Raw genomic sequence first — 288,358 nt, 5'->3', positions numbered from 1 at the left:
TGCTTAGCACTGTCCTGGTTTGGGAGCAGGAGAAAAGCAACACGAACGGTGTCCCTGACCTCAAGGTGTTGCAGTGTAGCCCAAGAAAGAAGACATTCACATGCATAAAAGAGATTCTCACAGCATGGGTGAACTTGGAAAAGTGATGCTGAGTAAAGACAGTCAGGCACAAAAGACCACACGTTATATGATTCTGCTTATATGAAATATGCAGGATAGACAAATCTGTAGAGACAGAAAAGTGATGGCTTATGGCTTGTGGGGAGTGAGTGGGATGGGGGCAGTGATAGCTAATGTGTGCAGCGTTTCTCTTTGCTGTGGCAAAAATGTAAAATCACGACTATAGTCGTGATTACACATATCATTGAATACACTAAAACCCATTGAATTGTACATGTAAAATGAGTGAATTTATATAAATTGCATTTCATAAAGCTGTTAAGAGAGAAATTTCGGTGGTGAGTGGAGGTCATCAGGAGCAGCTTCAGCAGGCCTTTTTTGGGGGAAGGGGGAGAAGTAGAGAAAGTCTAGTGGGGGGCAGGAAAGGCTGAAAGAAGGAACAGGACTTGAATTAGGTCTAGATGATGGGCAGGATTTCCAATGCCTTCCCAAGAGGAAGCAGAAGGCTTCTTCTTTCCCCAGGCCCTCAGTCAATGGATACACTGCCAGCAGAGCCATAAATCCGAGATTTTAGAGAAAACGCCAGGAGCCCATTTCAGAGGATGGTAGGAACCCAGGGACCTGACTCTGGCAAGAGCGGAGGGGCAGCACTTCCTGCGGCCACATGGATCTGGGTGTGACTGGCAGCTCTCTGGCTGGTGGCCTCAAAGGCAGGTCCTTGCAAGCCCAAGTGGTTAACAGACTCTTATCAAATGTTTACCAAACATCCACCCTCCTCTGCCTGTCAAACACAAGATACAGGAAGACACAGACCATAGTCAAGGAACTTCGAAGTTGAGCCTGCCACAAGGCCTGAAATTTACCACAAACCACTTATTTTAGAGAGGTCAAGGTCACTAACAGAATCATAGAATCTTAGATGTTGCACATAGCCTCTATTTTATGAGAATTAAGTTCAAGTTCTATGAGCTGTTCGGCCTTGAGCTGGTTATGTGACCTGTCTGACTCTCAATAAAATGTGGTACTCTGCCTACACCAAATTATCCCATGTAAATTAATATGCTTTGTAACTTCGAAAGTGCTCTTCACATTTTGGTTATAAAGCTAATGAAGGCACAGCATTGTTCACAATAGCCAAATAGTGGAAACAACCCAAATGGGTAAACAAAGTGTAATAAATACATACAATGAAATATGCTATGCTATGCTAAGTCACTTCAGTCGTGTCCGACTCTGTGTGACCCCATAGACAGCAGCCCACCAGGCTCCCCCGTCCCTGGGATTCTCCAGGCAAGAACACTGGAGTGGGTTGCCATTTCCTTCTCCAATGCATGAAAGTGAAAAGTGAAAGTGAAGTCGCTCAGTCATGTCCAACTCCCAGCGACCCCATGGACTGCAGCCCACCAGGCTCCTCCATCCATGGGATTTTCCAGGCAAGTGTACTGGAGTAGGGTGCCATTGCCTTCTCCGACAATGAAATATGATTCTGCCTAAAAAAGGAATGGAATTCTGATGCATAAATGAACCTTGAAAATGTTATGCTAAGTGAAATAGGCCAGAAACAGAAAGACAAAGGTATGATTCCACCTATATGAGGTTCCTAGAATAGTCAAATTCATAGAGACAAAGTACAATAGTGGGGAAAGGGGGTACTATTTAATGGGTACAGAGTTTCAGACAGGAGACCTTGGCACTGCTGACGAGTCACCTCCCCTCCCCACCACACCACCACACCAAGAGCAAAACAGCAGTGGGTCTTCATTCCCATTTTTCATTTCAATTAAAATGATGGAAAAGTTGTGGAGATGGATGTTGGTAATGGTTGCATAACAAGGTGAATATACTTAATGCCACTGAAATATACTTTAAAATGGTTAAAATGGTAAATATTATGTGTGAAAGTGGAACTCGCTCAGTCGTGTCCAACTCTTTGTGACCCCATGGACTGTACAGGCCAGAATTCTCCTGGCCAGAATACTGGAGTGGGTAGCCGTTCCCTTCTCGAGGGGATCCTCCCAACCGAAAAGGGATCCAACCTAGGTCTCCCGCATTACAGGCAGATTCTTTACCAGCTGAGTCACAAGGGAAGCCTCAAAAAACTGAAGTGGGCAGCCTATTCCTTCTCCAGCGGATCTTCCAGACCCAGAAATCAAACTGGGGTCTCCTGCTTTACGGGTGGATTCTTTACCAGCTGAGCTACCACAGAAGCTCAAGTAATATGTATATTTTACCACAATTAAAAAAATAATGAGCTAAGACCTCAAAGAGATTAGGATGATATATCCTAGCTTGTGGCCTGGGTAGGATCAGAAGAATGATAGTAGATGTTTACTCATCTATACTGTGTGCTGTGCATTTTGCATTGTTATTTCATTTAATCCCCAATAAACCTACATTAAGAAAACTATGATCATGGCATCCGGTCCCATCACTTCATGGCAAATAGATGGGGAAACAGTGGAAACAGTGGCTGACTTTATTTTTCTGGGCTCCAAAATCATTGCAGATGGTGATTGCAGCCATGAAATTAAAAGACATTTACTCCTTGGAAGGAAAGTTATGACCAACCTAGATAGCATATTCAAAAGCAGAGACATTACTTTGTCAACAAAGGTCCATCTAGTCAAGGCTATGGTTTTTCCAGTAGTCATGTATGGATGTGAGAGTTGGACTATAAAGAAAGCTGAGCACCAAAGAATTGATGCTTTTGAACTGTGGTGTTGGAGAAGACTCTTGAGAGTCCCTTGGACTGCAAGGAGATCCAACCAGTCCATTCTAAAGGAGATCAGTCCTAGGTGTTCATTGGAAGAACTGATGTTGAAGCTGAAACTCCAATACTTTGGCCACTTGATGCGAAGAGCTGACTCCTTGGAAAAGACTCTGATGCTGGGAAAGATTGAGGGCAGGAGGAGAAGGGGATGACATAGGATGAGATGACTGGATGGCATCACCGACTTGATGGACATGGGTTTGGGTGGACTCCTCAAGTTGGTGATAGACAGGGAGGCTGGACGTCCTGTGGTTCATGGGGTTGCAAACAGCCGGACATGACTGAGCTACAGAACTGAACTGAAACCTACAAAGGCTTCATTATTATTCCCACTTTGCAAATGATTAAACTGAAGCTCAGCAAGTTTAAATGTCCATACCTTTTAGGCCTTGCTTTAGGCAGAAAGTAAGATATTTAATTCAAAACAATGAGAAGACTTGTTATCTGTCTTCTGTCTTAAGTTAAAATGGAGCATAGCATTCCCTGGTGATCCAGCGGTTAGGACTGGGTGCTTTCACTTTCAAGAGCCTGGGTTCAGTCCCATGCAGCACAGTATGTAGTGGGTTAATTCTGCATCTCTCAATGAGGACTCATTTTCTTTCTTTTTATAAATTAAATTTATTTTTTATTATTAAGTATGGTAAACACTCACATAAAAAAGGAAAATAAAATGAAGAGTTATATGCTTACCACCTGATTCAATCACATCTTACTATTATCATATTTATTCCAGATGCTTTCCTCTTCCATTAAAAAAAATTGCAGATACAGTTAAGGCCTCTTGTGGACCCTCCCAAACCCCCTCCTCACCCTCCCACCTCCCCCATAGGAACCACTCTCATGAATATAGTGTATATCAATCCATACATAGCTGTATGCTTTTGCTAACATATTTATGTATCCATAAACATTATATTGTTTTGCAGATTTCTCAACTTTTTGGTGTATTATCATATATTTCCTTTTGCAATTTGTTTTTTTTAATTCAATCTTATATTTTGGGGTTAACTCATATGGATACACGTGGCTCTCGTTCATTGACATCAATTTCTTTATAGTGTTCCATTACCTGAACTTAACCACAATTCAGCCCTTCTCCTGTTGATGGATGCTTTTTATTATTACAAATACTGCTACACTGTACGTTCTGGGTTATGCTGTCTCCCTGTACTCATGTATGGATGTGTCTCTAGTGTATTTTCTCAGACATGGAATTTATAGGCCCAAGGATGTGAATATCTTCAACTTCCTAGACATTGCTGCATTGCTCTCCCAGCCAGGTCTGCCACTTAAGCTCATACCAAGCAATTCTGAGCATACCATTAACACCCTACTGTGAATTAGTACAGGACTTCCCTTGTGGCTCAGACGGTAAAGCGTCTGCCTACAATGCAGGAGACCCGGCTTTGATCTCTGGGTCGGGAAGATCCCCTGGAGAAGGAAATGGCAACCCACTCCAGTACTCTTGCCTGGAAAATCCCATGGATGGAGCGTGGTAAGCTACAGTCCATGGGGCTACAAAGAGTCGGACATGACTGAGCAACTTCAGTTGGTCTTCGTCTTGTGAATTAGTACATTTAGTCACTTTCCTTTGGTGTCAGCTGGGAGCTGAGCAATTTTAATTAACTCTAAAATGCTTTTGTCCTGTAGCATTTTGTGGGCCAGGAGAGCCATGCACTGGGGATCTTGGCAATGCTGCACATTCCACGCCCTCCCTATCACACTGAGAGCAAAACAGCAGCCCAGTAGCCCTTCATTCCCATTTTCCATTTTATTATTTTCTTGACCCCCTCCACAAGGCATGTGGGAATCTTAGTTCCCCAATCAGGAATTGAACCTGTGTCCCCTGCTTTGGAAGCACAGGCTCTTTACTGCTAGACTGCCAGGGAAGTCCTCCACTTTCCATTTTAATTCAGCAAACATTTATCGGGTGCCTGCTGTGAGCAAGCACTGGAAGAACTCAATGCCAAAAAAGATTTCACTTCTGATCCTCAAGGGGATTACAGTCTAGTGAGCAAGAAAGATCCAAGTATGTAAACCATTATCCAAATGTTGTGAAATCATCCCCAAGTAACAGACAAGGTTCTGTGGGTGCTTTATAGCGGAAATGAGTATTTTCTTGTAAATGAAGATTTTTGTTTTGATTGTCAAAGTCGAGTCTTTTTAAAAATTTTATTTATTTTAATTGGAGTATAATTTCAATATTGTGATGGTTTTTGCCATTCATCAACATGAACCGGCCTGAGGTATACATGTGTCCCCTCCATCCTGAACCCCACTCCCTCCTCCCTCTCCAGCCACCCCTTTAGGTTGTCCCAGAGCACCGGCTTTGGGTGCCCTGCTCATCTTCATGCATCAAACTCACACTGGTTACCTACTTTACATATAGTAATGTATATATTTCAATGCTATTCTCTCAAATCATCCCATCCTCTCCTTCTCCCACTGAGTCCAAAAGTCTGTTCCTTACATCTGTGTCTCCTTGCTGCCATGTATGTAGAATCATCAGTATCATCTTTCTAGATTCCATATATATGCGTTAATATACAGTATTTGTCTTTCTCTTTCTTCACTCTGTATAATAGGCTCTAGGTTCATCTACCTCATTAGAACTGACTCAAATGCATTCCTTTTTATTTCTGAGAAATATTCCACTCTGTGTATGTACCATAACTTCCTTGTCCATTCATCTGCTGATGGACATCTAGGTTGCTTCCATGTCCTAGCTACTGAAAATAGTGCTGCAATGAATATTGGGATTCTGTTCAGTTCAGTCACTCAGTCATGTCCAACTCTTTGTGACCCCATGGACTGCAGCACACCTGGCTTCCCTGTCCATCACCAGTTCCTGGAGTGTGCTCAAACTCATGTCCATCAAGTTGGTGATGCCATCTAACCATCTCATCCTCTGTCATCCCCTTCTCCTCCCACCTTCAATCTTTCTCAGTATCAGGGCTTTTTCCAATGAGTCAGTTCTTTGCATCAGGGGGCCAAAGTATTGGAGTTTCAGCATCGGTCCTTCCAATGAACATTCAAGGTTGATTTCCTTTAGGATTGACTGGCTTGATCTCCTTGCAGTCCAAGTGACTCTCAAGAGTCTTCTCCAACACCACAGTTCAAAAACATCAATTCTTTAGCACTCAACTTTCTTTATAGTCCAAGTCTCACATTCATACATGACTACTTGAAAAACCTTATCTTTGACCAGATGGACCTTTGTCAGAAAAGTAATGTCTTTGCTTTTTATATACTATCTAGGTTGGTCATAGCTTTTCTTCCAAGGAGCAAGCATCTTTTAATTTCATGGCTGCAGTCACCATCTGCAGTGATTTTGGAGCCCCCCAAAATAAAGTCTGTTACTGTTTCCATTGTTTCTCCATCTATTTGCCATGAAGTTATGGGACTGGATGCCATGATCTTAGTTTTTTGAATGTTGAGTTTTAAGCCAGCTTTTTCACTCTCCTCTTTCACTTTAATCAAGAGGCTCTTTTAAAAAATAAATAAATAAAAAATTTTATTTTAATTTTTAAAATTTATTTATTTAATTGGAGGCTAATTACTTTACAATATTGTGGTGGTTTTTGCCATACATTCACATGAATCAGCCATGGGTGTACATGTGTTCCCCATCCTGAAGCCCCCTCCCACCTCCCTCCCCATCCCATCCCTCAGGATCATCCCAGTGCACCAGCCCTGAGCACCCTGTCTCATGCATCAAACCTGGACTGGCGATCTATTTCACATATGATAATATACATCTTTCAATGCTATTCTCTCAAATCATCCCACTCTCACTTTCTCTTACCGAGTCCAAAAGTCTGTTCTTTACATCCATTGAGAGGCTCTTTAGTTCTTCTTCGCTTTCTGCCACAAGGGTGGTGTCATCTGCATATCTGAGGTTATTGATGTTTCTCCCAGCAATCTTGATTCCAGATTTTGCTTCATCCAGCCCGGTATTTCTCATGATGTACTCTGCATATAATTTAAATAAGCAGGATGACAATTTACAGCCTTTATGTACTCCTTTCCCAATTTGGAACCAGTCTGTTGTTCCATGTCTGGTTCTAACTGTTGCTTCTTTACCTGCATACAGATTTCTCAGGAGGCAAGTAAGGTGGTCTGGTATTCCCATCTCTTTCATAATTTTCCAGTTTTTTGTGATCCACACAGTCAAAGGCTTTGGTGTCGTCAATAAAGCAGAAGTAGATGTTTTTCTTGAACTCTCTTCCTTTTTCAATGATCCAACAGATATTGGCAATTTGATCTCTGGTTCCTCTGCCTTTTCTAAATCCAGCTTGAACATCTGGAAGTTCATGGTTCATGTACTGTTGAAGACCTCACTTGAAGAATTTTGAGCATTATTTTGTCAGTGTGTGAGATGAGTGCAATTGTGCCATAGTTTGAACATTCTTTGGCATTACCTTTGGGATTGGAATGAAAACTGACCTTTTCCAGTCCTGTGGCCACTTCTGAGTTTTCCAAATTTGCTGGCATATTGAGTGCAGCACTTTCACATCATCATCGTTTAGCATTTGAAATAGCTCAACTGAAATTTCATCACCTCTACTAGCTTTGTTCATAGTGATGCTTTCTTTTTTTTTTTTAATATGTCTAACTTATATATATATTTTTTTTCTTAATTCACTCTCATTTTTATTTATTTTTTTAAATTTTATTTTATTTTTAAACTTTACATAATTGTATTAGTTTTGCCAAACATCAAAATGAATCCGCCACAGGTATACATGTGATGCTTTCTAAGGCCCCCTTGACTTCGCATTCTAGGCTCTAGGTGTCTAGTGATCACACCATTGTGATTATCTGGGTCATGAAGATCTTTTTGTATAGTTCTCCTGTGTATTCTTGCCACCTCTTCTTAATATTTTCTGCTTCTGTTAGGTCCATACCATTTCTGTCCTTTATTGTGTTCATTTTTGCATGAAATGTTCCCCTTGTATCTCTAATTTTCTTGAAGAGATCTCTGGTCTTTCTCATTCTATTGTTTTCCTCTATTTCTTTGCACTGATCACTGAAGAAGGCTTTCTTATCTCTCCTTGCTATTCTTTGGAACTCTGCATTCAAATGGGTATATCTTTCCTTTTCTCCTTTGCCTTTAGCTTCTCTTCTTTTCTCAGCTATTTGTAAGCCCTCCTCAGACAACCATTTTGCCTTCTTACATTTCTTTTTCTTGGGGATGGTTTTGATCCCTGCCTTCTATACAGTGTCACAAACCTCCATCCATAGTTCTTCAGGCACTCTATCAGATATAATCCCTTGAATCTACTTGTCACTTCCACTATATAATCATAAGGGATTTTATGTATGACATACCTGAATGGTCTAGTGGTTTTCCCTACTTTTCTTCAATTTAAGCCTGAATTTGACAATAAGGAGTTCATGATCTGAGCCACAGTCAGGTCCCAGTCTTGTTTTTGATGACTGTATAGAGCTTCTCCATCTTTGGCTGCAAAGAATATAATCAATCTGATTTCAGTGTTGACCATCTGGTGATATCCATGTGTAGAGTCTTCTCTTGTGTTGTTGGAAGAGGGTGTTTGCTATGACCAGTGAGTTCTCCTGGCAAAACTCTATTAGCCTTTGCCCTGCTTCATTCTGTACTCCAAGGCCAAATTTGCCTTTTACTCCAGGTATTTATTGACTTCTTATTTTTGCATTCCAGTCCCCTATGGTAAAAAGGACATCTTTTTTGGGTGTTAGTTCTAGAAGGTCTTGTAGGTCTTCATAGAACCGTTCAACTTCAGCTACTTCAGCATAACTGATTGGGGCATAGACTTGGATTACTGTGATATTGAATGGCTTACCTTGGAAATGAACAGAGATCATTCTGTCATTTTTGAGATTTCACCCAAGTACTGCATTTCAGACTCTTGTTGACTATGATGGCTATTCCATTTCTTGTAAGAGATTCTTGCCCACAGTAGTAGATATAATGGTTATCTGAAATAAATTCTCCCATTCCAGTCCATTTTAGTTCACTGATTCCTAAAATGTCAATGTTGACTCTTGCCATCTCCTGTTTGACCACTTCCAATTTACTTTGATTCATGGACTAACATTCCAGGTTCCTATGCAATATCGTTCTTTACAGCATTGGACTTTACTTCCATCACCAGTCACATCCAGAATGGGGTGTTGTTTTTGCTTTGTCTCCATCTCTTCATTCTTTCATTTCTCCACTCTTCTCCAGTAGCATATTGGGTACCTACTGACCTGGGGAGTTCATCTTTCAGTTTTCTGTCTTTTTGCCTTTTCATACTGTTCATGGGGTTCTCAAGGCAAAAATACTGAAGTGGTTTGCCATTCCCTTCTCCAGTACATGTGTACTGTGAGATGAGTGCAATTGTGCGGTAGTTTGAGCATTCTTTGGCATTGCCTCTTTGGGATTGGAATGAAAACTGACCTTTTCCAGTCCTGTGGCCACTGCTGAGTTTTCCAAATTTGCTGGCATATTGAGTGCAGCACTTTCATTGCATCATCTTTTAGGATATTGGGGTACATGTATCTTTTTCAATTCTTGTTTTCTATTGGGTATATGCCAAATAGTGGTATTGCTGGGTCGTATGGCAGTTCTAGTCCCAGTTTTTTAAGGAATCACCACACTGTTCTCCATAGTGGCTGTACTAGTTTGCATTCCCAACAGCAGTGTAAGAGGGTTCCCTTTTTTCCACGCCCCCTCCAGCGTTTATTGTCTGTAGACTTTTTGACGATGGTCACTCTGATCGGTGTGAAATGATACCTCATTATGGTTCTGACTTGCATTTCTCTAATAAAGAGTGAATGGACATAAACTTGGACAGATTCCAGGAGATGGTGAGGGACAGGGAAGCCTGGCATGCTACAGTCCATGGGGTTGCGAAGAGTCAGACATGACTTGACAAGTGAACAACAACAATAATAAGGAGTGATGCCGAGCATCTTTTCATGTGTTTATTAGCCATCTGTATGTCTTCTTTGGAGTAATGTCTGTTTAGGTCTTTTGCCCACTTTTTGATTGGGTTGTTCATTTTTCCCGTATTGAGGTGCATGAGCTGTTTGTATATTTTGGAGATTAAGTATTTGTCAGCTGTTTTGTTTGCTATTATTTTCTTCCATTCTGAGGGCTGTCTTTTCACCTTGCTTTTCCTTTGTTGCACAAAAGCTTTCAAGTTTAATTAGGCCCCATTTGTTTATTTTTGTTTTTATTTGCATTACTCTGGGAGGTGGGTCATAGAGGATCTTGCTGTGATTTATGTCAGAGAGTGTTCTACCTGTGTTTTCCTCTAAGAGTTTTTTGAAATGAGGGAAACCTGGCCATCCTAACACCCAGAGGCAATAGATACATTTGGTACCGATGCTGGGGTGACTTGTTGTAATGAGGAGTGTGGTCAGGAGGTGGCCCATGGAGGTGTCCCCTGGCTGTGAGGAGGGGGACTTCTGGGCCCCGTCACCTAAATCTGACCGCCCTTCCTTCCTGGGGTGGAAGCTACAACGCATGGGGAGTGGGGACACTTGTATTTTAGCCCTGGTCCGGTAAGTGAAGCCTGCCCTGTCACCTCTGCAAGCCTCCATTTCTTTCAGAAGAAGAATCTCAAGGTTTATTTTTGGTTTTCCACTTGGACTGTCTGGCCTACAGCTGGCACACTGCATTTGTTTGTTCAAAGTCAGATTATTCTGTAATGTTTTCTTGGTTTTTGTTTGTTTTGGCCACATCATATGGCATGTGGAATCTTAGTTCCCTGACCAGGGATTGAACCCACGCACCCTGCATTGTAAGTGTAGAATTTTAACCACTGGACCACCAAAAAAGCCCTGTGATATTTTCTTTAATAACAAACGGAGGGAAGCAAAACCCAGCCCCTGTCCCTCTCTGACAACAGTCCCTGTTCTCCCCACCTTCCTCCTCCACCCTCAGGCTCTGGGTTGTCCTGGGTGATGGGGAGTTCCACCTGAAATGTTCTCCCATAATCCCGGGCCAGATGACTCTGACACGGGAGGTGCTTCTGCCTCTGGGGACCCACGGAACATGCCGGGTAGTGCTGAGTGAGGCCAGCACACGGCAGGGCTCAGTGGAGAGTAGCGGTTATTGTGATCATCCTACCAACCCTCCTATTCCTGGGGGGAATTTCCCTGAATGTTGGGCTGCTTTCTGGAGGCCTCAGGGCTCTGGTCACTACTGCCCTTTCCTCATTCCCAGGGGTCCCCACAAGGGTATGCGGTAGTCCCAGAGGGGAGTAACTTACCCAAGGGTAGCAAAGGTGGGGCAAAGCCCCCAGATTCCAGACCCCTGACCATCTCCTATTCTACCCTGCCCACCCCTCTCCTTGCCTTGGGCAGAGCACAAGCCTCTCCTCACAGAATCAGGCCTCACTCCTCATGATTCACTCCATAGTCACGCTCCTTGTCTTGACCCCTCAGGGATGAGTGCTGTGAGGAAGTCTATGGAGGTTGATTTAAGGGGACCCTTGTCCTCTAACTAGCTCCTGGACTGCTTATGGACAGCTACCACCCAGACTTAGGAACTCTTCACTTTGATACTTCCCTGTGTAGAAAAATGCTTTGTCTTCTCAGTCCCAGAGGGTAAGATGGAGTTAGATTCAGGAAGGCCCTTTCCCAAGAGAAGCTTCTGTGGTTGAGGGGGGAGGAAAGGGGAGGGTCTGTGCCAAGAAGTGCCCAGAGCGAGTGGGAATGGGGCTCAGAAGGAACAGATGGCCCAGGAAGGGCTTCCCAAGCCCCTTCTGCCTCACAGTGTGTGCTCTTCAGACTTTGAGAAAGATAACTTACACTGGAATGCTTCTCCTTCGTCAGCTGAAAGAATGAGCAGTGTGCCACGGGAAGGTGCCTCACACAGACTTTGTGATGAGACACACTCCGGTCTGACCCTGATTCTGTTACCAACTCAATATGTGATGCTGGCAAGTGACTTCACTCCACTGAGCCTCAGTTTCCCCCTCTATCAGAATGGGCCTAAAACACTCACCTCCAAAGGCTGAAGTAGTAGTAGTAGTGAAAGTCACTCAGTTGTGCCCTACTCTTGCGACCCCATGGACTGGAACCCACCAGGCTCCTCTGTCCATGGGATTCTCCAGGCAAGAAAACTGGAGTGGATTGCCATTTCCTTCTCCAGGGGGTCTTCCCAACCCAGGAATCAAACCCAAGTCTCCTGCATTGCTGGCAGATTCTTTACTGACTGAGCTATAAGGGAAGCCCCCAAAAGCTGTAACCAGAGTCAAAGAAAGAATGTGGACTTGCCTGGTGGTCCAGTGGTTAACACTTTACCTTCCAATGTGTGGGGTGTGGATTCAATCCTTTGGGGAGCTAAGAACCTACATATCTTACAGCCAAAACACCAAAACATAAAACAGAAGCAATATTGTAATGAACTCAATAAGGACTTTAGAAATGGTCTATATTGAAAAAGAAAAAACTTAAAAACAAAAAAGAATGTTTCAGAGCCTGTTGCCTGCACACAATAGGTCTGCACTAAAAGCAGGCTCTGTTCTTCCTTCCCTCTTTCCTGTTCCCCAATCTGTTTGGATGTTAAACCAATGGTTCTTTGGTTGAGAACAACAGAAGTTGACTCAGTTCAGTTCAATCCCTCAGTCATGTCCAACTCTTTGCAACCCCATGAACCGTAGCATGCCAGGCCTCCCTGTCCATCACCAACCCCCAGAGTTCACTCAAACTCATGTCCATTGAGTCAGTGATGCCATCCAACCATCTCATCCTCTGTCATCCCCTTCTCTTCCTGCCCTCAATCTTTCCCAGCATCAGGGTCTTTTCCAATGAGTCAGCTCTTCACATCAGGTGGCCAAAGTATTGGAGTTTAAGCTTCATGTGTGTTCCAATGAACACACATGACTGATCTCCTTTAGGATGGACTGGTTGGATCTCCTTGAAGTCCAAGGGACTCTCAAGAGTCTTCTCCAACACCACAGTTCAAATGCATCAATTCTTTGGCACTCAGCTTTCTTTATAGTCCACCTCTCACATCCATACATGACCACTGGAAAAACCATAGCCTTGACTAGACAGACCTATGTTGGCAAAATAATGTCTCTGCTTTTTAATATGCTATCTAGGTTGGAGAAGGCAATGGCAACCCACTCCAGCACTCTTGATTAAAAAATCCCATGGATGGAGGAGCCTGGTAGGCTGCAGTCCATGCGGTCGCGAAGAGTCAGATACAACTGAGTGACTTCACTTTCACTTTTCACTTTCATGCATTGGAGAAGGAAATGGCAACCCACTCCAGTGTTCTTGCCTGGAGAATCCCAGGGACGGTGGAGCCTGGTGGGCTGCCATCTATGGGGTCGCACAGAGTCAGACACGACTGAAGCAACTTAGCAGCAGCAGCAGCAGCAGCAGTAGGTTGGTCATAACTTTCCTTCCAAGGAGTAAGCGTCTTTTCATTTCATGGCTACAATCACCATCAGCAGTAATTTTAGAGCCCCCAAAAATAAAGTCAGCCACTGTTTCCACTGTTTCCACTGTTTCCCCATCTATTTGCCATGAAGTGATGGGACCGGATGCCATGATCTTAGTTTTCTGAATGTTGAGCTTTAAGCCAACTTTTTCACTCTTTTTCACTTTCATCAGGAGGCTCTTTAGTTCTTCTTCACTTTCTGCCATAAGGGTGGTGTCATCTGCATATCTGAGGTTATTGATATTTCTCCCGGCAATCTTGATTCCAGCTAGTGCTTCCTCCAGCCCAGTGTTTCTCATGATGTGCTCTGCATATAAGTTAAATAAACAGGGTAACAATATACAGCCTTGACTTACTCCTTTTCCTATTTGGAACCAGTCTGTTGTTCCATGTCCAGTTCTAACTGTTGCTTCCTGACCTGCATACAAATTTCTCAAGAGGCAGGTCAGATGGGTATCCCTATCTCTTTCAGAATTTTCCACAGTTTATCGTGATCCAAACAGTCAAAGGCTTTGTCATAGTCAATAAAGCAGAAATAGATGTTTTTCTGGAACTCTCTTCCTTTTTCGATGATCCGGCGGATGTTGGCAATTTGATCTCTGGTTCCTCTGCCTTTTCTAAAACCAGCTTGAACATATGGAAGTTCACGGTTCATGTATTGCTGAAGCCTGGCTTGGAGAATTTTGAGCATTACTTTACTAGTGTGTGAGATGAGTGCAATTGTGTGGTAGTTTGAGCATTCTTTGGCATTGCCTTTCTTTGGAATTGGATGAAAACTGACCTTTTCCAGTCCTCATGCTAACTTAAAGGGGAAAAGGCATTGGGAGTTTACTGTGTAATTAAAGCAAAAGAAAATAATGAAATCAGCCTTGAGAAGAATCGGAACCAGAGAGCACAGGGGTGATCTGGAGCTCTGTGGTTTGGGGTGCTGGCCTCGGAATGGTCATCAGCTTCCCATCAGTTAGTCCCCCTGCACAAGATTACCCAGAGAGAGCATCTGATTGGCCAAGCTTGGGTCAGACGCCCATCCTTGACTGTAGGCACTGGGATGGACAATTTCTCTGGGACATGTGGAATGGGAAGAAGCAGTTCCCCAAAGAAACAAGAGAAGAGAGGCTGGCTGGGAAAAACAGCAGGTATTAGACTCCACAGATGGAATTTCTGACACAAATGAAAACAAACTCTAGAATGTTCTTTGAATTTAAAGTAGAGGCAGGGCTTCAACCCTGGAAAGGCCAAGACAAAGCCAGAGCTTACATTTGCTATAGTCATGGACCCCAAGGTATGGGTAGAGTGAGACGAGAGCAAAAGAACTAAAGGGCTGCTGGATATGGAGTCAAAAAGTGTAGGTTCAAATCCCAGCTCTGCTACTTACTAAATGAGAATTGGGCATGTCACTTTACCTCTTTGGACCTCACTCTTTCCCTTCACAAAATGGGACTTATCCTCACAAGGATAAGACAGACAGACACGCATGCGCGCGTGCGCGCACACACACACACACACACACACACACACACACACACACACACATGTTCACTGTCTGGAACCTGACCTGCATTTGCAGCATCTTGAATTATATCATTATTGCTGATTTTACTTACTGTTGAGAATGTCACCTGGGAATGAGGGATACTCACCTTCAGTCTGGGCTATTTGGGAAAGTGTTTTATAGGGGTTCAAAGTCAATCAGTAGCAGATCACAGTGTTTTATTGGAACTATTAGAAGCCTGGCTGCCTTTGTGAGCCAGTGCGGGGGAGTAGGAAGAATCAGTCTAACTAGAAGAGTCTCCCTTCCTTCTGTCTCAAAGTCCTGGGCTTATAGCAGGGGATCATCACCTTTCTTGTGGCACAGCCCCTTTGGTAATCCCGTGAAGATTATGGCCTCTTCTCAGAATGATGTTTTTAAAGAAGTAAACTAAAATACAGAGGATTATAAAGGAACTCAATTATACTTATATATGATTATAAAAGTTATTTTAATGTATGTAATATAATCAATGTTTCCTTATTCAAACTTTTAATAACAAAATCTAACATAATAACTTCAAGAATTTTGAAATGAATGATGAGTATAAAGTGTATCTTGAGACACTTGCAAGGAATAGCAGTGTACCAAGAAAATATCTATGGTCTGTATTAATGACAAAGTCACAGATCTTGTTAGTATTGCTGAGGTTTATTGCCTGCACTCATAATCAGACGAGATGTTAGATTTCAGACAGAGGTTAGTGATAATCAAGATGTAATTTTTAAAAATCTCATTGAAATTCAAATCCCAATTTCCACCCACAGATACAGTGAAAGAATTTCCTGGGCTTATAGAGACATAAGATGAGTCAGCAGCCAGCCCCTCTCCTGTCAGCAGGTTTGGGCCACAGGGCTGGTTCCCATTCAGAGTGTGCAGCAGAGCTGGTACCTGCTCTTCCCTAAGGCTTGTCTTCTCCAGCTCTCCAAGCTCTTGCTACGTCCCCAAAACCTAGGCTTGAAGACCCTCTGGGATGCAAAGGGCCTTGACCAGTCTTGGGCTGACCCCAGTTTCCAGCCCAGGACTCTGACCACTGTTGAGCAGCCATGTGCTAATTCATCCTGAAGGGTAAGAGTGTGAGAGGCTGGAATAGGACTTTTTCTTAAAATTGTTCTATTAATTTTCTAAAATTAATTACTTTATTTTAATTGGAGGCTAATGACTTTATAATATTGTAGTGTTTTTTGCCATACATTGACATGAATCAGCCATAGATGTACATGTGTCCCCCATCCTGAACACCCCTCCCACCTCCCTCCCCATCCCATCCCTCAGGGTCATCCCAGTACACCAGCCCTGAGCACCCTGTCTCATGCATTGAACCTGGACTGGCAATATATTTCACATATGGTAATATGCATGTTTCAATGTTAGTCTCTCAAATCATCCCACCCTCACCTTCTCCCACAGAGTCCAAAAGTCTGTTCTTTACATCTGTTTCTCTTTTGCTGTCTCGCATATAGGGTCATTGTTATGATCTCTTTAAATTCCATATATATGCGTTAATATACTGTATTAGTGTTTTTCTTTCTGACTGACTTCACTCTGTATAATAGGCTCCAGTTTCATCCACCTCATTAGAACTGATTCAAATGAATTCTTTTTAATAGCTGAGTAATATTCCATTGTGTATATATACCACAACTTTCTTATCCATTTGTCTGCCAATGGACATCTAGGTTGCTTCTGTGTCCTGGCTATTGTAAACAGTGCTCAATGAACATTGGGGTACACATGTCTCTTTCAATTCTTGTTTCCTCGGAGTGTATGCCCAGCAGTGGGATGCCGGGTCATATGCCAGTTCTTTTCCAGCTTTTAAAGGAATCTCCATACTGTTCTCCATAGTGGCAGTACTAGTTTGCATTCCCAGCAACAGTGTAAGAGGGTTCCCTTTTCTCAGCAACCTCTCCAGAATTTATCGTTTGTAGACTTTTTGATACCAGCCATTCTGACTGGCATGAGCTGGTACCTCATTGTGGATTTGATTTGCACTTCTCTGATAATAAGTGATGTTGAGCATCTTTTCATGTGTTTGTTAGCCATCTGTATGTCTTTGGAGAAATGTCTGTTTAGTTCTTTGACCTATTTTTTGATTGGGTCATTTATTTTTCTCGAATTGAGCTGCATGAGCTGCTTGTATATTTTGGAGATTAATTCTCTGTCAGTTGCTTCATTTGCTATTATCTTCTCCCATTCTGAAGGCTCTCTTTTGACCTTGCTTACAGCTTTCTTTGTTGTCCAAAAGTTTTTAAGTTTAATTAGGTCCCATTTATTTATTTTTGCTTTTATTTCCATTACTCTGGGAGGTGGGTCATAGAGGATCCTGCTGTGATTTATGTCAGAGAGTGTTTTGCCTATGTTTTCCTCTAGGAGTTTTATAGTTTTGGGTTAATTTTTTTTATTGGGAAGATTTTTCTTATTTTAAAAGTCAGGATACTCAAGAAAGAAAATTTGGAAAACAGAAAAGCCAACACAATGCCCCCAGCTCCTCACAATAGCTTTACTCAGATCTAGATACTAGGAATATTTTAGAATTTTCAACAGATAACAAAAATAAGCTCACACTGTCATAATGTTTTATTATATTTTTAAAATGTGATAATACGCATACTTTTCCATATCAACAAACACTCTTTGCTGATATAACTTAAAAAAAAATTTATTTGGCTACTCCAGGTCTTAGTTGTGGCACACAAAATCTTTTAGTTGCAGCGTGTGGGATCTAACTGCCTGACTAGGGATTGAACTTGGGTCTCCTGACTTGGGAGCACGGAGTCCTAGCCACTGAACCACCAGGGGAGCTCCTGACATAACCTTTAATGCCTGAAAAATGCTTCATTGTTTGGAAATAACATAATGTTATTTATCATACTCTATCAATATTTAACATTAAAATTAAAATGTCCAAGTTTTTAACTCTTACAGCTGGCACTATTGTGAAAATTCTTTTACATCTTGGATTTCTTTTTCAATTGTTTCCCCAGATAAATTCTTGGATAGCATTTCTGAGTCAAAGTGAAGAAAGAATTTTGCAATAAAATGCCCATCTGCTCTTCTAAAGTTTATTCTAATTTATATTCCCATCTAGGAATTTCTGCACATCCATGCCTACCCTAGGCATTTAAAAACTTTTTCATCATAGCTAATAAGAAAATTTAAAAAATCTTATCTCTCTTTAGTTTAAGTTGTTTGATTGATTATGAGGTTGAGTGTATATTCACATGTTTATTGGTAATTTGTAACTTCTTATGTGAATTGTCTATTCAACTCTGTCTCTTATCTACTTGGATACTCACCTTCTAAAGGGTTTGAAAAGTCAGTAAAAAGGATGTTACCTCCTCATCTGTCACATGCAAATATCTTTCCCTGATATCTCATTTGCCTTTTAGTCTCCCTAATGGCTTAGCAGCAGCAGCAGCAATGACTCAATGGGTAAAAATTCTGCCTACCATGCACGAGACACAGGAGATGTGGGTTCAGTCTCTGGGTCAGGAAGATTCCCTAGAAGAGGGCATGGCAGCCCACTCCAGGATTCTTGCCTGGAAAACCCCCAGGGACAGAGGAGCCTGGCGGGCTACAGTTCATGGGTAGCAAAGAGTCAGACACAACTGAGCGACTAACACTTTCACACAGAAGCTGGAAAGGCAAGGAAATGGATTTTCCTAAATAAAGTTGGTTTGATTGAACTCTTTCTTTGGGAAATTTCCTTTAAAGCTGAGGTATTTCCCTCTAGGTATCACTGGAAAGTTCCCAAGGGCCTCCTTCCCTACCTTCTCAAGCTGATTGGCTTCAGGCCAGGCAAGAGGTCAAGAAAAAGATGTGGCAGTTCTGGAATAGGTCTGCCCCCTCCCATCCCTAGCTTGTCTGTGGTTTCTGCACAGCTTCCTGATCCTTCAGAGTAGGAGGAGGGCAGACAGTAGTGATGGGGGTAGGAGAGACTCCTTGGCAGCTTCAGTATGAGGAGCATGACGTACAGATGCCTGACTCCCCAGGGCTAGGCCTGGGGTTAATTGAGGGGTATAGGAATGGATACCAGGAATGGGGTTTCTCTGGTAACTCAGTCGGTAAAGAATCTGTCTGAAATGCAGGAGACCTGCATTCGATCCATGGGTCAGGAAAATCCTCTGGAGAAGGAAATGGCAACCCACTCCAGTACTCTTGTCTGGAAATTCCCATGGGCAGAGGAGCCTGGCAGGTTACAGTCCATGGGGTTGCTAAATAGCCAGACATGACTTAGCAACTAGACCACGGCCACATAGGAATAGAAGGAAAGGGATCTTGCCAAAGCACCGTGGAGCTCCCAGGAAACTGCACTGGTGGAGGTGTCCAGACCTGAGGAGAGATGAGGGGGTTCTGGCTTGGATTCTGATAGACTGTGTTTGAATCTTGGCTCTGCACTTTTACCCCAAATTCTTTGGGGGAAGTGACCTAATCACTCTGAGCCTTGACTTCCTCATGGTAAAATGGGAACAGCACTTTAATAATGGGCCGCTGTGAGCCCTGAAAGAGGCAATACACTGAAAGAGTCTGGCAACTCAGGTGTCAACTGTAATAACCGGCAGTGTCTGCTCAGAGCGCTGTGTTGACAGGGTCAGTGAGAAAGGTGCTGGGACCAACCAACAGAGTCTGCACGAGGTGAGATGTGAGGAAAGAGGATGAGAGGCAGGGCTGGCGCATGTATGGTGTTAAATAAATAACTGAGAAGTCCCTTTCCTCCTTTTTGGGAGGCCATCTTCCCTACTTGTCGCTCCCTTACCTATAAGTGCCTGGATGTCCCCTGTCCTCTGACCCCAGCCACAAACCCATGGAGCCACTGTAGGTCTGCAGTTTGAAACCCAAAGGAGGCTGGATTCCTAATTGCAGAAATCTCCCTCCTGTTTTTGCCCTAGGAGGCGCATAACTAAGATCCTTGGAGGGCTGACTTCAGATTGGGAAATGTGTCTAAATGTACAATTTTGGAAAAAAAAAAAAACCCTCTCTACTTAGCAAATGACTGTGCGTCTACATGCTGAAATATTAACGGTGACATTAAATGCATATTTTGCCCAAATAAGCACTGTCTGTGTTCATTATATACATATATGCATAAGCAGAACTTATATGAATGAAGCAGAATTTCATTTCCTTTTTGTACATTTTGTACTTTTTGTATATTTTGTGAAATATATTTCACATTGAGCATTTATTATATTTATAATGAAAAACAAAATCCCATCGAACAATACACTTTTCCTTGAATAATTGCGTCCATGTTGCTTTTTCTTTAAAGTACTGAAATCTATATGAGCAGGTGGATCAAAGTATAGCTTGAACAGCTCAAATGTCTTGCACTCTCTCCTTATTCATTTTGATCCTTACTCATTTGGGCGTCTTTGAGAATCCCTAGTCCCTGAGTAGGGAAGATGCCCTGGAGGAGGGCATGGCAACCCACTCCAGTATTCTTGTCTGGAGACTCTCGTGGACAGAGGAGCCTAGTGGGCTACAGGCAGTAAGGTCACAAAGAGACGGGACAGAAGCAACTGAGCATGCACACACTAGAACCCCCGAAGAATTCAACCCAACGTCTCTCCCCTCAACTCAATACCATGTTCAGAGCTCCGTGAGTCCTAGCTCTGTGCCAGGGGCTGGCGATCACACTAAAGATGGATGATCTCCATCCTCTAGTGGTTGGGCAAATGAAGGAAGGAGAAAATGCCTTTCAGTGCTTGCATTCAGAGATGGAAGAATTATACACAGGTGGGAGAGGTAGAAGGAGGCTTCGCAGCAGGCAGTGGGGTCAGCCCCAGCTGCAACTTGGGCCCCTGCAGGGTCCTCTCAAGCTTGGCTGAGGCTTGGGGCCCCCAGGTGGGGCTCTCTGCAAGGGGACCTCTTCCCTGTTGATTCTGAGGGCAGAGCTGTTGAGAGCTGGGTCTGTGGGGTGGTTGTTCTGGGGAGCAGCCACTAGGACAGGCTTCTGTTGGCATATTCTCCACAGCTTCCTGGGGCCTGCGGGAGCACTGCCCCTGGGGAGCCCTCCCCTGCAGGTTGAGAGCTGCTCCCAGCCCAGAGGAAGGGTGAAGTCACTGTCTTCAGATCTCAGAGAGAGGCAGGCTTGGTAAGCTGACTCCCAGAGGTGGAGAGTGTTCCTGGCAGTTTCCCTGCGGACTCAGGCTGCAGCAGTCCTTGCTGCTCCTGGCTACTGGCGAGATCAGAGAGGCAAGGCTAGGGCATGGAGTGGGTTCAGGGATTGGGCTCTAGGCCTGACTCTGCCACTAATTCTCTGGGCAAGCCTTGTTACTTAGTACATGCCAGACACTGTGTAAGATACTTTATGCATATTTTTAAAAGTATTTTCATTCTTTTACTACTGAAGAAATTGAGACCCAGAGAGGCTCTATAAATTACTCAAAGTCACACAGGTGGACTTTCTCTCCAGTTCTCTCTGGCTCCAAAGCCTGTGCTTTTCCTCCTGCACTGCGTCTGCCTCTGGACTCCCCATCTCTTCCTTATCCTATAAAGAGGCTGGACTTGATGAAGGGAGGGGGCAGGAAAGAGGCCCTTCACCAAACAAGCTGATCTGTGCCCCTCACCCACCCAGGGGCTTACTGCCATTGCCATCAGAGCCACTGTGCCCAGGGGGTTCCCTACCAAGTTTGGGTTTGCACCAAGGCTTCTGATCTCTGGGGTCTGAGTCCAGAGCGGCCCTGATCTCTGTGAGGTAGCAGAGAATGGTGGCATGAAGCAAGATCTTAATTCCCTACCCAGGAATTGAACCTGTGTAGCCTGCCTGAAATGGAGAAGGCAATGGCACCCCACTCCAGTACTCTTGCCTGGAAAACCCCATGGACAGAGGAGCCTGGTAGGCTGCAGTCCATGGGATCGCTAAGAGTCTGACACGACTGAAGTGACTTAGCAGCAGCAGCAGCCTGCCTGAAAACTAGGAATCCTAGCCATCGAACCAGCAAGGGCTAGAGGCTAGAAGCTAACTTTCCCTGGCTCTTTGTCCTCAGTGAAAAATGCATTTATCACAGATGCAGAAACTGTAAATGCAGGTACAAAGTTTATCATTAGAGACATACCACAACGACAAGTGGGAGAGCACATAGAGAAACAGTTTGTTTAGCTGAGATAGAAGCAAGGCAGAGATGCACACCTAAAGAGAAAGGGTGTGGGCGTCCCCCCCCCCCCCCCCCCCGTGAGGAGGAGCACAGTAAAGAGGGTGTCAAGCCATTTACATAGGTCAGTTCTTCCAGGTCTTTGTCTTCCTTGAGGCCAATTATCTGGTTTCTTTTTCCACACTTGACTTACCCTGGGACCCTCCCATGAGGTGCGCACACACCCCTCAGCCAAGATGGATCTTAAAATGAAGGCTTCTGGGAGGAGCAAGACTCATTTTGGCCTTGCATCATCTCCTTTTTACTCCAAGGAGCTTTTCTGCACATGTGTAGTGTCTCCCTTATCCTTTACTCAGACATGGATTTTGCCTCTCTTTGTCCTTGCCATGATTATTCCCTTGAGATGTTTACAAGAGACAAACACTGGCTATCTACCCTGTTTCTGTTGTTACTTCCATTTCCAAGAGCAAACCTGGCCAGTTGTAAATTCCTCAGCTGGAGCCCACCTATCTCTTGCCTCAGGAAATGCAAACAGGAGGCTGGCTGATTGTAAATGTCCAACCTGGAGCCCATCTATGTCCTACCTCAGCCCCATCTGATGACCTCAGATACCCCTTCCCATCCCCCCACAGCGGCCCCAGTCCACAAAATGGAAGCTGCTTTCCTTTTCTTTCCTTTTCCCTTCCTTCTTTCCTTCTCTTTGCACAGCTGTGGCCTGAAAATCAACTTGAGGAAAATATATAGAGAGATATTTCTCCAGAGAAAACCCTGATCTCAGGAGAAGCTAAGGCTGGGGCCTACTTTCTGTAAACTTTCAGGGAATCCGTAGGATCTACCTTTCTCCATCTTAAGCTCCCCAAATCCTGGCTCCTTCTCTCCCTGCTGCCCTTTTCGGGGTGAAGACCTCAGTGCCCTGTCTCCTCTGCTTGGCTGGTGGACGCTGCCCCTTAGGATTCTGAGCTCAAGCTCCCTGCTGTGGTTCCATAGCCCTTTCCTATTCGTGACTTCACCCACAGCCCAGCTCCATGGGGGCAGGAGAAAGGGGTCAGTAGGCACATAATTCCATGACCATTTGACAGATGAGAAAACAGACCATACAAGTAGGAGGCAGGCCTTTTACCTCGGAGTTCTGGCTCTTCACTCCTGATTCAGTCATTCTGTGCTCCTTTCTTCACCCTCTATGGAGGTTTTCTGATGAAGCTGGAGTGCAGAGTCTGGAAAGCAGGCTGTCTCCCTGATTTTCCTAGGTTTGTGCCAATAGCTCCCAGGCTGGCCCTTCTACAGGAGTTGGACTTATCCTCTGCTCCATTCCTGCTGACAAGAATCCCCCAAGAGCTTTGTTTATCCCCCAGAAGAAACTGGAAACCTGCTGGCCTGCTAAAGGCTCCATTGGAAAATACTTCCCGACCACTTGCCCTGGTCTCTATCCACCCAAAAGCGGAAATGACACCCCATTACCACCCAGGATCAGACATGGGAGGCTGGCAGCAGGACTCTGCAGCAGCCCCGGGATCATGTGAATCAGGGGAACCAAACACTTGTGTTCTCCTTCCAGATAAGATAAAAGTTTCATTTTGTTCTCATTGGGGAGGGAGCTGATCTTGCCAGGTGCCAAAATGCTAATGAGGTCCCAAGAGACAGCCTGCCTGGAGGAAAGAGCACTGAGCCTGGGGTTGCACAGGGCTTGGCTGATTCCCTTGAGATGTTTACAAGGACAAACACTGGCTATCTACCCTGTTTTTGTTGTTACTTCTGACTTCCCTAGTGGCTCAGACAGTAAAGCATCTGTCTACAATGTGGGAGACCTGGGTTCAATCCCTGGGTCGGGAAGTTCCCTGGAGAAGGAAATGGCAACCCACTCCAGTACTCTTGCCTAGAAAATCCCATGGACAGAGGAACCTGGTGTCCATGGGGTCGCAAAGAGTCAGACATGACTGAGTGACTTCACTTTCCTTTCACTTGGCTGATTCCCAGAGATGTGACTTTGGGCAAATCAAGTTGCCTCTCTGAGCCTGCCTTAGAGGGTTGTTTGGAAGGAGTGATGAGGCAACACTGCAGGACATATGGCCTTACAAAGATGCTCATGACATACTGGTATGAAAAAGCAGGTTACCAAAAGGTGTGTACAGTAGACCCTCATTACTGTGAAACAGAAAAACAGTGGAGCGCTGTATACCATGCTGGTAGTGCTTGTTCTGGGTGATGGGACCATGGATGTTTTATAATTTTCCCTATTTATGTCTTCTCATTCTTTTCCTAGAGTGGGCATGTGTTATATATCTACCAGCTCAGTTCAGTTCAGTTCAGTTGCTCAGTCATGTCCGACTCTTTGCGACCCCATGAATCGCAGCACGCCAGGCCTCCCTGTCCATCACCAACTCCCAGAGTTCACTCAGACTCACGTCCATCAAGTCAGTGATGCCATCCAGCCATCTCATCCTCTGTTGTCCCCTTCTCCTCCTGCCCTCAATCCCTCCCAAATTGCCACAATAATATTGCAAAAGAGAGCAGTCCCAAAACTCAGTAGGTTTATAACACAAGGATTCATTCTCACGCTCACGGGTCAGCAGGTCAACTGCGATTTGACTGATGGAGATGGGGTTTGGCAGGGCTGCCCTGTCTCAGGCTGCAGGTACCTGGGCCTGCTTCTCACTGCAGGTTGGATTGAGAGCTGCTCCACCTGTCCTCACTTTGGGACTCTGGCTCAAGGGACAGCAGTTATTCTGGACTTGCCTCTCCCTCCAAATCACCAGCGCCTGTGACACAAGCCAAACCATAGAGCGTATACAAACTCTCTGCTTACATAATTTCAACAACATGTCATTGGCTAAAGGAGGCCACACAGCAAAGCCCAACATCAGTGGGGAAGGAAAGTATACACCACCACAGTAGGAATGGGAGGGGAATGAACATATGCTCAGTTTTGTTTTTGTTCAGTTGCTCAGTCGTGTCTGACTCTTTGTGACCCCATGGACTGCAGCACACCAGGATTCCCTGTCCTTCACCATCTACCAGAGCTTGCTAGAACTCATGTCCTAGCAAGTCAATGATGCCATCCAACTACCTCATCCTCTGTCTTCCTCTTCTCCTCCTGCCTTCAGTCTTTCCCAGTGTCAGGGTCTTTTCCAATGAGTTGACTCTTTGCGTCAGGTGGCCAAAGTATTAGAGCTTCAGCTTCAGCATCAGTCCTTCCAATGAACACTCAGGACTAATCTCCTTTAGGATGGACTGGTTGGATCTCCTTGCAGTCCAAGGGACTCTCAAGAGTCTTTTCCAACACCACAGTTCAAAAGCATCAATTTTTCGCTGCTCAGCCTTCGTTATGGTCCAACTCTCACATCCATACATGACTACTGGAAAAATCATAGTTTTGACTCTATGGACCTTGGCCAGCAAACTGATGTCTCTGCTTTTTAATATGCTGTCTAGGTCGGTCATAGCTTTTTTCCCAAGGAGCAGGCGTCTTTTAATTCCATGGCTACAGTCACTGTCTGCAGTGATTTTGGAGCCCAATAAAATAAAATCTGTCACCGTTTCCATTGTTTCCCCATCTGTTTGCCATGAAGTGATGGGACCGGATGCCATGATCCTCATTTTTTGAATGTTGTGTTTTAAGCCAACTTTATCACTCTCTTCTTTCACTTTCATCAAGAAGCTCTTTAGTTCCTCTTTGCTTTCTTCCATAAGGGTGGTGTCATCTGCATATCTGAGGTTATTGATATTTCTCCCAGCAATCTTGATTCCAGCTTGTGCTTCATCCAGCTGAATAGTAATCTAAATATAATACTTATATAATAAAACAAGAATGATGTGCTTTGTGAGATGTATTCATATTATCCACTAGAAAGAATCCTAAGGGGCTTGCCAAGAATAAGACCAGGGAGTCATTTTATAATCTTATTGTTAGAAGGTAGAACAAATGTTCTATCCTCTAACGATCCTAAAGGAAATCAATCCTAAACATTCACTAGAAGGATTGATGCTAACGCTAAAGCTCCAATACTTTGGCCACCTTTTGCGAAGAGCTGATGCATTGGAAAAGACCCTGATTCTGGGAAAGATTGAAGGCAGGAAGAGAAGGAGACAATAGGGCAGTGCACTAGAAATGGATAAGACAGGGGGCGGCTGTTTCAGATGGTGTGGTCAGGGAGGTCTTTCTTGGGGAGGTGCTCTTGGAAATTATTGGAAGATGCCTTTTGGGACCTGACCTTTTCACCTGGGCTCTTCAGGCCTTGACTCTGAGTCCCACTCAAGAATTTAGCTTGGCTTCTTCCCACCAGCTCACTCTTCACTTTGGCCTACCTCGAGGAGCTGTCTTGTCCTAGTTGAATTTCAAAACCCAACCCAGTTTCCCAGAGTTGGCTGGTATCCCAGTCAGCTTAACTAGCCCTCAACAAAGAGGAGACCCACAAAATCCTATTAGATCAAGCCAACTACTGTTGGCTACTGTGCACCAAACTAGTAGGCATTTATTGAATATTTTCTATAAACTAATCCAATAGGCATTTATGGAGCACCTATTGTATGTCAAATCAAGTCATTTACTAAGTTCTTACCGCATAACCAAGCCCACAAGTATTTATTTACTGTATGCCTGGAACTGAGGAGAACATAAAGGTTCTAGCTATTTCGAAGAAGCTGCAATTGAGTTACAGAGGCAAATGTTACACAAATGTAGCTGTAAAAGGCAGGGCTTCATAGAATAAGTACTCTGATGCACGGGAATTCCCTGGTGGTCCAGTGGTGAGGACTTTTGGCATAGAACAAGCTCAAAGCCCTCTGGGACCCAAGAGGTGGGGCTAGAGATCAGCATGGAATGAGGGAGCCACAGAAGGCTTCACGGAGGAGGTGGGCTTTATAGGATAGATAGGACTCAGATAGAAAAAACAGGTGGGGACTGGGCCTGGGCAGCATGGTTCCTGGGGAGTCCGTGCATAGGAACCGTGGGAAATGATTCTGGGCGTTGGTATGCAGGCCTGTGCCCTCTCCTTTCCGGCTTGTCAGCGTTCTGGTAACCTCCAGCTCCTCCATGTCCCCTGTTTCTTCTAGGTCACAGCTGGATTCCTTAGAATAGATAATAATTTGCCTGAGTGATCAAGGGCTGATGTCATCTGTCAGAATGGGCAGCTCTGCAGAAAAGTATCTGTGATACTCTGGGTAGATAAGAGCATAAGCCCAAAAAGGCTGGGCTCAGGACGTCCACGTACAATGCAGTTCTAGTCCAGACGTCCTCCCACCTCCTAACACCTACGTTTTTAAACATGATCACATTTCTTTCCTTTGCCTGGAGCCTTGAGACAGCAGCCAGGGCCATCTAGAATTGATTAGATTTGAGGCATGGGCTCAATGATCTTTTACTAGATTTCTGGAAGCAGAAAGAATGGCCTCTTATCATTTTTATTACTCTGATGGCTAATAACGTAGTCTACTTTCCAAAAACTAGTCAGGAGAAAATGTGAACTTATAAAATGACCCCACTAAGGATAATCACTTTTTTTTTCCCCACACTAAAAATATTTTCATGGCACCCACTCTGAATAGACTGGGACTGGGGGAAAAGGGAGAATAAGCCACAGATTCAGGATCCGTGTAGATAAGCAGACCCTCCATCTTTTGACTATAAGACTTGACTCAGTTTATGAAATAGTCTATTTATACAGCTGCTCAGGAAACTTGCTCTTCTTTTTACATAGGGTGTTTATTCCATCTGCAGAATCACTTCATATTTCATTTATTTGCAGGTTACAGGGACTATGTAAAGCTTAAAAGCCTTTGAACATTGTCATTATAGAGAGAATTATTTAGACCTTGGGCAAAAAAAGAATGGAAACTGAGGAGCAGATGTAAAACAGACTGGAAGATTTATTCTGAGGAGGAAATAAACCCACACAAGTTTCTCCTCCACTGGAGTCCCTGGAAAAAGTGAGAAGCAGCAGGCAGGCTCTCATAGTTTCCTGCAATTGCAGAATCAGCCCCCCTAGAAGGAAGTGAGAGGCAGCAGAAGGAGGGCTAAGGAGCCCTGTCATGTGTATGGTTAAAGAAAACCAGGCAGCCGGCTCTGGATTCATCCTGGACACTTGTAAGTGTGTCATAGCAGGTGGCAGAAGAATGAGTATGAGCTGGCCTGAATCCAGCCAGCCACTCACCACTCAGCAGCTGTGGGGCCGTGCCGACCTAGCCCTTTCGAGGCTTATATGTGTAGAGGTTTATTAGGCCAACGCCTGTGTGCAAAATGGGGAGGAGCAAGGGAGAGCCATCCGACCTCAGAGCAGATCTGATCCCTGAGGGAAGGCAGACAGGCCTGGAGGCAGAGTTTATTTGTATTTAAATATATATATATATATATATATTTACTTATATTAATATTTGGAACATGGAACAACAGGCTGGTTCCAAATTGGGAAAGAAGTATGTCAAAGCTGTATACTCTTGCCCTGCTTATTTAACTTATTTGCAGAGTATATAATGTGAAATGCCAGGCTGGATGAAGCACAAGCTGGAATCAAGATTGCTGGGAGGAATATCAATAACCACAGATATACAGATGACATCACCCTTATGGCAGAAACCTAAGAAGAACTAAAGAGCCTCCTGATGAAAGTGAAAGAGGAGAGTGAAAAAGTTGGCTTAAAACTCAACATTCAAAAAATGAAGATAATGGCATCCGGTCTTATCACTTCATGGCAAATAAATGGGGAAACAATGGAAACAGTAACAGACTTTATTTTCTTGGGGTCCCAAATCACTGCAGATAGTGACTGCAGCCATTAAATTAAAAGATGCTTGTTCCTTGGAAGAAAAGCTATGACCAACCTAGACAGCATATTAAAAAGCAGAGACATTCCTTTGCCAACAAAGGTCCATCTAGTCAAAGCTGGGGGTTTTCCAGTAGCCGTGTATGGATGTGAAAGTTGGACTATAAAGAAAGCTGAGCACTGAAGAACTGATGCTTTTGAACTGTAGTGTTGGAGAAGACTCTTGAGAGTCCCTTGGACTGCAAGGAGATCCAACGAGTCCATCCTAAAGAAAATCAGTCCTGAATATTCTTTGGAAGGACTGATGCTGAAACTGAACCTCCAATACTTTGGCCACCTGATGCAAAGAACTGACTCATTGGAAAAGACCCTGATGCTGTGAAAAATTGAAGGACAGAGGATGAGATGGTTGGATGGCATCACCGACTCGATGGACATGAGTTTGAGCAAGTTCCAGGGGTTGGTGATGGACAAGGAAGCCTGGCGTGCTGCAGTCCATGGGGTCACAAAGAGTCAGACATGACTGAGTGACTGAACTGACTGATATATTAATTTATTTATTTGGCTGTGTCAAGTCTTGGTTGTGGAATGAGGGGTCTTTGATCTCCATTGCAGCACACAGGATCTTCAGTTGCATCATGCAAGCTCTTAGTTGCAGCATGTGCGATCTAGTTCCCAGACCAGAGATCAGACTCAGGCCCCCTGCATTGGGAGCATGGTGTCTTAGGCACTGAACCACCAGGGAAGTCCCATGGTGGGAGAGTTTAGGCTGCAGTGCAGGTCTAAGGTCAACAAGGCTGATTGGGGTCCTCAAGTCAAAGCCCCACTTCAGAGGAGTCTCCCAGCTTGCAGCTCTGTCTTGATATCCCCACAGGGAGCGGCTTATGGGAAGTGTGTGATTTTAGCGCAAACACCTTGGGCCTAGGATTCCTCAACAGCAAAGGGAAAGTCGTTGAGAGATTTAAATAAAACAACATATTTAAAGTGGGATGGAAGCAGGTGCCCAGCAAATGTTCAGTGAACATCAACTCCCTCCACTCCCTTGTCATACCCCAGCCAGAGGCAGTTCAGCACAGTGACAAGACCTGTCTTCCCACAGCCCTTCCATTAACCATCCTTCGTCCCCTCCCCTCAGCCTATGCACAGGAAGGCAGACGTGTGTGTCCCATAGCCAGGGCCTGAGGGCTTGTGCTTGAGCAACCAGGCCCTTGAGCCTTTCTCATCGCTAGCATGGGGCTACCGCCCTGATCAGGCCCTGGGGTGGGGAGGAGGGAGACTCTGAAAGCCAAATGGCATTCTCACTTAGGGGAGCTCACAGCGGAGTTGGAGCCGTGAGTCATACCACCTCAGGAACACCCTCAGGGAAGACTCTCGGACAAGCTCTGCTCTCAAGTACACCGGGCTGAGGTCCAGACCGTCTGCCTCCCCAGGACAACTGGGTGTCTCCCCTCAAAGGGAGATGTTGGGGGTGGCTGCAAGGCAGTCGCCAGCCCCTGCCTTGCCCACAGCTGCCACCTCACCCTCGTGATCCCGCCATGTCAGTCTCTGTCTCTGTTTGTCTCCCTGACTCCTCTGCCATGAAAAATTCCAGGCCTTTGTCCCTGTTGGCCCCTCTACCCATGGGGTCCTTCCCCTTGCCTCACCCTCCAATGAAAGCCTTCCTCCCTGTCCTGTTCAGTTGTATTTTCTTCCAGGCAGCCTTATGGGACCTACTCCTTTGGCTACCAGCTCCAGTCCCTGAGGCATGTAGCTCTGGGTTTCACTTTCCGTCTCTGAAACCAGGGGTAATGGTAATAGCACCACTCCAGCTAATTATAGTGTAGTAGTAAAAATTAAATGAGGTAATGATAAACACACTTTATAAAGAGCTGTATAAGTGAGCCTCATTGCTAGGTGTGTCCAACAGACACTGGTCTATGAATGTATAATATGGTAGAGTGGGGGTGGGGTGCAGGCCCACAGTGTGACAACACGGAAGGAGCGCGGGACTTAGGTACAGAAGACCTGTTTTCTGTCTTTGCTGCAGGGCTACACATTCCCAAGCTAATCCTTGTCCCCTCTGAGCCTCCATTTCCTCCTTTGTACATAGATGTGGCCTCCAAGGGCCCTCCTGGCTACCCTAGCTTGGCTCAGAGTCCCCTGCACTCTTCAGATGTTGCCTGAGCTCCAAGATGCTGCCCAGCTCCCAGGCTGGACAGCTCCCATGGTATTTCAGGAGGCAGCAGAGGCTCCCAGCTCTCAGCATCTGGACAGCACCTTGGCTGGGAGGCTGGAGGCCCTGGTGGACCTCAGGCCATGAGCTTCCAGGTGGGGTTGAGGAGAATGGGGAGCCCCCTTCTAGAAGAAGAGGGTAAGCACCAGCAGCAGTGAGGAGTGCCAAGGCCTTAGAGGACAGACGGGACGGATCTGCACACACCATAGCCCCTGAGTGGAGGAAGTAAGAGACTGAAAATTTGGGGGATTTGCCTACAGTCTTTGAGGGCCAAGATCACCTAAATCAGAGTGTGGTATCTTGACTGGCCCCAATCCAGATACAAGATATAGGAATCTCATTTGATGCTATGGAAAAGAACATTTTTCTGCTCTGATTGTTCAGAATCTAATTAGCAATCAAGGGCTCTATCCCACACACAGCAACTCTGGCATATCTTAGATGATGGGAATTTTTTTTTAAAGTCCTTTGGTGTGTCTTTGATGCTAGATCCAGTAATTGGCTCTTAGGTTTTAAACGTCTGGCATTTCCACTGTGAGTCATAATTGTTCACTGACATATCTCATTTACTGCTTAATGCCATTTATAGACCCAAAAGATAAAAGGCATTGCATGAAATTTTTAAAAACTGCACTCCTTTAAACCGATTCTATACTGTATACTTCCCCCCAGGTCTTTCGTTCATTTGTTTTTCAAGTGTTCGTCTAGTGTCCCCTGCATGCTGGCTGGTGTTCTCTTTTTCACACTTACGGTCTCATTTAATCCTCATAATCAACCCATGAAGCAAAGATTGCTATTCTTTTTTCACAAATGAGGAAAATGCAACTCAGAAAGGTTAAGTGATTTGCCCAAGGCCACATCTGCCTACAATGCAGGAAACTTGGGTTCGATCCCTGGGTCAGGAAGATCACCTGGAGAAGGGAATGGGTACCCACTCCAGTATTCTTTTCTGGAGAATTCCATGCACAGAGGAGCCTGGCAGACTACAGTCCATGGAGTTGCAAAGAGTCGGACACGACTGAATGACTATCACTCACTCATACTTACTATGGGCTTCCCAGGTGGCACTAATGGTATAGAATCTGCCTTCCAGTGCAGGAGATGTAAGAGATGTGGATTTGATCCCTGGGTCAGGAAGATCCCCTAGAGGAGGCCATGGCAATCCACACCAGTATTCTTGCCTGGAGAATCCCATGGACAGAGGAGTCTTGCGGGTTACAGTGCATGCTGTCCCAAAGAATTGGACACAGATGAGTGACTAACACTTTCACAGAGTAAGTGAATGAATGAGGATTTCAACTTTGACCTTGAACTTCTAATTGTATCTTATCCACCTCTTCACACCTCCTTAGCTCCCTCCCCTCTGATAGTTCTCATAGTCTGTCCCCTCCTACTTTGAAGTGGAGAAAGATGAGAAGAGCCATGACTTGGTAGATGAGACACAAAAGGATATTGTTGACTATCAACTTCATTTTCCATGTATCTGTTCATTTTTTCAACACAGATCAATGAGAGCTAGCTAAGAACAGAGACTTGATCTTAGCCCAGAAACCTAAAGTTCTTGGTCACCTATGAAATGTCAGGGCACATAGGGGCTCAATAGAATCCCACTCCTACCCTGAATAAGAAAGGGGACTAAAAATGGGCACAAATAACTAGGATTCAAACAGGGGATGGTTGGTCCTGTAGAAGAAGGCCTAAGGGAATGAGAGAAAAATTCTACCAGAGAGAAATCAAGTCTGAACTTGAGGCAGCAAAAGAGAAAAAAAGGTCACTGATTTAGAAAACAAAACAACTCTGTTTCCACTAATCTCATAAACTTTAGTTTAAGATGTTTTATATGTGACAGGATAGGGTATAAAACTATACACCTGGAAAAGAGGTAGGTGGGTAGGGAAACAGAGGCCCTGGTGTTGGCATCTGTCAAATCCTGGGCATTCTTTCAGGCAAGGAGCTTGATGTCTTTTGGCCTTTGTTTCTTTAATCTGGAGAAGGGATATATTTCCTGTCTCTCAGGACATTGTAAATAGAGGACATGGGGAAGTATGTGCAAAGTCTTTGGGGCAGTTCCTGGCATAGGGCACCTGCTTGAAAATTGTTATTTCAATTCTGTGAGTTATGTTGGAGTAGTTGGTCTGGAGCAGAGAGGGCCCAAAATTTGGATCAAAAGAAGGCCCCCTGGGACTTGAGGGTTAATATAACATAGGCATGAACCTTTGCAAAGACACAGTCTATTTTTTTATCAGTTTTTTAAAAAGTTATTTTTAATTGGAGGGTAATTGCTTTACAGTGTTGAGTTGGCTTCTTCCATACACCTACATGAATCAGCCATGGGTATACACATGTCCCCTCCTTCTTGACTCTCCCTCCCACCTCCTACACATATCCCACCCCTCTAGTTTGTTATACAGCACTAGGTTGAGCTCCCTGTGTTATACAGCAACTTCCCACTTGCTATCTGTTTTACATATGGTAATATATATGTTACAGTGCTACGTTCTCAATTCATCCCACCCTCTACTTCTTCCACTGTGTCTACAAGTCTGTTCTCTATGTCTAGCTCTATTCCTTCCCTGCAAATAGGTTCATCAGTACCATTATCCTAGATTCCATATACATGTGTTAATATGATACTTGCTTTTCTCTTTCTAACTTACTTTACTCTGTATAAAAGGCTCTAGGTTCATCTACCTCCCTTCATTCTTTTTTCTGGCTAAGCGATATTCCATTGTATATATGTACCACTACTTCTTTATCCATTGATCTGTTGATGAACATCTAGGTTGCTTCCATGTCTTGGCTATAGATACACTCTTTTTTCTAATGTGCTGATGAGATGTCCACATCCCATCATGAAGGTGATATAAACGGAAGTGAGATGAGCTCTTATTTGAGAAGTATAATAGATTATTCATGTGCCAATGGCAAATGCTAAAGATGATTGCAAAAAGACAGTGGCAGCCTGAATTAATGAAGGGTCCTTTACATGTTCTGGAGGAGAAGAAACATTATATGAGACTTCTGGTTGGGTATTTTAGGCTGAAGAAGGCCAGTACCATGGGAGACGGTATGATGGAGAGAAGCCTAGACTTGGAGCAAGAGGACCCAGGTTCAAATTGCAGCTCCAGCAAGCTTTGATACCTAGGCGAGTCACCAAGTGTCCTGTCTTCTTTATGTAGACAGTTGTCTTAGTACCTGCTCTGTTATGGAATTGTTGTCAGAACAAGAGGTAGGCTCTTAGAAAAACTAAACTGAGAGTTACCATATGATCCAATGATTCCAATCCTAGGTGTATATTCAAAATAATTGAATGGATATTTGTACACCCATGTTCATATTATTTGTGTGTGTGCATGCTAAATCACTTCAGTCGTGTCTGACTCCCTGTGACCCAATGGACTGGAGCCCCACCAGGCTCCTCTGTTCATAGGATTCTCCAGAAAAGAGTACTGGAGTAGGTTGCCATGCCTTTCTCCAGGAGCATCGTTATTTACAATAGCCCAGAGGTGGAAACAACCCAGATGTCCATCAACAGGTAAACAATTAAACAAATTTTGTACATACATACAATGGAATGTTATTCAGTCCAAAAAATGAATTAAATTCTGATACATGCTATAACATTGATGAGCCTTGAAAACAGTATGCTGGGTGAAATAAAGTGGAAGTATTAGTTGCTCAGTCATGTCCAACTCTTTGCAACCCAATGGTCTGTCCATGGAATTCTCCAGGCAAGAATACTAAAGTGGGTTGCCATTCCCTTCTCCAGGCGATCTTTCTAAGATCAAACCAGGGATCAAACCCAGTTCTCCTGCATTGCAGGCAGATTATTTACCACCTGAGCTACCAGAGAAACCCTAGGTGAAACGAGCCAGACACAAAAGAACAAATACTGTGTGAATCCATGTATATGAGGTACCTAGAATAGTTAAATTCATAAAGAAAAAAACAATAGCAGTTACCCGTGGCTAGGGGAGGGGAATGGAGAGTTATTGTTGAATGAGTACAGAGTTTCAAAATAGGATGAGGAAAAACATGGTGGTAATGGTTGCGCAACAATGTGAGTGTACTTAATGCCACTAAACTGGACACTCACAAGTATCTAAGGTGTTAAATTTCATGTTATATGTATTTTACCACAACAGAAAAAAGAATATTTTTGTTGTTGTTGTTGTTTTGTTTTGTTTTAGAAAAAAGTATAATGTAGAGGAAAGTGCTTTGCAGTCTGTAGAGCAATATGAACCAATTAGTTTTGGTGAGTTAGGCTGCCATATTTACATTTGTGTTAGAGCAACCATCAAAATTGAGGTTCCCATTTAGGACTTCTACATCTGTTTTCCAATCTGTAAACCATCAAGAAGAGGAAGATACAAAGACAAAGTAGCATCTGCTTAAAGAGTTGAAAGAGTTCCTCTAGGAAGTGAAAAACAGGAGTGGCGGGGTTGCTGTTTTTCCTAATATGCTAGAACAACTGAACCCTTTAAACGATAAACATATGCATGTTTCATGAAAATAAACATAACCTTGGCCATATCAGAGGCCAAATTAGAGAAAAGTTATCAAGTATTTCCAGTTCATTATTTTATAATGCTTTTCATTTACTATCTGTTCTGAGTCATTGACTCCCATTCCATAATAAAATGAGCCAGGCCAAGGCAGGGCCTGAGTGTTATGGTCAAGAGAAGGAGCTAACTAACACTGTGCCCCACCCGGTGACCTTCCTCTCTGCTAGCCAGGCCTCGGAGCGGGGGGCCTGCCTCCGGATTCTTGGGGTGTCCCCATTGGTAAAGGAATCAATAGGCCTGCTTGTTTATCAAATTGATTCTCAAGAGTCTGGAGCCAGCGCCTGGATTCTCCAGAGCCTGCTTCCCACAAGTGAGCTTTACAGATGGAGTTTGATGACCTTTAAAACTAGGACCAGACCCTAGGATCCAAGCATCCCAACAAGGTGCTCTTTGAAGCTCTTCCTAAAGCAGCCTGGAGGTCTCGGCCTCTTTAATTATAACACTTGGCATGAAAATTAAATAATAAACTGTGTACATGGAAGTTCATATATACCACCAATTCAAAGTTCACTTTAGCAGTAAGATGGCACAATTTCTAAACCACACCAGACAATAACTCAATATGCCATTAATGTGTTTTAACAGTCTCTTGTTGTTCAGTCGCTAAGTCGTGTCTGACTCGTTATGACCCATGGACTGTAGCATGCCAGGGTCCTCTGTCCACCACTCTCTCCCAGAGTTTGTTCAAATTCATGTCCATTGAGTCCGTGATGCTATGTAACCACTTCATCCTCTGCCACCCTCTTCTCCTTTTGCCTTCAGTCTTTCCCAGCATCAGGATCTTTTCCAATGAGTCTGCTCTTCACATTAGGTGGACAAAGTATTGGAGCTTCAGCATCAATCCTTCCAATGAATAGTTAGGGTTGATTTCCTTTAGGATTGACTGGTTTGTTCTCCTTGTAGTCCAAGGAAGTCTCCGGAGTCTTCTCCGGCACCATAATTCAAGGCATCAGTTCTTCAGCACTCAGCCTCTCAGCTGCTTTATGGTCCAGCTCTCACATCCATACATGACTACTGTAATAACCATAGCTTTGACTACATGGACCTTTGCCTCTGCTTTTTAATATGTTGTCTAGGTTTGTCATAGCTTTCCTTCCAAGGAAGGAAGTGTGTCCTTCCTTCCTTCCAAGGAAGCAAGTGTCTCTTAATTTCAAGGCTGCAGTCACCATCAGCAGTGATTTTGGAGCCCAAGAAAATAAAATCTGTCACAGCTTCCACTTTTTTCCCTTCTTTAACAGCCTTATTGAGATGTAAATCACATACCATACAATATACACATTTAAAGTGTACTATTTCATGCTTTGTTGGTATATTCCATTATTAATTTTTAAAGATCGTGGTAAAATGTGTATAACAGAAGATTTGCCAATTTAACCATTTTTAAATGTACAGTTCTGTGCATTTATTACATTCACAGTGTTGTTGCATTTAATTCCTGTAAATAAACCATGACTAAGCAACAACAACGAAAACACAGATGAGAAAACTGAAACTGAGCAAGGTTAACACATCTCTTAGTTGCTCAATGAGGAAGTAGCTGGGTAGACCCTCAAACCTAAAGCTGCTAACTCTAAAATGTGAGGGTTTCCTGGCATGTTGTGTCACTTTGTACTGAGGCAGAGAGGTTCCTCAAAGGTAAACAGCCCAGGGCAGCTAGAAGGCGGGCTTGTCAGTGCCTAAACCAGGCAGGGGAAGCTACAGAAACTACACTTTGTGGCTCCTCGCTTGTCCTCCCGACTCCACTTTCGTGCATGGTTACTTGTGTTCTCCTTGGTGCCCTGTCACTGCTCTCCTTTGAGGACGAATAGGCTACCCTCGTGGCCAAGCTTTGTGAAACAGCACACAGCTCTTTCTCTCTCTCATTTCTTGTTATTCCTCAACACACTGAGGTGCAGCCCTCTCACCCCTCTGATTCGACCCTTTCCCCCATCAGTATGACTAAGAGACCGAATCCAATGGCCCCTTCCCGTGTCTGTGCTGGCTTTCCCCAGGACTCCCATGGCATCCTGCTCTCATGGCTCTCCCAACTCTGACCACTCCTCTACCTCCCTCACCCTGCCCTTCCCTTCAAAGCTGGCTTTCCTCAGAGGTCAGTCCGAAGCCTTCTTCTACTGCTCTTGCTTGCCCTGGACAGCCTCATGTGTGACCACGTCTGGGAGTAGGACACTGAGGGATCCAGGCTGAGAAACTTTTGAGAACAGCTCAGAACCTATGCTCCAAGGACATCTTCATGAAGTGACTGGTGAACTGACGCTGTGGGACTTTTGGGGGAAAATGCATTAAATTCAGGCTGCAAGGCTCCTCAGGAACTCAAATTCAGGCCGGGGACTTCTTGGGAGACACTCTGATTCTGACTGTCCAGGAGAGGCTACTGGTCTCAGATCCAAGAGGACGTTCTTGAACTCAGGCTATGGGGCCTTCTTGGAGGGGTCAATGTCCTCATCTTATAATTGCTTCTTGTGGAGTTCACCAAACTCACTCACATTGTAAGCCTTGAATTTTGCAAGCAGATTCCAAGTCCATGTGGCTTCCCTCTGCCACAAAAACCCACAGTTACAGGACCTTCAGACAAGCATGGACACAGACTGCAGTCACCACAAGATCATGGTCATGACCACCTCACTCATACACACACACACACACACACACACGCACGTGCACACACACACACACACACACACACACTTCTCAGCCCCCTCTCCTGGCTCTTCCACATTTTCCTGACCTCTAAATGCAGGACTTCATAGGGCTTATTCCTCAGATCTCTCCTCTTGTTTGCACTGTCTCTCTAGGTGATCACATTTAGTCTAATGACATTAAATACATCTATTCTCTGACAGTGGTTAACTTCACATCGTCAACTCAGATCTTTCCTATCAATTCCAGACTCAGTCACATCCAACGGCCTGCTTGACACATCCTGGTTGGCTGACAGGCATCTCTTGTCCACAACCAGACTTCTGACCTTTTCTCCTGAGCTCCTTCCTCCCAGAGTCTTCCTCATCTTAACAAAGGGCAACTGTATTCTCTCGATTTCCCATGTTGAAAAAAAGAGTCATCTGTGATCCCTTCTTTTATATAGTATATCAGCAAATCCTGTTGACTCTACCCTATAAGGTGTATTCAGAATCGAACTTTATTTGACCATGTCCAGCACTTCAACCTGGCCCATGCCATCATCAACTCTCCCTAGGCTCTTGGTTATCTAAATAGTCACCTTGCTTCAATTCTTACCCAGTCCTAGTCTATCACAATGCTGCAGCCAGAGTGGTTTCTCAAAAATGTAAGCTATATCTGAACGCTCATTGTTCAAAACCTGCCAGAGTGAAAGCAAAGTTCTTACCTTGACTTCCCAATGCTCCGGGTGATTCTTCCTCCCCACTCCTTTCTTTCTTCATTTTCTGTCACTCTCACCCATGTTCACTCCACTTCCACCATCCTTGTCTCCTTGCTGTTATTTGAACATGTTAAGGATTGGGGTTGACTTCTGTATTTTCTCCTTTCTCTACCTGCAATATTCCTCTCTCAGATATCTACCAGGCTCACCCCCTCAATGCAGTCAGATCTCTGCTCAAATACTACCCCTTGGAGGGAGCCTTTTGCTCACCTGCATAAAAGGGTAATGTCCTCCTAGGCACTCCCAACCCCTTTCAGTTCAGTTCAGTCACTCAGTCGTGTCCAACTCTTTGCAACCCCATGAATCGCAGCACGCTAGGCCTCCCTGTCCATCACCATCTCCTGGAGTTCACTCAAACTCACGTCCATCGAGTTGGTAATGCCATCCAGCCATCTCATCCTCTGTCGTCCCCTTCTCCTCCTGCCCCCAATCCCTCCCAGCATCAGAGCCTTTTCCAATGAGTCAACTCTTCACATGAGGTGGCCAAAGTACTGGAGTTTCAGCTTTAGCATCATTCCTTCCAAAGAAATCCCAGGGCTGATCTCCTTCAGAATGGACTGGTTGGATCTCCTTGCAGTCCAAGGGACTCTCAAGAGTCTTCTCCAACACCACAGTTCAAAAGCATCAATTCTTCGGTGCTCAGCCTTCTTCACAGTCCAACTCTCGCATCCATACATGACTACTGGAAAAACCACGGCCTTGACTAGATGGACCTTTGTTGGCAAAGTAATGTCTCTGCTTTTGAATATGCTATCTAGGTTGGTCATAACTTTTCTTCCAAGGAGTAAGCGTCTTTTAATTTCATGGCTGCAGTCACCATCTGCAGTGATTTTGGAGCCCAGAATAATAAAGTCTGACACTGTTTCCACTGTTTCCCCATCTATTTCCCATGAAGTGATGGGACCAGAGGCCATGGTCTTCGTTTTCTGAATGTTGAGCTTTAAGCCAACTTTTTCACTCTCCACTTTCACTTTCATCAAGCGGCTTTTGAGTTCCTCTTCACTTTCTGCCTTAAGGGTGGTGTCATCTGCATATCTGAGGTTATTGATATTTCTCCCGGCAATCTTGATTCCAGCTTTTGCTTCCTCCAGCCCAGCGTTTCTCATGATGTGCTCTGCATGTAAGTTAAATAAGCAGGGTGATAATATACAGCCTTGACATACTCCTTTTCCTATTTGGAACCAGTCTGTTGTTCCATGTCCAGTTCTAACTGTTGCTTCCTGACCTGCATGCAGGTTTCTCAAGAGGCAGGTCAGGTGGTCTGGTATTCCCATCTCTTTCAGATTTTTCCTGTTTATTGTAATCCACACAGTCAAAGGCTTTGGCATAGTCAATAAAGCAGAAATAGATGTTTTTCTGGAACTCTCTTGCTTTTTCCATGATCCAGCGGATGTTGGCAATTTGATCTCTGGTTCCTCTGCCTTTTCTAAAACCAGCTTGAATATCTGGAAGTTCATGGTTCACGTATTGCTGAAGCCTGGCTTGGAGAATTTTGAGCATTACTTTACTAGCGTGTGAGATGAGTGCAGTTGTGCGGTAGTTTGAGCATTCTTTGGCATTGCCTTTCTTTGGGATTGGAATGAAAACTGACCTTTTCCAGTCCTGTGGCCACTGCTGAGTTTTCCAAATTTGCTGGCATATTGAGTGCAATACTTTCACAGCATCATCTTTCAGGATTTGAAATAGCTCAACTGGAATTCCATCACCTCCACTAGCTTTGTTCATAGTGATGCTTCCTAAGGCCCACTTGACTTCACATTCCAGGATGTCTGGCTTTAGGTGAGTGATCACACCATCATGATTATCTGGGTCATGAAGATCTTTTTGTACAGTTCCTCTGTGTATTCTTGCCACCTCTTCTTAATATCTTCTGCTTCTGTTAGGTCCATACCATTTCTGTCCTTTATCGAGCCCATCTTTGCATGAAATGTTCCCTTGGTATCTCTGATTTTCTTGAAGAGATCTCTAGTCTTTCCCATTCTGTTGTTTTCCTCTATTTCTTTGCATTGATCGCTGAGGAAGGCTTTCTTATCTCTTCCTGCTATTCTTTGGAACTCTGCATTCAGATGCTTATATCTTTCCTTTTCTCCTTTGCTTTTCACTTCTCTTCTTTTCACAGCTATTTGTAAGGCCTCCCCAGATAGCCATTTTGCTTTTTTGCATTTCTTTTCCATGGGGATGGTCTTGATCCCTGTCTCCTGTACAATGTCACAAACCTCAGTCCATAGTTCATCAGGCACTCTATCTATCAGATCTAGTCCCTTAAATCTATTTCTCACTTCCACTGTATAATCATAAGGGATTTGATTTAGGTCATACCTGAATGGTCTAGTGGTTTTCCCTACTTTCTTCAATTTAAGTCTGAATTTGGCAATAAGGAGTTCATGATCTGAGCCACAGTCAGCTCCCGGTCTTATTTTTGGTGACTGTATAGAGCTTCTCCAGCTTTGGCTGCAAAGAATATAATCAATCTGATTTTGGTGTTGACCATCTGGTGATGTCCATGTGTAGAGTCTTCTCTTGTGTTGTTGGAAGTGGGTGTTTGCTATAACCAGTTTGTTCTCTTGACCAAATTCTATTAGCCTTTGCCCTGCTTCATTCCGTATTCCAAGGCCAAATTTGCCTGTTACTCCAGGTGTTTCTTGACTTCCTACTTTTGCATTCCAGTCCCCTATAATGAAAAGGACATCTTTTTTGGATGTTAGTTCTAAACCGTCTTGTAGGTCGTCATAGAACTGTTCAACTTCAGCTTCTTCAGCATTACTGGTTGGGGCATAGACTTGGATTACTGTGATATTGAATGGTTTGCCTTGGAAACGAACAGAGATCATTCTGTCGTTTTTGAGATTGCATCCAAGTACTGCAGTCCAGACTCTTTTGTTGGCCATGATGGCTACTCCATTTCTTCTAAGGGATTCCTGCCCGCAGTAGTAGATATAATGGTCATCTGAGTTAAATTCACCCATTCCAGTCCATTTTAGTTTGCTGATTCCTATAATGTCAACGTTCATTCTTGCCATCTCCTGTTTGACCACTTCCAATTTGCCCTGATTTATGGACCTAACATTCCAATTTCCTATGCAATATTGCTCTTTACAGCATCGGACCTTGCTTCTGGGGGGGCGGCGGCAGAGAGGAGCAATTCCACGTCCAAGGAGCGGTGGCTGCGTGGGCACAGGAGGGCCTAGAGGAGCTACTCCACGTTCAAGGTCAGGAGGGGCGACAGTGAGGAGATACCCCTTGTCCAAGGTAAGGAGCAATGGCACGCTTTGCTGGAGCAGTTGTGAAGAGATACCCCACATCCAAGGTAAGTGAAACCCAAGTAAGATGGTAGGTGTTACAAGAGGGCAACAGAGGGCAGACACATTGAAATCATAATCACAGAAAACTAATCAATCTGATCACACTAGGACCACAGCCTTGTCTAACTCAGTGAAACTAAGCCATGCCCTGTGGGGCCACCCAAGACGGGCAGGTCATGGTGGAGAGGTCTGACAGAATGTGGTCCACTGGAGAAGGGAATGGCAAACCATTTCAGTATTCTTGCCTTGAGAACCCCATGAACAGTATGAAAAGGCAAAATGATAGAATACTGAAAGAGGAACTCCCCAGGTCAGTAGATGCCCAATATGCAACTGGATATCAGTGGAGAAATAATTCCAGAAAGAATGAAGGGATGGAGCCAAAGCAAAAACAATACCCCACCCCTTTACCCAGCTTTATATTTTCTTTGTAGCTCTTATCACCATCTGATGTACTATAAATTCGTTTGCTCATTTGTTCATTGTCTCCTCCTCCACTAGAATGCAGATTCCATGGAGGCAAAGACTTTGTCTTGCTCACAGCAGCATCCCCAGGTCCTACAACAGTGCTTAGAAAATACTGTAATGGATGCTCAATGAATATTTGGTGAACGAGTGAATGTATGTTGAAAACTAAGGGAAAATTTGTTGAATTGAGTGGAACTGAATCCACTCTTGCACTTTGTGGGCCTCACGGATCTATATCATTCTTTTCAGAGATTTTTAGCAAACAAAAAAGGAATTTTCTAAATTAGCTATCAAGGGACTTCCCTGGTGGTCCAGTGGTGAAGAATCCACCTTCCAATGCAGGGGACATGGGTTCAATCCCTGGTCCAGGAAGATCCCACATGCCATGGAACAACTAAGCCCATGCTCTAGAGCCTAAGCTCCCAAACAAGAGAAGCCACTGCAGTGAGAAGCCCAGGCACCTCAGTGCCACAACTAGATAAAGCCTGTGGAGAGCAGCTAAGACCCAGCTCAGCCAAAAAATCACCAAAGTTAGTTATCAAGACTGTTATATGGGAATATCAATACCTAGTCTGAGGGAGAGAGTTTAGGACTTCTAGAACAGTATAGGGTTCTTAAAGCATTACAACTGAAAGGGTAACAGAACTATATCTGGTCTGGAAAAAATACTACTTTCAGTAGTTAAAAGAGAGAGATATTTAAAAGGAGAACTGGTTACACAAGGGATGGAAAAATCAAGAAACCACTGGGTAAGGTGATGCAACTCAGAGATAAACAACAGCAGGAAGTCATTTCTACCTCCAGGTCAGAGGTCAGTGGGAGGGGACTGCCAGGGCACAGGAAACAGAGACACCAATAGAAGCTGGAACCACAGAGAGCAAGCAGAGATGGGGGAGGGGGAGGGCAGGGTGGTGGGGGGAGGGTGGTGGGGTGTGTGTGTGTGTGTGTGTGTGTTAGGGGAAAATAGCCTGGATTTTTTCCATCTCCCTACAGGGCTTTCCATAGGCTGAATATGCCAGGAACTAGCTTATCTAGGAGCCTGGGAAACACAGCCTGCAGGAGTCACCTCCTATAATGCAGACCAGAGCTGGGGAAAAGGAAGAATGGTATAGAGGGCAAACAGCACAGAACTAGGACAGGCGCTGAAGTGATCAGTGGTGTCAACAGACAGAAGAGGAGGGAAGACCTAGGGGAGAGGCAGAGGCAGCAGCAGAGACCATCAGTCTGAGCACGAAGGAAAAGCAGACACAAACAGTACTTTCACTTTGGATTTAAGCTTGAGGATTAGCCTCCCACCCCTGTATATGATTGTTGCCACTTGTTTCCAGAATCTCAATTGTGGCAGCTGCTTTAAAGAGGAGAATCTGCGTTTCCTGGCTGGGCTTCCAAACTTGCTTCCATTCTCCTCTTTCAAGGTGGAACCAGCTCTGCTGTTTGACAACAGTTCAGGGCACTGCTTTTAAGAGCCCACTATTATGTGGCAGGCACCAGACTGGGTATTGTCCATAGGCACACAGGACTCTGATGGCACCCAGAGTACAGCCACTGATGTCATAGAGACACCCCAGGTGCCTCTGGTGCCTTTGATTTCACAGAAACACCCTTCAAAGTCTTCATTGCCCTTCAGGCTGTCACATCCCAAAGAAGGGGAGGGCTTGTTCAGCCTCAGTAGAGCCAGGGCCAATGGAGATGTTTCTGGGGAGGAAGGCTTACATTAAGGAAGAAGTTTTAACAACTGGAGCTGCCAGCTGGGGGACTGGCTGTCTTGTAAAGGAGTGAGGTTTCTGTTCCCGAAGGTGTTCTAACAAGGGTCCGTCAAAAATATTGTGGAGGGGAAGCCTGCAGTGGCAAAATGGACTGAATGCCTTCTCTATTGCCTCCGTTGTTGTCGTTCAGTTGTAAAGTAGTGTCCTACTTTTTGCCACCCCATAGAGTGTAGCCTGTCAGGCTCCTCTGTCCATGGGATTCTCCAGGCAAGTATACTGGAGTGGGTTACCATTCCTTTCTCCAGGGAATCTTCCCAACCCAGTGATCAAATCCGTGGCACCACATTTCCTGCATTGGCAGGAGGATTATTTACCACTGAGTCACCTGGGAAGCCAGAGAAGGCAATGGCACCCTACTCCAGTACTCTTGCCTGGAAAATCCCATAGATGGAGGGGCCTGGTGGGCTGCAGTCCATGGGGTCGCTAGGAGTCGGACACGACTGAGCGACTTCACTTTCACGCATTGGAGAAGGAAATGGCAACCCACTCCAGTGTTCTTGCCTGGAGAATCCCAGGGATGGGGGAGCCTGGTGGGCTGCCGTCTATGCGGTCGCACAGAGTCAGACACGACTGAAGCGACTTAGCAGCAGCAGCAGCAGCAGCAGCAGCACCTGGGAGGCAACCCTATTGCTCTTCTAACTCTGCCCAACTCTATTATTCTGTGGGTGACCGACTAGCTCTTTTCATTCTGTCCCTCTGGTATGGACACATCTTTCTGCAGACCAAGCCCATATCCAAGTTCCCTGACCCTGGCAAGGGAACATCTGAGGGGAGGTTAGGCGGGTGCTACCCACTCAGTGGGCTATTCTCTTCTTGTCTGGGTTTGAGTTGAGGAAATTGGCTCTCGGCGGGTGTGATAGAATAATGGTGCCCTATAGATGTTCATATCCTAATCCCTAAGCCTGTAAATTTGTTACCTTATATGGCAAGAGGCACCATAAACAGATATGATTAAGGATCTTGAAATGGGAAAATAATCCTGGGTTAATCCAGATAAGCCCAAAGTAATCAAAGGTCAGAGAAAAATTAGATGCGATGGTAAAAGCAGAGATTGAAATGATGTGCTTTGAAGATGGAGGAAGGGGTCATGAGCCAAAGAATGCAGCTTCTAGTTTCTTGGGTCTGCCCTGGTGGCTCAGACAGGGAAGATTCTGTCTGCACTGCAAGAGACCCAGGTTTGATCCCTAGGTCCAGAAGATCCCCTGGAGAAGGAAATGACTACCCACTCCAGTATTCTTGCCTGGAGAATCCCATGGACAGAGGAGCCTAGTGGGCTGCAGTCCATAGGGTCACAAAGAGTCAGACACAACTGAGCCACTAACACTTTCATACAGAAGCTGGAAAGGCAAGGAAATGGATTCTCCCCAAAGCCTCCAGAGAAAATGCAGCCCAGCTGATATCCTTGATTTTAGCTCCATAAGACCCATTTCAGGCTTCTGACCTCAAGAATTTTAAAATAATAAATTGCTGTTTTAAGCCACCAAATTGTGGCAATTAGTTATCCAAGTAGGAAACTAATACAGAGGACTTATGATCAAGTTCAAAGTCAACTAGCACACATCCTGGTAGACAGGAGAAAAACCACTTCCCATAAAAAGGGAGTAGATAGGCAGTGAAGAGCGTGGGCCTTGGAGACAACCAGCCCTGGATTCAAAGTTCAGCTCTGCTACATTCTGCAATATCTCAGAGGCTCATTTCCTCCTCTGTAAAATGGGAGAATTAACTGACTTTGCCCAAGGCCATTGTGCAGGAGAAATAAACTAATGTGGAAACTCTGCATACTGCCTGGAACATAGCAAGGGCTCAATAAAGAGTGGTGGCAGTTATTCTTTTGTTTTAGATTTTATGTATTCTGGACATAAGTTTTTAATTCATATATAAGGTATGCAAAGATTTCCTCCTATGGTATGACTTGTCTGTTTTCTTTCTATTTATTTACTTTTGGCTGCATTGGATCGTACCTGTGGCATATGGGATCTATGCTGGGACACAAGGACTTCTCTCTAGTTGCAGCACACAGGCTCTCATGGGCTCTCTAGTTGTGGCATGTGGGTTTAATTGCCCCACAGCATGTGGGATCTTAGTATCCTGACCAGGGGTCGAACCCATGACCCCTGCAATGGAAGGCCAACCACTGGACCACCAGGGAAGTCCCACAGCAGTTATTATTCCATCCAACATCACTGGTACTACTGCTACTGCTGCCATCGCTACTAATACTGCCAACAACAGCAGTGAGAACACTCTCTATGACTGAAGGACAGAGCAGGCGCTGCAGAAGAATTAACAGAGATAGCAGCCATAATGGCAACCCACCCCAGTACTCTTGCCTGGAAAATCCCATGGACGGAGGGGCCTGGCAGGCTGCAGTCCATGGGGTCGCTAGGAGTTGGACACGACTGAGCAACTTCACTTTCATTTTTCACTTTCATGCATTGGAGAAGGCAATGGCAACCCACTCCAGTGTTCTTGCCTGGAGAATCCCAGGGATAGGGAAGCCTGGTGGGCTGCCGTCTATGGGGTCGCACAGAGTCAGATACGACTGAAGCGACTTAGCAGCAGCAGCAGCAGCAGCCATAAGGAGGGAGGGTGTGATTAGAAAGGATGGGATTCTCCAGGCAAGAATACTGGAGTGGGTTGCCATTTCCTTCTCCAGGGGATCTTCCCGACCCAGGGATCGAACCCCGGTCTTTCACACTGCAGACAGATGCTTTAACCTCTGAGCCCCCAGGGAAGCCCAAAGGATGGAAGTCACAATCTGCTATCTGAGATGGACTTTAGAACCTGAAGATGGGCCTGAGGGCCCTGGAGGCAGAAGAGGTTAATATCTGCCTCTGCCTACCCCAGATCTGTGCTGGGGTGTGTGTGTCTGGGCCCAGAGACCTGCGCTCAGAGCCGTCAGCCAAGGCCTTCCCTCTGAGCATCTGTCTGGCCCAGGGCCCAGGGCCCCCCAGTCCAGGCCTCACTCAAGCTAGGAGAATGCTGGAGGAATGCCAAGACGTGACAGAGTCCAGAAGTTCAGGAGGTGGTCCTCTGTGCTGGGAGACAAACCAGGACCCTGAACCCAAGTACACATCCATCTCCTTGTGTTATTTTCCAGATGAGAAAGGTCAGACAGTAAAAGAATTTGTGAGCAAGGTACAAATCCCTCCTCATCTCTGTGGTTCTCTCCCAAGGCCCTGCTGTTGTTCAGTGGGCACTCCCTTTTCTTTGATTACAGAAAGGCACCAGGCAGCTTTTCCCTAATGCGTTCTGATGAATAACACACTAAGACAATGTGTTGTGGATATTTTTAGCATGTAACACCACCTAACATGCTGCAGTCACGGGGTCGCAAAGAGTCAGACACGACTGAGTGACTGGACAGCACCACCACCTAATAGGGGAGTCAAGAATCTTTCTCTGGAGTCTAACAAAATCTGGCTCCACACCCTGGCTTTGTCAATTTTTAGTTGTGTGACCTGGGACAAGTTCCTTAAGTTCTCTGAGCCTCAATTTCTTTATCTTTAAAAAGGTTGTGATAGCAGATGGCTTTTAGGGTTCTTGTAAGGAGAAATGAGATGATGCGTATATGGTACTTAGTACACTGCCTGAACCTTAGCACTTGCAAGGGGGATGTTGATTACTGTTGTTAGTATCACTGTCATTACTGCAGTGAAAAGGAAAAAAAAAAGAGAGAGAGAGAGAAATGAGGTTTTTTTCTTTCCCTTTCGTGAGAACAAAGAAGATAAAGAGAACTATGAGCAGGCCTGAACATTCCTAGTTTTTTTTTTTTTCACTTTAACTGCTCCTAACTCTGCATGTCTGTACCTAAGCTTGCTTTTCCGCCCCCTAACTCTGCAGGAGCTACACTTCACATCTATTTTCTTTTGACTCTATGCTGAATACATCCTGTGTCTGGTGTTTACCCTTACAACACCCTTCCCTTTGTAGTTACATATCGGAAAGAAGGCCACAGAGCCACCGAACTGCCAGACTCAAATCCTGAGTTACTGACACCAGCCTATGAAGTAATGCCAGTCTTTGAAACAATGCAAGAGGAAGAAATCAAGATCCTAACATCTTTGTTCCTCATCTTATAGAAGCCCCTAGACACCTCATGGGTGGACAGGGCACAGTTCTTGAGGCATAAGCCTACTGAGTTTCCCTCTCCGCTGACTGAGAATTAAAGCCACCTTTCTATTTCCTCCAAACTCTGTCTCTGTATTTTTCATTCAACTTTGGTGGGCAGAGAAAGCCAAGATTTTGGCTTTCGTGTTATTTGATCATTTATATGATAATAGCATCATGTTATTATCATTTTCAGAAAAAGCTTTAACTCGGGAGCAGAGGCCGCCACAAGCCTAGGTACCAAGCTGACTTTCATTCTCTGTGTTGTCCCAGCTGCCTGAGATGGCTTGCTTCTCAGGGACTGGGAGGTCAAGCCCCTCTGTCCTGGAGGGTTCAGGAGGGTAGGCAGCTTGAAGCCCCCCAGGTGGGTTCAGCCAGGCACAGCTAAACGAGATAAAGAAGAATGTTAACATGTTCCAAATGTGCTCCACGGCTGCTGTATTGCAGGTTGGTGCTATCTCTCCTATCAAACTGTTAAAAAATTTTGTTACTGAGAAGATGGTTTCTATTCATGTGTCTTTGGACGAAAGAGTTGAATTAGTTGACAGGCTGATTTGGTTATAACCAATAAAAACGTACCTGAGAAATCATGACACTTCCAGTTTATTTCAAATGTGGTAACTAGGAGCAAATTTCCCCAGAGGGCAAACAGGATACAGAGATTACGTCAAATGACATTTGTCAGCAGTTTGGAATTCAAGTTCCTGGAGCAACAGCAATTGATGGGCTGCAGTGAAATGAGTCTTTGCCTTCACCACTGGTGGCTCTGAAATCACTGTATTTTTGTTGTCCAATCCAAGTTCATGAGCCCAGTGTACACTGAGGCCAAACAATCTGAAATGTTGGAGTTTGGAGCAGAGGAAGGTCTAATGCAAGGAGAACAGGCAGCTCATGCTGAAAAGACTGGACCTCTCCAATCATTTCAGGGGAAGAATTTTTAAAGGTAAAATTTGGGGCAAGGGCTGCAGAATGTGTGTGACTTTCTTTTGATTGGTTGGGGATAAGATGACAGGGTGATGTCTTGGGAATCTCATCCTTCTGGTTCCAATCAGACTGGAGTCTGTGTGCTTGTGATCAGCTTATAATCACCATCCTCCACCTGGGTGGGGGTCTTAGTTTCTGTAGCTGAAATAGGCATCAGATTGTTATCTGTGTTCCTTCAAGAGCAACTGGTCATCCTGTAATTCTGCCATCCTGTTAACTGCTAGAGCCTGCTCTTTGGAACTTGGGGAAGGCCTAGGATATTAACACTTTTTTCTTTGTCTCTCCCCTACAAACAAAAATCAGGGGACACAGAGGGGTGTTTGTACCCGGAGGTTCCTGCAGGGTACTGCTCAGTTTCAGTCCCCACTTTTCTGTGATAACTCCTCAATCTTAAGAGGAATAGGGCAGGACAAGAAAGGAGATAAAGTTTTAGATGGACGCATTAATCATAAACTCAGCAGAGAAACTTGGTTTTACTGGGCTGCTGTGCTGTGCCCAGTCATGTCAGACTCTTGTGACCCCATGGACAGTAGTCCGCCAGGCTCCTCTGTCCATGGGATTTCCAGGCAAGAATACTGGAATAGGTTGCCATTTCCTTCTCCAGGGGATCTTCCCGACCTAGGGATGATCAAATCCGTGTCTCCTGTATTGGCAGGTGGATTCTTTACTGCTGAGTCACCTAGGAATCCCTACCTTTTTTTTTAGTATTTTTAAACAAATATGTAGGCAGTTACTTTAGAAACAATTTTATGTGCCAATAATCTATAATGTGCTACACTTACATCCAAATTTCCAAAAACAATTAGGAGTTTTTGAAAAGAAAACCACACCAAAAATTTTAATAGGCACTGGAGTTGTGGAAAAATTTAGTTTATTCTACTAGGAATCTCAACTTAGAATTGAGTATTCTCCAAAGTGGAAATTACATAGTGCCATTTCAGGAACAGACTATTCAACTCCCCTTCAACATTCAGAAATGACTCTCATAATAGTTAAACAACATCAAAACAGTCCAACATAATTAGACTTCAACATATTGGACCATTATATTCTTCTAAGATGCTAATAAACCAAAACCAGAAATACTAAAATCAAAAGAAAAGACATTGGTTTCAATTTGACTGTTGGTGTCAAACTGTGTATTTCCCTAGGCTTGGTAATTCCATCTCTGAGAGTCTATCCTAAAGAATTCATAAATTTAGAAAGATCTGTATGAATATGTTCATCTCCTCATTGTGTGTAAGAGTGAAAAGATGGAAGCATCCTAAATGTCAGCCTAAACATCTAACAATAGGGCACTGGTTAAGTAAACAACAGCAAATGCATTCTGTGGAATGTTTGCAGCCATTGCTGATGGGTATCACAAAGACCATGCAGCAGCTCAGGAGAAGGCTTGTGGTGTATACATCAGGTGAAAAAGTCAGACACAGCATGGTATAACTCTAATTATGGAAAGCCCAGATAGAAAAATAGATTGGATCTGTGACAACCTGAAGGGGTAGGGTGAGGAGGGATGTGGGAGGGGCGTTTAGGATGGAGGGGACACATGTATACCTATAGCCGATTCATACTGATGTATGGCAGATACCATCACAATATTGTAAAGTAATTATCCTCCAATTAAGATAAATAAATATTTAAAAATAAAAATAGATTGGAAAGAGTTGCAGAAAGATATCATTAGTGATTGTGTTAGGATAACAGAGAATTGTGGGTAACTTTTTTTGGTACATGTTCCAAGTAAATTTTGTAGTTATATAAATTGTGGTAGGCAGAATAATGACCCCTAAAGATCACCACATCCTAACCCCTGGAACCTGGGCATGTGTTATCTTACATGGCAAAAGGGACTTTGCAAATGCCGATGTAAATTAAGGATTTTGAGATGGGGAGAGTATCCTAAATAATCCAAGTGGGTTCAAAGTATTCACAAAGTTCTTTTAAAAAGGGAGGCAGGAATATCATGGTCAGAGAAATATTATAGTATGTTAGATTGCTGGCTTTGAAAAGGGAGGAAAGTCACCATGAGCTAAGAAATTCAGGTGACCTCTAGAAATTAGAAAAGGCAAGAGAAAGATTCCTTTCCAGAGACTTCAGAAGGAACAGTCCTGCCAACATTTTGATTTTAGCCCAGAGAGACCCATTTCAGACTTCTGACCTCCAGAATTATGAGATAATAAGTGTGGGAGTTTTTAATTTTCTTATTGAGGTATAGTTGATTTATAATGCTATTAAGTTTCAGGTGTACAATATAGTGATTCACAATTTGTAAAAATAATACTGCATTTATAGTTATAAAATATTGGCTATATTCTCTGTGCTGTACAATATATCCTTGTAGCTTATTTTACATATAATAGTTTGTAACTCTTAATCCACTGCCTCAAACTTGCCCCTCCCCACTTCCCTCTTTCCACTGGTAACCACTAGTTTGTTTTCTATGTCTGTGAGTCTGTTTCTTTTTTGTTGTATCCACCAGTCTGTTTTATTTTTATTTTTGACTGTGCCACAGGGCATGTGGGATATTAGTTCCCCAGCCAGGGACTGAACTGATGCCCCCTGCAGTGGAAGCATGGAACCCTAACCACTGGATCACCAAGGAATTTCCTGGTTCAGTTTTTAGATCCATGTATAAATGATAACATACCTTATTTGTCTTTCTCTGTCAATAAATGTGTTGTTTCAAGCCTTAAATTTGTGATAATTTGTTATGCAACAATAGGAAATGATTATAATACATATGATAAAACTGAAATGAATACTGCTGCTACTGCTAAGTCACTTCAGTCGTGTCCGACTCTGTGTGACCCCAGAGACGGCAGCCCACCAGGCTTCCCGTCCCTGGGATTCTCCAGGCAAGAACACTGGAGTGGGTTGCCATTTCCTTCTCCGAAATGAATACTATACAATAACAATTAATTTTCTAAAGTGTCAGCTATTACAAGAGTGTTACCAAACACAGTTGGATGATTATACATTTTTTTTACCCTTATGCCCATGAGATTTTCTCTTTGAATGAGGAAGAAGATTGATCTGTAGCATTGGCTTTGGAGGATCTGAATTTGCATCTTAGCCCCTCAGCTGTGTGACCTTGGGCAAATTTCTTAAAAATCTTTTTGACTCCTAATCTACATATATGTGGACCATGAAATATGATCATTTGTAGCTGCAGTGGGCCCCAAAAAGGTTGACTGCTTTTTCTTTCCTTAAATATTTTTTTTGAAATTTAAAAAATAATATAACATTACAAACAGAATCAAAAGTGTAAAGGAAAACTCTCTATTTATTGGGTAAAATTCCTTTAACCAAACACAACAATTCTTTTGTGCATTTCCTTCTGTCTTTTTTTTTTTCATATATACATTGTGTTGGCCAAGAAACTTGGTTGGAAGTAACCAAAGCCCAACTCAAAGTTCAGTTTAGTTCAGTCGCTCAGTCATGTCCGACTCTTTGTGACCCCATGAACCCAGCACGCCAGGCCTCCCTGTCCATCACCAACTCCTGGAGTTTACCCAAACTCATGTCCATTGAGTCAGTGATGCCATCCAACCACCTCATCCTCTATCATCCCTTTCTCCTCCTGCCTTCAATCTTTCCCAACGTCAGGGTCTTTTCAAATGAGTCAGCTCTTCGCATCCGGTGGTCAAAGGATTGGAGTTTCAGCTTCAACATCAGTCCTTCCAATGAACATCCAGGACTAATTTCCTTTAGGATGGGCTGGTTGGATCTCCTTGTAGTTCAAGGGACTCTCAAGAGTCTTCTCCAACACCACAGTTCAAAAGCCTCAATTCTTCAGTGCTCAGCTTTCTTTATAGTCCAACTCTCACATCCATACATGACGACTGGAAAAACCACAGCCTTGACTAGACGGACCTTTGTTGGCAAAGTAATGTCTCTGCTTTTCAATATGTTATCTAGGTTGGTCATAACTTTCCTTCCAAATACTAAGCGTCTTTTCATTTCATGGCTGCAATCACCATTGGCAGTGATTTTGGAGCCCCAAAAAATAAAGTCAGCCACTGTTTCCACTGTTTTCCCACCTATTTGCCATGAAGTGATGGGACCGGATGCCATGATCTTAGTTTTCTGAATGTTGAGCTTTAAGCCAACTTTTTCACTCCCCTCTTTCACTTTCATCAAGAGTCTCTTCAGTTCTTCTTCACTTTCTGCCATAAGGGTGGTGTCATCTGCATATCTGAGGTTATTGATATAACCTCAAAATAGCTTAGGCAAAAAACAAACCAAAAAAAAGGAAATCTGTTGGTTTAGTAACAGGGAAGGGTCCTGGCTTTTGGAATATAGGTAGATTCAGGAACTTCCCTGTTGGCCTAGTTGCTAAGACTTTATGCTCCCAATGCAGGGGTCCGGGTTCAATCCCTCATTGTGTACTAGATCCCACATGCTGCAACTAAGAGTTTGCATGATGCAACTAAGATCTGGCACAGTTAAATAAATAAATAAAAGTAAGTATATATTTTAAAAGGAATATAGCTAGATTCATGTGCTCAAGTGTTGTTGTTAGGGTCCTGTGTCTCTCCATGCCCCAGCTCTGTTCTTCTGTGTGGCTTCAATCTCAAGGGATCTCTAAGTTGTGGGAAGAATTGCTAACAGCAAAGTGACCTTCTGTGGTCCTTAACAGCCCTTGATCAGAGAGGAAGACAAAGTATCCATGTACCAAATGTCATTCTAAGTCTCTGATTGGCCTTCCATGGGTCACATGCCTTTCCCCTGGACAAATAATTGTGGGAAGGGGAAATGGGTATCATGACTGTCTGGACTGGTATCACTTGCCCACTCCTAAAAGAAGGGATTGGGAGAAACAGTGTGATCGCCATACAACCAGGGGGAGGGGCAGTTCCTTTAGCAAACATGAGGTGTTGGACATGCAAAAACAGGAGCTATCCTCCATCCATATTTTATATCATGAGTAGTTTGTACATCATTCTGTAGTCTTCATAATGATCAATTTAATAGATTTATGATTTCAGCACACTGTGGTCTACCTTTCTGTGTGCATGCTCACAGTCATGTCTGATCTTTGCAACCTCATAGACTATATAGCCCACCAGGCTCCTGTGTCCATGGAATTTTCCAGGTAAGAATACTGGAGTGGGTAGCCATGCCTTCCTCCAGGGGATCTTCCTGACCCAGGATCCAACACTTGTCCCCTGCGTCTCCCACTTTGGCAGGTAGATCCTTTACCAATGTACCACCTATGAAGGTCAACCCTAGTTAAATACTGTTGGCTACTTATGTTGCTATTTAAATTCCTCATTATAAATAATGCTGAAATGAACACTTTTTGTGCAAATAATTTTCTCTATCGGTTAGATTATTTCTATAAGACAAGATTCCCAGAGGAGGGGTTGCTGGGTTAAAGGTGAGAACATCTCATTTTGACAAACTGTTTTCCAGAAGGGCTGCACAAATGTACAGGGAGTGGTGCAGCTGCTGAGCCTGAGAGGTAGAATTGCACTCATTCTCAGGCCTTCCACAGTGAGATGGGTTAAAAGGACTCCACAAACCACTGTGCGCTGAAGCCATGGCCAAAGCAACAAACAGGCAATATACTTAACCTGCTTCAGCCTGAGATGAAATGCAAACTCACTTGTAGTTATGGAGATGTGTATGAGAACAGTGCGATACCGTCTTTCATTCATTTAATTGGTAAAACTTGAATACACTGATAACATGCAGTGCTTGTCAGTTTGGGGACAGAAACTGTCTGATAGTCAGCTAATAGAAATAGGAATTATTACCATATTTTGAGAAAATAATCTAGCCATATGGATTAAAATTGACTTGAGAACATCCTCATTATATCACATAATTACCATTTCTTTTGTGGAGAGAAGTTTTTAATTTAATTGAAATATAGTTGATTTACAATATACAGCAAAGTGATTCAGTTATACCTATATATTCTTTTTCATATTCTTTTCCATTATTATTTATCACAGGATATTGGATATAGGTCCCTGTGCTATACAGTAGGACCTTGTTTATCTGTTTATGAAAAGTAGTTTGTATCTGCTAATCCCAAACTCCTAATTTATCCCTCCTCTCCTTTCCCTTTGGTAGCCATAAGTTTGCTTTCTATGTCTTAAATCTGTTTCTGTTTTGTAAATAAATTCATTGGTGTCATTTTTAGGTGCCACATGCAAGTGATGTGTGTACTTTGTGTGTGTGCTCAGTCATGTCTGACTCTTTGCGACCCCATGGACTGTAGCCCACCAGGCTTCTCTGTCCATGAAATTTTCCAGGCAAGAATACTGGAGTGGATTGCCATTTTCCTACTCCAAGGGATCTTCCCAATCCAGGGATCAAATCCGAGTCTCTTTTGTCTGCTGCGTTGGCAGGCAGATTCTTTACCACTGTGCCACCTGGGAAGTCCCCAATACTGGGGATGCTGGTACAAAACACAGGTTTGCACAATTTCAGGGAGTGTTTCTCCTCTTTTAGAAATTACACCAGAAGCCCTTCAAAAAGCCTAAATTTGGGGGGGAGGTGGGTGGGGGAGGGGGCACATGGCTTGTGGGATCTTAACTAAGATCCCTTCCCTGACAAGGGATCAAACTCAGGCCCCTAGCAGTGAAAGCATCTAGTTCTTACCATTGGACTGCCAGGGAATTCATGCAACAAACCTACTTTTTAAAAATCTCCTACAAATCTAATACCATGGGCAGGCAACTACATTTAGCACTTACTTGTCTTCCCCATGCTGCTAAATACTGGAGTCAGATGTTTCCTGTGCCCTCGCTCTGGTGTGTGTCACCAGGTTTGTGACTTCCTCCTGTGCTGACAGAGTAAGTGATATCACATGGTATTTGTCTTTCTCTTTCTGACTTACTTCACTTAGTATGATAATCTCTAGGTCCATCCATGTTGCTGCAAATGGCATTATTTCATTCTTTTTATGGGTGACTAGTATTCCATTATATATATATATATATAAAAGAAGGCAATGGCACCCCACTCCAGTACTCTTGCCTGGAAAATCCCATGGACAGAGGAGCCTGGTGGGCTGCAGTCTATGCGGTCACTAGGAGTCAGACACGACTGAGTGACTTCACTTTCACTTTTCACTTTCATGCATTGGAGAAGGCAATGGCAACCCACTCCAGTGTTCTTGCCTGGAGAATCCCAGGGACGGGGAAGCCTGGTGGGCTGCCGTCTATGGGGTCGCACACAGTCAGACACGACTGAAGCAACTTAGCAGCATATATATATATATATATATATATATATATATGCACACACACCACATCTTCTTTATCCACTCATTTGTTGATGGACATTTGGGTTGTTTCCACATCTTGGCTATTGTAAATAGTGCTGCTGTGAACATAGGTGTGCATAAATCTTTTTGAATTATAGTTTTGTTTGGATATATGTCAAAGAGTGGAATTGCTAGATCATATGACAACTCTTTAGTGTTTTGAGGAACCTTCATAGTGTTTTGTATACTGGCTACACCAACTTACATTCCCACCAACAGTGTGGGAGGGTTCTCTTTTCTTCACCCTCTCTAGCATTTGTCATTTGTAGACATTTTAATGATGGCCATTCTGAAATGGCCAATGTGAGGTGGTACCTCATTGTAGTTTTGATTTGCATTTCTCTAATAATTAGGGATGTTGAGTATCTTTCATGTACCTGTTGGTCATCTGTATGCCTTCTTTGGAGAAATGTCTCGTTATGTCTTCTGCCCATTTTTTTTAAACTGTGTTGTCTGTTTTGTTATTGAGTGTATGAGCTGTTTGTATACTTTGTTTTTTTTTGTTTGTTTTTTTTTTGGTTTTAATTAATTTTATTTATATAATGAACAGAATACAAAGAAGTAGTACATTTCTGGGAAAAAAAAATATTGCTCCTCCTCTTAGATGAAATTGAGTATATCTTTAAAATTAAGACCTTGTTGGTCACATCATTTGCAAATGTTTTCTCTCAGCCCATAGGTTGTCTTTTAGTTTTGTTTATAGTTTCTTTTGCTATACCAAATCTTATAAGCTTGATTAGGTTCCATTTGTTTCTTTTTGCTTTTATTTCTATTGCTTTGTGAGACTGACCTAAGAAAATATTGGTATGATTTATGTCAGAGAATATTTTGCCTATGTTCTCTTCTAGGAGTTTAATGGGATCAGTTCAGTTCAGTCGCTCAGTCGTGTTCAACTCTTTGCGACCCCATGAATGGGATCAAGTCTTATATTTAAATCTTAAAGTCGTTTTGAATTTATTTTTGTGTATGGTGTGAGGGTGTGTTGCAACTTTACTGATTTATATGTGGCTGTCCAGCTTTTCTAACACTACTTGCTTAAGAGACTGTCTTTTCTCCATTTTCTCATTCTTGCCTTCTTTGTCAAAGATCAACTGGCCATAGGTGTGTGGGTTTGTTTCTGGGCTCCCTATTTTTTTCCATCAATCCATGTGTTTGTTTTTGTGCCAATAGCACGCTGTCTTAATTACTGTAACTTTGTACTGTTGTCTGAAGCCTAAAGGATTATGCTTCCTGCTTTGTTCTTTTTCCTCAAAATTGCTTTGACAATTCTACATCCCCAGAATTTATTCATCTTCTAATTGGAAGTGTGTGCCCTTTGACAAAAATTACCTCTTTCCCCTCACCCCCACCCTCTCGTAGGCCTTATTCTAAGCTCTGTTTCCATGAGTTAGGCTTTTTTTAGATTCTTTTAATTCTAAAATCTAATGTGAAAAACAATGTGCATCCTAATAGTTGAGAATTATGCTTTATGTGAGTCACTACCGAGGACTGTAGCCTGGGAATCAGCTTTTCATCTAGCTCTGAGGAACTGTTCCAAGGAGGTAAAGGAGGAGCCAGGATATAGAGGCATTTTCACTGGGAGGAAAAAAAACAAACCCTCATGCAGTCAAAAATCAAAAGATTACTGCTGGTCACAAAAACAGACATCTAAAGATTCTAGTGTTTTTCTTTGTATGAGAAGATGCAAGTCAGTCAGTTCAGTGGCTCAGTCGTGTCCAACTCTGTGACCCCATGGACTGCAGCACACCAGGCTTCCCTGTCCATCACCAACACCCGGAGCTTGCTCAAACTCATGTCCATCAAGTTGGTGATGACGTCCAATCATCTCATCCTCTGCCATCTCTTTCTCCTCCTGGCTTCAATCTTTCCCAACATCAGGGTCTTTTCAAATGAGTCAGCTCTCCACATCAGGTGGCCAAAGGATTGGAGTTTCAGCTTTAGCATCAGTCCTTCCAATGAATATTCAGGACTGATTTCCTTTAGGACTGACTGGTTGGATCTCCTTGCAGACCAAAGGACTCTCAAGAGTCTTCTCCAACACCACGGTTCAAAAGCATCAATTCTTCGGCACTCAGCTTTTTTTATAGGCCAACTCTCATATCCATACATGATTACTGGAAAAACCGTAGCTTTATCTAGGACCAGTACCCTGTTTTTCTCCATCCTGAACTTTCCTCAGGGTACACCAGCAGCGGTGACTGCAGTGCCTGATGGCTTCATGATTGCAACATCCTTTGTTTACTGAAATGGCACATGACATTCCTCATCCACAATTCCATGTATAAGAGAGATCATGCAATATTTCCTGTTGGTGTCACTTTCTCTTTCGTTATAGCTCCCTGCATGAGTGAGATCTATCCTATTTCTTTGGCCTTATCTTCAAGAAGTGCCATACCCATCTTTGTCTTAAACAACTAAACATTTGATATGAACTGTGTGGAAAGGCAGCTAACTATCTCTAGGAGCTATCCTCCCCACCCCACCCCCCATCCTTTTCCTTTTAGTAATAGATCCCACCAAGCCTATGATCATCTAGTTAGAGACTACATAATCTAGCTTCCCTTGTAGCTAGGTGTGGTCACTTGAATAAGTTTTGGCTGATAGGACATGAGTGGAAGGAATGTCTGCAAACTCCAGAGGTGGAGCCAGCAGATTTGTTCATCTAGTAACTTTGACCTTTGAGAGATACCAGTGAATATCTGCTGGGCTCTTGTATTGAGAAGACAGAAACTGGGAGCCACAGGATGGGTGCTTTCTGTCATGGGGACAAGAAACAAGGAGAGGTGGTTTGCAAAGGAAGGAGAATAGAGCAGATGCAAAACAAGAGGCATGATGGGGGTACTGTGAGGGCTGATGATGCTCAGAGGCAGCTCTCCTGGTCCTGGCTCTCATTCCTCATGAGTGAGGACATGCTACTCCTGCCCTTGGGTCCTTTTAATAGACTCCCTATTTTCCTTCAATGAATTTGAGTGAGTTTTCCATTATTTGCAAGAAAAGGGGATTCATAAAGATGTGGAATAACCAGATAACCCTTTCTTTTTTATTTTTTAAATTAATTAATTGATTGCTTTTTGGTTGGGCTGGGTCTCCACCACTACGCGGGCTTTCTCTAGTTGCAGTGAGCAGGGGCTGCTCTTCATCATGACGTGCAGTCTTCCCACTGCAGTGGCTTCTCCTGTTGCAGAGCACAAGCTCTAGGCACATGGGCTTCAGTAGTTGCAGCTTATGGGCTTTAGGGTGTGGGCTCAGCAGTTGTGGTACACCGCCTTAGTTGCTCAGCAGTGTGTGGACTCTTCCCAGTCACGGACCAAACTCGTGTCATTGTGGCAGATTCTTATCCACTGAACTACCAGAGAAGTCAAGATAACACTTTCTTTTGTATATGGGAGCAGAGAAGTTGTGGCAGGAAAATTTATTGAGATGCTGTATTTTGCTTCTGCTGTTGTGGGAGAATTAGAAAGAATGACAGTCTTTTGTTGCTGTTGTTGTTTATTCTTGGGATTTTCCCTCCTTGTGCTAAGCAGGTGGACAGACTTTGGGTTTCCCACCTCAGAAGAAGCTTGAACTATGGGGCTTCTAGAAGCCCCATAGTTAGAAGGTAGAAGAAGTTACCTAAGGCAGCCTGCTGTCTGAGGTTTGGTTTCCAAAAGATTGAGTGTCTTAGAGGGGATTATTCTGAAGGTAAGGTTAAGTGTTCCAGGGTGGGATAGCTGGAAGTAAGGAGAGTGAAAGGAGAGTCCTTGCTATCTCAAGGAGAAGGATGAAAGTCTGTATATTCAAAAGTCTGTGACTTTTGGGAAACTGTACCCTAATCTGGTCCCAGGCAGATTCCAGAACCTCAGAGGGGACTGGAGGCCTGGTGCATACCAAGAGACGGGATTTGGCATTTCAGGACTAACTGTCACTTCCTGACAATAATATTTTATTTCTAAAAACAGGGGAAGTTTGACAGATTTGGTCTACAGGCCATTGTTTGCTAATCCTTTAATTAGAACATCATCATTCAGGAACCCTTGGTGAATTAGTAGATATGGATATTAGACATCAGTAGACATTAACATCTTAAAAAGGCATGGTGTGCTTCCTGCGGTCTTGCCAAACATTGCTTTTAGTCTTGCCAAAAGGGATCAAACCTGAGTCTAATCCAGTTTCTGAATGCAGCTACATATTTGCAGGAAATTTAGGGGGCAGAGAAACATGTCAAACTGCATCAAGAATATGCAATCAGTAAAATTCAGACTGGGCATTTGTGCAAGTCAAAAGCATTCTTCAACAGATTGGGTAAAGGGGTAGAGGGAGAGATAAGGGTTGAAAGATATTTAGGGATATATCAACTTGGAATGGGCAAGACTAAAGTCCAGTTTCAGATCAGATCAGTCGCTCAGTCGTGTCCGACTCTTTGCGACCCCATGAATCGCAGCACGCTAGGCCTCCCTGTCCATCACCAACTCCCGCAGTTCACTCAGACTCACGTCCATCGAGTCAGTGATGCCATCCAGCCATCTCATCCTCTGTCGTCCCCTTCTCCTCCTGCCCCCAATCCCTCCCAGCATCAAAGTCTTTTCCAGTGAGTCAACCCTTCGCATGATGTGGCCAAAGTACTGGAGTTTCAGCTTTAGCATCATTCCTTCCAAAGAAATCCCAGGGCTGATCTCCTTCAGAATGGACTGGTTGGATCTCCTTGCAGTCCAAAGGACTCTCAAGAGTCTTCTCCAACACCACAGTTCAAAAGCATCAATTCTTCGGTGCTCAGCCTTCTTCACAGTCCAACTCTCACATCCATACATGACCACAGGAAAAACCATAGCCTTGACTAGACGAACCTTTGTTGGCAAAGTAATGTCTCTGCTTTTGAATATGTTATCTAGGTTGGTCATAACTTTCCTTCCAAGGAGTAAGCGTCTTTTAATTTCATGGCTGCAGTCACTATCTGCAGTGATTTTGGAGCCCAGAAAAATAAAGTCTGACACTGTTTCCACTGTTTCCGCATCTATTTCCCATGAAGTGGTGGGACCGGATGCCATGAGCTTTAAGCCAACTTTTTCACTCTCCACTTTCACTTTCATCAAGAGGCTTTTGAGTTCCTCTTCACTTTCTGCCATAAGGGTGGTGTCATCTGCATATCTGAGGTTATTGATATTTCTCCCGGCAATCTTGATTCCAGTTTGTGTTTCTTCCAGTCCAGCGTTTCTCATGATGTACTCTGCATATAAGTTAAATAAACAGGGTGGCAATATACAGCCTTGACGTACTCCTTTTCCTATTTGGAACCAGTCTGTTGTTCCATGTCCAGTTCTAACTGTTGCTTCCTGACCTGCATACAAGTTTCTCAAGAGGCAGATCAGGTGGTCTGGTATTCCCATCTCTTGAAGAATTTTCTACAGTTTATTGTGATCCACACAGTCAAAGGCTTTGGCATAGTCAATAAAGCAGAAATAGATGTTTTTCTGGAACTCTCTTGCTTTTTCCATGATCCAGCGGATGTTGGCAATTGATCTCTGGTTCCTCTGCCTTTTCTAAAACCAGCTTGAACATCTGGAAGTTCACGGTTCACGTATTGCTGAAGCCTGGCTTGGAGAATTTTGAGCATTCCTTTACTAGCGTGTGAGATGAGTACAATTGTGCGGTAGTTTGAGCATTCTTTGGCATTGCCTTTCTTTGGGATTGGAAGGAAAACTGACCTTTTCCAGTCCTGTGGCCACTGCTGAGTTTTCCAAATTTGCTGGCATATTGAGTGCAGCACTTTCACAGCATCATCTTTCAGGATTTGGAACAGTTCAACTGGAATTCCATCACCTCCACTAGCTTTGTTTGTAGTGATGCTTTCTAAGGCCCACTTGACTTCACATTCCAGGATGTCTGGCTCTAGGTCAGTGATCACACCATTGTGATTATCTGGGTCATGAAGATCTTTTTTGTACAGTTCTTCTGTGTATTTTTGCCATCTCTTCTTAATATCTTCTGTTTCTGTTAGGTCCATACCATTTCTGTCCTCTATTGAGCTCATCTTTGCATGAAATGTTCCCTTGGTCTCTGATTTTCTTGAAGAGATCTCTAGTCTTTCCCATTCTGTTGTTTTCCTCTATTTCTTTGCATTGATCGCTGAAGAAGGCTTTCTTATCTCTTCTTGCTATTCTTTGGAACTCTGCATTCAGATGCTTATATCTTTCCTTTTCTCCTTTGCTTTTTGCTTCTCTTCTTTTCACAGCTATTTGTAAGGCCTCCTCAGACAGCCATTTTGCTTTTTTGCATTTCTTTTCCATGGGCATGGTCTTGATTCCTGTCTCCTGCACAATGTCACCAACCTCATTCCATAGTTCATCAGGCACTCTATCTATCAGATCTAGTCCCTTAAATCTATTTCCCACTTCCACTGTATAATCATAAGGGATTTGATTCAGGTCATACCTGAATGGTCTAGTGGTTTTCCCTACTTGCTTCAATTTAAGTCTGAATTTGGCAGTAAGGAGTTCATGGTCTGAGCCACAGTCAGCTCTCGGTCTTGTTTTTGCTGACTGTATAGAGCTTCTCCATCTTTGGCTGCAAAGAATATAATCAGTCTGATTTCGGTGTTGACCATCTGGTGATGTCCATGTGTAGAGTCTCCTCTTGTGTTGTTGGAAGAGGGTGCTATGACCAGTGCATTTTCTTGGCAAAACTCTATTAGTCTTCATCCTGCTTCATTCTGTACTCCAAGGCCAAATTTGCCTGTTACTCCAGGTGTTTCTTGACTTCCTACTTTTGCATTCCAGTCCCCTATAATGAGAAGGACATCTATTTGGGTGTTAGTTCTAAAAGGTCTTGTAGGTCTTCATAGAACTGTTCAACTTCAGCTTCTTCAGCGTTACTGGTTGGGGCATAGACTTGGATTACTGTGATATTGAATGGTTTGCCTTGGAAACGAACAGAGATCATTCTGTCGTTTTTGAGATTGCATCCAAGTACTGCATTTCGGACTCTTTTGTTGACCATGATGGCCACTCCACTTCTTCTGAGGGATTCCTGCCCGCAGTAGTAGATATAATGGTCATCTGAGTTAAATTCACCCATTCCAGTCCATTTCAGTTCAGTTTAGGGATATACATTTGGATGGTCATTAAAAAATCAGGATCTGGGGAGGGTTGTGATTAGAAAGGGGCCCATGTATGGGGCTTTTGAAGTAGATGGCAAGATTCTATTTCTTGATCCAATGGTGGTGACAAGAATGTTCACCTTAGATTGTGCTATGCATTTTGGGGTTTCATTTGTTTTTTGTTAATATTTTTTTTAAAGAGTTCTAAGAACAACATAGAATTCTATAGATGTTCAGTTCAGTTCAGTTCAGTAGCTCAGTCGTGTCCAACTCTTTGCGACCCCATGAACTGTAGCACACCAGGCCTCCCTGTCCATCACCAACTCCTGAAGTTCACCCAAACCCATGTCCATCGAGTCGGTGATGCCATCCAACCATCTCATCCTCTGTCGTCCCTTTCTCCTCCTGCTCTCAATCTTTCCCAGCATCAGGGTCTTCTAAAATGAGTCAGCTCTTCGCATGAGGTGGCCAAAGGATTGTAGTTTCAGCTTCAACATCAGTCCTTTCAATGAACACCCAGGACTGATCTCCTTTAGGATGGACTGGTTGGATCTCCTTGCAGTCCAAGGGACTCTCAAGAGTCTTCTCCAACACCACAGTTCAAAAGCATCAGTTCTTTGGCGCTTAGCTTTCTTTATAGTCCAACTCTCACATCCATACATGACTACTGGAAAAACCATAGCCTTGACTAGATGGACCTTTGTTGGCAAAGTAATATCTCTGCTTTTGAATATGATATCTAGGTTGGTCATAACTTTCCTTCCAAGGAGTAAGCGTCTTTTCATTTCATGGCTGCAATCACCATCGGCAGATTTTGGAGCCCAGAAAAATAAAGTCTGACACTGTTTTCACTGTTTCCCCATCTATTTGCCATGAAGTGATGGGACCAGATGCCATGATCTTAGTCTTCTGAATGTTGAGTTTTAAGCCAACTTTTTCACTCTCCTCTTTCATTTTCATCAAGAGGCTCTTTAGTTCTTCTTCACTTTCTGCCCATGAGGGTGGTATCATCTGCATATCTGAGGTTATTGATATTTTCCCTGGCAATCTTGATTCCAGCTTATGCTCCCTCCAGCGGAGCATTTCTCATGATGTGCTCTGCATATAAGTTAAATAAGCAGGGTGACAATATGCAGCCTTGACGTACTCCTTTTCCTATTTGGAACCAGTCTGTTGTTCCATGTCTAGTCCTAACTGTTGCTTCCTGACCTGCATACAGGTTTCTCAAGAGGCAGGTCAGGTGGTCTGGTATTCCCATCTCTTTCAGATTTTTCAACAGTTTGTTGTGGTCCACACAGTCAAAGGCTTTGGCATAGTCAATAAAGCAGAAATAGATGTTTTTCTGGAACTCTCTTGCTTTTTCCATGATCCAGCGGATGTTGGCAATTTGATCTCTGGTTCCTCCGCCTTTTCTAAAACCAGCTTGAACATCAGGAAGTTCACGGTTCACGTATTGCTAAAGCCTGGCTTGGAGAATTTTGAGCATTCCTTTACTAGCGTGTGAGATGAGTACAATTGTGCGGTAGTTTGAGCATTCTTTGGCATTGCCTTTCTTTGGGATTGGAATGAAAATTGACATTTTCAAGCCCTGTGGCCACTGCTGAGTTTTCCAAATGTGCTGGCATATTGAGTGCAGCACATTCACAGCATCATCTTTCAGGATTTGAAATAGCTCAACTGGAATTCCATCACCTCCACTAGCTTTGTTCGTAGTGATGCTTCCTAAGGCCCACTTGACTTCACATTCCAGGATGTCTGGCTCTAGGTGAGTGATCACACCATCATGATCATCTTGGTCATGAAGATCTTTTTTTGTACAGTTCTCCTGTGTATTCTTGCTACCTCTTCTTAATATCTTCTGCTTCTGTTAGGTCCCTACTATTTCTGGGGCTATTAGGTGTCATGATTCTTTCCATATGCAGAGAGCTACTTTGGGAATGAAGCCACCCTGGAAGAATGCAGGGTCTTGAGATGGAATGTGAGACTGAATTGCATAATGATTTTTTTGATTACCTGCGTCCAGCCATTCCTTAAGATTGATATACCCATGAAATCTTCAGTTATATGAATCAGTAAAGTCCCTTTTTATTTCTACTGCTTTGGTTTGCAACCAGGAGTCCATCCGCAAGTCAAAAGTATCTTGACTAGTCTTTGTTGAATATTTCTCAAGAAACTGATGATCCTGTTGGATTTTTGGTGTTGGTTTCAACTGTCTGCAGTAACTCACATTCACTGCCACACACAGGCAAACCTGTTCTTCATTCTCTTTGTGCTTTTGAAAGCTTTATTCCATATTTCATAACGGTGGGGCCCATTGTCATTCTCTAAGACATGTTTCATTGTAGTCCCATCTGAAGTTGGCAAAGCTCACTGAGGGAGGAGATGGGAAGGAATCTTCTGCCAAAGGAGGATAAAGATCCTGTCACCCAAACGGCTGGCACGTTCATTGGGTTGGTCTGAAGTAAGGGGAAGTCATGTGTTTCAAGTATCTTTCATTTATTCATTCATTATGTATTTATTGACTTTCAGGCACTGCACATGACAGCCCCAGGCTCAGCTTTCAGGGAACTCACAGCTGGGGTGTGAGGTGGGGTGAAGAGTTATGTAGCACAACCTGGGGAGCTCTCAGAGGCCTACTTGTCTGGTCTGATCCAGTCTCCTCTTCCAGTTTCTGAAATTTCCATCATTTGATTTCTCTCTCTTTTTCAAAAAAATTATTTCTTAATATTACTGCCAAACTCCCAGAAAGCCCAATTTAGAATGCAGATGTGTTAACTAGAGAGATGAGCACACTTTAGGACACAATACTGCTATGGTAAAGTGTAGGAAAGGACAGATACAATACATTTTGATGAGGAGACAGCCTGGAGCCTAGGTGTTGTCAAAAATAAGAGGAAGATGGCCATGGGAGAAAGGGTAGGGGAAGGAGAAGTTGAGAAGTATCTATTATTTCACCATTTTTTCTCAGGTTTTGGCAGTATCCATGCCTAGAACATCTCTCTCTGGCAAGAAAGTGGGACTTACTATTTTATTTATTTATTTATATTTGGCTGCACTGGGATTTAATTGCAGCATGTGTAATCTAGGTCCCTGATCAGGGATTGAACCTGGATGCCCTGCATTGGGATTATGGAGTTTTAGCCACTGGATCACCAGGGAAGTCCTGGGACTTACTATTTTGTATTCTAGGCTTTGATGTCAGACAGAACTGTGTTTGTATTCCAGCTGGTGACCTGCACCAAGTCACTTCTAAAGTGTAAGCCTCAGTTTCCTTATCTATATAATGCAGAGAAAATACTCGCCTTACTGGATGGTGGTGGAAGTAAAAGATATTAATGTATCTAAAGAGCTCAGTAGAGAGCCCAAGCACATTGGTTTTTCTCAGTGAATATTAGTTTCTTCCTTTAGTTGAATAATCCCAGTCATTTGACAACATTCAGGACAAAGAGAAGAGAAACTTCAAATGGCTCTTTAGATCAGCAATATAGATGAAACTTTAGAGGGGAAATTTTATCCTTTTAAATAGAAAGAAAGAGAAGATTAGCCCAGTCCTTTCAGTTGGTATTCCACAACGACATTTCTCAATATCCTACTTTCTAGTATTCTATAATGTTTCTCTTCCTGGCCTATTTTAGCCCCATTAAGTCAAGCCTAACTAACCCTCTCTATGTCAGAGATAAGGGGTCATAGAGTTCTTCCCTTAGTTTGTTTTCTGTTTTCTCAAAATATCAGCTTTTGGTGCCCAAGGCAATCAGGAAATGAGGAGAGTTTCCTTTTCTGGGAAACAGATAGTTAAAAATAATGATTTATTGAGTACTGGCTGTGTGCCAGGCAAATGGGCTCTGCAACTTACATGGTTTCTTTAATCTTTACAATAATCCTGTGAGTGGGGATTTCTATCACATATTTATAGAGCCCTTTAGGGTTGTTCTGAGGATTAGATGAGATCGTGTTTGAAAAGTGCTTAGAACACTTAGATTCAATAAATGATGCTGGTGTTGGTTTAGTTCCTAAGTCAAGTCAGATTCTTGTGACCCCATGGACTATATATAGCCTGCCAGGCAACTCATCCATGGGATTTTCCAGGCAAAAATACTGAAGTGGGTTGCATTTTCCTTCTCCAGAGGATCTTCCCAACCTAGGGATCGAACCCACATCTCCTGCATTGGCACTTGGATATTTTACCACTGAACCACCAGGGCCTTCCCTCAATAGATGTTAGCTGTCCTTATACTATTATTTTCAGTGAAGAAATTCAGGCTCAGGTTGGTTAAGATATTCACCTAAAGTCACCCAGCTGAAGAACGATCCCAAATCTCACTATGTGACATACGAAGTCAATGTGAGAGATCCACTCTGTTTTACAGCATCTTGATTGAAATAACAAAGCACTAATCAATTGGAACAAGGACCAAAGTTTCAACCCTGTGTTAGCCTGACAGTCCAGTGAAGGTTCGCCATGATTTTGGGCCAAAACAGTTCTTCCCTTCCTGATCTCCTGATCTGCTCCTTGTATAGATGCTAACTTCAGACCTTCCAGTTCCCAGAGTATAGCCTTACAAGACTCAGCTGCTTTTAAACACACATCTCCCACTTCTCAAACCATTAGCGAATACTAAGATGTATATCTATGTCCTACCCTGTACTTCCTCTTGGCCCCCTGGGATTGTCCTAGGGAAGGGCACTGATCCTAGCCTGGCCAATCAGCACGTTTTCTCTCTTAATTTCAAACTTGAATTAAGAATGATAGTCCCTTTCTAATGGTGGAAATAGTAAGGTGGAAAACTTGGGGGTGCTGTATTTTCTGATATATGAAGAAAGTCAGTCTTGAAAGAAACTGAAGCCAATGCAACAAGGGAAGCAAAGATGCAGCAAGGGAATTCTGGTGGTGCTGAAGTTCTTGGTTCTACAAGTTCCTGAAGCCTCGGTTTACTGTCCCCCACCACCTGATTTTGACTGTTGACATTTTTTTGGATTCATTAAGCTAATTCTTCTCCTTTTCTTTGCCAAACAAGTTCAGGCAGCAAGTTTCTGTCACTTTCTTTTATAGTATTCAGAACTTTCTATTAATAACTTGTGTTACAATTATTTGTATATACTTCCCCTCTACTACTTTCTTTCTAGAACAAAGATATGCCTTGTTCATCTTATTCCCACTGTGCTACCATAGTGTCTGGTATGGGCAGCACTATATACTTTTTCCCTTCTCAGTGGAGGCACCCTTTCCCCCCTGTAGCTTCATTTTCTTTCCTCAGGATAAATGTTCCATTCCCTGCTGCTGAGTGAGAAAAACTGTCTGCCTCAGACAGTTGTGTTTCGATGAAACAACACTCACAAGCTCTTGTAAAAATAAGCTAATTTACCTAAAAATGGTAACTGAATTATGGCCTTAAGGAACTAATGAGGGCAGTGAATACTGGTGAGATAATGGATGGTCCTGCTTTAGGTGAAATTTCACTTAGAATGTGAATTTCTAGTGGGAACTCTGTAAAGTTTGCATTCAATGACAAGGGACTCCATTTCCAAAAGAACTACCTGTCAAACTTGTGGCCCTATTTTTAGTATCGCTGCTTCCCTTGAAACCTCTTTGACAGATCAATAATTCATTAGGGAGAAAAGATGTACCGAGTGGGAGAAAATACATACGGAGTGTGTTCTCAGTAGATACACTTAACAAAAATTCTAGGCAACTTTTGTGACCTGGAGGTTGGTATTTTGAGAATACATTATTATCAGAATATGTAACTTTTTCTATTTAGCTATCAGCTCCAAGGTGAAGTTCTGTCTAGAAATCTCTTTTTTGAGACTATTTATTTTCTGCACAATCTTTTAGCTCAAATCATACTGCTTTTTATTGATTGCTGATTTTGTTTGTTCCATGCAAGTCTCTGTCTTCCAGAATAATTTAATTAGTCCTTGGGTTTGGTCAGTTTCCAATTTTATGAGTACCCAGAGAAAGTTGCAATGGGTTATACTGTTTAAAGAATGATGTATTCCAGAGGACCTACTAAAATATCTATCATACATCTATAAATATCAACTTGCAATAAATATCTCACCCTTCCTTTGGATCCTGCTTCTCTTGTGGAGTGGTAAGGTAAATGAGTTTCAGAAATTGGGTGTCTTAACTTTACAATTTTGCTCATTCCACCAACAAAAAATACAGGGGAGTGGAATCCACATTGTTGGTAGTTCAGCTATCTTTTCATGGACATTTATCTCCATTTTCACTTTTCAGGACCCAAATGGCATGGACCTGCTTCATACAGCCTATAGTTTCAGCATGAAGTCTTATACACAGCAGGCACCAATAAATGTGAGAAATAATTGAATAATATATACACTCTCTTGGAACATGCTTAAGGATAGTGCTGATATCTATCTCAGTCTTTTTGTAAAAAAAAAAAAAAGTGGAATATACAGAAACACATACAAATAAGGTATTGTTTTCACATTTTGGAAAAGCTTCTCTGATAGGCAGTATTGCTTGGATCAGAAAGACTGGCTGAAGGAAACTCCTGGAGACCAAGTACGTGAAGGGGAATGTATTCTCCTTCTTTGGTATTTAAACAGAAGCTGTAAGAACAAAATGTTTCTAATGAAGATACCACTGATTTTTCCCTCCATTAATTCCATCTTTCTTCAAAACTAATGGGTATATACAATGACTCCACATCAAAGGCTCTTTTCTAATTGTTTAGGAGCTGTGAGTTTTATTAGAACAAAGCAAAATTCACAACCCACAACAGAGCAATTTCTTGAAGTTATTTTGGAGTTGATTTACGAATTGCTCTTTAGGAAATGGGCTGGATTCTCAAGATGTGTGCTAGGCTTAAAAAACCTTCTCCAGGATGTGTTTCAGCCCTGTCCTTCCTCTCACTCAATCCTTCCCCCCATACCCTTGTCACTTGCAGTCTCCTCACACTGTATTATACTAATCAACTCTCTTCCCTTCCCCCTCCCATTACACCATAAGCTCACTGAAGGTAGGTATTAAAGCTTGCTCAACTTAGTATATTCTGAGTCTTGCACAAGTGCCTAATTTATGATAGGCATTCAACAAAGATCTGTTAAATGAACGAATGAAAATAATGCATCATATCTGCAGAGTTTTAGGCTTACAAGTACTTTCCTGTGTTATTCGACTCCCATGATACCCAAGGCAGGTAAGATATCCATTATTGGCCCTATTTACAGATGTTAGAGGAGATTCAGAAAGGCTGTGTAAACTGAGGGCAGATAAGCTGCAATTTCAGGAGTCACCAGGACTCACGATTGTGGATTCCTGCTCTGGAGCCCAAAACAAACTTACCCCCTGAATCCTTTCAACTTTCTCCCTGTTCTGCCTCCTGTTGGTTGCTTTCACCTGTGACTTAGCTCCACTTTTTATTTCAGTTCAGTTCAGTTGCTCAGTCGTGTCCGACTCTTTGCGACCCCATGAACCGTAGCACGCCAGGCCTCCCTGTCCATCACCAACTCCCAGAGTTTACCCAAACTCATGTCCATTGAGTCAGTGATGCCATCCAACCATCTCATCCTCTGTCGTCCCCTTCTCCTCCTGCCCTCAATCTTTCCCAGCATCAGGGTCTTTTCAAATGAGTCAGCTCTTCGTATCATATTCCCCATATACAGATGAAAGATGAAAAAAATGTATTTTTCTGTTGATTTTCCACTTCCTCTATCTGGGACCTCCTGGTTGAGTTGTAGGGTTGTGGAGTATGTGGTATGAGATGGGGATGACGTGTGTGTGAGAAAAGATGTAGCTGGTTGTGGTGGTCAGAGTGTATAGCTCCAAGATCAGGCAGGAGCCTACAAAGATGAGGCCTTGGTTTTCGGTTCCCTTTATTTCCACCAACTCCCCATGACCCCACCCCCTCATCAGCAACATTTTTCTCCAGGGGAAATTTGAATAAAATCAACTGGTAGAATTTGGAGTATGATGCTGATTATGAGACTTCAGTAGATATTTTTCTTTGTTGCTGTTTCTAAAAAATATTTATTTGGCTGCACCGCGTCTTAGTTGTGGCACATCAGATCTTTGATCTTCACTGCGGTATATGGGATCTTTTAGTTCTGGCATGAAAAATTTTTAGTCTAGTTCCTTGACCAGTGATCGAACCCAGGCCCCCTGCCACTGGATCACTGGCGAAGTCCCTAGCAGATGTTGATTTGATTATTTAAGAGTGGCCAAGAAAGGGGGGGGAGTGATGAAGGTGAGGGTGGAAGGAATTCAGGGCTTACTTGCTGATATTATTTGTATTTCATAATTGTATGCAATTGGAGTCAATTGTATCCCTTTCTCCTTTCCACACTGTCCTGAGGGGGGAAGCTAAGGAGAGGGCAAAGGAGGGAATGTCTCAATTTGCCTTTAAAATAAGTGGCGTTCTAGTGAAGTTTTACAAATCCAAGAAAAATGGAATGTCATGGGATGCTTCGAGTGGCACTGATGCCTACATCATCAACAAGCTAACATGAGGCTGGCAAGGGAACTTGTTAATCTTGTTTCAGCTTTACACACAATACCCAGATCATAAAGCACTGGTAACAATGACATCACTTCACAGATACCCAGTCCCTCACATCTAGTTTACCAGAAATAGTCATACATTTCACAGATAGAAACTTATAAGTTATACACACAATAAGGCTTAGCATTTAATGATTAATTAATGTCAAGAGATTTATATACATTTTATTCTTCACAGACACCCTGTGATAATAAGAACTAACATTATGAGTTAACAGATAAAGGCCCTCTGAGGTTCAGAGCTCAAGCAACTTGTCCAAAGTCACATACCTGGTGAGTGGGACTCCAGAATTCCCTCTCACCTATGTCTGACACTGAGATAAATTATTTGACAGTTAAGTGACTCTTGGGCTAAACTGCTTCCCATATATCCATGGGACAAGCACTCCCTTTTCTGCCTATACCACAATTTTTTTACATTAGTGACACCTACATGGCCTGTATGTTGTACATTCCTCATATGTCCCCAGTTAGACTGTGAGGGCAAAGATCGGCTCCATGATCTCAGTCAGTGACACATATTGGTGCTTGTTAGAAAATTTCCAACGAAGGATACCAGGATGATGACTAAAAATGCAGTCTTGGAGTAAGAACAGGTACAGAAGGAAGAAGCGGCCAGGTATTGTCATTCGACAATTTAATGAGCACCTGGACCGGTGTTAGGTGCTGGGGGACATAGTGATGACTAAGCCAGTCACGGACCCTTCACTCAGAAGACTTCATTGTAGAGGTCGAGATCAAGGTCATAATTTACCCGTGTTGCTCAGGAGAAAAAAAAAAAAAAAAAAGAGTCCTCGCAGGCCCCAGCGACTGCGGGGTTTTGGCATTCCAGCAGCGCAAAGACACGAATAATAAGCTAGAACTCAGTCAAGTGAAACGCTTTCACGTGACAGAACCTGACCGGCCAGAAGTCTTGAGCTGGTTGTCGTGGGAGATAAAGCACACTGAGCGCGTCGCGCGGGTCCGAGATAAAGGGGTGTGGCCGCCCAGCCCCTGCAGCCAGTTTTTCCCGGCGTTCCTCCATCCCGCAGCACCAGGTGGAGGGGCGGTGGGGTCTTCCACGCCCACCACGAGGAAAAGGGGGAGCGCTGGTCACCCCCGTACTCCTCATCGCCCTTTATGAAACGCTCCTAACTGTGTTCGTAGGCGGAATCCGAGGAGTGCAGACTCCGCGAAGGCTGAAAGGTGAGAGCTGCGCCGCGGCGGGGTGTTCCCAGAAGCTAAGCTCCCCACCCCCATCCATTAAATCCCCGTCCCTTTTGCCGTCCTCCAGCAACCTCGCCCGTGCGCTCCTCCCCCAGTCGCTCTCGCCTCCCGCGCTGGGCCTGGTGGGCGGGGCGAGGGCTCCAAACTGCGCGAGAGTTCCGCCCAAGTCCCGCGAGACCCGCCTGCCGCCGCTGCCGCCGCCTCTTACGTCTTTCCCTTTGACAAGTCGCCGCTGCTGCAGCAAAAATAAAGGACGCGGCCACCGCAGCAGCTGCCGCGGGTCGCCGGAGCTCTGTCCCACCCCCGTCAGCTCTGGAGCCGCGTATGGTAACGCCTCCTTTCTGCTCTCCTGGCCGCCTGTGCATGCGTCCCGCCGGCCCGGCATGGCCGGCCGGAGCCGTTCGGGAGCCACCGCCGAGAGGGGCCGCCGGGGTCCCGGGTGGGCGGCCAGCGGAGGCCTGAGGAAACTCTCCTGGCGCGGTGCGGCTCCCCTGCCTCCTGAGGCCTCTTGCCTCCCAGGCGCCTGCAGAGCCGCGTTAGAAGCCGAGCCGCCGACCCCAGAGGGCGGAGGGACCCGCCCCTCCAGCGGCTTGCTACCTGTCCCTCGGCCCTCGGTGGTCGCATCGCTGACCACCTTCCCCACCCCTTTATCCGCTAACGAGAGCCCCGCCCCCGGCCAGGGCTTGGACCGGGGCGGGCGGTGGGCTGGGGTGGAGTGGCGGCCCGACTCCTTCTCGGGATCCGAGGAGAGCCGCGACCCCGGTGCTCACCGTTATCTTCTCCCTTTTGAGGGGTGGAGGTTGGGACGACGTGCCTTTCAACCCTTTTCTATGCCTTTTGGGTGGGGAAGGCTCATCATCTGGTAAATCTTTCTCCGAATCTTCCGCCTCATAATTTATAAAGCTTCTGCTACAGGGAGAGGAGAAGAGATGCATTGTTAAGTCTCTGGGGTGAGATGAGGAGGATGATGACAGGAGCTGTCTCAAAGAACATGGTGAAACCTTTTTTGTGATGGGTGGCAGGTTCATGGGAGACACGAGAAGGACCAGAGCTGATACCACCTCCCACCTCTCCCAGTGGGTTATGTAAAAGACATGCTATGCATCGTAGAGAGCTGTAAAACACAGGGACGGACTTTGCCTTAATTGAAAAACGATTTCTGTTATACTGTAGAAAATAAGGATACTCAGGATAACAGGGAATACCAAATCTGAGCAAACTAACCTATCCTTGTAGTTCCATTTCCAGAGGTAGCATGTCAAGCTTAACATTCTGGTTTGTTTCCTAACAGACACTTTAATTTTTGCAAATAGTGTTTGGCTCATCCTTGATTGGGACTTGACAAAACTGTTTTGTTTTATTTGAGTCACTTCTTAGGCTTGCTTGATTAAAACTGGCTATTTCTTCATTAGCACTGGCTGTACTGTATCATCACTATCTCTTTCACTGGGCCCTCTTCCAAAATGATTGTTCGCTAAATGCTTTTGAAAAATAAAACATTAAAAATTATTATCAACTTGATCTAGTACATATGTGTTGTTACAATCATGCCTGTGGTGACGGTGCTGTAAAGGAGTAGTGTTTGTGAAAAGCAAATAAACTTTTATTATTCATGGTGGGAAGAAACCTATTTATCATAAGGTTTTATAAAATTGACTTCCATTGGTTATTTTTAGACCAAAATCATTGGGTGACATTTTATGTTTCATAGTGCTTTTGTGATTGGAATGTGTTGGACATGTGCCTTTGACTATGTAGATTTTAGTATTTATGCAAGCAAAATTGAGTATCCTAGGTGTCTGTATGCATATATGTGTGTGTATATACACACACATGTATTAAGTACCTGTACACGTTGGTAAATCTTGGAAGTGAATTAAAATGTATTGTTATATTATTTGAGGAAAGAAAGCATTAGGTGGAGCAAAGAATAGTCTTGTAATAATTCCCTCAAGTCACGTGATGGTTGTATATGGCAGAAGGAGACATTTAGGGATGTTGAAACTGGAAGCTTTTACAAGTAGGATAGATTGTCATCTATTTGGGGTTGTCATTGGAATGGATTAAGTGACCTATTAAGGCCTCTTATAATTCTAAACTTTTTATGAATTTTGCTTTCCCTAAGGTTCTTATCACTTTGCTTCTTAAATTTCTAGTTATGCTGTTTGCATGTGACACTTACCCATTCATTTGCTGGTCATGTATTCCATTCCCAATGCAGCCATCCTGGTGGTGTGTGGAGGAGAAAGCAAGTGTTAACACGTCACTTAACTTCTTTGTTAATATTATATAAATATATGAAAATATTTGATTGAAGCAATTTCAGAAGACTTGATTAGGCTGGTTTGGTTAGTAGAGGATGCAAATAATAAATACAATGGCATTCTAATGTCCTAAGCATTTTTTCCTAGAAAAAGACTAAATTACTCAATATCTGAAATTTTTTAAAAAAGACTACATACATTGAACAGCTGATTTTTTAAAATACAGATTTTCAGAACTTAAAATAACAAAATTGATGACTTTGTGGTTTAGGATGTGGAGAAAAGTTTATATTAGGATAAAAGCAAATTAACTTGTGAAAAAAAGCTTGTATTTTGTGGTTGGACAACTGTGTAATAATAAGTAACAAACTTACTATAATCTATTGATAATTTTCTATGAAAATAAAACTATTGTGTATTATGGGTACACACTGCAGATTATCATGATACTAAAAATGTAGAAATTGGTCATTTTAAAAGGAGTTTGCAAAGCCAGTAAAGTTGCAACAGCAGCAGATTTTTTTTTGACTAAAAAATGTAGAAGGTGTAAAAAAACATAAAGTAGGTAATTTACTTTTTAGATGCTAGATCTGATTTTTATGATTTTAGTTTCTTCTGCTGTCACTTACTGGACCCTTTAAATTAATGGGAATGTTAAATTCCAGGTGAGATCCCTGAACAAGGAATTAAGACAGTTGCATAAAATGACAATTGATGGACTTTATTTATTTTTAGCTTTTGAGATTCCCAAGTGGCTCAGTGATAAAGAACCTGCCTGCCATTGCAGAAGACAAAGGAGACACAGGTTTGATCTCTGGGTCAGGAAGATCTCCTGGAGGAGGAACTGGCACTCCAGTCCAGTATTCTTGCCTGGAAAATCCCATGGACAGAGGAGCCTAGTGGGCTACAGTCTGTGGGCTCTGTAGTCAGTGGGGTTGTAAAGAGTCAGACATGACTAAACACACACACACACACACACATCACATTTATTTTTAACTTTATTTTGAAATAATGTTAGACTTATAGAAATGTTGCAAAGATAGTACAAAAAGTTCCAGATTCCCTTCACATAGCATCCTCTACTGTTGAGGACTTACATAACAATGATCAAACCCAGGAAATTCGCATTGGTGAAATATTATTAATTAAACTACAGACTTTATTTGAATGTCACCTGTTTTTTTCCCAGTGTATTTTTTTTTTTTTCTCTTCCAGGATCTAATCCAGGATCCCACATTTCATTTAGTTGTTACATCTTTCTCGTCTCATCTCCTCCAATCTGTGACAGTTCCTCTGTTTTTCCTTTTCTTTCATGACCTTGACACTTCTGATGAGTACTAGCCCATTATTTTATATAATTTTTCTCATTTTGGGTTTGTCATGTTTTTGTATGTTGAGATTGAGGTCCTGTATGTTTGCAAGAAAACTACAGAGGGGATGTGTCCTCAGTGCATGATATTAGAGGGTACATGGTGTTGATGTGTCTTATTGCTAGTGATATTTTAACCTTGATTGCTTAAGGTGAACTCTGCTGTATTCTCCACTATAAAGTTACTTTTCTTCTTGTAGTTGATACATAATCTTAGGGGAGATAGTTTGAGACTATGGTGATACACTGTTTCTCCTCAAATTTTCTCCCACTGATTTTAGCAACCATTGGTATATATTGTCTGCAGCAGTTATTATTGTGATATTTTTCCTGCCGGTGATTTTGTACTTCCCTCATTCCTGAAAGAGATGTCCGTTCCTCATTTGTTAAATTATCTGTTCTGATGAGTGTGACTTCATGGATATATATTCTAAAGATTCTAATCCAATAGTGTCATCATTTTGTTGCTCAGATTCTTCCAGTTTTGGCCATTAGGAACTCATTCCAGTTGGCCTCCACCCTTGTTTTAGTACTTCCTTATACTCTGGCACCACAGGCTATAGTCTGTGCTCATCTTGTAATTTTCCTTGTATCTGTCCTGAAATCAACTCCTTTTATTGGAGACCAGAATTTAAATCAAGACCTGAATGCTGGGTATGTTCACTAAGGTATCATTTCTCCTAGGCCCTCAGAGGACAGAGCAAGGAAATATATGTATATACTAACCTGCTCACATGTGCAAACAGATACACACATGTTTATCTCTATATTTGTCTTTCTCTATATATTAAAACCATATTTGAGTTCATAGTTACATGTTCTATTCCAGTCCCAACACCACAAGGTTCATTCCAACCTTTTCTTATTTGTAACTTTTTTTTGTCTAATGGTGAGAAACCTGGCTTTCATTATCTGTAATACTGTATACCAGTTTATTTGTTCAATTTTAGAATGCACATCAAGTAGTGACCAATTGCTCACCCTTCTGAGGAACATTTGCCAATTAGAGAGCACTATTTGTATACAAGTTTTTTTCTTGTCTTTAACTTTCTAGTATCTTGTCAACATACTGTTTTTCAAAGTTACTTAGGTTAATTCTTTTCTTCCTCATTTCCTTTAGTGTGGTTATATTATTCATCTGTAATGCAGTTAGGTTCTTACTCTTTGTATTCTATTTTGGGTTCCCCCAGTTCTGGTTGATTTTTATTTATTTTGGTTTATGAGACATTGCTATTACTAAAATATACTTAGAAAATTGTCACTTCTTACTCCTACTACCCTGGTCCCATTCTCTTCTCCCCACCTTTTCCCTCGCCTGTTTTCTTTCCATGACTTTAGGTAACCAGTTTTTTTAGTTTCTGGTTTATCCTTCCATTGTCTCTTTTGCACAAATGAATAGATTGTGTGTGTGTATGTGTTTTACATTTCTTTTTCCCCTTGCGTACAGGTTTTTAAATTGAGGTACAAGTCACATAACACAAAGCCTCCTTTTTTGAAGTGTACAAAATCATTGTTTTTCGGTCTATTCATAAGGCTTTGCAGCCATTACCACTAGCTAATTTAGAACATTTTCATTACCCTGAAACGAAACCCTGTATTCATTAGTAGTCACTTCCTGTTCCCCTTTCCCCAGTCATTAGTAACCATTCGTCTACTTTCTGTTTGTATGAATTTGTCTGTTCTGTTCATTTCATGTAAATGTGGAATTATATAATATGTGGACTTTTGTGCCTAGCTTCTTTAACTTAACGTAATCTTTTCTAGGTTCATCTATGTTGTAGGCTGTGTCAGTACTTCATTCCTTCCTATGACTGAATAATATTCCATTATATGAATATATCATACTTTGTTCATCCATGCACACTTATTAGACATTTGATTTTCATTTTTTTTTAGCTATTATGAACATTCAGATACAAGTTTTTATGTGGACATATGTTTTCAGTTCCTTTGGGTTTATATTTGGGAGTGGAATTACTGGTTCATAAGATAACTTTTTGAGGAATTGCCAAACTGTTTTCCAGTTCCTTTCTTTCTTATATGAAGAATGGCATGGTATAGATATTCTGTGCACCTTTTTTCAGTGTATGAGTGTGTCCTGGTAATCACTCCAACAGTTCATCCTTTTGAAGTGATCCTTTTGATATTCTGCATTCTTATTTTTTTAATTAAAGTTTTTAAAATTTATTTTTGACTGCACTGTGTGGCTTATGGGATTTTAATTCCCTGAGCAGGGATTGAACCTGGGGCCCTAGCAGTGAGAGTGCTGAGTCCTAACCACTGGACCACCAGGGGATTCTCAGATATTCTCCATTCTTTTTTTTTTTTTAATAGCTGTATAGTACTCTCCTGTGTAGATGTGTCCTCAGTTATTCAGTCATTCTTCTTTGAGTATTTAGGTTGCTTTTTACATTTTGCATTTATAAACCATTTTATAGTACATGACCTGTGTATATGTATTTTTGTAGTGTAAAAGATATATTAATATCTTCAGGGTAGATTTTTATAAATGGGATTTCTGGGTCAAAGTTTCTGTACATATGTAATTTTGCTAGAGATTGCTAGATTTTTCTCCAGAAGGATTGTACTAATTTGTATTCCTCAGTAATGTATGAGAGCACCTGTTTTCACCACAGCCTTAACCAACAGAATATGTCATTGTGCTTTCTATTTTTTTTTTTCTGTCAGAGACGACTGATTTTAAAAAGCGCCCTGCAGTTATTTCAGTGACCTGAATCTGTTGTGAAAGGGCACTTATTGCCTGCCATTGGCAGATTCTTATAGCTTGAAAATGAAATATATTGTCCACTAATATTCTGCTGATACATGCAAGTTATTTTGTGCAGGGGAAATTGACTAGAATGCAGTTTCCTGGTCTAGCTAGGATTGCTCATTTGAGTATTTAATGCTCATTTTTGTATTTAATGGAGTTGCTGCGTTGATTCATAATACCTTGCTCTGAAATACTTGTGGAGTTTAACAAAGGATAACTGAAATTGTGAGGAGAGTTTTGTTGCCTCTAGAGTATGTATGAGATACTAATTATTGGTTCACACTGTCTGCTAGTTATTTTGAACAGGACATACAGGACCTATTGACACTATGGTTTGATAGTTATTTGACCACTAATGGCTTTATCTGGAACCTGTTTTATTTCCATATGAAAGAAGGCCAGTCTTAAGGAAGGTGAAATCATGAGTCTGAAGTTCTGGGTTAGGATAATCCTGTCAGATTTTAGTGGTGCCAGTAACCAAGACAACATGAAAAACATCCCCATCTTACAAGGAAACTTGTTTTGCCCAGTGAGGCTGGGGATTTAGGTTTTTTCCCCAAAAAGGACATTGTTCCAGGTGCTTGGAACAGATTAATGAAAAAAAGATTCTTGTACTAGAGGAGCTTACATTCTAGTGATTTTTTGATGAACTCATGTTCTCAGGAAGGTAGATACTAAGTTCTGATAGAATCAGTAAAGGTCTGGTGTAGTCTTAAAAACACCTTTGGTGGTATAAAAACCTCAAATAAAACTTTATTTGACTGATTACATAGAGAAGGCATGAAAAGTTTACCACCGAATGGTAACTTACGTTGTTCACCAATTTTTTTTCTCTCATTTTAAGTGATTTCTACTATTGCTACTAGTAGTGTGTGGTAGTCGCTCAGTCATGCCCAACTCTTTGCAATGCCATGGACTGTAGCCTGTCAGGCTCCTCTGTCCATAGAACTCTCTAGCCAAGAATACTGGAGTGGGTTGCCATTTCCTTCTCCAGGGGATCTTCCCGACCCAGGGATTGAACTCCGGGCTCCTTCATTGCAGGCAGATTCTTTACCATCTGAACCACCAAGGAAGCCCAATAGAATAATAATAGTAGAATAATAGTATACTATAGTTTTTTCCTCAACTGTGGTTCCATGAGAGAACTAAACTCTAATGTTCTAGGACACTTGAGCATTAATTGTATGTGAAGCATTAGCTCCTGTCCAGTGCATCCAGAATGTCACTAGTTGTGTACTGTCCTTGGGAGAACTGAGAAAAGGTTTACTCCGGTATTCATTTCAAGTTTTATGGTTCAAAACCTAGTTTTTATGAACCTAGCTGAGGAAGGTCATTGTCATTATATAATAGTTAATTAGGTGTTTTTTTTCCCTGACTTATTAACACTTATTAGCAGAGTGTTGTTGGATAAGTTTTAATCTCTTAGGCTGTTACCTGATCTATAAAATGTCTGATAGTTGCTGCCTCATAGGGCTCATGTGAAGCTCAATATTTTGGCCACCCAATGTGAAGAGCTGACTCATTGGAAAAGATCCTGTTACTAGGAAAGATTGAAGGTAAAGGAGAAGGGGGTGGCAGAGGATTAGATGGTTAGATAGCATCAGTGACTCAACGGACATCAATTTGAGCAAACTCTGGGAGATAATGGAGGACAGAAGAAGCCTCGCGTTCTGCAGTTCATTGGGTCACAAAGAGTTGAACATGACATAGTGACTGAACAACAGGGCTCGTGTAAAGATTAAAAGAGTTTTTTCCATCTACATTTATCCATTTCTGTGACTTTAAAAACTAAGTGTTAATTGACTTCCACATTTATATCTTCAGCCCAGACCCCTTCCTTGAGGTACAGGGTCATAGTTCATCAGCTTATTCCACATCTCATTTGGTTGTCTAAAAGACTTCTCAAACATAGAAGTTGTGATTCCTGTCCTCACCATTTTCTTTGAATTTACCCTTAGTAAATTGGCAGGATCAATTAACTCGTCACTCAGACCAAAAAACTTGGTGTCAACTGCGCCTCTTTTGTTTATACCCTATAATCAGACCATCAGCAAATCTTTCTAGTTCTATCTTTTGAATATATTTCTAATCTGATCAGATGTTACCATCTCTGTCTTATTACTCTGGTCTAAACCACCATCATCTCCTAGGTAGGTAATTAAAATAGTCTCTTAACTATTTTCTCACTTGATCTCCTACAGTCTCTTCTGTGTTTCATAGCTAGAATGGTCTTTTTAACTGTTCATCAGGTAGGCCACTCCTCTGTTTAATGCATTGTAATGACTTCCTTTTGTAGTTAAAATAACATCTAGATTCCTAGCCATGGCCTATAAAGTTCTCCTTGATGTAGTCCTTGTCTGCCTGTCTCTGTTCACTCCATTTCTGCTGTACCTAGCTTCCCTATATTCTTTGATCATGCTGGGTGCATTCCCAGGGCTTAATGCTTGTTCATGCACTGCTCTTCCTTCAGGTCTCTGCACTGCTTGCTCCCACACATCATTTGTGTCTGCTTAAAAAGGGGTTCAGAGAGTCTGCTTCTTTAGAGAGATCTCCAATGATCATACTATACAAACTAGTGATCACCTTGCCCCTAATTTCTCCTTGTCTCTCTCGCTTTTTTTTTTTTTTTATGGTATGCTTTCTGAAATGTAATGATTTGTCTACTTGTTTATTACTTGTCTTCCTCACTAGAATGTAAACTCTGAGAGTAGGAACTTTATATCCTGTTCATTCCAGTACCTAGAAAAGTCCCTGACCCACAGTAAGCCAGAGATGCAACTCTAGGAAATTGTATGTGTAGTAAAATTATCTCTAAATTAGATTAAGTGATTCTACCTTTTAAAGATATTAAACCAAAGGAGAACTATTAAACAGTTAAATGATGCTGTCATTTTTTTTTGCATTAAATACTTATATGTGAAATGTTAAGATTTAGAACTTACTATTAAGATTATATATTTATGCAAAGGATGTGCTAAGTAACATTTAAAGAATAAGCTTGGAGTGTAGCTCTTCTGTTTGTTGTAGTGTTTAACATTCTTTGGTTGTCCTCTAATTATAATGTTAGTGATGTTGATGTTATAATAATATTTCCTCTTACTCTGGCAAACTATTTTTCCTCACTCTAAATTCTTTTTTTTTTTTTTTTAATTTTTTAAATTTTTATTTTTTTTATTTTTTTAATTTTATTTTATTTTTAAACTTTACATAATTGTATTAGTTTTGCCAAATATCAAAATGAATCCACCACAGGTATACATGTGTTCCCCATCCTGAGCCCTCCTCCCTCCTCCCTCCCCATTCCATCCCTCTGGGTTGTCCCAGTGCACCAGCCCCAAGCATCCAGTATCGTGCATCGAACCTGGACTGGCAACTCGGTTCATACATATTTTACATGTTTCAATGCCATTCTCCCAAATCTTCCCACCCTCTCCCTCTCCCACAGAGTCCATAAGACTGTTCTATACATCAGTGTCTCTTTTGCTGTCTCGTACACAGGGTTATCGTTACCATCTTTCTAAATTCCATATATATGCGTTAGTATACTGTATTGGTGTTTTTCTTTCTGGCTTACTTCACTCTGTATAATAGGCTCCAGTTTCATCCACCTCATTAGAACTGATTCAAATGTATTCTTTTTAATGGCTGAGTAATACTCCATTGTGTATATGTACCATAGCTTTCTTATCCATTCATCTGCTGATGGACATCTAGGTTGCTTCCATGTCCTGGCTATTATGAACAGTGCTGCGATGAACATTGGGGTACACGTGTCTCTTTCCCTTCTGGTTTCCTCAGTGTGTATGCCCAGCAGTGGGATTGCTGGATCATAAGGCAGTTCTATTTCCAGTTTTTTAAGGAATCTCCACACTGTTCTCCATAGTGGCTGAACTAGTTTGCATTCCCACCAACAGTGTAAGAGGGTTCCCTTTTCTCCACACCCTCTCCAGCATTTATTACTTGTAGACTTTTGGATCGCAGCCATTCTGACTGGTGTGAAATGGTACCTCATAGTGGTTTTGATTTGCATTTCTCTGATAATGAGTGATGTTGAGCATCTTTCATGTGTTTGTTAGCCATCTGTATGTCTTCTTTGGAGAAATGTCTATTTAGTTCTTTGGCCCATTTTTTGATTGGGTCATTTATTTTTCTGGAGTTGAGCTGTAGGAGTTGCTTGTATATTCTCGAGATTAGTTGTTTGTCAGTTGCTTCATTTGCTATTATCTTCTCCCATTCTGAAGGCTGTCTTTTCACCTTGCTAATAGTTTCCTTTGATGTGCAGAAGCTTTTAAGGTTAATTAGGTCCCATTTGTTTATTTTTGCTTTTATTTCCAATATTCTGGGAGGTGGGTCATAGAGCATCCTGCTGTGATGTATGTCAGAGAGTGTTTTGCCTATGTTCTCCTCTAGGAGTTTTATAGTTTCTGGTCTTATGTTTAGATCTTTAATCCATTTTGAGTTTATTTTGGTGTATGGTGTTAGAAAGTGTTCTAATTTCATTCTTTTACAAGTGGTTGACCAGATTTCCCAGCACCACTTGTTAAAGAGATTGTCTTTAATCCATTGTATATTCTTGCCTCCTTTGTCAAAGATAAGGTGTCCATATGTGCGTGGATTTATCTCTGGGCTTTCTATTTTGTTCCATTGATCTATATTTCTGTCTTTGTGCCAGTACCATACTGTCTTGATAACTGTGGCTTTGTAGTAGAGCCTGAAGTCAGGTAGGTTGATTCCTCCAGTTCCATTCTTCTTTCTCAAGATCGCTTTGGCTATTTGAGATTTTTTGTATTTCCATACAAATTGTGAAATTATTTGTTCTAGCTCTGTGAAGAATACTGTTGGTAGCTTGATAGGGATTGCATTGAATCTATAGATTGCTTTGGGTAGTATACTCATTTTCACTATATTGATTCTTCCAATCCATGAACATGGTATATTTCTCCATCTATTAGTGTCCTCTTTGATTTCTTTCACCAGTGTTTTATAGTTTTCTATATATAGGTCTTTAGTTCCTTTAGGTAGATATATTCCTAAGTATTTTATTCTTTCCATTGCAATGGTGAATGGAATTGCTTCCTTAATTTCTCTTTCTGTTTTCTCATTATTAGTGTATAGGAATGCAAGGGATTTCTGTGTGTTGATTTTATATCCTGCAACTTTACTATAGTCATTGATCAGTTCTAGTAATTTTCTGGTGGAGTCTTTAGGGTTTTCTATGTAGAGGATCATGTCATCTGCAAACAGTGAGAGTTTTACTTCTTCTTTTCCAATTTGGATTCCTTTTATTTCTTTTTCTGCTCTGATTGCTGTGGCCAAAACTTCCAAAACTATGTTGAATAGTAATGGTGAGAGTGGGCACCCTTGTCTTGTTCCTGACTTTAGAGGGAATGCTTTCAATTTTTCACCATTGAGGATAATGTTTGCTGTGGGTTTGTCATATATAGCTTGTATTATGTTGAGGTATGTTCCTTCTATTCCTGCTTTCTGGAGAGTTTTTATCATAAATGGATGTTGAATTTTGTCAAAGGCTTTCTCTGCATCTATTGAGATAATCATATGGTTTTTATTTTTCAATTTGTTAATGTGGTGTATTACATTGATTGATTTGCGGATATTGAAGAATCCTTGCATCCCTGGGATAAAGCCCACTTGGTCATGGTGTATGATCTTTTTAATGTGTTGTTGGATTCTGATTGCTAGAATTTTGTTAAGGATTTTTGCATCTATGTTCATCAGTGATATTGGCCTGTAGTTTTCTTTTTTTGTGGCATCTTTGTCAGGTTTTGGTATTAGGGTGATGGTGGCCTCATAGAATGAGTTTGGAAGTTTACCATCCTCTGCAATTTTCTGGAAGAGTTTGAGCAGGATAGGTGTTAGCTCTGCTCTCAATTTTTGGTAGAATTCAGCTGTGAAGCCGTCTGGACCTGGGCTTTTGTTTGCTGGAAGATTTTTGATTACAGTTTCAATTTCCGTGCTTGTGATGGGTCTGTTAAGATTTTCTATTTCTTCCTGGTTGAGTTTTGGAAAGTTGTACTTTTCTAAGAATTTGTCCATTTCTTCCACGTTGTCCATTTTATTGGCATAAAATTGTTGATAGTACTCTCTTATGATCCTTTGTATTTGTGTGTTGTCTGTTGTGATCTCTCCATTTTCATTTCTAATTTTATTGATTTGATTTTTCTCCCTTTGTTTCTTGATGAGTCTGGCTAATGATTTGTCAGTTTTATTTATCCTTTCAAAAAACCAGCTTTTGGTTTTGTTGATTTTTTGCTATGATCTCTTTTGTTTCTTTTGCATTTATTTCTGCTCTGAGTTTTAAGATTTCTTTCCTTCTACTAACCTCTAAATTCTTGATTTAAAGTTTCTGTTGATCTTGATTTTGGAGGGGAATGTGTTATTATCTGAGCTTTTTCTTTTTAAACTTAATATAGAAGCATTTATAGACACCCTTCTAAATATTGTCTTTTAAAATTTTTTATGTATTTAGTTTTTTTGGCTTTTCTCAACATGCAGTGAGCTGGGGCTACTCTCTAGTTACATGAGCATCTCATTGTGGTGGCTTCTCGTTGCCGAGCATGGGCTCTAGGGTGCTCAGTCTTCAGTAGTTGGCTCACGTGGGCTCAGTAGATATGGTTCCCCGGTTCTAGAGCACAGGCTTAATAGCTGTGGTGCACAGGCTTAGTTGCTCAAGCCTGACATGTGGGATCTTCCTGGATCAGAGATCGAACCCATGTCTCCTGCTTTGGCAAGTGGGTTCTTTACTACTGAGCCACCAGGGAGGCCACGTTTGCCATTTTTAAAGACCTTTCCTGTTAGTCACTGTACAGTAAAAGTGTTCATGGAAAGTTTTGTGTGATATAATTCAAGTAAGCAAATTTGCTAACTGATAGTATTAGAAATCTAGGATAACCTAGGAATATTATATTATTTATTTGTTAATATAATTTAAAAGCATGTGGGGGGCCAGTATCTTTTTTATAAGGTATCACTGAACCTTCTTATACATCTGAGCATTCAGTGATATATATTTAAATTTTGTCAGTAGTATAGTCATAGTTTCTGACTTCTCAAAATTGCATATTCTTTTGAAAAGAAGGAATGATGAAGAATGATGGAGAGATTTATATAATTTAGTGAAGGTGGTATGGTGTAATGGACAGATGCACATATAAAGAATTAATATTGGGTAACACTGAGTATTTATTGTACACCAGGCACTATTGTAAGAACTTTGCTGTGTTGTATAAATCATCATATTAAATCTGGTTGAATTGTTTATTATTTAAACCAATTTAACTTGTTTATTTTGTAGATAGGAGATTGAAGCACATACAGAAAGGTGCTTGCCCAAGATCTTGTAGCTAGTAAATGGTGGCACCTGTATTTGAATTCAGAAACAGAGGCAGATGTCGGTAGAAACTGTGGGGCAGGGGATGGAAACAGCCAGCCAGTGATAGTTTTATCTGATTTAAAATCCCATCCAAATAATGTCATTTGAGCAGGTCTGTTTTACATAGGTGTTCAGAAACTCATGTTGACAAAGGCAGACTTTTAAGTGTCGTGTGTTGCTTTGACTTTTTAAAAAATAATTTTATTTTTTTTATTTTGGCTCGCTGGGTCTGTTGCTGTGGGGGCTTTTTTCTAGTTGCGGTGAGCTGGGGCTACTCTCTAGTTGTGGTGCTTGGGCTTCTCTTCTCACGTGTGTGCTTAATTGCTCAGTCATGGCTGAATCTTGAGGCCCCATGTACTGTAGCTTGCCAGGCTCCTCTGTCCATGGGCTTCTCCAGGCAAGAATACTGGGGTGAGTTGCCATTTCTGACCCAGGAATCGAACTCTCGTTTCCGGCATTGCAGGCCGTCTGAGCTACGAGGGAAGCTCTCTTTTCATAGTGGTGTTTTTCTTGTGGAGCTTGGCTCTAGGGCGCCCCTGCTCCCAGGCTCTAGAGCACTGGCTTAGTAGTTGCGGTGCATGGGCTTAGTTGCTCCTTGGCATGTGGGATCTTTCTGGATCAGGGATTGAACCAATGTCTTCTGTGTTGGCAGGCAAATTCTTTACCACTGAGCCACTAAGGATGCCCTGCTTTGACTTCTTAAAGAATGTTTCTATCAATAGTTTTCTTCTGCCAAAGAAGGTAATAGGTGTTAGACGAGAACAACAGTTGGAATAAGGATTGAACTTTGCTATTTTAAAAAGGTGAATGTTAGTGAATTTTTATACCCTGAAATAAGTTTTTCTTGGTAGACCTTGAAACAATGATATTAAGTAGCGAGTTTAGTCTGAAAACTGTCTGGAGTGCAAACAAGTAGTAAAATAATGATGCCTCACATTTGTATATAGCTTTTCACTTTCCTAAGAAGTTTGGGAAACATCTCAATTTATCTTTGTAACACCTCTGTGGAATAGGCAGGATAGATATTTCGCCATTTGATAAGTTTCCATAGAGGAGAAAGGTGCTTGCCTAAGGAACAAGCCCTTGAATAACCTCTAGTTGCTAGACTCTCTTTTATGAAGATTCTATTCATAAAGGACATCGCTGTTGCTTTGCAAAACTGCCAGTGTAAGTGGTGGATTTCTGCATTGTATGGTGTTATGGACTTATCTCTTACATTAGTGATTGAGAAGTTCTTCATCTGGAGGCAGAATATACTTGGCATGATGAATTTGGGCAAAGATGGCCTATTGTAATTGGTATGTTCTTAGTGTTTGTTATGCTTAAAGCCTAGACATTTTTAAGAAATACAGCTTAGATTAAAAATATAATTCTTGTAGCAACACAGTTGTAATCTTTTTTAAACTGATATTTTTCGTTAAGACCTTTTCCAGTTAGGCTATAATAATATTGATGTTGTTTTGTTTATATTGTAGATTAGCATAGGAGTAGGGCACTTTGATTCTTTGAAATCTAGAAGGGTGTTTTGATAGCTTCTGAAAAGACTCACGTAATGTGTGACAGTAGGGAAATGCTGATAAAAATTTAGTATGTCACCTAACATACTAACACCTAACAGTATTCCTCCTGTTCATTTTGAAACTATTCTGAATTGCACTGATTAAATTGGTCTGAGATTTTAAGAGGAATTTTTCAAAACTCTTAAAAGATATGCTGTATAAGGGAATAAAATCAGGTGCAAATTTACAGAATCACTTCATTTTAATGATGGTTGAAAAAATGTGACATTGTTTTTCAGAAATCTATATGATTGCTGAATGTTTTGTATTTTTAAGTTGCATCTTTCAGTTCTCAGTGTTATTCTCTTTTTCCGTGGTGCTATCTTGTAATTGCCTCCTTGTTACCACCCCCTCCCTCTTGGTCTGCCATCTGTTGGCTTGGCTTTTTATTTCACTATAGGAAGGCAGGAAAGAGTTCTTGTACACAAGATAAAACTAGTCCTGTTTGGAGCTTGGTGAGCTGGAGCATCTATACAATATGTCTTCTGATGATAAATTCCAGAAGTACCATAAGCCCACGGGAATAGTAGCAATGACTCTGCAATACTGTCTACAACTTAAATAAAAATTAAATTATAATTAGACTATTATTTTCATGGAAAGCCATAAACTGGCTGGATATTATTAACAGGCTTGTAAATAAGAATTAATTACATAGGAGAGTTTAGCATATTGAGTATTCGTGAAATTCTTGTCAAATGATTTCATACTTTATAAACTTGATTTGTTCATGGTAAACTTAAATTCACTTATGCATGACTGTGCATTAATCTTTTATGGGAATACATAGAGGCTATTTGCAGTCCTAGGTGGATAATTCAATTCCAAGACAGTGTTTATTTTAAAAAATATTTTTATTATAAAATCTTTTAAACATATACTAAAAGTAGAAAGAAAAGTATAAAGCCCTCCCATGTACCTATCATTGAACCTTCATGAATTATTATAGACAATCTTATTTTCTTTATATTTCTGTCTACCACTACACACTCCCAGTTCTGGACTTTTTTGAACCATATCCTGGACATATTTAATTTGTAAATTTTAGGTATTTCAATATTACCTCTAAAAGATAGTCATTTTCTCTTTTTATTAAGTAAGCATAATACCATTATCTTAAAAAGTTTTATAACAAGGTGTTAATGTCATCAAACATGTAGTCAGGTTTTGTATTTTTCTGATTGTTTTATATACATACACAGTTGGCTTGAAGTGGATTCCAAATAAGGTCTGTAGTTTACAATTATCTTGTATATTAAATCACTTTTAATCTTTAGGCTCGCCTTCCTTTTTTTCCCCTTTTTTTTGTTATTTTAAGAAACCAGGTTTTTGAGAAGTTTCCCATAGTCTCATTTTGCTGATTGCATCTCTGTACTGTAAATGTCGTTTAACACATTCTGTCCCCAGAATTTCTTGTAAATTGATAGATTTGTCAGGTTTTTTTTTTTTTTTTTTCTTTTGGTAGGTGTACTTCATAGGAGAAATCTGTGTTCCATCAGGTCTTGTTCTCTTTTTGTGATATTGGCAGTTATTGATGATCATTCATTAGGGACTGCAAAATAGTGAAATTCTGTTGTTCATGTATTAGATGTTTTGTTTTTTTTTAAGATGGTGTTTTTTAGGATAGTCCTTCAACAGTGTAAATTGTACATTTTGGGCCTTGTATTTATATCTGAACGGGTTCTGGGATGATTTGACAAAATTCTTTTAAAAAGGAAAGAGTGCATGTCTTTATTATTGAAAATCCAGAAAAAACTTGGGAATCTAGAGTTTTACATTTGGCCAGTAAATAGCTGAACATCCCATCATGAGATAACAGCTTGTCTCGTAACATGTGTAGCTGGTCATTGGGGTTTGTTCTTTTGCAGTCAATGTTCATTTTCAGAAATTTCAAAAGTAATTTGTTCAGGGCAGCAGTTATTAGTTTTTTGAGTCTGATTTCTTGGCATGAATTTGAGAATAGGCTTTGGTGTGAATCAGATTTAAGAAATTTTGAGTTAATGTAACATAGCATATTTTGTATTAAAAGTTCTTTGACAACTAGAGCAGCAGTACTTCCCAGTGTAGATCCTTGACAAAAAGGTTTTGAGGTCAAGCAAACTGATATACTATGTGTACTTTTTCCTTTCTTGATATGTAATATAGTACATGTTAACATGTAAAAGACCTACAGTAAGGAACCTGTTTAATATTAACTCAACATTTTCCAAATTTATTTGATAACTGAGGCTTCCCCTTGTTCCCCCATAGCATCTTGAAGAACTAATGGAACAAATTTTCAGAGGAATCAGATTTTGGGAAATATGAATTGGGTTTGAACAGAGAATAAATAAAAATATCTAATGATGATGAGTGTGTGTTACTTCACTACAGTGATGTGGGGAAATTTTTGATAGATAATAAGATGGAAGGTATATATGTATATATGTGGGTGATTCATGTTGCTATATGGCAGAAACAATACTATAAAGCAATTATCCTCCAATTAAAAATAAATAAATAAAAATTTAAAAAATAATACATTTTTTCCAGTGAGAATAAAAGAAAGAGGCAAATGTTGTTTATCTTAGCCTGTAAGCATTATACTTTTAGAGAAGCCATGTTAGGAAAGGACTTCCATCATATATAACATTACATGCTAGGCACTGTTTTCAGTCCTTTATATATAATTTGTAATTTGTTAATCTTTACAACAAACTTATCCAGTAGGTGCACTGTTGTTATCCCAGTTTTACAGATAAGGAAATTGAGGCACAGAGAGATTAAGCAAATAGTTTGAAGTTACACTGCAGAGTTGTTGATACAGCAGAGCCAGAATCTAAACCTAGGCGCCTGGCTCCAGAGTCCTTGTGCATAGCCACTGCTCCATACTGCAAGATGTGGCAGATGGAGATCATGAAATACAAATTAGATTAAGAGGGGATATAAACTCTGCTTGAAAGGACCATACATATTTTCTTTAACTTTGAGGCAATCAGTGTCTGAGAGAAGAATGTGGAGAGCTGACTGTGTCCCAGTGAAGATAGAAAACATGGAAACCTGGAAACTGTTATCCATAAAAAAGGTACACCTCTCAAAGATATAGATTAGATGAATGTAAGTAGAATGCTGAGTTAAGAGGACACTGTTAGACCAGAATTTCAGATGTAGTAGGGAATTGGAGCTTACTTTATAAGACCCCTTCATTTTACATATGAGATCTGAGGTTCCACAGTTTGTTCATGTGCTTGTAGTAGTAATCATAGCTCACTTAAGTGTACTTCATTTTGCATTTGTACTTCATTCTACATTCATGTAGACTCTTGTTTGATCCTCTAAACAATCCTGAAAGGCAGGTAGGTCCTATATTTTCTACAACAAAACTGGGTTTTGAATTTTTTTTTTCTTGGCGGGGGCGCATACCACATGGCATGCAGAACTTCCTTGATCAGGGGTCAAACCGGTGCCCCTTGCGTTGGAAGCACAGAATCTTAACTGCTAGACCACCGAAGGAGTCCAAATCTGGTTATTGAATTTAGATATGGTGCATCCTAAAGGCTAAAATTTCATATACTGAATCACATTGCCTCAGTTCTTAATGAATAACATGTAAAAGTAGTGCACTCTTTTGGAATGAGATGACTTGGAATGAGAAGAAAACCTGCATTTTGACAAATGGAAGTGACTCCCTCCTAAGTGTAAAAGATAGTATGTGCTAATTGGAAACAGTAATTTTTAGATGGTATAGAGGAAAATAAAGAAAAAAGTAAAAACTATCTCACCACACAGAGTAACTACTGTTAAATTCTAATGTGTAGTTCTTGAGATTTTTTTCTAGATTTTTATATACTCAGAGAATTGTTTCAAAATTATATGTGTGTATATATATATGTATATATATATTGCTTTATAACCTAACATGTTGTGTTCTTAAAAGAGAATAATCATAGGCATTTGGTCTTTTGCCTCTAACATAGTAAAAAAGGTACATGCAGCGACAGTAGGCATAAACTGATAGCATCCTGGGCCAACTGAAATGTGCGGTCCCTTCCCTAGTACACTCAGTTTAATAGCTGACCTGTTAGTAACAGGGTGAATAGATGAAAAAACCTGTTTGGGGTTAGATTAATTTAAGGAGGCAGTGAGTTTCACTTTCTATAGTTTCAGTTAACCACTGTCAACCATGGTCTGAAAATATTATATGGAAAATTCCAGAAATAATTCATAATTTTTAAATTGCTTGCCATTCTGAGTAACTTGATTAAATCTTTGGTGGTTCTGCTCCATAAATCACCCCTTTGTACAGTGCTTGAGTTCAAGGAACCCTTATTTTACTTAAAATACAACAAAAGCAGTGATGCCAGTGATTCGGATATGCCAAAGAAACAGGTGCTTCCTTTAAGGGAAAAGTGAAAGTTCTCAACTTCATAAAGAAAATCGTATGCTGAGGTTGCTAAACTCTTTGATAAGAATGAATCTTCTACCTGTGAAATTGTGAGGAAGGAAATAGAAAATTGGTAATAGCTTTTCTGATGTCCCTCAAATTGCTTAAGTTTATGGCTACAGTGCCTAAGTGCTTAGTTAAGATGGGAAGGGCATTGTATTTGTACCATAAGATGTTTTGAGAGAAGGACCATAATTCACATAACTTTTATTATGGTATATTGTTATATATACTGTTTTACGGTATATTGTTATATTCTATTTTATTATTGTTAATCTCTTACTATCCTAATTTATACATTAAACTTTATAATGTATATATGTATTGTATATGTATACATATATATAATGTACATAATGTATAAGTATATATATATACTGTAAAAGTGTATAATGTATAAGTCCATGGTCTGTACAGTCCATGGAATTAATTCTCCAGGCCAGAATACTGGAGTGGGTGGCCTTTCCTTCTCCAGGGGATCTTTCCAACCCAGGGATTGAACCCAGATCTCCCGCATTGCAGGCTATTCTTTACCAGCTGAGCCACAAGGGAAGCCCAAGAATACTGGAGTGGGTAGCCTATCCCTTCTCCAGCAGGAATCAAACTGGGGTCTCCCGCATTGCAGGTGGATTCTTTACCAACTGAGCTATCAAGGAAGCGCAGTGTATGTATAGGGAAAACATAATATATTTGGATTAGGTACTGGCCATAGTTTCAGGTATCCACTAGGGGTCTTGGAACATATTTCTTGCAGATCAAGAGTGGGTACTGCACTGTAGTATAAAGCTTTATTTTAGTGTTTTTTTTTTTCTGTAGAATTTGGGATCATTGATTGGTTTGTAGTTTTATGTGGAAAAAACTCTTTTCACACTATACTGGATTAAAAGACAAGTAACTGAGACTCTTAAGAAAACATTAAAAAGAATAAAGTATAAGTTTTTTGAAACAGTCTAAATATGGGCTTTTTTAGTGAGTTTGTGTGTTGTGTGGGGGTTATGTAACCATCTCTAATTATCAATATACTGTTGTAGTGGTGGGAGGGGAAAGGAGCCTATTGTGTTGGATTGTGGAAGGGTTCTTTATACTTGAAGTTGGTTCTTTAGCAACTCTCGCTTTCTGTTTTCATGACTACATCTAGTAGTTTGCTTTGTTAATCATTCTCTTTACCCAAGCAGATTTTTGACATGATCTTATTTTCAAAATGTTTTCTTTTTGAGGATTAGATTATATTGTATTTACATCTCTTAATATTTCCTTGTTAGTTTTAAATTGATAGTAAAGCTTATGATTTTAGGCATGCTAGTTCTTTTGCATTTCCATATAAATTTTAAAGTAAGTTCATCTATAGATGCAAAAAAATCTTGCTGTGATTTTGATAGATATTGTACTAAATCTCTAGATCATTTGGAGGGAGAACTGGCATTTTTATATTTAGTCCTCCACTCTAGGAACATGGTGTATCTCTTCACTTATTTAGAACTCCTTTGATTTCTTTCATCTGTGACTTGCAAGTTTTAGCCTATAGATCCTGTATATGTTTTGTTAGTCTTGCATCTACGTGTTTTATTTTTTTAAAAGTTTAAAACCTTTCAATCAGAGTATCATATATCTTCATAGACGTGTATGTAAACTAAATATACAGCTTGATTGCTTTCATGGAGATGGAATTATTTTCAAATTTTGCTATTTTCTGTTAACTTGAGAGATTTTCAGGAGGGAGGTAGGATTCAAGATGAAGGAAGGAAGAAAAGTTTTCTATTTCTCCTTTGTCAGGTTTTCATAGTGTGACTTCATTGTTTTGTTTAAAGGTGAATTCTCAAGGAACATAGTCATAGATAGTTAAGCTCATTTCCAAATTAACTTTGCCATTTAGATTTTTTCTATTGTAATTTACCACCATTCATGTTACAATAGATTAGCTTTGATGTTTTCTAATATAAGAAATTCATAGCTATTTCAAAACATGAAGATGCAGGTTAAAGATTCAAGAGATGGAAAGATCTGCCTTCTCATTTTTGTTGAACTGGTTATTCCCTGCTCGTTAGCTTCCTTCTGTGTACTTTGTACAGGGCACAAGCTTAAGTAAACTTGTCATCTTGCTGTCTGGTTTTTATCTTCCTTCTAAGAAGGGTAGGCAACTTAGGGTCTATGTTTATGGACCGCCCTGGTCCATTTTGAGTAAGATTCATTATTCTAATTCTGAGTTTACAAAGATGATATCATTATAATTACTTCAAATAACCATGTATCAGGGAAATTTAAAGTGGTATTTGATTAATACAGATACTCCAGGAATAAATGAGTTTGTTACGTATGCTCCACCAGGAAGGACATGGTTAATAATAGAAAAACCATATGTATCATTTAACTCCTCTGTATATTCTTACTGTAAAAGATAATCTTTTTCTTTTTTTAAAAAAAGATAATTTTTTTTCTCCCCTCATTTTTATTACTGGAGCTCAGCTATGCTTGATTTAGCTATTTCTGTCCACTTCCACAAACTCTTATTTTGAAAAGATTTTAAGTCTATAGAAAAGTTGAAGAATAGTACAACAAACTCCTATGTGCTTTTCATTTAGTTTCATAGATTGTAACACTTTGTCGTGAGTGCTTTTTTTCTTTTCTCTAAACATACCCCCACCCTCCCCTCACCACACAATTTGCTTTATGTGAGAGAAGTTGTAGTCACTAAGATATTCCCTCACCCCCTCAATCTAAAAAAAAAAAAAAAAAAAAAAAAAAAATTTTCAGGTGTGCATCTTCTAAAAAGAAGGACATTTCCCAGTGTAACCACAATACCTTTATCGTGGAAGTAAAAGTGAAAGTGAAGTCACTCAGTCGTGTCCGACTCTTTGTGACCCCATGGACTGTAGCCTACTAGGCTCCTCTGTCCATGGGATTTTCCAGGCAGTAGTACTGTAGTGGATTGCCATTTCCTTCTCCAGGGGATCTTCCCAACCCAGGGATTGAACCCAGGTCTCCCACATTGGTAGACAGATGCTTTAACCTCTGAGCCACCAGGGAAGTCTTTATCATACCTAAGGAAAATAACATGAATTCATTATCTAATATGCAGTGTCTGTATTTAAATTTTTTGTCTTCCACTTATCTTTTATGCCTTTTTTTTTTTTCTGATTCACAATTCAGTCATATTCACATATTACTTTTGGTTTCATTGTCACTTTAGTCTCTTTTAGTCTAGAACAATCCCTTGCCTCCTTCCCCTCTTTTTCAATGATACTAACTTTATTGAAGAATTAATCTAGGCCATTTGTCTTACATAATATACTACAATCTGAATTTGCTGATTGTTTCTTTAAGATTATGTATGAATTTCGTGATCGCTATATAAGTGATACGTGCTTTTTGTGTCACCTCACAAGGCATGTAATGCCATTTTTTCCATTATCAGATCAGATCAGTCGCTCAGTCGTGTCCGACTCTTTGCGACCCCATGAATCGCAGCACGCCAGGCCTCCCTGTCCATCACCAACTCCTGGAGTTCATTCAGACTCACGTCCATCGAGTCAGTGATGCCATCCAGCCATCTCATCCTCTGTCGTCCCCTTCTCCTCCTGCCCCCAATCCCTCCCAGCATCAGAGTATTTTCCAGTGAGTCAACTCTTCGCATGAGGTGGCCAAAGTACTGGAGTTTCAGCTTTAGCATCATTCCTTCCAAAGAAATCCCAGGGCTGATCTTCAGAATGGACTGGTTGGATCTCCTTGTTGTCCAAGGGACTCTCAAGAGTCTTCTCCAACACCACAGTTCAAAAGCATCAATTCTTTGGCGCTCAGCCTTCTTCACAGTCCAACTCTCATATCCATACATGACCACAGGAAAAACCATAGCCTTGACTAGACGAACTTTTGTTGGCAAAGTAATGTCTCTGCTTTTGAATATGCTATCTAGGTTGGTCATAACTTTCCTCCCAAGGAGTAAGTGTCTTTTAATTTCATGGCTGCAGTCACCATCTGCAGTGATTTTGGAGCCTAGAAAAATAAAGTCTGACACTGTTTCCCCATCTATTTCCCATGAAGTGTTGGACCGGATGCCATGATCTTCATTTTCTGAATGTTGAGCTTTAAGCCAACTTTTTCACTCTCCACTTTCACTTTCATCAAGAGGCTTTTTAGTTCCTCTTCACTTTCTGCTATAAGGGTGGTGTCATCCACGTATCTGAGGTTATTGATATTTCTCCCGGCAATCTTGATTCCAGCTTGTGTTTCTTCCAGTCCAGCGTTTCTCATGATGTACTCTGCATAGAAGTTAAATAAACAGGGTGACAATATACAGCCTTGATGAACTCCTTTTCCTATTTGGAACCAGTCTGTTGTTCCATGTCCAGTTCTAACTGTTGCTTCCTGACATGCATACAAGTTTCTCAAGAGGCAGGTCAGGTGGTCTGGTATTCCCATCTCTTGAAGAATTTTCCACAGTTTATTGTGATCCACACAAGTCAAAGGCTTTGGCATAGTCAATAAAGCAGAAATAGATGTTTTTCTGGAACTCTCTTGCTTTTTCCATGATCCAGCGGATGTTGGCAATTTGATCTCTGGTTCCTCTGCCTTTTCTAAAACCAGCTTGAACATCTGGAAGTTCACGGTTCACATATTGCTGAAGTCTGGCTTGGAGAATTTTGAGCATTACTTTACTAGCATGTGAGATGAGTGCAATCGTGTGGTAGTTTGAGCATTCTTTGGCATTGCCTTTCTTTGGGATTGGAAGGAAAACTGACCTTTTCCAGTCCTGTGGCCACTGCTGAGTTTTCCAAATTTGCTGGCATATTGAGTGCAGCACTTTCACAGCATCATCTTTCAGGATTTGGAATAGCTCATTATAGGTGATGCTAAATTTGATCATTAATTTAAAGTGGACGCTGTTACCAGATCACTTTACTCTTAAGTGCACATTCCCCCACTCCCTTTGTAACTGATAATTAATCTAGGAAGTGTGGTATTTTGAGATTATGTGAAAATCCTCTGTTGTTGCACATGGGCTTTCTTTAGTTGTGGCGAGTTGGGGCTGCTCCTCGTTGCGGTGCATGGGCTTCTTATTGCGGTGGCTTCTCTTGTGGAGCACAGGCTGTAGGTGCACGGGCTTCAGCAGTTGCAGCACATGGCCTCAGTAGTTGTGGCTTAAGGGCTCTAGAGCATGGGCTCAGTTGTGGTGTAAGGGCTTAGTTGGCATGTGGAATCTTCTCCAACCAGGGATCGAACCCTTGTTTCTTGCATTGGCACGCGGATTCTTATCCAGTGTACCACCAGGGAAGTCCTGTGTATTATTTATTTAACCAGTTTCTTATTGGTGGACTTAAGACTGTTTCTTCTTTTTGTTCTTTATACCTTTTATTCTTTTCTGCTACTCTAAAAGACTGCGATGAATAGGATATTTCTTAGTTTAAGCATTACCCTATTATTAATTAAAATTGCATAATGCAAATGTTGATTGAGCCTAGTCTTATTGAGTATATACCTTCTAAATATCCTTAAAATTTATCTCCTCACAAACCCGATCTATTATGACTGTTTTCTTTTAGGCCCTCATCTCTTAACTTTTCAGGTATTTCTTGTGTCCTGGGCATTCTGTTCTTTTCTTCTTTCTCAGTATTATCCACAGCTCCTTCTGAGTGACTTTTGTTATGTAGTGTTACCATAGTATATTCCAGTTGCTTGCACATCCTTCTCATCTGGGTTCTGAGTCCTGTGGGCATACTGTGCTTTGTGTGTAATAGATTTTCCTAGTGTAGATGCATTTGTACCTTTTTCTGGTAACATTTATTTATTTTTGGTTGCACTGGGTCGTCTTGCTGTATGCAGGCTTTCTCTAGTTGCATTGTGTGGGGTCTACTCTTCATTGTGGTGCACAGGCTTCTCATTGTGGTAGCTTCTGTTGTGGAGCCCAAGCTCTAGGTGTGTGCAAGCTCAGCAGTTTTGTTACTTTGAAGCCGGTTAGTATTTGGTACTGTAATGTCTCCTTGCCCATCCCCTGTTTCTTTTGATATGCCATTAGTTCTTTCTGCTGCTGCTGCTGCTAAGTCACTTCAGTCATGTCCAACTCTGTGCGACTCCATAGACAGCAGCCCACCAGGCTCCCTTGTCCCTGGGATTCTCCAGGCAAGAACACTGGAGTGGGTTGCCATTTCCTTCTCCAGTGCATGAAGGTGAAAAGTGAAAGTGAAGTCACTCAGTCGTGCTAATACTCTCTTAAGTTTTGTTTTTTCTTCTCAGAATCATATTTGCATCCCTGGTGGCTCAGAGGTTAAAACGTCTGCCTGGAATGCAGGAGACCTGGGTTCAATCCCTGGGTTGGGAAGATCCCCTGGAGAAGGCAAGGGCAACCCACTCCAGTACTTTGCCTGGAGAATCCCATGGAGGGAGGAGCCTGGTGGGCTACAGTCCATGGGATCGCAAAGAGTTGGACAGGACTGAGCGACTTCACGACGACAATCCTGAGATTGTGTGAGGATCTAGCCATAGTACCTGCTTCCTGCGTGCGTGCTTGGTAGCTAAGTTGTATCTGACTCAGTGTGACCACATGGACTATAGCCTGCCAGGCTCCTTTGTCCATGGGATTTCCCAGGCAAGAATACTGGAGTGGGGTTGCCATTTCCTTCTCCGAAGGATCTTCCCAACCCAGAGCTCAAACCCGAGTCTGCTTCATTGGCGGGCAGATTCTTTACCACTGAGTTTGCTATTTCTCCATTCTTTATTTTAGGGAGCCTCATAAAAATGAGTTCTTGAAATGTAAGTTGGATATATCATTGGGAGTTTAGTGAGGATAAATTTACCAAAAATGTTATGGTTGCCATGACTTAGGCTTTAAATACTTGAATATAGATGGTTCTAAAGAAGAGGGAGGAGATTTTTCTCTACAAACAGCATATGATGAGGAGTGCAATGGCAACCCACTCCAGTACTCTTGCCTGGAAAATCCCATGGGCGGAGGAGCCTGGTAGGCTGCCGTCCATGGGGTCGCTAAGAGTCGGACATAACTGAGCGACTTCACTTTGACTTTTCACTTTCATGCATTGGAGGAGGAAATGGCAACCCACTCCAATGTTCTTGCCTTGAGAATCCCAGGGATGGGGAAGCCTGGTGGGCTGCCGTCTATGGGGTCGCACAGAGTCGGACACGACTAAGGCGACTTAGCAGCAGCAGCAGCAGCAGCAACATTGGCCTCTTCAAACCTCTAGATAATCTACTTTTGTTGAAGTCTGTTGTCTGGTTCATGGCCTCTGGTGAGCTACAAATTAAGGTATCCTGCATATGCTGACATTACTATTTGCATTTCTGGAATAATTGCATCTATTTGCATAACAACAGGTTGTTGAACTTGACAAATTGATAATTTTATTCTTTTGTTCTCAAGGGTTCTTTCATTAGGAAGTGCACTGATGTTCTAAAAACCCCAAGATTGATAGCATCCGTTGTTATAACTGTTACATTGAAAACAGAATAATTAAAAGTGTAGTAAATTTGCTCACAGCTAGTTATCAAACTTTTTGTACTAGAACATATTTTTATATATCACTCGTCAAAAAAAATGACTGTTTCTAATGTTAGTGTATATTCTTGATGGAATGTAAAAGAAGGAACTTGAAGTAGTTCAGATTGCTTTCCTTTAGGAGATATGTGGTGAACAAGACCATACAGTGCCGTACCTAACATTTACTTTCATAGTTTTCAAAGTACTTCTGTGTAAGAAGAATGGCAATTCCAAGATAAGAAAGATAACTGTGAGTAAGTTATTAGGACAGGTTTAATGGGATGGGGTGGGGGTGGGGGTGGGGGTTGGCAGGTGATAATGTCGGTTCTGAATTTGTACTGAAGGAGGTATAGGACTTGTTAGGTAGAGAGGAAGGGGTGGGCATTCTTGGGCGGTGGGCAACAACATGAGTAAGGGTACAGAGTAGAAGTGAATGCATCCCAGATGAGTGATGGTAGGGATTGGTAGGAGAAGGAAATGACAACCCATTCCAGTATTCTTGCCTAGAGAAACCCGTGGACAGAGGAGCCTGGTGGGCTGCTGTCCATAGGGTCACACAGAGTCGGGCACGACTGACATGACTTAGCATGCAGCATGCATGCAGGGATTGGTAGGGATGCCTGCCTGACCAAAACAGAGGGCTGCTGAGGAACATGTGATAGTTAAGGCCTGATAAGTTAGAGTGAACTGTTCATTGTGAGCCTTGGGAAGCAGAGTGAGGAATTCTAAGCCTAGGGAGCTGTATTACCGAGGGTCCTGGCAGCGAACAAATGGACTAGTTACAGAGATTTGGGTAGAGTTAAGGAAAGCAACAAGGGATAGTGAAGTTCCCAAGGCCTTGCAGTGTCCAGCCATTGGTACTTTTAAGCCAGCAGGGACAGGGAAAGGAATACTGAAGCCTGATGACAGCGGGAGCAGTGGAAGCCAAGGACCTGTGGCCACAGGGGAAGGGTTCCCAGGTGGGGAGAAAGCCAGGGAAATAAGGACCTCGGTTTCTTTTTCTTTTCATCCTCTAGTGCCTGTCATTGGCCTGACCCAAATGGAAACTAGGGGAGCTTGACAGTATAGTCCACAAAGTAAGCCTTCAGTTCAGCTCAGTCCCTCAGTCATGTCCGACTCTTTGCGACCCCATGGACTGCCATTAACTTCTTTATGGGTGGGTAATGAAATAACTGGTTAAAACAGAGCTTTTAGAACATTAGCAGAAGTAGGTAGAATGCACTGGAATGGGTAGACTCTTTGGGAGCCCATTGCAGTTTCCCAGGGTAGGTTATGACAGCTGAAGCTGAGTGGAGCCAGTGGAAATGTTAAAAGAGGCTGGGGTGTAAAGGAAAGGCCTGAGTCAGACTGTTCTATGATTTTGACTTAGGGTACTTGAGTTGAGATATCAGAGGAGCTGGTTTTGTAAGGATGTAGGAGTGTAGGATAGAAGAGCATTAGGAGGTAGAGAAGCTAGAAGAGATTGAAGTTAATTTTGGAATGGTGAGTTGAGGGTGGGCAGCATTGACATGGTGATGTCCACGAGGCTTTTGGAAACAGGACTGGTGCTCTGCAGAGATACTGTCCAGAGATGTGGATTTGCGAGGTACCTGTGTAGTGATGGGTTCACCTTTAGCAATGAAGATAAATGGTTGATGTAAAAAGAAAGAAAAGTATTGAGGAAAAAAAAGAGGACATCTCAGAACCTTTGGGCTTTAAGTGGATAGGAGGAGGCAAGAAATCTCCCAGTTATTGGGTTTAAAATATTTTTTTTGGTCACCTTTAATGAATAGGACTTCCCAGGTGGCTCAGTGTTAAAGAATCTGCCTATGCAGGAGATGCAGGTTTAATCCCTGGGTGGGGAAGATCCCCTGGAGAAGAAAATGGCAACCCAATCCAGTATTCTTGCCTTGAAAATCCCATGGACAGAGAAGCCTTGTGGGCTAAAGTGCGTGGGTGTCATAAAAGAGTTGGACACCACTTAGCAACTAAACAACAGTGAAGCATAATTAACATACAATAAAATGTACCATTTAGTGAGCAGTTTGACAAATTTTGACCAATGTATGGTCCTGAAACTACTACCAGAGTCATGATATAGTCCATGTTCATCATCGCCAGAAATTTCCACCATACCTCCTTGTGAGTAGTTAATTTACTCTCCGTATTCCCTGGTCACTGGCAAGCAGTGATCTGCTTTCTATCATTATAGTGTTGCTTCTTCTGGAATTACTTATATATTTTATATATATATATATATATACACACACACACACACACACATACACACATATATGGGCTTCTCTTGTGGCTCAGCTGGTAAAGAGTCTACCTGCAATGCTTGAGACCTGGGTTTGATCCCTGGGTTGGGAAGATACTCTGGAGAAGGGAAGCTACCCACTCCAGTATTCTGGCCTGGAGAATTCTATGGACTGTATAGTCCATGGGGTTGCAAAGAGATGGACACGACTGAGTGACTATATGTGTATATATATATATGGAAGCATAGTTATATAGGCTTTTATGTCTGGCTTCTTTAGTGTAATTCGTTTGAGATTCATTTGCACTGTTGCTTACATCAGTAGTTTATTCCTTTTTATTACTGAGTGACATGCCATTGTATCGATACACTGTAATTTATTTATCCATTCATCATCAGTTGATGGATATTTGAGTTTCCAATTTTAAGCTATTATGAATAAAGCTCCTATGAACATTCACTTACAGATTTTTATGTAGTCATGTTTTCTTTTTTCTGGACAAATACCTACAGAGTGGAATTGCTGCATGTACAGTAAATATAATGTATGTTTAGTTTTATCTACCAGTTTTCCACTTTATATTCTCAGTAGAAGTTCATGAGAGTTTTAGTTGCTCCACATCCTCACAAATACTTGGTATTGTCTGTTAGCCATTTTTGTGGGTTTGTAATAGTATTTCATTGTAGTTTTAATTTCCATCTCTCTAATGACTAATGTTGAGCATCTCTTATATGCCTGTTTGGCCATTTATGTATCTTTGGTGACATATCTGTTCACATATTATATCCATTAAAAAAATTGTGTTTTCTTATTACTAAGTTGGAAGGGTTCTTTTTATATATTCTTGATACTAGTCCTTTGTTGGCTATATGTTTTGCAGATAGGTTAAATTTGAGGCTGGCCTTTTCATTTTCTTTTCTTTTTTTTTTTTTTAACTTCATTTTCTTAACAGTGCTTTTTGGACAGAAAAGTTTTTGAATTATGATGAAGTTCAATGTATCAAGTTTTTGAGTCCTATTTAAGACGTTTTTGCCTAATACAGGGTTGCTAAGATTGTTTTCCTTCTAGAGATTTTTAGTTTTAGCTCTTACATTTAGGTCTATGGGCCAATTTGAGTTGATTTTTGTATATGGTATGAAATCATTTAAGGATCTTGAGAGAGTGGCTAGGAGGAACAGATTTTATCACAGCAACAAATAAATAACTGAATTGGCAAATGATTTACTGAAACAGTCTGAGATTTTTAGTTTTTAGAAATTAAGTGATGCAGAACATGCAATGGTCACGATAGTTATAAGCAGCACGATTTAGTGGTTCAGGGTGGATGTCACACTGCTTTGGTTTGAATCCTTACTCTATCACTTACTTGTCAGTGATATTGGGTCACTGTTTAGCCTTTCTGTGCCTCCAGTTTCCTTTCCTTGCAAATGGGAATAATAAGAGTACCTATTTCGTAAAGTTCTGAGATTAAATAAGATAATAGGTGGAAAGGGTTTAGTACAGTGCCTGCCAAATAGAAAATACTCAATGAATGTTAGTGGCTATTATTGCTCTTTTCACAAAGAGAATGTTAGAAAGCCACAGAATTTGATAAATTCATTTGTAGGAATGATTAAGTCTACTTCTGTGCTCAAATCCATCAATTTCCCTCACTAATTTATGTTTTAGAAAGAAAGGTAGAGCTATTTGGTTTCTTTTTCAGTCCTTTGGTAGTTTTTAAAACCACAGTTTTCATTGATGGCTTTAGTAGTTTGTATGTATAATTAAATTTGGATTTGTGCGTAGAAAAAAGAACAATTGGCCTTTAGTGGTATAAATCATTACTGTAAATTAAAACAAAACAAGGCAACAGCAGTTTTTTTTTTTTTTTTCCCTTTGCCAGTATTAGCTGGTTCATCAGGATTGTGAATTGGTTGTTCTTGAATACAAGCAAAAACCCATTAGTTTGATTCAGTTTTGTCTATAGTTCTTTACTTGCTGAATAAGCATGTCTGCTTCCTGGTTTATTTGACTAGTTGTCATTATTGATGTAGCAAAACAGTTTGTCAGCAAACTCAGCAAGTCCTTTCATTTTCTAAGTGTACTCACTTTCTAAGTAGGAATAATAACAAGAAAAGCATTTTCCTTTTTTTATCAACTGTTTACTTTTGTGCAGCTAAACATTGATAATTTGTGTGGCTTATTGAGTTAGAGTGCCAAAATCAGTGTCAGCTTAATGAAGTCCTGGAGAAGGGACATACTTGGGGCAGGGTGGGGAGAGTGAGATCACAGTGTGCACTTCATTTTCAACTGCAGAACTTTGAAAATGGGCTGTCCCTCTTGCATTTCCAGAAGTGCCCTTGTTAAGTACCTTTATTGAGGTCTTTCTTATGTGAATCTCTAAATTGATAAATTCAGAGCTTCATACATTCATAGGGGTGGTGGGGAATGACAGGTTCAGTTTTACTTATTTATGTATTTATTTATTTATGTTGTGTCTCATGGCTTGTGGGATCTTAGTTCCACAACCAGGTATTGAACCTGAACTGAGGCCCTTGGTAGTGAAAGTGTGGAGTCCTGCCCATTACACTGCCAGGGAATTCAACAAGTTCAGTTTTAAACATGATAAGTTTAAGAGATCTTCTTTTAAAATTTCTTTCAATTTAAGATTTAAGATCTGAGTGGTTATATCATGTTAGCAGTGGATGCTCAAGTCTGGAGTTCAGGAGGGAGACATTTAGACTAACTCAGTATATGAGAGGAAGGTGAAAGCCTTGGGAGTAGCTAGAACTACTTCAGAAATGTATGTACAGTGATAGGAGGAGACAAGTGGACGGAAGACAGAATCCACAGTGTCCATCTCCTGTGGTACACCATACTTGGAATCAACTCTTTATGTCAGTTAAGAGTAAGATAATACCTGGGTTTAAATTAGATTCTATGTAAATAAGAAACCACAGACCCAGACTGCTTAAGCAAATGTTTATTGAGGTCCCTTTATGTGCTTTACCTTTATTTCTGAACATTGAACATTAAGAATATAAGCAAAATTGACACAGTTCTTGCCCTCATGGACTTAGTAGACTAACACGAGAGGACACTAAACAAATTGTCACATAAGTAGTATGTAATTGCAAACTCTGCAGAATGCTGTGGAGGTAAAATACTAGTTGTTGTGTGAGCATTGTAAAAGAGGGACTCAATCCTATCCGGGCACAGTCAGGGACAACTTCCCTGTGGAAGTGACATTTAATTCATATTAATAGTTATTGAGTATCAGTGCCTGGTACTGGGCTGTTAAAATTGAGAGTTTGTGACTAGACAGTAACTGGGTGAGAGGGGCTGGGATGGGGATGATAGGCTCTAAGTAGAGGGAGCATGTACAAAGGTTCTGCAATAGAGAGAAGCACACTGCCTTCTAGGAATTAAACAGCTCTGGTGTGGCTGGCTAGAGAAGGGCGAGCAATGGGGAGAGGTCAGTTCAGCTTCTGAAAAAATTTTAACTTTGAAAATAGACTTTATTGGGACTGTCCTGGTGGTCCAGTGGTTAAGACTCTGAGCTTCTACTGCAGGGGTTGAGAGTTCGAGACCTGGTCGGGGAATCCATGTGGGAGCCCTGTGTCCCACGTGCCACATAGTGCAGCCAAAAAAAAAAAAAGAAAAAAAAGACTTTTAGCTCTTTGTTATAGAAAAATATTAAACATATACAGAAGTGGAGAGAATATTTCCCAACGTAAGTCTTCAACAGTTATCAGTTCGTGATCACTTTATTTTAGTGTTTTCATTCAGTAACACTTTGAACACCAAATGTGTGGGTTTTTTCCTCACACCAACCAGTCCTGTAACTCGGCTGCTGCTGCTAAGTTGCTTCAGTCATCTCCGACTCTTCGCGACCCCATGGACTGTAGCCTACCAAGCTCCTCCGTCCGTGGGATTTTCCAAGCAAGAGTACTGGAGTGGGGTGCCATCGCCTTCTCCGCCTGTAACTCTAGTCCTCCAATTTAACTCAGTGCTGATACTGACTATCTGGAATTAGCACAGACCCCATAGATGAATGGCTCAGTCCCACAGATCTGTCCCCATTTGCCCCAGATGCCCGTTGCAAGTCCCAGGTTTATTTTGTATACAAAGTATACTCCCAAGTGTACTTTGCCAGCTATACTTAGCAACTGGCTGTAAATTGGGTGTTCCCAGTACCTCCTCATCAGGTTTGATAGTTTGCTAGAATGGCTCTCAACACTCAATAAAACACTTTCCTTGCATTTACTGACTTATTATAAAGGATACAACTCAGGAACAACCAAATGGAAGAGATGGTTTGGGCAAGGTATATGTGGGGGGACAGAGGGTAGAAGTGTGGCTAAAGAGCTTCCAGGCCTTCCTTGAGCATACTGGAAGCTCTCCATACCTGGTCTTTTAGGGGTTTTAATGGAGGTTTCATTATTTCATCATCGTTGATTAAAGCATTGGCCCATTGGTGATTTACGTCAATCTCCACCCCTTCTCCCCTCCTGGAAGGTGGGGGTTGGGGGCTGAAAAGTCCCAACACTAATTATGGCTTGGATTTCTGAGGACCTGCCCCCATTCTGAAACTGTCTAGGGGTCCCAAGCCACCAGTCATCCTGTTAGCATGCAAAAGATACTTACCACTCCAGTGATCCCAAGGGTTTTAAGAGCTATGTGCCTGAACTGGACAAAGATCAAGTATCTTCTTTCATATCATACCACGTGCTCCCGTCCACTTTCCTTGTCTCTTGTATTATTTTGAAACAAATCCCAGATATCATATTCCAAAGGATTTTAAAGCAGAGGAGGGACACAATCAGGTTTGTTTTTTGAAGCACTACTCTGGCTAGGGAGGCAAAGAAGGGTTGGTGGTCCAGATGAGAGAGAGATGTAGTTTGGATGAGGGTTGTGACAGTAAACATGGAGATACATGGATAGATTTGAGAGCCTTTTAGGAGGTGATACATAAGTGCCAAAGTATGCACCCTAGGGTATGTGAAAATTCCAAGATTTTCAAGAAAAAGGGTAAATCTTGCCTACAATAGAGAAACAAAGCAGCTGCTAAGTAGCATGAGTTGGTGTTGTGGAAAGGGTAGGGCATTCAGAATGTATTTCTTTAGTGAGTTTTGTTCAACTCAGCAAACTTTGTTGACTTTAGTACTGCATTAGTAGTTACAGTTGATACATTCTGGTTCTGTGGGTGGCCAGTTCATCCTCGAACCTCCTGCTTCTTTGCATTACTTGCATAGCTTTACTCTTTTTTTTTTAAAATATAAATTTATTTATTTTAATTAGAGGCTAATTACTTTACAATATTGTATTGGTTTTGCCATACATCACCATGAATCCGCCACAGGTATACAGGTGTTCCCCACCCTGAACCCCCCTCCCTCCTCCCTCCCCGTACCATCCCTGTGGGTAGTCCCAGTGCACCAGCCCCAAGCATCCAGTATCATGCATCGAACCTGGACTGGCGATTTGTTTCATATATGATATTATACATGTTTCAATGCCATTCTCCCAAATCATCCCACCCTCTCCCACAGAGTCCTAAAGACTGTTCTATACATCTGTGTCTCTTTTGCTGTCTTGAATAGCTTTACTCTTAAGGCCCTACTTCCAGGCCAATGATGACCGGTTTTTGTGTTCTCTTAATTATAGTAAAGCAGGCTTTTTACTTTTCTGAGCCACGGGTCTAGGCCTTGGTTTCACAGCATCCTCTGCTCCTCCCCCATGCAATGTAACGTCTACTTTAAAAAAAAAAAATGTATTTGTTTATATATATATGTATATTTATGTATAAAACATCAAATTTACCATCTTAACCACTTTTAAGTGTACAGTTCAGTGGTATTAAATATATTTATAATGATGATGACCCTCATCATTGTCCATCTCCATAGCTATTTTTATTTTGTGAAAACTGAAAACTATTCCCATTAAGCAATAACTGTTTATCCCTCTTCCTCCAAGCCCTTGACAACCACAATTCTGTTTTCTGTCTCTATGATTTTGACAGTATACTCCTAAGTACCTCATATGAATGGAATCATACAGTATTTGTCATTTTGTGACTGTATTATTTCACTTAGCATAACATCCTCAAGGTTCATTCATGTTGTAGTATGTGTTAGAATTTCTTTCCTTTTTAAGGCTGAATAATATCCTATTGTATGGATAATACCATGTTTTGTTTATCCATTCATCTGTTGATGGGCACTGGGTTGCTTCTGTCGTTTAGCTTTTGTGAGTAGTGCTGCTATGAACATGTGTTTACAGTATCTGTTCTAGACCCTGGTTTCAGTTCTTTTGGGTATAACCCAGAAATGGAATTGCTGAATCATATGATAATTCTGTTTGTAATTTTTTGAGGAATGCTGTGCAGTTTTCTGGGTTTTGCAGGTGGCTCAGTGGTAAAGAATCTGCCTGCCAGTGCAGGAGACAAGGGAGATGTGGGCTCACTCCCTGGATTGGGAAGATCCCTTGGAGGAGGAAATGGCAACCCACTCCATATTCTTTTTTTTTTTTTTTTTTAAAGATGGCTATAATTTTTTTTTATTTTTTAAATTATGAAAGTATGATAACACATTTACAGGAGACTTGGAAAATGCAGCACAAAGTTACATATAGTTCCACTATATATTACAATTATTTTTTCAGTAGATTAAGATTTTTAGTTGGAGTTTCAATATCAAATCTCAAAAATTAATAAAATGAATAGAGATAAAAGTAGAAAGATGTAGGACCTGAAAAGCACTGTGAACCAATTCAACATAATTAAGATGTATACAATTTTCACATAATAGCAGGATACAAATTCTATTCAAGTTCCTATAGACTCTACACCAGGAGACACTGCAGCTTATCTAGGGACATGAAACAAGGTGCAAAAATTTCCTGGTCTCAAAGTATTGAAATCATATAGGGTCTGTTCTCTTATCACTGTGAAATTATGTTAGAAATCAATATCAAAAGATATTTGAAAATAAATCACAGATTTTGAAGTGCAATGTGACATTTACCAAGAGAGATCTTTGACAGCCATTGAAAGCATCAATAAAGTTCAAGACTGAAAAAACACAGAGGTGATTGCAGAAAAGAATATGAAAATGAGAAATTAATGTTAAAGATATTTTTAAAACCTCATGGATTTGGAAATTAAATATCCACTTTTAAATGATATGACTCCAGTATTATTACCTGGAAGATCCTATGGACAGAGGAACCTGGTGGGCTGCAGTCCATGGGGTTGCAAAGGGTTGGACACAGCTTAGAGACTGAGCATGAGCACAAGCACAGCGCTGTTTCCCACTCACACCAACAGTGCACAAGGGCGCCAGTTTCTCCACAGTGAGGTGGTAGCTCATTGTATTAACAGTTTTGATTTGCCCTACTTTAATGATTAATGATATTGACCTTTTCATGTGCTGATTGGCCACTTGTGTATCTTCTTTGAAGAGAGATCTATTCAAGTCCTTTCCCCATTTTGAATTGGGGTTGGTTTATTTTGTTTTGTTATTGCTTTTAAGAAGATCTCTGTATATCTTGGCTTTTAATCTCTTACCAGATACATGATTTGCAAATATTTTCTTCCATTCTGTGGGTTGCCTTTTTACTCCATTGATACTGTCTTTTGATGAACAAAATTTAAAAATTTTCATGAAGTCAACTTTGTCTTTTTGTTGTTGTTGCTTGTGCCTTTGATGTGGTATCTAGGACTTCAGTGCTAAATGCAGTGTCCTGAAGCTTTTGCCCTATGTTTTCTTCCAAGAGTTGCAGGTCTTACAATAGGTCTTTGATCCATTTGAGTTAATTTTTATATATGGTGTGAGATAAGGGTTCAGTTTCATTCTTTGCGTGTGGATACTCAATTTTCTGAGCACCATTTGTTGAAAAGATTGTCCTTTTCCCATTGAATGTCTTGGCACCCTTGTCAAAAATCATTTGACCATGTATGTGAGGGTTTATTTCTGATCTCTAGTCTGTTTTTTCGGCTCTTTGAGGCTCTTTTATTCTATTCTTTGTCCTTTGTAGCGGCCTTTAAAATCAGGAAGTGTAAGTCCTACAGCTTTGTTCTTTGTCAAGATTGTTTCGGCCCTTGAGATTCTGTATGAATTTTAGTATTCAGTTTGTCTATTTTTGCCCAAAAAATGTCCTTAGGATTTTTATAGGAGTTGCATTAAATCTGTAGATCACTTTGCATAGTATTGACATCTTCACAGTATTAAGTCTTCTAATCCATGTACATTTGAAGTGTTTTCATTCCCTGATTAAGTTAATTCTTCAGTATTTTATTCTTTTTGATGCTATTATAAATGGAATCATTTCCATAATTTCATATTGTGGTTAGTTATAGAAATGCAATTGATTTTTGTGTGTATTGACTTTGTGTCCTGCTACTTTGCTGAATTCATTTGTTAGTTCTAACTGTGTGTGTGTGGACTCTAGGATTTTCTATGTATAAGGTATTATTTGGTAACATAATTTTGCTTCTTTCTTTCCAATTTGGATACTTTTAATTTATTTTTCTTGCCTAATTAATCTGACTAGGACTTCTAAGACTGTGTTGAATAGAAGTAGCAAAAGTGAACATTCTTGCTTCCTTCCTGATCTTAGAGGAAAAGCTTTCAGTATTGAAGTATGATGTTCACAGTGCGTTTTTATATGTGGCCTTTACCTACCTACCTTTTTCAGATAGTTTCCTTCTATTCTTAGTTTGCTGGGTGTTTTTCACATGAAGAGATGTTGAATTTTATCAAATGCTTTTTCTGAATTTATTGAGATGATCATGTGGTTTGTTTTCCCATCATTTGGTTTCACAGCATCTTGAGCCAGATTGGGTCCTAACACCTGCTCACAAGATATTTGACTTCTTTTTGCACCTCTGCATTTTTAATGGGGCTTACCAAGTGGCACAGTGGTAAAGAGTCTGTCTGCCAGTGCAGGAGATGCAGGAGACACTGGTTCAGTTCTTGGGTCAGGAAGATGCCCTGGAGGAGGAAATGGCAACCCACTCCAGTATTCTTGCCAGGAGAATCCAATGGACAGAGGAGCCTGGCAGGGCTACCGTCCATAGGGTTACAAAAAGTTGGACATGACTGAGCACACACTCACCCACCCACCACTTTTAGTCTTGTTTACAGTTATCCTTGTTAATTTAAGTACTTACCATTATTTGTAGTATTTTATTGTTCCAGTAGCTTCCATTTTCTCTCATCCCTCAAATTCTATAGTTTTCTTTGTCTTCAAAGCGCCTAGTCCCTCAATAACTGACCTCCACTACTATCAATGGAGATCAGAACTTTCTTCCAAGCATCTTCTGAATCATTGCCTCCTTTACATAACTTGTGCCAGAGCACAGTATTTGAGACACACTACAGAAAAGAATTAAAAACAACATAATAATCCCAGTTTGCAAGGTAGTTCTAAACCAGGAGCCCAGACCTGAAGATAGCTCAGTAAATCAAAAGATAATCAGGTTATTAGGTGAAATTGGCTCTAACCAATGTGCTTGCTTTTAAATTTTATGTAATTGTTCTACTTCCCCAGAGGCATTTATCCAAGTGCCACAAGGGATGTTTGCTATTGTACAGATACCTCCTTACTCAGCATGTAAGTAATCAAGCAGTTATCTAAAACTTGAACAGTGCGTTAAGCAACCATTGTTGAGGGAAACTGTATTGGCTTGTGAAGTCAGCTAGCTCTTCTACTTTCAGGGCGAGATTCCAGAGTATTTGTTCATTGGTGCTCACTCTGATCCATGGGAAGAAAGTGCTCCTTATGGAGGCAAAGCCAGAATCATTTATGCCTCCTGGAGGTTCTTGTCTAAGGTGATTACAGAGGCTTTATGGGACAAACCAGTGAGAGACTTCTGTTTGGTTATGTAGGAATAATAGGACAGTGAATACAGCACGGGCACACTGTCCCTGTATTCTCAGGTATCAAGGCAACAGAGTCCCTAAGGATAGAGGTCAGTCCCCAAATTTCCATGTAAGAAGGTGTAACTAGGGGTGTACTTAAGGCACCTGCAGAAGTGTTAGTATCTGTGGATTCATTTATTGACACAGAGGTGTTAGCATTACTCAACCAAGGCTCAAACATTATGTTGTTACACACTGAGAGGTTATCTGGGTACATAGATATGTTAATAAGTTTGTAAATGACTGGACTTAGATTGGCAACTCCACAGGACCTTTCTTGCAAGTATTCAAAATATCTCGTTTTTCCCTCCCAGGGCTGGGTCAGATTGAAGCAAGGAATAAGTTTAGGCAGGCTTGACACTCTGACTCTAAAATGGGCTCATGAAACAGTCTAAACTGGCAGCAGCATATGGAACCTCTGTGAAATGACTTATAAGGTGAACCAGCGAATCTTTGTAATTTTAGATAGACTGAGTTTTCTTTGGGGCTTCCCTGGTAGCTCAGATGGTAAAGAATCTGCCTGCAATACAGGAGACCAGGTTTGATCTCTGGGTCGGGAAGATCCCCTGGAAAAGGGAATGGCAGCCCACTCCAATGTTCTTGCCTGGAGAATCCCATAGACAGCCAGCCTCAGACGCCATCTCCTTCAGATTCTGAGCTTTACTTTCAGGTTGGCAGATGTTATGCAGGTCCGGTTGGGGTTTGGTGCCACTTGTAGGTGTGACATGGATCCAGGAATCTGCTCCCTGATATTCAGTGGCATACTGGCTAGTCAACAGTACCTGATAAGGCGCCCTTCTGCCTTCTTTTGATAATGTATCCTACATTCATTTTGGGTAAGCAGTTCCTGCCATACTGTTTTGTTTTCTTTTTCCCCAATAGTTTATTGACTTGTAATTCATATAACACACAATTAACCATTTTAAAGTGAATAATTCAGCTGTACTTCACCACGTTGTGCTACCACCATCTCTGTCTAGTTCCAAAACATTTTCATTATTCCATAGTAAAACTTCTTACCCATTACGCAGTTTCTCCTTATTCTCTCCTCCCACTAGCTTCTGGCAAGAAATGACTTTCTTTTTCTCTCTGTGCATTTTCCAGTTCTTGGACATCTCATGTAAAAAGAATCATACAATATGTGACTTTTTAATGTCTAGCTTTCACTTAGCGTAATGTTAACAAGGCTCAGTCATGTTGCAGTAGGTATCATTACCTCATTCCTTTGTATGGGTGGCTAATATTCCATTGCATTGCATAGATAATACATTTTGTTTACTCATTCATCTGTTGATGGCACTTGAGTTTCCACTTTTTGACTATTATGAGTAAATATGTTGTGAATTTTCCATACAAGTTTTCTTGTGAATGTATGTTTTTAGTTTTCTTGGTATAGACCTCAGCTTTCATCACTTTCTCAGCGGGATTCATGGTCTGACAGTAGATTCATAACAGAGGTTTACGTACTGTTGTATTTGTCAAGGAATTAAGTCTGACAGTTACTATGGTTGCCACTCTGTATTTCTTTCATTTCTGCTTCATGTATTTCATTACTGTGCTCATACATAAAGGTTTGCAACAGTTGTATCTTGATAGTGATTATACTGTTTATTACCAAGAAACTTTTTGTCCCAATTGTTACTTACTATTAAATAGGTAATACTTTCTTGGCGGGGTGGGAGGGGGTGTTGAATTTGCTTGCTAAATTATTACCTTACATTTTATCTTTAAGCTTTCCACATTGTTTTGTTTTACATCTCTCTCTTATGGATAGCATATATATTTTAAATAAGTTTTACTTATTAGATCTTATTGTTATATATACTTAATTTATAACAGATTAAAAATAATGTGTCTATATTTTGTTTAGATAGCATATAGATTTTTTTTTGGTATCAGTCTTTGTCTTTTTAAAGTACTTTTTAAATTTATTTTTAATTGGAGGAAAATTGTACAATGTTGTGTTGGTTTCTGCTGTACAACAACGTGAATCAGCCATACATATATCCTTTCCCTCTTGAGCCTCCCTATCCCTCCCCTTCCCTCCCCCAACCTCACTCCCCTAGGTCATCATAGATTGCCTGATGGCTGGGCTCCCTGTCTTATATAGCAGCTTATCACTAGCTACGTATTTTACACATGATAGTGTGTATATGTCGATGCTACTTTCTCCATTTGTCCCATTCTCTCCTCCCCCCACTGTGTCCACAAGACTCTTCTCTGCATCTGCTTCTCCATTCTAGCCGTGCAGGTAGGTTCGCCAGCACCATTTTCCTAGATTCCATATGTATGCATTAACATACAATATTTGTTTTTCTCTTTGACTTACTTCACTCTGTATAACCAGCTCTTGGTTCATCCAGCTAATGGAACTGACTCAAATTCCTTCTTTTTTATGGCTGAGTAGTATTCCACTGTATTATGTACCACATCTTTATCCATTCATCTGTAGCCATCTGGTCATGTAGGTTGCTTCCATTTCTTGGCTGTTGTAAATAGTGCTGCAGTGAACATTGGGATACATGTGTCCTTTAGAATTGTGGCTTTCTCAGGGTATATGCCCAGTAGTGGGATTGCTGGGTCATATGGTAGATTTATTTCTAGTGTTTTGAAGAATTTCCATACTGTTGTCCATAATGGGTGCATCACCTACCAACAGTGTAGGAGGGTTTCCTTTTCTTCACATCCTCTCCAGCATTTATTGTTTATAGATTTTTTGATGATGGCTATTCTGACTGGTGTGAGGTGATACCTCATTGTAGTTTTGATTTGCATTTCTTTAATAATGGGCAATTTTGAGCATCTTTTCACATGTTTGTTGGCCATCTGTATGTCTTCTTTGGAGAAATGTCCGTTAGGTCTTCTGCCCCTTTTTTGATTGGAATGTTTGTTTTTCTAATATGAGCTGTATGAACTGCTTATATATATATATTTTTTTAGAGGTTAATTCTTTGTCAGTTGTTTCTATTGCAATTATTTTCTCCTGAGGGTTGTTTTTTAATCTTGTTTATTGTTTCCTTTGCTCTGAAAAACTTTTAAGTTTAATTAGGTTCCATTTATTTATTTTTGTTTTTACTTCCATTATTCTAGGAGGTGAATCAAAGAGGATCTTGCTGCGATTTATGTCACAGACTGTACTGCCTATGTTTTCCTTTAAGAGCTTTATAGTTTGTGGCCTTACATTTAAGTGTTTAATCCATTCTGAGTTCATTTTTTTGTGTATAGTGGTAGGAAGTGTTCTAGTTCAATTCTTTTACACATAGCTGTCCAGTTTCCCAGCACCACTTATTGAAGAGGCTGTCTTTTCTCCATTGTATATTCTTGCCTCCTTTGTCAAAGATAAGGTGCCCATGGGTGCGTGGGTTTATCTCTGCAGCCGAGGCCTGTGGGGAGTTGGTACAGTCTGAGGCGGTTCTGTGTGCTCTCCCATGGGAATTGGCCCTCCGAGTCATGTGTCCCTCCACAGAGCTAAGCTGTATAGGTTCCTGCAGTGGTGTGGGCAGTAAGTAACCTGTATTTTTTCACAGCTTAGTGGCAGATGCTATCTTTGCGGTCTGGACCGCAGTGGACGGTATTTTGTCCCCTGGCTCAGGCACTTGCCCTGGCTTTGGTGGTGACCAGTCGGCTTGGATTGCCCCCTCTGGGATCATACATTGCAGTTGTGTCTAGTTCTGCCTTTGGCACTCGTAACCACCTTTGGTGGTGGCTGGGCATATATACCTGTGCGTGTGTGTGCACTCAGTTGTTCAGTCATGTCTGACTCTTTGTGACCCCGTGGACTGTACCCTGTCAGGCTCCTCTGTCCATGGAATTTCCAGGCAAGAATACTGGAGCGGGTTGCCATATCCTACTGTAGGTGATCTTCACCCAGAGACTGAACCTGCCTCTCTTGTGCCTGCTTCATTGGCAGGTGGATTCTTTACTACTGCACCACCTGGGAAGTAACTGTATCTACCTCTGGGGTTGTGTGGTTCACAGCCGCTACTTATTCCACTTGTGGCATTCACTAAGGTGGGTTACTGTGGTCTGTAAGCTCACGGAGTCCGAGGGTCTCTGCGACAATGATCTCTTGCCCCTGGGAGGCACAGGGCTTTTCCCTGGACTCCCTCAGCTGTGTTGTATTAGCACATATGTTCATGGCAGTCAACCCCGATCCTCTCCCTGAGGTCTGACCCCTGAAGCCTGAACCTCAGCACCTGGTCCCCATTCACTTCGGTGGGCATGCTGGGAAGTACTGTTTCACATCGATCTCTGTGAGGAATTCTTTCCATTTTGCCTCCCAAGCAGTTGTTGCTGTGCTCCCCTCTGAGATTCTGAAGCTCCTCCCTTCCCCCCACCCATGAGAGGGTTCCTGAGAGTGTGGAGACTTTTTCTCCTTCACAACTCCGTCCCTGGGGTGCAGGTCCCTGTCCCAAAATCCTTTGTCTCTTTTTTATCTTTGTTTTTTGCCCTGCTTCATTCTGAGGAGATTGGCTTGCCTTTTTGGAAGCCAACGGTCTGCTGCCAGCATTCTGTAGGAATTGTTTCACATGCAGATGTAAATTTGATGTGTTTCTGGGGAGGAGCATGGTCTTTCCATCTTACTCCTCTGCCATGTTGAAAAGTTCCGTGTCTTTGGTTTAAATAGATGGGTTTTGCTGGTAGTGATGTAGCAGATACGCTTAGTCTTATTGCAGACCTTTTTTCTGTTTTATCTTTTAATACTTCTTTATTTTCTTCATTTTTTTGTCCCTTTGTTATATATTTTGCATTTCTTTGATTCATCTCTGTCCTTGCATAATTTGGAAAAGTATAAGAATATCGCTGGATAGCAGTAATTATCCAGAAAAGGAAATTGGAAAATTCCATTCATACTAGCACAAAACCAAAAATACTTAAGAAACACTTTATTAAGAAAGGCATAGGACCTATATGGAGAAAATGTAAAATAAGGTTGGGTCAAATAGAAAGGCATATTATGTTCTTGGGTGAACAAATTATCATGAAAATGTCTCTTTTATGAAAATATATGTATTTAATGAAGTTCAAATTAAAATGTGCTCTGTTGAGAGAGGTAGCATGTAATTTTTTTTTTTTAGAGTGATGTTTCATTTCTTTTTTTTTTTCCTTTTTTTAAAAATTAAATTTATTTATTTTAGTTGGAGGCTAATTACTTTACAATATTGTAGTGGTTTCTGCCATACATTAATATGAATCAGCCATGGGGGTAGCATGTAATTGAATACAATAATCTTAGCGGTTAGGGACATGCTTTACCCCATCAGAACATTAATAAAGCCATTGTAATCAAGTCACTGTTGGCGTAAGACTGGCAAGTAGACCAAAATAGAGAATTCAAAAATAGATCCTGTTAATGGAAAAAGAGTAAATTATTTTGTTGGTTTAGGTTTTCTATTTCCTTACATAATTTTGTCCACTTGATCCATCTTGTACAGGGAATGGTATTGATATATTCAAATCTCCCATTATTTGTGTTTCTGTTTCCTTGCAACCCCCATGGTTTTGCTTTATAAAAGCTGTTGAAATGCTGTGTATTTGATTGGTTTAAAAATGTCCAATGCCAGTCTGATTCTTTTACCTTTTTAAGTTTTAATTTGATATTTTTGCCTGGAGGTCTTGAGGATTTTACCTACATCTTTCAATTTTACAAGGCCAAAGTATTAGTGTTGATTGTTCTTGGTTAATTTCCTAAGTATCCGTGAGCCTTTATTGTATTGATTCAGATATTTTTCTATTTCTGGCAAGTTTTCTTGGCTGGTAGCTTTAAAATCAGATTTGTTTGTTTGTTTTGTTTTAATTTTTTTAGGTAGTCCAGTAGTACAAACACTTGCCCTTATTTGCTTCTCTTCTGTTTCCACTGCTTTCACTAATTTGTGTGTGTGTGTGTGTGTGTGTGTGTGTGTGTGAGAGAGAGAGAGAGAGAGAGAAGAGAGAGAGAGATATTTTAATTCTCATAGTTGTTTCCCCCACCCACACCCCTTAGTTGTCCTTGCCTTTGCTAACTTATTATTTGCGTCTGCTCTTCCTTGGACACTTTATAATTCTTTCTTCATTTCCAAGAATTTTGTCTTTTTCTTCCATTTCCTTCTTGTTGTTTAGTCGCTAAGTTGTGTCCAACTCTTTGCGACACCATAAACTGCAGCACACTAGGCTTCCCTGCCCTTCATCATCTCCCGGAGTTCAGTCAAACTCATGTCCATTGAGTCGGTGATGCCATCCAACCATCTAATTCTCTGTTGTCCCCTTCTCCTCCTGCCTTCAATCTTTCCCAGCTTTAGTGTCTTTTCGAATGAGTCAGCTCACTCATATCAAGTGGCCAAGGTATTGGCGCTTCAGCATCAGTCCTTCCAATGAATATTCAGGGTTGATTTCTTTTAGGATTGACAGGTTTGATCTCCTTGCTGTCCAAGGACTCTCGAGAGTCTTCTCCAGCACTGCAGCTTGAAACCATCAGTTCTTCGGCACTCAGCCTTCTTCTCTCCCTGTCCCTTACCTTTTCAAAAACTTTTATTTATTTATGTGGTCTTTTTCTGATTTTATTTTTCTAATTTCTGAATCAAGATTTTTTATATCCTCAAATGTTTAAATGTGTTTAGTTTTGTTTGAATTGTTAACTTTTATTTTTTTATGCTTTCTTTTTATCAGGAAGATTTCCGTTAGTTGATGTTTGTGAACTTTCCTGATTTTCTGTAGTAGTTCTTTGTGGTCTTTTTTCTTGTTCATTTTTACTGTATTGAGCTTTTAAGAAAATAATATTCCTAATTTAATGGCACCCTCTTTTTAAATTTTTAATTAGATAATAATTGCTTTGCAATGTTGTGTTAGCTTCTGCCATACAACATTAATTAGCCATAAGTATACGTATGTCCCCTCCCTGTTATACATAAGTATACATATGTACCTCCCTCCTACCCTCTGTCCCATCCTACCCCTCTAAGTTGTCACAGAGCACAGGATTGAGCTCCACTAGCTTATCTGTTTTTTACATATGGTAATGTTTATGTCTCAGTGCCACTCTCAATTTATCCCACCATCTCCTTCTCCCACTGTGTACACCACGAGTCTGTTCTCTATGTCTGCAACTCTATTGCTGAATGGAACCCTCTTCTGTCTATATAGCAAAGTCCAAGTACTTTGAAGAATTTTTTGGTGTGTGTATGTCATTTGTTTCTTTTGCTTGAGAGGAAGCTTTGTTATATCTCCAGTTTTATGGTTCTCTTTTGTCTTGCAGAACCCTAAATATTCACTCCTACTTTTTTTCTTTTACCTTTTACCATCCAGTTGCCAAAGAATTCTTCTCTCTTCTTTTTTGTCTTTTTTCTCCTCTCTGCATTTCAAGGATGACTCACATAAATCATACCTGTCAATTAAAATTGTACCTGCTCCTTTAAATCATTCCTGACCCTTTAAATCTACTTTGAAATCTCTTTCTTGTAGTTTGTGTTCTGGACACTTGTTCTGTATTTTCAGATTTAGTGTGGATCTAATCTTTCTGGCATCATTCCAGATCATCTTTAGGCTCCTTCAGTATCCTTCCTCTTCTCGGTTTCCTACAAATTTTCTTAGTCTGCTTTTGCTTGCCCAAAGCCTTGTGGCTGTTTGAGGTGAGAGTATGTGCACTGGGATTGATGCTGTTTCTTTTTTTTACAGCTAATTTGCAATTTTGTCATAATATATCTTCAAATTATGCTGTAGGTGTAGTTTTGTGTAGAATTTAATTTTTCCTTACTGTTTGGGAGGAAATTTGGGGAGATAATTATGTAACTGCCACTGTCCTCAGCTGTCTTGGAAGTCCAGGATTACTTAATAAATGGTAGTGGCATAATTAGCCATCTACATGGAAACAGTAAAATTGGAATCCAATTTTACACCCTACAGAGCTTATTAAAAATGCTACTGCTGCTGCTGCTGCTAAGTCACTTCAGTCGTGTCCAACTCTGTGCGACCCCAGAGACGGCAGCCCATCAGGCTCCCCCGTCCCTGGGATTCTTCAGGCAAGAAGACTGGAGTGGGTTGCCATTTCCTTCTCCAATGCATGAAAGTGAAAAGTGAAAGTGAAGTTGCTCAGTCGTGTCCGACTCCTAGCGACCCCATGGACTGCAGCCCAGTCTCCTCCGCCCATGAGATTTTCCAGGCGAGAGTACTGGAGTGGGGTGCCATTGCCTTCTCTGGCCATTTCCTTCTAGATGAATGTAAAATTCATATAAAGACTCATGTGTAAAAACATAAAAATATACCTCAAGAAAATCCAGGTGAATATCTGGATAATCTAGGAGTCACGTGTAAGAGCATGGTGATGTTGGGGTGCTCCTTTAACCAAAAATGGAAAGCAGGAGCTATAAAAGAAAAGATGTGTGTGTATGCAAAAGGTGGATTTAGAAGAAATATTTGCACTGTTGAGAACAATGATAAAATACAAAAACTTTTTACAAATTGACAGGAAAAATAACCCAGTAGAAAAATATGTGACTAGAAGGACACGAATAAGCATTTCCCAGAAAAGTATATCCAAATGACAAATACACATGCGATGTTCAGATGTTAGTAATCAGGGAGATTCAAATTAGAGCAGCGACATAGTGCTTTATAGCAATCAAACTAGCAAAATTAAAAAGAGCAAAATTACCTGTGGCTCACAGGGATGGAGGTAAATAAGGTACTTTTATATCCTCTGCACAATGTTGAGGTAAATACTTTGCTGAATAAAGTGGAAGGAGGCTTATGGTTTTATTTTCCCTCTCAAGTATATACTTTCCAAGTATCTAGTGAAGATAAAGCATAGTAATTATAAGCTTGAAAAGGGAAGTACCATTAGATTTTATATTTAGAATTTGACAGGATGTATTTAGAAACAGGAAACTCCTTTAATTAGCCTGGCTTATCTGTCACTGGAGCTCTTTCTTTAAGGTCTATCTATATCTTGAAAATAAAATGCCCTTCACTATATGAGGATCTTTCTCTACCACTAACTGTCATGACTACCATCCTGGGGACTTGCTTGAAAGGCAGGAGTTAGTCTCAACTCCCCTGCAATGTTTTATGATGAAAATTTTCAAACATACAGCAAAGTTGAAAGACTTAAAAATGAATAGGCATATATACTCAACACTGAGGTTCTTCCATTAATACTTTATTATACTTGTTTTATCATATAGCTTATCCATATATATGTGTGTATGTGTATATATGTTTACACATACCCACCAATGTATCTTATTATCTGATGTATTTCAAGATTACTCACATCAGTGTATTTCCTCCAAATATATGCTTTTATAATATATATATATCAACTCTATTATATATTTATGCTTATATATGTATATCAAGTGGAGTTCAGTATTTATTAAGGTAAAATTTACATGCAGTGAAATGTAAAATCTTAAATATATATTCACTGTGTTTTTACAAATGCGTAGAGCTTTGTAATCCAATATTGCCCTCACCTTAGGAAGTTACCTCATGCCCTTCCCAGTCTATTCATGCCCTCACCTTCTAGAGGCAGCTGTCATTTAGCATTGAATCTTCTTATGGTTGTGTTTTTTTCTGGGTCAATTTGTAGGAGAGAAATTGTTGGGTCATCAACAAACTAATACATGTTTAGTTTTGGAGGCTTCCCAGGTGGCGCTAATGGTAAACAATCTGCCTCCCAATGCAGGAGACTTATGAAACTCGGGTTTGATCCCTGGGTTGGAAGATCCCATGGAGGAGAGCATGGCAACCCACTCCAGTATTCTTGCCTGGAGAATTCCATGGACAGAGGAGCCTGGTAGGCTACAGTCCGTGGGGTTGCAAAGAGATATGACTAAAGCAACTTAGTACACACTTATGCATGATTAGTTTTATAAGAAATTACTAGACATCTTTCTAAGGTGGCTGTTCAGATTTTACATTTCCACAAATGGTTTGTGAGAGTTCTGATTGCTCTGTATCCGTGCTAACCTTTGATCTTGTCAGCCTTATTAATTTTAATCCTTATGGGTGTGTATTAATATCTCTGTGTTGTTAATTGGCATCTTTCTGATGAATAATGATGTTGAGCACTTGCGCATTTTGGCCATTCACATATCTTTGGTGAAGTTTTGTTCACATCCTTTTTGACGATTTTAAAAATTAGGTTGTCTTTTTATTATTGAGTTGTTCAGTTCCGTTCAGTCGCTCGGTCATGTCCGACTCTTTGCGACCCCATGAATCGCACCACGCCAGGCCTCCCTGTCCATCACCAACTCCCGGAGTTCACTCAAACTCACATCCATTGAGTCGGTGATGCCATCCAGCCATCTCATCCTCTGTGGTCCCCTTCTCCTCCTGCCCCCAATCCCTCCCAGCATCAGGGTCTTTTCTAAGGAGTCAGTTCTTCGCATGAGGTGGCCAAAGTACTGGAGTTTCAGCTTTAGCATCAGTCCTTCCAATGAACACCCAGGACTGATCTCCTTTAGGATGAACTGGTTGGATCTCCTTGCAGTCCAAGGGACTCTCAAGAGTCTTCTCCAACACCACACTTCAAAAGCATCAATTTTTCGGTGCTCAGTAGGAGTCCTTAATTGTATCTTGGATAGTCCTTTGCAGGATATATGTCTTGTGAATATTTTATCCCAGCAAACTTAGTTTTTAAGTGTTATTTGTCAACAAATACTTACTGAGAGCACTTACTGTATGCTAGAATACAGCAGTAAACAAAATATATAAAAAAACATTCTTGCTGATGCCACAGTTTTGGCGTCACTGTGGTTCCTCAGTACAGTCAGGGAGACCAGTAAGAAGGCTTCTTCGGTGATCCAAGAGATGGCTTAGACTGGGGTTTTAGCAATGGAAGTGTGTGAGAACTATTTGGATTCTTCTGTATTTTGAGAGTAGAATTGACTAATTGAATTTGGAGTATAAGTATAAGAGAGGGAGCAATCAATGATGGCTCCCAAAGTTTTTTAGCCAGAGGAAATGGAAGGATAGAGTTGCCATTTATTGAAATGAGGAATTCCACAAGAGGAATAGGTTTGGGTGGGTGTGGGGAAAATGTTGGATTGGGAATTCAGTTTTGAATTTAATTTGAAATGCCTATTAGGTGTCTATTTATGGAGAGGTCAAGTGAACGATTACATTTATAAGTTTGGAATTCAGAGGAGAGGCCAGGAGATATAAATCTGGGATCCATCTTCATGTAGAACCCACTGTTACAATGATAGTGGGACCAGAATCCAAAGAGAAAAGGTACATAAATCACTGATTTTTAAAATAAACCTTTTATTTTGTGATAATTTTAGATTTACATTAAATTTGCAGGGATAGTGCAGCGTTCTCATATGCCCTTCACCCGTTTCTCCCTAATATTGCCATCTTAAATAACCATGGTACATTTTTTGAAGCTAAAATACTAACATTGGTACATAATTGTTAACTAAAGTCCAGACTTTGTGCTTCATCAGTTTGAGATTACTAATTGTAATATGTGATGGAAGTTAAGAAACATTTTCTGAAGTATCTTCATAGGTTTTTGATTGCTTTTTCTTCTCTCTTTATAGAACTAATGGCTGAAGAGTAAATCAATATGGCAACTATGGTTCCACCAGTGAAACTGAAATGGCTTGAACACCTCAACAGCTCCTGGATTACAGAGGACAGTGAATCTATTGCTACAAGAGAGGGGGTTGCTGTTTTATATTCTAAACTGGTCAGCAATAAGGAAGTAGTACCTTTGCCTCAACAAGTTTTGTGCCTCAAAGGACCACAGCTGCCAGACTTTGAACGTGAGTCTCTTTCAAGCGATGAACAGGACCACTATTTGGATGCCCTTCTTAGCAGTCAGCTAGCACTTGCAAAGATGGTATGTTCAGATTCCCCATTTGCTGGGGCACTTCGAAAACGATTGCTTGTACTCCAGCGTGTCTTCTATGCACTTTCTAATAAATACCACGACAAAGGCAAAGTGAAACAGCAGCAGCATTCTCCGGAGAGCAGCTCTGGTTCAGCAGATGTCCATTCTGTTAGTGAACGTCCTCGGTCAAGCACTGATGCACTTATAGAAATGGGTGTTCGAACTGGTCTAAGTTTATTATTTGCACTTCTGAGACAAAGTTGGATGATGCCTGTGTTGGGACCTGGTCTCAGTCTTTGCAATGACGTTATTCATACTGCAATTGAAGTTGTGAGCTCTTTGCCACCATTATCTTTAGCAAATGAAAGCAAGATTCCACCTATGGGCTTGGATTGCTTATCACAAGTAACAACCTTTCTTAAAGGAGTAACTATTCCCAATTCTGGAGCAGACACTTTAGGTCGTAGATTAGCTTCTGAGTTGCTGCTTGGTTTAGCAGCTCAGCGAGGTTCTTTGCGGTATCTCCTTGAATGGATAGAAATGGCATTGGGGGCTTCAGCAGTTGTAAATTCCATGGAGAAAAGCAAACTACTGTCAAGCCAAGAAGGAATGATCAGCTTTGACTGCTTTATGACTATATTAATGCAGATGAGGCGTTCTTTGGTATGTATAATAAATCTCAGCTTTAAAATTCTTATCTAACAATTTTGGAAAAGGTCAACTCAGCTTTTAATGAATTGGTGGTAACAGTGAATGATTTGAGAATTCTACTGGCGATATTAAGTTAGTTAAATATTTTACATACTTGGAGTGAAGAAACTTTTATATCTGTTGATGTGAATACGTAATTTAAGGACAAACTAGTTGGTATTATGTTAAGATTTCTGAATCAGGAGTCAGGATTGTAGTTTAAGTTTTATGGCTTCTTGTACGAACTTGAGAAATTCATCTAACTTCGCTCTGTTTTAGCAAACTCAAATGTAAAATGAGGGGCCTTGGCTGGTGAGTATGGAGATCTTTTGACAAAGAAATTGCTAATTTCAGGCTTCTCAATTTTTATTAAATATTTGTTATATGCTAAGTATTATTCTAGGCCCTAGGGATACAGCAGAGAAAAATGTAGTTTCTTGGATCTCACAGCCTAGTGGGGGAATCAGACAGTGCATATAAATTTCAGGTAGTGTGAAGTTCTAAGAATTAAAATAAGGGAGGGAAAGGGAATGCAGAATGATGGACTCAAGCAGAGATTGGGGAGGGAGATAGTTGTGGTATTTTAGTTAATGTGGTCAAGAAAGTCTCTGAATTGTGACATTTGAGCAGAGACCTGAATGGAGGGAAGTGATGAACTGAGCGTCCTAGATTTGTAATGAATATCTTGTTCATGAAGGAATTTAATTACTTGATTATCATAAAGGAGCTAACTTTGGATACCATATTGAAGAATAAACAGTAAAATGCAGTGCAATATGATCAATTTCAGGAATTTCTGAAATTGAAATTTAATGCTTTTTGAAAACAGAATAAAAGTTTGAAATAATACATATTTGGAATATAAAGATTAAACCATTCATAAATTGACTTAATTTCATTTGGGTGACATTGATCAACCTTTTTGGTGTCCTTTATCACCAGATATCATATATCATTTAACAAATTTATTTAGTTTATAAAAATATGATTTATAAATTATGTGTGTATATGTCATGTCTTATCCCCTGCCAAAAGTGAAGAGCTCTTGGATTGACAGGAATGTTTCGTAAAAAACAATTATGTTGAATTTACTTTTAAACCAGGGCATTTAAATTTTCACCTGGCTTATGTTTTATGCTTGTGAACTGAATAGTAAATATTGGGTCTTTTTTTTTTTTTACAAATAATTTATTGTAAGTAAGTACTTGGAGACTCTAGATTATATCTATGAAAATTTGAATTTCTTAATGTTAAATAAAATGTAGACAGGAAAGCATGTGGTGCTTTGGAAAGGCCCTATGATCTTTTATCTAAAGTAGAGACGTAGAGCCAGAGATGCAGTGATCTGAGTAAGAAAGATTTGAGGTAACAGCAGTGAAAGGCATTTAGGCCTCTTGTGGTTTCTTATTGAATATTTAAACATGCACTTGCATATCTGTGTTTCTCATTTTATTTTGTAATTCTTAATACTTCTGGTAACGTTCTCTAAATTTACACCATTTTCAAATATGTAATCCCATTTGATGACCTAAAGTAATGTATCTGTTCTTGGTCACATGTTAATATTTCTGTGAGGAGTTACTTAATTCTTCATTTTACAGTCCCATTTATTTTCCATTGCCTTTGTCATAAAGAAAAGATGTTAATTATTACACAGTCATCTTATATGATTGCATGCTTACCCCTAGTGTATTTCCTTTTTAACCAAAATGCTAAATACCCTGAGTCAGAGGCCTTTTCCCCACCTTACCCTCTAAACCTTATCCTGCAGTATTGCTCCTTAGCGGGAAGAGAATGCCCAAAGAAAGAAAATTGCTTTTCTCTGTATCTGTTTAGCTTCGTTGTCTTTCAGCACGTTGGAAATGTTTGTATGCATATTTGGTTGTGAGTTTAAATTGGCTCTATAAGCTTAGGAAATCTTCATACTAAATATACGTACTACCTATGTAATGGGCTTTAATATTCATTTAATTAACGTATAGTATACTATTGCATTCATTTTTTGAATTTTTACTTACTGCTTCCCAGTACCTGGCATAAGGGAAGAAGAGCTCTAACCCTCGTTGAGTGCCTGCTACCTACCAGCTGCTTTTTATAAGCAGTGTCTCATTCAATTATCTTGTTAATCTGTAAAGAAGATACTGTTTACTGTTATCTTAAGGATGAAAAAACTGTGGCGGTTATCCAAAGTTACACACCTATTTGTCAAAAGAACTGAAAGTATAACGTGCACTCCTAATTAAGCACGGATGGGCCAGGCACTGTGTTAACCAATTCTTACCAACCCCTAGTCTGTTGGCAAAGCCCGTGTTTTTCTCTGACTACTATAGGCAGCTTTTACACTATTTATGTTAAATAGACTGACTTTTCCCCCCATGAAGGCCTACCTTAAAGTAGATATAAAATACAATAAACTTATTTTATTGCTGGATTTCCAGTTTTCTCTCCACTTGACTTCTTTCATTTCTGGACAGAATGTTGTATTCACCTAGGCAGAAAGGGCCTCCTTTCTTCCCCTTCTAGGCTATACCCTTATGTTATAACTTTCTCTTGGGGCTAGGATACCCCAGATAGCTTTCGTCAGAATTCTGGGTATATTCTGGGGAAGAATTTTGTATGTTTGTGTGATTTAGTTTGGCCCTCCAGGAGACACCACAGGCCTATGTCAGATTGAATTTAATTAAATTTCAGATAGATTTTAGGGAAAAGAGATAGTTATTAACTTGAACTTTGTATTTATTATTCTTTCTTGCACAGTGAGTGATAGGATCTGATGCTTTTGGTCTCCAGGATTCATATTTCTTACACTTTACAGTGTTATCAGTTGTTGTTAGTTGAGAACTCATAAAGTATCTAGAGCCTCTCCTGGTACACTGGACCTCATCCTGACCTGATTCTCACTATCTTTAAGATTCTCTCCTCATGAGCAGCTGGGATAAAACTTACCCCCAAGCTATTAATAAAAGTTAGAGGGAGAGACACATAACCATCATTTGAGTACCTGGTATGCTTAGTCACTCAGTTGTGTCCAGCACTTTGCAACCCTTTGGACTGTAGCCCACCAGTTTCTTCTGTCCATGGGATTTTTTCAGGCAAGAATACTGGAATGGATTCTCATTTCCTTATCCGGGGTACCTTCCCCACCCAGGGATCAAACCAGCATCTCTTGTGTCTTTTGCTTTGCAGGCGAATTCTTTACTTGATGAGCCATCAGGAAACTGGTATAAGGCCTTAAAAAAAAAAAAAAAAAAGAGTTCATCCTTAAATTGTATTTACATGTGTGATTCTCACTTAACCTCCACTACCCACACATGCAGTAATTCAGAGATTTGAGTGCAAGTGTGCAAGATAATCATTAACTTATATTTAAATAAAGAGTAGGGAAATAATGTCACTGTATATCCCCACATCCTTAAAAAATAAACTAAAAATATAAACAGCAGTAAAGGCATCTTTGGCCTTTGAGACCACTAGGTATTTACTGTGTGCCGGATACTGCTAGGCTCTGGGTTAAAAAGATGAATAAGCTTTGTAGCATCCATGCCTTTATCTAGCTTACAGTTTAAGGAAAGAGAGATGCATAGACATTTCATGTTAATGGTACTGGACTGCAGTACAGGTCTGCATAGGGACAAGGTCATGGGACATAGGAGGAAGGCTAGAGGGGAAGGGGCTGAAAATGAAGGGTGCCTAAGTTTAGTTGAAAAGAGTTTGCTTCCAAACATGAGGTTTGTGAATGAGGGAGCTGAAAAAGTCTTCAGGTGAGAGGTTTAGTGTTCACAGAGTGATGGAGGTGTGGGAAAGCAGGCTTCTGGATGTTCATGGTGGAATGGGATGAACTAAGGCTGACAAGCTCGGTGGGGCCATGTATCCCATGCTATGGGATTTTGAGCTTAATTCTGTAGGCAGTGGGGAGTCACTGAAACAATTGAAGAAGAATAAAACCAGATAGCAAGAACATAAGGAAATGTACTCCATCAAGTCTTAATGTTCTTGTCTGATTATCTTATTAATAAAAAGACAGGTGGGGAAAAAACAAAAAGGTATTATGATGGTAAATAAGAGAAAGGTAATTCAATGAAGACCTGTAAAACCACATATTTTTGTTATTTTAATTTCCTCTGTATCTTTAGACCTTTGAACTTCCTGTTAGTAGTGTATGAATTGTTACACACTTAACATGCTTTGTTTTCCAAAATGAAAAATGCCTAGATGTAGCCCTCTTTTTCTGTTATGTAGTATATTTACAAAACACATTAAGAATTCTATACAAAATGGGTTTTAGAGATGTCTTTAATCCTAATTGACTGGGGAGGGATTAGTCTCACGCTTAATACTGATTTTTTGGGGAGAACAGAAATCAGTGACAGTCATTGCAGACAGATCATTTTGATATTTGGCAAATCTAATACAGTTATGTAAAGTTTAAAAATAAAATAAAATTAAAAAAAATAATAATAATAATTAAAAAAAAAAAATTAAAAAAAAAAAATTGGTTTGGTGCAAAAATATATTAAAGACTTCCTGTGTTTTCTCTTCTTTCTCTGTGTACATCATACAAAATAATGACAATCACTGCTTCCAGTTTTGAGTTCTTTCTATGTATTAAGAACTGTGCTACGGATGTTTTATGCATAATTTCAGTTGTTATCACCAACAGCCCTAAATAAAAGAGGCATTATTCCTGTCTAAGGATGAGGAAACTAATCCTTAAGTCACATTGCCCGTAAGTGATGAAGCATGGATTTAAACACAGGTCTGTTACTGAAAACCTTACGTTGTTTTCAGTGTTTTCCTTTATACTGTAAACAGGCATAAGAAAACCAATTATTATAGCCCTGGTACCAGCTCCCAAGAAGGTATAGTAAGCTGTTGTTTCTCATCTGCTTTTGGTTTGGTGATCAGTAGAGGTGACCTTTAAAGAATGGAGTCACAGATTACAATTCTGTTTTTCCCAGAGGTTCTACACAGCTAATTATGGAATTTGGAGAGGCTGTACCTTATAGTATTTTCTGGTATAGCCACACCTTATCTGTCTAGGATCTAGGTAATTTTGAACAGCCAGCTTCTGATATAACTCTGAGACCTGCAAGTGGCTCTTTAAAGCCTTACTGTTGGGAGTGTGAGCCTCAGACAGCAGCATTGGTGTCACTGGAAGCTTGTTAGAAATGTGGAATCTAAGGCCCCCACCTATATTTACTGAATTGGAATCTGCATTTTAACAATTTCAGGATAATTCATGTTTACATTAAAATTCCAAAAGTACCACCTTAAGGGATTAGGACGAAACATTGATTTGGTAGCAGTAGCTTAGCACCTGATGACCCAGCAGTAAATTAAATAGCCAATATAATTTCTTTCATTACCTAGGAATCATGTTAATTAAAATACCTTGAACTGATAAAATCATATAGTACTGGAGTTGAATGGGATCTTACAAAGCACGTAGGCTCAAATCCCTTCTACAGTAGAGGATATACTTTTCTATGGTATATTTGCCACGTGATCATATAGAATGTATTTTTACAAACAATAGCCTTTGAAATAAAGACACCAATGAAAATTTTACAATTATAGGATTGATAAATCAGAGAAGGAACTTGATATTTGTGAAGTAAAGATTTAAGAATTTAGGAATTTGAGGGAACAGTGGAGGTCAAGTTCACTCTGATTTATAAGTTTTCAGTAAAAGAGTGATTTCTGGTCATAACCATTGGGTCCTTTTGTGGAGGAATTGCATAGGAGGAACTGGTTTGGGTGAATGTGGGGGAAATGTTAGATTGGGAATTTAGTTTTGAATATGTTTATTTGAGATGCCTGTAAGGTGTCTGTAAATGGAGAGTCAAGTGGACAATTACATTAGGCTGTTAGTTCCAGAGAGGAGCTGTGATTCCTCAGCTATGAACTGACTTGTGGGACTTTTGTTATGCCAGAACTAAGGAGGAACAGACTTAACTGCTGTTCTGGTCAGGATCATCAGTTAAGTTGATTATATGCTGCTTTATTCTTGGAGCAAGTGAACAAGGCAGCCCCAGGGAAGTCCGGTATTCTTGCCTGGGAAATCCCATGGATAGAGGAGCATGGAGGGCTACAGTGCATGGTGTCATGCCAAGCGACTTTCACTTCACTTCATTTATTAAATACTGGCCACCCAAAGAGTGTGTAATTGACAAAATTCTGCCTCTTTGACTGTTTCTGTGTTAAACCTGTGGCCCTTAGAACAAATCACTGTTTAATAAGATAATCAGTGAGGGATTGGTACTTAATTTACTGCTTCACTGAATAGCCACATCTTTTACAACACATAAAAGTTGGTTTCATGATGTAATGTTAGGATTTGATCTTAAAGCACATAATTACATAAACAGTTCTTTAAACGTTTTGTGGACAGTTTAAGTGATTTTAATATATGTCTCTCTCCTTACCAAACTGTATTCCACAATATCTTAATTATAGGGTTCATCTGCTGATCGGAGTCAGTGGAGGGAACCAACCAGAACATCTGATGGCTTGTGCTCACTGTATGAGGCAGCTTTGTGTCTCTTTGAAGAGGTATGTAATAATCATGACTTTAAATAATCATACATTAAAAGTTGCTTTGTCAAGGGATAAACTGGAAGATTGTGATTGACATATACACACTACTAGATATAAAATAAATAACTTATAAGGACTGACTGTGTAGCTCAGGGAACTCTACTCAGTACTGTTTAATGGCCTGTTTGGGAAAAGAGTCCAAAAGGAGTGGATAGATGTATACGTATCACAGATTCACTTTGCTGTACATCTGAAACTAACACAACATTGGAAATCAACTATACTCCAATAAAAATTAAAGAAGAAAAACGAAAAGTTAGTTGTCTTAAAATGCTTATATTTATCCCTTAAAAATAATCCAATTCCGTCTCTGGAAAGGATGCAAAAGAAAGTGGTGTCAATGATTGGTTGTTTCTAGAAAGTGGAGCTGGGGTGTCATATAAGTGTTGGGAGGGAGACATATTTGTCAGTGCATACCCTTTTATTCATTTTGGACTTTGTGTAAGGTGCATTTTTTGAATTTAAAAATTTATTATTAAAACAGATAAGAAACACAAACATGTGCCTAAATGGAATTATTATAAAACAAACAGCCTTTTAATCTGTGCTCAGGAAAGAAATAAAACTTTACCAACAACTCTAGAAACCCTTTCACGTCCTGGTCATTATCCCTTTCCTCCTTCTCTAAAGAACCACTATCCTGAGAGTAGTCACTTCCTTGCATTTCTTTATAGTTGTTTGCATCCCTAGACACTGTAGTTCAGTCTTGTCTACTTAAAAAAAAATCATATGTATATGTTTATCTTTTCTTTCAATGTGTTTGTTCAGGGACCTGGACTTTTTAGGTTGTAGAATTTCCTACCATTTGGATTTTGTTAATTGATTAGTCATAATACAGTTTCTATGTATTTCTTGTATTTTGACAGGTGAATCTAGAGATTTGATCTGTTTCAGGTTTGATCCCTTTGGCAAAATCATACATGGTGTTGTGATCTTTCATTTGATTGTCTCTCTTTTTGTAGTACTAGCAACCCTGAATTCTTAATGATCAGATCTGTTAATTCATTGGTGCTTGGTTGAAAAATGGTATCAGATCAGATCAAATCAGTCACTCAGTCGTATCCGACTCTTTGAGACCCCATGAACTGCAGCATGCCAGGCCTCCCTGTCCATCACCAACTCCCGGAGTTCACTCAGACTCACGTCCATCGAGTCAGTGATGCCATCCTACCATCTCATCCTCTGTCGTCCCCTTCTCCTCCTGCCCCCAATCCCTCCCAGCATCAGAGTCTTTTCCAATGAGTCAACTCTTCGCATGAGGTGGCCAAAGTACTGGAGTTTCAGCTTTAGCATCATTCCTTCCAAAGAAATCCCAGGTCTGATCTCCTTCAGAATGGACTGGTTGGATCTCCTTGCAGTCCAAGGGATTCTCAAGAGTCTTCTCCAACACCACAGTTCAAAAGCATCAATTCTTCGGCGCTTAGCCTTCTTCACAGTCAACTCTCACATCCATACATAACCACAGGAAAATATTCTAATTATATCTTTCATCTTTCAGTTGTTAGTTGGAATGTTTTCATGAAGAGATGATTCCCTTATTGACTGTTTGGTTACCTTGCGACAGTTCAAACAGGAAAAGCAGAATAAATGTTTGATTCTCCCATTTGATTAAAAAAAATTTTTTTAACACCAATTTTTATTTACTAGTTTTCAGTTTAATGAACTGGTCTTCTGTCATCCTTCAAGCTTCACCAGTTGATTTCACTTGAAAAATACTATTACGAACTCAGATTTAAACCTATTCAAGTTTTACTTCATTGAATTATCATCATCTGGAGTGAAGCTGGTACTATTTTATCTTTGGCCAACAGTCTTTCAGGGTAATAGTCTCTTCAGGGTGGTTCCCAAATTCTTTTAACATAGACCTAATAATCTTTGATAGCTTCCTTGGTAACTGACCCATCAAATTGTTCTGAACTCAAGATGGACTCATCTCACACATTTCTTGATCTGGATCTGCAACTAGCTAGCTATTTCTCCATAAGCCTTGGTTTCTTCTGGTGGAAAATAGTATTTTAGGATCACAGTCAGGGTACTCACCACTACTGTGTCAGTGTTATTTTTCTAGGCTCTTACAGTAGAGCCAGGAAGCTTGAGTGTGTGTCTGTGTGTGTGTACATGTTTGTGAGTATTTAAAGCTAATAGTATACCTCTTTAGTTGATACTTTCAATTTCAGGGCTATGGAATTTTTACTTACCTTTTTCTATATTACAGTTATATCTCCTTTCTTTCAAAGTAAGAACATCAGTTTTCAAGGTACAGGGATGTAAAATTAGAATATCCTGTAATTATTTATTTTGGTCACATAGTGTGACACACAGAGTAACCCTAAAATAAGACAAATACTACCATCATATGTTTACTAAAAAATGCTTTTTACATGCGATTTCCCCATTTTTTGTAGTTGTATTATACGTACATACTCAGAGCATGCATAACTCTGTGTTACAACCCTCACTTAGTATGAGTTCTATAAATAACTACATCTTTAATGCTCACTGCCAGTTTATCTTAGTGTCTTTCTATTCTTTTTAGTTGTCTGAAGCTTATTCTCAAGTAGAATCCTTAGTAAAGAATTATGGAAAAGATTCTCTTAGTTCTTACATGTTAATTGCTATGCTTTTTATACTTAAAAGTCACTTTCCAGAAGAGAGAAGATAAAATCTTTGGCTCACATTTTCTTTCCTTCTCCTTCTTAAATATATTTATCCATTTTCTTCTGTCATAAACCTTTGCTGCTGAGGTCTGAAGATAATCTGATTTTCTTTCATATATTTATGAGTCACATGCTTGTTTTGCTGAGAAGCCCAAAGGATCTCTTCTTTAGAAATCAGTAATTTTACAAGAATACATCTTGATGTTATCCATTTAGAGTTGATATTCTCAGAGATGTGAAGATTTCAATATGTAGTCTGAAATCTTTTTTATTTCAGGAAAGTTTCCCTAAATTATTGTTTTTAGTACTATTTTTACTCTTTTTTTAATTTGGTTCTCTTCTGGGACTCCTATTGCTTATTTGTTGGATCTTTGCCTAACTAGTAATTCTCACGTTTTCTTTAATACTTTTTATGTGATGTTCATTTCTTTTTTATTTCTAAACAACTTTTATCCTTTTAATCTTTTGTTGCTCTTACGATATTATCTTTACTATTTATTTACTCTTGGATTCCCTATAGTTGACTCATTTCCAAAATGATGTTTTTTCTTTCATCTCGAATTCTTTTTTGAGTCTGTCACCTTATTCTTGAACAAGTCTATTTCAGATTTGTGCTTTTCTTTCATGTCTTGTTTCATTTTCTCAATCCCTTTAGCTGGCTTTGAAATAGGTTACAGTTTGATATGTCTTGTGGGCAGTTCTCTTCTGGCTTGCTTTTATTTAAAAGTAATGATGTTATTCTGTCTCTTCCCTCCCCCGCTCCCCCCAATAATAGCTTCATATGGAATTCGACCTTTGTACTTTTCTGTTGCTTATTTTTATGAAAAATTTGTTTTATTTTCCTGAATTTTTAGAATGGGATGAGATTCAAGGTAGCTTTTCTAGATCCAAAGACTCCCTTCCTCTATTGTTTTTATGTAATGTTATAAAAAAAAAGAAATAAGATGGTTTCCAGCGTATTCCCCTCCCCACCTTTTATCTTAAGCTTCTCTCTTTTCTCTCTGTTGTTCCCATTCTGCTGAACTTTTATTCCACTCCCAGTAGTTTCTACTTCACATGAGGGCTCTCTTCTGGAAGGGAGTACTGGCTTGTCAGTTTCAAGAGGTCACCGAATTAGATTGCTCTAGCTTCTTGCAAACTGCTCCTCGTGGATCTTTTTTACTTACCTGCTTTTTAGAGAGGGCAAAGCTCTTCCCAGTTGCAACTGCTTAGATTGGCTCACTGTTCTTTCTGGTGAGTACTGGGTTGGTTGGTTGGGGCCTTTTTCTTTCTCTTAGATCTGTCAGATATTCTCTGGCTTCCTCCTGTACAGATATATTACTGTGCACATTCTGTGTTTGGTAGTCGTCTGCACCTGCTCATACTTTGGAGTTATTGGAACTATGTTTGTCTAGTTTTATTGTGAATGTTAAGCATGAGTTTGGAGTTTTGCCTTCTTTTTGTTCTGTGCAGTGATTCCATGTTTGGAAAACTACATTGCTGCTGCTATCGTCATCTTCCTAGAATTCTTCCCACCCCGTAGTTGTTTTTAAAAAACATTTCTTAAGTCTTTTGAATAAACTTTTTTTTACTTCCTCCCCCATTCCCTCTACTTCTTCCTCTCTTTCCCACTTCCCTCTTCTTCTCTCTCTCTTCCCCTCTCCCCTTCCCTTCCCCTTCTCCTTCCCTGTCCCTTCAGCTTCTCCTCCTCTTTCTTTTTTGTGGGGGTCAGGGAAGGAGGGCTATGATTTTTTAAGCCTTATTATAGAATGGTAATCCACCCAGTATATAATGGGTCTCCCCTGTGGCTCAGATGGTGAGCAATCTGCCTGCAGTGCAGGAGACCCAGGTTTGATCCCTGGGTCAGGAAGATCCTCTGGAGAAGGTAATGGCAACCCATCCCACTATTATTGCCTGGAGAATTCCATGGACAGAGAAGCCTGGCTGATTACAGTCCATGGGATCGCAAAGAATTGGATACAACTGAGCGACTGTCACTTGACTTCACTTCAGTATATATTCCAAGACCCCCAATGGATGCCTGAAATTGTAAATAGTACCAAGCCCTATAAATACCATGTTATTTCCTATATATACATACCTATGTTAAAACTTAATTTATAAATTAGGTACAATAAGAGAACATCCAAATTGCCAGCATAGCTCCTCTTGTACTTTGGGGCATTATTAAGTGAAATAAGGATTACTTGAACACAGGCACCGAAATACTGGCAGTTGAGATGATTACCAGATGGCTACTAAGTGACTTATGGGTGAGTAGTTTATGTAATGTGGCTATGCTGGACAAAGGGATGATACTCAGAACAGTATGCAGTTTAACATTTATGAATTATTTATTTCTGGAATTTTCCATTTAATATTTTCAGATGACAGTTGACTGCCAGTAACTGAAGCCACAAAAAGTGAAACTGTGAGAAAAGGGAGACTACTGTAATAGATCTTGAGATAAATTCTAACTTACCTGAGCCCATCATCCTTTTGTTGGCAGCAGAATTTCAGATCTGTTATTAGGGACTAGCAGCCTTTATTTATGCACATTTTGTGTGTTCTCAGAACTCTCCTGATGTTCACTGAAAATTATTTGACACACATATTATCTTGTTTTTGGGTACTATTTAAAGGTTCTGACTGAAATTACTCTATACCTTCCCATTTAATGGTCTGGTGATATAATATATTGGCTTTTAAAGATTCCTCTCTTATTTTGCTTGATTCAGAAAAAAACAAAACCAATAAATAAATAAATAAAAAGCTTTAAAAAGCAGTCAACAAATTGAAAACTACTATAGTCAGAGATAATATCTTTATTGTATGGGATTCGTACAGGTCAATAAAAAATCCACGGAGCTCTAATAAATGAATGGATGCAAGTTAGTGGTAAGCAAATAGTTGGGAAATTTTTAGTTCTCTTGATAATAAGGAGCTGTGAAGTTAAAAGAATGCATCCTCTTTTTCCCCAGTGAACTTTTCAAAAAAATTTAAAGCATAATGGTTATTGGTATGAATGCAGTGAGACTGGTACTCTTACGTAGGCCTATTCATTGGTTAGGGAAACTGTGATGACAACCCTGGTTCTATGCTTTTGGCAGGGTTTTGAGGAGAGAGGAGGGGAGAGGGGAAGCCTGAATTTTTATAAAGCATTATGAATGGCAGTAGACTTTACCATTATATTCAACACAAATGGTAAATAAGCCATGATTTTTTATATAGCTATATCTATATATACATATAGATGTATATATAAAGATAATGTATAGATTGTATATAATATATATACAATGTATATATAATGTATGTATAGATAATGTAGATAATGTATATATAATTGTATATAATGTATATATAGATAATGTAGATAGATTATATAGATAATATACATATAGATATATACGTATATGTGTATATATATATATAATGGCCCAGAGCAATTCAACACTCACACATGTATCTACACGTATATCTATACATATATATATGTGTATATATATATATATATACACACACTCACATATATATATATCTATGTGTGTGTGTGTGTGTATATATATATCTATACATATATACATATATAAATATGTGTGGATATGTGTGTGAGTGTTGAATTGCTCTGGGCCATTATTATTTTTAGGGAAGCCCTCATTTTATTCATAATATCATAACACCAGTTTCAAAGGCAATTTGGTATGGTATGTTTCAGGAATCGTATGATTGTTGTCATTTTTTGCATATAATAGTCCCATTTCTGAGTTTTTCTACTAAGGAAAGTAATTAAACATGTAGCAGCAGCTATATTGTTAAAGTGGCTTATATAACTAATAAGTAGAAAGAATCTGAATGTCCTTTTAAAGGAAAATGCTTAAGTAAATTGTGATTTTTACATCAGATGAAATATTGTTGGTTCAGTTATGAAGACTAGGTAGACAAAGAAAATTCTGTATGGTCTTTTTGTGTCATCCACTTGTATATCCACTGTGATAACTGTTAAAAAACATGTATATGCAGAACTCTGGAAGGACATATATTTAAAAAAGGTAACATATATTAAGGTGATGGGATTATTAAAGGTGGAGTTTTTCTACTTGTTTTTCTTTAATGCTGTTTTATGCATTAATAAAATATTTAGGTATAAAAGTTGATTGTGTCTTCTCCTCCCCATTTTTGCCATGTTAGTATCTTTTTGTGATTTTTTTCTGTGGGAGTAGATAATCTAGCCATCTGTGTTTAAGATTGGATGTGTTGTTCTTAGGTTATTTGAGCAGTTGAGATAGTTTTAGAAGCAAGAAAATCAACAATTTCAGAGAATATTTAAAAAAATATCTATACTAAAAATGTCTTGTGTTCATTGCATGTTTCTTATTTTAATAGGTTTGCAGAATGGCTTCTGATTACTCAAGAACATGTGCTAGCCCTGATAGCATTCAGACTGGTGATACTCCCATTGTTTCAGAAACCTGTGAGGTTTATGTTTGGGGGAGCAATAGCAGCCATCAGTTGGTAGAAGGCACACAGGAGAAAATACTACAACCCAAACTGGCTCCTAGTTTCTCTGATGCTCAGACTGTGAGTTCTCTGCATACTTTACAAATTGGTAGATGTTATGAGTGGGATTTTTTTGGTTTTTGTTTTTATGAGTGAATGTTCTTGCTTGTTTTCTTATCTGTATTGTTTCTATACTATACTGCATCAGTTTTTGGATTTTTATGGAAAAAATATTTTAAGTCCCTCATTTTCCTAACAGTATTTCCAAGTTTTAAAAAATCAAATTTGCATCAAGAGTTTTAAAAAGAATTATGAATGTCAACAGACTTACCATATATTCAACACAAATAGTAAATAAGACTAGGTAAAAATTAGAATTTTCCTTTTGTCATATTGGCATTCATTTTCTTATTGTGATCATTTTTTTACCTTTGAAGCTACCTTTTAGGCAAATTGGAACTTTCTATATTTTTATTAAAATATAAGTTTTTCTCAAATGAATTTAGAATAAATATTACATGGTTCTTGTTATAATGGACCTTAAAGAATTACAGGAAAATTTTATTTCTTTCCCTTCACCAGTTATATTAGAGGAGGCTGAAAATTTTACTTTGTTGTTTCATTGAACCAAAACTGGATAGATAACCTGAAAAGATAAAATATACATTAATTTGAGTTAACAATGAAGTCAATGTGAATAGGCCATTAATAATTTTCTTGATTTTTCTGTTTACTTCTTAATCTCTGTGGAGATGCATTTCTACTTTAAAAGATTTCCTTTGAGCTTCTTTTGTAAGATAAACTTTAATATACTTTGATTCTCACAAAAGCATTTTATATCTGATTCTGTTTGTTTATAGATTGAAGCTGGACAGTACTGCACTTTTGTCATTTCTACAGATGGCTCTGTCAGAGCTTGTGGTAAAGGCAGCTATGGAAGACTAGGCCTTGGCGACTCTAATAATCAATCTACTTTAAAAAAGTTAACATTTGAGCCTCACAGGTCCATTAAAAAGGTCTCATCTTCTAAAGGATCTGATGGTCATACTTTAGCTTTCACTACAGAAGGAGAAGTCTTCAGCTGGGGAGATGGTGATTATGGGAAACTGGGACATGGAAATAGTTCAACACAGAAATACCCCAAGCTTATTCAGGGCCCTCTGCAGGGAAAGGTATGTGCCTTCTTTTTGGATTTAAAAATAATTAGTTGCACTGGAACTCATGATTGCTATAATTGACAATACCTTTCAGATTTTGGTGTATTCTGAGGTAGCCCCCTCCTAACCCTTTGGCTTATCTTTTGTATGTCTGCTTATTGGTTTACAGCACACTTTCACATATAGTTTTAAATTTTAATTCTTCTAAAAGCTTTGTTAAAGCAGTTATTATTTTCATTTTACAGATAGGAAACTGAGAATCATCCATTTCACAAATATTTATCTAGTACCTTACATGGGATTCCCTGGTGGCTCAGACGGTAAAGTGTCTGCTCGCAATGCAGGAGACCTGGGTTTGATCCCTGGGCCTGGAAGACCCCCTGGAGAAGGAAATGGCAACCCACTCCAATACTCTTGCCTAGAAAATTCCATGGATTGAGGAGCCTAGTGGGGCTACAGTCCATGGGGTTGCAAAGAGTCGGATATGACTGAGCAACTTCACTTTCTTTTCCAAGTGCCAGGCATTTGACATATAATAGTGAACAAAAGGGGCTTCCCTGGTAGCTCAGCTGGTAAAGAATCTGCCTGCAATGAAGGAGACCCTGGTTCAATTTCTGTGTTGGGAAGATCCTCTGGAGAAAGGATTGGCTACCCACTCCAGTGTTCTTGGGCTTCACTGGTGGATCAGATGGTACAGAATCTGCCTGCAATGCGGGAGATCTGGGTTTGATCCCTGGGTTGGGAAGATGCCCTGGAGGAGGGCATAGCAACCCACTCCAGTGTTCTTGCCTAGAGAAGCCCCATGGACAGGTACTTGACAGGCTACAGTCCATGGGTTGCAGAGTCAGACACGACTGAGTGACTAAGCACAGCACAGTGAACAAAAGAGACAAGTTTCTTACTCTCGTGGATCTTTATTTTATTTTATTTTTTAATTTAATTTTATTTTTAAACTTTACAAAATTGTATTAGTTTTGCCAAATATCAAAATGAATCCGCCACAGTGGGCTGGAGATAATAAGTAAGCAAACATAGAAAGTAATTTCAAATAACGGTAAAGAAAAAATTGAGTAATGTAACAGATACTAACTTTGATGGGGTGTGATGCTAGATAATGAGATCAGAAGGGTCTCTTGGAGTAAATGGCATTTTAACAAAAACTTAAATGAGGCATTAAAAGTGGTTAAGCAAGTTGCCCAAGGTCACACACAAATAATTAGCACCATTAGAAACTGAATCTAGAACTCCTCTTTTTGTTTCTCTTTTACCTTTCCTTAAAGAAATGAAGTCATTTTCCTAACTTAAAATTATATGCAATTTTGTAAGTTCCTCCATTTTAAGATTGCATTCTTTCTATGAATATTTTCTTTTATAAAAACCTTTAAAATTTTATTTTATATCAGAATTAAAAGTGGGATACTTTGCTTTCATGGGAGTTTGTCTGACAAGGTTGGCCGTCAAATGAATTTTCAGTTCGGTTTAGTTCATTCGCTCAGTCATGTCCGACTGTTTGTGACCCCATGAACCCCAGCACACCAGGCCTCCCTGTCCATCACCAACTCCTGGAGTCCACCCAAACCCATGTCCATCGAGTCAGTCATGCCATCCAACCATCTCCTCTGTCATCCCCTTCTCTTCCTGCCCTCCATCTTTCCCAGCATTAGGGTCTTTTCAAATGAGTCAGCTCTTTTCATCAGGTGGCCAAAGTATTGGAGTTGCAGCTTCAAAATCAGTCCTACCAATGAACACCCAGGACTGATCCCCTTTAGGATGGACTGGTTGGATCGCCTTGCAGTCCAAGGGACTCTCAAGAGTCTTCTCCAGCACCACAGTTCAAAAGCATCAATTCTTTGGCACTCAGCTTTCTTCACTGTCCAACTCTCACATCCATACATGACTACTGGAAAAACCATAGCCTTGACTAGATGAACCTTTGTTGGCAAAGTAATGTCTCTGCTTTGTAATATGCTGTCTAGGTTGGTCATAACCTTCCTTCTAAGGAGTAAGCATCTTTTAATTTCATGGCTGCAATCACCATCTTCAGTGATTTTGGAGCCCCCCAAAATAAAGTCAGCCACTGTTTCCACTGTGTCCCCATCTATTTGCCATGAAGTGATGGGACCAGATGCCATGATCTTAGTTTTCTGAATGTTGAGCTTTAAGCCAACTTTTTCACTCTCCTCTTTCACTTTCATCAAGGGTCTCTTTAGTTCTTCTTCACTTTCTGCCATAAGGGTGGTGTCATCTGCCTATCTGAGGTTATTAGTATTTCTCCCGGCAGTCTTGATTCCAGCTTGTGCTTCCTCCAGCTCAGTGTTTCTCATGATGTGTACTCTGCATATAAGTTAAATAAGCAGGGTGACAATATACAGCCTTGACGTACTCCTTTTCCTATTTGGAACCAGTCTGTTGTTCATGTCCAGTTCTAACTGTTGCTTCCTGACCTGCATACAGGTTTCTCAAGGAGCAGGTCAGATGGTCTGGTATTTGCTGGAGCAAATGAATTTTACGTTATTATAACTTTAAATGTTTAAGACATCAGCCTTAAAGCAGTGAGCCTTAGAACATTCCACTTAACATCAAGGGATCTTTTGATAAAGGGTTGAATATGGGACTCGAAGAAACTTGAGAAAATACTCTTTAAAATTATATTGTTTTTAGTTTTTCTAGTACCTTTTTTCTCAGTTTCCATTGTTTTTAATATTTTGGCCCTGTTTCATGACTTTAAACCCAGTGATTGAACCCAGGCCACCACCGTGAAAGTGCTTAGTCCTAACCACTGGACCTCCAGGGAATTCCCTACTTATATTCTTTTAATGTTCCATTTTACAGTGGAAACATTACCAGTTAAAAATAACTTAGTATGAATATCATGAAGGAAAAAGTCCCCAAAATGAATTAATAATTTACAGGTAAAATTTTCAGAAATCCTTAATAGATTATCTAAAATGTATTAGGTGCTCAGTATTTTTAATTGAACCTTAGATTTTCTAAAGTGAGTTCTGACTTTTGCAGATTAAAAAACCTGGTTATTAGTACAGATATTTTTCTGTTTATTTTTCAGAAGTTAGTGAATTTGATCATTGTTAAAAGGTATAAGTGATCCCCCAAATTGTGCTGCCATATACCCTTATTTCCCTGATTCTGCTTATCAACTCTGTAGCTATTTGAGGGTAAAGAGATACTGTTAAGAGTTTAATTGATATAAACTTATATACTCCTTAGATCTTCTTTCATTGGTAACAGTCAGTGTGTTTTTGAGAGTTAGCCCTATTATGTAATGAATTTTTCTTGATTAACCAGGACTGGATTATATTTAAAAATCTAAATGTTTTATTTAAAAATTTTTCATTGTGTCATGAGTGTTCAGCCCCATCCAGGTCTTTGAATAAAGAGTTGATTGGTGATGTAGTATTGTTGTAAGTGATTAGATTGATGTATTTGGGGTGGGGAGGCAAGGGGTGAGAGGGTGCTGCTAACCTTTACAATCTTTTCGTGGGAATTAAGAAAAGTTGTCCTTTCTTGGTAGAAGTCAGAGCTTGTGGCTTGGCCAGCAGAGCTTTGGCTGTATTTCAGCACTTTCTTGACCCTTTAGCTAGGCACCCTTGTCTGGAGCAAAAGCTTCTAAACTGTACATGGCACTTCGTGGATGAGTTGTGAATATCCGTATCTCTGAAGTCTCTGTGCACAGAGTCAAAGGTGAGGTCTGTTTTGTAGCATCTTTGTATCATCAGATTCCCTTTGTGTGCAATGCAGGTAGTTGTCTGTGTGTCAGCGGGATACAGACATAGTGCTGCTGTCACAGAGGATGGCGAATTATACACATGGGGTGAAGGAGATTTTGGAAGATTAGGTAAGATTTTTTAATAATTGAAGTTATTCTTACAGAAAAATAGAAATGACAGTGGTTATTGAGAAGCAGTGAGACTGATGGGCCGATGACTCTTTATTTTTTTAGTTTTAAGCTCAGAGAAAGATAATTTTATAGAGAGAGTACCTAGATTCTGGTGCTTTTAAGATGTAATTAAATCTAGCTGGTATTTACTATAGGCGTTATAGGATTTCAGGGATAAGAAAGATACCATCCTAAAGTGATCCTGAAATGTGTAATATAGAGGTAGTGAAAACAAGTTAACATTAACATGATACTAGACAGCTATAGATAGGTGCTATGAGAGGAGCATGATAGAATGTTCTGCTGATTCCCTGAAGGAACTGAGTACCTCATAAATGGAGCAGCCTAGAAGATTAGATGTGAAGATATTAGAAATGATTCAGGTTTTCATATTTAATTGCACTTTAACAATTCCTCAATTCTGTGTAAGTAACTTGTAATGTTTATTCTACCTGTGAAGTAATGACTTAAAGAAAGAGTTAACATTATTTCTTTGTTGTTGTGTGTGTTTTATCCAAGGTCATGGTGACAGTAATAGCCGTAACATCCCAACATTAGTAAAAGACATTAGCAATGTAGGAGAAGTTTCTTGTGGCAGTTCACATACTATTGCTTTATCTAAAGATGGGAGAACTGTATGGTCTTTTGGAGGAGGAGACAATGGTATGTAAAAAATTATTTATGGATAACTTTGGCTTTTTTTTTCCTTGAGTTTTAAAAATTTTATTTTTTAGTTGTACAAGCCTATTGCAGAGAACTCACATACAGATGAGCAAATGTTTTTTCTGACATTGAAAAAATTAAAATGAACTGTTTCTACAAAAGTTGCTCATAAACATTGTTAAAATTTTGGGAGATAGACATCTAAATGTTATACATATGCACTTATATAAATATGTGCATATATTTCTATATAGATGTTTTAAAAAAAGAAAGCAGACCTATCTATACCATAGATACTATCTTGCAACCTTTTGGTTTTTGTCTAATAGTATCTCATGAATATCTTTCTGTGTCAACAAACATGGCTGTACATTTTTCTTTTCAATGGCTCAAAGTATTCTTTCCTGTGATTGTAGCAAAACTTACAAAGCAATTTATTATTGTTGAATATCTAGACTGTTTCCAGTTTTTTTCAGTATCAAAAACAGAGTAGTGAATGACAGTCTTTTCCTACATTTCTTAGTCACTCCCACCAGCAATATGAGAATGCTCACTTCCCTATATTCCTCAACAATACTGGCAAGTAAAATTAAGATGATTTAAAAAATAGTTTCAATAGTGAAAATGGTATTTAGTTTGTATTTACTTCTTAGGGAGTTTCTTGGCCTCCCCGCCCCCCCCGCCCCCAGCCCGGTGATTTGCCAAGTTTTCTGTTTGGTGAATTATTGAGTCTTTTTAAAAAAATAAAAAATACTTGTATGTATACATATTCTTGAATGTGTGTGCTAAGTCACTTCAGTCCTTTCTGACTCTTTGCGACCCTGTGGACAGTAGCCCTCTGTCCTAGTCTCTTCTGTCCATGGGATTCTCCAGGCAAGAATATTGGGAGTGGATCCAGGGGAATCTTCCCTACCCAGGAATCAAACCTACATCTCTTATATCTCTGGATTTGGTAGGCAGGTTCTTTACCACTAGTGCCATCTGAGAAGACCACACAGTCTTGTATAGGACCTGTTTATTTTATCAGCAAATGTGAAGTTAGAAATATGACCATTAAAGAGGAGAAAGGCAGTAAATGAATTTTGTGTATCTCTCTTAAAGTGGTTTTTATTGCTTGAAATTGAAGAAACCTATTGTTTACTGGTTTTTTTTCTTGTAATGAAACCATTCATTTGTTAATATCCTCTGCTATCAGAAACTCTAAGTTTTCTAAGATGTTGCTAAGTTTTCTCAGATGAGCTTTCTAAGATGTGAACAATATGTCAGGTTAGTCATGGAAAGGTTAGTGATGTTTATGAACATTAATAGTTAGAAAAAGAGTAAAGTTTCTTTGAAACAAATAAGTTGTTTAACTTGAATGTGTTTGTTTTTATAGGCAAACTTGGCCATGGTGATACCAACAGAGTGTATAAACCTAAAGTTATTGAAGCTTTACAAGGAATGTTCATTCGTAAAGTTTGTGCTGGAAGTCAGTCTTCACTTGCTTTGACATCAACAGGACAGGTAAGACTAAGGGATGAGCATAAAAGGTTGAGAGTATTTCAGAGGGCCAGGTGACTAAAAAGTAATAATCGTATTTAAGTTTTGAAGTTAATCTACTGAAAGGAAATATTTTCTCTTGTTTGAAGAAGTTGAGTATCTGAGAAGGAACGAAGTTTTCTGACTTGACCTTTGTGAGCTAGATAGACTTCCTGTTAACTCCATGTTCTTTGTATTAAGATCATTTTAAAAAGCCTTCTAGCACTAAATACCCTTTAAACCTTTTCCTAGAACTCATGAATAGTGGGGGAAAGTGAGAATCAGTTCAGTTCAGTCGCTCTTTGTTCGTGTCTGACTCTTTGCAACCCCATGAATTGCAGCACGCCAGGCCTCCCTGTGCATCACCAACTCCCAGAGTTCACGCAAACTCATGTCCATCGAGTCGGTGATGCCATCCAGCCATCTCATCCTCTGTCATCCCCTTCTCCTCCTGCCCCCAATCCCTCCCAACATCAGAGTCTTTTCCAGTAAATCAACTCTTCGCATGAGGTGGCCAAAGTACTGGAGTTTCAGCTTTAGCATCAGTCCTTCAAAGAACACCCAGGACTGATCTCCTTTAGAATGGACTGGTTGGATCTCCTTGCAGTCCAAGGGACTCTCAAGAGTCTTTTCCAATACTGCAGTTCAAAAGCATCAATTCTTTGGCACTCAGCTTTCTTCACTGTCCAACTCTCACATCCATACATGACCACTGGAAAAACCATAGCCTTGACTAGAAGGACCTTTGTTGGCAAAGTAATGTCTCTGCTTTTCAATATGTTATCTAGGTTGGTCATAACTTTCCTTCCAAGGAGTAAGCATCTTTTAATTTCATGGCTGCAATCACCATCTGCAGTGATTTTGGAGCCCCAAAAAATAAAGTCTGACATTGTTTCCACTGTTTCCTCATCTATTTACCAGGAAGTGATGGGACCAGATGCCATGATCTTAGTTTTCTGAATGTTGAACTTTAAGCCAACTTTTTAACTCTCCTCTTTCACTTTCATCAAGAGGCTTTTTAGTTCCTCTTCACTTTCTGCCATAAGGGTGGTGTCATCTGCATATCTGAGGTTATTGATATTTCTCCCAGCAATCTTGATTCAAGCTTGTGCTTCTTCCAGCCCAGCATTTCTCATGATATACTCTGCTGGAATCAGTGATATAAACTAAGAAGGCAAGAAGGGGATCAAAAGAGAGATCAAGGAGAATATTTCCAGATGGAAAATAATCTGAGAGGGTTAGGTGTTTCTGGAAAAGGGTTACTCAGGCTTAAGATAGTCAGAATTGTGTAATCCCTTTAAACTTTTGATTTTCTCCATGCATGTTTTAACCTCCCTCTGTTCATTGGTGGTGGAAAGGGTCCAGCTCTGGCGATTGGTTCAGTTCAGTCTCTCAGTCGTGTCTGACTCTTTGTGACCCCACGGACTGCAGCCTGCAGCATGCCAGGCTTCCCTGTCCATCACCAACTCGTGGAGCTTGTTCAAACTCACGTCTATTGAATCGGTGATGGCATCCAACCGTCTCATCTTCTGTCGTCCCCTTCTCTTTTTGCCCTCAATCTTTCCCAGCATCAGGGTCTTTTCTAATGAGATGGCTCTTTGCGTCTGGTGGCCAAACTATTGGAGCTTTAGCTTTAGCATCAGTCCTTCCAGTGAATAATCAGGACTGATTTCCTTTAGGATGGACTGGTTGGATCTCCTTGCAGTCCAAGGGACTCTCAAGAATCTTCTCCATTGAACCACCATTGAAAAGTATTAATTCTTCGGTCCTCAGATTTCTTTATAGTCCAACTCTCACATGCATACATGACTGCTGGAAAAATCATAGCTTTGACTAGACATTCAGAGTCTCTGCTTTTTAATGAACTGTCTAGGTTGGTCATAACTTTTCTTCCAAGGAGCAAGCGTCTTTTAATTTCATGGCTGCAATCACCATCTACAGTGATTTTGGAGCCCCCAGAAATAGTCTGTCACTGTTTCCATTGTTTCCCCATCTATTTGCCATGAAGTGATGGGACCAGATGCCATGATCTCAGTTATTTGAATGTTGAGTTTTAAGCCAGCTTTTTCACTCTCCTCTTTCACTTTCATCAAGAGACTCTTCAGTTCCACTTCACTTTCTGCCATAAAGCGAAAGCTATGGTAATAGACTGACAATGATCGAATCTGTGTCTCCTGCATTGGCAGGCGGATTGTTTACTACTGAGCCACCAGGGAAACCCTAACATATAGTGTATTTTTGTTTGTTTCAGGTCTATGCTTGGGGCTGTGGAGCTTGTCTAGGTTGTGGTTCATCAGAAGCTACTGCACTGAGACCAAAGCTTATTGAAGAACTGGCTGCCACAAGAATAGTTGATATTTCTATTGGAGACAGTCATTGTTTGGCTCTTTCTCATGGTAAGATCATTTGTTTTTAAAGAGATAGTGTTAAAGAGTACCTTTCATAAGTGTTTTATATTTATTTATTTCTCTTTTTTTGGGCTGTGCTGGATCTTTGTTGCAGTGTGCGGGCTTCTCATTGTGGTGGCTTCTCTTGCTGTGTGCGAATTGTGGGTTCTAGGGTGCGCAGGCTTCAATAGTTGTGGCATGTGGGCCTAGTAGTTGTGGGCATGGGCTTAGTTGCTCTGTGGCATGTGGGGTCTTCCCAGACCAGGGATTGAACCTGTGTCCTCTGCATTGGCAGGTGGATTCTTAAATCACTGGACCACTGGGGAATTCCAGTGTTTTACATTTAAATTTGAGTTTTCATTTGTTCTTTATGTTTTGTTTTCAGATAATGAAGTTTATGCCTGGGGAAATAACTCAATGGGGCAGTGTGGACAAGGAAACTCCACAGGTCCTATTACTAAACCAAAGAAAGTAAGTGGCTTAGATGGCATAGCTATTCAACAGATCTCTGCTGGAACATCACATAGTCTAGCATGGACTGCTCTTCCTAGGGACAGGTAAGTGTACCCCTGTTTAAAATTTCCTGTGTTTTATTAACAGCAAAAACACTAATAAAAGCAGAAATAATTGAACATTGTTCATGTATTATTCAACAATGATTTTTATTCAAAATAAATTTTTAATTTTTATTAAATTATTTTTTATTCAAATACTCTTCTGAATATTTCTGATAATGGCTTTTTTTACTGTCATACACATGCCATCTAGATATCTTTCAATTTGAATGTTGAGGTTAAATGTATTTCATAAGCAAGAAGTTATATTGTACATTAAAATACTATCTTAATTTAAATGTCTTTTAAACATTTTGAATTCCTTCTCTCTCTCCAGATACTGATCTTAAAAATTGTGTCCACTTATCAGGAGGAAACTAAATTAAAATAATCAAAATCAGAACTAGGTGTCATTGATTTTTAATAATAGTTAATTAGTTTCCATGCCCTTTATCTGTGTCATTGTTTTTTTAAGCAGTGGCCATATTTTTAGATAAAGGAAGTTACTTTTTGCAGAAATTTAACTTTTTCCTAACATGATAACCATCGGAGAAGGCAATGGCACCCCACTCCAGTACTCCTGCCTGGAAAATCCCATGGACAGAGGAGCCTGGTGGGCTGCAATCCATGGGGTCGCTGAGGGTCGGACACGACTGAGCGACTTCACTTTCACTTTTCATTTTCATGTATTGGAGAAGAAAATGGCAACCCACTCCAGTGTTCTTGCCTGGAGAATCCCAGGGACGGGGGAGCCTGGTGGGCTGCCATCTATGGGGTCACACAGAGTTGGAGACTCCTGAAGTGACTTAGCAGCAGCAACATGATAACCATATCGTTTTAGATAATCAGATAATTTTTAGCCAATATTTGAAGATTGAATTTTAAGAAATTTGGGAGTTATTTCAGCTATGTTCAGATGTATATGGGCTAATTTATAATTTGCAATATATTGTATTTGTGTTCTAAACCTTTGGTTCAGATGTGGTTTATTATAACATTCTGACCAATTTTAAACATCTGTAGATAATTACCCTCTAAAACAAAAGCTGAAAATACTATAAATTGAATATAAATAACTTAGTGTCAGTGTTAAATCTTCAGGTTTCTACTTTATATGTAGAAAATGATTTCCAAGATCTTGAAAATTTTCACAAGAGTTTTGAACAGGTTTTCTTTTAGTATTGAGTTGGCCAAAAGTTCTTTCAGGCTTTTCCATAAATCCTACGGAAAAACCTGAACAAACTTTTTGGCCCACCCACTACATTTCAAGATATCACTGTACAGAGTCAGGCTATTTTTCTTAATATGAACTGTACATCTTATGGATCCTAAGAACCAGAAGGGGCTGTAGTAATTCATGCCGTTCAGCACTTTGACTTAAGGTGAATGAATATCCAGACCTCCTAAATTAAGTAGTGGCTAAAATTAAGTGGAGAAGGCAATGGTACCCCACTCCAGTACTCTAGCCTGGAAAATCCCATGGACGGAGGAGCCTGGTAGGCTGCAGTCCATGGGGTCGCTGAGAGTCGGACACGACTGAGCGACTTCACTTTCACTTTTCACTTTCATGTATTGGAGAAGAAAATGGCAACCCACTCCAGTGTTCTTGCCTGGAGAATCCCAGGGACGGGGGAGCCTGGTGGGCTGCTGTCTATGGGGTCACATAGAGTCGGACACGACTGAAGTGACTTAGCATAGCATAGCATAGCATATATTTTCTTCTTGAAGAATTCTAGAAATGGCATATTCTTGGTCTTCTTCAGTCGATAAAATGAAGGGTTTTTATCACCTTTTTAATCAGAAAGGTCTTTGTATATCTTATTGATATGTTTCAACTTTAGTACCCTTAATTTTTATTTTTGATTGTGTGTGAAAATTTCATGTTAAGGGTATTTCATGATTTTCTTATGCTTCCTTCTAGACAAGTTGTTGCCTGGCACCGACCTTATTGTGTAGATCTTGAAGAGAGTACCTTCTCACACCTTCGTTCATTTCTTGAGAGATATTGTGATAAAATAAACAGTGAGATTCCCCCACTCCCTTTCCCTTCATCAAGGTATGTTATATAATATATGTGTATTTGTATGTGTCTGTGTGTATGTGCACACGTGCACACATATCAATTACTCATTTTGAATTTTGAGTTATTCTTTCTTACTCAATTTCTCCCTCAATTTTATGAAATTTTATTAAAAAAAGAGCTCAACATCCATACTTACTGATAATAAGCTTTAGGAAAAATTATCCATAAATTCATGAACTATGATTTTAAAATTACTGTTAGTCATAATTTGAAAAAAATTTTAAAGAGAAAAAAAATGTTACCCAAAGTAGATAGCACATGCTCTTTTATATTCCAGAAGTTTATAGCAGTTTATTTGGTTTCAGGGAACACCACAATTTCCTCAAACTGTGCCTGAAGCTGCTTTCAAATCACCTTGCTCTTGCACTTGCGGGAGGGGTAGCTACTAGCATCCTTGGGAGACAGGCAGGTCCACTTCGAAATTTGCTCTTCAGACTGATGGACTCAACTGTCCCAGATGAAATCCAAGAGGTAAGAGTATAAGACTTGTACATCTATGTCTCAGTCACATTTCTCCTTGAGGTTGTAGCCTGTAAATTCAGCTTTGTATTGGTAAATTTCAACTGGATGTTCTTTCTGTTACTTCTGTTTTCCTGGTGGGAGTAAATTTTTTTTACTTGTCCTTTTTGTTAGCTTGTCTAACCTAAAGGTCAAATGTCACTTCTGAGAAACCTTTCATTTCCTGCTGTGCTGCCAGGTTTGATTTCTCCATGTATGTTCTCATCACATCACATTGTTTTGTGGTTGTCTGCTTACAACTGTGTTTCTCTTTTCCGCCAGAAGATGAATTTCTGAGCACAAGTACCCAATTTTATTGTGGTAGAATGCATACAACATAAACTTTGCCATCTTAACCATTTTTAAGTATACAGTTCAGTGGTATTAAATAAATTTATAATGTTGTACAACCATCACCACTGTTTATCTCTCTCTTTTCATCTTACAAATTGAAATTCTGTATCCATGAAACAATAACATACCATTCTCCCCCTTCCTTCAGCCACTAGCAACTACTATTCTACTTTCTTTCTCTATGATTTTGACACTTGTATGTCATAATTTCTTTCTCTACGATTTGGACACTTATATGTCATAGAAGTGGAATCATACATTGTCTGTCAGTGGTTTTTTTCACTTAGCATAACGTTGTCATAATTTATCCGTGTTAAGTAGCATGTGTCAGAATTTCCTTTTTAAGGCTGAATAATCTTTTGCTATTTGTATATATTAAATTTTTGCTCATCTGTCATCTTTATGACCTTGAATTGAACTGTGGTTTCTTAGATATGATGCCCAAACACAAGCAGCCAAGAAAAAAGATAAATTAGACTTTATAAAAATTGAAATACATTTATTTTTATGCTGGTGCTGGAGAGGGAATGCTGAGCTGTTGGTTATGAAGAGTGACAAATTAAACTTTACCACTTGAAACTGTTGCTTCAAGTACAGATCAGGCAAGGAACAAACTCTGCAACATCCATCAGGACCAAAGAAGAGTACACTTAAGTTGAAGACATAACACTTGATCTGAAACAAGAAATTTGTGCCTGCTCAACAGCTTTGAAAGAACACTTCCAAATGCTGCTAGTAGTCTTTGTTTTTTTAAAAATTAACAAACATTTATGCTTAAAATGACAATATCAACAAAATGAAAATAAAACTCACAGAATGGGAGAGATATTTGTAAATCATGTGTCATGTCTCATAAGATTCTAGTTTCCAGAATATATAAAATATTCTTGCAACTCAACAGTAAAAAGACAGCCCAATCAAAAAATGAGTCAAAAATCTGAATAGACATGTCTTCAAAGAAGAAATACCTAAGGGCAGTATGTACATGAAAGAAATGTTCATCATTAGGCATAAGGGAAATGCAAATTAAAATCACAGTGAGATACTACTTCATACCCATTGAATCGTTGTAATCAAAAAGACTGATAATAGGATTTCCCTGGTGGTCTAGTGGCTAAGAATCCGCCTGCCATTGCAGAGGATATGGGTTTGAAACCTGGTCCAGGAGGATTCCACATGCCACCGGGCTACTATGCCCATGCACCACAACTACTGAGCCAGTGCTCTAGAGCCTGCGCGCTGCAGCTGCTGAAGCCTGTGCTCTGCAGTAAAGTAATCCACCACAATGAGAAGCCTGCACACAGCAACAAAGACCCAGGGCGGCAGCAACAACAACAACAACAAAAACCTGATAATAACGAGCATTGGTGAAGATGTACAGAAATTGGAACCTTCATATATTGCTGATGGGAATATAAAATGATACATCCACTTTGGAAAACAGGTAGTTCTGTTAATAGTTAAACGTACAGTTACCATATAAAGTAGCAATTCCACCTGCGTCTATATCTGAGAATTTATTAAAAACTTGTACATGAATGTTCAGAACAGTATTATTCATTATAGCCAAAAAGTGGAAACAAACAAATGTCTGTCAGCTGGAGAAGGGATGAACAAAATGTATGTCCATACAATGTAATGTTATTCAGCTATAGAAGGGAATGAAGTACTTATACAGGCTACAGCATGGGTGACTCTTCTAACCATGCTAAATGAAAGAAATGAGTCACAGAAGGTCACATACTATATGAAATGTGCAGAGTAAGCAAATCCATTGAGACACAAGGTAGGTTAATTTGTTGTCAGAAGTTTTGGGTGAGGAAGAGATGGGAAGTGGCTGCTCATGGGCAAGGTTTTTTTGAGGGTGATGAAAATGTCCTAAATTAGATAGTGGTGATGGTTACACAACTCTGAATAAACTAAACCTACTGAATTTTATACTTTCAAAAGTAAATTTTATGATGTGAATTGTATGTCAATTAAAAAAAAAAGCAAAACGGATACAGTGATTTTTCCATAAGAATTGTAGAAAAATTCTTCTAGCTTTCAGATTGTTAGTGAGAAAATCTATGCTATTCAAATTTTTAATCCTTTTATGGATATCTTTTCCTTTCTGGATTCTATAACAAGTTCTACTTCTCTGTTCTCATATTTTAAAATGATGTGAACTGTTGTGGGTCCAGTTTTATCCGTTGTCACGTATATTTGGATAGACTCTTAATTTGGAAACTCATAGCCTTCAGTATTAAGAAATTATCTTGAAGTGTGTGATGATTTCCTCTTCACTGTTTTCTATGTTCTTTCTCTCTCTCTCTGAAACTCATTATTGGGTAATAGACCTCCTAGATCATTCCTCTGAATTTTCTTAGGTTTTCTTTCCTGTTTTTTATCTTTTCTTTCCTCTACTTTATGAGAAATTTAATTTTTATATTCTAACCCTGCTATTGAGGTTTTATTTTCTTATGTTTTTAATTTATAAGAGCTGTTTTCTTAATCATATAGAGTGTTTCTTTTTTTCTTATTCAGCACCATTATTTTAGTGATTAAGAAGCTATGACCCAGAGAAGTTTGAGGCTTAAGATAATAGAGCTATTTTTTAAGCTGTTCCTGCTACCTACACATTTGTTTGGCTAAGGCCTGCTCCGTTTTTAACCTAAATGCCTAATCCTCAGGGAGACCCTCCATGATGAGCCCATGCAAGTGTGCTTAAGTCGCTTCAGTCATGTCCAGTTCTGTGCCACCCTATGGACTGTAGCCCACTAGGCTCCTCTGTCCAAGGGATTCTCCAGGCAAGAATACTGGAGCAGGTTGCCATGCCCTCCTCCAGTGAGTCTTCCAGACCAAGGGCTTGAACCTGCATCTCTTATATGTTTCCTGCATTGGCAGGCAGGTTCTTTACCACTAGCGCCCACCTGGGTAGCCCATAGACTGTGTTAATTGCCTTTATGTATGGGTGCTCACTCAAGTTTGCACTTCATTTTACTTTTTCTGTGTGACTCTTTTCACACTTAAAATTGCTTACTCAGGGTCTCTTTTTCTTATTAGACTATATGCTTATGTAAGCACGGCTTTTATGTGTCTTGTTTGTTGCTACATTCCCAGCACTTTTCAAAGAGCTTTATCAGGCTCGACACTATTAGACTCAACACTGAATATTTATTGCATAATGATTAGCTATGTAGTGGCAAATCCAAAATTCTAGTCTTCTTAAAGACGTCTAAAGAAGGATTTGTCATGCTTTCTTTTATTCATATGCCACCTTCTTTAGACTTCTATGATCCACCTTCTTTAGATTTCTTTGATCTTAGTAGTCTGTGGATTTATTTTTTATGTGTTCCTATTAAAAATGTAAGAACCAAGCCAAATAAATCTACTTTTTTTTTTTTAATATAAGGTTGTAATTGAAACTCTGTCAGTGGGAGCAACCATGCTGTTACCTCCATTACGAGAACGTATGGAATTACTTCATTCTCTTTTACCCCAAGGACCTGATAGATGGGAAAGCTTATCTAAAGGACAGGTGAGCCTTTGTCTGGTATTTAAGTAAACCAGTACTATATTATCAAAAAAAGACTGAGAGCAAAATAAAACTAATCAGTTGCCAGTGTTCATGAAATAATACTTCACTTTATGAGTCTGGTACATTCTAGTATTTAATGCTTTGTGTTGGAAGAGTTCCCAGGCTTCTAATGAAAGTGAAGCAAGTGATAACTTAAGTGATTTGGGGCTCATTATTAAAATTATGTCTGATTTTTCCAATGTTGTTTACACCGTAAAGCCAGAGAACTGAATTTATTTGTAGTGTGTGGAGTTGAAATCAAGGGCATGAGCTACTGTTGGTTTCATGCCCAGAACTTTGTTTGAAATAGTTTATATAAAAAGTAAAGGAAGATGACTGTTGTGAAAAGTTCTTGATGATATGAGTATGCTTCTTCTTTCCATTTTTATTGTCATTTGTGCATTAAAATAAGTATATTTTGCTCAATCAAATTGAACACTCAATTGTAGAGTTACAGATTTCAGGGAAAAAGTGTTACTGGCAGTATAATAGCCACAGATGCTTTCCAATGAGAATTTTGCATTAGTTTAGATTTCAAGTGATAGATATATTAAACATTAGAATAGATAGTTTCATTGGTAATTTTGTAGAAGAATGTGTACTGTAATTTATCTGTTGACGTTTCCTCCTCCTTATAGTGCTAAAATTATTATGTATAGTGTGCCATTTTAGCTTAGAGTTTCAGGTAGTAAGGATGTAATACAACCCTTTAAGTTGCAGTTTCTAAAATGGTGTTAATGGGATAGCTTTTTAAAAAAACTACACATTTTCTAAAAGATTACTGTCTATTAGGATATAAAGCACATTAGTTAGCATCATAATAGTTTTTTTTTTCCCCCCTCGGGATTTTTTTTTTTTTAATTTAGTTTTCTAGTGCATTTTAAGCTAATTATTTGTTCTATTTCATCCATGGGAATATTTTTCTTTAGAGAATGCAACTGGATATTATTCTGACAAGTTTGCAAGATCATACCCATGTAGCCTCCTTACTTGGGTATAGCTCACCCTCTGATGCTGCTGACCTCTCTTCCGTATGTACTGGCTATGGAAACCTGTCAGATCAACCTTATGGCACTCAGAGCTGCCATCCAGACACTCATCTGGCTGAAATTTTGATGAAGACTCTCTTAAGAAATTTAGGATTTTATACAGTAAGTTGTCCTTTTTTTGTAATAAAAGAAAAAAGAAGAAGAAAACGTGTGTTGGGGGCTTCCCTGGCAGTCCAGTCCAGTGGTTAGGACTCTGAACTTCCAGTGCAGGAGGCACAGGTTTGATCCCTGATCAAGGAATTAAGGTCCCACATTCCACATAGCGTGGCCAAAAAAAAAAGAAAAAAATACTTGGGTTGGTTTTTTTTGAAGGGTGTGTCCCTTGGACTGCAAGGAGATCCAACCAGTCTGTTCTAAAGGAGATCAGTCCTGGGGGTGTTCTTTGGAAGGACTGATGCTAAAGCTGAAACTCCAATACTTTGGCCATCTCATGCAAAGAGTTGACTCATTGGAAAAGACCCTGATGCTGGGAGGGATTGGGGGCAGGAGGAGAAGGGGACCACAGAGGATGAGATGGCTGGATGGCATCACTGACTCGATGGACATGAGTTTGAGTGAACTCTGGGAGTTGGTGATGCACAGGGAGGCCTGGTGTGCTGCGATTCATGGGGTCGCAAAGAGTCAGACATGACTGAGCGACTGAACTGAACTGAACTTAACTGAGGGATCATTTCAGGTCAAAGTATTTTGACATTTAAACACTTAGGAAATAAATAAAACTAGACTCCACTTCCCAAAAGGGGGGAAATGTGTCAGATATTCTCAAATATTGTGGGTGCCAAGTGACTTACAGTTGAGAATTCCGAAGAGATTTATTTTGGAATTTTACCAAATTTTTTCTGATATTAATGTGTAAGAATAAACAGATAAAAATAGTCAACAACATTTTGCAAGAGAAGAATCATGAGGAAAGGATTAATCTTACCAGATAGAATCTTATAATTAAACAGTGTGGTTGATACTGACTAAAAATAGGCTGGTCAGTAGGAGAAAAGACAATGGACAGTAGTATTGCTTTTTCTTATTAGAATGCCCTTAATTCTTACTCTCTGGTATTTCTTAGATTGTTCTCTTTTTTCCTTTCCATTTCTATGGGTTCTAATCCATACCGTCATGACCTAATGGTAATAACAGTGTTTTAACTGTTGTCACTGTCACTGGTCTCCTCTCAGCATCTTACTGCTAGAATAACCTTGTTGTATTAAATAACCTCGTTTTATTAAATCAAAACTTTTTCAGACCCTTCATCATTTGGCTTATACACCACACTGTCCTGAGCTTGTGTGTAGCACATCTATCTCTTCTCTACTTGTCTGCCAGTCTGTGACTTCTTTAACACTTGACTGTTTTAGGAAGGCTTTGCTCAAACAACATTTTCTAACCATGTAATTATAACTGCATGAGAAGTATATTAGTCACTCAGTTGTGTCTGACTCTTTGCAAACCCATGGACTGCAACCTGCCAGGCTTTTCTGTCCAGGGGATTATCCAGGCAAGAATGTTGGACTTGGTAGCCATTCCCTTCTCCAGGGAATCTTCCCAACCCAGGGATCACACCTGGGTCTCCTACATTGCAGATGGATTCTTTACCTTCTGAACCACCAGGAAAGCCCAGGAAGGCTTCTAGGAAGCCTTGCTGAAATAACCTTTTCTAACCATGTAACTATAACTTAATACCTCTTATCAGTTTTTAGAGTCAAAGTGTACTGTGTAACTAAACTTCAAAGTGTTTGTGTATCATTTCATATTGTCTCCTACTCTTCAGGGTCAGGTCTGTATATTCCTTTTTTCAGTACAAGTCTTCCCTAGTAGCTCAGTTGGTAAAGAATCCTCCTGCAATGCAGGTGACCCCGGTTCAGTTCCTTGGTCGGGAAGATCCACTGGAGAAGGGATAAGCTACCCATTCCGGTATTCTTGGGCTTCCCTGGTGGCTTAGCTGGTAAGAATCTGCCTGTAATGCAGGAGATCTGGGTTTGATCCCTGGGTTGGGAAGAGCCCCTGAAGAAGGAAGCCACTACCCATTCCAGTATTCTGGCCTGGAGAATTTCCATGGACTGTATAGTCCATGGGGTCACAAAGAGCTGGATATAACTGAGTGACTTTCACTTAGTGTTGTATTCTGCCCAACTTAAAAGGTTGTTGATTAAGTCAGAGTGACAGTTGTTCCTGTAGAATTATTTTCTTTCAGATTTAAGAATATAAATTTGATCTGATGTTTGGCTGCAGGTGGAATGGAAACAATGTTATAAGTATATCCATTTGGTATTGATTGAAATTTTTCCCCAAAGTTCTATTAAAGTATTGCCTTTCTAATCCCATTAGGGCTGAAGTAGATGTGAACACGACTGAAGCGACTTAGTAGCAGCAGCAGCAGATGTGTATATTATATGGAAATGGAAATAAAATACTAACTGTAATAACTGCTTTTAGGCTGAAAATCATAAATTACTGTTTCTTTCTGATATAATTTAAACCAAGTTGTCTTGTGCTAAGATTTTAGAATAAGACTGCTTGTCTTGGTCTGTTTGTGCTGCTATAATAGAATACCACAGAGTGGACAGCTTATATACAACACAATTTATTTCTCACAGTTATGGAGATGGAAAGTCCAAGATTAAGGAGGCAGCAGATTGGTGGTACCTGTTTCTTGGTTCATAGACAGCTGTCTTCTTGCTGTGTCTTCACACAAGGGAACTCTCTGGGGTCCCTTTTATAAGGTCACTCTGCCCTCATGACTTAATCACCTCTCAGAGGCCCCACCTTCAAATACCACTGCATCGGGGATTAGGTTCAACCTAAGAATTTTGAAGGAACACATTCAGTCTCTATCAGTGTTTATTTGCCCACTTAAAATGGTGCTTATACAGTGAGGGCCTTAAAATATTCTGAGACTTTCTCTTGCATATTATAAACAAAGACCATAGTTTGTGCATAAGGGTGTTTATCACATTATTATTTATAAGAAATAGAAATTGGAAACAACTAAAATATCTAAAAATTGGGGAATGGTTGTATAAATTATATATGCTCAGTGGACTATTTTGTCTCAGATTTCATGTACATATGGTTTATGAAAATACAAAAAATATTTATAGATCTGTTAGAAAAGAGACTAAAAATAGAATATGGAATTTTATGAAAAAAGACACAAAGAAAACCAGAAAAGAAATACAGAAAAAATATTAGATACAGTGGTTGGCTAAGTGGTGATTTAAACTTTCTTTAAAAAAAATACAGTTTTAGTATGTTCTAAATTTTTTACACTATTTCTTTTTAAAAACGATTTTTAACTTGAAATAACTTAAAATTTATGCACAAATCACAAGAATTGTTCAAAGAAACATCCTGTACCCTTCAGCCATATATGCCTTTCTTCCATCCATTATTTGAAAGTAAATTGTAGAAATCATACTGGCTATTACTAAGCATTTAAGCATGCATTTCTTAAGAAGAACATTCTCTTTCTTATATAACAACAGAGCAGTTATTGAATTCAGAAAATTTAACATTGACACAGAACTATTGTATAATATATAGTTCATGCTCAAATTTATACAGTTATCCCAGTAATGCCCTTTATGGCACCCTCCCCCTGTCCCCCAAATTCAGGATCATACTTTGTATTTAGTTGTTATGTTTCTTTAGTCCACTTACTACTTTTATAATCAGAAATAAAATTAATTTCTGAGAATTGTGTTGTTAGAAATTCAAGTGTGTGAAAATCTTTACAAAAGAGGTTGGGAAAACAGTAGCATTAAAATGTTGATATGTTTTGTCTTTGGATATTGTTGTTTTCCTTTTTCTTGTTTTCTGCATTTTCAAAGTTTTTGTGGTGAAACATTATTACCTTTTTTTTAAATGGAAAAGCAAGTTGAAATTGCATGATAAATCTTAACCATATTATAGCTAATGACTGCATAGCAGTAGCAAAGATGTAGGGATTAATAATGAGAGAAAGGAGACCATGGTTTCTTAAATCAGAATTATTTATGGTAGGACATTAATTTCACTTTCAGACACTTCAGATATAATCTTCATTTATGTATCATTTTAGGATCAAGCATTTGGGGAGCTAGAAAAGAACAGTGATAAATTTCTACTTGGAACATCATCTTCAGAGAACAGTCAGCCCGCTCATCTTCATGAACTGCTATGTTCACTGCAGAAACAGCTGCTGGCATTTTGCCATATCAATAACATAAGTGAGGTATGTGATTCTTTGCTTTCTATGTCATTTCTCAGGGACCTTGAAACTCAGATATTTGGGTAAACCATGAAATTTTTGTACCTTGAATCTTCCAATGTAGTAATTTAGAAACTTTTTTCCTCAGAACTCAAGCAGTGTGGCATTGCTTCATAAACATCTTCAGCTCTTGTTGCCTCATGCCACAGATATTTATTCACGTTCTGCAAATTTGCTGAAAGAAAGTCCTTGGAATGGCAGTGTTGGAGAAAAATTAAGAGGTGTGTTTGGTACTGGGTTTCATATTTAATCAGTGGTTGTAAAGCAGGAATTTTTACCCTTTCTAAAGCCAAAGAGGGCCTGAAACCTCTGAGTGGAGTAGGAATGACTTTGAATCTCTTGAGCTGGGTTTTGGGTGATGGCAACAAATGGCAACCCACTCCAGTGTTCTTGCCTGGAGAATCCCAGGGACGGGGGAGCCTGGTGGGCTGCTGTCTATGGGGTCGACACGACTGAAGTGACTTAGCAGAAGCAGCAGCAGCAGCAGTGATTGATCTGGTTAATCTTAAAAGATGCCCATTGTTGTGATAGAGGTCTAATTTAAAGGAATTAGATGACATATACTCAAAAGGCTAATAATATTAAATGGCATAAAGTGAGATTTTCATCCATTTCTTTACCTTTCTTTAGCATTTGCAATCCTCTTTCCTTCTTGAAATACTTTCTTTGTGTGTGTGTGTGTGTGTTTGTGTGTAGCAGAGTTTTATTAAAGTATAAAAAGGGACAGGGAAAGCTTCTGACATAGGCATCAGAAGGGGGACAGAGAGTGCCCCCTCACTAGCCTTAGCAAAGGAATTATATACTTTTTCAATTGGTTATTACAATAAATCAAAAGAATTTCTCAACATTGTAAAAATTTTACCAGACCCACTCCCACAATTTACATTTTAAGATGACAGGGTTCAGTTCAGTTCAGTTCTTCAGTCGTGTCCAACTCTTTGTGACCCCATGGACTGCAGCACCCCAGGCCTCCCTGTCCATCACCAACTCCCAGAGCTTACTCAAACTCACATCCATCAAGTCGGTGATGGCATCCAACCATCTCATCCTCTGTCGTCCCCTTCTCTTCCTGCCCTCAATCTTTCCCAGCATCAGAGTCTTTCCCAGTGAGTCAGTTCTTTGCATCAGGTGGCCAAAGTATTGGAGTTTCAGCTTCAGCATCAGTCCTTCCAGTGAATATTCAGGATTGACTGGTTTGATCTCCTTGCAGTCCAAGGGACTCTCAAGAGTCTTCTCCAACACCACAGTTCAAAAGCATCAATTCTTGGCGCTCAGCTTTCTTAATAGTCCAACTCTCACATCCATACATGACTACTGGAAAAACCATAGCTTTGACTAGATGGACCTTTGTCAGCAAAACAATGTTTCTGCTTTTTAATAAGCTGTCTAGGTTAGTCATAACTTTTCTTCCAAGGAGTAAGCATCTTTTAATTTCATGGCTGCAGTCACCATCTTCAGTGATTTTGGAGCACAATATTTTAATTTAAAAAATTACATTTGGTTTAAAAAACATGAAAGACTTTCCTCACTAACATGTAAGCACTGTGAGGGCAGGCATTTTTAGTTCTTTATTCACAGTCATACACCTTTCACCTGTAATAGTGCCCGATATATAGTTGTAAGTCTTCAATAAATACTTCTTAAGTGAATCTGAAAATGAGAATAAATCTGTGAATGAGAAATTCTTAATACATTTTAAGTGAAGATGCTATAATCATTTGATTTTGTTGGCACAAGGGTATGTGTGCTTTCCCATAACATGTCTGTTGTGATGCATTCAGAAAGTAAGTAAATACTGACCCCAGTATTTTATTATATAACTCTCTAGCTACCAGAGAGTTATATAATAATTCAACAAAGAGTTATTGAATTAGTATACTCCAGTTCTAGGCAAAAATAGTTTATTAGTCTTTTTCTTAAAGTTTGAAAGTTGATCCATGTTAAATTTCTTACCCTTCATAGATGTGATATACGTCTCAGCTGCAGGCAGTATGCTCTGCCAGATTGTTAACTCCCTCCTGTTACTCCCAGTGTCGGTGGCTCGGCCTTTGTTGAGTTACCTCCTCGACTTGTTGCCACCTCTTGATTGCCTTAATAGACTCCTGCCAGCTGCTGCTCTTTTGGAAGACCAAGAGTTACAGTGGCCTCTTCATGGTAAGTACAGTTAATAAAGGAGCAGATAATGCATTTGAGAAAAGTTATTCCTTTTTCTCACATCAGACAAATCATATCTGACACTTTGGGGTATAATGTGATCAAAAGATAAAGTTGTTGCTGTCTAAGAGCTTATAGTGTAAAGTGGGTACCTGAGATGAGAAAATTTAAGCAAGTTACTTGTGTATAAAGTGACACAAATCGAGTCTATCTGATTATTAGGCTTGAATAGTATATTTCATTGATTTCAAGACATGCTTTTTTCAAATTTTGACATGGCTTAATTTGGATACATTTTACAGTAGATAATAGAAAAGCATTGGTTTCATAAATTGGTTGGCAGCATAATGACACATTTTACAATCAATGGATTGATTTAAGTTTTATTTATTAAATGTAAAGATTTTTAGTTTTAAATCCCTATTTGACAGTAAAATATTTTGTATTTTGGCTTGATACATAGGTAACTGATTGATTGTAAAAGAAATTGGGAACCTATCTTTCTGTGTTTTTCTTTTTAGATACTTTATAGAAAATAACATTTAAAATTAAAAAAAAAATTTTTTTTTTGGCTGTGCCAGGTCTTTGCTGCACACAGGCTTTCTTTATTTGCAGAGAGTACTTTTCAGTTGTGCTTAGTCTTCTCATTGCAGTGGCTTCTCTTGTTGCAGAGTGTGGGCTCCATGGCATGCTGGCTTCAGTAGTTTGGGCATGTGGGCTCAGTAGTTGTGGCCCTGGTGGCTCTGGGCTCCAGAGCACAGGCTCAGTAGTTGTGGTGCGCAAATGGGGGATCTTCCTGAACCAGGGATCAAACCAGTGTTTCCTGCATTTTAAGGTGAATTCTTAACCACTGGACCACCAGGGTAGCCCAGAAAATAGCATTTTGATTTTAGGCATAATGTGTGAATTCACTCTTAATTTATAAAATTCTGGTTAATTTACTCCATTGAAGATAACTTAAAATATTATGTCTAGAAAATAGCAATGTATTTTTCTATTGAAGTCTATCCTAAGGTTATCAAAGGAGTTTCATTACTGAAATCTTAAAAAAACTTTTCAAGTTTAAGTGAGATCACATGTTTAATGGGAAGAATCCTGGACTAAGGCATTAAAAGATTTAGATTTTAGTATTGGCTCTGTTTCAACTTGGGTGTATAAGTGACTTGGGCAAGTCACTTATAGCTTCTTTAAACTTTGGTTTCTTCTCCTGGAAAGATTACTTTGAACAGAATACTTTGAGGGCACATCTTACACCCCATTGTTCTGGTCCACTGGATTTAGATGAAGTCAAATGTTAAGGTTACAGCTGTTTCAGGATATTGATTAGACTTTATATGGAGCCATTCCAGGTTTACTCCTGTTTTTCTAAAGCATCTCAGAATTTTCTAAGACTTATTACTCTATTTGTCTTAGGTGAGGTAAGTGTCATTTTATTTTGGATTTTGCATCAGTGTTCATAACTGATTTTTTCCATAATTTTCCTTTTTCATGCTATCCTTTGTGTCATTTTTACTACTACAGTTATACTAACCATATAACTTCAGTTTGGAATTTTCCTTTTTTCCCTCTTTTATTTAAAATTTGTCTAATTTAGGAGTTATCTCTACTCGAAGGTTTGAAAGACTGTAAAAACTATCTGGCCCTAGTGTTTTTTTTATAGATATGTTTTTGGCGATTAATTTTCCCTTTTTAGTGGTTGTTCTCTTACAGCTTTTTCTTTCTTTTCAAATTCATTTCAGACATTGATATTTTTTCAGAAAATGTAATTTTGTTGGTTTTCAAATTTATCAGTACAAAGTTGTTCATAATATTCACTCATGGTTTTAAAAAATCTCTAGTGTGTTTGTGGTTCTATCTTCTTTTTTATTTTTAATTTGAAAATTTATGCCATCATTTTTTCTTGATTGATTTTATTAGAGGTTTATCCATTTTATTAGTGTTTTCAAATAACCAGTTATTTTAATTTGTTGATCTCTTGTGTTTTTTGTTTATGATTTCATTGATATCTGTTCTTATCTTTATGGCTAACTAGTTTTATTTTTTAAGTGAAGAACTTTTAAAAATAAATGCACAATAAGAAAGCATAGATCTGGATCTTAGTACAGGGCAATTCTGAATTCAGGCCTTAAAAGCATTAAGTAATACTAAGTATCATTTTACTAGATCAGTCTTTCTGTTTTGTTTTAGGCCGCACCATGCGGCATGTGTGGTCTTAGTTCCCGACCAGGGATCAAACCTGGGCCCTCTGCTTTGGAAGCACAGAATTTTAACCACTGGACCACCAGAGAAGTCCCCTAGATCAACTCTTGTTTTGGTTTTGGAGGGATAAGCTACCTCCGTTACTCAATGTTAAGGTTGAAATTTGATCTGGCTAAAATCAGTACCATGTGCCATTTCAATGTTTATCTTAAAATTGGTAACTTTACAAAGCCAGTTTTTATATGATAGACTTATCTGAATGTATTTTAAATTAGCTTGGTAAAGAATATATATACAGAAAGTTACAATTTTTGTTTTCATTATAAAATTTTTTTGCTTCAATATCTTCTTGTAGTGCAATAGAAATAGAAGTGAAAAAGTTTGAGAATCTTGAATACCAGATACATTACTAATGATTTTGTTTTCAGGAGGGCCAGAACTGATCGACCCTGCTGGCGTGCCACTACCTCAGCCAGCCCAGTCCTGGGTGTGGCTTGTGGATCTGGAAAGAACAATTGCTCTTCTTATTGGGCGATGTCTTGGTGGCATGCTTCAGGGTTCGCCTGTGTCTCCAGAGGAACAGGACACTGCATATTGGATGAAAACACCACTTTTTAGTGATGGTGTAGAAATGGACACCCCTCAGTTAGGTAATTTATGCAACATTTATGAATAAAAGACATTTGTGTTTATACCTCCTTTGAGATTTCTCTTATTATGGGTTTGCTGAATAGAGAACCAATAGAAAACAAATGCAACATTTGCAGGGTAGGGGATCTGAGACTATAACTTGGAGCCCTCATTGTAAAGTGAAAAATGCCCCCTGAATTAGAGAAGTACAGGTCTGGTTCTACTTTGTTATTATTTATCACTCATTTTAAGCAAATCATCTAACTCATAAAAATGAGTAAATGCTTGATTTACTTGTGTTCTTGGGCTTGGAGCTTATGAAACTGCTTCGTAGACAGGTAATGACCTTGACTTACCAGGGCTCAGGTCATAAACACCTTTCATTTGTGAGGACCAATCCCTTCTGTTCCCAGCCTGTCCTGCTTTCATGCTGATATTACCTTGTGTGACTCTTTATTTTTTTCCTCCTCATTTATGGTACCTTTGGAGTTTCCTTTCCTGCCTCATCTCTCATTTGTCTACTTTGCTAGTAGGCTAGCTCTCAGACTGTCTGAACATGAAGATTTGTCCAGGTCCTGAACAGATGGTGTAGTTGTTTTATCTAGGATTGGTCCTTCAATCTCTCTGGACCTCTTATTTCAATCCTTGAAATGAGTTAGATTAGATAGCCTATATGGTCTTGTTAGATTTTAAATTTATTATTTCTCTGGTAAGAGAAGGAGACTCAGAGAATGTCCAAGAAGCAAAATCTAAAAGAAATCTCAATCTAAGATAATTTGAAGAGGAGAAACAAAAAGTAGAAACCAAGACAAAAATTGCAGAGATTCTGCTTTGGGATTGGAGAGTGGGAGTGAGGGATTTTGAAGACGTTCCTCCTTTTCCAGCTAGGAGTATATATTCACTTTCATTTATGAACCAGAAGGTGATTCCATTGATACTTAGGAACATTTGTATAAAAGAAAAGCAAAATCATGTTTTTTTCCAAGGGACAATTAACATCATAAAGATGGTTCCAATGCTATCAATGTTTAACTCTGTGATAGTTCCAAATGTCCTCCTGAGGGCAAAAGTATCATTATCTCTACCCTCCTCATATTTCTGTCTACTTTACTCACTTAACTGGCCTTTGATATGAATAAAATCAATTTCAGTTTTAATGTTATTTTTCAGTTTTTAAATTATAAAGTTATGTAACTATTAAAATGTTACATTTTATGTTTAAATACTTATCATATTAGGAAATATAGCAGTGTTAATCACTCAGTCATGTCCAACTCTTTGCAACCACATAGACTATAGCCCACCGGGCTCCTCTGTCAATGGAATTCTCCAGGCAAGAATACTGGAATGGGTTCTATTCCCTTCTCCAGGGGATCTTCCTGACCCAGGGATCAAACCCAGGTCTCCTTCATCACAGGCAGATTCTTTACCACTGAGCCACTGGGGAAGTCTTTATATTAGGAAATGGGTCTTGTCTTTATAAAAATGAATGATAATTCAGTTATATCATGGGTTAAATTAAATTGACTTTGGGTGTTAGCTCGGGAACCTATCATTTAGTGAAATGTTTTGTTTTTTAAATGGAAAATGAATTCTTAATGCCCAATGTCTCATTGAAAAGTTAGGAACCACCTGAACAAACATAAATGTCAGTTGAGAAATTATTTATATAAGTATCAATATGTTTGATCTCCCTTAAATTATCCTTAAGTGATTGTTTTCCCTTAAGTCTACAAAAAGAAAAAAAAAATCTTGGCTAGTCTCTTTCCCAATGGTTCCATGTTTCTCAGTAAGAATATCAACCCATTTTGAACAAGAAAGTTCTTTGTCACGTAAGACTGTGCTGCACATGTAGGGCCCTGCCTACCAAAATGCCAGAACTCCTTCTTGGAATGTTGTTACATGTAGTCACACCAAGAAAGGCGTACTACCCTGAATTGAGAAGCATTAAAAGACTACCTCTATAGCATCTACTTAAAATGGTTTGAAATATATCATTTCACACTCATTAAGTAAATATGGTAAGATTTTATTTGTAGCACCAAAATTTATTGGAATTGATAACTTGTGTAATTTTTTTTTTTTTTAGATAAATGTATGAGTTGCCTATTAGAAGTAGCTCTTTCAGGAAATGAGGAACAGAAGCCTTTTGATTATAAATTGCGGCCTGAAATTGCTGTCTTTGTAGACTTGGCCTTGGGTTGTTCAAAAGAGCCTGCTCGAAGCCTTTGGATCAGCATGCAGGATTATGCTATTAGTAAAGGTAAAGTAAAGAGGATAAAGGGGATAAATATGTAGATCGCTCATAATACCAACTAATATATGTGTAGTATATATAAATAGAAAATCACAGAAATAACAGTATTTCTTATATAAAAAGGAATTTTACAATTAGCATTTTAAAAACAGTTTCTTAATCCTTTTTGTGGAAACTACCCTGTGTATTTTTATGTACATGTATCCTGTTTGAAGACAATCCAGTGTGGGAAAATTGAGATTTTTATAAAGAATAATAAATCCAGAGGCAGCATTTTACTGAAGGATTCCATGTGGTGTAAATGGATCTAATATAAGAATTTGTTTAATGAATCTCTTCCCTTTGCAAGCCCTGGTTAAGAACTGAAATGATGTGTATGTAGATGTCTTGAGCTCTTCGTCTGGTCATTTTCCTCTTCTGTAAACTACTTTACTCTCTTAGAGTGCTGTTGAAGATACCAGTTTGAAATGAGGTATATTATTAAGTATAGCAGTAAAGTGTAATGAAAGTGTATAGTGGTATTTCAGTTTCTGTTGATTAATTGATTAATATAGTTGTTTTATGTACAGGTTTTTAAAGGATATACCTGACTACCTGTCAGCTCCCTTGCTTCCCCTCCCCTTTAAAAATATTTTATTTTTAAAAATTTTCTTGGCTGTACCACATAGCATGTGGGATCTTAGTTCCCCAACCAGGGATCAGACCTGAGCCACTTGCATTGGAAGCAAGGAGTCTTTACCACTGGACTGCCGGAGAAGTCCCCCATGCTTTCCCCCTTTAGCAATGTCTTGGATTTTTCAGAATACATACCTAGTTATCTTTCTCCATGTTGTTTCTTTGATCTGCAATTCCCTGTTTCTTTGGATTTTCTTCCTTCTGTGATAAAAATGGTAAAAGTAAATGCATGTTCACCTTTTATAATACTTTATATAATAAAAATGAGATACATATCATTCAGATCTTTAAAACATCAGTGAGATGATATGTTTGAAAGTTGAATCTCTTGCAGTCTGTCATTTATTTATTTACTCATTCTATTATATTGACTTTCACCAGTGGTAGAAAAGTATGATAGTGGAGGAGAAACAAAGCTTGTTTTCTAAGTTATATTTCCCGATATTCTCTTATTTCATCATTTTCTTGGAATGTGCAGTTAGGTATTCTTTTATATCATGTTGTCACTTGTTACTTTGCAGTGAGCACTTTTAAAAACAATGTAAACATAAGAGGAATAAAAACTATGTCTCCATTGTTCATTTGCTTTTACACCATATATCTACACAAAGTCTAGGTATATAGCCTAGATTTTATACCTGAATAGTGGAAACATTTTGTAGAGCTTGGTATGAAATGACTATAACTTTAGTGAAGGTGTTTTAAAAGAACCGTTTAAACATTGCAAAGGAGGATGGTCCCTGCTAAATTTGAAACACTGCAAAGAATGTCACTTTAGTTTGCTTTTAAATTGAATATTAGGCTACTTGAAATAAGATCTTGTTTGGTTTTAAGTCATAGCAATTTTCTAGAATAGCAAGCAATCCCTTGAAACAGATCTCTCAAAAATCTAATGTGTAAAATTTTGTATGTAATACAAACTGTTATTTTAAGATTCTCTAGATGTAAGATTTTCTTAAAATCTGATGTGTTTATATTCATTTTTTCACCTGTAAAATAGGTAAGTCTGAACTTAAATTTTTACCTAAGCATCCAGAAAGAACTGGAAAGTCAATCTTTAAAACTTTTCTCTTAAGATAGGAGTTTTAAAAAGGAATTGAGAACAAGTGAAGATAACTTGGGGCTTAATATTTTCCAAGGGTGTTTTTTGCTTGGTTTTGTTTTTAAGTAACATGGTAAATCTGTCAAATTAACAGAGTCTAGGAGACATTCTGGGAGTGGAGTAGAGAGTAAACTCCCATATCCCCATTTGGAATCTACTGAATGTATCGCCTTTTTACAGTACCAGTGTACTAACATGGAATAAAGAAAGCAGCTCACTAGTTCTCATCATCTAATGCTGTGATTTGGGTTTTCAATTGCATGTACTCATTTCTGTCCAAATGTTGTTACCCACCTAAATGTACATGTACTCATAGTGTCTGTTGATACTTCAGTAACTTCAAATACCAGATATATACACACTTGACTAGTTTACTCAATATCTCTACTAGGATAACTAAAAGAAACAGACACCTGATTACAGATATCCATCCTCCCAAAGGGCTGTTCTTCTCTCGGTAAAAGCCAACTGCATTCTAAATATATTATAGTCATCATTGACTTCTCTGACGTTCACCTCTGATCCATCAACAAATTCTTTCAACTCTGTCTTCAAAATACATAAGAAATCTGACCTCTTCTTTCTACTCCCACTGCTACTACTTTGGTCTGAGCCACCATAATTTCTTACCTGAATTACTGTAATAATTGCTTCTGCTATTGCTGTACCTATAGTAAATTCTGTACTCAGCAGTTAGAGTGAGCCTTTTAAAACACAGATCATATCATCTCATATCTCTTCAAAATTTTCTAATGATCCTTTCAATTTTCCTCAGAGTAAAACCAAGAGGACTTGAAATGGCGTGCAAGGCCGTATGTAATCTGGTCTCAGACAGCTTTCTGATGTCTCCTACTACTCTTGTGCACCCATATTTTGCTCTAACTGTATTGGTCTGCTTTAACTTGCCTCAGAGCCTTGACATAGTTTTTTTGAAAGGATGATGTTTCTGTATGGCTTCTTCTCTACGTCATCTAGATCTCTCTTCTTGATTGTAGCCATATCTGAGACCTTCCCAAACCAATCTATAAAAAATAGTAAACTTACACAGTACAGTATTCCCTGTTCTCTTTGCTATGCTTTAATTTTCTCCATAGCACTTATCTGTCATAATAATGTTTTTATTTACTGTCTCCATATGCCCCTCTTGGCTTCCTTTGTGGCTCAGACAGTAAAGAATACTCCTGCAATGCAGGAGACTTGGCTTCAATCCCTGGATTGGGAAAATCCCCTGGAGGAGGGCATGGCAGCCCCCTCCAGTATTCTTGCCTGGAGGATCCCCATGGACAGAGGAGCCTGACGGGCTACAGTTCATAGCGTCACAAAGAATTGGACACTACCGAGTGACTAAGCACACACATGCCCCCCAACTGGAATATACGCTCTGTGAGATCCAGGACTTAGTTTTATTTACTACTGTACTTTTATTTCCAGTATGTGGGATGTAGTAGGTTCATTTGCTAAGTAATTGCTTAGAAAAATGATAAAATTCAGGTGTTGGGTTACGAAAGCTATTAAAATGACCTCTGAAATGTTTTCTCTGAAATGTCAGTGTATCATTTATTTTTCAGATTGGGACAGTGCAACTTTGAGTAATGAGTCACTCTTGGACACTGTGTCTAGATTTGTTCTTGCAGCTCTTCTGAAACACACAAATTTACTCAGTCAAGCATGTGGAGAAAGCCGGCAAGTAACTTAAAACTATCCTCAGACAAATATTTGCTCTCATGATATTGGAAATTAACTTTTCTATTTTGGTCCTTTATTTAGATATCAACCTGGTAAAAGCTTATCAGAAGTATACCGTTGTGTGTACAAAGTTCGAAGTCGTTTACTTGCTTGCAAGAACCTTGAACTTATTCAGACCAGGTCATCATCAAGAGACAGATGGGTAAAGTTGGAAATCAGTTAATTTCTCTTATTTTTCTGCAAGCTATAAGAGATAGCTCCATGTTGGTTTATGTGAAGGGGAAAAAAATGTGCCTTAGTTATTGCAGATGTTCACTAAATGTTGAATAGTTCTTTTTCTAGTGAAACAAATTGGATAAGTAGAAAATTGAGATTTATTTAACCACTTATTTATCAATTGTGATATGGCTCCTGAGAGTTTATATATTCTTAGGGTGTATAGGTAATAACAAATTGTCCAAATCATATGAAATATTACTCCTTTATTTTACATTGATCAGACAACATTTGAATTATCCTATTTGATTTGGGGTGCCATAACTTATGAGGGATATTAAACTACCTTAGATTGGTTAATCATCTTATACAAGAACTGGAAAATGTCAAAAATGTTTAGATTAGAAAATGAAAACAAAGGGGAGTCTCATGTTAGCTGTCTTAAAGATACTTAAAGGGCTTCATGTAGGAGAGGAAATAAACATGTTCCCTGTTGTTCCAGAGGACACAGGTAGGACCAAAGGGTAACAACTGATTGAAGAATGAATGTAAGGAAAAAGCCTTCTAATGATTAGAGTTGCCTACCACTGGAGGTAAAGATTAAAAGCTTTTATTAAGGATGTTCTAGAAGTAATTCTTACAACAAAATTGAAATGGTTTCTGAAGTGCTTGATAATTCTGATAACATGATCCTATAATTATGAGTATAGCCTGATACATATATATATAATTATACATATAAATTTCTTTGAAACTTTCTTTGAAGCTTCATAACTCCATTATATAGATCTTAGATTTTAAAAACCAAACTTTATCTCTGCATTTGTATTATAGTATTCTTTTAGCATGCACTGATTTAATATTTGTGGATCTGATTATTTGTGAGTGACCTTGAAAGCCCATCAGAGAAGGCAATGGCACCCCACTCCAGTACTCTTGCCTGGAAAATCCCATGGGCAGAGGAGCCTGGTAGGCTGCAGTCCATGGGGTCGCTAAGAGTCAGACACGACTGAGCGACTTCACTTTCACTTTCACTTTGAAAGCCCATGAAATGTGTTAATCAGCCATTTTGTTGAAGCTCACATTTGAAACCTAGCATATTGTGAGGATACATGACTTATGTTTTGTGCGAGTCTGACTGACTGCTCAGTATCCCCATCTAACCATGAATCACACCTATAATAAGGACTCTTTTCTTTAGATGACTACTAGGTATCATAACCACCATGGGGAATAACATTGGTCCTTATCAGATTTCTAACTTTTGGTTTCTTCAAGGGCCAAGTGAGAAAATAATTAAAAAATAATACGTTTATATAACTGAAATTTGCTAAGAGAGTATAACTTAAATATTTTCACCAATAAAAGGTTAAAAAGCACTGTTTTGTTTTAAATTAGAATTATTAAACATTCATGCAGAGTAGCAATAACATATACAACTTGAGGGAGACTGAATAGAATTAAATTTCATGTTCTTTAATTACCTTTTATGCTTATTGTCATACTCAGGTCATTTTAATTTAGCAGTTTACAGCAGAACAATCAAAATGTTGAGGAAGAGAGCTTAGTGAGTTGTCTCTATACATTCTTTCTAATCTCTTCAGATTTATCCAATATATCTTTTGTGTTTTTGTGGTAAAATTTGTAAGTTCTTATTGCTGTTAACATTATTTTTCATGATAAAGAATCAAGGTTTTAATGATTTTTTCAAAATTAAAAAATATATATTTAGTGTAGCTCTGATTATTTCTTTAAGATCTCAGAAAACCAAGATTCCGCAGATGTTGATCCTCAGGAGCATTCATTTACCAGAACCATTGATGAAGAAGCTGAAATGGAAGAACAGGCTGAGCGAGATCGGGAAGAAGGACATCCAGAGCCAGAGGATGAGGAGGAAGAACGAGAACACGAAGTGATGACAGCTGGCAGTGAGTGCACCCTTCTTGCTTTACAGATACACACTGTGGCATTCTTTTTGGTAGGGAAACTGACTACAGAAGAGAGAGGCAAACATTTCTTTACAGTTTTTCTAAAAGGATCCTATATTTTCTTGATGATCTGGTTAGCTAACATTTCAGCTCTTAAAACTGTGTTAGTTCCATTCAAGCTATTGGATTGGGGATTTGGGGCTGAAAAGCTCTATATGCAGGCTTTTGGAAATAGTACCTGTTCCACTGAGTTTCATTCATGAAGTGATGCCCATGAGTCATTGAATCAGATCAGATCAGATCAGTTGCTCAGTCGTGTCCAGAGTCATTGAATAGGGTCGTTCAAAGTATGTTCTCTAGGGGTACCAAATTGTCCATTCGCCTGACTGACTTCTAAGTGGTGAGGGGGAGAGAGACCATATGCAGAACTTTTTAAATTATAAACTTCACCCACTGACTATACTGCTGTTTTCAGTAGAAAGCAAGAGACAATATTATTGGTTGAGAATATTACATGAGAATATTATTGGCTGGTGAATGACATTTTTCATGCTTTTATATTATAAGGCTACAGGTAGTTTTAAAATGTAATCATTTAAATGTTTAAAGAGAAATCCCAAAACTTTTAAATATTTGTTAGTATTTTTTGAGTGATTTGGCTATGTCAAGTTAAAGTATATATTCAGTTTTGTAGCCTAAAACATGGCCAGCTCTGCATTTGGTGTTGAGATTGTCTATATTCTTCAGTTTGACACTTAATTTGTTACCGGTTTATTTGTGTTTTGCATATTTCTAAAAATGAGTTTGAGATGGCTCAAAACAAGGCCAAAGCCTATTAAAACAAGAAAAAATATAAGGTCCAAATGGAGAAGAGGGAATTAGAGATGAAGAATAGGAGGAGAATTATAATTATATACAATATAGTTTTGAGGGGTGCCTTACCATGTGGCCAGGGATTGAACCTGGGTCCCGGCAGTGAGAGTGGTGCTGAGTCCTAACCACTGGACCACCGGGGAATTCCCAGAGAATAGTTATAGTTTTAAAACCTAGGCTGAGGGAACATTTTTGGATGAACTTAAGGTTGGACGTAAGTTTGAGTGAACTCCGGGAGTTGGTGATGGACAGGGAGGCCTGACGTGCTGCGATTCATGGGGTCACAGAGTCGGACACTACTGAGTGACTGAACTGAACTGAACTGAAGGTTTAGTTTAGAAATTCCTGAAAGCAAAGACTAAAGGGGAAAATCACAGTAACAAAATATAACTTCAATTACTGTATAATAAAGCATTATAGTTAACCAGAGTGTAATAATTTTTAAACTAAATACCATTTTTGAGTATCAATTATATGCTGGCCTTTGGGTCAAATGCTTCACATAGATTAACTCATAATCCTCTCAGTCTTATCAGATGATTTCTAGTATTACCTTGTTCTAAAGATGGACAAACTCAGGTTTAAGGAGGGAAAATTATGTGCCTAGGGCCACAAGTAGTAGCAGCTGAAATTAGAACCAAGTCTGCCCAGAATTCCAGTGACAATTCTCTTAATTACTTTAACTGGTTTCCGACTCTGGACTGTTAGTTCATTGGTTTGTTTTTCTTAGAAATAAGGGACTTTCAATAGCATGATGAATGTATTATCATAATACCTTGAAATATACAGATCTGTTTTAAAGTTTGTATTTCCATATTTGGAGAAGGAAATAGCAAACGTCTTGCCTGGGAAAACCCATGGACAGAGGAGCCTGACGGGCTACAGTCCTTGGGGTTGCAAGACTCAGACATTACTTAGTGACTAAACCACCACTACCACCACTTCCATATTAATAGATGACCCTAGTATTTTACTAACTTTTTTGCCTAGTTTCTCCATTAAAAATAACACCTTCACTCAAATTTGAGCAAAATCTTCTTTTCCTCTTGTGAAATGTCTATCACTGCATCAGAACCTTGTTAAACCCACTGACTTTTTACACTTGTAAATTGGGGAGGGCTGGAATTAGATGGACATTTAGTAGAATCCAGTTCTCTTTCAGCAAAGACCTTTAATGGTTGTGCTTATTTAATATGTTCAAAATACAACAACGTGTAGATGTTAGGAATTATATGGACTTTGGAAGGGGAAAAAGAGCTTTTCATTTAAACTAATGCAACTTAAACTTTGTCTTTTTCTCTTGTATCCTGACAATTTTCAAACCAAGGTTGTGAACATTTCAGAAATGGGCAGTTATTTTTATCTAACCCAGTGGTTCTCAAACTAGGATGGCCTTCAAAATCAGCTGGACGGCTTGTTCAAACACAGATTGCTGGCTCTGTGCCTAGAGCTTCTGATTTAGACAGTCTGAGTGAGGCACAGTATTTTTCATTTCTAGCAAGTGCCTGGATGATGTTGATGCTGCTCTTCTGGAACCACACTTTGCAAACTACTGATCAAACTCACAAGAGTAGAAATAGAATCAACCAAATCTAAATTCTATAAAGGCATGAGTATTTCCTATTGTAATTTTTATAAGTTTAGTATTATACATATATTTTCAGTAAAATTTTTACTTAGATGCTGTATTTAATGTCTAAAAAATAATTTTCCCTCTTTCAGTAAGTTTTTGGTCCAAACTTTTTGACTATTTTTATTGTTATTTTCTTTGCTCTTCTCTCCCCATGTGTTAAGACCTTGTTTTTGTGTTGCATGTTACAGAAATCTTTCAGTGTTTCCTCTCAGCCCGTGAAGTAGCTCGTAGCCGAGATCGAGATAGAATGAACAGTGGGGCAGGGTCTGGGGCTCGAGCTGATGATCCACCTCCTCAGGCTCAGCAAGAGCGAAGGGTGAGCACAGACCTTCCTGAGGGTCAGGATGTGTACACTGCTGCCTGCAACTCCGTGATCCATCGATGTGCCCTGTTAATATTAGGAGTAAGTCCTGTGATTGAGGAGCTTCAGAAGCGAAGGGAAGAAGGACAGTTGCAGCAGCCTTCCACAAGTACCTCTGAAGGGGGTGGACTTATGACCAGGTGGGACTGAGTAGAAACTTAAAACATTTCTTCTCCCTTTGTTTCTGTATGCATTGAAATGATTTATTCTGAGGTTAACACAGACATGGAGGAGGAAATACAAATTGACGGATGAATTTAATGTATAGAGTGATCCTAGTTCAACCTGGAGTATAAATTTCTGATTAAATGAGACAGCACAGTTTTTCATACATATAAGCAACAGTAGTTGAGAAACATATGAAAATATTTGCATATCTCTGTAATTGATTAAGTAGACTTTGTGCTTAGACCTAACTGAGAGCCAGGATTTTCCATCAGCAGTCATAATTACTCTTCACTGTGTGTGTGTTTTATCTCTATGCTGCTAGTTCCATTCAATTTTATGTTCACTAACAGTCCCAAATCAAAAAACTTTTCTTTGTGCATTGTGAGACAGGAGTGAAAGTCTTACTGCAGAGAGCCGGCTAGTCCACGCAAGTCCAAATTATAGACTGATCAAATCGAGGAGTGAATCTGATTTGTCTCAGCCTGAATCAGATGAAGAGGGTTACGCACTGGTAGGTATACCTAGATTCAGTAAAGGATTTTTGTATAAATACATAAGAGTTTGGTTAGAGTAAGTAATATACATTTGTTTTAGACAAAAATGTTTTTTTAAAAAGAACTTTTAAGAGAAATGAGATAACTTTATTGCATAGGTATTTATCACCTGTATGTTAGTGACTCTCAGATTACTTTCTTTAGCCCTGACTTCTTCCTAAACTCAAAGTTCATGTTTCTCACTCCCTGATGGACATTCTACCTGAACATGTCAGGTGACCACAATCTTAACCTATCCAAAAATAAACTCGTTTTTGTCCCAAACCTGTTCTTTCCCATCCAGTATCTTAGTATTAACTCCCCAGGCTGGAAACATAAGTTCATCCTTGCCTCTGCTGCTGCTGTTGCTGCTAAGTCGCTTCAGTCATGTCTGACTCTATGTGACCCCATAGACGGCAGCCCACCAGGCTCCCCCATCCCTGGGATTCTCCAGGCAAGAACACTGGAGTGGGTTGCCATTTCCTTCTCCAGTGCGTGAAAGTGAAGTCGCTCAGTCGTGTCCGACTCCTAGCGACCCCATGGACTGCAGCTTACCAGGCTCCTCCGTCCATGGAATTTTCCAGGCAAGAGCAGTGGAGTGGGTTGTCATTGCCTTCTCCGCATCCTTGCCTCTACTTTTTCTTAATTCCTGGTCCTCCTCACTCCCCATAGTCCAATTAATCCGACCTTGAAAATTTTACTCCTAATACCTTTCTAATATGTCCTGTCCATCTTTCCTGCCACTGTTCTGTCTCAAATTTTTCTTCTCTTTTGCCTGGCCTAGTACAAAACCTTCAAACTGGTTCCCTCTCTCTTGTCTTATACCTGTCTTCAACATTTCACTAGAATAATATTCCTGAAATACAAATCTGTTTTTATCTCCTCTACTTAAAATCTTTCAGTAGCTCTCAGTTACCTATCAAAAAAGCCTCAGGATCTGGATTGCAGGCATTTAAGGTAAAAATCAAAGAAATGAGATGCTGATCTATATAAGAAGTAGGAAGTAATGTGTGCTGTAGTGTGATGGGTTAAATAAATTACAGAATGAGAACAGTCTGATAGCTTCTATTTGAGTAGCTTTGGACTTGGAGTTGATAGCTAGATTTTCATTTTGACTGTTCCTCTGCCTTTTATGTGAATCTATATGTGCTACTTTACCTCTCTGGGCCTTAGTGTCCCATTGTGTGATACGAGGATAGTAGTGCCTGTTGTGTATGTGGTAATGTGTTAGACTTGACTACTGTTTTAGACTTGGCTACTGACCCTGATTCTACTGCTGAAGAGCTTTTTTTTTTTTAACATTTTTTTGGAGGATAATTGCTTAACAATGTTGTGTTGGTTTCTGCCTTACAACAATGTGAATTAGCCATAAGTATATATATATATGCTGCTAAGTCGCTTCAGTCGTGTCCGACTCTGTGTGACCCCATTGATGGCAGCCCACCAGGCTTCCCCGTCCCTGGGATTCTCCAGGCAAGAACACTGGAGTGGGTTGCCATTTCCTTCTCCAATGCATGAAAGTGAAAAGTGAAAGTGAAGTCGCTCAGTCGTGTCCGACTCTAGCGACCCCATGGACTGCAGCCTACCAGGCTCCTCTGTCCATGGGATTTTCTAGGCAAAAGTACTGGAGTGGGGTGCCATTGCCTTCTCCAATATAAATATATATATATATATCCCCTCTTGAGCTTCCTTCCCTCCCCACCCTTTTATCCTATCCCTCTAGGGGGATAGGATAGCACAAAACACAGGCTGAGTTCCCTGTGTTACACAGTGACTTCCCACTAGCTATCTGTTTTATACTTGGTGATGTATATATATTTCAATGCTACTCTCTCAATTCATTCCACCCTCTCTTTCCCCCTGCTGTGCCTACAAGTTCATTCTTTAGATCTGCATCTCTATTTCTGCCCTACAAATAGGTACATCAGTACCATTTTTCTAGGTCCGTATATATGCATTAATATATGACATTTATTTTTCACTATCTGATTTACTTCACTCTGTCTAACAGGCTCTAGGGTCATCCACCTCAGTTCAACTGACTCAAATTCGTTCCTTTCTATGGCTGAGTAATATTCCACTGTATACATGTACCACATCTTTATCTATTCATCTGTCGATGGACATCTAGGTTGCTTCCATGTCCTGGCCATTGTGAATAGTGCTGCAATGAACACTGGGGTACATGTGTCTTTTTGAATAGTGGGTTTGCTTGGTCATAAGGTAGATTTATTCCTAGTTTTTAAAGGAATCTCCATGCTATTCCCCATAGTGGCTATATCAGTCTACATTCCCAAAAACAGTACTAGGGTTCCATTTTCTCCACATCCTCTCCAACATTTATTTTTTGATGATGGCCATTCTGACCAGTGTGAGGTGATACCTCACTGTAGTTTTGGTTGGCATTTCTTTAATAAGGAGCGATGTTGAGCATCTTTTCAAGTGTTTGTTGACCATTTGTATATCTCCCTTGGAGAAATGTCTGTTTAGATCTTCTTCCTGTTTTTTATTGGGTTATGAGCTTTTCTGATATTGAACTGCATGAGCTGCTTGAATATGTTGGAGATTAATCCTTTGTCAGTTGCTTTATTTGCAATTATTTTCTCTTATTATGAAGGTGTCTTTTCATCTTATTTATAATTTCCTTTGCTGTGCAAAAGCTTTTAAGTTTAATTAGGTCCCATTTGATTATTTTTGTTTTTATTTCCATTTATTCTAGGAGGTGGGTCAAAGAGGCTCTTGCTGTGCTTTATGTCAACGAGTGTTCTGCCTGTGTTTTCCTTCAAGAGTTTTATAGTTTCTAGCCTGTAGTTTTTGGATTGATTAATGCAGTCCATTTTTAGCTCTGAAATTCCTCTCTTGTGTGAACAGAGAAAATAGATGTGAAAGTGTTTTTGAGAAGTATGGAATGCTACATAAATATGAAGCTATTGTTTAAAAGAAACTTCTAAGTGTGAAAGATTCCTCCTCTAGGAAGGTTGAACAGTGTCTTCAAGCAAGTTTCATTGTATGTTTTTGTTTGTTCTTCCTCCTTTTCTTCATTCCCATTAGTATCTCTGTGTCCTGATTTCACATTCTCAGTCTTACCATCTACTGAGAATTCCTTTCTGTCCCTTTGATTTTCCAAGTTGATCAGTCTCTCTATTTATTCTCCTAACTGTGACAATTCTCAGAACTTCAAGTGACTTATAGGGATCTGTACCATTCTACATATCCTGGCGTCACTCCTTTCTGGTCTCCTCTGCTGCTCCTCTCCTCCTTGATGACCCTCCTTCTTGCCACACTGACCTCTTGGCTTTTCCGTGAACATACCACACAGCTTCCCCATAGGACCTTTACATGGCTGTTTTTTCTAATTGTAATACTGTTGTCTGCAGGCAGATCCCCTCATTTCAAGCCTTTGTTCCGATGTTACTCTTTTGGTGATGCCTACCCTGACCACTCTATTTGAAACTTCAGTTTGCCCTCCTTTTCAGATGTTCACTCATTGTCCACTTTGCCTTGTTCTGTCCCTCCCACTCTACCCCCACAGTGAAAATGAAAGTCACTCAGTTGTGTCCGACTCTTTGTGACCCCATGGACTATACAGTCTACGGAATTCTCCAGGCCAGAATACGGGAGTGGGTAGCCTTTCCCTTCTCCAGGGGATCTTCCCATACCAGGGATTGACCCAGGGTCTCTGGCATTGCAGGTGGATCCTTTACCAACAAAGCTAGCTATCAGGGAAGCTGATATCCAGGTCTCCTGCATTTTCTGCATTGCAGGTGGATTCTTTACCAGCTGAGCCACAGATGAAGCCCAGGAATACTGGAATGGGGAGCCTATCCCTTCTCCAGCAGCTCTTCCTGACCCAGGGTCTCCTGCATTGCAGATGGATTCTTTACCAACTGAGCTATCAGGGAAGCTGATACCCGTCCCCCGCCCCCACTCCCACTCCCACCCCCTGCCCAGTACCTAGCATTATTTAGTTGCTGTATTTACCAGTTTCTCTTAGCCTACACTAGAATATAAGTTCCCTGAGGACAGAAATGTTTGCTGATTTTTTCATGGCTGTATCCCAAGTACCTGTAGTGCCTGGCACACAGTAGATAGTCATTAAATATTTTTAAAAAAAATGAATATTTAATCTATTTTGGTAAAATTTCTGTGCCTATTTGTTCTTTCAGCTCTTTAATTTAGGCCCTTGTTACCTTTGCCTGAAATGGGTAGTTTTCAAACTGATTTCCCTGCCTTTTCCAGTCCCTCTCCTTTGATACTGCTGCCAGAGCTGGAGCTCTTAAAAACACCCAAAACAAGAACACACTTCAACAGCAGAACACCTGGTCATGCTACTTTCTTATTCATGCTATCTTCTTATTAAAAAAAAAACAAAAAACCAAAAAAACTCAGTTACTGCCCAGAAATCAAAGATTCTGGAAAATTTTACCTGCCTGCTTTTGAAGCACGTTTCCTTGCAGTAATCTGCAATTTTGCCATAGCATAGTAGTCCATCTGCCCGACCCCAAACATACCTTTTGGGCCTCTGCTCAATGATTGTTTGCCTTAAATGTCCTTTTCCTTTGTTGATGAAGTCTTGCCTTTCTTCTAAGGACTGGTTAAAATGTCACCTCTTCCAAAAGTTGACCTAAGATTACTCAACAGTGACTTTGTTGTTTCCCTGGCAGTTTGTTAGTAGCTCTAATAAACCACTAATGATTTGTCTCATGTTGGACTTACTTAATTTTTTAAAAATTTTATTTATTAATTTTTAAATTTTTGGCTGCACTGGAACTCTGTTGCTGCTTGTGAACTTTCTCTAGTTGTTGGATTTACTTATATATTATTAGTATTTCTTTCCAATAGACCTCTTCAGAGTTCTAGAGTTCCTTTTTTAGCGCCCCTCATATTTCCAACATTGTGCTTTGCACATTGTAAATAATTGACAATTCATTTCAACTGATATGAAAAGGTGAAAAATGAGAGTTAAAGTGGCATACTTTTTGGAAATAAACAATGAAATCTGATTTAATCACAAAACTGTTTATTTTGATCTGGGGCCTGACACTTTTAGCTTTCTGAACTCCAGCATTTTTATCTTTGAGATGGGGAATATCTCTGCCTGTTATGCTTGCCTCCCTGGGTTGTTGTGAAAAACAAGTTTAGGAATACAATTTAAACTGAAAATGCTGAAAGTTATGTTTTCACAACATAATAGGAAGACGAATAAATGGAGGTGGGTTGAACTTAGGTCTAACTGCCAAGTCTGGTTTCTATAGTTTAAAAAAAATTAATAAACATAATTTTAAAAAAGATAGACTTTTGATCATCTTTTATTATGGAATATTTAGAGAGATAGTGTCATAAGAAGTGGAAAAGTCAAGAACTAGAGAGAGCAAATTCTCTTGTTGATGAGGAGACCTAGGCTGAGCCTTCTGTTTTGAGCCTCACATAGACAAAGAGGACCAAGCCATGGGGCAATGTGAGATTTTCCAGCTGAAATATGTTACCCTTCTGTCTGAGTTCATTTAGGATTATCATTTATATCTTTAATATCTAGTAGTACTTATTTATCCTGAATTGTTACTGAATGAAATGCTTTCTTAAAATAACTGAAGTTAACCAGCTTAATGCTAAACCTGTGTTTTAATCTTCTTTTATAAAGAGTTTTATTCGATATATTATCTGTTTCTCTTGTTTTAGTAAACAGAGAAACCTAAGTCAACAGTTACACAGTTAAACCCAAGTTTAACTGTTTGATTGGCAAATGTTATACTTACCATCATTTCTTACTATACTCTCCTAATCTACCTCCCTCATTTCCCTACCCCCTTCTTTCACAAAAAAAATTGATTTACCATTCAAAAGTAAATACTATTTATAAAAGTATAAGAGAATGAATTAGGACTAGAAGAAGCTGAGAGAGGAAAATAGTCCTGAGTAAGATTTGCATACCTCCTCATGTATCCTGTAATGTTCTCCTAGATATGGGCCACTGAATAGGAAAAATATGAGTTGCATGATTCACAATGACTAAAAGATAAAAACAAAAAGTAAAAAGTTTTTATTTTTGAGAAAAACTGAGATATTTCTGGTTCTGAGGCCTGAGATAAATTTCTTCAGTAATCCCTAATGGCAAAGGTACTGTTTGATAAAAATGTTACATTGCATGACATGGTAATATTTTCAGGTATCATGACAACTCTTTGTTGTTTTTTCCAGCACCAAATGGCCTGGTAGCATGCTTATTTCTGGTGTGTGTGTGTATGTAAAACAAAATGTATTTACCCACAATGTGGGTTACCAGGAAAAGATTTTCCAAATAACGTTTCCTAAATAGATCTGTTTTGTCACTTCTGCAGGCTTTCTTCTTTGCCACCAACTTTTTTATTGTGTGATAGAGTGCAGTTGAAATTGCTGAGATCCTAATGTCATATCTGTGCATAAATCTAAGTTATGGGTTTATACAGACAACCAGTATATGGTTGTCTTTACATAAGAGAGAGTAGATAGTTGTCACCAGTGCCTCCTCAACACATGCACACAGAAATATACTTCTGTTCTTCCTAAAAGCCTGCACTGTTTTATTAAGCTGACTGCAGTTTCACCAATTTGAGATTTCTTTATTTTAACAGGTTTTAAAAAACCTGTTAAAATACAACTAGAAGGCTTAGGACTGTCTTAGTCTTCTGTTAGTGTGGATCTATAAGATTCTCTTCTTCTGTACACCTAGCCAAGGCTAATAATTTTAGAACCAATAGAAAGTGAAGGTAGAACAAGTAGTAATTTTGGAAAATGAGACTTTGCTACAGGGGCTTTAGGCATCTTGAGGGTATTAATAAGAGATCATACTGTGTTTGGAAGATAAAAGACAACGATTTCAAAGAGGAAATGGTGATGACAAAGAAAAAGTTCTGCTACTTTACACTGTTAATTAATGTGCACATTGATTTTGTGTATTAGTTTCTCAGAGTCATGTGCCTGAGCTTTCTTGAGCTGTTTTCACTGGGTTTTTAGAGACTTGTTTTCTTAGCCTGACTTGACTGGTGAATAAGTAGCACATTGCAATAATTATATAGATTATTTTTTATTCTAGTACTCTCTTAAGTCTTAATCTTGAAATTATTTTCACAATTAAATTTTATGATTTGTTTTTAACTTAACAGAGTGGAAGACGAAATGTTGATTTGGATTTGGCATCATCTCATAGAAAGAGAGGTGAGGATTAAATATTAAATGTATGATTAAATTAAGTAGCTCTTTTTATATCTGATGTGTTTAGATCTGAATGTCATTGAAGCATTATTGTAAAAAAAATTAGAAACATTTTGTCAGAAAAGCTAAGAGGGAGATCATTTTCTTGAAAATAATACTCTTAAAAGTCTGGGAATGTATAGGAGTTAAAAATCGGTTCTGTTTCTCATTTGTCGTGTTTTGACTTCTTTAAAATTTTGTGGATTCTGGAAGCAGTACTTTATATTGTGGAGGCGTTATGGACATAATTTTCTATACTTTAGCTCACTGGTATAGTTCCTGTAGTTCAGATGGTGTTACAGGAAGAGCTCTTTACCTCACTCACCTTTCATACACATATATACACTTCTAAACTGAGAGTTTCTAATTTTTTTTCCTGTTTACCTCTCAAGATAAAACATGTAAGAAATAAACAGGTGATTTCTAAAAATGAAATTTTCCCATGAGGAGCAATTTTAAGAGTGTTATCAAGAGTTAAATTTATTTGTTAAAAGCTGTATCTTAATGAATAATATAGTTAACTCTTGTTTATATGTACCAATAGATGGAAAGAACAGTTTTAGATAATACAAATCCAAGGTAACTAAAAGCTCACCGAGTATTATTCTTTATTAATTTGCATTTGTAATTAAACCCATTTATTCTGTGGTTGTGAAAATGTGAAGTGTTAGAAGTTGCTGCTAGTGGTAATTTCCTAAGAGCTGGTGGGAAAACTTTTTTCCTCCTGATATTAAATCTTTTATATTTCAGAATTGAACCCTTCTCTTGATAGCTTCCTTGGCAGGATGTTAGGTTTACCTACAGGGAAAAAAAGAAGGGAAAACTGAGAAATTAGAGGAAGCAATGCACACACAGTTTTTTCATTTTTGTGTTTGTAACTTAGAAGAAATGTTGGTATTTATACTTAGAATACTAAGAATGATTTTTTTGACCTATTAGGAGTTATGAGGACTAGAGCTGGTACTTTCTTTATTGAAAAGTCTTTTAGTACTATAACATATCAAAGCTGCTGGGTTCCAAAAATATTATAGAGTATATGTGATATCAAATAAATTAGTGTTGTTTAATGTCATATGTAATGTGTATTTTATTGTTTTCTAATTCTTTGAAAATTGGCAATTCATGTGCCATAATTAGCCAGAAGTATCATTTTCTTTAACCACTTGAGTTAGGAATTAAATTTTTGGAACATTTTTACCTTCCTAAATTTGGTTAGCTCAGGTGAAAGTTGTTGCTTTGATTTTTATGTTATATTAATGAAAAGACGGCTTCAAACTCATTGAGTAGCATAAGGGATCCAACCTTTCATATTAAGAGCTTCCTACTATACTTGTATACTCATAAGTGTTATTCCATTGGCTAAAATTACTTTTCTCTCAGATATTTATTATGCTTATGAAAATATAAATTTGAGATTCAGTTTATGATAACTATGTCAGCATGTAGCAGCAGCAGTCAGCATGTAGCAGAGTAATCTTTGGAATAAAACAAAAAGTGTTATTTTTAGCTTTGAATTAAGAATAACCTAGAATTCAAGTGTAAATTACTTAGAAATTAATATGACACTTTAACTATCCTAGATTTGCTCCCTGTTCATAATTTTAATCAGTTGCCCTGTAAGTAGATTTCATGTGGTTTTAGAGCTAAGTAGATACAAATGAATTAATTATCCAAGTTCAGTTTATGGGTAAGCCAACTTTTCCAAAAGTTCAAGGTAGTGCCAAGACATATCAACTTCTTGAAACTTTATTTTATTGGAAACAGGCAAATAAATAGGACCTCATGGGAAAAATTTGTTTAAATTACCCATTTAGGAGGTTTTAATAGGGAGGCAAACTTGTTATTATGTTAATTATGATAATAGCACTTAATGTGGTACCAATTTATTCTAGTAATCATTTTATATCTTAATGTTCTCAGGCAAAAATTTTGCTGATAGCTTTGTTCCTAGAAGTAGGTGACTAGAAAATGGAAGAATTACTGTTTTAGGAAGAGCAGCAAAAATACTTTTCAATCTCATGAATCATAGTGTTTGTGGATTAAACAATGAAAATGTATACTTAATAGTTTCATTTATTTAATTATAATGAATTTCTTTTTTTAAAAGAAATTAACATTGAAAATACACTTGGAACATTATATTTTCAAAAGAATTTTTTAAACTCATGTATATTTAGAGACTACCCTCTGACCACAGTGGGGTTTTGTTTTGTTTTGTTCTTAAATGATGGTAAAATAAACCACTCTGTTTTTTCCTTATTATTGTCAAAATGGACCAGATGTCATAAGCTATAACATGCCTATCTTCAGTTGGGCAGATGAACCTACCAAGTCTGAGAACTTTTTGGAGCAGTTCAGGTGTTCTGATTCTGACTTGAGCTATGAAGGACAAGCAGATGTCCAGCCAAGTGAGAATTCTTTTATGTGCTTATTTATCCCTTTCCAGTATTTTGAGGAGAAAATGTAAACTTTTTTCTCTCACTTTTCCTTTTTCATTTATTAGTCTAGTAGTCCTGAGTTATTAAAAGTTTAGTAAGAGAAATTAGAGATAGCAATATTTAATTGTATCTGTTATTGAAACTAAATGGATAGATTAATGACAATTAATGGTTGTATACACATTTCAGCCGCTCTTAATATGTCTCCAAAGATACTCCTTGAGAGGGCCTAGTACCTATAATTTCAGTGTTTGACATTGGGGATATTGGAATTCATACTGTTGAGCCATGAATGCTTCTTTTCCCCTCATTCAGTTAATGTTTCACACTTGGTACAAGCTCTTGGTCCAAGAAAGTGAATATGGTAGGAAGGAGTAAAGTGAGCAAATAAATTGAGCTCAGCCAACTTGCTCATCAGAGCTAAATTCTAAATTAAAAAAAAATCATAAATTACTTTAAAAGAGACAGGTGATCCATATTTCTGCTTAGCACCTCAGAAGTAATATCAAATTTGAATTCATTAGACACATAAAAACTTTGCTATATGCCAGGTATCGTGCTAATCACTTCAAACATATTAACCCATTTAATTGTCATAATAACTTGTCAAAATTCTTGACAAAACCTGTTAAACTTGTTAGTATTTGGGTACTTTGATAAATATGTAAAAGATTTGCTGTACCTGGGTAGAACTGAGCACCTTCTTTACTGAACGACAGTACCTTTTTGCAGATACTTTAGTTTTTGTATTTAAGCTGAAGCTGATATAATCAGTGAAAAATGATGGAGATACCAAAGCAAAAATTTAAGAAGGAGCATCATGGTTTGATTTCACCACCCTGCCCCAGGTCTTTAAATATAGTGTTAGTGTTTTATTGCTACATAATATCAGAAACATTTATCAACATGTGTGTTTCATGGTATGACTTGTATGGGTGAAATGCTATTTTATCTATGCATTTCAAATTAGATTGTATAAAGAAGAACAAATGTCAATGTTGTCTCCTGTATGAAATTTCTCCTTTTGTCTTCTGATTCTTGTTGTGGTAGTGTATTTACTCCTTTTTGGCCAGTTGAGCCCCAGAAAAAAGAAGAGCTTCAAGCAAGTACATGATGGCATGTTTAATTTTTTTCCCCTTTTAGCTTGCCTACATATTTTATGGTTTATAAAGTATGTATTACAGCTCTGCCATGTTCATTTTGAAAATTCCACATAAGAACCAAAGTTACAAGGACAAGTAAACAATCTCAAATTTCTTGTTGGATTTCATATTTTCTTTTTATAGTAGGAGACTCTGAATTAACATTAAGTAAGAATTGGGTCAGTCACAGTTACTCTATAGAGGCTTTTGATACGCTTTTCAGACACAGTATTTCCTATATTCAGATAAAACAGTACAGAACAAATTAGTTATTAGGTTATTATAATTTTTTTTTAAATTATAGTTTTTCATCTCTCATTTCCATACTATGAGATTTTGTGTTTCAAAGTATTTTTGATATCAGCCTAAACATTTTGGTTATAAAAATTCATTTATTTATCCTAATGCTTTCGAGTAGCGTCTTTCTTGTTCTTTCTTTTGTTCATACAAAGTTTTGTTTGGTCTATACACTTAATAAGTTGCATGTTTTAAATTAGGGGTCAGAAAACTATGAATAGTGGGCTAAATGTGAATTGCTATCTTTGTTTTCAAGTTTTGTTGGAACACAACCACACTCATGTATTATCTATGGCTCCTTTCACATTACAACAGAAGAGTTGAGTAGTTGGATGAACCGTGAATAATCCACAAAATCTAAAATATTTACTAACTGACTCTTTATAGATAAAGCTTGCTGATCCCTGCTTTAAATTGCAGAGAGGACTTAATTTGGGGATTGGCTACCTATTTCATAGGATATTTTGAAGTATATTAAGGCAATTCACTCCTGTAGATTCTTCACAATTGAACCTTTGTGTAGGCAGACAGTGGAATTCCCATGGATCAATGTTTTGTGAGTTGATTAACAACAAGTATTTGTAAGATCACTTCCCATAAACTTAAGGAATTACTTTTATTAATTTAGAAGATCATTTTCTTTGAGCCTCTGTTTCCTCAAGTGAGGAAACTGGACTAGATAATCTTTAAGGTTGCTTTTACTTATGTGGTTCTAACATTAACTCTTTGCACATTTTATTTTCATTTTGAAAAACAATTATAAGTATTATAAGGTAGAAGAACTTTTTATTCTGAAATTTTTTTATTGAACCAATAGGCTCAATGCTAAGAACCAAAAAATATTATTTGTAAGTTAAGGTTAAATCCAGATTCTGATTTTGGAATGCTTACAAAAATGAAAAATGATTCTTTTTTCCCACATTCCACATTCCCTGCTTTATTTTTTAAATATCATTTTTAATTAAATACATTATGCATCCATGACATTTTTCTTTGGATTTTTACTCTTTTCTGTTATACTTGTGAAAATAATCAGCTATACAATTAGGGGAAATTTTGAGATTGGTTATTTCTATTTCAATAGAACTGAAAATCTAACATTTTTTAATCTTAAGAATTCTTGCTAAAATATGGAAGGCAGATAAACCATATATTCTTTGTCATTCTAAATTATTTTAGTAGAATTCATATAAATTATTTCATAGCTGCTTTATAATATTAACTGCCTGTTGTGAATTCCTGTGTCTCATTTTGAAGTCCTAAGGTTTTCCTGACATCATTGTAATAAATCAGAAATAAGTTAATACAGTCAATATTGTGTTAGTTCATTTTCTCTGTGGGCATTAGTAGTCCTCTTCCCAAATCTTTTCCATCTAGTATGTAACAAACGTAATTTTTGTAATACATGTTTTCTCATTCCTAATTCATTCCTAATAGAAAAATTTCGTGGGTTCACACAGTAAGATATTCCACAGCACTCAAAGAAATGAACTGTGGCTACACGGAATAATCTGAATGAGTATTAGCAATATTATACTGAAAACATAATATACAAAAAGATTGCATAAAATGATGCTTTTTTATAAGGTCACAGGCAACTAACACTAAACATTATTTGTCTTGGGCATACATATAAAACAGTATTTAACAGCAGTAATGAAAGCGTTAGGTGGCAGGACACAGGAGAGAGATGGGTTGTGGGGAGGAACAGATAGATAGTACTCTGCCAAGTTTTTTATTTCTTGTGTTCACATTTATTATAAATACAAAAGCAAGCCATGCATGGACCAATGATGAGAGTATATCATGAGCCAGAGTATAATTAATCTAACTCATGTACCTGAGATCAGTTAAACCAAAAAAGACAAAGCTTGTAAGAATTTAGACATTGTTATATTTATTTAAAGCCCCAGCTGGCACATGACTTGGACAATGTTGTGATCACACATAATAACATTTTTGCTGTCTAATGTAAAGATTTTAAGCTATAAAATGCCCTTTGGCAAAACTAATGGTATTAGCCACTATTGTTATACTATTTGGTAATTTTATGTAGATATAATTTTATAGTAAATCTTATATATTCTTATCTGTGAAACTTTGCTTCTTCTATATAAAGGAGTTTCACAGCCTGCAATAAATGTGCATATAACACAGTGAAAATGTTTATTTTCACTGTGTTGAAACCCAAAGGTGATGATGTCTCCTTTTTGTTTAAGTTTACTTGCCCTTCTATATTCATTTTTTTGGTAATATTTCATTGCAGATATGTAGACACTTTGCACAATGTTAATTCACTCTTTGCAATGATAATGTTAAATCAGATGAAGTTCTATTGCTAGTTGATCTTACCAGCAGTGTCCTAAGTGCCTAGTTCTGTTGTGTTCATAAATGATGGTCTGGTTTAATACTGCAGAGCCTTTTAAGCTAAGCATTTTGAGAACAGCTTCTGCCTTTCTTTTTCTTGTGGCAGCGTGTTGCTAAAGCGCTTACAGAGACACTGGTACATTAAACAGGGCTTTCCCTTTCTTTTCTTACATTGCTCTAGTTTTTGTTTGTTTATTGTTTTTTAGCAAAGCATTTTGCTCAGATTCACTTAATGCATGCATGTATTCAAACATGAGTATCCATTCCTCACCAGTTGGTATGATAGCAGCACTCAGCCCTCATCTAGTTTCAGAATGTATGTTCTACTTGGTCATCACTGATGCATGTTTGTTCTGTTTGTATATAGGTCCTATGCACAGTCAATTGGAATCTCTGAGTGACTCATGGACTCGCCTGAAACATAACAGAGACTGGTTGTGCAGTTCCTCTTATTCCTTTGAGTCTGATTTTGATCTTACCAAGTCTTTGGGAGTTCACACTTTGATTGAAAATGTTGTAAGCTTTGTGAGTGGAGATGTGGGGAATGCCCCAGGTTTTAAAGAGCCAGAGGAAAGTATGTCTACAAGTCCCCAGGCCTCCATCATTGCAATGGAGCAGCAACAGTTAAGGGCAGAAGTAAGTTTTTGATGTTTACTCCTTGTGAGGGACTATGAACCACTGAATGTACAATTAATAGGAAAAAATTTTTCCTTTTCTACTATTCCTTGCCTCCCTCTTTCACCTGAGCTTTTTGATGTTGCTATCTTAACTGGAGCAACTTGATATTTTCTTTGCAGTGAACAATAGTGTATTTTTAATTGCTGTCTTTTAGAACAAGATACTCTAATCACTAAGTGTTTCCTTGTCTCCTAGAAACTATAATAAGATTGGTGGGTGACTATACAGATCTGCTCTTAGAGTCTCCATTTTTGACACATTTGTCTGTTTAAAAAGGGCTAGATTAGAACATCATGGTAATAATGATGAATGCTAAAGTTAATGAACAAAGCCTCTTAAGTATCTCCCTCAAAATATTTATTAATGATTGTGATTTTAACATGTCCTCAAATTCTTTGATACTCTTCCTGCCAGGAGGTTGAGCTTAATTTTCCTCCTCTTAAGAGTAAGCTGGACTTAGTGACTTAGAGCTAACCGAGTATGAAAATGGCGGGGAAAAGTAATTTTACTTTGCAGAAACCTGGCAGACATCACCTTAACCAACTGATCAAGATTAATATCACCATAATTAATAGGTTACGCTAATATCATGCACGGTGATAATAATATGATAAGAAGGAGACTTTGTAATATTCTTCCCCCAAATCCATATCTGTAGTCCAAACATGAGAAAACATCAGGCAAACTCAGATTGAGGGACATACTATAAAATACAGGAACAGTTCAGGATGGGGAACACATGTATACCTGTGGCGGATTCATTTTGATATTTGGCAAAACTAATACAGTTATGTAAAGTTTAAAAATAAAATAAAATTAAAAAAAAAAATACAGGAACAGCCCTTTGTAAGCATCAGGGTCATGGAAAACAAAGACAGAAACTGTCACAGACTAAAGGAGACAAGACAACTAAATGCAGTGTAATATCCTGGATTGGATCCTGGAACATAAAAGGGGCATTATGGGGAAACTGGTGAAATCCAAATAAATTCTGTGGTTTGGTTAATAGTGTTGTACCAATGTTAATTTGTTTTTGATAAATATACCATAATTATGTAAGATATTAACAGTAGGAGAAACTTGGGGAAAGTATATAGGAACTCTTCTATAGATACAAAATTATTTCTAAATAAAAAGTTTATTAAAAAAAAAAAAAAAAGAGGACTAGGCCAGTTGACTGCTGTGGTGGATATTTGTCTTCCTAGGGAAGATAGAGCCCAAAGTTCAAGAGAACCACATTGAGACCTTTTGGGAATATTTCTTCTAATTCTTGAACTAAAGAGTATTCATTCTATATAACAGTATTATAAGAAAAGAAAGCAATATCCTTACTACCTGACACTTTTGAAACCTTCACATGTATCTCCTCATGAGCATCACAGTAGTTCTGTGAGTAGATTAAAGTACTAATAGCCTCATTTTATACATGAAGAAACTGAGACTCAGGAAATTAAGTGAGTTTTCCAAGACTGCATAGTAATTGGACTACTCTGGCCTTTAAACTAGGTCTCCTGCATCCAGATTTACTACTTTTTCCACTGTACTGTGTAACTTCTTTCATACTGAAGTATGTTGCAGAGACCTTAGAGATATTTTAATTTTTAAAGTCATAATAGCAAAATATTTATGTCAATAGAACAGATTCCTAAGAAATACCAAAATTTTCTGTACACTAAGAAATATATTGTCTATGACGTAGAGAGTTATTTGTGTCTCAGTTCAGTGAAGAATTCTAAAATATGTTTATTTTACCTTTTCGCAAGCTCCGTTTAGAGGCACTTCATCAGATACTTGTTCTGTTGTCTGGAATGGAAGAAAAAGGTAGCATCTCTCTGACAGGAAGCAGATTGAGCTCAGGTTTCCAGTCATCCACTCTGCTCACATCTGTGAGGCTGCAGTTTCTAGCAGGGTGTTTCGGTTTAGGCACTGTTGGACATGCAGGAGCCAAAGGAGAGAGTGGCCGATTGCATCACTATCAGGTAGGTGACAAAGCTGTCCTGTGAGGATGACACCTTAGCTGTATTTTTACACCACCAGTTTAATAATGCTAAACTTTTTGGTGTTTAGAAATGAGATTTAAAAATATAAAGACCTAAATGACTTAATGATATCATTGGTTTCATTTCTTGAGTAATAGTAGTGTAGCTGCAGTTAGATAAACCAATAGGTAAGCTATGGTACTGTTATACTTTTACATTCTTTGCTGGCTCAGTTTTATTATCCCTTAGCCAAATTGCATAGAGGTAGATTTAAGTTGGAACAGGGTTGGTATTTGGGAGGATGGGTTTCAAAAATTTACATTTTAGACTTGATCAATTTTACTTAGTTTCTTGGTTGTTTGAACTGTTTTTTTTAAGTGTTCTCTTCATGTCTTCCATGTTTAGAGAGGAGAAATGCTTTGTGGGAAAGGAGAAAGATTATATAGAATCAAGAATTTTCAAGCATTGAAAAATAAGTTTTAACTTTTATACACTGAAATATATGAAATGATTAAAAACCACCATAGGGCTCTAGTATAGACTAGGAATAAAATGCTATTACTTTCAAAAGTAGGAAGTGTTTATTTAGTTCTTTGGCCCACTTTTTGATTGGGTCTTTTATTTTTCTGGAATTGAGCTGCAGGAGTTGCTTGTATATTTTTTGAGATTAATTCTTTGTTGCTTTGTTTCTTATTTTCTCCCATTCTGAAGGCTGTCTTTGCACCTTGCTTATAGTTTCCTTTGTTGTGCAGAAGCTTTTAATTTTAATTAGGTCCCATTGGTTTATTTTTGCTTTTATTTCCAGTATTCTGGGAGGTGGGTCATAGAGGATCCTGCTGTGATTTATGTCAGAGAGTGTTTGGCCCATGTTTTCCTCTTGGAGTTTAATAGTTTCTGGTCTTACATTTAGATCTTTAATCCATTTTGAGTTTATTTTTGTGTATGGTCTTAGAAAGTGTTCTAGTTCCATTCTTTTACAAGTGGTTGACCAGTTTTCCCAGCACCACTTGTTAAAGAGATTGTCTTTTCTCCATTGTATATTCTTGCCTCATTTGTCAAAGATAAGGTGTCCATAGGTGTGTGGATTTATCTCTGGGCTTTCTGTTTTGTTCCATTGATCTATATTTCTGTCTTTGTGCCAGTACCATACTGTCTTGATGACTGTGGCTTTGTAGTAGAGCCTGAAGTCAGGCAGGTTGATTCCTCCATTTCCATTCTTCTTTCTCAAGATTGCTTTAGCTATTTGAGGTTTTTTGTATTTCCATATAAATTGTGAAATTATTTGTTCTAGTTCTCTGAAAAATACCGTTGGTAGCTTGATAGGGATTGCATTGAATCTATAGATTGCTTTGGGTAGTATACTCATTTTCACTATATTGATTCTTCCAATCCATGAACATGGTATATTTCTCCATCTATTAGTGTCCTCTTTGATTTCTTTCACCAGTGTTTTATAGTTTTCTATATATAGGTCTTTTGTTTCTTTAGGTAGATATCTTCCTAAGTATTTTATTCTTTTCATTGCAATGGTGAATGGAATTGTGTCCTTAATTTCTCTTTCTGTTTTCTCATTGTTAGTGTATGGGAATACAAGGGGTTTCTGTGTGTTAATTTTATATCCTGCAACTTTACTATATTCATTGATTAGTTCTAGTAATTTTCTGGTGGAGTCTTTAGGGTTTTCTATGTAGAGGATCATGTCATCTGCAAAGACATACAGATGGCTAACAAACACGTGAAAAGATGCTCAACATCACTCATTATCAGAGAAATGCAAATCAGAACCACAGTGAGATACCATCTCATGCCAGTCAGAATGGCTTCTACCCAAAAGTCTACAAGCAATAAATGCTGGAGAGGGTGTGGAGAAAAGGGAACCCTCTTACACTGTTGGTGAGAATGCAAACTAGTACAGCCACTATGGAGAACAGTGTGGAGATTCCTTAAAAACCTGGGAATAGAACTGCCTTATGACCCAGCAATCCCACTGCTGGGCATACACACTGAGGAAACCAGAATTGAAAGAAACACTTGTACCCCAGTGTTCATCGCAGCACTGTTTAATGTGTGTGTGTGTATATATATATATATATATACACACATACACACATACACACATACATACATATAGCCAGGACATGGAAGCAACCTAGATGTCCATCAGCAAACAAATGGATAAGAAAGCTGTGGTACATATACACAATGGAATATTACTCAGCCATTAAAAAGAATACATTTGAATCAGTTCTAATGAGGTGGATGAAACTGGAGCCTATTATGCAGAGTGAAGTAAGCCAGAAAGAAAAACACCAGTACAGTGTACTAATGCATATATATGGAATTTAGAAAGAAGGTAACGATAACCCTGTATGCGAGACAGCAAAAGAGACACAGATGTATTGAACAGTCTTTTGGACTCTGTGGGAGAGGGTGAGGGTGGGATGATATGGGAGAATGGCATTGAAACATGTAAAATATCATACGTGAAATGAATCACCAGTCCAGGTTTGATGCATGATACAGGGTGCTTGGGGCTGATGCACTGGGAGGACCCAGTGGGATGGGATGGGGAGGGAGGTAGGAGGGGGTTCAGGATGGGGAACACATGTACACTCATTGCAGAATGAAGTCAGTGTATGACAAAACCAATACAATATTGTAAAGTAAAATAAATTAATTAATTAAAATAAAAATAAACAACAAAGTAGGAAGTGTTATTGTTGTTAATAGAAAAGGTAAATCTTTATGTGTAATTTAGGATGGGATCAGAGCAGCTAAGAGAAATATTCAGATTGAAATCCAGGTGGCTGTGCATAAGATTTATCAACAGTTGTCTGCTACCTTGGAGAGAGCCCTGCAAGCCAACAAGCACCACATTGGTGAGTAACTAAGCATGCAAATGTAAGATGCAAGTTGCATTTTTGCCTGGGGTTGTAGTAGGTAGCTAATGTTCTGTGTTTAAGAACATCAGTACGTCAGCTTATCTGTAAAGAATAAATACTTGAAAGTGTAATAGTGTTCCATACTACCATTTATGTTTTGGAATATGACTTATTTTAGTAAAGGCTTTGTTAACTTCAAAGAAGATTCTCAATTGTCTTTCTCTCTTTTTTTCTAGAAGCCCAACAGCGTCTCCTTTTGGTTACAGTTTTTGCCCTGAGTGTTCACTATCAGCCAGTAGATGTTTCTTTGGCAATTTCCACTGGTCTGCTAAATGTATTGTCACAGTTATGTGGCACAGACACCATGCTAGGACAGCCTCTTCAGTTGTTGCCAAAAACAGGTGTTTCCCAGCTTAGCACAGCTTTAAAAGTGGCTAGTACAAGGTTGCTCCAGATTCTAGCCATCACTACAGGGTGAGTATTGTAGACGTCTTGATAGAACTTTGTGGGGGTTGATCTTTCACATTTTAGTTAATTTCCTTTTACCCCTAATCTTCTTTATGTATTTAAGTATGTTTACCCTTCTGTATAATTACCATTTATTTTTTTCCCATTATTTCACATAGGACCTATGCTGATAAACTAAGCCCCAAGGTAGTTCAATCTTTGTTGGATCTACTTTGTAGTCAGTTGAAGAATTTGTTGTCCCAGGCTGGTGTATTGCTTATGGCCTCTTTTGGAGAAGGAGAAGAGGATGAAGAAGGAAAAAAAATTGACTCTAGTGGAGAAACTGAGAAGAGAGATTTCAGAGGTATAAACATTTTTTTTCTGTCATTATTTATAAGCATTTATTGATTCCACATTGTGTGAATATCTTTAGAATGTATATTTCTTTCTGTTGTGAGGCATGAAAGGATTTTTATTTGTTTATTTAGACACCCCGTTTCTCTCCTAATTCGTACGATGTAGATGTACATCTGGTTGAACTTCCTCTCTTTACAGTCAGTTAACCCTGATGTAGTAACTATACCAGCCAAAGTCTAGATTCAGGCTCTCTATTGTATCTAGAACCTAGAGGTTCTCAGTGACTAATTTCCCCAGATTATGTTTTTGTAGCATTTAATCCTGACAGCTCATCTCTTGAGTTGCAGTCTTGGTTTAAGTGTTCCTCCAGGATCAAGGTTTTTAATATTTTGGAATTGGGTTAGAATTAGGGGAGCTGAACTTCTTGCTAGGCTGTTCTGTTCTCTAGTCACTAAACAAATTTTTCATTGTACTTAGCTGTAATAAATTTTGGTTGCTGTTATATGATCATCTGCTTATAGCTTTAAAAAACTATTAATCAACATTGTGGGAATTCCCTCATGATTCAGTGGTTAGGACTCGGTTTTTACTGCTGAGAATGTGGGTTCAAGCCCTGGTCAGGGAACTAAGATCCCACAGGTTGCACAGCACAGCCAAAAAAAAAAACAAACCCACAAAAAACATAGTGAACATTGTATTTCAATAGAATGTAAACCCTTAACAGGAGAACTACTGCATATGTCAGTTATATAATTAAGGAATAAAGGTCTAAAACTGATCATTTGTTGAAAAAATTTTGTGTAACTACCAACGTCTTATTACCATAATAAGCTCTGGGAGCTGTTAAATCCTTTCTGGACCAGATAGACAGATAGATAGATAAAACAAAGGTAATAGACCCAGTCTTTCAAGACCATTATGAGGATTAAATAATTTAATACTTGTAAAGGACTTAGAGAAGTATCTGGCACATACGAGCTTGATGAATGTTAATATTGAAATAGTATAATGAATAATATTTAAATACATAAGGTATTATTTAAATAATATTAATACTGTATAGCTAGGTGGGTGGATAAAGGAACATGCTGGGGATACAAAAATCACAAAACATTATCTCTGCCCTCTAGCACTTTCTAGGATAATGAGGAAGGCAGACATTTAAACAAATAATTACAGTGTAATACAATAAGCTCAGGAGAAATAGCTAAATCTCTTAGGTCAGAATCTAGAAGGATGTATATACGAGTCTCATTGAGGGCTAACTTTTGGTTTCAGAGGCTGAATCTGTGACAAGTTACTTCTTTTATAAAGAGCATGTTGCATATACAGAGTGTGGGGAGACTCACAAGGCATGATAACATAAAACAGGCTTTTAGTGCCACCTCCCTTTTTCCTGAGATCCAACTGGGGATACAGGGCTGTTAAGGTAATAGTTTCTTACCACTCTCTGTTGAGCACTGCACATATGGACAGCATGGAAGAAACAGAAGAGTTACTTCTCAGCATCCTTCCATATCCAGTAAAGGAACTGTGATGAATCTTAGCAGGTGTAACAACACACTGAGTCCACATCCATTTCTCTCAGGTTGTACCTTTTCTGTTTATGGGCATGGCTGGGAGTGAGATTGATTCTAGTCAGCAGTGGCCAGGCATTCAGATAGGTAGACCAGGTATTAATAACTCCACATACTCTCTATAATACTTAACTAAAAGTAAGGTGTACTCTTCATTTCAAACATAATACTGATACTGGAAACAAACTATATCATCAAGCTGTATCAACCAGCTTTACGGTTAAGGTCTCTAGGCTTTAATTACTTTAATTAATTGAGTGTCTTATTAAAAAAATACTTGCTGGGAAATAAAATACTTACTGGGAGTGAGAGTGGGGTTGGATGGAGGCCTCCTAAAAGAGATTTCCCCAGGGGTCTCTACCAAGAGAGAAAGCTTCATGGAGGAGGTAACTTTTGAACTGGATTTTGAAGAAATGCATAGGAACCAGGTTAGAGTGAGATGTAGGTACCCAGGGCAGGCTAATAATTTTATATTCTTAAAATTAATACTATTAAAAAGGTTTGCATATTAGCAAAGACTGAAGAAGTAAAGATTAGAGTACTGTGAGAAGGAAACGTAGAAAAGGAACTCTTAGCTTTTTCTCTAATTGTCCCTGACAGGTTAGTTCTATCATAAACCTGCACACCCATCAGCAAAACAAAAGCCCTCCAGTTAACAAGATATCCATGAAGATATTATAGATTACTGACTAGTCAGACCTGGTCTTTGGCTGGGAGTTGGTCTCCCCTCCATCACAAGTGATTTATATATGTATTTCTTAATTTGATATGCCAGGATCTCCCTGAAAGAAATGGCCTGTTTTCAAATTGTTACAGTTCTCCATGTTTTAATGCATGTTACAGACTGACATTCTGGGAATCTGCCCCACTGGCAAACTTCTCTGCCCTGGTTCTGAGTGGGTCATACCTCCAAGGTGTTAGATGATACGAGATCATGGTGTATTAGAGGAACAGCAGAAAGTTCATTGGCTTCAAAATGCACGGGGTTGTTGTTGTTTAGTTGCTAAGTCGTGTCCAACTATTTTCAACTCCATGGACTGTAGCATACCGGGCTTCCCTGTTCTTTACTGTCTCCCACAGTTTGCTCAGACTTATGTCCATTGAGTTGGTGATGCTATCCAACCATCTCATCCTCTGCCACCCTCTTCTCCTCCTGCCCTCAGTTTTTCCCAGCATCAGGGTCTTTTCCAATGAATCATTCTTTAGCGTCAGTCCTGGAGGGGGTGACGAGAGGTATTGATGCTCTTGGGAAAATTGGGATGGTTGTTTAGAGCAGGTTGGTGGAAAGATTTCTTATATGTAGAGTTCAGGCAAACCATACCCAGGCCTAGAAATTTTTTTCTTGTAGAATATAAAAACAGTTAAGTCTTTTTTAGAGATGTAATTCTTAATTTGATTGGGCCAGAGGAAGGGGAAAATGGTGAGTGGATCATGGACTTTTTGAAAATGTGATTACAGTCATCAGCTCTTTTACTAGTCTAATGCACACACAGACATGATTTTGTTTTGGTTTTTAAGAATATGTTTCAGTTCAGAACATTTATTTATTTTTGTCCATGCAGCATGGCTTGTAGGATATTAGTTCCCTGACCAGGAATTGAACCCAAGCCCTAGGCAGCTAATTGACAGCCTAGGTTGTGAATTAAGTGGTACTTAACTGCATTCTCAGTGTTAAGTTATTTGATAAAAAACTGTTTCCTGTTTGCTTTTGGTTATAATGTAAACCTGTCTGTCCACTCTTTAGCTGCTCTTAGGAAACAGCACGCAGCTGAACTGCATTTGGGGGATTTCCTAGTTTTTCTTCGCAGAGTTGTATCTTCAAAAGCAATTCAATCAAAAATGGCTTCCCCAAAGTGGACAGAGGTGCTTTTAAATATAGCATCTCAGAAATGTTCTTCAGGTATGTGACCTTTGTCTTATTTTGGAGTATTTTGCATATCACATGTGTTTTATTCAGATAATGCCAGACTTTAACAACATTGTATACTTGACCTTGATTTTAAGACTTTTCTTTCCTGTTTTGTGAGTACTTATTTGATTGAAAGAAAAGTAATTTCAGGAGTAAAAATGGAAAGGAATCAAATCAATAATAGAAGATAGCACTGGAGACGATCATAGATTTAATATTGGAAACGTCTCTAGTTGTTCAGATTACAATAATAAGTGGAGAATATTCAGTTTAATGTGATAATTAAGCACAGATTTTGAAATTGTTGGATTATCAGAATGCAGATCTGAATTTGTCTGTTCTTTCTCATCATGATATGATTTCTGTTGCCTTGATTTAACTTCTAGTTGTGTGCTATCTATGAGAGTTCTGTAAAATAAGCGTTATTCTTGCTTCTTAGCCTAAAACTCTGGTCTGCTTACATAGATTACTGTCAGTCTTTTCCTAATCTGTTTGCTTTTTGTTTTTAAAATAAATGTACATAAAATAGAATTTACCATTTTAACCACTTAAGTGTACAATTCAGTGACATTGATTACATTCACAGAGTTGCTCAACCATCACTGCTGTCCATTTCTAGAACTTTTTCATCATCCCTAGTCTTTCTTAAGTGTGCTAAAACGTAACATAGTCTTCTATGATACATGTTATTTTATATGTGTACATTTTTAATATAGTTTATTAGTGTTTCTTTTTACTTTTTTGTATGTATTCAATTTTTTAAAAATTCAGATTCTATATATGTTTTAAGGTTGATATATAAACAAAAAGAATACAGGCAGCTTATTATTAACATAATAGCTGTGGTTATTAACTGCAAAAATACAGTAAAATGGAGTCATACTAAATGTTAATGTTCTTGCAACAGAATTATCCCAGTCTTTGTCATAGCAAATTCTGGCAAGAAATTGATTTGTTGTTAAAAGTGTTTAAAGAATTTCCAAAATTGATCAACTGTGCTGCAAATAAAACAGCATTTTATTTAAAAGAGGCCTTACCTTTGTCTTATTTTCTTAAAAGCTCTGCCATTCATAAGTTACTATTATTGGCAGATCAGTAGTTCAAGTCAAGGTTCTTCCTATAACTATGCTTCTTAGCCTTATATATAGTAAGTTTATACTCATTTTCCTGTTTTTCTTTACTAGTATAACTTACAGTAGCTTTTTTTCCCTCCTTTAATAAAATAAAGCTTATGATAATATTGAGTAAGTTCTTAGAGCATGAAGAAGAATCAGATATTAATTTATTTCTACTAGTTATTTGCATTGGGTTGGCCAAAAGGGTTCTTTCGGATTTTTCTGTAAGACGGTGCAAAAAACCCAAAAGAGCTTTTTGGCTAACCCAGTAATAGTAATGGATAGAAAAAAGAGCATCAGTATCCTGCCTCTGTCTTTGTTTGTTTTAGAAAAATACAAACTGCTTTCTTTCCATTAACCCTGTAGGTCCGTCAGGGCATAGATGCAGTCAGAAGCAATTAAAGGGTACGATAAGCCTGAGCTTTAGAGGTTAACAGATGTGTCATTTAAAATTCTACTTCTGTCTCTACTGAGCTATGTGGCTTTGCTCAAGTTACTTCTCTGAGCCTCTGTTTCCTCGTCAGTAAAATAAGGATATAATGTAGGATTTGTGAGGATCAACAGAGTTATTAATGTATATGAAATGCATAGCATGGTACTTGGCACAGGTGTTTATTATAGTACTATTCCCTTATATATACATAAAAACTGAAACACAAACATGAATATTCATATACATTGATGGATATGGGATGAATCCAGAATTCTTGTGATAATGTCCTGAAGTGAAGTCTGTTCCATCCTAAAGACTTAACACCCTCAAGGATTTTTTTCAAGTTTATTTAAACTTTGAATTTAAGTCACATTTATAATAAGACAATGTTCTTTCCCCCTCCAGGAATTCCTCTAGTTGGTAACTTAAGAACGAGGCTCCTTGCACTTCACGTCCTTGAGGCTGTGCTGCCAGCTTGTGAATCTGGTGTAGAAGATGATCAGATGGCCCAGGTTTCTATTTTTAAAATTATTAGAAGACATTCTTTAACATCTGCAACATGATTCACCCAAAGTTGAAACTTACAGTCTCTTCAGTTGCAAATGTGTCATTTATTCAGTAGCATCTACGACTTCCACTTCTGAGATTGTTTTTTAAATTTTTTCATCTCCAAGCAAAGAGAAAGAGAAATTAAATTAGTTATGAGATGTGAGAAGTGGTGGTATAGTGAATATTTTCAAGGTCAGAATGAAAGGAAAATTTATAGAATTTCTTACTACGTGTGGGCATCTAGAGAGAGAAAGATATGAAGCTGTATGGCCTCATCAGAGGTCCATATAGCGAGGCAACAGGGCAGTTGAACCCACTCTGTAGTGGGTTAATGATCTTTCTAAAAAATGACATTTTAGCTTGCATCTATGCAAAGTAGCTGTCAGACATTGGTATAATTAAATCTCACAGGTGACTTAATCTTATGATTTATCTTTTCTAAAAATAGTTTAAATAATCCTTTACAGATTTTATCATTGTTTTTCCTTCAATACATAGGTTGTGGAACGCCTGTTTTCCCTCCTGTCAGATTGTATGTGGGAGACACCCATTGCTCAGGCCAAACATGCTATTCAGATAAAGGAAAAAGAACAAGAAATAAAATTACAGGTACCTGATTCTTCCAAAAAGGTATTTTTAGACAGCACAAGTGAATATCTTGCCACCTCTCTCTGGATCCTTTCTCCTTTGAGGGACATTTTTCTATCAGTTATTCAGTCTCCTCTCTGTACATGCTCTCCCTCTCCACTGGAGGAGTTTCCTTCTCCTCAGTTTGTAAACATCTCTTATTCCCACTCTCCTGAATAGCATTTTTTTTAATCAATGAATCCTTTCTATATATTCTTTTGTGCATCATTGCCAAGCCTCCGGGAAGAGTAATCTTGTACATGTTTAAATCACTTCCTTACTTCTCATTTCTTTAGCCCAATCGTTTCTTTTCCACCAAAGCACTGAAATAATGACAGAGGTGTTGTTGCTAATAGTGTATGGCTTTTTGCTCACGACTTACTTGACCTCTGTAAACTCTAGCCTTCCATTGTTTTCAAACCATCACTTTCTCTAGATTCCCTCTGCCAATCCTTGATTCCCTCTGGAGGCATCTCTTCTTTGGTATGACTTTCTCCTTGCCTCCATCCCAGATTCCGGTGTTCCTCAGAGTTCTGTGTTTAGCTTTTCTAGAAGTCTCAGTCATAATCATGACCATTTTCATTACATTCATTGCCTTCCAAACTTGAATGATAGATAGCCCAGGTGTCTTTCCTTCAAACCTTTCTTCTTTTCCTCCTATCCCATTTTTATTGGTGGCACTAACATATAACTAGCTTTTCAAACCTGAATTCCTGGGAATTGTAGACTTTGCTAATATCCCCATCCGTGTGGTCCCTAGACCTCATTGATTTCACCTCCTAAATCGTTTTTGCTTGAATCCATCTATCTAGCTATCTTAGTCTTTCTACTAGTTTTTATGATTCCATGCTTTTTCTGGTTTTCCTTATATCCCAGTACAATGGCCTTTTCTTCTCATCCTTTTTCATTTGTACTTCCCCTTCTATTTTAGGGCTTCCCTGGTGGCTCAGACCAGGGAAAGCCTGGTCTGAGGTAGATTCCCATTGAGGCAGATTCGGGTAAAGAATCTGCCTGCAATATAGAAGACCCGTGTTCAGTCCCTGGGTTGGGAAGATCTCCTGGAGAATGGAATGGCAACCCACTCCAGTGTTCTTTCCTGGAGAATTCCATGGACAGAGGAGCCTGGTGGGCTGCAGTGCATGGGTTGGCAAAGAGTTGGGACATGACTGAGTGACTGTCACTTTGACTTTCACTTCTATTTAATCTAACTGCTGGAATATCCCAAGGTTTGGTCCTAAGACCCCTTATTTTCTTCAGCTGTTACTTCCATTTCATTTCCTCTAGCATCAAACCTTATTCAGACCCATTTGCCATTGGTCATCAAATCTTTAGACCCATTTTTGACATTTTTTTCTGAATTCCAGACTTATATACCCATCTTCTACTTGCCTTGCCACTTGAATGATAGTCTAATAGGCATCTCATACTTAGCAGCATCCTTAGTTCTGATAATAGTCTGTTCCCCAGGCTTTCCCATATTTCCTAGTAAGTGACTCAACCAAAAAACCAAGCAGTCATCCTTGATTCCTCTCTATCACACACACCACATTTTCTCTACATAATCTCCAAGTCCTGCTAACTTCTCTGTAACTTGAATTTTTGCACCTCCTTATTCCTCTGCCATCACCCTACTCCAAGCTCCTCTTTTATCTGGCCTGGATTATGCAATATTCCATGTTAATTCCCTATAATTCACTCTCTCCACAGGATCTAGTGTGAGCTTCAAGTAACTTGGTAACTTGGAACATGTTGATCCTCTGCTTAAAACCCTCCAGTTAATGGTTTTCCATCCTTTATCTCCTCTTTCTTACTACACTGTGAACAAATGCCTTCTTGTTTCTTGAACACACTGAGCTTGTTCCTTCCTTTGGGCTTTGCTCTGGCTTTCTTTCTACCTAAAATACTTCCCTCAGATATGTTTCTCAGAAGTCAACTTATTATTCATGTCTTGACTTAATTATCACTTCATCAGATTCCTTTCCTAATCCACAATCTAGAGTCAGTTGCCACATACTCTTTAATGCCACAAACATCACCTATTTTAATTTCAGCGTAGAATTTATCACCTAATATTTTCTTGTATCTTTTCTGTCTCCACCTTCTAAAATATAAGCTCTGTGTGAGCAGAGACCTAATCTATCCAGTGTATTGCTGAATATATATATAGGACCTGGTATAGTGTCTGTTACACAGTAGATGCTTAACAAATACTCATTGGGTAAATGAAGGACTTTTACGTTGTCAGTGTTTCTTACCTGAACTCTTGCAGTAAACTCCTGATTGTTCTCTCTGTTTTCATCCTGTATACTCCTGGTACAACAATGTTTATGAAACATAGATCTGATCAGAGTTCCTCTATATAAATCATTCTGTGTAGAAATTCTCTTGTCTAAAGATCAAATTTAGAATGTCTTCCATGATTTTGTTCCTAGTTCCTTATTCTTTTTCAGTCTCATCCTCCAGATCTTCAATACTGCTTGCAATTATGTTAAATCAGTGAATGCTGATCAGTGAATTCTGTTTCAGTTCTGTGCCTTGACACATGCTGTACATACTGCCTTCAATTTCTTTTTCTTTGATCAGCTGCTTAATGCCTTCTTATCATTCAGGATTGAGGTCAGAAGTCATCCTCTTTTGAATGCTTACCTTATCCTTCCCAAGCATGGTTAGAAACTTACACTTTTATGTTTCTGCTATACCTGTCATGTAACTTCTTTTATTCTCTCACTGCAGTACTGTGTTATTTGTCTCTTTTTTGCCTGACTGAGCTATAAGCTCTTTGTGGGCAGGGACCATGCCACATTTATGCTTGTGTTCCCATCACCTGCACAGTAACTGATATATCTGCTGAGTTGCTTCAGTCGTGTCCAACTCTATGTGATGACCCCAAAGACGGCAGCCCACCAGGCTCCCCTGTCCCCAGGATTCTCCAGGCAAGAACACTGGAGTGGGTTGCCATTTCCTTCTCCAATGCATGAAAGTGAAAAAATAAAGTGAAGTCGCTCAGTCGTGTCCGACTCCTAGCGACCCCATGGACTGCAGCCCTCCAGGCCCCTCCATCCATGGGATTTTCCAGGCGAGAGTACTGGAGTGGGGTGCCATTGCCTTCTCCGAACTGGTATATAGTAGATAATAAATATTTGTGAATCAAACCAAGGAGTCTTAGAATATCTATTAACTGAGATCTGAGTTACTTCAAAATACTGACTCAGTTTCTTTTCTGGTAGAAGCAGGGAGAGTTGGAGGAAGAAGATGAGAATCTTCCTATACAAGAAGTATCCTTTGACCCAGAGAAAGCTCAGTGTTGCATAGTGGAAAATGGACAGATTTTAACTCATGGCAGTGGAGGAAAAGGATATGGACTGGCGTCAACTGGAGTAACTTCTGGGTGCTATCAGTGGAAGGTGCGTAGAATTCTTAGTAGTAATTAAAAACATTTTATCTTTTAGTCTCTTCCTCCTAGATTATTATTTTTTAAAAAGAAAGACTATTAAAAAATCATCTTATGTAAAAGTTCTAGTACTCTGTAATTTTTAACATAAATGGAAGCTCAATGAAGGATATATAAGAACCCTATATTATTTTTGTAACTCTTTCAAAAATGTTTTTAATGTATAGTTGAAAAATGACGATCATTTCTTCCATGAGAGGTCATACAGTGCACCCCCAGCAATGAAAATTTGATAACATGTGTGATGTTTCTTCCTGGGAGAGCACATAAGAGACTGAGTGGCCGAGATTTTTACTGGATGCTAGTCACATACTCTGGGCCTGGCATATACTAAAATTTTAGATTCCCAGAGGGAAAGTAGCTTTTTATCATAAACATATTATCATACAGTCTAAGCAAAAGAAGCCACCTTTATCAGTTAGGGAAACTTTGTATCAATGTGGCAAAGTATTTATCAGTCTAGTCCCCAGGTGCCAGCCAAGGACCAACATTGCAAGTAGACATTTCTAAGGATAGCAGTCCTGTTGTGTTACTTCTTTTGATTGCACAGTCTACCTCCTTGGCTCTTTGCCACAGTGTTTTTACAATAAAATTAATGTTATCTGGTAGGACCTCAGACAGCAGGGTGAGACCAGCCTATAGTATTGACTTCAGGGGTCTTAGACTTAGCCAGTTAAAATAAATCTTATTAATCAAAAATATCTATCTTAAAAAGTCATGTGGCTTTTTCCATAAATTTAGCACAGCACAACTCTGGCCAGTCCAGGACTCAGAATAGGGCACTTACACAGAAAAATGTAATTCTAGAGGTTGTACGTGGTATCCTTGGTGATGAAGAGTTTATAAGATGTACAGTAGTCAGGCAGAACAAGTTAACAGGACCTTGATGTGATCTCCTATCAGGGGCCTCCCACCTTATTTTCTCATTGCAGTCTAAATAATTTAGTTGAGTTCTTGGTTTCAGAGGGACTATCTCTAAAGCCAGTTGGTTAAATAGTTCTGTTTGTCTGTGACATCGTTTTATCTGCCTTAAGAGCGTGGATGACATCTGGAGGTGTCCTGTGGAAATTCCAGGACCTGGAGTCATCCCCTGCTTTGTATAGCCTGTCAGGTATAATGGGAGGCTCAGAAGCCAGTTTAAATTTAAAGTGCTCAAAACCACCTTCTCCACAGCATGGCTTTCCCCCATTCTCCCCTCCCCCAGGAGGAGGAACAGTTGTGAAAAATGGTGATCATTTATGCCATCTCTATTCTTCCACACTTCCTGGGGCCTGGGTTCCCTCCTCACCTACCTTATTCTAAAATCAGTATTTCTCATTTAGTAATTCTAACTTCACATTTTTTTAAATCATTTTTTATCTTCATCTAGCCCTTTTGTCCCGAAGGGTTAGAAGCAATAGGGACAAAAGAATTTTCACACACAAAAAATTTTTTTAATAAAAACATTTTTATTCCTAACCACAAAGGTTAGGAATTGTCAGGACAAAATCTCAATTAAAAAATTGTTTTCACACCATCTACCTCTTCTATCCTAACCATTTATCCAGTGAGCAGCATAGGAAAGATCCATCTTTTTCTGGGGAGAGCTTCATTTAATAATCTGTCTTACTAGGGCCTGTGTATCAGACATAGAATCAAGCTATCAGTCTGTTGTTGAAACTGACTAGTTCAAAAAGCTGAACAGAAAAGGTCAGTAGCGATAGGACATCCACAAGAAGAGTTCAAGAGCCCATCTGTTATAAGAGTGGATGAGAGGGATCATGTGCCCTAAAGTATGCCCTCCTCCAGCTTTCAGGTTTCAGGAAGAATAGAAGTTAAGAATGTAATCAGTTTCTATGTCAGAAATAGCCAATCAGCAGCTCAAGTTAGATGACTATCAAAAGAACAAGCCCTTTCCCAGGAGCATATGTAAGAATCCTGGACAGTCCAACTAGAATCCATGATGTTTTTGGTTTATGGCTACACCAACTAAATCTTCAACAGTCCCAACATTTGATTTTTGTTCGTTGGTCTGGTACCTACTTTTAGTTGAACACAGCTCATGTTAAGTTGAAACAGCCTATAGTAGAGAGTATCAGGTTTTAACTTGGAGGCTGCTCCAAGCGATTGGAAGCTGTGAATAGAGGCTTCTATAATAAAACTAGCAACTTCTGGGGGTAGCAGTAAAACCTAAATGCTGTAGGATCAGACAGCTGCATTTTAAGTCTAAGTGACTAAGGTCTTTTTGCCTTCTTAAAGTATAGATTTGATGTACTTACTCAAAAATACTCATTGCAGGCTAGAAAATCATCAGACTCTAAGGGTCAGACATCTGATTTTACAGGAACTAATTGGCACCTAACAACTGCTTTTTAAAACTCTCAATGTATATTTCTGTGTGGAGATTGCCAGTCTTTATTTTGTTTCTCTTTGTTCTCGTGGTTCTGATAGGCAAGTATCATAACAAAAAATCGTTAGTTATAGAGCCTTGTTTTGTTTCCATTACTCAAAGAATTTAAATTCCAATCTACTCGCCAGGGACAAAAAGCAGGGAAGTTGTGTGCCACTAACATTTTTCCTCTGCAGCTTTCACTTACTAGTTTGATCTCATAGTGTTTATGAAGTTATACCATATAACATTTTACACTATCTTTTATTATACATCCAGATGCAGTAGCCACGAAATGAAGCTGTTTTGTAAAATTTACTTTCCTCTCAGTTGTCAAGTTTACTTAGACCCCTAGCAGTAAGTTTAGGATTTACAAGGTTAATTGGTTGGACTGGGGTACTAGTATAGTGGTGGCAGCTTCTAGGCAAAAGAAAATTGCTGGAGTAGTTTCTTTTCTTCTCTCTCCCCCTCATCCCTTCCTTTCCTCCCATCCCTTCCCTTCCCTCCCATTCCTTCCTTTCTTCTTTATAAATCTTTATTCCACCCTGGGAACTGACTTAAATACCTTATCTCTTCTTGTTTGGAGGAAAGAGCAACATACACTTCTAATATTTTTGGTTTCCCCAAAACTCACCTCAGGGATTTTTGAACTTTTTCTCTTGCCACCTGGAGGAGAGAGCAACTGCAAGCTTATTTTTATTCTTTGGTCCATCCAAAGCGCATGTGTGGGAATGTTTAGGCCCTTTCACTTCCCACCTAGAGAGGAAAACAACATTTTTCTGCTCTTTTCCCCTCACTTAACAAACAGGGCCAAAAGCAGCCAGGGGATCCAGTGACCCAATCCTCCTGTGGTTGACTCTTATTACTTTTGAATTCCATGGGTAACTTTTGTCTTTCACAATAGATAGCCACTCACCTGCTGTTTCATAATGTGTAACCACATAGGCATTAGAGTTTTCTCTTTCCCCAGTTCTCTCTTGTTCCCAAATATGTACTTATATTTTAATGATTTAGAGTTGTTCTAGGTGAAGCTCATGTTGCCACTACTGTGTTGGAGATCCTGAAGATTACTCCTATGTTCAAAGATTTGGTAGAAGGAGTCATAGGACTCCATATATCATTGTATTCATAATGACTGGGGTTTTCTATAACAGGTAGTAAGGATATAAGGATATAAGCCAGATAATAAGGGGAAAAGACACAGGAAGCATCTAGAGGAATACATGTTCAGGCTTCCTTATGTTTTCTCCATGCCACGAAGGGTCACATGGACCACACACTTGTCTCACCAACAAAATACAGCAACATGTGTATGATGTTTTAGGGAAGCCCATTAGAGACTTGGTTCCCAAGATTTTTACTGGAGACTGGTAATGAAGGTACCCTCTGCCTGGCATGTGCTAAAAGTCCAGACTCCCAAAAGGAAAGTTCATGTTCATTGTAAACCACATTGTTTGTTCAAGCATTCTTGTCCTGGTAAGCTGCTTGAATCATTTAGGGAATGTTTTGTAACAGTGTAGGAAACTGTTTACCAGTCGAGTTACCAGGTACTTGCTAAGGGGCCACTGTTATAAGCATGCCTTTTTAAAGAGGGCAGTCTAAAGCCTGCTATATTAACTCTTTTCTGAACAGAAGTATACATAAGAGTAATTAGAAATTTTGTATATAAAGAATTGAAGCTGTCCATTAAAAATTTTCTGGACTTGATGTACTTTCTCAACTTCATAATTAAGATGTAAGTTAAAATTGTTTATTTCAAATAAATACTCAGAGGTTATATTCAGAGGTTATTCTACATGTACTACATGGTAAATATTAAATTTGCCTTAAACTCTTTAAAAAATGATGAAATTGTTTCATTTTTGTGTTATTTTCACTTAAGCTAAAAATAAACTTATGTTCTCATAAATGCTTAATTCTTTATAAACATAATCCTCAGTATTGCTTTATATGGTTAATGGTATATAAAAAAGTTTTTTTGAATACTAGTGAACATTACCACTTGATTTTAGTTTTACATTGTGAAGGAAAACAGAGGTAATGAAGGCACGTGTGTTGGAGTTTCTCGTTGGCCAGTACACGACTTTAACCACCGTACTACCTCGGATATGTGGCTCTATCGGGCCTACAGTGGTAACCTGTATCACAACGGAGAACAGACTCTGACGTTATCCAGCTTTACTCAAGGAGATTTCATTACCTGTGTGTTAGACATGGAAGCCAGGACCATTTCCTTTGGGAAGAATGGAGAGGTACTGAAACTTATTCGGAGACATTGCTTGTTTTGTTTTCTTTTTTAAATTAGTTATCTATTTTATACATAGTATCAGGGGTGTAAATATGTCAATTCCAACCTCCCAATTCTTCCCACCTCTACCCTTTCCTCCTTGGTATCCATACATTTGTTCTCTACATCTGTGTTCCCATTTCTGCTTTGCATCTATACCACTTTTCTAGATTACATATATATGCATTAATGTATGATATCTACTTTTCTCTTTCTGACTTCATTCTTTATGACAGTCTCTAGGTCCATCCATGTCTCTGCAAATAACCTTATTTCATGCTTTTTTATGGCCAAGTAATATTTCACATGTATGTACCACATCTTCTTTATCCATTCTTCTGTTGATGGACATTTAGGTTACTGCCTTGTTCTGGCTATTGCAAATAGTGCTGCAGTGAACATTGGGGTTCATGTGTCTTTTTGTTTGTTTAAAATGTTTACTTTTAATATCATAAGCAGAAAGCATAACAAAGTCATAAATTTGACGGAAAGTAACCCATAGAGGAACCCCCATAACACTGAGTATATGCCTGATAGTGGGATTGCTGGGTCATACAGTAGTTCTAGGTTTGGTTTTTCAAGGAACCTCCATGCTGTTCTCTATAGTGGCTGTATCAATTTATATTCACACTAGCCGTGTATGAGGTTCCCTTTTCTCTATACCCTCTCCCGCACTTTTTTTTTCTCCAGGGTCTCAGCTTTCTCATGTATTCTGTTTTCTTATTTTTAATTGGAGGATAATTGCTTTACAGTGTTGTGTTGGTTTTTGCCAGATAGCAACATGAATCAGCCGTAAGTATACATATGTCCCCTTTCTCTTGAACCTGCCTCCCATCTTCCACCCCGTCCTGTCCCTCAGGTCCCAGGATTTGTTGTTTGTAGATTTTTGATGATGGCCATTCTGACCAGTGCGAGGTGATCCCTTGTTGTAGTTTTCATTTGTCTTTCTTTAATAGTTTAGTGATGTTGGGCATCTTTTCATGTATTTGTTGGCTATCTGGATGTCTTCTTTGGAAAAATGCCTATTTAGGTCTTCTGCCCATTTTTTTCCTGAACTCTTTTTTGTTTTTTTAATTTTTACACCGTTGTGTTGGTTTCTAACATACAATGTGAATAAGCCATAATTATACATACATCCCCTCCCTCCCCTCTCCCCATCCCATCCCTCCAGGTCATCACAGAATGCCAGATTGCTTCTGCCCATTTTTTGATTTTTTTTTTTTTAATACTGAGCTGTATGCCCTGTTTGTATACTTTGGAGATTAATCCTTTGTCAGTTGCTTCATTTGCAAATATTTTCTCCCCTTCTGAGGGCTGTCTTTTTGTCTTGTTCATGGTTTCCTTTACTGTGGAAAAACTTTTAAGTTTAATTAGGTCCCATTTGTTTATTTTATTTTCATTAATCTAGGAATTGGACTAAAAAAGATCTTGCTGTGATTTATGTCATGGAGTTTTTCTTTTTACTTATCCTTGACTCAGTTAGTGCTAGCTATTCAGTTTACAGATTATTTGCTCTTCTCTGCTTTTTCTCTAGTCCTTTTGGTTCTTATGATATTTATCAGCACCAAAAAATAAAAAGAAAAAGACAATAGTAAAATCCCAATAAGACAGTTGTAACAGAGGAACAAATTAAGATCATTTATTATATGTGGAATTTCCATATATAATATAAATTGAATATAGTGTGAATATAAATTGATACAGCCACTATAGAGAACAGCACGGAGGTTCCTTGAAAAACCACATATAGCAAGGATAACTGAGATTTGAATCTAGTAACTTACTGTGTCTCGTAAGAGCTTTGAATCTTAATATGTATTGGATATTATCAATTTTAAAACATAGTTTTGTTTCCTTTTTTTCCCATCACCTGTGCCACACTATAGGAACCCAAATTAGCTTTTGAAGATGTGGATGCAGCGGAGTTGTACCCATGCGTAATGTTCTATAGTAGCAACCCAGGGGAAAAGGTAATGAAACCTCAGACCTTCATAATTAAGCATGAAGAATATTTGCTATTTTTTATTAATATTTGTTAACATGATACAGAGTTTATAGGTACAAGAAGCTATTTCTACCATTAGAAGTACCTTCTCAGGTAAATTTAGTCTTCCAGAAGAAGGTTAGATTATTTTTTTTAATTACCGTTACTCTTTTTTAAGGGACTATTTTGATATTCTGATAATTTGAATATAGTGAGTCAACTTTGAAACATATGTGGGATTACAGGAATTACAGGAAATAGTTTACGGATAATCTGGTTCATTAGCAGTTGTGCCTATGAGAGAGGAATCTAAAAATAACCTCAGTGTAGTCAGATACTATTCTGTGAAAAATGGAAGTTTCAGTTATGATGGGGAAGCTGCTTTTCATTCATTCCTCTGAGGGTTTTCAGACCCTGTAGATGGTGTAAATTTGAACCCTAAGTCCTCAGAACAGTATTAAAGTGATACCCTCTCACTAAAACTTTTTTTCCTCCTAATCTAAAACCCACACAGAGAGAAACTTCTTTGTGGTCTCGCTGGGAGGATTGATTTGCTTTCTACCCCATCCTTTTACATGAGGATGTAGTATAGCCTAGGTCTGGTCTCCAGAATTTCTAGTTATTTTTTAGTAGGAAGATGTCAAGCTGTCTCACATATCGTACATCTGTGATGAAAATGCTAGATTTGGTAAATTCTAACCATGAAAGTATAATTTATTCTGGCCTTTTAAATATATTTAAAAAAATTTTCAAGGAGGTATAATTTCAAGCTAGCTACTCATGAGATAGTGGAACTGCTTCTTGAACCAGCTGGCCAACAAAACTGAATTGGACATGAATAAACAGGCACCCCAGTACTTCCTTTTTATCCCTTTCCCTGGTGATATTCTTGCAGCCCAGAGCAGGTTCTTAGTACGTTCTGGTTAGAATGATGGCCTATTGCTCCGTAACATCTGTGAAACTTGAAGGAATTAATTTAACCTTAGGTAGGTTTTATATCAATCAGTTTATTCTACCCAGAAGTGTTGACTAGGTATTAATTCTGTATTAATTAAGTTCTGACTTCAGAATCTGATAGAAACAATACTAATAATAGTTAATATTTTTTTAATATTTACTGTGTGTCTGGCACACAGCAAAGTGCTGATAAGCATTTTATGTGCATAGTCTAATCTTTAATGTAGTAAGAGATAGATAGAGGTATTAGTGTCAGGTTTTTTTTCCAGATGAAAAAGCTGAGGTTTAGAGAGATTAAATAATTTCTGAAGATTATACAGAGTTAAGATTTGAACCCAGGTCTTTCTCGTCTTTTAACCTCTATGTCTTATTTGAAATGTGTGACCAATTTTATAATCTTGTGAGTTTATCTTTGTGCCTCTGAAACAATATAAGATGGTCCCAGGACTCATTATTATTCTGGAGTCTTAAGGATTAGAGTGAAGTCAAGACTTTTAGAGTGGGGACTAAGGCTTCCCTGATAGCTCAGACGGTAAAGAATCCGCCTGCAGTGTGGGAGACCTGGGTTCGATCCCTGGGTTGGGAAGATCCTCTGGAGGAAGGCATGGCAACCCACTCCAGTATTCTTGCCTGAAGAATCCCCACAGACAGAGGAGCTACAGTCCATGGGGTCACAAAGAGTTGGACACGCCTGAGCGAATAAGCACAGCACAGCAAATTGAATCACATACACCTTGGTCTGTACCTATCTTTTGAGTGACCACAACAGCACTCCTACTCACAGGCTGCAGAAGGTTTAAATGACAGGGTAACTTCTTTCTCAGGACCATACTGCTCCTGACTTTAGTAGAGCTGTAGTACTTGCTCATTTCTTATTGAGGGCCAACAGTACAATACACATATATCAGGAGACCAAATACTAGTTCCACATTGGATTACATGTGCTAGATTTATAGTTTTGTGATTTATAGAATTAATAGTTTAGGATAACTATTAATAATCATACATTTGCCACCCTCTTTTCTTTTATAGGTGAAAATTTGTGATATGCAGATGCGTGGCACACCACGAGACCTCCTTCCAGGAGATCCTATTTGTAGTCCAGTAGCTGCAGTGCTAGCAGAGGCCACTATTCAGCTTATTCGTATCCTTCATCGAACAGACCGTTGGACTTACTGCATTAACAAAAAAATGATGGAAAGGCTACACAAAATTAAGATATGTATTAAAGAATCAGGTCAGAAGCTAAAGAAAAGCCGCTCGGTTCAAAGCCGAGAGGAAAATGAAATGAGAGAAGAAAAGGAAAACAAAGAGGAAGAGAAAGGTAAACACAGTAGGCATGGCCTTGCTGACCTGTCAGAACCGCAGCTGAGGACCCTTTGCCTAGAGGTGTGGCCTGTGCTGGCAGTGATAGGAGGAGTTGATGCTGGTCTTAGAGTTGGAGGTCGGTGTGTTCACAAGCAAACCGGGCGCCATGCCACGCTGCTGGGAGTGGTCAAAGAGGGCAGCTCGTCTGCCAAAGTCCAATGGGATGAAGCAGAAATTACCATCAGGTATGATTTGTTGAGTTACACTGTTAGCAAATGAATATTTATTGGTGAAATGTGCTATTGCCTATGGACAGTGAGTAATTATGTATTTTAGGTGAGCTGCCAATTAACTTTTTAAAATAACATTTTTCGTACATCTGGGTATGAGTACTATTGATTTCCTAAAGGGGTATTCCAAACTTGTGTTCCTTGGAATACTAGTAGTTTGTAAAATATATAGTTTTTACTTTGTTTTGTGAAAAAAAAATGGTAACCTCAGTAGTTTAGATTAAGTAGGATCCTTCTGTCTGTTTTTCATTTAACTTCCTGCTTTTTAATCATTTCCATTACACATTGGGACAGAAAAAAAGCCAGACAGCAGATCTCTTAGTTCCATTTTATATAGGAAGCCTTTGAATGTAGGATGGTAACATTTCAGTGACTAAAATTAGGTTTTGTATTATCTGTTGTTTTTAAATATTCTTTTTTTTAAAGCATATATTTCTATACCTTCAGTGTGCAACATTTTTGATAGGTATGAAAATTATGTTTATTTGGCACAAATTGTGTGCTTAAAAGCAGTTAGATGTGTTTGGAATCAGGTAGAATTTGTGTGAAATAGAAACTTCATATGTTTAAAAGGAAGTATGTTAAGTATTTGAGTCAATAAGGGGACTTACTTAACTAATGACGACGTAATTGTATCATTTGAAAACATGGATTTATTGATGATGATATGTAACTGTTCATTGTACTGCTTAAAGTGATTCCTTTATTAATATGACATGGGACAATATCAAAAACAATGGTTCTTCAGTATTTTTTGGAGGTGGTAGTGTTATATAATGTAATGATAGCTATGGACCCTCTCAGCTGAAAAATAACACGTGAGTTTACACACAATTTCAGGAATTAATGGACTCCAGGCTAAGAAAACAATGAAAATTTTACTTGTGAAAGTATCTACCTTTTCTTTAGTTCTTTGTTTTGTTTTGGAAAGGATTTATGATGCCTTGCTGCTGCTAAGTCACTTCAGTCATGTCCAACTCTGTGTGACCCCATAGACAGCAGCCCACCAGGCTCCGCCGTCCCTGGGGTTCTCCAGGCAAGAACACTGGAGTGGGTTGCCATTTCCTTCTCCAATGCATGAAAGTGAAAAGTGAAAGTGAAGTCGCTCAGTCGTGTCCGACTCTTAGCGATCCCATGGACTGCAGCCTACCAGGCTCCTCCATCCATGGGATTTTCCAGGCAAGAGTACTGGAGTGGGGTGCCATTGCCTTACTAAGATGCAAACAATAAAGCAAAATGATTAAATTAAAACAAATATTAATAAGAAAAATGACCCAAAGAGAAAATAAGAGTAGGTTAAGCTGGAACCAAAATTTAGATTATTAGAACAAACGTATGCCACCAAACATTGTATACTTGCTAAAGCTTTCTATTCCAGTTCTTTATTAATGGTTATAGCATGTTGAAACTTTTGGAAATTCTTGCTGGATATTAGGAAATATGTAGTCATCTTTTTGCTTAAACTAAATTGAAAGCAATTATTGAAGACTACAAGGTCATTTTTCTGAATGAAACAAAGTCTTAATCTGGAATAGGTTTTAAATGGCCATTACCCATATAATAAGCTAGATTTATTGTACAAACTTTCTGAACAGCTTACATTAGGGATTGGCAAACCACACCTGGCCCAGCTCCTGTTAAATTTAAATAGCCACAAGCGTTCATTCAGGTATATCAGTGACTGCTTTCACACAATGATGTCAGGGTTGAAAAGTTGCAGCAGAGACTATGTGGCCTTCAAGTCCTAAAATATTTACTATTTGGCTCTTTATAGAAATTTTGCTAGTCCCTGACTTAGGTCATATAATAATGAATATTCATATTTGAAGGCACAGGAACATCTCATTGCTTTTGAGTTTAACATCACATCTCCCCATTTTTCTCATAATGGATTCATGTTTCTGTTTGTAATGAGTTCTCTAGTTTGTGTAGTTTATTCTCTGTTTTGATACATCTTATTTTGTCTACATTATTTTCTATACCTTCCTCTCGTCTATCCCTCACTTGCTTCTTCCTGTGTCATTCTGATCTTTATTAAAGCTTCCCAACTTTTTGGTCGCCTAGTGATACTCCATTGTATAATCTGGAACCCTGTGAACCACTTCCTTTTGACGTGGCACGATTTCGAGGCCTGACAGCTTCTGTGTTGCTGGACCTCACATATCTGACTGGCATTCATGAAGACATGGGCAAACAGAGCACGAAGCGACATGAAAAGAAACACCGACATGAATCTGAGGAGAAAGGGGATGTTGAACAGAAAATTGAGAGTGAATCTGCTTTGGACACACGAACGGGCTTAACATCTGATGATGTTAAGGGTACCACAAGCTTCAAATCAGAAAACGAAATAGCTTCATTTTCTTTAGATTCAGCAGTGCCAGGTGTGGAATCCCAACATCAGATAACAGAAGGAAAAAGAAAAAATCATGAACACATGTCCAAAAACCATGACATAGCCCAGTCAGAAATCAGAGCAGTCCAGCTGTCCTATCTCTACCTCGGTGCTATGAAGTCACTCAGTGCTCTTCTTGGCTGTAGTAAATATGCTGAACTGTTGCTGATACCAAAAGTTCTGGCTGAAAATGGCCACAACTCAGACTGTGCAAGCTCTCCAGTTGTTCATGAAGACGTGGAGATGCGTGCAGCCCTTCAGTTTTTGATGCGCCACATGGTGAAGCGAGCGGTCATGCGGTCACCCATAAAGAGAGCACTGGGATTAGCAGATCTGGAACGAGCTCAAGCCATGATCTATAAATTAGTGGTCCATGGGCTTTTGGAAGACCAATTTGGGGGAAAAATTAAGCAAGGTAAGTTATCTGATTTTCAAAAAATTTTTGCTTTGTGCTGCTGAAGTTACTCATAATTGTCAGAAGTGATATATTCTGTAAGTGATTTATAAATTTTTTTGGCCAAAAAGTTTTCAGAGTGTTTTTTCCTTTGCAAGGCAGACAGTTCCTTTCTGTTTCTTTATATTAATAACCATCTGTCTACAGGCATACCTCTTTTTATTGCACTCTGCAGATACTGCATTTTTTACACATTGAAGATTTGTGGCAACTCCGGGTTAGGCAAGTCTTTCAGTGCCATTTTCCACAGCATTTGCTTGCTTTGTGTCTCTGTCACATTTTGGTAATTTTCACAGCATTTCAGACTTTTTCATCATTACTGTATTTCTTATGGTGATCTGTGATCAGTGATCTTTAATGTTGCTACTGTGATTTGCTGAAGGCTTAGATGATGGTTAGCATTTTTTAACAATGAAGTATTTTTTAGTTAAGTTATATACATTGGTTTTGATTTTTAGACATAATGTTGTTGCACACTCAATAGACTATTGTGTAAACATAATTTTTTCTGCACTGGGAAATCAAAAAGTCACTTTATTGCAGTGAAATCTCCGAGGTGTGCCTATACCTATAATTTTTTATTTTTAACTTATGGAAGTATTGAAACTTAATAATTATTACATTTTGTAAAACTGAAATTTAACTCATGCCGCAAAAGGTACTCATGTATTTATTGATCTGATTCAATATATATATATATATAATTCTGATAACTTTCAGAGATATTTTAAAGGACTTTCTAAAATTTCTACTTTCATAGGCTGTATATTGTGTGTAAAAATCCTTGTTTATCTTTTATCCTCACCTTTGGGGATAACAAGAGTTCTGAGAATAAAAATGAAATTCATTCAGTAAATATTTATTGAGTACCTACAGTGTGCTAGGTACCCTTCTGAATTTTGGGGAGTCAACAGTGAACAAAACAAAGTCACCTACCTTCATGGTGCTTCCTTTTTTTCCCCTTCCTTCCCTCCCACTTCCTCTGCTTTTTCATTTTCCCTTATTCCCCTTCTTCCTTCTTTAGCATAGATAGTAAATAGGCAGAGAGATGTGTATGGTGCATATAAACAGAAGTTGTTATGATCATGATTATGAAAAGTAGCTGGTCACTTCACAAACCAAAGAGAATTAGCTAGCTATTTGTAACAGCTGCTATCTTGATTATGTTTATTTGTAAGTTTCCTTACCAGATAAGAAAAAATTGCAAATGCTTTGACATTTTAACATATGGGGGAAAAAAAAAAACAACAACGCTTAAGAGTAGTTTATTTTGTGAGCCATTGTCCTTTTTTTAGAACTTGGGAGTTTCTGTCTAGGTTTTTATTCTTGTATTTACATATCTTCTTCTTTGTTGTTTGAAGACTAAAGATAGACATCAAAATCAAACTGCTAAGGAAATAGTTTTAATGATCCTTAGAGAACCTCTGGTTAAATCTTGCAAGAATAAGTGAAAGAGTACCTTCTCTCAAGTAGGAAATGAGTAATTACAAGAGCTTGTTACGTTATTGTCTGTAGAGGCTATAAGCAGTTCAGTTCAGTTGCTTAGTTGTGTCTGACTCTTTGTGACCCCGTGGACTGCAGCATGCCAGGCCTCCCTGTCCATCACCAACTCCCAGAGCTTGCTCAAACTCATGTCCATTGAGTTGGTGATGCCATCCAACCATCTCATCCTCTGTTGTCCCCTTCTTCTGCCTTCAATCTTTGCCAGCATCAGGATCTTTTCCAATGAGTCAGTTCTTTGCATCAGGTGACCAAAGTTTTGGAGCTTCAGCTTCAGCATCAGTGCTTGTAATGACTGCTCAGGACTGATTTCCTTTAGGATGAACTGGTTGGATCTCCTTGCAGTCCATGAGACTCTCAAGAGTCTTCTCCAACACCACAGTTCAAAAGCATCAATTCTTCGGTGCTCAGCTTTCTTTATAGTCCAACTCTCACATCCCTACAGGACTACTGGCCATAGTTTTGACTAGACAGACCTTTTTCTGCAAAGTAATGTCAGCAAAGAGGCTATAATAACGAGACAGTAATGAATGTATGTTCAGTCGTGTCTTTGTGGCACCATGGACTATTGCCCATCAGGCTCCTCTGTCCATGCAGTTTTCCAGGCACGAATACTGGAGTGTGTTGCCACTTCCTACTCCAGGGGATCTTCCTGACCCAGGGATCAAACCTGGGTCTCTTGCATCTTCTGCATTGACAGGTGGATTCTTTACCACTGAGCTACCTGGAAATCCCCACAATAGTGAATATAAGGATGTATATATAGAAGAACATTTTTTTCTGTAAATCCTTCACAGAAATTGATACTTATGAAATATACTTAGAAACTTTCCAAATTAAAAGTTTCCCATTTCCACATCGCTTAAAAAAAAAAATCCTTACTACTGTCTAACTATAACCTTGGTTTATAGAGATTGATCAACAAGCTGAGGAAAGTGACCAAGCCCAACAGGCACAGACCCCAGTTACCACCAGCCCATCAGCCTCAAGTACAACTTCCTTTATGAGCAGCTCACTGGAGGACACCACAACTGCCACGACTCCAGTCACTGACACAGAAACGGTGCCTGCGTCTGAATCCCCAGGGGTGATGCCCCTTAGTCTTCTCAGGTAGGGAAGTTGACCTTTAATGTCTGCTGTATTGATGCCTGTGATTCTAAACACATGATTGTTTTCTTATGAAGAATGTGCCCAACTAGGGCAAGGCATTCTAGAGCTAGAGGGAACCTGAGATCATATAGTCAAATTCATTTTACTGAGGTTGGAAATGCCCCCGCAGAAGTTTAGTAACTTGCTTGAAGTCTCACAGCCAGTTAGTGGTGGTCCCAGATCTAATCAACAGTGCCACTGAGAATCAGGTACTGTAGTACTCTATCTCCTTATAATGTGGTTTTTTTTTTTTTTTTGGCTAGGCTTTTGAATATTTTTTTCCTTTAAAAGTATATACTGTGTTTTGAATATTAGAGTCTCAAGAAAGAGCTTAACTCCAGGAAAATAATTTTCTTTTCTCAGGTATTTTCCTTTTAAGCATAATTCTTTAAGTGTACTTTTATTCTTTCTGAAAAGATCAACCAAATCTGCTCTTCACATGAAAGAGCATGTCTTATGATGCTATTTTGTGGACTTGTAAATTCCAAAGAATGTTTGTTTCTTTTTTGCTTCAGTTTGCCAGAGGTTTAGACAAAATGAAAACCTTTGTGTTTTGTTTTTTTTTTTTTTTTTCTTTTTCTTTTCCAAATGAAAACCTTTAAGTGAAAATTCTTGGAGAGAGACTGTTTTGTGACCTCTTTTAACTAGGGCTTAAATGAAATTAAGGGCAGCAGAATGATTATTTTCCCTTTTTCTTATTTCTTTCTCCCCTTCCCTTAATTGACAGCTCATTATTTCCAGTGTGTAGACTGACATCTTAAGAGAGTAGGAGAGTGGTTGTTATTGTAATGATGGTAAAATTTTGTTGTACTCAAGAGCCATCTGGGAAGCTTTCTAAAGCTCTGGGGCCCTATCTCCCAGCAAGTCACATTCAGTAGGTCCAGTGTGGTGCCTAGTTTGCGTTTGAATTAAGTCTCCATGATTCTGATGCAGTGAGCTTCAGCTCACAGAATAAGAATTATTATTCTCGTTTTAGGCAGAAGGAGTGCTAATCCTAGTAGCTATATCAGTGGCCAGTCCCCACACATTGGCTATCTCTTAGTCTCTCTTAAGTAACACAGCTCCAGGAGTTACTTCTATTTGAGAAAGGAGGAAAAGAAGAGTGATAGGATATTTTAATATGTGTTTTAATCCTTCTGGCAGTTACAGAATTCAAGGCATCAACAGAGGATCAGTAGCACTGTAACTCTTTGTTGCCCTGAAACTCCATAGGCATGGAATTCCATGGTAAAATAATGCTCCCTTGCCCCCAGAGGCGTTCACCAGGCCTGTGGCTCCTTCTTTCGTTTTAGTCTGCATTTACCTCATATTGGCTGGGACTGTGTTAGTAGAGTTGCAGTTGTCTCGCCTGGCTCACCATCATTTAACATGAGAAAAATCAGAGAACAACTGCCCTCATCATATCACAGTTACTTGACTGGGTTGACAGTGCTTTTTTGGTGCTTAAAAAGTTGTCAGTAGTTCTGTTCGGCAAATCTAAAGAGCAGTCAGTCAGTGAGGATCTTCCTGGACTTTATTCTTTAGCTAGTGTCTGCCTTCTTAGCCTGAGAGGGGTTACTTCTCCTGTACTTTTACCCCTCTACACTCCTGACATTCATAGTACTGTTTCTCATTTGTGTTATGTGACTAGGCACTTATCTTTTGTTTCCATAACTTACCTATAAACTATTACTTTGAATCCATGTGACTACTTTCATGGCTACTAGTAAATGTATATATCTGAAGTAACTGTAAGTTATCTATCTTTATTGTCTAACTACAATATGCCTACCAAAATACCCCTGTCATCTTGGTATTGTAATTAAAGGAAAGCTCCACGAAGGCAGAGATTTTTTTAAAATCTATTTTGCTGATTTCTGTATTCTCCCTACTTGTCATGTCACTTTCATTTTGCTTGAACAAATGAAAAGGTATTACTACTTTTATAGTAAAAGCATCCTATGAGATAATGATTTTTAAAACTGCAGAGTCTATCTTCCCTCTCCCCAGTTAAACTGTAGCCAACTTGTGTAGTTTTTCCAGGTTGCATATTTCTATAAGGAGATTGTTATGTATATATTATTTTCTAATTGGATTTCTATGCTAACCATTATTGTTTCCTTAAAGGCAAATGTTCTCTAGTTACCCAACTACCACTGTGCTTCCCACACGTCGTGCACAGACTCCTCCAATATCATCATTACCAACCTCTCCTTCTGATGAAGTAGGAAGAAGGCAGAGCTTAACTTCTCCTGATTCCCAGTCAGCAAGGCCAGCCAACCGCACAGGTGCGTGTGCTGTCATGCACTTTGACACCCAGACCTTGGCATTCCATGTGGGTGGGACTTGATTATGTGGGCATTGTGTTTTATCGTCACTAAAACAGTGGTTTTTTAGCTTTTTGTTTTGTATTGGGGTATAGCTGATTAACAATGTTGTGACAGTTTCAGGTGAACAATGAAGGGACTCAGCCACACATATACATGTATCCATTCTCCCCCAAACCCCTCTCCCATCCAGGCTGCCACATAGCATTGAGCAGAGTTCCATGTACTATACAGTAGATCCTTGTTGGTTATCCTATTTTTTTTTAATTTATTTTTTTATTGAAGGATAATTGCTTTACAGAATTTTGTTGTTTTCTGCAAACGTTAACATGAAGCAGCCATAGGTATACATATATCCCCTCCCTTTTTGAAGCCCCCCCCCCCACCCCCACCATCTCCCTCGCCTTCCCACCCCTCTAGGTTGATACAGAGCCCCTGTTTGAGTTTCCTGAGCCACACAGCAAATTCCCATTGGCTCTCTATTTTACATATGGTAATGTAAGTTTCCATGTTACTCTTGCCATACTTCTCACCCTCTCCTCCCTTCTCCCCATGTCCATAAGTCTATTCTCTATGTCTGTTTCTCCATTGCTGCCCTGTGAACAAATTCTTCAGTACCATTTTTCTAGATTCCATATATATGCATCAGAATATGATATTTCTCTTTCTCTTTCTGACTGAGGTCCTACTCTGTAGATCAGCACGTCAAGCACTTAAAGGGGCATGCTGGGTGGGGTCCTACTCTGTAGTTCAGTGCATCAGGCGTTTAATGGGCCAAGCTTTCTGTTGTTCAGCTGCCCATGCTGGCGTGAAGGGGGAAAGAGACTATGGTGATGGCTCCATCCCCTACACGTGACTCAGCAGTATCGCCTTGCTTCCATGGCTGCCCAGCTTTGCTCCACAGGCAATTCCTACCACAATCTCCTCCCTCACCTCCCCTCGATCCGTCTCTCCGCAGTCAATAGCAGCCCTCACCCTGGCATTCCTCCACAATCCCTAAACTCCAGCTCCCACCCTCCACGCCTTCCAGGGGACCTGCATCCCTGTCGTGGTTATGTATGGCTGCGGCAAGGACTGTCTGATTCTCATTCCATTTAGGCTGCCACAGATGAGCTGTTTCACTCTCAGCCTTAGATGTTTCTTCTCTGACTCAGACAATTGCCCCGATGTGGGGATGGGACCCCTGCTTCAGTCTCCCAACCCACTGAGGGCAGGTCCAGTCCTACTAACACTCCTGTTTTCCCCCCTAGTTCCTTCAACCTACTGAGTTTTGCATGGTTCTATATATTCTTTTCAGCTGGTCAGGTACTCCCATCTGTTTTCAGCTGGTGTTCTGCATGCTCTTCTATGTCTAAAGGTATATTCCTGATGTATCTGTGGAGAGAGATGTACTCCATGTCCACCTGCTCCTCTGCCATCTTGTCCTCCAAGTTAGTTATCCTTTTTTTTTTTTTTTTTTAGTTATCCATTTTAAATATAGCAGTGTGTACGTGACATCCCAAACTTTCTAACTTGTCCCTTCCTCTTGGCAACTGTAAGGTCATTTTCTAAGTCTTTGAGTCTCTTTCTGGTAAAACAGTGCTTTTAATTAAAGGGAATCTTCCTCATCAAACTGAGCTGTCTTCTCTGTTTTGAAGCTGTAGATTGAATTATGCCTTTTTTATAGAGAAATTTTGAGTTTTAGTTGCTCAGTCATGTCGACTTTTTGCAGCCCTGTGGACCGTAGCCCACCAGACTCTTCTGTCCATGGTATTCTCAGGCAAGAATCCTGGAGTGGGTAGCCATTCCTTTCTCCAGGGTATCTTTCTGACCCAGGGATTGAACCCAGGGTCACCTGCATTGCAGGCAGATTCTTTACCATATGAGCCACCAGGGAAGCACCCAAAGGTCTTGGGAAATTCCGTGTGTTTTTCCCTTCATATTGTAGTTTTCTAGAAGTTTTTGTGTATTTTTTTTTTTTCCATGTCTGTTTAACATACTCAGTCTTTCCTCTGCCTTATGGAATACATGGAATAACAGTTCTCATTATTAGAACAGTTATGTTCTGTGAACACAGAATTAGCAAAAATGGAACCACTATTCCTGGTGAAAATACAGGGCTAGTTTTTTGCGAGCTTCTGATCACACTCTGTCAACTGATCAAAATAAATCTTATTTTATGTGTGTTTCAATTTAAAGACACCATATTTAATATAATGTATTATTGATTCATTAGCATTGAACTCATGGCTAGGAGCACTATTAACTCATGCCTTTGTGAAGCTTAACATATATTTTCTCCGTAAGGCACATTGTAGCCTTCTTGCACTTAGGAACACCAGACAGCATTTCAATGCTACACTTGGAGGCTATTTTAAACAATGAAATCACCAACAAAAAGCACAAAACATGCAAAAAAAAAGTACACTAAATGACATGAAAAGGATACTTGTTATAGTCTGAAAACTGAAACAAGAATACACAGCATCACCTTGTTTGACCTTAGCTGGAAATAAATGCATCAGGAGACTGAATCTTTTGGTCATCCTGTGCATGTGAATGACTCTGAAAGTGCCATGAGTATTGATTTTGGAGTTATAAATCAATTTTAATGAGTAAATTATTGGCAGATATGGAATCTACAAATGAGAGTCAACTGTATTTATGGTATCTGTTTTAATATCTTGTACTTAATTTATCAATTCTCTCATTTATAGGTCTGTTTCTAGTAACTAATTTATCTCTTCATTTTGAATTGTACTTTCTTGATTCTTTGCATGTTTGGTAACTTTTTATTGGATACCAGACATTGTGAATTTTACCTAGTTGAGTGCTGGATATTCTGTACTTTTGTAATTGTACTTTAACTTTGTTCTAGAATACAGTTAAGTAACTTGAAAACAACTGGATTCTTTCAAGACTTCCTTTTAAGCTTTGTTAGGTGGGACCAGGACAACCTTCAGTTTGTTTAGTATTCTATCCAGTGCTTTATGCCTTATTACAAAGTTTTTTTTCATTCTGGCTTGTTGTAACACAGATGCTTCCCAACCTTATATGAGCTCTAAGGATTGTTCTGCCTGCTGCTTCTTGGGTGACTCTTTCCCTGGCTTTGGATAGTTGTTGTATTAGCATCAGCTGAAGGCTTGAGGTGACGAGGACCCTCTGCACATTTCTGGAGTTCTCTGTATAGGTCTCTCTTCTTTTCATACAGATGAAAAGAGTATCCTACCCTGGTGTCTGGTATCCTACCCTGTTAATTCTAGCCACCTTTGAATCTGTACTTTGTCTCCACCATTCAGAGAGACCCCTAAGTGTAGCTTGAATTTGCCTTCCCTGACCTGAAGGTTTGGAAATTTTTTCCAGGCCATAAGCTAATGCAATTTTATACCTTGCCTCATTTGATTCCCTTCTTTCAGGATTACCGCCCCACACTGCCTATCATCCATCTGCAGACTGTTTGATAATTTTTGTCTTTTTTTTTAATTGCTTAAGGTAAGGGTAAATCTAGCCTTTGTTACTCTTTCATGGCAAGAAGGTGAACTTCAACAGATACATCAGGGCTATCACCACTGTAGCAGTAATGACTTTTTTTCTAAGCAAAAATAAGAATGATAGTCTTCTCTCCTTCCCTTCTTCCTTACTAATCCAATTCGAAAGCCATTAAGTGAGGCCAATCTAGGTAGGCATTCATGCCAGCAGGGTAAGGGAGGTGTGTGGCATGGTAGCCCAGAGTGGGTTGTCAGAGCCAGGTTTGGGTGAAGAAAACTTCTGTGTGTGGAGTGGCCTGGCATAGAGCTTTTTGAGTCCAGGTGGGGTGAGGAAGTGTCCTCACAGTCTGGCACTAGGTGTCAGAGCCATGTAGGTTGAAGAGGGCCTCCGCTGGCAACTGTCCACTGAGAGAGCCTTGGAGCAGTGATGCTTCAATAGCAGTACACACGCCTAGTGCCAAAATCCTATCTTCTAAATACTATTCTCTATTAAAAGAAACCTTGATCTTCTGAGAGAAGTGGCACTTCAGGTCTGAGTATGAGATGAGTGTAGAATGGCTTGTGCCACAAAGTGGTGAAATACTCAGAGAATGATGGACACAGGCCTGAAGGACATATAAATTAGAATGGAAGGGCATCCACTGGCCAAATCTGGGAGATTTGAGACATAAAAAACAATAATTACAATAACAGATAATAACTCTTGAATGCAATAAGAATCTATAACCATATGAAAAAGGAGGAGCTTTGCTTTAGAGTGGAGTACCAACTGATGAATCTGAAAGCACTGATGGACTTTAAAATACCATCATTTGTCAGCTATCATAGTGTTAATTAATTCAGCCAGTAAACATAAACGAGTTGGACTGTGAAGAAAGCTGAGTGCCGAAGAACTAATGCTTTTGAACTGTGGTGTTGGAGAAGACTCTTGAGAGTCCCTTGGACTGCATGGAGATCCAACCAGTCCATTCTGAAGGAGATCAGCCCTGGGATTTCTTTGGATGGACTGATGCTAAAGCTGAAACTCCAGTACTTTGGCCACCTCATGCGAAGAGTTGACTCATTGGAAAAGACCCTGATTCTGGGAGGGATTGGGGTCAGGAGGAGAAGGGGACCACAGAGGATGAGATGGCTGGATGACATCACCGACTCAATGGACGTGAGTCTGAGTGAACTCTGGGAGTTGGTGATGGACAGGGAGGCCTGGCGTGCTGCGATTCATGGGGTCGCAAAGAGCCAGACACGAATGAGCCACTGAACTGAACTGAACTGAAACATAAACGAAAGTGGAAGTGTTAGTCACTCAGTCTCGTCTGACTCTGCAACCCCATGGACTGGGCCCACCAGGCTCCTCTGTCCATTGTCCTCCAGGCAAGAATACTGGAGTGGGTAGTCAATCCCTTCTCTAGGGGATCTTCCTGACCCAGGGAACAAACCTGGGTCTCTAGCATTGCAGGTGGAGTCTTTACAGTCTGAGCCACCAGGGAAGCCCCAACATAAATGCTGAGTGAAACTTTGATGAAGAATCAGATATTTACATAGTCTCATAGTTTTTTCTCCACAAATACTTATTAATTACAAAGGAAAAGAAAGAGTTAATTTTACAGTGGAGAAACCTGGCAGATACCAGCTTAACTCAAGTAATCAAAGTTCCATCATCAGTAATGAGACAAAATAAAATCATGGACCATCTAATAGAATGCAGTAAGAAGGCAACTTCAGTTCTGTGATACTCCTGCAAAAAGCACAACCTGAATCTAATCATGAGGAAATAGCAGACACCAGATTGAGGGACTTTCTACCCTGTAACTGGCCTGGAATCTTCTAAATATCGGAGGCTGAAGAGACATGAAAAATTAAATGTAAAGATTATCCTGGATTGGATCCTTTGCTGTAAAAAACATCAAGACTTTCCTTGAAACTAGAATCTGGATTAGATGATAATTGTGAATTTCCTGACTAGATAGTTGCATTGTGGTTATGCAGGAGAAAGTTATTATTTGTAGGAGTGATGTATTAGTATATTCAGGGAAGATGGAACATTATGTCTTTTACTTATTCTCCAGTAGTTCAGGGTAAAAGAATTTTTTGTACTGTTCTGTAAAATTTCTGTAAAATTAAAAACTTTTTGTAAATAGGAAACTTTTAAAAAAGAAAATATTAACCATTGTTTTCAGCAAGTTTATTTCATAATAGCTGGTTTATCTTTAAGAAAAACTGTAATCACATTCAATTAGTGAATTCTTTAACATTTCATTAAATTTAGACAGTATTAAGAAAATTGGGAATTATGGTCACTAAAGGAACACTTTTTACTCATGCTATATAGTGATATTTAGGACTTTACCTCTGTTTCTTTTGTTTCAGCCTTGTCAGACCCAAGCAGTAGACTTTCAACTTCTCCTCCTCCTCCAGCGATTGCAGTACCCTTGTTAGAAATGGGGTTCTCTCTCCGGCAGATTGCGAAAGCCATGGAAGCCACAGGTACTGTAACTTTTTAAGTATCAATATATGCAGATATGAGAAACATGATCTTTATTAAGGGTGATATGTTTTTTAAGAGGCCATAAAGCTTGATAAAATTTTTAATACAAGATTTAATTACAGTTGCATCATAGCAGGCACTCTTAAACTGATAGCAGGAATAATTATTTTGCCCAAAGTCAATATTAGACCTTTTTTCCACCCGTTCAGGTGCTCGAGGCGAGGCTGATGCCCAGAACATAACCGTCCTTGCCATGTGGATGATAGAGCACCCTGGGCATGAGGATGAGGAAGAGCCCCAGTCAGGCAGCACAGCAGACTCAAGGCACGGAGCAGCAGTTGCAGGCAGTGGTGGGAAGTCAAATGATCCCTGTTATTTGCAATCACCAGGAGACATACCGTCAGCTGATGCTGCTGAAATGGAGGAAGGCTTTAGTGAAAGGTGAAATTCCAATTTCCATATTCCTTTTCCATGTGTTATAAATGGTGCCTCAAGAGCCCCACTTATGTCCCTTCATAGGTGCTTCCAATGTATAAGGTTGTTAAGTAGAGATATATGAAAAGATGGGCATTTCAGTTATAAGTTTATGTTTTTGTGAAGGGTGAAAATGACATGACAGGTTTTGACTTGAATGATATTTTTATGAAAATAAGGAAATAATTTTAATATAAAGTTGCTGAAAAGAACAACTAAAAACTAAAATGTTCTGAAATAAACATGTTGATAAAATAATTTTATTATATGTTAAATAACTAGAATGTTCATTTTTATCTAATTGATTTAATGCATCCAATAGAAATGGATTCAGTAGAAATCTTTGTGTCTCTTAATATAGGTTTATATTTTCATCTCACCTTTAGTTTTTAATATCCAATGCAATGCACCCTTTTTTAAAGTTGCAAAACAACTTCTGTAATAATGCCTAGCCTAAAAAGAAATGTAGAAACCAACATAACATTGTAAAGCAATTATCATGCAACTAAAAAAAATGTAATAAAATATTCTGTAATTCTTTCTAAAATGCTCCTCATTCAGCACTTCTTATGACTTTAAATCTTCATTTCATTTTAGTTCATGAAGTCATATTGGGGCTTGTATCTTATATTAATCTTCAGGCTTTTTCTGGCAAGCTCAGTGAATATTTCCATAACTTATTTTGAAATATTTGTTGTTCCAAGGCAAGGATTTCCAGTCATTTCAGATTTTCAGTATATAATCATTTAAGATTTAGTTAAGGCTATTGACCTCATTTGAATTTAAACTTGTATTAAGCATAATTTCATGGTTGGTATATTTCAGAATCAGATAACATTACTGCTCAGAGCAATATGACATTTATAACTTAGGAACTTTGCCAAGCACAAAAGATTTATTTCAAAATTTTATCATAAACATATTGTTCTTGATAATACTTGGAGGAAAATGTACTGCAAGCAAGTTAGTACCTGTGTTTTCTGTTCATGATGATTTTTTAAAATGTGCATTGCTTTCAAACTTGCACTTTTAGTGCTGATAATCTGGATCATGCAGAGAATGCAGCTTCTGGAAGTGGACCGCCGGCTAGGGGTCGCTCAGCAGTAACAAGAAGGCACAAGTTTGATTTAGCTGCTCGAACATTGCTAGCAAGAGCAGGTAAGTATATGTTTCACATCCTTCTCTTGATGAAAGTATTATATAGTTTGTTTATATTTTAAAGTCAATGTATAAGCAACATTAAAGAAGATGTAGATTAATAATATTAAATATTCAGTACCTCCACATTCAAAGAGCAACTATTTGCATATTACTTTCTATGCATTTATATAATTTTATTTAATTTAAATCACAGCATACATTCATAAATTTGTTTTTAAATTCCCTCTGGATGCAGAAGGCTATAGTAGTCACTTGTAGATATTGAGAAATTTCATAAATGCTCTCTCTGCCCTCAAGAAACATAATTTAAGAAGTGAAGATACATGTTTAAGATATCACAGGTGAGAAGGAACTAGAAAGAGTTCTGTGCCAAGTAGGCACTGGTTTTTCTGATGTACTGTGTGGACTTCAGGGCTTTACTCCTAGGTAAGGCCCTGGATAAGCAAAAATGTATTTTTTCGTTACATTAGTAAATATTTTGAGGATTATGTTATTGGCATATGAAATGTAAGTTATAGGGAATATATTTTCCAAACTGAAATCTAGAATATGCTTTTTGTCAAAGCAGAGTTTAATCCTTGAATTCTTAAAACATAAATAATGATTCAGTAGTTTATAGGAACAGTCATTGAGACTGTCATAGAACATATAGGATGTATATTTAATATATAGTGAAAGGGACTGATTTTAAAAAACTGAAAGGATAATGACAGCCCACATTTACTGAGTGTTCTTCTGTATAACAAACTTTATGAAATATTTTACACGGACTATCTTATTTAAACCTATCAGCAACTGTGCAAGGTATGAATGCTATTATCCCCATTTCACAGAAGAAGAAGCACATATGATAGGTAAAGTTTTATGTTTATGATCTGGAGTCCAGTAAGTCAGCTGAGATAGGCTCTTACCTGCATTGTACGGCAGTTAAGAACTGGCGAAATATTCAGAATTATTTTATACATGCAAATAAAATGCCTTTCTTGTTTTGTTCTGAGCGGGGTTATACCGCTCTGTGCAGGCCCACAGGAATCAAAGTCGGAGAGAAGGAATATCTTTGCAACAAGACCCAGGGGCGTTGTATGACTTTAATTTAGATGAGGAATTGGAAATTGATCTTGATGATGAAGCGATGGAAGCTATGTTTGGACAAGACCTGACCAGTGACAATGATATTCTGGGAATGTGGATCCCAGAGGTACTGGATTGGCCTACCTGGGTGTGTGTGACTGCAGCGGGGGCTGCTCTGACTTATTTTCCTGCCCTCCTGTTCATACAGCTTACTAATAACAGCCTTGCCTAGAGTTGTAACACTCTGTAAAGTCTGACATCTCATCCTAAAGTTTGGGGCTCTAACACTTGAGGTTACTTTGATACCTACAAACTAATAAGAAAAAGTCTCTCTTGTTGCTTTCTCTGTGCGATTTTATTGCTTCTCTCCCCAGACTAGATGAATAGAGCCATATTGTGATCATTTGATTCTAATATCAAAGATAGATTACAAAATAAGCATCAGGTCCCAATCAACTCTGCTGGGTATTTAACATGGCTGCTGTGCTTATCTTGCTGTTGAATGCATGCTCTTCTCCTTCATAGGTTCTATTTAATCACTGTAATGCCTCATTCTAGGAGCCAGTGCCACCTAGATCTTGTAAATACGTCCATCAAAGGGCAGGGTACATGGTGGGTTTGTATGTTTATATTGTTTAGCATTACACTTTTTGTAGCAGGGAAACTGAGAAGTTCACAAGTGTAAGTTTTATAGGGAAGATCATATATCAAGTTAATAAGATAAATTAATCTAAATGACTTCTTAGAGATTCGGAAAATAGATATGCATGTTATGATCAGATAAAAGTTTTCATTGGAGGGATTTTAAATCATTGAGATGAGGCAGATTGTTTGTATTAATAATTTTTTTCTCAGTAGTATAGTTAGTTACTTTTATTGTCACTTAGTGTGAGGAAGGGGCAAAGAACACCTTCAGACCATGTGATCTGAATTTTGATTTGTTATAGCTTTGATGAACATCTTGCAAATATTCCAGCATATGTAAACAAGTAGTTTAGTATAAATGATCTACTTACCTCTTCTTAATTATGTGTTAATTGGACTAATCATGTGATATGAAATCATTTTGTGCAGCATGTTTGTGAGTCTGAAGACAGGGAAGAAGTGGTGGTGTGTGAGCTGTGTGAATGCAGTGTCGTCAACTTCAATCAGCACATGAAGAGAAATCACCCAGGCTGCGGGCGGAGTGCAAACCGCCAGGGCTATCGCAGCAACGGCTCCTATGTGGATGGCTGGTTCGGTGGTGAATGTGGGAGTGGAAATCCATACTACCTGCTGTGTGGCAGCTGCAGGGAAAAGTACTTAGCCCTGAAGACCAAATCCAAGGCAACAAGTTCTGAAAGGTACCTTGAAGTTGTGTAGATATCCAGACGTTCTGACTGAAGTATATAAAAGTATCTCTCATTAAGACATGGGGATTGTAGTTTTCTTCATGTGAAGAATTACCTGAAATGGCAAACCACTCCAGTACTCTTGTCTGGAGAATCCCATGGATGGAGGAGCCTGGTGGGCTACAGTCCACGGGGTTGCACAGAGTCGGACACGACTGAGCGACTTCAATTTCACTTTACTTTTTTCCTTTATAAAGTCCTGTGATTGCTGAATTTAGATACAGGGATGAGGGAAGTGGAAGAATTCAAGTTCCTGCCAGAGGTGGCAGTCTATAGTCTGGGAACAGTGGTATGGTCTCAGGTCCTTCACTGGAGTTTGACTATATTAATCTTAAATTTGTTAACAAATTGTGAGTGGGACCTTTGCTTTAACCTTCAGGAGGCTTATGTTCCTCTTTTTCCTTTGTTTTTTTTTTTTCACCATATTTTTGACATCTTGATTAAGATCTTTTTTCTTGATTAAAAAAATAGACTATTTAGATTAAATGAGCTTCCATGAAAATATTACTTCTTTATATTCCTAAATAGCAATTAATAGCTAATGAGTAAGGTTTTTGCTCATTAATAAATAAATTGGGGGGAAAAAAGATTTATGTTGGTCATTCAGAAACCTCCACAGTTATTTGATAAAATAGTCACTGATTTTGTAAACACCTACATACCATTGGTTTTTATTACATTAGCCCATAACATGAAGGGACTTCCCAGGTGGCGCCTAGTGGTAAAGAACCCACCTGCCAATGCAGGAGACACAGGAGACCCAGTTTCAATCACTCAGTTGGGAAGATCCCCTGGAGGAGGAAATGGCAACCCACTCCAGTATTCTTGCCTGGAGAATCCCATGGACAGAGGAGCCTGGCGGGCTACAGTCTATGAGGTTGCAAAGAGTCGGACATGATTGAGCAACTAACACTTTCACTTTCCATAACATGACACATACTTTTTTATTTTGTGTTGCTTTATTAATGACCTTTTAAAATGTCCTAATGACATAATTTGCGCTTTGGAGTAATAATTGTTTTATATGAAAACACAGTGTTCTTTGTGTTTGGTGCAGGTACAAAGGACAAGCTCCAGATCTTATTGGCAAGCAGGACAGTGTGTATGAAGGTAGTTGTTTTGAGAACCTCTTTATTTCACATGTATTTTTGTATATACCTTCTACTTAACATGTTACTAAAACTTAACCTTCGTATGTTTCTCTGTATTTACGTACATGTTAACTTAAATTTCCCCCCAAAAGTTCAAGATAGTATGATAGCAATAGCCCTAGTTTTAAAAGTCAAGGGAAAAAGACCTGGGTTCTAATATTTTCCCACAGGATGTTAATTTCTGTGTGGCATGTATATTTTTTCAAAGTAGGTTAAGTATGAAGTATTAATACATTTTGAATTTTCATCCTAATTGTGGGAAGTAAAAACTAAAGAAGTGAGCATCAGTTTATCTGGAGCATTCATTGATTTGGAATAACTCATTTCCTAATGATCGTGGACAGGGTCAGTTACTCTTTGTTGGCCCCATAACAATATTTTTTATTAGTTGAAACCTCCATTACCAACTGTAGCATGTGCTATTGGTTTAAATGGATTTGCTGTCACTCTCTTTCCCTTAGTCCCACTGTTCCTCCAGAGTGCAGTTTAGTTGGATCACCAGGAGATGGTGCTATATTTTATTTTGTAGGCACTGACTAGGCTTTCAGTCCATCTGCATCTTAGACCTATTTCACAATAACCATTGCCAGCAGGGTTGTGTCGTGTTTATATTTACATACCATCCATTTCTTTCTTTATAAATTCCAGAAGACTGGGACATGTTGGATGTTGATGAAGATGAAAAGCTAACAGGTGAAGAAGAGTTTGAATTACTTGCTGGCCCTCTTGGTTTAAACGACCGCCGCATTGTACCAGAACCAGTTCAGTTCCCTGACAGTGATCCATTAGGAGCATCAGTAGCAATGGTAACAGCAACCAACAGTATGGAAGAGACTCTGATGCAAATAGGTAAACTTGGAATGCTGATTGGCATGGATCTTATAGAGTCTGTATTAATTTGCTTCTTAGAAAAGTAAATAATAAGGCAGAGGTTAATAATAATGAGTTCAATATTTTCTATCCCATCAACTATCTTTAGCCAGCTGAAGACAGTTGATGGGATAGAAAATATTGAACTCATTATTATTAACCTCTGCCTTATTATTCTAATGTTTTGAAGGTATAGTGTAATATTAACTTCTGATTCTTTTGTTTTTATAAAATATTCAAGTGATAAAAAGAATTTATAAAATGCAAAGTTTTTTTTTTTTAACTTTGTGTTAAGAGAAACCTGGAAACGAAAACTATTTTATAGTATTTTTTAATTTGGGTGAATATGTACTCAAAGCATATTTTTAAAACTGTATTTTTTCTATGTGTTAATATCAGTGGAAGTGATACATGAGCAAAAATAAAACCAAAAAATTTAAGAATCATATTTTTCCTATAATAAATTACTGACTTAGAAATATCTGTTTCTCTCAAACCATCTTCTATATAACAGTTTTATGGATGAGCAAAATACACTGATTTGCTTTATTTCCTAGTAGCCTAGAACCTAGCTACCTAGGAAAATTTTTCAGTAGTTTGGCTATTTTTTTCCTTACCTTCTTGAAAACTGAGCAAAATCTTACGTTTTTCAGGTTGCCATGGCTCTGTAGAAAAGAGTTCCTCTGGGAGAATAACATTGGGTGAACAGGCAGCTGCCTTAGCAAATCCTCATGACCGAGTGGTTGCTTTAAGGAGAGTGACGGCTGCTGCTCAGGTTCTTCTGGCCAGAACCATGGTCATGAGAGCTCTGTCTCTTCTCTCAGTCAGGTAAGTGTTATTTTGTGTCAAAAAATGCTAAGTTAGCTTCTTGTACATATTGGACAGGAAGGAGTCTGGTATTGTTTGGGAAGAAGAAATAGAAGTTTGAGAAACTTGAATAACTACTGTTGAATGAAAGAAATTAGACAATAGTCATCATTATTATTCATTCAGTCAGTCAGTCAGTCAGTTGTTCAATTAACGTTTGGGTCTTTTTAGGCAGAAAATATTGCCGTTATAAGAACTGAGTAAACTGCGAGCATTTGATTATCTGAAATGGGAAACTAAGACCATTGATCCATTTGGTGTAGGGTAAAACTAGAAGGTTGAGTGAATTTTTCTGCAGAGTTTACCAACTGTATAGCTAAGTCAGCCTGTGTATTGTGGAGGCCCCTGCTCTGTTCATACTGTGGAGTGTAATGTTAAAAAACGGAAGAGAACCAAGAATACTTAAAAGACATCCATTTAAGAAATGATTAAGTAGGGATATTTAACAGTAAATCAGTGAAGACCGAAGGACCCTGAAAGAAACTGAAAATTTAGATGAGACTATATGATGTTGGCTCAAGAATATAGACAGTTTGGTCTATGGAAAACGAACTTCAGAAACTGACTCATACATGTAGATGAACATTTGATTTATAATTTAATTTATGACAGTGCTTACATTGCAGAGCAATGAGGAAAGGATAATCTTTTCAGTAACTTGGGCTAGGTCATAGTTTATTCACTTCAGCAAAAAAATGAGTCTTGGCTCCAACCTCAAACTGTATAAAAGCCAGTATTTTCAAGTGATCACACCATCGTGATTATCTGGGTCGTGAAGATCTTTTTTGTACAGTTCTTCTGTGTATTCTTGCCATCTCTTCTTAATATCTTCTGCTTCTGTTAGGTCCATACCATTTCTGTCCTTTATCGAGCCCATCTTTGCATGAAATGTTCCTTTGGTATCTCTGATTTTCTTGAAGAGATCTCTAGTCTTTCCCATTCTGTTGTTTTTCTCTATTTCTTTGCATTGATCGCTGAAGAAGGCTTTCTTATCTCTTCTTGCTATTCTTTGGAACTCTGCATTCAGATGTTTATCTCTTTCCTTTTCTCCTTTGCTTTTCGCTTCTCTTCTTTTCACAGCTATTTGTAAGGCCTCCCCAGACAGCCATTTTGCTTTTTTGCATTTCTTTTCCATGGGAATGGTCTTGATCCCTGTCTCCTGTACAGTGTCACGAACCTCATTCCATAGTTCATCAGGCACTCTTATCTATCAGATCTAGTCCCTTAAATCTATTCCTCACTTCCACTGTATAATCATAAGGGATTTGATTTAGGTCATACCTGAATGGTCTAGTGGTTTTCCCTACTTTATTCAATTTAAGTCTGAATTTGGCAATAAGGAGTTCATGGTCTGAGCCACAGTCAGCTCCTGGTCTTGTTTTTGCTGACTGTATAGAGCTTCTCCATCTTTGGCTGCAAAGAATATAATCAGTCTGATTTCGGTGTTGTTGGAAGAGGGTGTTTGTTATGACCAGTGCATTTTCTTGGCAAAACTCTATTAGTCTTTGCCCTGCTTTATTCCGTATTCCAAGGCCAAATTTGCCTGTTACTCCAGGTGTTTCTCGACTTCCTACTTTTGCATTCCAGTCCCCTATAATGAAAAGGACATCTTTTTTGGGTGTTAGTTCTAAAAGGTCTTGTAGGTCTTCATAGAACCGTTCAGCTTCTTCAGCGTTACTGGTTGGGGCGAAGACTTGGATTACTGTGATATTGAATGGTTTGCCTTGGAAACGAACAGAGATCATTCTGTTGTTTTTGAGATTGCATCCAAGTACTGCATTTCAGACTCACTTTGACCATGATGGCTACTCCATTTCTTCTGAGGGATTCCTGCCCACAGTAGTAGATATAATGGTCATCTGAGTTAAATTCACCCATTCCAGTCCATTTCAGTTCGCTGATTCCTAGAATGTCGACATTAACTCTTGCCATCTCTTGTTTGACCACTTCCAATTTGCCTTGATTCATAGACCTGACATTCCAGGTTCCTATGCAATATTGCTCTTTACAGCATCGGACCTTACTTCTATCACCAGTCACATCCACAGCTGGGTATTGTTTTTGCTTTGGCTCCATCCCTTCATTCTTTCTGGAGTTATTTCTCCACTGATATCCAGTAGCATATTGGGCACCTACTGACCTGGGGAGTTCCTCTTTCAGTATCCTATCATTTTGCCTTTTCATACTGTTCATGGGGTTCTCAAGACAAGAAATATCAATAACCTCAGATATGCAGATGACACCACCCTTAGGGCAGAAAGTGAAGAGGAACTCAAGAGCCTCTTGATGAAAGTGAAAGTGGAGAGTGAAAAAGTTGGCTTAAAGCTCAACATTCAGAAAACGAAAATCATGGCATCCGGTCCCATCACTTCATGGGAAATAGATGGGGAAACAGTGGAAACAGTGTCAGACTTTATTTTTCTGGGCTCCAAAATCACTGCAGATGGTGACTGCAGCCATGAAATTAAAAGACGCTTACTCCTTGGAAGGAAAGTTATGACCAACCTAGATAGCATGTTCAAAAGCAGAGACATTACTTTGCCAACAAAGGTCTGTCTAGTCAAGGCTATGGTTTTTCCTGTGGTCATGTATGGATGTGAGAGTTGGACTGTGAAGAAAGCTAAGCACCGAAGAGTTGATGCTTTTGAACTGTGGTGTTGGAGAAGACTCTTGAGAGTCCCTTGGACTGCAAGGAGATCCAACCAGTCCATTCTGAAGGAGATCAGCCCTGGGATTTCTTTGGAAGGAATGATGCTAAAGCTGAAACTCCAGTACTTTGGCCACCTCATGCGAAGAGTTGACTCATTGGAAAAGACTCTGATGCTGGGAGGGATTGGGGGCAGGAGGAGAAGGGGATGACAGAGGATGAGATGGCTGGATGGCATCACTGACTCGATGGACGTGAGTCTGAGTGAACTCCGGGAGTTGGTGATGGATAGGGAGGCCTGGCGTGCTGCGATTCATGGGGTTGCAAAGAGTCGGACACAACTGAGCGACTGATCTTTTGGTCTAAATGTAAAACATAAATCAGTAACATTTCTGTAAGATAAGGAAGATTTTACTCTTGATCTTGGAACAAGCAGAAATTTCTTAAGCAACTCACAAAAGGCATTCACTTTAAAGAAAAACATTGATAAATTGGAGTACATTAAAAAAGAACTTTGGTTCAGCAAAAGTCATATAGGAAGTAAAAAGTCAGAAAGAAAAAAAAAGCCATGGAATGGGAGATGATCTTAGCAATGCATATAACCAACAAAATATATAAAGTATTCTTAAAATCCAATAAGAGAAAGACAGAAAAAGAAAAATGGACACAATACAAAATAATATAAAAGATCTTGAAATGGTCAGTAAACATGAACAGAAAATGTTCAGCCCCATTACTCTTCAGAGAAATGAAAGTAGGATACGACTATACACCCATCAAAATGGCTAAAATTTAAAAGACTGAGGGGAGAAAAGTGATCATGAGGATGTGAAACATCTAGACCTCTCATACACTGCTAGTGCAAAAATAAATTAGGATAGTTACTTTGGAAAACTCATAGATAGTACCAACTAAACGTGAGTATTAATGTACTTATGACCCAGGAAAACACTTCTGGGTATATATCCAACAGACATGCTTACATATGTGTACCCAAAGGTGTCGGAAAGAGCATTCATTCTTTCATCGGAAAGAACGGCAGTGCCGTTCATAATAGCCCCATGCTCTCATCTGTATAGAGAAATGAATCGTGGTAAATTTCATTTATATAGGCAGCCATATCTTTTTCTCTTGCACTCTATTGTGCTTTACAGATATTAGTATTTTTTTTTTTTTAACAAATTGAAGGTTTGTGGCAGCCCTGAGTTGAACAAGTCTGTTGGCACCATTTTTCCAATAACATTTGCTCATTTCATGTCTTTGTGTCACATTTTGGTAATTCTTGGACTGTTTCAAGCTTTTTCATTATTATCATATTTGTTATGGTGACCCGTGATCCACTGATCACATCTTTGATGTTACTGTTCCAAAAAGATTACTGAAGGCTTAGATGATTAACATTTTTTAGCATTAAAGTATTTTTAAATTGAGCTGTGTATGGCATCCGGTCCCACCACTTCATGGGAAATAGATGGGGAAACAGTGGAAACAGTGTCAGACTTTATTTTTCTGGGCTCCAAAATCACTGCAGATGGTGACTGCAGCCATGAAATTAAAAGACGCTTACTCCTTGGAAGGAAAGTTATGACCAACCTAGATAGCACATTCAAAAGCAGAGACATTGCTTTGCCAACAAAGGTTCGTCTAGTCAAGGCTATGGTTTTTCCTGTGGTCATGTATGGATGTGAGAGTTGGACTGTGAAGAAGGCTGAGCGCCGAAGAATTGATGCTTTTGAACTGTGGTGTTGGAGAAGACTCTTGAGAGTCCCTTGGACTGCAAGGAGATCAAACCAGTCCATTCTGAAGGAGATCAGCCCTGGGTTCTTTGGAAGGAATGATGCTAAAGCTGAAACTGCAGTACTTTGGCCACCTCATGCGAAGAGTTGACTCACTGGAAAAGACTGATGCTGGGAGGGATTGGGGGCAGGAGGAGAAGGGGATGACAGAGGATGAGATGGCTGGATGGCATCACTGACTCGATGGACGTGAGTCTGAGTGAACTCCGGGAGTTGGTGATGGATAGGGAGGCCTGGCGTGCTGCGATTCATGGGTCGCAAAGAGTCAGACACGACTGAGCGACTGATCTGATCTGATCTGATGTATTAATACATTGTTCTTCTAGGCATAATGCTGTTGCACCCTTAACAGACTAAAGTATAATGTAAGCATGACTTTTATATGCACTGGAAAACCAAAAAAATTTGGCCTTCTTAATTGCAGTATTCATTTTATTGTCATGGACTGGAACTGAACCCACATCTGCTGTGGGTGAAAATTAATAACTGCTGCTAATACTGCAACAGCACATGTATACCTGTGGTGGATTCATTTTGATGTTTGGCAAAACTAATACAATTATGTAAAGTTTAAAAATAAAATAAAAAAAAAATACTGCAACAGCCATGGATGAATCTTACAAGCATAATATTGAATAAAAGAAGCCAGACATAAGAGAATACACACTTTATTATCCTATCTGTATGAAGTTCAAAAACAAGCAAAACTGATTTATGGCCTTAACCATCAGAATAGTAGTTATTTTTGAGGGCCTGGACGTTGAGAAGGGCCCAAGTCGTCTTCTGGGGTGTTGGTAGTGCTCTGTTTCTTGATCTGGAAGGTGGTTACATAGGTTTGTTCAGTTTGTGAAAATTCATGGTTTATGAACATTCCTCTAAATTATACTTTGATAATTCAGATATACTTCAAGTGTATGTCGATATTTATTAAAACAAAAGTTTCAATAACAGTTTTTAGGTTTTTATTTTGGGGCATCTGTTACATACTTACATACATACATACATACAGTAGGACATGTATGACTAGGATGGTGCACCTTGCCTTTTATTTTGGTTGTTGGTGCTATGGATTGTATGTGGGGCTCCACTTAAGTCTATTTTCTTTATGTATCTAAAGTGTGTTCTTTTTCTGGCAGTGGTTCCAGTTGTAGCCTGGCTGCTGGTCTCGAATCTCTGGGGCTTACCGATATCCGGACTTTGGTTCGACTCATGTGCTTGGCTGCAGCAGGGAGAGCGGGCCTCTCCACCAGTCCTTCTGCCGTGGCAAGTGCTTCAGAACGCTCACGAGGGGGGCACAGCAAGGCCAACAAGCCCATTTCCTGCCTGGCCTATCTGAGCACAGCAGTGGGATGTCTAGCATCAAACACTCCTAGTGCTGCAAAGCTCCTGGTGCAGTTATGTACACAGGTAGGGTAGTAGTTTTCAGTGTTTTTCTTATTGTATAGCTTTTTCCAACCAATTCTTAAAGAAACTTGTGAAGTAAAAAGCTTATTTTCCAAAATTAAAAATTAAATGTATTTGTTCTGATTGCCTCTTCAGAACTTGATTTCTGCTGCCACAGGTGTAAATCTAACCACAGTTGACGATCCAATTCAGCGAAAGTTTCTACCTAGCTTTCTCCGAGGAATTGCTGAAGAGAATAAGCTTGTAACCTCCCCAAATTTTGTTGTAACTCAGGCCCTTGTGGCATTACTAGCAGACAAAGGGGCCAAACTGAGACCTAATTATGATAAGTCAGAAGTTGAAAAGAAAGGTAAGTTTCATATCATTTAAATATACAGTCTTTTAATCAATGTTTTTAAAAATGTTTCTTCATTGTTATATGTGATGAATTAGATAACAACATATACGATAGAAGTGACAGATTCAGGAATTAGATCTGATAGAAAAGAGTGCCTGAAGAACTGTGGTTGGAGGTTTGTGACATTGTACAGGAGACAGTGATCAAAGCCATCCCCAAGAAAAAGAAATGCAAAAAAGCAAAATGGTTGTCTGAGAAGGCCTTACAAATAGCTGAGAAAAGAAGAGAAGCAAAAGGCAAAGGAGAAAAGGAAAGATATACCCATCTGAATGCAGAGTTCCAACGAATAGCAAGGAGAGATAAGAAAGCCTTCCTCAGTAATCAATGCAAAGAAATAGAGGAAAACAATAGAATTGGAAAGACTAGCGATCTCTTCAAGAAAATTAGAGATACCAAGGGAACATTTCACGCAAAGATGGGAACAATAAAAGACAGAAGTGGTATGGACCTGTCAGAAACAGAAGATACTACGAAGAGGTGGAAAGAATACACAGAAGAACTATACAAAAAAGGTCTTCATGACGCAGATAACCTTGATGGTGTGATCACTCACCTAGAGCCAGACATCCTGGAATTCGAAGTCAAATGGGCCTTAGGAAGCACCACTATGACAAAGCTATGGAGGTGATGGAATTCCAGTTGAGCTATTTCAAATCCTAAGAGATGATGCTGTGAAAGTGTTGCACTTAATATGCCAGCAAATTTGGAAAACTCAGCAGTGGCCGCAGAACTGGAAAAGGTCAGTTTTCATTCCAATCCCAAAGAATGGCAATGCCAAAGAATATTCAGACTACTGCACAGTTGCACTCATGTCACACACTAGCAAAGTAATACTCAAAATTCTCCAAGCGAGGCTTCAACAGTACATGAACTGTGAACTTCCAGATGTTCAAGCTATATTTAGAAAAGCCAGAGGAACCAGTGATCAAATTGCCAGCATTCATTGGATCATAAAAAAAGCAAGAGAGTTCCAGAAAAACATCTGCTTTATTGACTATGCCAAAGCCTTTGACTGTGTGGATCACAATAAGCTGTGGAAAATTCTTAAAAGAGTTGAGAATACCAGACCACCTTACCTGCCATCTGTGAAACCTGTATGCAGATGAAGAAGCAGCAGTTAGAACTGGACATGGAACAACAGACTGGTTCCAAATTGGGAAAGGAGTATGTCAAGGCTGTATATTGTCACCCTGCTTATTTAACTTATATGCAGAGTACATCATGTGAAATGCTGGGCTGGATGAAGCACAAGCTGGAATCAAGATTGATGGGAGAAATATTAATAGCCTCAGATATGCAGATGATACCACACTTATGGAAGAAAGAGCCTAAAGAGCCTCTTGATGAAAGTGCAAGTGGAGAGTGAAAAAGCTGGCTTAAACGTCAAGATTTGAAAAATGAAGATCGTGGCATCTGGTCCCATCACTTCATGGCAAATAGATGGGGAAACAGTGGAAACAGTGACAGACTTTATTTTCTTGGGCTCCAACATCACTGTAGATGGTGATTGCAGCCATGAAATTAAAAGACGCTTTCTCCTTGGAAGAAAAGCTATGACAAATCTAGACAGCATGTTAAAAAGTAGAGACGTTACTTTGCCAACAAAGGTCCATCTAGTCAAAGCTATGATTTTTTCATTAGTCATGTATGGATGTGAGTGTTGGACCATAAAGAAGGCAGAGCACTGAAGAATTGATGCTTTTGAACTGTGGCATTGGAGAAGACTCTTGAAAGTCCCTTGGAAAGCAAGGAGATCAAACCAGTCAATCGTAAAGGGTATGAGTCCTGAATATTCATTGGAATGACTGATGCTGAAGCTGAAACTCCCAATACTTTGGCCACCTGATGCAAAGAGCTGACTCACTAGAAAAGACCTTGCTATTGGGAAAGATTGAAGGCAGGAGAAGGGAACGACATAGGATGAGATGATTGGAGGGCATCACTGACTCAATGGACATGAGTTTGAGCAAGCTCTGGGAGATGAAGGACAGGGAAGCCTGGCGTGCTGCAGTCCATGGGGTTGCCAAGAGTTGGACACGACTGAGCACCTGAGCAATGTGTAGTTAAGTTAGATCATAAGAAAAGGGCCTGGATACGTTTTCATTGTGCATGGAAATAAGTACTAGAAAATATACCAAATTTGTCTTTTTTAATTAGATTATTTTATTCGATTATGGTTTGAGTCACCATAGATAATAATCACGGTAGGTTTCTGTAATATAATTTATATAAAGTAGTGCTGTTTTTCTCTTTGTCTTAAAACGATATACTTGAAGGGACTACTTAAATACGCTATGTACCCTTTTCTTCACCATTTGGCCAAGAGAGATGGTCTTTTGGATCTATCAAGGCAGTCCCTTGATTGGCTATTAAGATCACTTTTGAGCAGCAGAAGCCAAACTCTTAATTTTTAGGACATGCTCACTCTGCCCTGGCCTTAAACTCATGTCTGCTGTATTCTCAGTCTATGTATCCTTAGAGCAGAGACTGTTGATTAATGTATATAAATGTATATTTGCAGTGAATCAGATTTATTATGGAATTTTATGTGAGATAAGTGCTTTATAACTTGTATGCATATCTTAGTGAAATGATTGCTTGAGAAAGTGCTAATTCTTAAAAGATGGGTTAACCCGTTTTTGTTTGTTCACCAGCACCAGCTCTCACCCGGGCATCATTTCATTGTTTTGTCTAAGCAGGTTTAACTGCCCAATTGTATGCCCATCCTCCCTGTGACTCTTCTGCTGCAGGCCCTCTGGAGCTGGCTAATGCCCTGGCAGCCTGCTGCCTCTCCTCGAGGCTGTCCTCACAGCACAGGCAGTGGGCTGCTCAGCAGCTCGTGCGCACTCTTGCCGCACATGACCGCGACAACCAGACTGCTCCACAGACGCTTGCTGATATGGGAGGAGATCTCAGAAAATGCTCCTTTATCAAGTTGGAGGCACATCAGAACAGAGTATGTATTTTAAGCCCCAAGTGTATTGATCACCTTATGTAAGATAAAATAGTTTCTGCTGTTCTCCGGGAGCTTAAAGTTTAGATCATGGGGTGTGTATATGTGTGTCTCTCTTTCTCTGTTTCTCTCTCTTACGCACATACAGTGTGTGCTAAATTATCAGTATTTGCTAGTTACCGACTCCTTTCTCTACATGTGTATGTTGCATGCTGTATAATCTGATACAAATGGGAACATCAGATGGGGAATGAGAAGAAAACCAAAGGAATAACCTCACGAAAGATAAGAGCTTATATATGCAAGAGGAGAAGAAGTTGACCCTGCTGTTTTAATCTAACCCACTAGGCCCCTGAGCAGTGACAAGGGAAGTTTAGGAAATGAAGACTGACCTCTACTTTCCCAATTTAAAAATCATTTTTTAGTCTTATAATTTGTTTTATAGAACATATTGAATACTTCTATTTTATTGGATTAAAAAACATTTTTTAATTAAACAAACATGTTTAGTTAAGATTGTAACAAGTCTAAGATAATTCAAATGAGTGGGCATAGTATTTTAAAGGTATATCTCATATAGGTGTATATTTACAAGCCAATTAGAAAGAATTAGACCATGCATATTGTTTTATAACATGGATACTTTTACAATTTCATGGTAGATTTATTTTTAATTTGATAGAACTCTTTCAAATTACAGAATCATTTGAGTTAAAACTTGCTCACATATTGCTGGACTTTTTATCTTTTCTAGGTAATGACTTGTGTTTGGTGTAATAAAAAAGGACTGTTGGCTACAAGTGGCAATGATGGCACCATCCGGGTGTGGAATGTCACCAAGAAGCAGTATTCACTGCAACAGACCTGTGTGTTCAACAGATTGTGAGTAATGACGTTAGCTCCCTTGGGTAACATTTAAAAATAGGAGAATCCTAAACATGCTTCATCTTGGTTGTGTTAGTATAATCAAATTGTCACTAAAGTTTTTTACAATTTTTTATTTCAGAACAGTTTCCAATGTGTTGTTTTGGTTTTTTGCAAGATAGTATTTAATTAATTAATTAATTTTTGGCTGCACTGGGTCTTCATTGCTGGGCATGGGCTTTCTCTAGTTGTGGTAAGTAGCGGGTACACTCTAGTTGCAGTGCACGAGCTTCTCATTGGGTGACTTCTCTCATTGCGGAGCACAGGCTCTAGGCACAGGGGCTTCAGTAGTTGCATTGCACGAACTTAGTTGCCTCTCAGCATGTAGAATCTTCCCAGACCAGGGATCGAATCCCTGTCCCCTGCATTGGCCGATGGTCTCTCAACCACTGGACCACCAAGTCCTGCTAGATAGTAACTTAGAAGATAAAAATATTAACTGTCAATATCTGGACTTATTCAGAATTAAATCAAGGTCTACTCTGCTAACATGTTCAATTCTACAAAACAATAGGCTTATTTTCCATCATTCTTCAAGGATTATTTAGGAATTAAGAGTAATGATATTTCTTCTATAGCACAGTGTAGTATTTTTTCTATTTTTATAGCTAAATATAAAACTTCCCTAGCTGTTAGGCAAGCAAGAATCAGTGTGCCCTGAGCAATAATCGTATGTATAAACCATGCAGAATCAGAATATCTTTGTTGACAAATTATGTAGTACATTAAATGATGAATTGTCTAAGTAATACTCTTTTGTAATTCTACAATTTTCACATTATGAGAAACACTAGCAATTATGTGATTGTCAAATACTACTGGCCAAGCTTTTGAAATGTAAGAGTCTCTCTTTATGTACTATGGTCTATATAAAATCCTTATTTTAAGATTTAGGATTTAGTTTCCTTTTGGATGATGGATTAGAATTCCATACTTATCTGTTGTATTCTAGGGAAGGTGATGCTGAGGAAAGCCTAGGATCACCCAGTGATCCAAGTTTCTCACCTGTTTCCTGGAGTATCAGTGGCAAATACCTAGCTGGGGCTTTGGAAAAGATGGTGAATATCTGGCAAGTTAATGGTAAGAGGCACATAAAGACTAGTAAACTACTGAAGGTACTCTTTCTCTTAGCCTTCTAAGTTCAAACATTGGCTTCCCTTCACCTTGAATCTCACAATCTGTTTACCACCTGTGGAAATCTATGCATAGTATGATTTAAATTAAAGAAAGAGTGTTCATTTCCTGACTTTCATTTCTAAGAGTTTCAATTAACCTGGTAATTGTAAACTAAAAATTCCTTTTATGTACCATTCAGCATTCAGCCTAGGATTAGAGAAGTAGCAATCACTACATTTCCAGCTATGTGTTCTTTTGAATCAGTTGAAATATTTCTGTTAATTTTGTCTCTTTCACAGGTACAAACTCTTGTTGATTTTTAATATATCTCTGGAAAATAAAAATTATTATTGTAATCTTTGGCTCACCAGTATTTTTGTTTGCTTTTGCTTAATTGAGAAATTGCCTTAACTATAGATGAATTTCATATGTTAATTTGGTTTTCAGTAATTATTAGGAAAATTAAGTGACATTTGTATACTGACATTTCCCTTATTCTTTCTCGTATAAAAGCTATCTCTTTTTGCTATTAATAGTTACAGAAAAACTCGATTTGATAATCAAATGTAGTATATAAATGAAGGATCCAGCCTTGCAGTCTTATTCATTAGTAGGCTATTATGAAATTGGGAACTGCTTTGAGCGTGTTAAATAGTACTTCTTTTTGGTATTGCTCTTAAGAATTAAATGACAACTAGTTAACATTTTTTCCTTCTCTAGGAGGAAAAGGGTTAGTAGATATTCAGCCTCATTGGGTATCTGCTCTGGCTTGGCCAGAAGAGGGTCCATCTACAGCCTGGTCAGGAGAGTCTCCAGAATTGTTGTTGGTGGGACGGATGGATGGATCTCTAGGACTGATTGAAGTTGTTGATGTATCCACCATGCACCGTCGAGAACTGGAGCATTGCTATCGAAAGGATGGTAAATGATTAGACTTGTAGCTGGTTGAGAAACTGTTCCCTCTAATCAAATAGATATACTCTTTCGGCAAATGCTGAGTAAATAAAAAATTTTGGTTTTTTCTAAATTGCCCAGTTGGTATTTCATTTTAGTTAGCTGCTAAGTTGAAAGATAGTTCTCTATCAACTCCTACCACACATTACTGCCAAAATAAGACCTAAATTACTATTTATCTTTTGTGTAAGTGTCTGAACACTTAGAGTGCTCTTGAGGTCTCTCTACAAAGTTGAGAATGTCCAAGAGGAAAAAAGATAATAACCATTGATGGAGATGAAATTGTTAACAAATGTGTGAAATTAAGGAAATGAGGAAGGAGGAGGAGGGGAGGGATGTTCCCAATTTGAGAGTCATACTAGGAAGCCTTTCACTTATTTTCTCACTCTCTTCATTTTGGATGGCTCGGCATCATACTGAACAGTTCTGTTAGATGATTTGGGGGAGTAGGATATCTCAAAGATCCTAGGCCCAGCTTCTGTGGTACTCTTTTAACAGAATAGAACAGGTTTTTTGGTTTTGTTTTTGGTTTTTTTTTAGATTTTTAAAATAGATAATACCATCATATGGTTCAAAAATTTTAGTTTAAAAAGATACAGTGGGAAATTCCCTGGCAGTCCAGTGGTTAGGACTCTCTGTACTTCCACTGCAGAGGACACAGGTTTGATCCCTGTTCAAGGAACTAAGATCCCACATGCCACAAGGCATGGCAAAAAAAGAAATAAAAAGGTATACAATGCAAAGCCTTTCTCACATTTACTCAACTCCCATGTCCCCATTGTACTCCCACAGAAACTGTTTTTTACTTCTTTTGTAGCCTTCTGGTATTACATATACTAAAACAAATATGGATATAGATTGTTAGAATATAACATGTTTGATAGAATATGCAAACACACAGAATAGGCAATATTAAGCAAAAGAAAGGGTAGGTAATTTTTTACCTAAGAGTTGAATTATTTCACTTGTTTCATGGTAGATTCTGGTCCAAAAGGAGAGAGCCTGAAATGACTTAAAATCAGCAAGGGAATTCAATTTTTGTTTCTCTTTTTCAAAAACCACTTGAAAAGAATGAAAGATTAAAAATGAGATACTCCTTGTCACTTACAAATAACACCTTTAAAGTGGGTTGCATGAAATCCGTGCTCTAAGCCTACATTTTGTCTAAATGCATTAAAGAGATGTTTGTAAACTTACTTCCAGTAGTTGTAGTGGTATATATTTGTTGCAAAGTCTCTTTTAAAGTGAGACAATGACAAATAAGTCTCTCATTTTCTTTTTTAAATTTTTATTTTGTTTTTATCATGTTAGTGTCTGTAACTTGCATTGCTTGGTTCAGTGAAGACAGACCATTTGCAGTGGGATATTTTGATGGAAAATTGTTATTGGGAACAAAGGAACCACTTGAGAAAGGAGGCATTGTTCTAATTGATGCACATAAGGTAAAGCATCTTTACCAAATTATTATTTTTCTTATTTTATACTGTAGTATTGCTTGATACTAGTTTTTCAAAAAATGTTTTTTACCTCAGTCACTTGTGATTTAATATTCTGTTGTTATACAAAGTTTTTGGACCATGTATATAAATGGAGAAGTCTGTGTAAGAAAGCCGTTGAGGTAAGAGATAAAACTGAAACAGTGATATAGGATACCTTGGTCAGAGTACCTCCCAGTAATGCTAGAAATTCCATTTATGAAGAATGATTCTGTTACCTTAAACAGAAGTTAACAATTCAGAAGCTTATGGGGCCACTAGTTAAGTAACATAAATTCATGAAGCCAGTTGGAATGTTGGAACGTGTGAAGGAGGGTAAAATAGTCAGAAGAATAGAGCCTATTATACAGAGTGAAGTAAGTCAGAAAGAGAAAAACAAATATTGTGTACTAGCACATATATATGGAATCGAGAAAGATGGTACTGATGAACTTACTTGCCAAGCGGTAGTGGAGACACTAGACATTGAGCACAGACTTATCGACACAGCTGGTGGGAGAGGAAGGAGAGGGTGGGATGGATGGAGAGAGTAACATGGAAACGTACATTACCATATGTAAAATAGATAGCCAATGGGAATTTGCTGATATGACTCAAGGAACTCAAACAGGGCTTGGGAACAAACTAGAGCGGTGGGATGGCAAGGGAGATGGGAGGGATGTTCAAGTGGGAGGGGCCATGGGTAAACCTATGGCCAATTCATGTTGATGTTTGGTAGAAACCAATACAATATTGTGAAAAATTATCCTTCAATTAAAAGCAGTTATCCTTCAATTAAAAGTAAATTAAAAAAAAATCAGAAGAACCCAGTGAAGACAACCGTATAAACATAAAAACATGTCCCAGATTCTCATAGTATTAGCTATTTTTGGTGTAAGAGATTCTTCTTTTAAAAAAAAAGCCTCTTCTTTTTCATATTTTGATAATCAGTAGTTAATAAAAATAACTTTAAAAATGATGATGAAAGATAACATATTCCTTCTGAATTAGAATTTCATAATTCATTCATCAAGTAACATTTATTGGGCTTTGACTGCAGCAAATATATATAATGCAGCAAATATATATATTTATATATATATAAACGATGAGTTAGTTCGTGGTTGGAAATAATGTAATAGTATCTGATTTGCATAAAATGTCCATTTCAAAATAATTGAGTGATAGAAGTATGAAGAAGTGAAGTGAAGTGAAGTCGCTCAGTCGTGTCCGACTCTTTGCGACCCTGTGGACTGTAGCCTACCAGGCAACTCAATCCATGGAATTCTCCAAGCAAGAAGACTGGAGTGGGTTGCCATTTCCTTCTCCAGGGGATCTTCCCAACCCAGGGATCGATTATGGGACTCCCTCATTATAGGCAGACGCTTTACCATCTGAGCCACCAGGGAAGCGATAGAAGTATAGGTCATAAATTACTAAGTTTTAAGTGTTTGTAAAGTAAGCATTACTATGATATTTTTCTCCCTCTACCATTTTAAGGATACTCTTACTAGTATGAAGTGGGACCCAACGGGTCATATTCTTATGACATGTGCCAAAGAAGAAAATGTGAAACTCTGGGGACCAATTTCAGGGTGCTGGCGTTGTCTGCATTCACTCTGCCATCCATCTATTGTAAATGGCATTGCTTGGTGCAGCCTTCCAGGGAAAGGATCCAAGTTGCATTTACTGATGGCCACGTATGTTATAAATTTGTGTGTGTGTGTGTGTCTTAATCTTTATATTAGTGTAGGCTGTTACTTGCATTTTAAGTGTGGCTTCTCAAGAATTTTAAACTGTTCTATTACCAGTTATTCTTAAAATGTATACTACCATAAGATTACCGTAGAGAAATAAAGAACAGTTTTCCAATCCAAAGCTTTGGCTATGCAATCCAAAGATATGCCATCTCCTTTATCCTATGTAATATTGGTAAAAACATGGGTCCTACTTGTATTTCTTGTGAAATTATAGCATACCTACCACAAATAAATTTTTTAAATATATTGTAGTAGTTCTATCAGGTCTTAATTGATTGCTGTTTGAAAATATTTTTACTTCTATATATTGACATGTTTTGGTTTTATGTGATCAAATTTTTCAAGTGGCTGTCAGAATGGCTTAGTATGTGTTTGGCGTATTCCCCAAGATACCACACAGACCAGTGTGACTAGTTCAGAAGGATGGTGGGACCAGGAATCAAGTTGCCAGGTAAGTGTTCCAGTGTTTTTTCAAGACTTTATTTGAAACCTTAGATAGTATATGTTATCAAGTAGTCCTCCTACTTGGTATCTCAAATGTCAAGAATAGTTAGGGAAATGTGAATAATTGTCATACTTTGTGTGCTTTTTGAATTAGCTTTATTTTTTTTTTTTTGTAAGTCAGAGATACCATAATTACTTGTTAAGGGGAGATACTCAGTAAATATCAAGTGTTGATCATTTATGGTTTATAATTGACATTACCAGTAGGTGAGTCCCAAGTTAAAGGTTTTTGGTACAGTGAAGTAGGACCACCACAGGAGCACTCCTATCCAAAGTATCTTCTACTGAAACCAGAATTCCATCTATAGAACCATTCCTTTACATTAAACAGAGGTTAAAAATTAGAGCAGACAGGAAATTCCCTGGTGGCCCAGTGGTTAGGACTTGGCACTTTCACTGCTGTAGCCCCAGGATCAATCCATGGTCAGGGAACTAAGATGCCAAAATGCATGACGTGGCCGAAAATGAAAATTACAGTAGATGCTCACAGAGCAATCTGGGTAAATAACGTAAATTCACAAAGCTGGGAATTGGAAGGTATGGAGAAGGTAAAACACTCCCCACCACACACACTCTCTCTCTCTCTGTCTCGGAGAATGTAAAATACTCCACACACACACACACACACACCCCCCCACCCACCCCAGGAGTGCATATGCTTCATACATATATACATGCACACACCCAGGGGTGCACAGCTTCATATAAAGGGCATAACTGCCACAAGCTGATTGCCACCCTCTAGAAATGAGATCCTACTGTTACCAGATTGTCTAATTTTTTTGATAGAAACCAAAAATTCAGGGTTTTAAGTAAAATTTCCCAATACTAAACATGGGCATCTGACTCGAAAATTCCTTAAAACCCTGGGTGGCCAGTTGAATTATATCCCTGAGTTGCCAGTTTGCAGCTTCTGTTGCTTTCTTTTTTGTTCATGATACAAATACTCCTAGAGGAAATACATTATGTTGTTTTTGGGTAAATGAGTATATCTGGTATTATACTGTCTCATAACGAAAAGGAAAAGGGAGCTTGAAGACAGAAAGAGGTGAGGAGAGAGTGGATAGCTCACTACTAGGAAGAAAATACCACAGGAGCAGAGGTAGGAGCACTTGAGATAAATCTGATTTGCCCTCTCTGCTAAAAAGTAGCCCTTTGGACAGGCCTTAGCTATCTCATTGCTAAAACCTGCAGAGCAAACATGAGATTAAGTTGAGATTAAATACCATGTGACAGACAGAACCATAACAGAAAAAGGAACTTGTTTGTATAGCACCAGCATGTGCAATTCACAAATGTTAGAGGCAAAAAATGAAAATTATATAAAGCGAAATTTTAAAATTAAAACACTCATTAAAAAGTAGAAGTGGACTTCCCTGGTGGTCCAGTGGTTAAGACTCTGCACTTCGATTGCAGGGGATGGGGCTTGATCCTTGGTCAGGGAACTAAGATCCCACGTGTTTTGTGGCAGTGCCCCCCCGCCCCCGCAAAAGGTAAAAGTTAGAATTTTTCCTATTTCTGAGGGATAATTGAAATAAATGTAGTCTGTTTGAAGAGTAGGGAACTAGATTACAAGTACAACAACAACAAAAAAGATGAAATTGCATCAGTGAAGGAGAACTAGGTTCGTATCTTATTATTTTCCGTCAGGCTAACCCTTATGAGAAAGTTGTCCTTCCCTCTTCCCAACTTTATACTGAAATATAAAATTTCCAAGAATGAATTATAAATTGTTTTAATTTCAATGTTTGTTAAAAATAAAATTAATTGCAGGATGGATATAGGAAATCAGTTGGAGCCAAGTGTCTTTATCAGTTGCGAGGACATATCACCCCTGTCCGGACCGTTGCCTTTAGTTCTGATGGGTTGGCCCTGGTGTCTGGTGGATTAGGTGGCCTTATGAACATTTGGTCTTTAAGGGTAAGAGTATAGATGTTATTTTCATCTTCAGAAATGTTTTTATATTAATTTACATACATTAAAAGTTAACCCAACCAATCTTAGGAATATTTTGTGTAATAATATCTTGAATATTGAAGAAACCCTTTTCAGAATTCTCTGCCCTTTAATTTTTCTTAGTGATGTATTTTTAAAGTTCTTTTAAAAAGGTCCTAGAGAATTGGATAGTAATATGCAGTTTGACATTGCCAAATTTAGCTAAATGTAGGTTTTAGAATAAGTTTTTGTGAATGTGAAGTATAAATTTAAAATGTAAGTAATGGCTGACCAGTTAAGGAGTGTGTATTGATCAATACATTTCATTTTAGGATGGCTCTGTCTTGCAAACTGTTGTGATTGGCTCTGGAGCTATTCAGACCACAGTATGGATTCCAGATGTTGGGGTGGCTGCTTGCTCAAATAGATCAAAGGTAATTTGCTAATTAAATCAAATCATAAGTTGTTAACTTCTAAGGTATCTTTGAAATCGTAGTCCAAGGATCCCACTTTAAGAGGAGAAAACTGATATCCAGAGGGATTATTACTTGCCCAAGATAATGCACCTATCTAGTGGCAGAAGGAAAACTAGAACCTAGTACTCTTCTATACACTATACTTTGGGGAAAATGCTTAATTATTGAATGACTTTCCACTGGAAGTTATAAAGAGAACTTTTTACTTTCTGCCATGATTTTTGAAATAGGACTAAATTATCTTAAAATAATTTTCCCTAAAAAGAAGGACCACCTCAAAAACCTTTCACTCAAGTATTCAGAATAGATCTTGGCTTTCAAATTTAATGTTCTAGTAAAAAATACTAGCCCTCTTCTGTGAAATAATTTTGTGATGACATTATCTCTTACAGTCCATGGGGTTGCAAAGAGTCGGACATGACTAAGTGACTTCACTTTCACTTCATATCTTACAGTATTGCTTTTCATACCCCTAATGAGTAGTGCCAATATCCTGCTTTGGTTTACATTTTATGTGGTTAAGTAATATTAAAATAGAGCTATAAACCTGCATGAACAGTCCTACTAGATGTAAAATATAGAATCGGACCATAGATAGTAGTGGCCTGCATAGAATAAACCATAGAGCCATAGGGCAGTGCTGCTTCTCCTGTAGATGTGTGTCAGTCAGCAGAGTACTGCTTCCTCTAGTATCCCTTTGATCATGTCAGACTGTTAAAATATACTGGATGATTTTCCTATAAGTCCTATGAAATAGCAAATAATTAATGTCTCTTTAAGAAGAATCAGCTAATTCAAGGTAGTTCAAAAATTTTATAGTTATTTCTTATTCACTTTTTTTTACCTTAGACAAAATTTAGGATGTTTTGAAGTTCCTAGGCATTAAAAGTATAGCATAAAATGTCTAAAAGGCAAAAGTATTTAATGCAGTTCTTGGAAGGAATTTCTCATATATAAATGATGGTGGAATTGCCTCTCTTTTATTTAAACAAATATCATGCGGCATGGTTTCTTTTTCATCAGGATGTTTTGGTCGTGAATTGTACAGCAGAATGGACTGCTGCCAATCATGTTTTAGCAACCTGTAGGACAGCACTGAAACAACAAGGTATTCTGGGATTAAACATGGCTCCCTGCATGAGAGCATTTCTGGAGCGGCTACCCATGATGCTTCAGGAGCAGTATGCATATGAAAAGGTAACTGATTACAGTCACTCTTGCAGATATACAGATGACTGGTGCTTTGGAATTTGAACTGTAGCTTTGAATTTATCCCTTAAAAGTATGAGATCTGAGTAAAAAAAGTGGGGCTATGTGGGCAGAAGCAAATGAAAAAAAGTCATGCCTAAAATTGTTCAGTAATCCTAAACCTGCTTTTACTTTATTTTAGTGGGAGTAAAATTTTTAAATAACCCTCAGATTTGTATAGTGCTTCTGTCATTCTTTTTCAGATTATTTGTTCACTCAAAACCTCTTTAAACCCCCTGTACTTCAGAGTACATCATCTTCCCTTTTCTAACCCAAATATCTATTTTTGTGTGGCTTTGCTATCCCAAAGTTGGGAGGTGGAGTGGATATGGGCATCAGAGTAAATATCCTGTCCACTTATCAGGTGAATCTTTGTGGAAAGTTTAGTGGAAGAGCTAAGGTTGAACTAAATAAGTAGGGTCATTAAATACTAGAATGGGAAATATGGAGTTTGGACTTGGTGCCCAGGTCATGATCCTGTGTAACCTGTCTTCCAGCCCTCAGTAGTCACAGCATGCTGCTCTGAAGCAAAGTTCTTTGGGGTTTTTTCCTTTTTGTTTGTTTGTTTGTTGCTGTGCTACACTGATCAGCTGTTACCATACCCAGTTAATTTCAATGAGGTTTGCCCAGGTTTTCTTTTCTGAATCACTCAGTCACTCACAAAGTTGCTCTAGTACATCTAGGGAGGACAGTGGAAGAAGTCTGTCTTTGGTGGCTACCAGGGTAAAGGTAGGAAAATTTGGTAAAGGAGGAAATGTGAGAGGGTGCAGGTCTCCATGGTTCAATTTTCTGCCCTTTTTTTGCTCTTGTGAACTAACAACAAAAAACTGTAAAACTGTAATGAAAATATGCTGAATGCAGTGTAGTGTCTTGGATTGAATCTTGGAGCAGAAAAGGAACATTAGTGGGAAGCACCATGAAGTTTTGTGGTTTAGTTATTATTGTAACCAATGTTAATTTCTTAGTTTTAATTAATGTACCATGGTTATATAAGATGTTAACATTAGAGGTGATTGGGGTTTTATAGGACTTCTCTGCACTAATCTCTATAACTCTCTATGTGCCTAAAATTATTTCAAAGTAAAAAGCTTAAAAAAGAACCAGTAAAGTTACAATATGACGACAGGCTTTCAGAATGCAGTAGGCTAATTTACAATATTTGGCAGAGGCCCTTCAGCATCGTATCCCTGCCTTTTCTTTTAGCCTCATGTGGTTTGTGGAGACCAGCTTGTTCACAGCCCCTATATGCAGTGTCTGGCTTCCCTTGCTGTGGGACTTCATCTGGATCAGCTGCTGTGTAATCCGCCAGTGCCCCCACACCACCAGCACTGCCTCCCTGACCCTGCATCCTGGAATCCAAATGAGTGGGCCTGGTTAGAGTGCTTTTCCACCACCATAAAAGCTGCTGAAGCCCTGACCAATGGAGCACAGTTTCCAGAGTCTTTTACTGTTCCCGATCTAGAGCCTGTTCCAGAGGATGAACTTGTACTCCTAATGGTAAGTGTTGTATGAGCTACTACTATATATAACTGAGATTGTGTTATATGGATGTTTAACAAATAGCAGACCAGCAGTAAGTATTTGCTGGCTTGAATAGAGGAAGAAGCACACCCTTAGATAAACTCAAAATATTTTGCTTTCAGATAGTCACATTCAGTCTGATAAAAGGTTTCTATGGTGACAGGGATTGATTATGGGAATTGTGGAGCTTGTATAAACTTGCTAGTTTTCAAAAACATCATCCCATATTTTCTCATTTTCTTGTTCTTAGGTACCTTGTTAGTATACATATATATTTGTAAATATATTTTAGCATCTTTTCCTGGCCATCTTTTTAGATTTATTCCATATATAGATTCTAAATTATTTAGCACTTCAAACATGTTTAATAGAATCTGAGAAGGCATTTTAGTTGTCATTTCTTTGTGATTGTATTTGAGAGTGTCTAGACACTAAACTGTGATAGAAATAAAATGCCTGGGTAGATAGTGCAGGCCAGCAGTTGATCTAACAACCCCCTTACCTAATTAAGATTTATATAAACAGACATTTGAATATATTAATATATATACAATGTAAAACATTGTGTTGTTCATATATTCAAATATATATTCACATATTTGAATATATTCATTTATTGAGTATTTATTTGTGGATAAATGAATTTACCAATTCATTTATTAAATATATTCATATATTCAAAAATATGTGAATTGAAGAAAATGAGCAAACTCCGGGAGATGGTAAAGGACAAGGAAGCCTGGCGTGCTGCAGTCCTTGGGGTAGCAAAGAGTAGGACATGACTAAGTGACTAAACATGGAGAAGGAAATGGCAACCCACTCCAGTGTTCTTGCCTGGAGAATCCCAGGGACGGCAGAGCCTGGAGGGCTGCTGTCTCTGGGGTCGCACAGAGTCGGACACGACTGAAGCGACTTAGCAGCAGCAGCAGCAGCAGCAAGTGACTAAACAACAAGAACAATCTAAATATAGATTATTTTAGTCAGGAAGTATTCTCCTGAGCTCATTTCTCTCAAGTATGTCATATGTAGATAAGGAAACTGAAGCCTAGAAAGATGAAGTCACTTGCCCACAACTGTTCGAGTTCAGAGGGGTAATGGCTCCTGCAAATGACCTTGTACCTGTGGGTGCTCAGAAGTGATTAGCTTTGAATCTCCAATATGTTAGTGATAGTTGATGGTAAAGGGTTTTATCAGCTCAGTGCAGTTCAATTGCTCAGTCATATCCGACTCTTTGTGACCCCATGGTCTGCAGCACGCCAGGCCTCCCTGTCTATCACCAACTCCCCGAGTTTACCCAAACTCATACCATCAAGTCGGTGATGCCATCCAACCATCTCATCCTCTTGTCCCCTTCTCCTCCTGCCCTCAGTCTTTACCCCATCAGGGTCTTTTCCAATGAGTTAGCACTTTGCATCAGGTGGCCAAAGTATTGGAGTTTCAGCTTCAACATCAGTCCTTCCAGTGAACACCCAGGACTGATCTCCTTTAGGAAGGACTGGTTGGATCTTCTTGCAGTCCAAGGGACTCTCAAGAGTCTTCTCAAGAGTACTCTCTCAAGACTCTCAAAGAGTCTTCTTTGAACTTCTCCACAGTTCAAAAGCATCAGTTCTTCAGTGCTCAGCTTTCTTTATAGTCCAACTCTCACATCCATACATGAACACTGGAAAAACCATAGCCTTGACTAGACAGACCTTTGTTGGCAAAGTAGTGTCTCTGCTTTTTAATAAGCTATCAAGGTTGGTCATAACTTTCCTTCCAAGGAGTAAGCATCTTTTAGTCTCATGGCTGCAGTCACCATCTGCAGTGATTTTGGAGCCCATAAAAATAAAGCCAGCCACTGTTTCCACTGTTTCCCCATCTATTTGCCATGAAGTGATGGGTCTGGATGCCATGATCTTAATTTTCTGAATGTTGAGCTTTAAGCCAAATTTTTCACTCTCCTCTTTCACTTTCATCAAGAGGCTCTTTAGTACTTCTTCATTTTCTGCCATAAGGGTGGTGTCATCTGCATATCTGACGTTACTGATATTTCTCCCGGCAATCTTGATTCCAGCTTGTGCTTCCTCCAGCCCAGCATTTCTCATGATGCGTATAAGTTAAATAAGCAGGGTGACTTTATACAGCCTTGATGTACTCCTTTTCCTATTTGGAACCAGTCTGTTGTTCTGTGTCCAGTTCTAACTGTTGCTTCCTGACCTGCATACAGATTTCTCAGGAGGCAGGCCAGGTGGTCTGGTATTCCCATCTCTTTCAGAATTTCCACAATTTATTGTGATCCACACAGTCAAAGGCTTTGGCATAGTCAATAAAGCAGAAACAGATTGTTTTCTGGAACTCTTGCTTTTTCGATGATCCAGCAGATGTTGGCAGTTTGATCTCTGGTTCCTCTGCCTTTTCTAAAACCAGCTTGAACATCTGGAGGTTCACAGCTCACATATTTCTGAAGCCTGGCTTGGAGAATTTTGAGCATTACTTTACTAGCGTGTGAGATGAGTGCAATTGTGCGGTAGTTTGAGCATTCCTTGGCATTGCCTCTCTTTGAAATTGGAATGAAAACTGACCTTTTCCAGTCTGGTGACCACTGCTGAGTTTTCCAAATTTGCTGACATACTGAGTGCAGGATTTTCACAGCATCATCTTTTAGGATTTGAAATAGCTGAACTGGAATTCCATCACCTCCACTAGCTTTGTTGGTAGTGATGCTTTCTAAGGCCCACTTGACTTCACATTCCAGGATGTCTGGCTCTAGGTCAGTGATCACACCATCGTGATTATCTGGGTCATGAAGATCTTTTTTGTACAATTCTGTGTATTCTTGCCATCTCTTCTTAATATCTTCTGCTTCTGTTAGGTCCCTACCATTTCTGTCCTTTATTGAGCCCATCTTTGCATGAAATGTTCCCTTGGTATCTCTGATTTTCTTGAAGAGATCTCTAGTCTTTCCCATTCTGTTGTTTTCCTCTTATTTCCTTGCATTGATTGCTGAGGAAGACTTTCTTATCTCTCCTTGCTATTCCTTGGAACTCTGCATTCAAATGGGTATATCTTTCCTTTTCTGCTTTGCTTTCACTTCTCTTCTTTTCATAGCTATTTGTAAGGCCTCCCCAGACAGCCATTTTGCTTTTTTGCATTTCTTTTTCTTGTGGCTGGTCTTGATGCCTGTCTCCGATACAGTGTCACTAACCTCCGTCCATAGTTCATCAGGCACTCTTGTCTATCAGATCTAGTCCCTTAAATCTATTTCTCACTTCCACTGTATAATCATAAGGGATTTGATTAGGTCATACCTGAATGATCTAGTGGTTTTCCCCACTTTCTTCAATTTAAGTCTGAATTTGGCAATAAGGAGTTCATAATCTGAGCCACAGTCAGCTCCTGGTCTTGTTTTTGCTGACTGTATAGAGCTTCTCCATCTTTGGCTGCAAAGAATATAATCAGTCTGATTTTGGTGTTGGCCATCTGGTGATGTCCGTGTGTAGAGTCTTCTCTTGTATTGTTGGAAGAGGGTGTTTGCTATGTCCAGTGCATTCTCTTGGAAAAACTCTATCAATCTTTGTCCTGCTTCATTCTGTATTCCAATGCCAAATTTGCCTGTTAGTCCAGGTATTTCTTGACTTCCTACTTTTGCATTCCAGTCCCCTATAATGAAAAGAACATCTTTTTTGGGTGTTAGTTCTAAAAGGTCTTATAGGTCTTCATAGAACCCTTCAACTTCAGCTGCTTCAGCATTACTGGTTGGGGCATAGACTTGGATTACCATGATATTGAATGGTTTGCCTTGGAAATGAATAGAGATCATTCTGTCATTTTTGAGATTGTATCCAAGTACTGCATTTCAGACTCTTCTGTTGACTGTGATGGCTACTCCATTTCTTCTAAGGGATTCCTACCTACAGTAGTAGATATAATGGTCATCTGAGTTAAATTCACCCATTCCAGTCCATTTTAGGGAAGTATTAACAATGCGTAAAACTCAAGTTTGTCATGATTGTAAAACTGCTCTTAATTTCTCATAATATTACCAAATTCTTTTTTTTTTTTTTTTTTAAAGAAGACTTAGTTAAGAACAGATGAATCTTTTGCAAAAAATTTTCTCAAAAAAGGTCCTGGGAAAAAGGAGGGCTGCATTTTGGTCTTCTTCCTGCTTGTAACTGACCATGTGATCTTGGGCTTCTCTTTTTCTCTTAAAAAAAATATTAATTTGATCATTTTTAAGACTTCTTTAAAAAAAAAAAAAAAGATAATTATTGATTAGCAAAGTTGATCCTGATGTTTGCCCTGTCTTGCAGGATAATAGTAAATGGATCAATGGTATGGATGAACAAATTATGTCTTGGGCAACTTCCAGACCTGAGGTCAGTAAAGAGGACAATAACTTTATGGTGGTTCTTAGTAAATCTTCTGGTTCTAAATGTTTATGTGTTTATACCCTGGTGTCCCCCATAGAGGCTTCTACACACTTAGTAACCAGTAGATGCTTGTTTGAATGAATTAATGAATCAGATTTTGATTTGTTTGTGGTTTTCTAGGACTGGCACCTGGGAGGTAAATGTGATGTCTACTTGTGGGGTGCTGGCAGGCATGGACAGCTGGCAGAAGCTGGAAGAAACGTGATGGTACCTGCAGCAGCTCCCTCATTCTCACAGGCCCAACAGGTAACTAGGAGGGTAAAGAATTGGAGAACTGACAGTTCTGATTCCCTTGCGTTCAGTAGCTTACTTTAGGATAGTTTGTCCACTGCATAATCTATTGTGAGGAATCCAACAAAGTCATGATATAAAGCTTCTAAATAAAAGTTTTGTAGAGTTTTTATCAGACTTAAGTTTTGTTAATATTCCCAAATTTTTCTTGTTTTCAAGTATAATTAAGTAACATCATGATGCTTTAAGCCTGCCCAGTACATATTTATAGATGTTAAGATTTGCTAATTATCAGTTCTCTCTTTGGGGTCATAAGCTTGCTGGGATCTTTAGCCAGATTTCATTGATACCCGTCCCCTCTTCTAATAATTGTGGTACTAAATCTCCAAACTCTTCTTAAGGCTCCTGCTTTCACTTCCGTTCTTCTCTACCTCACTAAGCCCCAAGATGCACTACTCTTTCTTGCAGATATCCCCTCCAGTGTCTGTTTCTTGGTGACCTCCAGCCAGTCTTTACTATTTTCCCATCACTGTTTCCTTTTCTTCTTTTTATCTATTTTCTTCTTAAACTCTGCACAATTGACTGAAAGCTCTGTAAATAACATGTTTTAAACTGTCTTAAATCATCAGATGAGCCTCATACATCTTCTAGTTAAGTAAGCAGTTTTATAATAATCAAGGGCTTATAGGAATCCCATAGTTATGTCAACTCTTCCACTTTAGTGAAAGGATGAAAGAACTGATAAAGGTATCCTGGGTGTACATGGAATCATTTTAAATGTTTGCATGTTAAAGCTATGTAATAGAACATAATATATTTAATTTTGTGTTTTGATACTAGGTCATATGCGGTCAAAATTGTACCTTTGTCATCCAGGCCAATGGCACAGTGTTGGCTTGTGGGGAAGGAAGTTATGGCAGATTAGGACAAGGAAATTCAGATGACCTTCATGTGCTGACAGTCATTTCAGCCTTACAAGGTAAAATTATCCTCAGTTAAAAGCAGATCAGAAACTATGGCTTATTTGTAGGAATGTTTGCTTATGACATTGCAACTCACCCAAACCTTTGCTAAATAAAGTCATGTAGGGTTTTCACTTATATTTATGTTCTTGTTTAGGCATGTACAACCTTAATTTACCATATTTTAAGTTGTATTATTTTACAAGTTGTCATAGCATTGCTAGAATTCAGTGATATAAATTGCTGTGTTAATACTCACTGAAGATTGTAAACAAATTCTTTAAAATTGCAAAATTGTAATTTGGTAACTATTACTAGCAGTAGTAGGGCTTCCCAGGTGGCTCAGTAGTAAAGAATCCACCTGCCAATGCAGGAGATACAGGAGACATGGGTTCCATACCTGAGTTGGGAAGATCCCCTGAAGAAAGAAATCACAACCCACTCCAGTATTCTTGCCTGGAAAATTCTATGGATAGAAGAGCCTGGCGGGCTACACCCATGGGGTTGCAAAGAGTCAGATATGACTGAGCAACTGAGCACACACGCAATAGTAGCAGTAATCAGGCGTGTGCTTCATTAACATTAAACATTAATTTACATAGAAATGTGCATATGTACTAAAATCTTTTAAAGGGCATCTCCATCAGAGTTCTCTGTGACTTGGAGAAAGAATGTCTCTGGAAAAAGCACTGCAGGGGGCCTCTGGCTTATTTCTTAAGTTAACTTTTACTGACTCTAAAGTCAATAGACAAAGAAAATTGAGTTTTTGAAGTAAAAGCTTTTAAGTAACATAAGTTCATAATGAATTCTTGAATAGCTCTAAGTTCTCTTCCTTCAGATCTAAGTGTGAAGAGCACAACATTGGGGATGGGAGGGCTTGGTTCCTGTTCAGTTCTATTACATCCTGCCTCTGTTGCCTTGTATCAGCTCCTAGACCTCTTTGTGATTCAGTTTCCCTAGTTGTATAAGTGGTGATGATAATATCTGCCTCATAGGCTCTGTGTGAAAAGAGAAAATGAACGATCCATGTAAAGCACTTATAGGAGTGACTAGAACATAGTCCTTAGTGACTGGAATTGCTCCTATCACCCTTCTTCTGTTCCTTATCATCATCATTTTATGTTGCTGCTGCTGCTGCTAAGTCGCTTCAGTCATGTCCGACTCTGTGCGACCCCATAGACGGCAGCCCACCAGGCTCCCCCGTCCCTGGGATTCTCCAGGCAAGAAGACTGGAGTGGGTTGCCATTTCCTTCTCCAATGCATGAAAGTGAAAAGTGAAAGTGAAGTCGCTCAGTTGTGTCCGACTCTTAGCAACCCCGTGGACTACAGCCTACCAGGCTCTTCCGTCCATGGGATTTTCCAGGCAAGAGTACTGGAGTGGGGTGCCATTGCCTTCTTCTCATTTTATGTTACTGCTCCCAAATTTCTAGGTTATGGCTACAATTTAGATTTAAAATTAAAGATATTCTTTTTTATTTCTGTAGTACTATTGTGGTATTTTTTTTATTCTATGAAACTACTTTGTAGCAGCTTCAACAAAGAGGGAACTTTTACCACCCAGTGACTCTTGTTGCATTTCTGCTCTGTTGCAGGCTTTGTGGTGACCCAGCTGGTGACTTCCTGTGGTTCTGATGGGCACTCAATGGCCCTGACTGAAAGTGGTGAGGTCTTTAGCTGGGGAGATGGTGATTATGGCAAACTCGGCCATGGGAACAGCGACAGGCAGCGACGGCCCAGGCAGATCGAGGCCTTACAGGGAGAAGAAGTGGTGCAGGTCGGGCAGGATATGGAGAAGTTTATCTTTGAATGTAAACATACTGGGTTTAGTTCTCAAGATTGGGTAATGAAAAAACAGTAGTAAAAACATATTACCCCATCGTAAAAGATCCAGTGTTTTTGGTGGTTCACAGTCATTCTTGAGTGTCTCAGGGGTTTAAATGGGTTTTGGTATTAGAATGGACTGTTTTTCCTCTACCAACTGGTTGACCTAGGCCAGGGTGCTTCAGGTCTTTGTAAAAGGTGAGGTTTAACTCCTGTCCCACAGTTCTTGATCTACTAATAAATGGAAAGCTTTGCTTTCAACCTGTCATTATTACAAAGGTTGAGTTTGTATACTTTTTTCTGGAAAATCAATTAGCGATCTAAAATAGTGTTGTCAAATTGCATAGTACCTTAGAGTTTACAAAAAATTTCCCCATTCATTAACTCATAGTCTAGGTCATCTCTGCTGCTGAAGAGCAGCAACAGTTCTTCCAAGGTGTGCTGTTTATCTTGGTCTTTCTGAAGATGATGAGTAGAGCAGACTTGCAGGAGCAGGAGGGCCACTTGGGTGGATAGGACATACTGGTCTTGAAGATCCTGAGTTGCCAGTGAAGTTTATTTTAAAGATTATTACTGTATTAAAAACCCAAATGACTGATTTCTTTCTTAGTATACCCTCTTATTAACACTTTTGTTCTTGTTGGTTCTGTTTGTAGATGTCTTGTGGCTTCAAACACTCAGCAGTGGTAACATCAGATGGCAAACTGTTTACCTTTGGGAATGGTGACTATGGTCGTCTGGGTCTGGGAAACACCTCTAACAAAAAACTTCCAGAGAGAGTGACTGCACTGGAGGGATATCAGATTGGACAGGCATGGAATAAGTCAATAATATGTTCTATCTGATCGTAGTTTCTTGTTTCCTCTGTGTGCACTTGGATACTGTCCTTTCAGGAAGATTAGAATCACCAGTTGTACTTATCCTGATGTACATTTTGTTTGGCCTAATTGGTAATTGGTTAACAAATGAAAGTCATAATTCAGGATGTGAATATTTCACACTCCTCTTCATAATACAACTTGATATGAAACCTTTAAATAATATAGTAACTCCTGTTCGGTATCCTGGAAGTAGATGGCAGAATTGCAGCATATTGTTAGCTGCTGCTCTTAAGTAATAATTGTCCATGACCTATACGTGTTGAGATTCTCTCTTAATGAAAAGAGGAGATAAAATGTTATCTTCTACTATCTTTTATCTTTTATTATTCCTTAGACTGTCTCTGGTGTGAATGAGTATTTTTTAATCATATGTACTTTTTTCCTGTCTTGTGTACTGTCTAATTCAGAGTTAGCCATAGATATTTGAAAGCTTTTTCTTTGAAGAAAAGAAGGCTGTCTTTTGCTTGTGAATGTTAAGAATATTTTCTTCATGACAAATTTGGTTAACATATGTAAAACCCTGAAACCAGTAAAAATCTTCTGAAAAAAGAGCCAACTTTTTCACTGAAGTGAAGAAAAAGGGTCCCAGAAATGGGTGTGTATTTTAGATATTGTGATTTGTGTTACTGACCACCCTGTTCTTTCTCCAGGTGGCTTGTGGCTTAAACCACACGTTGGCGGTGTCAGCAGATGGCTCCATGGTGTGGGCTTTTGGAGATGGGGACTATGGAAAACTAGGTTTAGGAAATTCCACTGCAAAATCTTCACCTCAGGTCAGTATTGTCTTTAATCTAGGGATGCAGACACCATGGTTTTCTTCTATGTCAGTACCTCTTTTTAGTTGGAAGTAATTTACTTCTAACATTTTTGGTAGTTCATAATGAAATATAGAAGCTTCCTTTGCTTATTCTTAAATTTCCATCATTCTAGACCTTATATTCGGAGAAGGCAATGGCACCCAACTCCAGTACTCTTGCCTGGAAAATCTCATGGATGGAGGAGCCTGGTAGGCTGCAGTCCATGGGGTCACACAGAGTCGGACACAACTGAAGCGACTTAGCAGCAGCAGCAGACCTTATTTTAAATAAGTCATTAATTACTAAACTGGATATAAAAATTCTGCAAGGACAAACATCTGTCTTTGTCATGGACTGAATAGTGTAGAACTACCTCCCATATAGAGAAGAAATAAGTATAAATATATTCCCAGGATATCTTATGAAGGGAAATGTGAACAATCTTTTGTAACTCTGCTTGTGGCTGCCATTTCAGCTTGTTATTACCACTGAATTATACAGGTGTGTGCCTTTTTAAAAGTAATAGGAAAGCCCAGTGCATAAACAATAATTTAGAGTCTTTATTCACGTTATAGAAGGTTTCTCGGCTCTTCAGAACTCTTGTACATTCTTTTTATGTGGATTTTTCTAATATGTTTAACAAACAGTGTGATTTACAAGTATTCAATTTACATTCAACTCCAGATTTCACTATCATATATAGTCTGTGACATCTTGATAGCTGGATTGGTAAATACTCAGCAGTAGGTACAGAAGGGAAGGACTGCCTCTCTGAAGAACATATAAAGCAGTTACTGTTACCTCTGAAAGCAGAAAAAAATCTGACTGGGAGCAGCCTGTGGCTTTACCTGGTTTTTTAGTGTTCTTTAAACAGCTATAGTACTTGAATGCAGTCTCAAAAATGACAGAATGATTCTGTTCGTTTCCAAGGCAAACCATTCAGTATCACAGTAATCCAAGTCTATGCCCCAACCAGTAATGCTGAAGAAGCTGAACGGTTCTATGAAGACCTACAAGACCTTTTCGAACTAACACCCAAAAAAGATGTCCTTTTCATTATAGAGGACTGGAATGCAAAAGTAGGAAGTCAAACACCTGGAGTAACAGGCAAATTTGGCCTTGGAATACGGAATGAAGCAGGGCAAAGACTAATAGAGTTTTGCCAAGAGAATGCACTGGTCATAACAAATACCCTCTTCCAACAACACAAGAGAAGACTCTACACACGGACATCACCAGATGGTCAACACCGAAATCAGATTGATTATATTCTTTGCAGCCAAAGATGGAGAAGCTCTATACAGTCAGCAAAAACAAGACCAGGAGCTGACTGTGGCTCAGACCATGAACTCCTTATTGCCAAATTCAGACTTAAATTGAAGAAAGTAGGGAAAACCACTAGACCATTCAGGTATGACCTAATCAAATCCCTTATGATTACACAGTGGAAGTGAGAAATAGATTTAAGGGCCTAGATCTGATAGATAGAGTGCCTGATGAACTACGGACTGAGGTTCGTGACATTGTACAGGAGACAGGGATCAAGATCATTCCCATAGAAAAGAAATGCAAAAAAGCAAAATGGCTGTCTGGGGAGGCCTTACAAATAGCTGTGAAAAGAAGAGAAGTGAAAAGCAAAGGAGAAAAGGAAAGAGAGAAACATCTGAATGCAGAGTTCCAAAGAATAGCAAGAAGAGATAAGAAAGCCCTCTTCAGCGATCAATGCAAAGAAATAGAGGAAAACAACAGAATGGGAAAGACTAGGGATCTCTTCAAGAAAATCAGAGATACCAAGGGAACATTTCATGCAAAGATGGGCTCAATAAAGGACAGAAATGGTATGGACCTAACAGAAGCAGAAGATATTAAGAAGAGATGGCAAGAATACACAGAAGAACTGTATAAAAAAGATCTTCACGGCCCAGATAATCACGATGGTGTGATCACCGACCTAGAGCCAAACATTCTGGAATGTGAAGTCAAGTGGGCCTTAGAAAGCATCACTACAAACAAAGCTAGTGGAGGTGATGGAATTCCAGTTGAGCTATTACAAATTCTAAAAGAAGATGCTGTGAAAGTGCTGTACTCAATATGCCAGCAAATTTGGAAAACTCAGCAGTGGCCACAGGACTGGAAAAGATCAGTTTTCATTCCAATCCCAAAGAAAGGCGATGCCAAAGAATGCTCAAACTACCGCACAATTGCACTCATCTCACACGCTAGTAAAGTAATGCTCAAAATTCTCCAAGCCAGGCTTCAGCAATATGTGAACTGTGAACTTCCTGATGTTCAAGCTGGTTTTAGAAAAGGCAGAGGAACCAGAGATCAAATTGCCAACATCCGCTGGATCATGGAAAAAGCAAGAGAGTTCCAGAAAAACATCTATTTCTGGTTTATTGACTATGCCAAAGCCTTTGACTGTGTGGATCACAATAAACTGGAAAATTCTGAAAGAGATGGGAATACCAGACCACCTGATCTGCCTCTTGAGAAATTTGTATGCAGGTCAGGAAGCAACAGTTAGAACTGGACATGGAAGAACAGACTAGTTCCAAATAGGAAAAGGAGTTCGTCAAGGCTATATATTGTCACCCTGTTTATTTAACTTATATGCAGAGTACATCATGAGAAACGCTGGACTGGAAGAAGCACAGCTGGAATCAAGATTGCCAGGAGAAATATCAATAACCTCAGATATGCAGATGACACCACCCTTAGGGCAGAAAGTGAAGAGGAACTGAAAAAAAAGCCTCTTGATGAAAGTGAAAGTGGAGAGTGAAAAAGTTGGCTTAAAGCTCAACATTCAGAAAATGAAGATCATGGCATCCGGTCCCATCACTTCATGGGAAATAGATGGGGAAACAGTGGAAACAGTGTCAGACTTTATTTTTCTGGGCTCCAAAATCACTGCAGATGGTGACTGCAGCCATGAAATTAAAAGATGCTTACTCCTTGGGAGGAAAGTTATGACCAACCTAGATAGCATATTCAAAAGCAGACATTACTTTGCCAACAAAGGTTCGTCTAGTCAAGGCTATGGTTTTTCCTGTGGTCATGTATGGATGTGAGAGTTGGACTGTGAAGAAGGCTGAGCGCTGAAGAATTGATGCTTTTGAACTGTGGTGTTGGAGAAGACTCTTGAGAGTCCCTTGGACTGCAAGGAGATCCAACCAGTCCATTCTGAAGGAGATCAGCCCTGGGATTTCTTTGGAAGGAATGATGCTAAAGCTGAAACTGCAGTACTTTGGCCACCTCATGCGAAGAGTTGACTCATTGGAAAAGACTCTGATGCTGGGAGGGATTGGGGGCAGGAGGAGAAGGGGATGACAGAGGATGAGATGGCTGGATGGCATCACTGACTCGATGAACGTGAGTCTGAGTGAACTCCGGGAGTTGGTGATGGACAGGGAGGCCTGGCGTGCTGCGATTCATGGGGTCACAAAGAGTCGGACACAACTGAGCAACTGATCTAATCTGAAACAGCTATAGAGTTCTCTTTAGTTTCTCTTGTGCAGAGCAGTGTTTCCACTTCACATGGGGTGCTGGAGGATTTTAGTCAAACATCCTGTACCCCCTATAGAACTCACCCAAATTCAGGTAGTCTTCAGAGCAGTATGAGAAAATAACATTTAGGAGTGTGGATTTGACTGGAAATAGGTGGGTGAGTATTAATATTTTTCTGGAAGATAGTCCTTGAGTTTATACATACTAGTGGGCAAATTTGAGTGTTTTTCTTTTTAAAGTATGTCCCTTACCCTTTTACTTTGCAGAAAGTTGATGTCCTTTGTGGAATTGGAATAAAAAAAGTTGCTTGTGGAACTCAGTTTTCTGTTGCATTAACCAAAGATGGCCATGTGTATACCTTTGGTCAAGGTAAGACATTTCCCAGGCATTAATTATATTGCTTATTTTGTGCACACATGTATTACAGAAATATGTGCCCTCCAGCTAGATAGAAAATGCTTAAATTGAGTCACTTCTCATTCTGGGTGAAGAGTGACTGTCATTCTCCAGCTACTTTTCAGCTCCTCTTTCATGATGTTTGCTGTTAGGACAAACTCTCCTCCTCATTGATCACCCCCGCTTCCAGAGCCTTCATTCTTGCTAGAAGAATTCCTGCCAAAGCCTTCCCTTCCTCATCTCTGCTGCCTTTTTACCTTGCTGCCACAAACACTGCCTTGACCACCAGAGCTCCTCTGGATCCTGCCTCACTTCCCAGCCCTTGCAGGGACTTGGGGGCTCAGGTCTTAGGAATTCACAGTATTCAGGATTCAAATCTTAAGTAAATCCAGATCCAGCCATCCACATCCCTGGAAACGTGTTCACTTTTGTAAGTGGAACTTCCTGGCAAGTTGTAGTGACTGAAGGGTGTTTGAGGCAGATGTGAAGAAGAGGAAGGAGTAAGCTGTGATTGAAGTTTCTAGTCTTGGAAGAATGTTGACACCACTGACAGGACAAGGGGTTGGTTTTGGGGAAAGAGACAAGGAGCTTAGTTTTAGTCGTATTGAATTTGGGCCATGTACTCTAGGCTACATGTATGGAGAAGTCTGGCAAGTTACTGGAGATTTAGGTCTGAAACTCCAGAGAGATTGCTTATAGAGATGTTGGTTTGCCTAATGGATAATGTAGTAGTTAAAGCCATATAAATAGGCTCTAAGAAACCCAGGGAGAGAACATGGGATAGAAGAGTAAGAGGATAAAACTCTGGAATGTGAGTAAAGGGCATGTAAGCACAGGAAGAGGACTCAGGAGAGTTGGCTTTGAAAGGAGTGGAGAGAGAGAGAGGTAGCCAGTGAGCCAGGACAGTGCAGTGTCTGAGGGGCAGGAGGAGCTGAGGCCACATTATCAGAAGGTAAAGTAGAGCTCCGTGGGCTGCAGTAGGCAGTTAGGTGCTATTCATGGCTTTTGAGAGTAGTTTCAGTGCAGTGATGAGAATGGAAGTTAGGCTGCAGAAGGTGGCCAAGCCAAACAGCATGTGAAACAACAGGAACTAGCCTGCACTTTGTAGAGTTTGGTGGCAAAGATAAGGTGAGAAGTTGGCTTTGAGAACAAGAAAGGTTGCATGATGTGTTTTCTTAGGCTGCAAGAACTCTAGAGCCTTTGTAACTTATGTGCAAGTCCTCTCAAGTGTGAGGATGCTAGAGGTAACCTCTTCGTTTGAAGTAAGCTAATCATTTTAGATTTAATTTCATTTATTTTTATGAATAAGGAGATTGTGACATTTTGCAAAGAAGCAGCTTTAAACTTTATCCACGCAGAATCCAGTATACCTTACCAGAAAACCATTTTTTGCCCCAGTGAGATATATATGTCATTGCCATACCACCATAGACATTAAATGACTCATTAGAAATTAGAAAAGGACTATGGTGTACCATCCATAAATGTCCTTTTGCTATTTTTTCAGATCGCTTGATAGGCTTGCCAGAAGGGCGTGCTCGCAATCACAATCGACCACAGCAAATCCCTGTCCTGGCTGGAGTGGTCATCGAAGATGTGGCTGTTGGAGCTGAACACACACTTGCATTGGCATCAACTGGAGATGTGTATGCCTGGGGGAGCAATTCAGAGGGTCAGGTAAATATTTACTTCACTGCTGTTCTCTCATGTCTAGAAATCTGACAAAATTGTTCATTTGGCAAAGATATAAGCTAGAAACTCAGAATATCTACACAAGGCCTTGAGCACATCATTGTGCTCTACAACAGATTATTTGCAGTCCAGTTGTGTGTATCTCTCTGTTGCTTGTGCCCTAGTAAATGTATCATTGTTTAAAGAGAAATATGGCAATACAGCAAATGTAGTTAAGGGGATTAACTCAATATATGTGTGTGTGTACACACTGAGAAGCGCCTGGCACATAGTAAATGGCCAGGTATTTGTATTTATAAGTATTTGCTACTATCATCATTCATTGTCATCATTTTCACTACAGTAATAAGAGAGATTACGTACTGGAAGCATCAGTTGATCTGAAAAAATGGAAAGAATAAAACAACAATACTTTTATATTTTATGATATGACAGTGTACAAAGTATATTTGTGTTTGTTCAGGAGGTCTTGTCACTCCCATTATGCAGAGCAATAAACCGAGCCTGTAAGAGATTGACAAAAGATTCAAGAGGTTGATGTGTTCATCCTATCCTGTGTGTGGAGGAGGGACGTACTTTGGTGGAGGAGGTCTGAGATGCCTCCTACTACAGTGGCTTTCAGCTCCACATGCAGAACCACATCCCCTTCCTCTGTAAATCTGCTGTACTTATGGCTGCCTCTAGAACCAGCAGCCCTCAAGTTCAAGGTCCAGTATTATTCATAGTAGCCTCATTTTGGCTCTGTGGTCTCCTCATCATTATATTAACAGGTGGGGAAGCTGGTCATCACTCTGGTTGCACATTGTCTTAATGAGAAGAGAGTTGATGTGGGGACACCTTTGGAAGGTCCCTGGCGGACCTTGACATTATCCTGCCTGATAATGTTGAGGTGCTCAGCCACCAAAACACTGGGTGTTCTAGTCAGGCCTGAAGAACAGAGATCTGGAGATGAGAATTTTATTCTGTGTGTATTTTTATAATTGTTTATTTACTGTTACACAGGCAATCTATGTTAAAAATCAAGAAATCAGTGTGTTTTAAGTAAAAACTCTAGAGATCATTCTGTTATATATGTTTTTTTTTTTTTAACTTTGCAAGAATTTATTTCCTGTCTAGAGGTGGAAAAGATGTTTTCAGTCATTGAGACTCCTTTGCTAGATTTGGAATGGCCTTGTTGCAGGTTAATTTACAGGAGACAGTAATGAGCTATGAGGATCATTCTGATAGAGAAAATCAAATTAACTTCATTATTTTCATACTGTTGCTTGATACAGATAGTAACTTATTTATGTCTGCTACCATCCAAGACAAAATTTTATCGTCTTGGCTTCCTCTCTTCCTCTTTCTAATTGAATATCTGAGTATTTTTCATTTATTCCCAGCTTGGCTTAGGTCATACCAACCACGTTCGAGAACCAACCCTGGTAACAGTTCTGCAAGGGAAAAATGTTCGGCAGATCTCAGCTGGCCGCTGCCACAGTGCTGCATGGACAGCGCCGCCTGTCCCGCCGAGAGCACCAGGTGAAGGAGGAAATAGCTGTGCTCTGGCAACCTCTCTTTCACCCCAGCTGCACTGTCTGCTTGCCAGCTTCACACTGCATCCAGGCACCATTCTGAAGCCATCAGACCTTCCTGCACACAACCAAAGCACTCTTTGTGCTACTGCAGATACTTTCAAAGCAGGCAATTCTCCTACAGACTTCATTACATAGCAGTGCCTCTCTGCTCCCCAAAAGAAGAAAACATATTACTTAGACAAGCAAATTTATAGTTTTAGAACAGCAATGAAGTATTTTTTGTATGTAAAAGTGATGAATTATAGCTTTCTAAGGCATGCTGTTAATAAAGATGAAAAGCCCTGAGACCACTTGTCTAATTCTCCACCCAAGTCAGTGGTTTGAAACATGATGTTGCATATACATTGGCACAGCAGAAAAAAAATTTGTTAGCATTTTACTCCAGTGATGGGATATTTCTGTCTTTTGTGTGTTTTGCTTTTAATTTATTATGAAACCTTATAGATCTACAAAACATATAAAGAAAATTAAATGCATATCATTCCCCACAAGTGTAACCATTCCCTTAAGTATGATATTTATCATCCTATGCATTTCTTCATATTAGGCTACCTCTTTCATAGACCATCAAGTCCTCTCTGGTATCTGAGGCACTAGAATGTCCCTGAAGTGACCTTGTGCCTGAGAGCTGTTTTCTTGTCCCTTTTTGGAGCCCCCTACTTCTTAGCCACAGGTCCTTGGGGAAAATTCCCCATACCGATTGTTTTCTCTTAGATTCCCTTAGAGAACAAGGTAGGCCTGCCAAGTAGATTCCAAACAAGAATGTTCTAATAGAATGAGCAGTGCTGCTAGGCCACTGACAATTTCAGGTTCTCAGGGGCTTCTTCAGCTTCCATCAGGGTTTCCCTTCCACTTCAGGACAGAGACTAGACAGCATGGTGGCTAAAGGTTCAGACTCAAAAACCACATTGCTCAGGTTGAATCCGCCACTTGGGAGCTGGGTGACCCTGAGATTCAGTTTCCTTGTCTATAAAAAAAAAGCATAATAATAGCACCTATTGTAAAGAACTGCAGGAGTAAATGAATCAGTTCTTATGAAGCTCTTAGAACAGTGTCAGGCACGTAGAAGTAGTCAGTAAATGTTTGTTTAGTTGCTAAGTCATGTGACTCTCTGCAACCCCCATGGACAGAGGGGGTCCATGTTAGCTTTAACTAGTAGGAAAATACCTCTGAGAACTGAGGTGTACAAATGATTATTTGCAGGAAACTCGAATAAGTTGAGTATCTCATTCTTAGAGTTTTGTGCATTTCTGTAAGAGGATACCCATGGATACAGTCCTTGTAGTCTTTGCTTCTACAGAGCTTATTCTTCAGTATAAAACCTCCATGAATCATGGACTCATATCTTTCATTCTGTCATGTTAACTTTCTGTCAGAGCCCTAGTAAGTGTGGGAGGGGGTTCTGCTGAGTTGCCCATTTCCATTTTCCAGAACTTCCTCTCTGGTCCTGGTCCACACCTTGTGTTATTATGAAGATGTCAAGAATGAAATGTTATTGAATGTGAAAGAATGAATTTGGGTTTTTTGTTTTGTTTTGGGTTTGTATGTGTGTGTGTGAAGAAACTAAGTCCATAGGTAAATGGGAAAGTAAATTAAAGGAGAAAAAAGTAAGTTTCCATAATGATAAATAAAAAAGATGTTTTACAAACCAACACTAGTGCATCAAAAATTTAAGATGAATTGATGGATAGAGGAATTGATAAATAAGTGATAAAGTATACATAGCAAAATATTAATTATAAGTGTTGGGAATGGGTGTTCCATTATATACTTGCAACTTCTGTATGTGTTTGAAATTTTTCAAAATGCTAAAAATGAAAACAATGCATTTTCCTTTACAAGTGTGCATTTGTGTCTGGTCAGGTGTGTCAGTGCCTCTGCAGCTGGGCCTGCCCGATACAGTGCCCCCCCAGTACGGGGCTCTGAGGGAGGTGAGCATTCACACTGCGAGGGCCAGGCTCCGGCTGCTTTACCATTTCTCTGACCTCATGTACTCGTCCTGGAGGCTGCTGAACCTCAGCCCCAACAACCAGGTAACGTGCTGGCTTAGGAAGCGGTGCCTGTGCTGTGCTCACCACATCCCTGGGCCTTTTTTTCAGCCTTCAGATACTTCCTCCATGGCTAATGCTTTTAGCACCCAGGAGATCTAGAAAAGGCAACAATTCTGTTCTCATTTTATTGCTGGATTAAGGATGATCCAGATATAGGTTATCATGCTGTTGGACACAAAATGGTCTTCCTTCAGTGTTTTGGTTTGTCGAAAGTTCAAAGAAGTATGAATGGCTAAACATGTATTTTCTACAAACTGTAGTTTATGATTTTAAAACTTAAGCACACGAAAGTGTTAATACCTCCGTCAAAGGGGTTGTATAAGTGAGTGTGAGAAACTCTGGAGACTTCCTGCTGTCCTTACAAATGAACATACCCTGTGGAGGGGTAGTGGGGAGATAAAGTAAATTTGGCTGATTTGATTGTCTTTATAGAACAGTCTAGTAATTTAGAAAGAAAGAAAGCTGGCTATGTTTGTTGGTTTAATGTGTAGGCATGCCTGCCAAAATGTGTATTAGTTTGTAAAACTGTTAGTCAACAATCCTTTTGGTAACCCAGTTATGGGTGTATGAGAGACATGAGAAATCATTGTTGGAAATAGATAATCAACCTGGCAACAGAATACTGTGCAGCACTAACAGAATGTTAGCATCCTGTTTATAGTTAATGAGAGAAATGTTTATGGTATAAATTGAAGTGAGAAAAACAGAAAATTTATATAAATAGTACAATCTTGAAAATGTGGAAAGGAAGGCAACTGGAAGGAAGTGGATGAAAGTGTTAATGGGGCCATCTCCATATGGTAATATTAGGAATGATTTTATTTATGTGCTTATGTGTATGTCTTTTTCTGTATTTTAAAAATAATAATCATACTTTATCAGAAAAATATTTTGAATAAATTGCCAATAAGGGCTAATACCCAGATTTATGCTTTTAAAGTGCATTTCTAAAAGTGACATGTTACTTCTTTTAAGCCTTAGATTGTACCATTTCTGCTAAGCTTACTTTCTGTTACAGAATAGTACGTCTCATTATAATGCTGGAACATGGGGCATTGTGCAGGGACAGCTTCGGCCTTTGTTAGCCCCAAGAGTCTACACCCTCCCAATGGTGCGCTCTATAGGAAAAACCATGGTTCAAGGCAAAAACTATGGACCTCAAATCACTGTAAAGAGGATATCAACCAGGTGAGCACGTTATATGTGTACGTTTCATTAATGGGACTTACAACTGACTCATCTCTGTAACCTTAGCTTCCTCATTTGTCAAGTAGAATAGTAATAGTATTTTATGTCAGTACCCAGTGTAATTACAGTGAGCCTAGCACAGTGTTTGGCTGTTGTTAAGCTGGCCTGTTCCTTCACTGATGGGAGAATATCTTCAAGTGACATTTGTGGTGATTTGGGAGCATTATATTTTATTCTGTTTTCTCTTTGTTTTAAAGAGGACGGAAGTGTAAGCCTATCTTTGTTCAAATAGCGAGACAAGTAGTTAAACTGAATGCCTCAGACCTCCGTCTGCCCTCCCGAGCTTGGAAGGTTAAGCTAGTTGGAGAAGGTGCTGATGACGCCGGAGGAGTGTTTGATGACACAATCACAGAGATGTGCCAGGTATATTCATGCAGTGTCCCCTGCTGAGTTGTCCACTCGGATGGTGGGTGTTTTACTATTTCCAGTGATGACTGTGGCATGTTTTTATAAATCTAAGCAATAATTCATTTGTGATGCTTACATATAGCCATGCTATTAGTAATGTATATGTGAATTATTGCAAGGGTTTGTGAAATGCTTCATGAAGATATGTTTCTGAGTTAGTGCCAGTGCTTGGCCATCTACCAATGACTTACCATCTGTTGTTCTGTATAGCAGACAGAGGAAACAGCAATGACACATATGTACACTTCTGTAACAGACAAATCCAGGACCACTCATGTGCTCCCATTTATTTTGGTGCTTTTAGAACAAAGAACAGCCAAGGTCCAAGGAAATTAGAAAAACAAATCTTAAGAGTTTGAACAAGTCCATATTTTAAGATCTACAGTCACAGTTTTGCTTCCAAATCAGCTCTAATCCTTCCAGCTTTGCCTTGTATAAGAATTTTTCTGATAAATCTGTATCTAAAATAATACTTGGTTATCATTTATTAAGTTTATTTGAATGTCACTATACCCTGCTCAGAGATACCCCAGCTCGGGCCCTGGATTGGCTTTTTCATCTTTATTCTGTGTACTGCAGGACATTTTTTCCATGGGGGAGTTCCTAAATTCATTTTAAGTTACAGCCACGAAAATAATTACAGAGACTGCTGTTTCTCATATAGCATTATAAATTCCTCAATATTCTCTTTTCAACATGATCTTTAATGTTAATTGGTTCATTTTCTTGATACATTTAACTGCATTTCTAAAGAAATTGTTCATTCTTCTACAGGAACTTGAAACTGGTATTGTGGACCTTCTTATACCATCTCCCAATGCTACGGCAGAAGTGGGTTACAATAGGGACAGGTAAGGGCAGTCAGCAAGTGTTACTGAATGTCTGCAGTAACAGTGCACATTTACTATATGCTAGGCACTGTTCTAAGTGTTGTACATGGATTATCCCATTGAATCTTCATTATAGCTCTAAGGAATAGGAACTGTTACTGTTCTCCTTTCACAGAGAGGAAACTGAGGCACTTACATCATGACTTGTTATTTCTTATGAGACCAACTGAATTATAATATAGAGGAATAGAGGAAGTGCAGACTTGAAAATGAAACCAGACTTCTTTTGTATTTCTGAAGGCCCACATGGCCTTCCCTCAATGAATTAAAATTCATTAAAACCTTTGAAATGCTATCCAGTCACAGCAATTTGTATTTGCAATCATGTATTGTTCCTGTGTTTGTCAAATTTTGAATTTTGGATCCTGCTTCGTGGACTTTTTTTTTTTTTTTTTAATTTAACTTTACAATATTGTATTGGTTTTGCCATATATCAAAATGAATCTGCCACAGGTATACATGTAAAGGATAAATGATTTTAGGAAATAGGGCATCTTTGAGCAGGTAGCTTAAGGACTAATGGGCATTCACTCACCCTTTTTATGGTTCTTCAAAGTAATTCAAAATATGGTCCCTGTGCCATCTAGAACAATAGCAGTAGGCCATAGGTCACTATTGAACACCTGAAATGTGGTTAAAGGAGCTGAAGAACTGAATTTTAAATTTTATTTAATTAACTTAAATAGCTGCATGTAGCTAATGACTGCCATATTGGACAGCACAGGTCTAGACTAATGCTTTAGCTGTTTGATAACTTGTTTATAATAGAAATGAGGACAACTTTGTTTGAAGTATTTCCTTTAATTCTGCAGGTTCCTTTTTAATCCTTCTGCCTGCCTCGATGAACACTTAATGCAGTTTAAGTTCTTGGGAATCTTAATGGGGGTTGCCATTCGCACAAAGAAGCCTCTGGACCTCCACTTGGCCCCTCTGGTGTGGAAGCAGCTCTGCTGTGTTCCACTCACCCTGGAAGACCTGGAAGAGGTGGATCTGCTCTACGTGCAGACTCTCAACAGCATTCTTCACATTGAAGACAGTGGGATTACTGAGGAGAGTTTCCATGAGGTAAATCCTGGCTGATCCATGTTTCTGCTGGTGTTGATGAGAATTTTCCTGTGTAAAACTCAGATATAGCCTTCTGTTTGCTGTCCAGCTGACCCATGCCGTATACCATTGCTACACTTAGCAGTTCAACCTAGAAGTTTAAATAGCTGCTAACAGAGTCCGCTCCAGGAGTCAGCTCCAGCACTCAGCTTCTGCTCCTTCCCCTTTAATCCATTCTCTCTGCTAGTTAGAGTGAAGGACAGAGAGAACCCAGGAGGCCTGGGATAGCCAGAGTTCATCAAACCTGGTTTGGAGACAGATTCAACTGCATTTTTAATGAAAACCAGATGAGTCAGCACTCCCTGCTCATCAAGTAGCCCAGCAGTCCCCGACCTTTTTGGTACCCACCAGGGACTGATTTCATAGAAGACAATTTTTCCATGGATGGGGGTAGACGGGGTGATTTGGGGATGATTTAAGCACATTACATTTATTATGCACTCTATTTCTATTATTATTACATCAGCTCTACCTCAGATCATCAGGCATTAGATCCTAAAAGTTGGGAACCCCTGAAGTAGCCTGATCAGCTATCTCATTTGCCTTGTCTTCATCCATAAGATTTCTGATGCTGTTGATGTTCTGCTATATTTGTGTGTAACATACTTTTTGTGGTCATTTCTACTATGGAGTAAAAATTCTTCTTTCTTCTATTCATAGATGATTCCTCTTGATTCTTTTGTTGGCCAAAGCGCTGATGGCAAAATGGTTCCTATAATCCCTGGAGGAAATAGTATCCCACTCACGTTTTCTAATAGGAAAGAATATGTGGAGAGGGCCATTGAATATCGACTTCATGAAATGGACCGACAGGTGAGAGGAAACATTTTGAGAGGTTCACATGAGAGGTTTGAGAGGTTTGCTTTTTGCTGTATGAGTTCACGGTGTTGATTAATCTGTATCTATATTTCAGTCCCTATTCAGAGACTTTTCAGGCCGTATCTCAGGGTCTGCTCTTTACTCAAAGCCTTAGGTGAGCCCTGAATTGGCCAGTGTTTGGCTTGGAGGCCAAGCCCTCGGCCAGGCCTTTGGAACCTGCCTTCTTATTCTCACTCTTCCTCATTCTTCTTTGTCTTCATGTCTTACTGCCCCCCAGCCCAGTGTCCTGCTCCAGCTCAGGATCCATGTGAATGAATCCCTGAAGGCTGGCCTTGTGATCCCATGAGGGCCTCTTTCCTCTAGGTCTGTAACTGTGCAGATCTTTTTTGTCACCTAGAAATTCCTCAAGCTATCACATACTTCTGAATTGTAGACTAAGAATTAGGCTGCAGAGTTTGGGTCTTCTTTCTTTAATTAGCGTGTGAGACATTGAATGAAGAGTATATTTTTTATATCTAACTTATATATCCTTGTTCTGTGCTGATGTGTAGTAAGCATTTAGTAAATGACGGGAGTATGATAAGTGACCTTAGAAATGAATACTGTGTCCCAAAGCGGTGATTTTGGTTATATAGTCCTTTGTAGCCAATTCAGTAATACCTTATTTGCAGAGATGTTGGGCTTTTCTCAAGAGTTGGATGCAGGGTCGGAGGCTGTGTAGTACTTTGAATTATATATATTCTATACTCTTCGCTCCTGGTTCCTTCTTCGACTCTGGCTTTGGGCCAAGTCTAGTCAGAAAACTATACCCCTTAGCTTAGTAAGAGTGGATCCTGTCAGCAATGTTGTTTACACAGTCAGGGCTTAGGATTTGTCTCTAGTGCTTAAAGATGCTTATTCCTTATAGACTGAATAACTGACCAAAAATTCCCTGGTCACTTCCAACATGCCAGATGTGGTAGCATCCTCCCACATGTGCAGTTTTCCCCATAGTTACTCGATGGGGAGATAGAAATTACTATCACCATTTCAGAAATGAATGTACGGAGTCCAGAGAAATGAAGTAATGTGCCCAAGGCAAAGCCACGATCACAAACCAGGTTTAACTATGGTATCCAGGCTCTTGTGCTGACCTTTCCTATAAAGGCCAGATTGACCTGTTCTCCAGCAGCTGTGCTCTGCTCTGCCCTGGCTTTGTTCCTTTCTTGATAACAATACCACCTTCCTCTTTCACTTCCTCCTTGTCTCTTAGAACTCCATGTTCTTCCTATAGCTGTCCCAGTTGTTCCCCATTCAAGCAGCCATCCATGTACCTCAGCTTGTTTTTTGGCACATTTTGGCTGGGGCATTCCCTTTTCTGTCAGCAGAGACTGTCTTTATTGCCCGTTCATTCCTTAGCCCTGGGCATGACAGCCTTACACAATCATAACTCCATGGCCTTCCTCAAGATGTGGCTTCTGAGGTTCTCTTGTTTGGCAGATGATTCTGAACTGACCAAGAGTAGAGGAGTTATTTATGAAACAAACTTTGAACAGTGGTAGGTCTGTGTTTAGAGTATGCTCTATTGTATAACCTTGGAGTAGTTTCGCCAAACAGACTGTGTAGGCAGCCTCTGACCGCACCCCTTCGGCACTCCTCAACTGATCTGTTCTCTGCACTGTGAGAGACTCGTTTAAAATACCTATCATAATCATGTGAGCAGCAATTATTTGCCTTATTTTTTCAGATGAGAAAATTAAAAGAAGTGGTGGGGCTGGGATTCAGGACCCATCTCCTAATTAAATTCTCTATCCTTTTTACTGCCTTCCTATGAAAGGACTTCTCAGTTTTACTTTCTTCTTTGTACTTTTCTAACTTTTTTTTTTTTACAATCAGCACAAATGATTTTTACAAAAAGAATATAACTATTTTCAAAAGAAAATATAAATTACAAAGACAGTAGAAGCCCTAGACACATCCTCCAAAAGCTGCTTACCCTGGTGAGAAGATGTATTCCACAGAACAGTTTTAACAGCCTGTGGCCATGTGTGGTTAGGAGTGTAAGTGGGTGGGGTTGGCATTAGAAGGGCCCCTGTGGGCTGCAGTTTTGTGGGGCTGAGAAGGTGGGCCCCTGAATTGACTTGACCTGGGACAAGAAAGAATGTATGAATCCCACAAGCAGGGAGAAACTCTAACAAAGGGTCAGAGGCAAGAAGGTTGGATTGTGTGCAGTCATATCAGTTCTGAGGGACAAGTAGAGGGCCTGGGAGCAGATGAGCAACATGAGGTGCCCAACCCGATTGGGTCCACCATGGGTGCCCAGTCTGCACACAGATGTTGAATGAACAACCTCTCCTGGGAGCAGGTGGCTGCAGTCCGAGAAGGAATGTCCTGGATCGTCCCTGTGCCGCTGTTGTCCCTCCTCACAGCAAAGCAGCTGGAGCAGATGGTGTGTGGGATGCCTGAGATCTCTGTAGAAGTCTTGAAGAAAGTGGTACGGTACCGGGAGGTGGATGAGCAGCATCAGCTGGTGCAGTGGTTCTGGCACACACTGGAGGAGTTCTCCAACGAGGAGCGTGTGCTTTTCATGAGGTTTGTGTCTGGAAGATCTCGACTACCAGCCAACACTGCTGATATTTCTCAGAGATTTCAAATCATGAAGGTTGATAGGGTAAGTAAGATATTTTTTCTTTCTGGTAATGTCTGCCTTTGTTGCTTCCTTGTTGCTTGCATGTTGGGCTTCAAGTAGGCCTGCCAATTCAGGATTAATGCTTGGAATTTCCAGATTTTTTTTCCTTTTTAATCAAGCAGGACAAACTTGTTTAGAAACATCTCATAACTTCAATTTAAAAAAAATAGTCCTACATGGATGTAGAAATCACACCACAACCAACAACCTTCACTGAATCTTCCAGTATCTTCCTGAATGAAAGCCAAGCTTGGCAGAAGGGCCATCATTGTTACCTCTGCGTCTTATTTCCTGTGCCTTTTCATCATGTGACTTCTGCACTGGGACACGGTCTTGTTTATTTGTTTTCACCAAGATACTAACCATTAACTGGTGCACGTGCTCCAAGAAGAACGTGACGACACGAGGAGCAGCAGTAACATGATCTTCGGCTACGTGTGTGGTGTGCATCACGGAACAGGCAGAGCGGCTTCTCTGCAGCCTCATGAAAGGCCCCTGCTGCAGAGCACCAGCCCAGCTGCCGTTATGACAGATGGCTCAGGAATAAAACGGCTTAGAGCCTTAAATGCATGCTGCTGCCAGAGTCATCTTTCTTTCTCAGGCACCCATCTGACCATGCCACTCTTCTTTTACACTGTTCAGGGCCCCCTTGTGTTGATTCCAGGACAAACGCTGACCACCTTAGTGGCCTTAAACACCTCCACAGTCTGGCCTCTGCCCTGCTTTCTGATATCACCTCTTGACACTTAACTATTTCTGGCCATTATGGCTGCTTGCCTTTCTCCTGATAGACCACACTGTTTTTTTTGGTTAGTTGTTTTTTTTTGTTGGGGGGCGAGGGCGGTTATTGGCCACACCACATGGGTTGTGAGATGTCAGTTCTTCAACCAGGGATTGAACCTGGGCCATGACAGTGAAAGCCCAGGATCCTAACCACTAGGCCACCAGAGAACTTCCAAGACCACCCATGGACACTGTTTTTAAATGTCCATTCCTTTGTGTAGGCTCTTGCCTCTGCTTTAGAAAGTTCTTTTCCTGTTCCTTTTCCATGTATACCTGTTAAGCACTTATTTATCCTTTAAACCCAATACCAATGTCATCTCCTCCAAGAAGCCCTCCTGGATGTTTTCCTATGCCTCCTAACTATTCCTTAGGGCAGACTTAGATCTCCTTATGTCCATCTCCTGGACACTTAGTACATCCCTCAAGCCCAACATTAAGTTAGAGGTGTCTGTGTCCCCTCTTTTGTCCTTCTCAACCCCCCAAAAGCTGGACAGTCCTCTGAGCTGGGCCCATAGTGTTTATTCCAGAAACAGCAAGGAAAATAGGACCTCGTTACAAGGGCCTATCCCATCAGTTTCATCAAGTTTCAGTAACAGCCTTTCTGGTATTTTTCCAGTAACTACCCCTTGAAAGTTGCTGTAGTCAAAGCTGGCCCTCTCCTGCTGCCTCCTGAGGCTGCCTGCCTGGGCTCCACTCCTATGCTAGGCTTGCTGGAGAGGCCTCACACAGGAAAGGCTATGAAAAGAGCCTTCCCATGAATTTTCTACATGACTTGCCAGAAACTAAAAGCTGTGAATCTATTTTGTTGCTTCAGAGAGGAGGAAATGGTTTGCTTCTATTCAGTTCTGGAAAAAAGCCTTGCCTTATATCTGTTCTGGGCTACCCTGCCATCCCAGGAGTTAATCCACTAAACATCCCTGCCTGGAAAGTTTTATACTCTGGAAACTGACCACTATTGGTCTCTCCTTTGTGACTTTTAAACCATTTCTCCAGTTTCCAGATCAGAGCCACCTGTTGACACTCCCCTTTAGTGTTTTTGTGGGTTGTGGTTTTTTTGCATTCGTCATTGGCTCTGGCACAGCTAAGCTTCTGGGCCTTCCATCTCCCACTTCTTAGAAATGCACTCACCTGATCAAGTTCCAAAAAGGAGGGCTGGTTTCCAGGAGTTCAGTGAGAAAGAGAGGGCAGATTCTTTTTTTGAAACTTTTTTTAAATTATAAAAACAGTATATATCATTACTATCATTATAGATAGTTTGGAAAACAGTTGTGTTTGCAGGGCAGAACAGTGTTTGCAGGGAGAGACAGGAACCCTGTCCCTCTAGTGGTATCCATTTTCACTTTTGTGTAATTCCTCAAGCATACACATTTTTGCATGACACGTTTGGAACTTTATATAAATTGTATTTATATTCACCTAATAATCTATCCCCAGCACTTTTCTGTCTTGCTACTAAGCATCATAATTATTGTTTTAAATAACTGTATCACCATCAGTTAAAGAGGCGGGCTGGGGTTTCATGAACTGCTCCTTCCTCATCGGAGCGGTGGTGGGATGGCAGGCAAAGGGTGCAGAAGGCTCACTAGGAGGACAGTGAGGGGATGAGTGTGGTGACTCCCTCAGTTGTTCCTTCCATTTCACTGGCTCTGTTGGCGCATCTCCATAGCAGCTTCAAGTTTGCACCCTCTGGTGAAAGGGAGTGAACTCTGTTGCCCTGTGGCAGGCACCATGTGAAGCATGTTCTCCCAAGTAACCCCACCAGGCAGGGCTCATTCTCATGTCACATGGGAGGGCCTTCGAAGAGTGAGGAGAGGGAAGAAGCATCTTCACCAAAAGCGAGGTGGCCACAGGACACCAGAGCCTGCGCTCTCCCTACCACGGCCAAGCCTCTGCTTGCTCTCCAGGTGGCCATGCAGTCAGTCCTGTTCGTGGAGCCCACCTGCAGGCAGGGAGAAATGCTCTCCTGCCTTGGAGGCGGTGGTTATGAGTAGCGCTGCTCCCCACCCGCCCCTGCCATGACCGCCTAATGCTGCAGTCACAGCTCTGGGTCTCTCTCTCCACAGCCTTACGACAGTCTGCCTACCTCACAGACCTGCTTCTTCCAGCTGAGACTGCCCCCCTACTCTAGCCAGCTGGTCATGGCTGAGCGCCTGCGCTACGCCATCAACAACTGCCGATCAATCGACATGGACAACTACATGCTCTCGCGAAACGTGGACAACGCTGAGGGCTCCGACACTGACTACTGACTACCGAGGGTGCCATCACCCCTCTTTCTTCTCGATAATGTTCACTTCCAGTTTAATGTTGATACACTTTTATGGTAACTACATAGATGTTTTAGGAACATACACCGACATTATAAACAGTGGCCACATTTAGTTACTCTAAAGATAACAAAGATTAGATGTTTTTATTTTTCTGTGATTGTACAAAAAAAAAGACAAAGTGCTCTCAGTCAGGTTTTTCCCTCCATACTTTTGGTCACTTTTGATAAGTTTGCATGGAACCATTTTGGTGCATTTTTAGTTGGGAATGGTACATTTTTGTAAACCCGCCCAGTGAACATGGAATTGTACATTGTGTATAATTGTTCATTAGAAAGGACAGTTTTACATGAATATTCATATATTTATTTTGTTTTAATTTGAATTGCCTGTGCAGGGTTCCTTATGCAGATAAATAAAGCTGATTCAGGAATCAGTGCATGGGCTGCTTTTGTTATTGGAGCTTTGATGAAGGGAGAGTAAGCTTTCAGGTTTCATTCTGACAGCTTTTTGATCCGTCAGAAGCAGTCCTTCACACCGGACTTTGCTTGGAAATGACAGGGCACAGGCCCACATGGGTATAGCAGCCCGAGGTGAAAGCTTCCATCCATTGGTTCTGTCATCCTCAGCCTCTCACTGGGTTCCCTCATCACAGGCCCTTGTGTCAGCCACTTGGCCTGTACTTTGCACCACCCTTCCGCCGCCTCCAGAGTTGGCTTAAAGTGTGACACACTCATAGGAGCCTTTCTTAAACAGCCCAGGATACCTGGTATAGGATACAGCTCTACTCAGTTCTGACACACCCCCCACCCCACCCCCACTCCCACCCCCACATACTGCCCTTTGAGGAACCAGTGGAAACAGTGATGGAATTAATGAGCAGGGCAGTTTACAGTACATGTCATCTACTCTGGAAGGTGGCCAGGTGGGCACTTACGTGAATGAGTGACCATGTGAATGTGTGAATTAACATGAGAACTAAGGAGTGGCTTTTATGTCCTTGAATGTTGGTAGGGAGTTGTATGGGGGACTGGGGAAAAGATTACACCCTTGGTGCTTAAACGCAGCCCTTGAAGGCCCTGGGCTATATGCTCATTTGCTCAGGCATGTCAGAATGAGCATGTGGTTCTGGGAGAACGGGCCATCTGGAGAGCAGCTGTGAAGGCTCTGGGAGTGGGAACAGGGAGCAGGCACAGCCTTCAGGTGGCTTGTCTCTTTCATCCATTAGAAGTTCATGCCCCACTATACTTCCAGTGTACTTCATGGACAAGGTCAAGGTTGACAGCCTGCTCAAATGAGGTGCCAGACAGTGAGCTTTACAAGTACTTGCTTTCCACAAGGTAGGTAAAATGCATGTGTTTGCAAAAAGAAATTGGAAGGAAAATGTGGTTTTGCTTGCCAAGATAATGTGGTACATGGATATTTCCCAGTGAGTATGCCTAATAATAATTAGAATGATGACATTTTAGTTTTATGGAAAAGAGACTTCAGTTGGAATTGTGTCTCAGAAGGAGACCATAACTTCCAGGGTCTGGGCCTTTAATACTTGACCTGAGAGCTCAGTCAGAAGAAGCTTGCAGCACCCACTCAGTGAGCGGGAATGCACCGTCAGGGCCTCTAGGTCAACAAGGAACTGCAGAGAAGAGAGGCCTCTGTGCTGTGGAGGTCCTGGACTGCACCACAGGGTTCTCTCCAGGCCCTCTGGGCTGGTTCCTGGTAACCAGTGGTTC

At 39.3% G+C, this 288,358-nt stretch overlaps 1 protein-coding gene and 1 non-coding gene across 19 annotated transcripts; one reads left to right on the top strand and one right to left on the bottom strand.

Annotated features, from left to right (window-relative positions):
* Positions 1-49,210: 49,210 nt before the first annotated feature.
* Positions 49,211-287,061, top strand: HERC1 (HECT and RLD domain containing E3 ubiquitin protein ligase family member 1). 18 transcript variants are annotated; one of them, XM_044925089.2, is made up of 78 exons: positions 49,211-49,453; positions 124,507-125,462; positions 131,946-132,041; positions 139,109-139,303; positions 140,083-140,394; positions 144,136-144,232; positions 144,794-144,937; positions 146,313-146,440; positions 148,707-148,851; positions 149,228-149,399; positions 151,318-151,452; positions 151,785-151,950; positions 155,726-155,851; positions 156,820-157,041; positions 160,994-161,146; positions 161,271-161,403; positions 163,145-163,336; positions 165,964-166,185; positions 168,255-168,428; positions 171,768-171,882; positions 171,967-172,087; positions 173,858-174,029; positions 176,697-177,036; positions 177,455-177,575; positions 184,740-184,791; positions 191,439-191,707; positions 193,513-193,728; positions 196,487-196,607; positions 196,847-197,084; positions 197,237-197,421; positions 200,736-200,891; positions 202,854-202,960; positions 203,496-203,627; positions 206,852-207,028; positions 211,456-211,695; positions 213,617-213,700; positions 215,704-216,224; positions 218,310-219,079; positions 221,530-221,728; positions 223,874-224,034; positions 229,908-230,024; positions 230,235-230,466; positions 231,533-231,657; positions 232,659-232,879; positions 233,806-234,074; positions 235,180-235,232; positions 235,922-236,122; positions 236,797-236,971; positions 242,590-242,860; positions 242,993-243,206; positions 245,954-246,210; positions 246,962-247,089; positions 248,084-248,211; positions 248,968-249,168; positions 250,513-250,643; positions 252,177-252,376; positions 252,782-252,887; positions 254,714-254,860; positions 255,208-255,309; positions 256,375-256,548; positions 257,803-258,096; positions 262,410-262,475; positions 262,650-262,775; positions 263,601-263,739; positions 265,315-265,496; positions 266,200-266,355; positions 267,075-267,197; positions 270,992-271,094; positions 272,629-272,798; positions 274,196-274,334; positions 276,254-276,423; positions 277,460-277,629; positions 277,887-278,052; positions 278,872-278,948; positions 279,800-280,052; positions 280,752-280,904; positions 283,255-283,560; positions 286,425-287,061. In XM_044925089.2, the coding sequence occupies exons 2-78, from the start codon at positions 124,533-124,535 to the stop codon at positions 286,608-286,610; spliced, it is 14,670 nt and encodes a 4,889-aa protein (XP_044781024.2). In that variant the 5' UTR covers positions 49,211-49,453; positions 124,507-124,532; the 3' UTR covers positions 286,611-287,061. The 18 variants fall into 18 exon arrangements, 17 of the variants coding, with proteins under 17 accessions (XP_044781024.2, XP_044781025.2, XP_044781038.2 ...); XM_044925090.2 differs by lacking the exon at positions 49,211-49,453 and adding an exon at positions 73,252-73,557; XM_044925099.2 differs by lacking the exons at positions 49,211-49,453; positions 286,425-287,061 and adding exons at positions 73,756-73,905; positions 283,934-284,148.
* Positions 79,434-79,507, bottom strand: TRNAE-CUC. The gene has a single exon. It is a non-coding gene; the product is annotated as a tRNA-Glu (tRNA).
* Positions 287,062-288,358: the final 1,297 nt, after the last annotated feature.

This window comes from Bubalus bubalis, chromosome 11 (genome assembly GCF_019923935.1).
Source record: "Bubalus bubalis isolate 160015118507 breed Murrah chromosome 11, NDDB_SH_1, whole genome shotgun sequence".
Lineage (NCBI taxonomy): Eukaryota > Metazoa > Chordata > Mammalia > Artiodactyla > Bovidae > Bubalus > Bubalus bubalis.
Note: the sequence above shows the minus strand (reverse complement) of the source record. Positions and strands in the feature narration are given on the sequence as shown.

Bases quoted from the DNA above. Each gene is read 5' to 3' on its own strand.
- HERC1 (XM_044925089.2), top strand. From the start codon at position 124,533: ATGGCAACTATGGTTCCACCAGTGAAACTGAAATGGCTTGAACACCTC. The intron at 172,088-173,857 runs GTAAAGTTGGAA...TATTTCTTTAAG, and splicing joins CATCATCAAGAGACAGATGG to ATCTCAGAAAACCAAGATTC. The intron at 236,123-236,796 runs GTAAACTTGGAA...TACGTTTTTCAG, and splicing joins AGAGACTCTGATGCAAATAG to GTTGCCATGGCTCTGTAGAA.